General features: G+C 42.6%; 1 long non-coding RNA gene across 1 annotated transcript; it reads left to right on the plus strand.

Annotated features, from left to right (window-relative positions):
- The first annotated feature begins 11,348 nt into the window (after positions 1 to 11,348).
- Positions 11,349 to 211,064, plus strand: LOC130481921 (uncharacterized). Its single transcript, XR_008933484.1, has 3 exons — positions 11,349 to 11,424; positions 140,743 to 140,825; positions 210,970 to 211,064. It is a non-coding gene; the product is annotated as an uncharacterized LOC130481921 (long non-coding RNA).
- The last annotated feature ends 77,294 nt before the right edge of the window (positions 211,065 to 288,358 follow it).

Raw genomic sequence — 288,358 nt, forward strand, 5'->3', positions numbered from 1 at the left:
GAATTAGGGATTAACGGTGCTCCAGCCAAACAAATAAGGCATCTGCCTCCAGTGCAAGAGGATTACCACGGGGTGCTGACGTCACCGGAAAGGCAGATGTTGGTTTCCAAAGTCCCGATCGTCTCCCCGTGCCCTTGAAAGCAAGCCCGGCGGCAAGTCCAAGCCCCGGCCGGCGGCGGAGCCCAGCGCGCCTCCGCCCCGTCCCCTCCGCGGAGACGTCGAGTCACGGAAAGCCCTCCTTGACCTCCGTCCCCGTCTTCTCCTCCGCTGCCAGCCCGGCCAGCGTCAGACCGGCTCTGGGCTCTGGCTCTGGCGCTGCCAGCTCCGTTGGCGCCGAAGCCCTGCCCAGAAGAGAGGCTGGCCCTCCCCTGCGGCCTCCCGCCGGCCCGGGGAAGGCTCCCGTGTCCTAGCACGCAGATCTCTCTCCTTGGCCACGGAGCGTCCTAGTTTACCGGCAAGAGAAGGCTGGCTCCAGCATCTTCGGCCCCCGCCCCTCCCATGCCAAGGGAACAGATTTGCTTTAAATACTCCAGACGCAGGCGAGAGGAGGGGGGGGGGCAGGCTTGATCTCAGCTAAGCTTGCATTATGTAAAACCCAGCCCCCCTCCTCATCGGGGCGGGGTGGGGGAGAGGGTGTCGCGCAGGCATTAATGGAGGGCGCTATAGATCCTCCAGACCTCTGGAGAAGGATGGCTGGACCTGCCTCTCTGTTGAGGGTCCTGGTCACACCCCTACTAGTGGACCCGGCTAGACACGGGCGAACGGGGCACGCAGACGACCTTGGGCGTTCTTGGGCACCTAGCTGCCTGCTCCTCACGTGGCCGAGTAACGAAGAATAACGCAGAAAGCTCAGACATGACCATTCCCATGCACGGTCCTACACATTCGCTTCTGATACATGGCAAAGTTCCCGCATAATACCGACGAGAGAGCCACCCCACACGAGTTGGGTTGACTCTGATCTCAGGCCACTTAATTGTGTGATCTGGAATAACCCACCGAGAAAGGAGGATGCGCATTAAACGATCAGATCAGAATAGAAATCCGCCATCAGCTCACCCCATTGATTGGAATGGGAACGTTCCAGGCTTGCAGAGCTAGTAAGCGAGCATAGTCAACACCAGGGCAGAATCAAAATCCGCAGTGGAAAGCCCTCGACTGTCTACCCCAGGGGACCTCAAGAGCCTGTGCGTCGATTTTTAGGCCTCATCCCCCTTCCTCGTGAATAAAACTAAAAGCAAAACAGTCAAGGAAAAGATCATCACTTTTGAGTTCTTTGATCCGAAAAACAACAATGTCCTTGCAGGTGTGGTCCCGACTCATTCCAGATGGTCGCTGCTCTGCCATTTATTGCAACCAGGTCCGAATGGGAAGCCTTTCTCTACGCCTGCAACCGAAGGCCTCTGGACCCTCGGCTGCGGTGACGAATAGCTATAGCCAGTCGTCTTTAAAGGGGCGCTTTTGCTGGGGCCTCTTCGTGCAGGTGTAGAAGGCCGGGGGGGGGGGGCTTGAAAGGTCTTTTCAAAAAAGGAACCCCCAAATTAAAAGCATCATTAAAACGTCGCCTGCCAAACGCTGGCTTGTTGCCTCGCTTTGCGATGACTCATCCGCTCAGCCTCTTCGAATCAATCCGGGGTCCAAACGCAACCTTCGCATCCCTGGTCATTAGACCAGATCTCCAATACAGAGAAGGGAGCGAGCGGCCCCTGCCTTGCAGGATCAGTTCTAGATGCATGGGAGGTTTTGCCTTGGATTAACCCGTCTAGATGCACATTTTCCCCATCCAAATTCTCAAAACTCAACAATAAGCCCCCCCCCCCATGCAGAGTTTTGAGAATTCAGATGGGGGGAAAGGTGCATCTAGAGAGAGGCAAATCCAAGGCAAAACCTCCCATGCATAAATGGCCTTTGTCTGCCCGGGTGGCGTCCCATTTGGGCAAACGGACTGATCAAATCCATTCAATTTATCCGAGTTTCACTTAGCTCAGGAAAGAACTTTTTCTTTTGTCTTGCCATTGGAGAATACGCACACACACACACACACGGGCTGGAGGGAGGCTGACACTTTTGTTTTGAGCAGGTGACAAAGCGGCGCGCAATATTGTCAAGTCGCCAAGGCTCCTTTTCATCTGCGGTAAGAGAAATGCAGATGTTTTGCGTGCTTCGATACATTATACAACTGCCTGAGATCGGGGAGGAGGGACCGAGCAAATGGGTAGGCAGCCAAACGTGAATAAATGTGCGTGTTGGGATTGTAGCCTCCAAAACGAGAATATCGAAATACATTATTCTAGGGAGAGAATCCTCGTTTTAATATCCTTTCGCTGTCCATGGTTTTGATTCTACGTGGGCGAGGACTAGAGGGCTGCCTTCCAAAGAATCGCAGCGCGTTTCTCAGCTTCGATTCTTTGCTTTTAACGGGCTGTCAAGTGACGAAATCAACCCCAAACTTCTCCTGGGCAGGTCTCATTTCCTTAAGAACGACCTTTAAAGTAACATGGGATGTTTTATTCAATGAAATGTTGCCCTCTTGACCAACGGATGCTTTTTTGTTTACTTGTTGTTGTCGTTTTTAACGTCCAGGCATGTTTCACAAATCACGTCTGATTGTAGGAAAGGGGGTTAAACTACAAAATGGAGTTCTGGCTCCTAACTGAAGACCGCTTCAGTGGGGCTCGTTTGCAGCCTTCATAGACAACTACAGTTTCGCTGTGGATACAGATAAGGACATGATACAACCAAGCATGGGGGGGGGGGGCGTTTTAAAAACGTGCTTAACACAACACCGACAACCGAAAGTCTTTTCAGATACCATTTCGAGAGTTCCGAAAACAATCCTGACAATCGGCGTACTGCTTTTGTCCCTATGGCACTTATTTCTGACTTGGGCCATTTATGCACGGGAGGTTTTGCCTTGGATCTGCCGCTCTCTAGATGCAAATTTTCCCCACCTGACTTCTCAAAACTCTCCATGGGGGGCTTATTGTTGAGTTTTGAGAGTCTGGATGGGGAAAATGTGCATCTAGAGAGTAGCAAATCCAAGGCAAAACCTCCCACGCATAAATGGGCTTGGTTTGGGGGGAATACTGGCGCATCCCAAACAACCCTGGGAGCGAGCCGAGCGCCGCCCAGTCCTTCTTTCCGCCCAGCTGAACGCCTCTGCCTAAGCGACGGAATACGCGGCGCCCTTTGTCCTTTGAACTCTGCCATTCTAAGCCCGGCTCTGTTGGCAGATTAAAAGGGCAGCCCTTGGGGAGGGGCGGGGGTCTGGCTTTCAAACGGCCCCTCCGAAGACGCAACCGAGTCAGCGCCCAGCGCCCTCCAGCCGCAGCCTTTCATCCGATTCGAGGAGGGTGCTCTGAAGGGGGGTGGGGCGGGGGTCAGACATCCATTCGGATGCAGAGCGAGGGGACGCTCCGCTTGGGAATCGGGGGTAGACTTTCAAGAGGGGCTCCCGCTCAAAAGACCCTTGGGACCCTGGGGGCCTGAGTCGGAGGACAGGCAAACGCCTTGCGCCTTCAAACCCCCCCCCTTTCTCCAAGGCATGCCGGTCGACTGGTACATGCAGGTCTCTACTGCGGTGGGCTGCAGAAGCCGGAAAGCAGGGCCGCTGGCGACCACCGGCGCGAGCCCTACCCATGGGCGTTTTGCCCAGTCCCAGGGGCTGGGGAGGGGGAGACCTTTCCCGCTCTGGGAGGCTCCCGGCGAGGGGTTTCGAAGCCCGCCGCTCCTTCGCTCCCTCTCCGCCGGAAGCACCCGGCCTCCCTCGGCACAATGGCCCTCGCCATTTTCCCGGGCGTCCCAGCACAAAGCCGCGGCGCGCAGCTTCAGCCCCACACAAAGGGAAGGCCCGTCGGAATGCCCCCCCCCCCGACCCAGGCGGAGGAAAGGCCGCCAGGGCTGGTGGCCTCCCGAGGCGCTCCGATCCCGAGCAGGAGGCTGGGGGAGGGGGGTGGAGGAGCGCAATGGAGGCGGCCCTTGAGCGGACCCCGTTGCAGGACCACGCTGCGGGCAGCCGGGGCCAGCCTGCCAGCCGGCCCTCCGGTACCGCCGAGACCTTGGGCGGGGAGGGGCGGTGGCAGCAGAAGGAGTCGCCCTCCCGGATGTCGAACCGCCCGCCCCCACGTTGGCGGTCCCCAGCCCGGGCCAGTAGCACCCCTGCCCGGCCACAGCCCCCCCCCAAAACCATCCTCTCTCTCGGTGCCCCCCCCCAGACACGCCCCGAGCTCTCCGGATCCGCTCCGTCGGCGGCCGAGCCAAGCCTCCCCCCACGGCGCCCCCGTCAAGCGACGGTACTCACCGGGTCACGTCGGTGGGGCCAGACCCGGGCTGTGGCTCGCGTGGGGCAGAGGCGCGGCGTCCCTGCGCCTGGCCGCTTGACGTTCCGCCGGAAAGCCCAGGCTGCCGGGTGGCTCCGCCGCCGCCCCTCTCCCCCAGCCCCTCGCCTCCGCCCCCTCCCCTCCCCCCTCCCCTCCCCTCCGTTCGCCCGCTGGCTGGCTGGCTGGCTGGCTGGCTCACACACGCAGGCAGGCCGGCCGGCCGGCCGGCCGGCCGAGGCCCGGCGTCCCTCCTGCCTCCTTTCTCCAGGCGAGGGCAGGTCGCCTCCTGCATCCTAATGAGCCCGCGGTCCCTTCCCCGCCAGCTCTGGAGCCGCCCCGCCGCTTCGGGCACAAAAGAGCATCTCTCCCCTGCGCCGCCGCCGCCGCCGCCCGGCCTTCCTTCGGGGCGCTTTTCTCCCTTCGCTAGAAACGCCGGGTGTTGCCCCCTGCAAAATGCCGCGTCAACTTGGCGAGGGCGAAACGGGGACAGCTCCGCCGGCGCAGCCGCGCCCCGCGCAGCACAGCTGAGCGCTCCGGGCCCCCCTCTCCCTCCCGCATCCCGCAAAGGTCACGTAATGCACAAGTCCCAAAGACTTTCCAATAAAGTCCGGAGAGCACCACAATCTCTCCGAACGGATTACAGGCTTTTCCAAAGCAAGATTGCATACTGTGTGTGTGTGTGTGTGTCTGCGCGCGTATGTGTGTGGGTGAGAGAGCGCAGACGCAGGAGTTCATTGAAATATTCGATCTTCTACGTATCACACACACACGCACACACACACACACACCCGCTGCATCTCTAGCAAACTTCGAATTTTGCGCAGCCCTTTGCCGGCGCGCACCCTGAAGCACCCTTCCGGCTTCAGTCAAATATCCAGGGCTGCAAAGGGCGTTTGTGACGGATTGGGAAACCGCGTCTGGGCTCTTGTAGGCTTTAGAGCCTCGGTTCTTTCCCAGGCTGCATCCAGCCGCCCCGCCCGACTCTGCCCTCCGCTCAGGCTGGGGCCGCGGATCCTTCGGGCTGGCTGGTGGGTGGCGTTGGTGATCCGCCACAAACGCAGCGGGACCGCCTCGCTCGTACGGAGGGGCCGTGGCTCGGTGGTAGAGCATCTGCTTGGCGTGCAGAAGGTCCCAGGTTCAATCCCCGGCATCTCCAGTTAAAGGGACCAGGCAAGTAGGTGATATGAAAGACCTCCACCTGAGACCCTGGAGAGCCGCTGCCGGTCTGAGTAGACAATGCTGACTTTGACGGATCATATATATATTCAAATTAAATACATTTACTAGATAATGCTTTAGTTTAACATGGCCACAGAATAGGAACGGGCTGTAACTGTGGCTCAGCGGTAGAGCATCTGCTTGGCATGCAGAAGGTCCCAGGTTCAATCTCCTGGCATCTCCAGTTCAAGGGACTAGGCAGGTAGGTGATGTGAAAGACCTCTGCCTGAGACCCTGGAGAGCCTCTGGCAGTCTGAGTAGACAATACTGGCTTTGATGGACCGAGGGTCTGATTCAGTAGAAGGCAGGGAAGTTTTGCGCTCAGGCGAGGCAAAGAGGTGCTGAAAGGATGGGGGGCGCGGCCCTTGGTCGCAGTGCGGGCCGGGGACCGATAGCCAGCAGCTCCGGCTCTTCCCGGCCTAGCCCGCTCCCTTCAGCAAGGCATGAAGAGGGGCCCAGGCTCTCCAAGGGAGACGCTCCCTCGGCCGGGAAGCAGAGGCAGGTGCTTGGCGGGAGGAGGTCTCCAGGCCCCGCTTACGTAAAGTTTCCCTGTGGAGCTCCCTTTGCACCCTGGTCATTTCCTGAGTCCAGCTGCACTGGCGCAAATGGGTTGTAATCGGACTCCAGAGGCGATTAAAGAGCCAGAGATAGCTGGATTGGGGATTACCGAACGAAATGAAGGCATCTAATCCCCCCACCCCAACTCCCTCCCTTCCCCTCCCCTCCTGCATTTTTCAGTTTCGGCCATAATTTGTCTCCCTCTCGGAGACCTCACGTTACCTTTCGAGATGTTCAAAGAAATGACGGGGAAGCCTTTGGAGAAGGGGCCCCCGTTAAAGCTGTTGATGGAAAAAGCCCAGTTCATGTAAAGCTGATCTAGGAGCGCAGGTTGAGGGAGAGAGAGAATTACTTGGGGGCTGTGGGAGAGGCAAATTGTCCTCTAGAGCAGGGTTGTCAGCTCTGGGTTGAGAAATTCCTGGAGATTTGAGGGTGAAGCCTGGGGAAGGCAGGGTTTGTGGAGCGCAGGGACTTCAGTGGGGCATAATGTCACGGAGGCCGTCCTCCAAAGCTGCCATTTTTTCCAAGGAACTGTCTCGGTAGTCAGGAGAGGAGCTGTTAACCCGGGGGATCCCCGGGCCCCACCTGGAGGTTAGCAACCCTACTTCAGAGGGCTAAGGTTCGCTGGGGGGTGGGAGCAAATGAGACCAACTGTCCTCCTGCAGCACCAGGCTCTCGGCCCTAGTTGTTTTGCTGGTTATGTACCGAATAAAGACTTGACCCTAGTTGCTTGCGAGGAGCCCAGCAGCTCCAAGAACAACCGAGAAGGTGGTGGGGCCGAACCTCACATGGCCCCCCAGTCGCGCCCTCCGTCAGGTAGGGTTGTTATAAACAGTTGATGACTCTGTGTTTAAGGCGATAGGACAAAGGGGAAGGGCTTCTCTACCCTCCAGTCTCCAACCACCAAAGCGTGTGGCTCAAAATGGCACATCCGTTGCTTGCTATCTTCCCTCCCTGCCTCCCTCCAAAAAAGTAATCAAGGCGGTTTACAATATAAAAACGATTTTCCAACTGCAGTTCGAAACCTGGCAGAAATGTCGGGACATACTATTAGATGGAGGCCAGCTAGGAGCGGGGAGGGGAGTGGGAGAAAGACTCGGTATAGTTGAAAAGTTGTGCCCGGGCATCCGTTGCTGATTTCTTTTGGGGGCCAGCGTTTTGATTTACAGGTCCCAGAGCTGCAGTTGTCCTCTTTTAACTCGATATGCGCCCAGTAAGCTAGGCTATGCAAGCTTAGGATCCTTCTTTTTCCTCTTCTTCTTGCCTTTTCTCCTCCTCCTCCGCCTCCTCCTCTTCTCGTCAAGTGGCAGCTGATTTATGGCGGCCCCCTTAGATTTTTCAAGGCCCTATGACCGTTCGGCCATTGGCTGCCTCCCTGGCACCCTGGTATTCCGTGGAGGTCTCCCATCCAAATACTAGCCAGGGTCAGGGCTGAGAGTGTGTTACTGACCCAAGGTCACCCGGCAAGCTTCCATGGCGCCAGTGGGGATTCGAACCTGGTTTCTCAGGTCCTGGTCCGATACTTTAACCACTACATAACGCTGGCTCTTCTTATTGCCCTTGTGTAAAAACTGGAGGGGCTCCGGGGTGGGGAAGAAAAATGTGGCTCAAGGGCGCTTCATGGAGCATATGGCTCGTTCACACTCGAGGAGCGTTTTTTTTTCCTCCCTAAAAGAAGAAGAATTGGTTTTTATATGCCGACACTTAAGGGAGTCAAACCGGCTTACAATCACCTTCCCTTCCCTTCCCCACAACAGACACTTTGTGAGATGGGTGGGGCTGAGAAAGTGTGACTGGCCCAAGTTCACCCAGCTGGCTTCGTGTGTAGGAGTGGGGAAACAAATCCAGTTCACCAGATTAGCCTCTGCTGCTCGTGTGGAGGAGTGGGGAATCAAACCCGGTTCTCCAGATCAGAGTCCACCGCTCCAAACCACCGCTCTTAACCACCACACCACGCTGGTTCCCCTTAGGGCCGCGGCAAGAGTGCCGGCCCGTGCATTCAGTCCGCCTGCACGCCTTTAGCCTGGAAGACTCCTTTCCCGGCGCTGAAAGCTCTTTCTGCCCTTCCTAAACTCTCGCCTGGTCGCCAGCACCTACCCAGGCTCCAGGAGGTACCTGAAAATGTCACCCACGCCGCTCGCTGGGCTCTGCTGCTCAAGCTCAGCCGAGGGTGCTTCCCTCTGGACAGGGCCTCGATGCGCCTCCAACGGGGAGCCCGGGAAGCCCCAGGTGTTCTTTGTTGTGTCGTCACAAGGGGCATTAGCATATCAAAGGAGCAGGAAGACAACCGCGCGGGGCCTCCTCCCCCCCACTCTCCCTCCCCCCTCCAGCGCGCCTCCCAGGGCAGCTCCGGAGAGAGGCCAGCCCGGCCGCGGATAAGAACATAAGAAAAGCCCTGCTGGATCAGACCAAGGCCCATCAAGTCCAGCAGTCTGTTCCCACAGTGGCCCACCAGGTGCCTCTAGGAAGCCCCCAAACAAGAGGACTGCAGCAGCACCATCCTGCCTGTGTTCCACAGCACCCAAAACAATAGGCATGCTCCTCTGATCCTGGAGAGAATAGGCATGCATCACGACTAGTATCCATTTTAACTAGTAGCCATGAATACCTTTCTCCTCCATGAATATGGATCTCCAGCAACCCTCTTGAACCCGCTTCCGAGCCATTTTGCCAGGGATTTGCCCCTCTCTCAATGCACGTTTCCCCCAGCCAAGTTCTCCAAAGTCAACAACAAGCCCCCCTGCAGAGTTTTGAGAATTCAGATAGGGGAAAATATGCATTGAGAGAGCGGCAAATCCCAGGCAACCCCCCCCCCCCGGACGTTTTCGCCCGGCTGAAAAGCAATACTTGGCCCGTTCCTTTGTCTCCCGGAACGGACGGGCGCGTCGCTTCTCCTCTGACCCGCCGGAGGCTTGCCTGCCGGCCCCATCCCCGCTCTGGCGGTTTAGGAAAGGTTCGCCTAGGAATTCGCCTTCGTAAAACTGGACGCTGCCCGCAGGTCTGTTTTATAGGGCGGTTTTTGCAGCCAAACGCTGGGCGCGCCCAAAAGGGTCGCGCGAACAATCGCCTTGAAGGAATCGCTCCAGCATCTTTCGTTCCCTTTGGGCATCATTCTCACGATCGTGCGAGGACAGGACATTCAGTGATATTCCAGTTCGGTGGACCGGGCGTGACAGGCCGGGGTAGTGATCCTAGAAATCAGAAATAGAATTAGTCTTTGGGCAACGCCAAAGTCAAAGTGAAGTTTGAAGGCGCACTCAGTGCAATGGAAGTGCTGGGCGTGAGGCGCTCGTCCTTAAAACCAACGGGATTTAATGGGGTTGGCTGGATTTGCCTGAGGTCCACCCCTGCCCACCGAGGGTTTTTTAAAAGGGCTCTTCTACGCCTGAGCTCAGTCTCCCCTCCCTCTCCTGACCTGGAACGGGCCTCTTCCAAAGTCCTCCATGAATTAAGTTTGTTCCACCTCTTCCAGCCTCTGGTTATTTTTAAACCAACCCTGAATCTGAGGACTCACCATAGATTGAAGGAGGGGCCACGTTTGGTGTGGGCGAACAGCTCTCCCCCCAGTTATTTTGTGGGAAAGCCCCGGGTGGGGAGGGTCAACCAATGCAACTCCTCATTGAGAAGGAAGGGCAGCTCCATTCCATGCACATCTGCTTGCTCCCGGGTTGGGTTGCCCACAGTCTGGAGAAAATATGTTTTGTTGTCCCTTGTATAAAGGCTTCATAGGATGCTGCTTACCCTGTGATGGAATTGACTTCCGTGCCTAGGAAAGTATCACCTGCCCATTTCTAAACATTAAACCTTTATTAAGGAGACAGAACATCCCCCATCAATGTTGTTGACTGCTCTTCTCCCAAATAAAGCATGCACAGAATTGACTGCCACAGGCTAGGAGCCTTGGCTCAATTTGCATAGTTCCTTAGCAAGGAAACCAGTGGTTCAACATAAGTTGCTTTTTGTGCATGTTTAGGGACCTCAGCCTCCCCTCGCAAGGGAAGAGAGGCATTAGGTATCACACATGTGCCCCGCTCCACCCCCAGGAATGAAATCAGTGGGCTCCACGACATGCACACATGTTATTCTCTGTCAGTTCAATGGGCCTTACTCCAAGGTAGGTGGACACAGGCTCACAGTTCCGAAAATCAGAATTTAAGCACACTGGTTTTAGCCCTAGGGGGTAAACCTTTCAGCCTTGGACTGCAATCCCATGCAGCTCTCTTGGGAGGGAGTCAGTGCCACCCAAAACAGGGGAATGGACATCCCAGTAAATGGAGATAGGTTGAGGATGGTGGTGGTGGTGGGTGCTTTTGGGGGATTAGAATTTTGCAGGGATTTTGTGTGTTTCTCAATGTGAGCAGCAGGAAAGGAAATTTGCAGGTTTTGCCCATGCAGAGCAGAAAGGAAAGAAGACAATTTCTCCCTCCCCTTCATGGTGCCCATAAAAAAAAAGCAGCCGCCAGGGATTAGTTGCTCCTGTTGGAAGGAGAAGGGCGCTGTGCCTGAGAACCAAAGGCTCCTTCCCTGCTTGTCAAGGCTGCATCCAGGTCGCAGGGAGGCCTCTTGCGAGTGTGGTGGGGGCAGCAGCAGAAACCCAGTTGTGACCTGGAAAGCCCCAACTGTCTTCTTGTGCTTCAGCTTCATTTAGAAAGCCAGAGAGAAAGAGAGAAATCCTCCGATCGGAATCCATTTCTAGAAAGTTCACAGCCCTTGTTGGGGGGTGGGTGGATGTGAAGGCTGGTGCTATAAAAAGTCCTCTTTCTAACTGGGCTGCGAAAGTGGGGGGGGGAATGAGAGAGTTACATTCTGTGCAAAATCCCCATTGTTGTTTGCCAAACAATGGGCGACTGGGAGGCTGAGGGAATGAATAGGCGACCGGCGGGGATGCATGCGGGTCAGTGCTTGGGGTCTCTGTCCTAAAGCCCTCCTTCTCAGCTTGCCACAATAAAGTAGCACAAGGTTGAAGGCTTTGCTGGGTCACCGGCCATCTTCTATTATTCAACACTTCGCAACCACAAAAAAACCCCACCTCCCCCACTTATTAATCAGCACTGACCAGAGGCCCCCTTTGGAAACAAGAGAAGCAGAGAGAGAAAGAGAGAGAGAGAGAAATCCCCCCAAACAGGCCCTCCTAAAGCAAGATCACCCAATGGCACTCCGGACCAAAGTTTTCTTCCTTCCCCCCCTCCTTCCCCCCTCCCTTTATCATAACAAAGGTTCTTCCAACTCAGGCCACAGGCAGCAGCCTGGACTTTCCTCCCCCTGTTTCTGGCCTGCTCATTCTTTCCCTCTCTTCCTGCCTCTGAAGATGATGGAGACTTTGTTGCAAGTAAGGATGGCTTTAGGTCAAATGGCCCAGGCCCGGCTGAAAGCTGTGACTGGGGCCGGGAGGGGAAGCTGGACTCTCAGGATCCCCTTGGGCCTGGGGGATGAAGTGGGAAGAGGCTTGCTTGGGGGGGGGGGTGCACCTGCAAGGGGGGCATTAGAGCTGATGGATGAGGTGTCAGGCCTGGAGTTGCCTGAGGACTTCTTTCCAAGGGGCACGAGAGGGAGTAAACTGCTCTGGGTCTCTCTTTGGGGGCAGCGTCTGTTTCACGATAGGGTATGGAAGGGATTTGTGACTTTTTGTGTGTGTGCATTAAAAGGGTGAAGAAGTGTTTTTGGTATATACAAGAAATAGAAATTTGGACATTTGGATGGATGCTTCATAGTACAAATAAGTAGCTGCTCATATGTTTGAGCTTTTTGCTTTCAGATCAAGTGTTAGGATTGATTGATTCTCATAAAAGGCTGGGTTTGGAACCTATAGGGGTACATTATGCCTTGATGTTGTCTTTCATGTCAGGGTATATTAACCAGTGTGTGTCCTGGGTTTATAATATCTATGAAAGAAACAACATTAGCTCTGTTCCACCCTTCCTTCACCCAGTTACTTAGAAGTAAACCCCTTTGCTTTCCAGAGAATTTTACTTCCAAGTGAGCAACTGAGGCTGCAGTCTAATAACATACTTACTTGGGGGAAAGCTCCATACAACAGAAGGATTTACTTGGGCTCCTCAGCTGCAGTCCTACGCACAATTACCTGGGACTGAGCCCCACTGAATTCAGTGGGACTCACATTCAAGTAAATGTACACAAGATTGCACCACACATTTTGGTTCGTATAATCCACACAAATTATTGTTGTTGTTGTTAAAAAAGAAACAATTTTCTTTCTTCCTGCCAGAACTAGATTATCTACCGTGTCTAGCAGTATTTAAAGAACAGAGGCACAAATATACCTAAGTGAAAGGAGTGATATGTACCATTGTGTCATGAATAAGTAGAAAGAAAGCAGGAACTGAGTAGAAAGAATCTCCTGTGTGTCTGCTGTGGGGGCCCTTCCCCCACACCAGGGGAATCTTAGGGCATCTTAAAGAACAGCAAAGGGATTTATTGTGGCATAAGCTTTTGTGGACTGCATATTACTTCTTCAGATGCATTCACAGCTTAATACTTTGCAGGTTTTACTTACAAGTAAGCTCCACCAGGTCTTGTTCTCAGGTAAATGTGCATTGTGAGTGTGCTTCCTATCAAGAAAGTAGGCTCTAATTTACCAATGTGCTACAATAAAACTGTCAGTCTTTAGGAGGTCTTGCTGCAGCACAGACATCCTTCTGGAGGGGTATGTGTGTGCGGGGTGGGGGGGATGTTCTCATGAAAAAATAAATAAACTCGACACAAAGGAGGAGAACGCTTTAATATCTTTTAACCAATGATTGTGCATCTTGTTGATATTGCTAAATAAACACAGAAAACATTGCGGGGAAAGTGCCTGATGGACTCTTGGAGTGTAGTTCATTGTGATGTGCCAGGTCAAACTTTCTGGATTGCAGGGAAGTCTGTGCTAAAAGCTTTGCGGAAGGAGATGTGGCTGATCTTCCATGATGCCACAGAAGATTTTCCATAGCTGGCCTAGGATATTAAGGGTGCGCACCATACATGAGACATCTTTTTACTCCCAGTGCTTACGGCATAGTGTTCCCTGTCTGTATTTTTTAAATCTTCTCAGGATAGTGCTTCTCAGATTTTGCAAAACCTGACATTTCAGCAAAGGGGTAATCAAGTGTGATCTAAATTATTTAGAGCATGGGATTAAAGGCCTTAGAGCTGAGTGCTGACAAGCTTTCAAATGTAGCCTGGGAAACATTTCTGTATTCTTTCCTCTTGGTATACACTTTGAAAATAATTTGGAACTGTACTGTGAATTGTTTTCAGAATTAATGCACAGAGAAGATGAATAATTCTTTTGCAAGTCATTCACCAAAGGAATTAATAAGACGATTCCAAATACAACCCAGACCTATTACGCACAGCATTGTGGCACCTGTAATGTTATTCTTTTAGAAGATTTGTTGCTTTCACAGGTACTTGTTAAAAATAGCCCTCTTCTTTTGAAACACCACTTTGGCTTGGTGCATTAATTCAGTGAGCATTAATTCAGTGCATCTTCATATTTTCAGTGGTAATCTTCTGTACTTGGAGGCTTTGATCCCGCATCCCTGGTCTTCCCAAACTCCCACTGACTTCCTTCTCATGTGTACCACAAGATGACTGTGATGGTTAATCACAACATTTAACCTCCTCATTTAATGTTGATAAATGCCAACTTCTATCTCAGCATATGGCTTTGGTTTAGCGAGCCGAATGTGTGTTTGTTTAACTGGGATATTCTTTTTTAAAAAATTCTCATGGAGGAACTTGATTTCGAATGGCTGGTTATTTGGTGGAAATGCATTGATTAAAACATTCTTGTTTGTCTAAAAAGACAAGCCTAAACAATGAAGCAGCAGATTTTTTTAAAAAATGCTTTTTTAAATAAATACTTTAAAAAATGGCATCCTAGGAGGCATTTTGTCCTAGAACAGGTATTCCACTTCTTCCACGTAGAAGAGAAAACTAAGAAACTCTTTTAAGATGCCAGCTGCAACACGGAGTGGACACCATCTAAACACCAATACTTTTCTTCTTTGGAACAATGTTTGTGTGCAACTTTAGGTACATTTAATCATTTAATGAATTAATCGTATAGTAAGATTTTTTTTAAAATCAGGCGGCAGACTTAATTTTCAAGGGACAAACATCCAGAAATCAAAAAGTTCAAGTATTCAAATTAAGATTGGTTCCTGATGATCTCTAAGTTTGCTGTGCTCTTTTCTTCATTTCCATTGAGCCTTTTTAAACACAGAAACAATGCATTTTACCACAGCAAATGCAATTTCATTTCCCCTCATCCTCCCAGTTGTCACTGGTGCCTTGGTAAGACAAAGTCTGGCTATGTATGAAAGCTTGATGGAAACTGGTAAATGTGGAGGACATACTGGTTTCAGACAGAACCAGTTCCTGAAGGGTGGTGAGAAACAGAGGGAGACAATAAAGCAGTAGTCACAGAGCACCATGCTGGAATTCAGTATGACTGCAGATGATCCTTTCACTCTCTCTTCTCATCTGCTTGGAGATTAGAGCCATCGTTCTGTAGTATCAGACTAGGATTTGGGAAAACCCAGATTCTCATTCCAGTTCTGCCATGATACTTACTGGTGACCACGGGCCAATCGGTTTCTCTCAACCTAACAAACTCAAGATAAAATGGAGGAGAATAATGCATACCACCCTGGGCTCCTTGGAGAAAGGGCAACATAAAAATAGACCAAATAAATGAATTGTTACAGAGGAAACAGCATGTGAGAAGTTTGATTAATGTCAATTTAAGATATGGAACATGTTTATTCCACTCTAACTCTAGGGGGAGATGTAATGTATACTGCTTGGAGCTTATTGAATGCTTCTCCTTCCCTGCCTTAAATCATGTTTCTTTCTCCCTGTAAGTTAGCCATATAGGTTGAAGATCTCTCTATTACTGGAAGGCCCAAAGTTTGTTAAGGTGTCTTGCAATTCTGTTATTGCAGTAGACTTTAATGAATGCAACTCTGCATATGTGGGTCTGGTTTGTTTCCCCAACTCCACTCACATAACTAAATGGTGCTCTTGCTGCAGTGAACAGTAGAATAGGGTAGGTAGAGGGACACTGGATAGCAGGGCAGGAGGAATCACTGCTGCATAGTTTATTGAGAGTCAAAGTGGATTGACAGCCAGTGTGGTATAATGGTTAAGAGTGTAGGGTTGCCAGCCTCCAGGTACTAGCTGGCGATCTCTTGCTATTACAACTGATCTCCAGCCAATAGAGCTCAGTTCACCTGGAGAAAATGACCGCTTTGGCAATTGGACTCTATGGCATTGAAGTCCCTCCCCTCCCCAATTCCGCCCTCCTCTGGCTCCGCCCCAAAAACTTCCCATTAGTAGTGAAGGGGGACCTGGCAACACTATTAGAGTGTCAGACTACCATCTGGAAGACCTAGGCTCAAATCCCTACTCTGTCAAGGAAACTTGCTGGGTGACCTTGGGCCAGTGTCAGCCTTCCTCACATGGTTGTTGTGAAGATAAAACGAAGGAGAGGAGAATGATGTAAGCTGTTTTGGGTCCCAACAGGGGTGAAATTGGAGTTTCACAAATGCAGTAAGTAGATAAATAAGCACCACTGCTTCCAGCTCCTGAAAATAACAGGCAGTCTGCTTTGGAATTTGGCAACCCAATTTAGAATCATTACCTGAAACGTGTCTTTTCCAAAATTCAAATTTTCAAAACCTATCCTCAAATCCCAGAAATATAAAGGAGTATAGGACTGATTCAGTGCTAAAGGAAATGATATCTGCCTATATTCTGGCACACTTAACTATGATTTGAAATGTTTCCAGAATGGATTATTTTATTCTAAGTAAGTTTTTGAGCAATGGCCTGGTGATCCCTCCTGGATCAAATTATGACCCCCCTGATCATTATTTTTTGTGCAAATACATGAAAGCAGGGCTGGCTGAAGTCTTTGGGGGGGGCTGGGCAGAGAGTTCCTAGCCCCCCTTCCCCATCCTCTGCCTACCACCAGGTGCTCTGCTCATGCCTTCCTTTCCTACCACGTGTCTCCCACCTGCTTGTGTGTTCTGCCCTTTTCTTCTCCAGAGCCCTTCCACCTCCCTTGCTCATAGCAGCCTGCAGGCTTTTCCCCAGTGGCACTAGACAGTGTGTGTAGTAGCAAACGTGGGTAGTGGGTTTGGCCAGAAACCCTGGGCCTCCATAGCTGGCCTTCCTCAGAGTATGCTGCCTTTCCGCTATCATTACATGGAGTCATGGAAGCCACCTGTGCTTGGTGTACCTAAAACTGGCAGCCTGGGCATCTGTAAGGGCTCAGATTCTAATGGACTGGAGTAATCATGTAAAGGGAAAGCCTCAGAGGAAGATTTCACATTTAAGGCTAAAGTGGCAGGGAAAACTTGGGGGAGAGCCAAAAATAGAATATTTTCAGATTTTCTTCTTATCTTGCTTTTGTTTCAAATGAGTTTGGAAGTGCATAATAAGCATGGTTGATTATCCTTCTGTTTGGATGGCAGACTGTGAGAAGAACCTTGGAACACTTGAAAAAGGCATTCACTTTTTCAAGTATTTGAGATCAGATGACTAATACTCGGCCCATGCACATTTCCACATTGCCTTCCCAGTCCCCATTCTTCTGCCATCTTTGTTATATGTTAACAAAAATATCAATGAACTCAGACAAATCGTTGTTCAACTGTTCAGGGGTGAGGGCATCATGACTTGCCTCTGTTCTAGTTTTATCCATTTCACCCAAGCTAGTTCCATGTTGATTCATGGGAACATTCATGTTTGGATGACAAGTAGAGAAGAAACCCATGTGAGTATTCACATTTTTCTATGCTTGGCCCCTTCCCCCCATCCATTCTCCCATGCACCTGAGAGAAAAAGACACATTTATGCACCAAAGAGGCATTTTCTTTGGCTGCCTTGATCCTGCTTATGGTGTAGTCACATTTGGAGGGGCAAAGCTATATGAATTATCTCTCCAGTGTTGTACAGTTTCCCATTTTGCCTCCTTGGCTGCCTCCCAAAACAGAGCATGTCCCTTTGCATCAAGTGGACCACAAATACTTTACACATTCTCACACAATCTCCTGGGAATTGGAGTTTGAACAAGTCGATTCTGAGCATACACCAGTATGATGAATGACACCAGCTACCCAGGTATAAAAGCAGCAAACATGATCCAAGCTTCACAGACTTTTCACTGATGTAGGACCTGCCCATGGGGATCCTGAGGCTTACAAAATCCAAGCAGGACACAGCAAACTGAGGATGCACCAACAGTGGTTACACCAACAGCTCCAATGCTCAATGCTGCCAGTGTGCAGATGCAAAACTGCTCAAAATTATGTATGTTTTGGATTGTGAACTGATCACCAATGCAAGGATATGAGTCACTTGGCGTGACAGAAAGTAGGCCCAGTAATCAAGTTAAGTTCAATTTCTAAATGCCTGTTTTGTGACCATCAGATCATCCCTGGTGCCTAGATTTCTCAGTACATCCATGCCAAGAGGTAGAAACAGAAATAGAAAGCCAGCAATTTCTTAACAGCTGCTGCATTGACTTGCTGTTTTTCTAATTTAGCGTGACATTGAAAAACACATGTGAAAATATCCAGAGTAACCGCTGTAAGCAAAATAAAATTCAATGGTGAGCTACCATTTGATTTTTGTTTTTCATGCCTACATTTGTGTGGGTGTTGCAAAACTAGCCCATTTAAAGGCACGCCAAGGCCCATTTATCTGAAAGTTACTAGACCTTTGGATAAACAGTGTGTTCTATACGCATTTCGCTTCAGAGCAGGGAACGGCTACAAGCCATTCAGAGGCACCCTGCTGAGGCTTTAGAGAGAGGCCCCCGGGGCCAGCTCAGACAAAAAGCCCAGCAAGCAGCAGGGGACCAAGGTCAGGGAAAGAACGCCTCCAGCAACAGTCGAATGTTAAAACTGCAAAAATTATAAGTTTAGGGAGAGCCCCTGCAATAGTGCACCAGTGCTTAATTTTTTCCCCTTGAGCTTCCATGTTAATTCATACTAACCCTAGTTCTAGATGTGTGCTGTGTGCTGATGTGACCCCCACACTATATTTGGAAACTTAAGAAACATTAGTCTTGGGGCGAAAACGCACGGTCGCTTTAGCCTCCTTTATTCCCTGTTTCAGTCAGGATTCAGCCAGGATCGAATGCATGTGTTTCGCCGAACGTGCGTTCGATCCTGGCTAAATCCTGGCTGAAACAGGGAATAAAGGAGGCTAAAGCGACCATGCGTTTTCGCCCTTGATTTCAGCTGCCTTTGGCTTGGAAAATGTGAAACTGATTTGTTCCTTTTCGAAAAGGGAGCTTGTCCTGTAGTGGTCTTAAAAGTATACCTAGACTAGGAAGTACGCCTTCATTTGAACCCCTTTATTCTCTGAAAGAAGCACCTTCCCTATATTCATTTATTTTTGTCTGAATTAGTGTTGTATTCGCTGATCAACTTCGTACTGCTTTGTTACTTGGGCTGGGGTGCCTGTTTGTGTACGCATGCAAAAATGGTCATTTGCATCCACTGGGGAACAGGCAGTTCTGCTCGCCCAACGCAACAGGGCACCTCTTCAGGGCTGGTGAAAACCCCCATGCCACCCCTGGACAAAGATTCCCTCTGGATCCCCTTCACATGACACAACCCCCAGTCCAAACTTCGTAGAAAAGCAAGTCATATGTCTTACTCTTGTGATGAGAGCTGTTCCATTGGCAGAAGAGCCTCTGAGTAAGGGAACAGCTCCTTGCAAAAGGGAAAAGTGCCACCCTCCATTTCCATTGTTTTATATAGGAGATTGAAGCTGAGAGAACATAACCTGCCCCCCACCAGTACTGACAGGGTTGATGCATATATGAATTTCGTTATCCAAGCACTGCGGCATCAAATCATGAATTCCACATGTGGAATGACCATCACAGAACTGCCTGCTTCATCTGAAGTGTAATATTTTTCCAGTGCTCGTTTGCTAAGGTCACTTATACGTGGGCCTGTTTCTGCCAGATTAGATGCAATAGGAAAGCAGATTCCCCTCCCCACCCCCGCTTCCACACAGTATCATGATGGTTCCATGTACCTCTCAGTTTTTCCTTGTCCTTCCTGCAGTCTTTTCTGAACCTTCCTTGAGATGATGTTTTGGAAAAGATTTCAGCAAATCTGGGGCAGGGGGCACATGAGGATGGGAACAGAGGAATCTTCCAGATCCTGCCCACATTGGGGTCATTTCCCTGTCCCATCCCACAACCACTTTCCCCTTCCAACAGAAGGCTTTAAAAACCATCATCAATGGAATATCGCCATAATAATATAACAATCTGTTTGTTAAGTACTCTGTATTTCTAGCTTTAGAGTTAAAATGAAGTCTCCTTTCAGTGAGGAGATACAAGGGGAAAGGCATGGTTCTGCAAAGAATGGGTTAGAGATTTACTTTTTCAGAAATGAAAGCCGGGAATTCAGGAAACCTGATAGACAGGCTGAATATAGTTACAGTAATATAACATTATAACAGTTGCTGATATAAATAGCTCAAAAAAGCCCCTGGGATGGTGTGGGATGTGGGGGGGGGGGAAGAATGATTGCTGCAGGGAAAGAGAGAAAATATGAAGAAACATGCAGTATAAAACCCCATTTTTTGGTCAGTGGGGTGTAGTGGTTAAGAGTGATAGACTCTAATCTGGAGAGCTGGGTTTGTTTCCCCACTCCTACACATGAAGCCAGCTCGGTGACCTTGGGCTTGTCACAGTTCTCCTAGAGCTCTCTTGGCCTCACCTACCTCACAAGGTGTCTGTTGTGGGGAGAGGAAGGGAATAAGATTGTAAGGCAGTTTGATTCTCCTTAAAAAAAGGAAGAGAAAATCGGCATATAAAACCAACTTTTCTCCTTCCTCTTCCTCTTATCCTTCTATTGCTGCTACACTATATTGACAGCCACAGAAGCAATGGGGAAACCACATAAGTTCGGCTGTATGTGGAAAGTGCCTGTTTACAGTTAGGCGGGTGTAAGCTTTGAACATGTGAAAAAGAGGAGCAAGATCATACATAGATTATATGTACTGTAGCTATTCACCTAAATTATCAGAGCCCAGGGGTCGACACTTTTTTCATTTTCAGTTTATTTGAAGCAGAAATCTGTTTCTCCTTCCCTTTATTATCAGTAGCACACTTTCTTTTCTTTATTTTATTTGTGCTTTGATTTCAATGGGAAGCACATCTTCAGCTATAATTTTGCACTCCCATCCAATTTGGATGGAATTTTCAGAGGTTGTATCTTTTATTGAAAAGGATTATTCCCACCAAATCTAAGACAGAACAAAGGAAGTGTCCACATTTCATATGCAAAGTTTCTTGCTTGCAGAGCAGGTGCAGATGTGTGTGCATGTGTAAAGTGCCTTCAAGTCGCAGCTGACTTATGGTGATTCTTTTTGGGGTTTTCAAGGTAAGAGACCAACAGACGCGGTTTGCCATTGCCTACCTCTGCATAGCAACCCTGGTATTCCTTGATGGTCTTTCATCCAAATACTAACCAGAGATTACCCTGCTTAGCTTCCAAAATTGGCACAGATAGGCATTTGGAAATCCAAAAAACCAAGTATTGGACTCCAATAATATATAACAGGAGCCCACCTAGTCACATATTCTGAAGTTATGTTGAACTTATGTTTAAAAACAAAATGGAGTATGTGAGTGAGAAGAATAAGACATTGACTCCCCCCTTGCACGAGATCATCCTAAAGCATTTTTCTCTCAGCCAGGGTCTGGGGAAAAGATGTTGAAAGAATCTGGGCACAGTGAGGGAAAATATGGGAGAGGGCCTAATCTAAGTCCCCTCCTGATCTTGGAAGCTGACCAATATGTTAAGCAGTCTATAAGAAAGTCAGAAGAGGGATTCAGGAATGGAGAGGTGGGGACTGACAGGGTGGCCAGTAGGGGAACAGAACAAGACCAAGAACAGAGAATACACATGGAGCTGAATGGCCCCGTGTTGTCTTGCCTTAGAAGTATATTGATCTTGGAGTATTATTAGTTGTCAGAAGTCTCAGAAAAATGAGCTCTTGGGGGTTTCTTGGGCGTTAGAAAGTAGAATATGACTAGTACAAGTTGTGTTCATAATTCTAGACAATTCATAAAATAAGAATTATAGCTGCAAGTTATTTTTCTTTCATGAGTTGTTTCAGACCTGTAAAGTTAAGTTCAAAGCATATCTTCCATAGCGAGCTAATTAATTACAACTGTAAATGATACAAGCTATATAATAAACGATTATGTTAACTTTATTGTACCATGCCAAAACCAGTGCTGGGCTTACAATGAGAACCACCCGTTTCGCGAGTTTTGTGCTTTGTTTATTTATTTATGGCATTACATCTTGCCAGTTTCAACAACGTTCTCAAGCTTGTTTCCAAAATTTGTTTCCAATTAAAAATACAATTAAGATAATAAAACAAACAATAATAAAAGGGGGTCATTGTCAGAAGTAAAACTGAAAACCCAAAAGAATAGCAGAAGGGGCAGTAATGATAGCCACTGCCGCACCAATGAGACCAAAAACAACCCCCAACTAAGGTATCACTGAGAAATATATATATTTTCTCCTTGCAAGTTAAACTCTGAAGCGTAGGTGCCAGGCCAACAGAAGCAGGGAAGGAATGCCACAGATGACTTGCAACTGTCTTTGTGGCTTCATTCAAAATCTGAACCAAAAATTGATTCCTATGTTTTTAGTTCAAACATTTATTGAACTCACTGAGTTTTCCTGCTGAGAACGGCTGTCTTCCAGACAAGCAACTCACAGCCACGTAGAGCCACCACCTGCCTGCCTATCCCATTTTATTTATTAATTTTGAAACATATATCCCACTTTTCTCTCTAATCATGACTCAGAACAGCTTATGCACCTCTCCGCCTAACCTACCTCCCAAGTTGTTGTGAGGATAAAACGGAGGAGGGGCGTATGATGTGAAAGTCTGCTTTAGGTTCTGATCGGTGAGAAAACTGGGATATAAATTTTAACAAATAAGCATAAATAAATACACATGTTTATGTCTAATTTGATAAATTATGACACTGAAGCCTCCCTGTTTACAACTTATCTCCGGACTACAGAGATCAGTTTCCCTGAGAAAATGGCTGATTTGGAGGGTGTGTTCTATGCTATCAATTTAATGCTGAGCTCCATCTCCAGGCTCTACCCCCAAATCTTGAGGAATTTTCCATCCTGGAGTTGGCAGCCGTAGACCCCACAGTGATAATCATAGAATCATAGTTGGAAGGGACCATCCAAGCCATCTAGTCCAACCCCCTGCTTAATGCAAGATCAGCCTAGAGCATCCCTGACAAGTATTTGTCCAGGCTCTGCTTAGAATGCCAGTGAGGGGGAGCTCACTACCTCCCTAGGTAGCTGATTCCTCTGTCAAATAACTCTTGCTGTAAAAAACCTTTTCCTGATATCCAGCCGGTACCTCTCCGCCTGCAATTTAAACCCATTATTGTGAGTCCTATCCTCTGCTGCCAACAGGAACAGCTCCTTGCCCTGCTCTAAGTGACAGCCCTTCAAATATTTAAAGAGATCAATCATGTCCCCCCCCCTCAACCTTCTCTTCTCCAGACGGAGCATTCCCAGCTCCCTCAGCCTTTCCTCATAGGGCTTGGTCTCCAGGCCCATGATCATCCTCGTTGCTCTCCTCTGCACCTGCTCCATTCCGTCCACATCCTTTTTGAAGTGGGGCCTCCAGAACTGCACACAGTTCTCCAGGTGTGGCCTGACCAATGCTGTGTACAATGGAAATATGACATCTTGCAACTTGGATGTTTTGCCTCTGTTGATGCTGCCCAAGATCGCATTAGCTTTTTGTTGTTGTTGCTGCATCACACTGGCTGCTCATATTTAACTTAAGGGCCACACGTACCCCAAGATCTTGTTCACACACACTGCTACCCAGACTTGTATCCCCTATCTAGTATGCATGTCCCTCATTTTTGTTACCCAGATGTAGAACGTGGCACTTATCCTTGTTGAACTGCATCTTGTTCACATCCGCCCACTTTTCCAGTGTGTTCAGATCTCCTTGAATTCTATCTCTTGTCTTCTGGTGTGTTCGCTGCTCCTCCCAATTTGATGTCATCTGCAAATTTAATGAGTAGTCCCTCCACACTCTCATCCAGATCATTTATAAAAATATTGAAAAGTACCGGGCCCAGAACAGAACCCTGTGGCACCCCAGTGGACACCTCTCTCTGTTCAGATGAAATACCATTGACAACTACTCTTTGAGTGCAGTTCTCCAACCAGTTCCCTATCAAATATACTATTTAATATTTCTACAGATAGCGATTCAATCATTGTGTTCCATAAATTATCCAGTTCATTAAAAGAAAGTAAGATTTTTTTAAAAATCTCCAGTGGTGGCTAAAAATTATAATGAAATGTGTGCATGTGGGAAACTGTGTGGTACACATGTTCCATCCATACTGTGCAGTGAACCACTCTGGCTGGCTTTGGATAACTAACTAGCTCTCAGCTTCATCTATCTTGTAAAGTTGTTGCGAGGCGAAATGCTCCTGAGTTCCTTGGAGGTATGTTTTTTTAAAATGCAGCACACTGATATTTAACAATATCTAATACAATATCTGACCTTAAACCGCTCTGGACAAAGCCCCTTAAAACATTACGTCTGTCTAGTAAATGTAGCGGCATTGCTTGAACTGTACTTTAATAAATAACAAACCTCTTGAAAACCTTACCTGGAAGCACTTTTTAAGATTGAAACAACCACCACCATGCAACAAAATGGGTGAAGGCATCCATAGGATGATAGTTGAATCTTAGTGGAACTGGATTAACAGGCTTTAAGTTTCCTCTTTGAAAGGAAACGTGTCTTTGTACAGGGTGAGCAGCAGGTGAAGCTGTACTATTATTTGCTGCCTTTCCCTGATACGTCTTGTTTAACATTTGCTTGGCATGTTTATTCAAATGAGACAGGGCATTTGTACATACCTTATGAATGAGGTGGGACAGTTCCTGGGCAGGAGCAAACCAATGATATAAGCCACAGACATTCTTCTGTCAAACAGATAGCTAGGCTAGCGAGCACGGACACTGAACACCCCGAGGGGCAATCAATCTTCAGATAAATTGTTTTGGTTCCTATCGTTGGATCTCTTACAATCTTACAACATTTAAATGCTGTGAGAACCACAAATCCTGAGCAGAATGTAACCCAGCATTACGCAGCCTAAGGACTGCTGCTCTGATAGAAGGAGCCACAGGGCAGCAGTTTCTAATTCAAATTACTCCCTGTGGTGGTTGATCCTCCCAGCAAATGGAGGGAGTGGCTCAGTACAGAAGTCCAGCAGGTTTCTCCAAGCCAGTGCAATAGGTTTACCAGGTCCTTCCTCTCATCTGGTGGGAGGTTTTTAAGGTGGAGGTGAGCAAGACAGCGCGTACGCGGCTGCTCCACCACAATCACATCACTTCCGGTTTACACCCCAAAGTGCCGCATTGCAAGGGGCCTCTACCATTCAAACTGGGAGTTTGATTGGTAAACTGCCCCTTGCGATGCGGCGCCAGCGTGGTGTAGTGGTTAAGAGCGGTGGTTTGGAGGTATGTTAGGCTGTGAGGTATGTTAGGCGGAAAGTATGTGACTGGTCCAAAATCACCCAGTGAGCTTCCGCAGCAAGATGGAGGTTTGAACCTGGGACTTCTAGACCCTACACTGAAGCTCTAACCACTATATCACATTGACTTCCATAAGGTGGTTGCTGTTGAACAGTAGCAAGCAGTCAAGCCTGGTTGAGTCATGCAAGTTGGGTGGTATCAAGACACCAAAGATAGGGTTTCCAGCCTCTAGGTGATGGTTGGAGATCTCCCACTATTACAACTGATCTCCAGGCAACAGAAATCAGTTCACCCGGATAAAGTGGAAAATGGACTCTATGGCATTATACCCCATTGAAGTCCCTCCCCAAACAATGCTCCAGGCTCCACCCCCCCAAAAAAAAATCTAGGTATTTCCCAACTCAGAGCTGGCAGCCCTACCCAGAGGTTGATTCCAGGCCTAGGGTTGGTGGGACCTGCAGATCTCCCAGAATTACAACTGAACTCCAAATGACAGAGATCTTTTCCCTGGAGAATATCACTGCTCTGGAGAGTGGACTCTATGCCAATTATATTTGGCTGAGGCCTCTCCCCTCCCCAAACCTTGCTCTCTTCAAACTCTACCACAAAATCTCCAGGAATTTTCCAACCTGGAGCTGGCAAGCCTAGCCAGACCTGGCCCCAAGGTGCCTTCCCTCAAAGGCTTAAATAGGCCTGGAAAGGTCTCTGCAACCCCCCTGCTTTTACTGACAGAACCAAGCCTTGGAACATTGTGGTTGCCTAACAATAGTTACTGAAATAATCCATTCTTAAAGCTACAGGTGTTCCTTTAATCATTTTCAGGTTTTTTCAAGCCCCCAAGGTTTTTTTTTTTTTTTAGATTTCACATTTTTCTGCAGAAAAATCTCTTTAGCATCGGTGTGATTCTGATCCACGGATTTAAATATTGGAAGATAGGCCATATGTTGCTGTTAGACATATAGATGATGATACTAGAGTAACATGTCCTCCATGGTTTCCAGTTTGATTTGGAAAATCCATCCATCTCTGCCGGCTGGGAGGTACTGGTTCTGCAGTAAATAAAGAAAAAGAGGCACACTATGGTGGGCAGGTCCAGCCATGATGGATGGTGGACACTCTGAATGTGACAATGCAAGATCACTGCCATGGACCATCGACAGTATGCCTATGAATCAAAAGTGGCCTCTAGATGACCTCTTGTCCATCTTGTTGATCTCTAAGGTGCTACTGAGAGCCAGCGTGGTGTAGTGGTTAAGAGTAGGGGACTCTAATCTGAAGAACCAGGTTTGATTCCCCACTCCTCCATATGAGCGGTGGACTCTACTCTGGAGAACCGGGTTTGATTCCCCACTCCTCCACATAAGCGGTGGACTCTACTCTGGAGAACTGGGTTTGATTCCCCACTCCTCCACATGAAGCCTGCTGGGTGACCTTGGGCCAGTCACAGTTCTCTTTGAACTCTGTCAGCCTCACTTACCTCACAAGGTGTCTGTTTTGGGGAGAGGAAGGGAAGGTGATTGTAAGCCAGTTTGATTCTCCTTAAAAATGGTAGAGAAAATCGCCATATAAAAACCAACTCTTCTTCATATCTAGTTCTGCTTGCTCTTGTGCATTGACTCCAAATGGATGTTGGTGGAGTAAATTCCCTGATGGTTGAGCATCTTAACGTTGAACCAGAAGTACAGGATGAACTACTGGGTGGGAGAGGAGATACTTGTTTTCATTAGCTGGTGGGTTTTGTGGCACCCATACTGATCTCATGGTTCTTCCTGTCTGTTGTGTGAGTATGTGGAGTTCATCATGGATATCAAAACAGAAGCTTGCAAGGATCAGTTGCATTCAAGTACATATTCAGTCCTTGAAGAAAAAACAACGAATGTCTCAGAACCTGTTTAACCTGGTTCCCACTTACATAAAATGTGATGATAGCCACATCTGATTTTAATGTGCAGTTTAAGAGCTTAGAACATAATTCAAATATCTCCTCTGTATTTGGCTTGCATTCTTTACAGTAAAGTAATTGCATATCCTAAAATTGCTCTTATTGTGCAGCCTACCTGGAGATAACTTCCATGAAGGCTAAAAGCCATACACACTGTCGTTTATGAAAATGTAACATTTTCCAAGTGAAATAATGTGTTGTGTATGAATGGTTCTAATTTACTGAGAGATCTTTTGGACACTTTCTATGAGAATCTGAAAAAAAAATCATGCTAAATCAATTCAAAGCTTCAGTTTTAGATGGCATTTTGAACCTTCCAGGGCAACATTTTTTTCAAGATCATGTTTGACCGATGGTAGGTCTATATTTGCATTATTCCATAGAGATGAAGCATATAGGTATGTAGCGACTTTTTTATTCTTAGTATGGAAGTCACTCAGCCTATTGAGAGAAACTTCCTAAAATACATATACTTACATTAAAACAGAGTTTTGGGGCAAAATTCTTTCATATGTAAAATCAGGGCTTTGTTTTGAAATGACAAAGTAAGCATATAAAAGAGAAATTACCCAGTAACCTTACAGCAAGAGGTATTTGCGCATAAACACACATGTCTCCAGAGAGGATGAAAGGAAAAGATGTCTTAAAAATTATGGTGATTTAATTTTATTTTGCCCAAGAATGACATTCTCTTGAGTATTTGTGAAAATGAAGATGAATATGCAGGGATCCATTTGGTTGATTTTGCGCCAGATGGCCAGTTTGAGAAGCTGAACTGATTGATTCATTTTTGCCATCTTGCCTGCTGGCATTCACCAGAGTTCACATCATTCAAGCACTAACATTTTTGGTGGTTCTTCACTTTTTAAGGATGACCTCTGCATTCCAAATCCTCAAGGAAATAACTAGTTTCCTAAACAAACTGTCTCCCCTTGTCATGAAAGAGATTTAATAAGAGAGCTAGAGAGCAATCCTAAGCAGGTCTACTCAGCGGAGCTGACTCTCAGGAAAGTGTTCTTGGAATTGTATTATTACTACTGGAATACAACAAAGGACAAAATACAAGAGGTACAGAGAGCAACTATGGGAGTTCTACTCAGAAGGAAGTACCTTTTTATTCAGTGGGGCTCAGTCCAAGGGAAGTCAGGATTGCAGACACATTGCACATTGCTACTAAACCTTTTGTTGAGTAAGTTTAGCTCAGTGTCAATTAAGCACACACATATATTTGAACCTACCTAACAAATTGTTAAACAATTTAAATCTTCCAGGTGATAAGTGGGCTATCCAGCAGGCTTTGCTGTCGCAACACATTCTTCCAATGTGTGGAAGGCCACTGAAATATGTGAAAGATGTACAGTGGCTGTTCCTGGTAGGTTGTGGCCATAAATGATTGTTCCAGGAAGGGCTTTAAAGAACTTAGCAAAAATTAAATAAAATGGAGGCTGAAAAAAGTATTCATGGTTCTATAAGGAATAGTCGTAGAACATTGAAAATAATGTCAACAGTGTTTTTCAGTTACCGGTATGTTTTTAATTTGTAAGTAGTACGTATGTGATCCGTGGATGTGAACAATGCACAGAAAAATAATAGCTGTGCACTATTTTGCCAAAACTCAAAGCCTTCTAAACACCTCCAGCTTAAATTGTACTTGGGGAGCTTGATGGGTTCATCTGCTGAAGAGGAAGCTTGGGTGTCTTTGTTAATTTGCCATAGGAGCAGCTGTGGATGGCAGCCTAAGGCCCAAGTCCAGATTCCTCTTGAAGCAAAGGGCAGTGTGCATAGTGGGGCATGCCTACCTATTTATCATTACATATTTGATGGCATAAATAGTACTCTACATAATAAAGTACACTTCCCTTTGAAATTACAGGATTGTTACAGGAAGTGGTGCCCCAGGGAGCAAGCCTGCATGAATTAAGACAGGTATGAAGAGAGTGTATCTAACCGCAGTATGGTAAAAAGATGGGGTGGGTTGGAGGAGGCAGATGCTTTGTGATCCAAACTCTACCCCTAGAAGCTGGTTGTATGCCTGCCCCCTGGGAGCAAGAGTATTCTTTGTAATACAAGGCAGGCTACAATGTCCCTGGAGGGGCTACCCAAAGAACTAGAGGATAGTCTTGCTGTTCTTGACTCTGCCTCTTCACAACAGATAGTCTGCTTGCTTTGTGGAGCACAGGCTAATAGGCTTCTACCCTTCCAAATTGACTCTCCCACCCACACACACATGAGATGAGAGAAGGAACACACACATCTCTGATGGAAGCAGTCCTGGGGGACCTGCTTATGTGTAAGTTCACCTGTTTGTGAAGCTCCTAGAAGCTACTGACAAAGTTGCCCCTTATCAACCTCTCCTGCCCTTGTGGTTCAACCTAGCCCTGTGGTTTACCATGGAGCTAGGTGACCTGAAAAGAGTCAGGAGATGTCTTGAGCAACACTGGTGAAAAACTCATAATGAATCTGAGAGAGCATGCTATAGAGCTAATTGGAATACCTATGAAGCAGTGGAGACAACAAAAAGTGTTACTTCTCTGCTCTCATTGCATCAACCACTTCTCAACCACCCCAGTTGTTTAAGGTAACTTGGCATCTACTGACTCCTGAATCTGAGCCTTCATTGTCCCTAGATCAGGAAATTCACTGTGATTTTTTTTTTGGCTGATAAAATTTTAAAAATACATTCTGAGTTGGATGCTGGTTGTAATGTGGCTAGACAGATAAAACGTATAATCAGTGACCTGGCCCATTCATGAACCATTTTGACCCAGTTTCCACAGTGGAAATTGTCAGGCTCCTTGGATCTGTGAAGGCTACCACTTGTGCTCTGGATCCATGCCCTTCCTGGTTGCTGAAATCATATAAAGACCACATTAATGGATAATTGTTGGCTATTACAAAACAATAATTAACTCAGGGCATCTTCCCTTGGCTACTCAAAGAGGTAGTTTTACCTATCTAAATACTAACCCCCCCACACATTCCTACAGAAAAGTGATGTAGCCAGTTATTGTTTGTGTGTTAAGTACCATCAAGTCGCTTCTGACTCATGGCGACCCTATGAATCAATATCCTCCAAAACATCCTATGTTTAACAGCCTTGCTCAGGTCTTGCAAATTGAAAGCCATGGCTTCCTTTATAGAATCAATCCATCTCTTGTTGGGTCTTCCTCTTTTCGTGCTGCCTTCAAGTTTTCCTAGCATGATTGTCTTCTCCAGTGACTCTTGTCTTCTCATAATGTGACCAAAGTACGATACCCTCAGTTTAGTCATTTTAGCTTCTAGGATCAGTTCAGACTTGATTTGATCTATAATCCACTGATTTTTTTTTTTTTTTTGGCCAGTTATTGCCCTGTATCTAATCTGCTATTCTTGGTCAAGATGATTGAGAGTACGGTGATGGACTAGCTTCAGACCTTCTTAGATAACACATCTGCTTTTCAGTCTACTTTCAGGCAATGGAATGGGGGTGGCACTGATGGCTTTAGTTGTTGATCTCTGTCTGAAAGTAGAAACACGTTGCTCCTGGTTGATTTATCTCTTGCAGTGGATACAGTAGACCATGTCATCTTGTTGAAACTTTTGGAGGCTGAAGCATATTGGGGGATGTAATTTGGATTGGTTTTACTGCTCCTTATGGACAGGACTGAAAGGGCTGCAGTTGAAAACCAGTTATCATTGGAGTGGGATTTATCCTGTGGGTTCCACAGGACTCAGTCTTATACATTATCCTATTCAGTCTCCATGTAAACCCTTTGGGAGGAATCATTTGTAGTTTTGTAACTTGATTCCATCAATATGCTGATGACACCAAGCTCTATAACTCTCTCTATCCAAATCTCCTGGAGATGCAGTAGAAGGCATGAGCCATTGTCTGTCTGCAGTTGTTAAATGGCTGAGGGTAAACAAACTGAAATTGAACCCTGAAAAGAGTAATGCTGGCTGGGAAACCTGAAGTCTTGAAGGTAATACTGTAGTTCCTACTTTCAGCTGAACCTTTCTGATGCCATTAAAAGCTGAGGGGTTATACTGGAACCAGCATTACTGCTAGAGCAGTAAATTAATGCAGCTGCAAAAACTGTTTTCTCCCAACTTAGTTTAGCCTGAATGATGGTCCTTTGCCTTCACCTGGCTAATCTGGCCACCTGGATCCATGCCATGGAAACATTAAGATTAGACTACTGTAATGCACTCTACATCCCCCCTCAAAGTCAACAGAGATGCTAGTTGGTGCAGAAGGCTGCAGTTCAGTCAGAGCATATTGGCCCCATTCTGCAGTCACTCTATGGGCTGCCCATCAGTTACCAAGTTCGATTTAAGATACTGGCCATCACATGCAAAGCCCTTCATGGCCTTGAGGCCCTCATATAAGCAGGGCCATCTGTCCCCTTATGCTCCACCACAACAAGTTTGGTCGTTGGAGCAAGGCCTTCTGTAGGTGTTACCCTCTAAATGTGCAAGACCAACAATTGCCTGTACATGTGCATTCTCTGAATGCCATCTTGTCCCAAGGCTACATTGTCAGTGACAAGATTTGTTTCAGTCCTTATATCTCTCAAACATTAGATATATGCTGCTCAAGATCAATGGATCAAGGAACTTCTAAGGGATAAAAGGAAAGGAATGCCATCTTGTGGGCTGGCATTCTGCAACAGAGTGGTCCAGGAGAGAATTTTTATGAAAATGACAGCGCTATATTATAACAGATAGTTTCCAGAAAATGTTTCAATATAGGGAATAGGTCTGTAGACTTGACTACTATGTATGCTATTAGTTGCTGTATGTATTAGCTTTCTTTCACTGCATTGTGTATTTTTACTTTTGTAACACCATATTCTGCTTGTTTAACATGCCATGTTTAATATGTATGCTTTGTTTTAGATTTTTGCTTTGTTCCAGATTTCTGAAATCCTAGTCCTATTACATTGCTTATTAGAGGTCTCATCCTGTAGATTGCATTGTCACACTGTGTAATCTGCCTTGAGTTTCAGTGAGAAAAGCAGACGATAAACAATGTCACTTAGCACTGTCACTTTCATAAATACTTATGCATATATTTAAGGGCAAGTGAAGTTCCTGATCTCCTGTACCTTATATCTCTGCATGAAGTCAACACATATCCTCAGGGTCCTCAATGGACTGGAGGACGTTCTGAAGGTGCTGGAAGAACTCTGCTAAGATGTATTAATTTAGTGCAAGGCTCATTTGCATGTGCACACTTTAGTCCTTCCCCTTGCTGTTTCTCATTAGAAGTCAGACCCCAGCATCACTGCCCACTATACAGTTGCGTTAGGATCTGGGCAGCAACAAAAGAGGAAGAAGACCTAAATTTCCATGCTTTTGGGAACCACTCTGCAATGGAGAACCTCAGCACTATATAAAATTACAATCTTTTCTTCTACCGGCCCCGACGTCCGGGCGTAATGGGCATAATTCTTAGGAATTCCATCCCATTTTGGGGAGGGGGTGTTACAGATCGGGAAGTGTTTGCCATTGAAATAACTGTAAATGTATTTGAATACAGTAACAACCTTGAATGCGTGACATGAAGAATTGAAAAATTTTAAAACAAATGAGCCAAATCTGCTTATAATTTCTGTGTCCATCTCTATGTATTACCACTACCTGTTTCATAATGTTTATGGGGATATCCTCTTCTGTTCTTTATTGCAGAATGTTATATCTTCACAGACTATGTAAGGATTCCCATAGAAAAGATGCTGTGGTTTTTAAAATATTTATATGATAATTTTTTGCTTGGGATTTGGGATGTGTGTGAGAGAGACAGAGCTGCAAGGGACTGGGGAATAATAATATCATCAAGTTTTAAAGTTCATAATCAATCAGTCAATCTTTATTTGCTACCATCATAGATCTGCCAAGACTGACAGCGAGAAAGTCATCAGCACATCTACATGCAATAAAATTTCAGAGCCATATAATGGGATGATCAAGTTCATAATCTTATAAGATACTGGACTGGCAATTAAGGACCACTTAGCAGGTATATAGGCCTTCAAAGTGCTGAAATCAGACATGCTCGATCACCCTTGTGTTTGGCTCAATATTTGTTTGCAAATTATCTAGTAGGGTCCTTGAAAAAATGTTTGAATATTTTTTGAATGTTTGAAAAAGTTCTGTGTATCTGCTTTCTTGCGCTGCTTTCCCCATCACTGTTTCTCATTGTTCTGTGTAAAATGTGAGAGGCCTTTCAATCCTGCAGGGGGCGGGGCGGAGACACCTGGCTTGGAGATACTTTGCATATGCATGTTGGCCACCTCAATTTTTATTGGGCTCAGTGTGCAAATGCCTTGTCCTGACTGGTTCCCTTCTCCATTTGTTCAGCCAATGCATGCAACTAAAAAAAATATCCACTAACAAATGGTAGAGCTTTGATAGGGCCAGGTTACATATTCCATGCACGTGTAGCTCCAAAGTGGGACAAATAACTCCTCCTGGGGCTGTTTTGGTTTAGGGAAATGGCATGGTGGAAATGGCATGGCGGAAGGCAAGAGCTCCTTCCCCCAATACCACAGTCCCAAGCCAAGCTGAATTGGGCCCCTGTGGACTTTTAAAATGCCATTCCCTATAGTTGCTGTGTGGCTACAGGGAAAACAAGCCGGGTCAGGATTGGAGTTACTTTAAATGTGAATGTTGGGTACCCAATTTTCATTGGGTTCAGTGAGTCTGGGCCTGACTTGTTAGAAAATATTGGGTTGGATCCAGACAGCCTGTTCACTCAATATTGCCCAGCCCTTTCTATACACCCTAACTCATATGGCTTTTGTACATGCAGATCCCATAACCCCCAACACTGCTTTTTAAGGGGGAAGGTGTTCAAAAAGTACTTCTGCTTCCTTTTTCATCAAAGAAAAGCTAGTTGGATCCAACCCACAACATGTGGTTTGGCCCTCAGTTGTCTCCATCCTGCTGGGTCGTGTGGTGAGAGAAGTTTCATGGTCTCTCTAGTGTTTAAGCCTTGACCCTTGTGTTCCCTTGCCTGAATCCTAAACCCAAGCATGTTCATGTTTGCTTACGTTAATTGGATTTACACATTCTTATGCTGCTGCTTAAGAACTGTAGTTTGATCTTGTCAATTCTCATCATGCATCAGCATGAGGAATGCTGCCAGCTGCTGCTACCTACTACACTGATGCAAAAGCAATAAAAAAATTATATATATAAAAAAGCAGCCCATACATGCTCATCTAATTGATTTTGAATCTTGCATGTCCTGCCCACAAGACTGTGGGGGCATATATAGTCTAGGCAGGCCTGCAAATCGTGGAGAGTGCAAGCAATCTACCCCTTAGTCCAAAGGGTACAGGGAAAACCAAGGCACAGCAAAAGATGGGTATTGAAGAGCTTTACTCTATACTTCTGAAGAGGCAGACGGTAGGTTGGTGGCAATGAAGTGAATGGCAAAAACATTGTTATCTGCATATCATTGTGTGGATAAGATTTTAGGCAGGTGGATGTTCTGATTTTGTCTCAGGAACCTGGTTATGTTGAGAGAGAGAGAGAAAGAGAGAGAGGGAGGGAGGGAGGGAGGGAGAGAAGGAGAGAGAGGGGGGGAGTGAGTGAGTGTGCGTTATTTTCGGAAACATTTCTTCATGAACAGATTCTCTGGCTGAGTTTCAACTTCAGACTTGTTTAAAAAAGACATGATGTGAACATTATGCTACATTTCTGATTTTCTGATATTGGCTATTGGCATATTTATTCAAGGAAGAAAATATTTTAACAATCTGATTGAAAAATATATAGTACAGATGTATCATCTTGACACCATGACCTGGATAGCCCCAATCTACCTTGATCTCATCAGATCTCAGAAGCTAAGTAGGGCCAGCCCTGGTTAGTATTTGGATGGGCAGCCTCCAAGAAACACCAGGGTTGTGATGCGGAGGCAGGCAATGGCAAACCACCTCAGAACATCTCTTGCCTTGAAAACCCTACAGAGTCGCCTAAGTCAGCTGTAACTTGACAGCACAAAACAACAGCAAACCATCTGATAGGGAAAGTACTCCTCTATATCTATAGACACAGGGTTTGTTAATATAAACATCAACTTTTCGCAAGAATTCTTCATGTAACTTTCCTATGGTTCAAACTACGTTAGTAGGTTAAACAAAGCAGTCAGACTATAGGACTGAAACAGATTTTTTTTAAAGTGAACCTACAGTACCTTATTGACCAAGGACCTTACACTAGCCTGATCTGATCCTATAATTATTCTGAATAGAATAGGGTTTATAGTCCTCCTCAATAACACCCCATGCTTTTTGTTCTATAAAGGGCTTTTTTGTTCTTGTGGCCCCTTCTACAAAAAAGAAGTGTGTGTGTGTGTTGCTTTTCTAGCACTCTAGGGGAGAACACTTTGGTGTCTTGTGTGTTTACATATGAACAAGATACAAAGTGAGAGACAAACTTTTAAAAAATAATTTCAAAACCAAACCTCACTTTAAGAAAAAGAAGTTGCATTTTAAAAAGCCTATGAGAATTAGAATGTTTCAGAATAGAATTGCCTTCCCGTGTTCCTTCTTAGATGTTTGATAGATAAATTAAACCGACTTTGCTTTTCCAGATGATTTCTAGAATTTCTGCATGGAATTTCAACCTCGTCAGAAGAATATATAGATGATATAACCAGATATGTGAATGATGCACTCTACTGCCATCAATAACTAGGGGGTTCTCTGATTTCCATAATACCACTGCAGCCTACCGATAAGGCCCTGAATGAAGCTAGGAGGGAGCATTAATAATTATAATTTGCTATGATTGAGAACAGTTACACAATCATGTGATTCTTTAAATGAGCTAAAGAAGAAGAGTAGTACCCCAAGTTATAAAAACGGAGAAATTATTTATTCTAGGGTGGTATTTGATCCTGGGCTGTCCTTGGTATCCATTTCACAATTAATTCTTATCTGCATCAGGGAAAATCTTTATGAAGGGGATCCCTGTTAAGAATGTGCACCCTAAAAATTAATGTCTTTGAATAATTTTCATTTTACAATGATTAATTACAAATATATTTATAATTTTATATGCAGTTTTGTTTCATTGTGTGTGACAATTAAATAACTTAAGTACACAATTTACTCTGCATTAAAAACAACAACAATCTTGTCATAATTTTTATAAGCCCAACTTTTCTTCAAAGGCAAGGAAGGTGCTACTATCACTCAGCTTCCATTCCTTCTAGTGGCCATATTGGGCCATCTGCAGTGATGGCTGAGTTTAAAATGGAAGATGATAAAGCATCTATGTTGCTCATACAAACTCTGCTGAATGGGATGATTTTGCACAGCTTGGAGGACTACAGTATTAGCAGTGCAACTGTAATCAGAGTTACACCCTTCTGAATGCGCTGAAGCCAATGGGTTTAGAAGGGTTAATTCTGTTTATGATTGCACTGCAAAATACAGTCTCAGATTCTACCCATCCATCTGCAGTTATGTGTTTTCAAAAAATCAGATTTCAGATGAGTTACCCATCCATACCAATCTGACTTTCTGAAAATGCACTGTCTTAAAAAGGATTGTATAAATATTTTTATACACATGGTTGCTAACTACAGATATATACTATTAATTCTGTAGCACCATTGTTACATTTGTAGTGCAATCTTAAAATAGGGTTTCCAACCTCTAGGTACTAGTTGGAGATAGGGCGATAGTGATCAGTTCACCCAGAGAAGATGGCCACTTTGGTGATTGGACTTTATGGCATTGAAGTCCCTCCCCTCCCCCAACCTCGCTCTCCTCAGGCTATGCCCCAAAAATCTCCAGGTATTTCCCAATCCCAACCCAGAGCTGGCAACCCTATCTTAAAACCATATTTACTGCATGCAAAATTATGCTCTCTAAATTATTTTTCTTTATTTCTCCCCTCCTACCTTAGTCACAAGTTGGGGGGATGTCACTGGGCAGTTGAATACAATAATGATGAATATGGAGCACCTTGAATATAGAGTAGAGAGAACCATGAGTTCTGTAATGTTTCTGCTACACCCCGACATTTGCATTTGAATCTACGCTCAGTTAAGTTTCCTCCCAACTTTTGTATATTATTCTTTATATCTTTTCCAAGCAGTTTGCATTTAGAAACATGATTTAAAAATGTGATTTAAAAGAATTATATCTGAAAATTTTCACAGCATCTTCTTTCTGGGGGACTCAGTGCTGGAAGGGGAAAGAAGAGAAGATGCAGCTGGTTGGGTCTGTGGGTTGTGCTTCCTTTCCTCCTGGGCCTTTCAGCCTTTTATTTCTCATCATTACTATTTCAGTATACATGGCTTTCCTCCCCCTTTAACACGGGTTCCTATAAAAGGCCATAAAAGCTGCCTACCATCTGATTAAGGCTTCTGCTGTACACATTTCGATGGGACTGGGTCAGTGTCCCACCCATGTCTCCCCTTCCGACTTAATTTGACTGGACTGTATAGTTAGGGACATTTACATGAAGAAGAGAGAGAGCATTGTGGTCATTAAGCCTACAAAGGATTTCATTTGTGTAATCTGAAAGGGCAACAATGACAAGAGTGTGAAACTGTTTTTACACAGAAAGGCTACGGAAAGGTTGGCATATCTTTAGCCTTATAATTGGCTACAGCAAGGCGCCTGTCCCTTCCCCCAGCCTAGCTGCTGCAAAGATTGCCTAATGAAGGCTCCATTAAGCATTTGGCTGGCTTTGGTTGCTGACCCTTTCAAGTAGCAAGGATGCCCGCAGATGGAGGGGCTGTGGCTCAGTGGTAGAGCATCTGCTTGGCATGCAGAAGGTCCCAGGTTCAATCCCCAGCATAGAATAATAGAATCATAGAGTTGGAAGGGACTACCAGGGTCATCAGCCCCCTGCACAATGCGGGAAATTCACAACTCCCTCCCCCCTCCACACCCCTAGTGACCAGAAGATGGCCAAGATGCCCTCCCTCTCATCATCTGCCTAAGGTCACAGAATCAGCAATGCTGACAGATGGCCATCTAACCTCTTCATAAAAACCTCCATGGAAGGAGAGATTACCACCTCCTGAGGAAGCCTGCTCCACTGAGGAACCGCTCTGACTGTTAGAAAGTTCTTCCTAACGTCTAGACGGAAACTCTTTTGATTTTATTTCAACCCGTCGGTTCTGGTCCGGCCTTCTTAGGCAACAGAAAACAACTCAGCACCATCTCTATACTACAGCCCCTCAAATACTTGAACATGGTTACCATATCCCCTCCCAGACTTCTCCTCTTCAGCATCTCCAATTAAAAGGACTAGGCAAGTAGGTGTTGTAAAAGACTTCAGCCTGAGATGCTGGACAGCCATTGCCAGTCTGAGTAGACAATACTGACTTTGATGGACCAAGGGTCTGATTCAGTATAAGGCAGCTTCATGTGTTCAAGAAACTACCACAGATCACTACATGAAAATGGTGTGGCAATGGTTACCAACCACCAGGTGGTGTCTGGAGATCTCCCAGAATTAGTTAGGGTTGCCAGGTCTCCCCTGGCCACCAGTGGGGGATGGGGGAGTAGGGTTGCCAGATCCAGGTTGGGAAACTCTTGGAGATTTGAGGATGGAGCCTGGGGAGGACAGAGACCTCTGTGGGGCACAATGTCACCCAAGTATCCATTTTCTCCAGGGGAACTGATCTCTGTAGTCTGGAGATGAGCTGTAATTCCAGAGGACTCCCAGGTCCCACCTGCAGGCTGACATCTCTAATTACAGTTGATCTCCAGACTACAAAGATTAGTTTCCCTGGAGAAAATGGCTGCTTTTGGAGGGAGGACTCCATGGCATTATACCCCAGTGAGGCCCCTCCTCTCCCCAAACCCCATCCTCCTCAAGCACCACCTTCAAATCTCCAGGAATTTCCCAACCCAGAGTTTGCAACCCTATGTGGCATCCTTGCTCCTTTTAATCATCTGACCATTATCTATGTAAATAGAGTGGTTATTTTACATGTAGACAAGCTGGGGCCCCTGACTTCGATATCCCAGGCTAACCCAATCTTGTCAGATCTCAGAAGCTAAGCAGGATAGGCCATAGTATTTGGAGGGGAGACCACCAAGAATGTCCAGGGTTGAGACATAGAGCCAGGCAATGGCAAACCACCTCTGAACATCTCTTGCCTTGCAAACCCTACAGGGTTGCCATAAGTCGGCTATGACTTGACGGGAAAAAAAAGAAAAAAGAGCTGGATGCCAAAACTGGAAACAGAAGAGGGTCCCTACAAATGGGGTGGTGGTGGTTACCCAACTAACTTATGAAGTCAGCCAATTACAGAGCAGCATTGAAAGAGGTGGGACTTGATTTGAACTTGGGAGACTGCTTTTCGGTATTCATGCCTCCATTAGCACATCGTTTCGTCCCTGATCATTCCAGCCAATGCATACAGTTTTCCCCAACCCGGGTTACTTTGATCCTGGCTGAAATGGAGAATAAAGGAGGTTAAAGCGACCATGCATAAATGACCTTGAATTGCATCACTTTGGGCTACATGTGAGGTTTCCTGCTTGAATGTTCCTGCTAAAATCCCCCCTCATGCACATGGAAAAATAGCACATCAGACTGAACAATACACTGAGCCCTTCTCCCCCACACACTAATTTTTGAAGTGCAGGGAACATTATTAATAGGGTAACACATTCCCTCCACTGCAACCTGACATGATACAGTCTCGGAAAAGCTCATATGTGATTTTGCTGAGTGGCCTCCCTGTGATGATGACTTGCTCAGAACCACACAAGTCCACAGAAAATTTGAATGTAAATTCAGTCTCCCAGATTCAGTGACCATGATGACTGTTGTTTCCTTATTAATGCTGCTGCAGTTGTCTTGTTTGTGGGCTTCCTAGAGGCACCTGGTTGGCCACTGTATGAACAGACTGCTGGACTTGATGGACCTTGGTCTAATCCAGCAGGGCTTTTCCCATGTTCTTATTTTCTTGTCACACTCATTGTTTATTCTGAAATCATGCACTATGCACAGTAAAACAGTTTGATGTGGCTTTCTCCATTAACCTTGATAGGGCTACCACTTCAACGGTTTTCAGACTGCCCTGCTGATTTTTTCATCCAAACCCCTGCTTTCTTTCCCTAGTTCAGCTCTATGCGATGGATGCTAAAAATAAACAGCAGACGTAAATGCATTCACAGTTTCAAAATAAAGAGATTTGATGCCAGGAGAAATGGCAGCAAAGGTAGCACCTCAGAATAAAAATTTGAGTTCAGATTTAGGTCACTATTTATCACTCACGCTCTAAAGCTGAGACATGATAGTGCAACTTTGCTGAAGCTAAGTGGGTCTGGCTCTGCCTGGATGGGAGATTTCCTGGGAATCCAAAGTAAGTTACCTTGATTCCTTTGGAAGAAAAGCAAGGACAGTCTGATAGACACAATCCACACATTTTGCTCTGCTGATGTCATTCCCTCTGCCACCTGGGCTTCAGCCATGAGCGTTGTGGCCGAATGCGATCTTGGGCTGTATAAACAGAAGTATAGTGTCCAGATCACGCGAAGTAATGGCATCACTTTGCTCTGGTTAGACTTCACCTAGAGTATTGTGTTCAGTTTTGGGCACCACAGTTTAAGAAAGATGTAGATAAGCTGGAATGTGTCCAGAGGAGGGCAACAAAGATGGTGAGGGGTCTGGATACCAAGTCCTAAGAACAAAGGCTGAAGGAGAGGAGAAGACTGAGAGGGGATATGATAACCATGTTCAAGTACTTGAAGGGCTGTCATATAGAGGATGGTGCCGAGTTGTTTTCTGTTGCCTCAGAAGGTCGGACCAGAACCAACGGGTTAAAATTAAATCAAAAGAGTTTCCATCTAGACATTAGGAAGACTTTTCTAACAGAGCAGTTCCTCAGTGGAACAGGCTTCCTCAGGAGGTGGTAAGCTCTCCTTCCCTGGAGGTTTTTAAACAGAGGCTAGATGGCCATCTGTCAGCAATGCTGATTCTATGACCTTACGCAGATCATGAGAGGGAGGGCATCTTGGCCATCTTCTGGGCATGGAGTAGGGGTCACTGGGGATGTGGGGGGGAGGTAGTTGTAAATTCCCTGCATTGTGCAGGGGGTTGGACTAGATGACCCTGGTAGTCCCTTCCAACTCTATGATTGCATTTATCCCTGCACCCAAATATCTTGCTTCCAGGTTAGTGGTCTGCAGACTTGTGGGGGCTGGTTGGAAGTTATTGGCATTGCTTGGAGTAAATGTAGTAGTCTTGGTGGGTAGTGAAAGGTTGAACATCCGGGTAAGGTCAGCACAAGGTCTTTACTGGTTATGGGGCAGGGGTGGTTTGCAGGTTTTGTGTGTGCTCAAAGATGATAATGTCATTACAGCGGATTTTCTTGACCACACTCTTAGATATGTGCTTTAAGCTTAAATTACCAACTTTCAATAGCTAGACTTTTTGTTCGATAGCTAATCGTTAGCTAATCGTATTTTAATTTTTTTTGCCATTTTGTTGTTACATAGAAATTCTTAAAATTTGAGCGGAATGAATGTGGTGGTATGTTGACTTTTATTTGTTTAAGGGCTGGCATTGTCAGAAGCAAAAGAATAAATAATTCGGGGGGGGGGTTCAATGATTTGAAACTCACAATTTTCAGACACAATCCTGAATTTGACCTCTGAGAAGATCTTTTCCCTCAGAATTTCTGATCTTCCAATATACACTAATGTGATGTTACATTTGTACATGCAACTAAATAAATGGTACAAGTAGATAAAAGAAAAAAAATCAAATGTAAAACCTAATAGTTATTTATGCTTGAAGCTCTATTATTTTTTAGGCGGTGGTCTTAAAATGTTCAGGATTAGGTATCACTCATGAATAATCCTAGTGAAGACAGTGAGCTATTTTTAGCTGTGAACAAGACCTAAGCAGAGGGAGAAGGAAAGAAGGAACTTGGACAGGGTTTTCTCTTCCCAATAAGGGCAAAATGGTTGCTGGGAAAAGCTTTCCCCATATAGCTGTGTGTGTTGTATGCGGCCATGCACAAATCCCTCCACATGCTCTGGCTGTACAGGCTGTGCATCTTCTTGAACATGGAGAAAAGGCAATTGATATGTGGAAATGGGGGGGGGTGTTGGTGGGTGAATCATGCCTTGCTGGTTTCAGAGTCCTTGTATAAAATGGCTGCAAAAAGAGAACAGAAAACAGTGTGAGAAAATAAACCTTAGGCTTATTATTTACCAAGGAAGTAACACGATATAAGGGAGGGAGAAGAGACAAGACCAGATGTCAAAGTGTTTAATCACTTTAAAGATTTTGTTATGTGTTAATAATTGTAAATGTAGCTTTGATTGTAGGGTTAGTCCAAAGCTCCTCAGAAAAAAAAAATCTGCATGTTTGGAGTAAAAGAAGCATTTCAATTTCTTCTGCATTAGCGGATAAAAGTGAATTAAGACTTCTATTCCTTTTATAATGCTGAAATATTCCTTCTAATTAAAAAAACACATCAGTCCTGTAGAAATTATATTTAAAACACTTTCTGTTGTGGCATCTGATTTGTTTGTGTGCTGCTATTGTTATTGTTTGGAAATTACTTTTCAGACAGAATGTTAATATCTGTGTCAAGAAATGATTTTTTTCTTATCCCTGTACAAAACTACAAGACACATCATGATATTCTTAAATCTAGAAACGGAGTCATAAATTTTGTGATTTATATCTGTGATTGTTTTGTCTGTGCAAATCCGTCACATATTAAAATTGTTCCAAAGCATGAGACTGCTTCTTGTAGGAAAAGAAAGCAATAAAATTTATATTATTCTGAATTCAGCATATTGGCTGAATTAAACTATTGTGTTTAACTTAATATTAAGGTTAAGGAACTCCCTGTATTGAAAATTCCTCTCCTCCCCACAGACACCAAGGCACTGGCTAAAATATCTCAGCAGATTACAACATTTTATTGAGTGACCAATGCTATGCTAGCAAAATTTGGCATTCTCCACTTAGTAATTCTTCCCACACTTCTATTGCTATGAATACAAGTTGCTAATGGAAAATAAGCAGTAAAATAATTGAAAATATATTTCTGTTAATGTTGATTGTTTAATGTATGTCTTTTAATTGGGGCATAGAATTTGCTGTCAATCCATGGTTAATATCCTGATTTTTTTATAAAACCAAAAAAAAAAAGGGGGGGGGCAATTGTTCACTGTAGCTGTAATGAAACTTGCCCATGTAAAAGTGTTTGACCGTTCATACAATAAGATTTCCAGGTCATGTTCAAGTCTTTAGAAGATGTTTAGTTGTACTTTTCCAATCTCTACTTTGTATTTGAAAACAAAACTTCCATTGAATACAGAGAGGATTTCATGCTGACTGTAGGCTGCTGATCTGCTGTATATAGATTTTCCTGAGTTGCTTCTTTATTGAGATTTAAAATGCTCATCTGCTTACATTGTGCCTTGTGGCAATCGATCTGATTCTTGTACCTACATTTACAAAGTCCGCGTATAAGAGTGACAATCAAATTTTCCCTACGATTTGGCTATTAGTATGTTGTACAACAATACCCAGTTTAAACTTCATGGGTCATTTGCAAGATTCTTTTCTAGAGCATGTGGAACTTGCCGAGATATTTCCATCTTCAAAGCACTTTTTTTTTTGGAGGATGAAGTCCTATGAACACTTACATGGGAGCAATATATCTGCTGCACTTGTCTTACTCTAATGCACAGGATTGGTCACACATATAGTCAGTATCTAATTTTAAAAATGAAGGAAACACTTTTTTTCAGAGTGTTCCTGAAAGCAGTACCTTTCATTTTTTTTAAGTTTGGGTTTGATTTTTCTACAGTCATAAATAATCATTTACCCGTTATCATCTACCAGATTATTATATTGTTGGATTTTCATTTGAAATTTCAAAGAAAAGCAGACGTCTGACTTAATGCTGATGGATATATCAGCATTCAAGAACCTTAGAGATTACCAGTCCTTGAATTTGGAAGAGCATGTGGCTGATGATCGACTAATTCTTCCCATTGAGTCCAGGATACTGTATTAGAAACATTCTTACTTGGTTATATGTTTGCCATCAGCTAAACGAGACTTTACAATACTTATTGCATCATATTATTGTGAACTAAACATTACTACTTTGTAGCAAACACCCTGTTGGATGATGAGTTAAGGCAACCAGTTGGTTCCACTTTGGCTAGGAAAGGCTTTAATCCAGAATTTATATTCTATATGTAATATTATTAATAGTTTGGGTGTTATGTACCATGTTGGACAGTGCCAAATTGCCTGGGCACACATGGGTAGTGTAACAACCTACTATTAGATAGCAAAAGTACTAGGAGCATAATAATCTAAGACCATTCCTGAGTGTGTGTGTGGGGGGGGGGGGCGGTCCGTGGCAGCCGAAGGCAGCACAGTTTACTACCAGTGCAGCAAGCCAAAAAAAATAAATAAAAATGATTTTATTTTTAAAAACCTGGGGAACTCCCCATATAGTTCCACAGGGCTGCACCATGATTTTGCAGGAGTATCTCAGCACCTGCAAAATGGCAGTTTTTGAGCCTGAAAGAGTTAGGAAGCTGCCTAAAGGCCCGGGAACGCCCTCTGGCTGCTGGCACTGGGAGATAGGCTGGGAAAACACTACCGGCATCCTGGGAGGCCAGCGTAAGTCACCTTATGCTGGCATCTGTGCCAGTTTGCATGGTGCAAGTAGCATGGACGCTGGCAAGGGAGTCATGCTGGCTCCTGTGAGGATCCACCCCCCCTTCAGGAATGGGCTGTAAGAGAGAATGTGGTGGACTGGCAGTGTGGTTAATATGATTTTTATTCTGTGCTGCTACTCCACCCACACAGAGACTGTTTTCTGGGCATGCTCTTTTATGCAGATGGAAGAAGCCACCATTTGCATTGGAGTAAGTGCAATGAATGTTCAGATAGCACTGAAAAGCCAGTGGAAGTTTTGCCAATAAATTCAGTAAGACCACAAGATCTACCTAAGTGCATTTGTGATGCTGATAAGGATGAAGGGCAATACATTTACTTAAGCATATCTTTTAAAAGCCTCCTGGCAAGTTTATTATACTGTCTGGTGGGATTCTTACTCTACGCCTTTGGAAAACAGAAAACTCTGTACTCTAGAATGTTTTAGGAGGGTTAATCTTGTTTCCATTTCCTCCCTATTCTTGGGACTTAGTCCTGTTTCCATTTCCTCTTTACTGCCTTATGGGCACTGTGCCAGTTCCTCTGTTCTGATAGAAATGGCACTTTCTTCATGTGCAAGGAGCCTTCCTCTGATGCTCAAAGCTCAGAAGAGTCTCTTGCATTGTGGGAAGGTTTCTTGTGCCACTGGAATGTGCTGCCATTAGCAGAACAGATTCCTGGCACCCAACCCCTCCATTGACTAGAAGTGTTCGATCTATCTTAATACTAATACATTTATCCCACTGGAGATCTTCTAAATGGAACAACAAACATACACGTGGTGATCAAAATCAGTTCAAGAAGCTGAAATAGGGGATTTATCCTAATCTGGAATCAGCCTCTTGTAACACTGTTGGTTGAGGTGGGGCATAGCTCCTTCCCCAGACCACCTATCTGACTTTCTCATACTGTATAATGAAGTATTATAAACATTTCACCCATGAGTTCTTGCCAGCTAAAGATTTTTTAAATTGATCTTTAAGTGACAGTAAAATATATTCAAAGCTCTTAATTTGAAAATAATACCATATTACAAGGAGAAGGAAGAATAAAATCTTTTAATCTTACATAAATATAGGCAAGTAAAATGTCTAAATGGCTTTTAAAATAATAAATGATTATCTTCTCTTTTGGTTATCTGATAACCAATTGAAACAGCCATATTAAAATACTACTTTTGTTTTTGAAGGATCATAAGATTAATAAATACACCAACAATAAGTTAAGTCAATTATATATATATGTTACTCCAAATGTACATGCACTGATTTCTGTTGGTTTAATAATGGAACATCTTCTACATTTGTATTTCCCATAGAAGGTAAAAGGCAGAATAATTAAAATGCATTGTAGATAGAACAGTGGGAAATACTAACATTTCAAAAATTTCACAAATTTTATTTTGTTATTCTTCCCTGGAAACCTTTAAAAATTCTGCTCAGTATAGTTTTAGAACAATTTTCACTTCAAAAAAATACATATTTTAGATACATTAATCAAGAACCAATCAAACATAAAAACAGATGTAATGCTAGTCAAACATTAAACATCAAAATGCAATAAAATAAATAAATTATTTTTATTTTTAAAAATCTATAAAAGGATCGGGTGGTATTTCCCCAATATAAAACTATTTTCACCTTTTCAAATATTGAAATTTAATGTTATGCCTATGGAGAGATTTTAGATCTCATTAGCACCATTCTGCCCTTCTTAGCTTCTGCTGAAAGGATTTGCATGTATCACAGTGCTATCACAATGAAGTCTATTCTAGGCCAGGCCAGTTCAGGAATCAAACTCATACTGTCCATTTTCCATACATCAATTCTTTTAAAAAGTATTTCAATTTTACTAGGATGTGGTATCAGGCTCTTCTTTCTAATCAATGCAAAAATCCAATTCTTTCAAAACTTTGCTCATGGGAAGATTTGAATCCCATAGAAATCAGTGGTATTTCTCAGGAGAATGAAAGCGGAACAATTTTCTAAGCAAGAATCAAAGGGAGGGGGAGTCCTCTCTTAAAATGAAGGAAAGGTTAAAGCATCTTAAGTCTCCCTTAATGGTCACCAGGAAATAGATGTAGCAGCCAGGCTTGTTTTATCAGGCAAACCTTTTGTGGTTTCCTAGGGCTGGGGGGTTATCTGAACGCAGCTTAATGCTGCTGTGGGGTACAAGGGAGGCCTGACTTCAGCATCCGAGAGCTGAACACAACATAGCAACCAAACGGCATATTTTAAATGGCCCGGGTACTCTGGACTATACATGATATGCTGGGGAGGTTTTTTTGCTTTTTTTGTTGTCACTAATCCATTACAAGGAGCCAGAATAGGAAAAACAAACCAAACCAAACCAAACCGAAGCCAGTTACAGATTTAACTTCTGGAAGAGGGACTCGAGACATAGTCGTGTGTTGCTTGTTTGCCCAGGATGGAGGCATGAAATGTTGGCTTTGCTATGATCATCATTGCTGATGTGAAGATTGCCTGTCAAGACACTGGGAAAGCAAAGGGGCAAAAAATGCTATTCCTTGATGTCATTTTCCGTGGCCTGGTTAGAAAATAGGTCACTTGATGTGATGCGGATTTGTTTATTATAGCAGCACCTGCCGGCATTACTATAGTTAAAGGTCTGTCTCTGCTCTCACGATTAACCCCCATTTTCAGAGGTTTATGGACTATAACGTGTCCACAGGAATAAGATCCTCTCTAAATGGTGGCACATGAGGCGTTTCCCAAGGAACCCATTTTCTGAAAGCAACAATCTTTCAGCAGAAATCAGTTCAGCCATTTTGACAAGGAAATGAGAATGTAAACACCGTTCCCAGTTCTGTTTGAATATAGATAATAAAGTTTTCATTGTGTTAAAAGACTGTCATGCTGTCCTTGTATCTGTTAATTAAAAAGGCATCCAAACAGGCTGGTTTTTTTTTTAAATGTAAGTTTTAATAAGAACCTGTATAGACAAAATTTATGAAAATTGGTTATTGTGTGTGTGCATTCTAATTATGCTAATCTGCACTAATACACTGCATTTATATTAGAAACTGATAGGAGTCAGTAAGCTCTGCCTATGAGTCAGTGAGCTCTGTAGATTTAAAAATAATGGACTGTTTCATAAGGTATGTAAATATGGATGCATGCAATGCATCACGCCAGCGGAATGAATTTATGTTTTCTAAATCTGCCTCTGTTTGGGTTTGTTTTAGTATAGTGAATCCTTTTTTTAAAATCCAGCAGTTATGGTCTGTGACTTCCTACATTAAAACTAGCAGCACAAAGCATGCCTGTGTTCTTTTACTGGGTTACCTATGTGTCAGTCCTACTGAAGTCAGTGAGACTTAACATGGATACCAATGTAATTTAAACATGATCTTTGATTTGCAAATTGCTGTACATTTTTTTATTCTGTGCATCTGCTCAACAGACCTGAGGAATAATGTTGACCTTTTTACAGAAGAAAATAAGGTTTAGAAATAGTAACACTGAAGGCCACATAATAAACTTATAGCAGAGGAGGGAGATGATCTGACCTGGATTGTCTGGAAATGTGCAGGACTGTGGCTTATTTATTTATTTTATTTTACAAAACTTGTATCCTGCCTTTCTGCCCTCACAAGGGCCACCAAGGCAGTTTAAATGATGGAGTCTTTACAATTAGGAAAAATTATTAATATGCTTGATCATTGCTCTATGAAACCATGTCTTCCCTGTCAAAGTAGCAGGACATAAACCACACAAATATGTTTAGCAACACTCACAGGCTTTTATATATTTGTGTGTGGATTGTAGATTCTTCCTACAGTGTAAAAAAAAAAAAGTTCTAGCCAAAGTAATTACAGAGATATAATTGAAAATGTGGCCACAGACATTGATAAGAGAGGGAAAGCAGGCAAGAATATAAGAATTCCTTGCCTGAACAATTTTAATTTCTGTCCATACAAGAGTTTTGGAAGGTAATAAATCAGATTTTCCTCCCATATATGTTGGATGGGAATAATGCTTTCCTAAGAATAATACAACAGGAAAATGGCAACCTGCTCTAACTGTTTAGAAAAAAGTATGTAAATTATGTTAATGATATGCAAGCACAAAATGCAAATTACTTGTGGCCCTTTGGCTAGTGCAACCAGTCCTATAGCACAGAACAAGCTGCATACTGTGTATACCAGCAAATGTTTAAAGGGTTGACTCAAAATTGTGACTAGAAGGGAATGTGGAATCAGTGCTATGCAGTTACCTCATTGTCAAGTCAGTTCCATTTGTGTCTTTTTATTACAGGCATCTTTGGAGCACACAGCAATCAAACAGATACCATAACGTATTGGCAAGCCTGGCACATGATGGGAGTGAGCTAGAGATGGAATTTTAAAAACATTTGGACGGAGGCGCCCTGCACTTCTAGAGTCCCAGTGTCAGCATTAGGAGATATTGTCGTGAAATTCAATCCAGCAAGGATTAGAACTGAAGTGGCGGCCTCGGAGACGGCTTGTGCACAGTAAGCTGCTTTTCTATTTTGGCCCCATCTTCTGCTCCCTGCTAGTCTGGTTATTTTCACCCTGCCGGTGGCACAAGTGGGCAACCCCTCTGCCCACAAAAGCCAACCTCATGTTGTTCCCCAACGGGGTTGATCTGCAGTTGAACGGAATGAAGCACAGTCAATAGAGGCAAATTAAAACCATATAATTTTGCAATCTTGGTTTAGCTCTAATTGCAGCAATAAAACAGTGGAAAGAATAATTGTGGAGCATATGTTTGTGAGTGACATTATCTAGGTGAGTTCCCCTTTACGGCAGAACACGGTCCTATTTGTCTCTCTGGTTCCCATGTATTGGAATGACAAACCTGCAAGCCCGGAGTTAATTCTGATTGCAGCAGCTGCTTACACATGGAGTCTCCATAGCAACAGTGGAGGTTGCCACGCAACCATATTCTTTTAGGGACAGTGAAAATGCCCAAAGGCTTACTAAAAATATGTCGGGGGGGGGAGGAAGAATCTCAATTTTTTTTCTTACTACTTTTAATGGTTATAAAGAACTGGGCTGCCAGTTTGAAAGCGGAGGTCAAACAAATAAAACCCCCAACTCCGACCTTTTTGAAATTGCCTGCTCTTTCTGGAGATCTCATGCCTTATTCACAAAGATGACTTCTGATCGATTGCAAAATTGGTAGCTTACGCTAGGTGGTCCTTGCAGACCGAACGATGCAGCGCTGTACTATTGGTATTCTCGCAGGGTTAAAGGTCATGGGAGAATCATCAATGCAGTATTGATTAGTGGAGCTGAAAAATGCCCATGCTTACACCTTCCAGTCGCTTCGGGCTGCATCCCAGAGTAGCGCAGCCTCTGAGTAAGCCTGTCATTCTATCAGCATATGTGACATCACTTCAGTCATCTCAGCTGTTTTTTTTTTTTGCCGTTTTCTATAAATAGCCTGATAAAACCCATCTTCTGATCACAGGCACATAAGACAGGCTTTAAAAAAACAAAAACAAAACCCCAAACCTCCACTAACATAGTGCTACAAATCCGCACTTGGGGAATGCATGGAAGACAATGTAAGGTATAGTTATATTTATCACCCATCTACTTACCACCCATCTACAGAGGGAAAATGCATTAAAAGACAAGGGGCAAAAGGGAGTAGCAAATAGTGAGGCTTGCCATATTTGGTTTACTGCATTGCTGGTGACAACCTTTATTCGGTTTATTCGGTGATTTCAGCTTCAGTCTGTGAACAGGGTTGTTGGAATCATCATTGTTCGAAGCGAGGACACAGCTATGCGCGAGGGGTTGTTTGCAAATGATGCCCAATGTTGGTTAAAATCAAAGAACAGCATTTGCAAGTATTCTTTTCATTGTTCCACTGGTTTTTGCTGAACTAACCAAGGGAACCAGAAGGAAATAAATTCCATAGGATTCATAAAGTAACAAAATATGTTTTGGAAGATTTTGGAAAACTAGGCTTGGTTGGAAGAATTTTATAAATGCCAACTAATAAGAGTGCGTTCTGCATATTATTGATAGGCAGAAGATAGGTATCTGCAGGAAGTAAAACCTCTCATTAGTGGAAATATGGAATTGATACAATGTAAAAAATGCGCAGCCTGCAAGGCTTTGTGACACATACACATAGCTTACTGCTTACTATTCTCATGATACGCAGAGAAGGCAGATGAGAAAAGGACATGATAGATGAGAGCAGCCAGCCATCTTTCCTGCTTTCATTCTTAGAGTGCAACACTGCCTTTTGGGTTTATTTTGGGTCACGCTGAGCAGGTAATGAATTTCCAAAGTCATTAGTTACAATTCTAGTTGTGCCTTTTCAGCATCTTTTAAAAAAATCTCTCTTTTGTTATGTAAAAGCATATGTTCAAACATAAGAGCCAGAAGATGAATGAAAGATGATGGTTACCTTTTTAATAGCAGCAGGGCTAGGGTCTTGCTAACCGGGTGAACATTTATGAAAATAATGGATTTGGTCTTACTTCTTGCTGCATCATTCACGCTAAAGGGGACCCTTACTTCTTTTGGATGTGGCGCTGCCGATCTTATTATAGTGCTGCATGTGATAGTCTATAAAAATGGTGCCTACACAATGCCATCCTAAGCTGTTCTACTCAAAATCCATCTACTCAATGAGGTTTACTCCTGGTAAAATGATCATAGGATTTCACACTAAAAATATCTTTCTGAGGGGCAAGAAACAGTCGAGGTTGACTTTACTGCATGACACAGACCTCTCTGTTTAGCCTTTGAGTGATGTGGATAATAAATTGGACTAGATGATCAGGGAATGTTACAGCCTACCAAAGAAGAGTGTACTGCAGGATCTACTTAAAATATATCGGCATGCTCTGGTCTATGACTTGCAATTACAGTTGGTCCAGTCAAGCTGCTACTGGATGTAACATTCTATTTGTTGCACTGGATCTGCTCCCATGAAATTGATAGGGACTTTCATTACTGAAGCTGGGTTGCAATTGGATAAAACATGAACTATGTTTATACCTGTAAGTTCTGAATAAATATTCTTATATTACAATGAGGGTGATGGTTTATATTCATCTGGGCATTCATGTCAAATATTCTTTCATACATCTGCATTGAGTAACCTCCCACATCCCACATACCATATGTTGCAGTTTGCAGCAGTGATTGGGCTTTGTATGGTGAAGGTCACCATTGTTTTTTACCTGACGAGGCCATGCATTGGTCTTTTATGCCTTCCTAAGTTAAACTACTGTGATGTATTTTATGCGGGTTGTTTTTGGTGACTGTTTAGAAATTCTACCTTGTATACATCACAGTTACTCTTGTTTTGCTACCAGTAGATTACTAAAAGTGACTTTTCCCTACTGTGGCTCTTGGTGTCCTTTGCCACTCCATTCCACTGGATGTATTACAGGTACAATCCCTATTTTCTTTTTGGATGGGAGTGAAAATTCACTCCTTCTTACTGTGCCTTCAGCAACTTGATCAAGCTCATTATGTTTGCTACTGTTTGGTTGTTGTGCTTGTTTTAACGCTCTTTGTTGATTTTTTTGTGGTTGGTACTATTTGGTTAGCGTTTATACACAGTATGACTTGTCTTAGTACTAGGTTGTTTCATCGTTTTATTTGGAACTATTAATTGGAGCTATTATAGTTGGAAGACAACTATAAGACATTGTCTGTTTAGACAATGCTTTTTATACAAAGTAAATCTCAATCCATCTAGGGCAGTATTCTCCACTCTTCTGACAGCAACTCAGAGATCTATCCCATCATCACTCAGTTTACAATAACCCTGCCAGTTAAAGTCTGGTCCAATAAAAAGGCTGATCCTATGACATCCTTCTCTCTAATAGGAGAATATACAGTACAACACTGGGTATAATATAATATTGAATATGTATATAAATATTCAGTATGTTTCATAGCCTGAAGGTTCAATAGGCTTTCCTCAACTCCTCAACCATGGTACAGGTTGAGATCATGGATCATCTATCTCCAAAGAATGACAACCTTAGATGTCATGACAGTATGAAGGACCAGGAATGACCAGGCATTTTTTTCAGGAGGTATCAAGCATCACATCTAGAGCCTGCACCACTAGCCAGGCCCAAATGGAACCACTGTAGTCTTTTCTGCAGCTTAAGCTCAGCAAGCAATAACATGGAAGGAAACAATGAGTGTACCTTGAGGGAAGGAGGGACAATCTACCTTCAGCTGCCCTTGAATGGCCTGATTAGCAAAGAACTATTCAGAAAACCTGATGTTATCCTTCTCCCTAACAGGCGAGCATACAGTACAACACTGAGTATAATATAATATTGAATATGCATATTCAATACATTTCACATATACAAAGGTTTTATATAGGTTAAGGGTATCCCCCCTCCCCTCCATGAATGGAACTGTGTAAAATGATTCTACATCTGTATGGTTTTTTTTTTTTGGGGGGGGGCAATATTCCTTATAGCATACAGTAGAAAATACAGTAAAATACTTTATAGCCAAAAATAATTTTTGTGAGTTCTACCATCACTGCAAACAACTGCAAATCTCACGAGTAATGTCAGAGAGAGCTGGATCAGGCATAGATTGCTCTTCACCAAAGACTGGATGCACTGTTGCCAGTGAGTTTCTGAATAAGCAGACCCACCTGCTAGCTAGCTGATAACACTCTGGGGTCATTTCATTGAAGAAACTGTCAGCCGGTAGGTATTTATATAATGCCACTGATGAATTCATGACTTGCGTGGCTGAAACTAATAAAGGTGTAAAAGGAGAAAGAGAATGTAGATAAATGCACATTCCTTTGTATCATAACAAAACTTTGACATGTAAATCAGCTGAACGAGGGAGAATAGGCAAGGAATGCATCTCCCTGTACAGTAAAACAAGGATGATTGTTCAGCAGCATACTTGGCTCTCGGCCAAAGCAGTCGTGTGCCATGCTTGTTTGCCTACCAGTGCTGCTTAGATTGGCAAATGCCCATGCAGCTTGAAGGCGGAGGGCTGGATGCCTGCCAGGAAGTGTGTGGGCCTGATGCCACTGCTGGACTCCATAGCCTGGTAGGGAGGAAGAATACAAAGGCATTCAATAATCCGTATGTCCCTCTGCTTCAAGAGAGTGGTGCCAAGCAGCATTTAATGAGAGATTGCTTTGTTACAAAGTCCTCAACATCAAGTGGGCTGGTGAGCTCATTAACCTGACTGCAGCAAATAAAAAAGGCACACTCAGAAGACTCCCATGATAGCATACTCAATTGTGTAAGAGCCCTTTTGCTTCCTTTATGGTGATCCATTAGCAAGCAGCAGTGTAAACACCGCAAAGCAAGCCAGTTTTCTGATTGTTCAACTAAAGTCTCCTTGCCCTTTGGGGTTTAGGGCCTTTCCAGACGACAGGTTTAGTGTGCAATAAGTGTGCAGCTGTTACTTAGGAGTTGCAAGGGATGCTAGAGTCTCTTTCTCCGCAGCTAATAAGTTTGCTGCAAGGCAATCTGTATATTCCCAGCTAGGGTTGTGCATATCGATATACCTGAACTGAAAATAAACCTGAAAATAAGCCCATTTCGGCAATATTCGGGTTTCGGGTCGACTGAATACCAAAACCCATTCAGCTTGAATATTCAACCTGAATAGGCAATTCCAGAAAAAGCCGAATAGATATTCAGCTTTTTTGGGTTTCAGCTATTCACCTTCTGCAAAGTCTCCATTTTGTGGCCCTTGTTGTGTTTAAAGGAGAGCTATCTCCTTTCTTCGTATTCCTGCCCCCTGGTTGCTTTCCAGGGCAGCAGGAGGGAGGGAGCAGGCATGTTGGAGTGGCCAATAGGAAGGCTCACTGGAGCTTCCCATGTGGTCAATGGCAGATTCCAGCTGGCTGCAAAGCTGGCTGCAAAGCCAGCTGGTGCAATCTACCTGGATTGCAACAGAGGACAATCTAGAGAGGTGGAGGAAGGAGGACCACGAATTCTCGGTGGCCGATAGGAACCCAGGTAAGGAGGAACAGTCTTCTTTCACCAATCATAGATGGTGTTTTGGCTGGAATTATTTTCAAACTTTCTGTGCTCGGCCAAAGACTATAAAAGTAGGTCTGGTTCTCAGTTTGGTGGCATAGCTTGGCTTTAGCTCCTGCTGCCTGATTCTTCCTCTGTGATCCTGGAGCCTCATCCTGATCTGCTGGATTACAACCTGCTGCTTGGGTTGGATTCCTTCCTTCCGGCTTCCTGGAGGAGAAGATATCGAGAGTTTGAGATCTCATTGTTTTCCTTTTAAACAAGTTGTTGTATTTCGGGCTTCTTTTCTAAATTTTGCTAGAAGCCAGCAGGCCTTTGCCTGTGGGTTGGTGGTGGTGAGGAGGGGTTGCTAGTTTGAGGGGGTGATTTGATTATTTTGGGTGGGAGGCCCTGCTTCCATTTCTCCACTGCTTGCTGTTTCAAAGTTGCATTGTTTGAATTTTGGGATTTTCTCTGCTTCAGATCTTGCTGGCTTTTTCCTGAAAGGAAGGGGTTATTTGATTGTTTGAGTGCGCACAGCTTTGTTGTTGTCATCATCGTTCTCATTGTTGAATTTAGAGAGAGGGTTTTTTGGGCAGTTTGGTGTCTTCTTGTGTGAACTTTGCAATGTTTTCCTATAGGGAATGGGGCAACCCCTTTGGACCCCTGACCCAATCTTTAGCAAACCTCAGGGTTCATGAAAGGAGATTTCCTTCAAGCTACCCTGAAAATTTGGGAACTCTACCTCCAAAAACGCCCCCACAGGAGATTAAAAAATAGAATATAATGGGTCCGAATTTTTTGGGTACACCCAGAAATAAGCCGAGACAGAGTACCAATATTTACCAGTATGGCTATTTGCCTTATTTTGAGTTTACCGAAAAAACGGGCCCAATGAACCCAAACCCAAAATTTACCGATTTTTTTTACACAACCCTATTCCCAGCACTCACACTGAGAAAAATATATGACTTAAAAAAAAGTGATTCTTCACCCAGTTCCTCAGCCTAGAATATCAACTGCAGTACTGGGTATGGGCCTATATCCTACCCATCCACTCTGTGAAGTCTGATGACTTCCTCCAACCTAAACAGCCTTCTTCCAATGTGTGGTTCTTCCACCAGATGAAGAACCACTTACAGTAGAGGAAGGATGTTAGACTGGAGGAGGACTTTGTTCAGCAGAATGGTAGTATACAGGGCACTATGTAGTTGCATAGGAGTCATGAACACCTGTTGATTAGTTCCTGTAACAAGGGGGGAGAAGTAAGAAGTGACACAGATCTCTTCTTCCAATAACAAACACTAAGACATTTTCTCCTGTCTGCATCAGTGTGATATTACCATTTCAGAAAATTTTAAGCTTATTTATTATTTTATAATTTTAATTTATTTTTGGAGGGTCTGTTCCCTCACTTCAGTGAGGAGCACACATCTTCCTTTTAAGGAAAGTATTAGAAAGGATACTTCCTCTGCTGCAGCGAGGATGCACCCAATACATTTCATGATGGTGGTATGGTATGACACCATCTATCATACCACTTCTGCTGAATAGGGGTTAACCTTTGTGGGGAAAATGTTTATTATCTATGTATTTGGTAAATTTTTATTCTACCCTTCCTACAAATAGTTCAGGGTGACAGACATTCCTCCACAAATAAATAAATAAATAAATGAAAGAAAGAAAGAACGAAAGAAAGAAAGAAAGACCTTTGCACCATCAAGAAATTTACCCTAGATGCAAGTGTTGTGGTATCTATTTACTACTCTTACATTATTTCCAATATAAAAATCTATGAAGCAACGACAAGATTTCTGAGCTCATTTTTATAGCATGTCTGCTATTCTGCAGAAAGGTTCTGGATGTGGGGGGTGGGGGAAATAATATACAGTGAAATGCAAATAAGTGCAAATGCGGCTATCCCAAAGGAATTGGAAATACAATTAGATTTCTTTATGTGTGGGGGCTCTTATTGTGGTAGTGGCTCATTTCTCCCATGCATTGTTTACTCTGTATATCTGAGTTTTGTAGTGATGTAACAGACAGTCTCTGCCACAGTTACATAACATGATTTTCTGTATTTTTCAGTGAATACATGGCTTGCCCTCAGGAAACTGTATTAGAGAACTGTGCTTCCAGAACAAGTGCCTGTTATATCTCCATTTGAAACATATTAGTCTGTTGATCTGATAACCAACAAGGAAAATTGAAACAAATCTCCACTTACTTTTACAATTTAAAACATTTACTGTGGGCACGATTTTATTGACTTCAGTACAGCTAAACTGGGGAAGAATTTGACTTATTAGATTAAGTCCAAGGGTCAAATTAATACAAACAACATCATATTTTTGGCTGTCTGTAAAAGAGAACATATGTAGTTTTGTGTGCACATACTGAAAGACATTTCTTTGAAACAGTAAAATCCTGATTTCTGCTACAATGCAAACATGTGTTCCAGTCAACATGTGAACAGGCTATGTAGCAATCCATGCTGAATCCTGAAAAGACTCTGTCGAAACAGGGTTATACCTGGATCCCTGTCTAGTTAGGATTACTGACACCACATCTCCACTATGTGGTTATTGTACCTTGTCTGCAAGTCCAGCGTTTTCTTTCTACTCTGGGGAGATCAACCTTCATGGACTTTGGTCTCAAGGAGCTTTATAGGCTATGGACATTGCTGGACTTTTCTTGTAGTGTGTTGATATATGCAATTTATTTAATATATCATATAGCATCCTAAATATTTTGCGTTTAGCACATTTTTTCTACTGCTGTTATTTGTTGCATCTCACTAGACAGCAGGCTAACTTTTTTGACAGCAGGCTAGCTTTTTTTGGCCTGGAGGTTGGCAACCCTATCTCCACACTATAGAAATCAGTTCCCCTGGAGAAAATGGCTGCTTTGGATTCTCTCGCATTACATTCCTGCTGAGCTCCTTGCCCTTCACAAACCCCACCCATTTCAGGCACTGCCTCCACACCTCCAGGAATTTCCCAAGCTGAAGTGGACAGCCCTATGCCCCATACATGGAATGTCTCAGGGCAAGCAGTTTTCCTGGTTGTACAAAATAAGATCCCTCACCAAGGCAGTGAGTTGGAAATATGCCAGGGGAAATGTTGCACATAGAAACACCAATCAGGAGTAGCGTCAGGCATCATGGACATGGGTTAAATGTTCTGGTTTGCTGGCATGCTTGCCAAGCGTTTACAGTATTTTCTGAGTTGTTGTCTCTTTTCATTGCCCTACCTACCCCTGGTACCCCCAGAGAAACAGACAAAAGCATGGGGGAAACAGAAACTGAAAGTAGACAGCAGGCTTACCAAATATATATTTCATTGGGGCTTATTTGATTCCTCGCAGAAAGTGGAGAGCAATTTTATTTGGGTTGATTAGCCTTCAGCAGTTAACAAACAAGGTGTATGCATCCCATGTTGATAGTTATTATCTGAAGGCACATGCCTACTAGGTAGCAAACCCATCTATCCTTGTGTTAGGAGCAGACATAAATGTCCCTTCAGGCCTCCTGCCCGACTCCAAAGTCAGCTGCTGATTATTGCTGTGACTTCTAATGTTCGCTAGGTTATTAATTGTTTTTTTCAGTAATGGGTCTCTTCTTCCATTTCTTCTGTTTCCACTTTCATTTCCAGAAAAATAAGCGGTTATATCAAGTTTTTAAATAAATTTTCTGCACTGTCTCTGCAATTAGATGTGTCTAAGTTGCTAAAAGACTTAACTCTTCTGTTCTACCATGCTGTTGCTGGGGAGACCATTATTTGCCCAATTTTAGATCTCCATTCCATTGAATAGTGCCTATGTAGCTCTAAACTGGTGCAAATAATGTCCTCCTGAGGCTGATTCAGATTGGAAAAATAGTGCAGGAAAAGAGGCTGGAGCCCCTTGTTCCATGCCATGTGGTCGTGCAAGGTAATGCACAGCACAATGAAATTCCACCACACATTGTTTAACTAGGTATTTCAGTAAAGTTAGAGAAGAAAGACACAGTAGCATCAGCTTCATGCCTGACAGAACTATAGTCTTCAGGTTGCCACCTACTGGTCTTCCCCTCTATTAAGATAGCCCAACCGGCATCTACTAGAGCCTGTGTTTTCTGTATGGTAACTCCCATGCTTGTTGTGGAATGGTATGGTGTAGCCCAATCTTGTCAGATCTCAGAAGGGTCGGTACTTGGAAGGGAGACCACCAAGAAAGGTTCTGCAGAGGAAGGCAATGGCAAACCACCCTGCATCTTACTTGTCGGCCCAGGGCCAAAAGGGGGAGGAGAGGCCCAGCAAGCAACTGAGGGGGAAGCCAGCGTGCCTCCCTGTATTCAGACCAGGTGGACCAGAGAGAAAAAACTCTACTCCCAACGTCCGCCTGGCCAACCCCCACCCTAACCCAAGTCCTCCTGGATTGGCTCATTTGAGCCAAGAGAAGAGGGCTGATTGGCCAGCTGTTCCCTCCAGCCAAGCCGCAGCCCCGACAAAGGGACGAAGTGGCGTAAAACACCGCTCATCCTCAGAAGCCAGCCAGCTGCTTCCTGCAACCTTCCTCCCCCACCCATGCTGACAAACGGGGCTCCAGGTAAGCCCCTGCAACCCATTCTTGCCATGAAAACCCCTTCCTGGAGACGTCATAGGTCAGTTGTGTTTTGATGGCACATACATACCTAACTCCCATGCTATGAAACAGATAGATTGTGAGGTGAAGGGATACCAGCTCGAGACGTTTTTACAAGGTGCTGCAAAGCCATTTTATTTGGATTGTAGGCTATGGGCATTTTATGTGGGAGAAGGGTTATTTGGGATTTCATTGCAGTTTGTATATTTTAAATATGTATTTCTAAGCCATCATGAGCTACACAGGAAATGCAGGGTATAAATATTTTAATTCAATAAAATAAAAATTCTCAGTGGGTACCAGGTATCTGTTACAAAAAGAATTCTAGGTTGCAGTTTAGAATGGCCCTTTTCTATTATTATCACAAGGAACTGTTCATCTGTATGAATGTGACGACCATTGGTCAAGCTCACTCTTCTGGTTTGCCATCCTACTGTACCAAGAATAAAGGCGAAATGAAGAAAAAACAATTATCATCTGGCACAATATTTACTGCTGAAATGGAAGGTGCAAGGTGGGGGGAGATTTGAGTTCAAGCTTGGCAGAACAGTCCTATTTTTAACCATTTGAACACTCTATTTCTTAAGAACATAAAAATAAACGGTGGTTTTACTAGTGTTCTCCTAGCACTTGGTAGTTTTTTCCTGGGTGCCAAAAGTGTGCATTGCATTCTGTGGATTTGCACTGTGTCCATGCAGTCTAGGGAATGGTCTACTATTTATTTTATTTAAAATATTTCTCTATCTCCTTTCTTCCAGGCATCCCAGGACCAAGATGGGTCCTGGGATCTTGCGCTGATCTCCTGAATGTGAAAAGGTTCTGAAGTGAATCTTTGTATAGGGGACTTGGGGGGTCTGAGCAGTAGTGGATGGAACATACTCTGTTAGTTTAGTTGATGTCCGGAGCCAATGTTATTTGTTTCTTCTGATTTTTAGAAAGAGATAAATCTGTCCAAAGGGATTGAGCCTATAACATTGAATATCTGGCCTCTCTCTCTGACCCGAAAGACACTTGAACACAAGGTGACCAGCACCACTTGTAACACAAATACCCCACCATCTGGATCAGGTAATCATACCCACTGAACTGACTGGAAATAGTTATTCCATGTGAGACTCAACTTTCTCAGTCTACAAGGGTATAACCACACCAGCACTTTTTATTCTCCCACAAAATGTGATCTGGAGTAAAAGAGCATGAGCAATGCTAAGAATTCAGTTTACTTCTCCTACAGTTACAGGCTAACCAGCAAAAACCCATTTCTAGGAATTCTCTTGTCATTAAGGACCAAATTACTCTGTATTTTTCATTCATGGTGATTTCTCTTTGGAAGTAATCTTCACATGACAAGCAATTATCCAGCTAAGTTTAAGAATGTAAAGAAATATAATAACCAGTAGCAATGAGAAGAGTTTTTCCAGTGTTTTTTTTTAAGGATTCAATATCTGTCTACTTCTGGGGATTTACTCCCAACAATTTTCTGACAAATTTCAAAGTACTCCATGTGCTTTATTGGTTATCTGTATTACTAGAAATACGCCATCTTTTTTTCCCTTCCATTATTATGGTGAAGTGGTAAGGCTTCCTGAAATTCCTGCATGTTTGGATGGTTGTCTGAATTAGTAATCTATGGTTATTATTCTAAGATGTAAGGTTTCATTGCTGAAGTCTACTTTGTTTTTTCTTCCTGGTGGCACAGGTGTTATTTATATAATTTGGAAGATTGATAGGGCTATCTTCACATTTTCCTTTCTTTTTAACATTTATATATTAGCATATTGGATTCCTCCCCCTCTTTAACCAGAACCATACCAACTATCACTGAAGTTATATTTATGTGTGTGTCAGGGGTGCCCTGTGGTGCAGAGTGGTAAGCTGCTTTACTGCAGTCCAAGCTCTGCTCACGACCTGAGTTCAATCCCAACGGAAGTTGGTTTCAGGTAGCTGGCTCAAGGTTAACTCAGCCTTCCATCCTTCCGAGGTCAGTCAAATGAGTACCCAGCTTTCTGGGGGTAAAGGGAAGATGACTGGGGAAGGCCCTGGCAAACCACCCCATAAACAAAGTCTGCCTAGTAAACATTGGGCTGTGACGTCACCCAAGGGGCAGGAATGACCCGGTGCTTGCTCAGGGGACCTTTACCTTTTTTACAGGGGTGGAATGTGTGCATATACACTAAATTTTGTTTTTGCTAAGTAAAATGAACCAGTGGAGGTATTTTTACCTTCATTTCCCATTTGTAGAGATGACACATGTGCACTTGTGTTTAAGAGAGTGAGCATTAAAAACACTGAAAAATTCACTTGCGTAGAGAATGCATGTAGATAGTGTGCATGGATAATGTATATTATTCACACTATTGGTTTATTGTACCCTCCAGTATAACCAATGTCTATCTGTAAATAAAGAACCAGTAAACAATGTATGGAGAGACAGGTAGTCTTCACTCACAGAATGAGTCTGTAACAAAATGCTGAGCAGCAGCAACCATGGAATACTCCAAAACCAGTCCGGTTGTTTGGGTTGCAGAAGCAAGCAAACTTCCTGCCATTTTTCTAGACTGGAAATAAACTTCAAAACTTTTGCAATAAAAGCCTTCCAATCTCTATAAAGCTTATAACAATAAGCATTCTGATGAAGGCCTCTTCTAAAATTTAGTGTCTTAGCAATAAGGGCAATTCATATAATAACAATGAGTGACCATAGGCAAAACAATTGCTCCTGATCCAGGAGCGGGTGCATAAATTCTCTTGGCACGTTTTTCAACACCGTTACTTTCAATTCTGCCACAGTCCAAAGATGGAGACCCGTCCATCTATTATACGTATACCAATATTACAACTTCATGCATTTTTAAGGTATGAAGGAGAAACAAAAATGCAATACAGACAAATCAAATTCCTTCTCTCCTCCCTAGTAAATAAGTAATGCAGTAACCAGAATGATGAACAAAACACTTCGTAGCAATTCCTATGCAGAGAGTAGGATTTCAGCAGTGATCCTCAGATTGTAATTCTGTGAACACTTATTGGGAGAAAATCCTATAGAACTACATAAGAACATAAGGACATAAGAAAGGCCATGCTGGATCAGACCAAGGTCCATCAAGTCCAGCAGTCTGTTCACACAGTGGCCAACCAGGTGCCTCTAGGAAGCCACTAACAAGACGAGTGCAGCAGCACCATCCTGCCTGTGTTCCACCGCACCCAAAATAATAGGCATGCTCCTCTGATACTAGAGAGATTAGGTATGCAGCATGACTAGTATCCATTCTAACTAACAACCATGAATACCCCTCTCCTCCATGAATATGTCCACTCCCCTCTTAAAGCCCTCCAAGCTGGCAGCCATCACCACATCCTGGGGCAGGGAGTTCCACAATTTAACTATGCGTTGTGTGAAAAAATACTTCCTTGTATCTGTTTTGAATCTCTCACCCTCCAGCTTTAGCAGATGACCCTGTGTTCTAGTATTATGGGAGAGGGAGAAAAACTCCTCCCTGTCCACTCTCTCCAAACCATGCATAATTTTATAGACCTCTATCATGTCTCCCTTCATCCTTCTTTCCAATCTAAACAGCCCTAAGCGTCTTAACCGCTCCCCATAGGACAGTTGCTCTAGACCCCTAATCATTTTGGTTGCTCTTTTCTGTACCTTCTCAAGCTCTGTAATATCCTTTTTTAGGTATGGTGACCAGAACTGTACACAGTATTCCAAGTGGGGTCTCACCATAGATTTGTACAAGGGCAGTATGATATCAGCAGTTTTATTCTCTATTCCTTGTCTAATTATGGCCAGCATGGAATCTGCCTTTTTTACAGCAGCCGCACACTGGGTTGACATCTTCATTGAGCTATCCACTACCACCCCAAGATCCCTTTCTTGGTCTGTTGCTGCCAGCACAGATCCCTTCAGTGTATATGTGAAGTTGGGATTTTTTGTCCCAATATGCATCACTTTATACTTACATTGAATCTCATTTACCATTTTAATGCCCATTCTTCCAGTATGCAGAGATCCTTCTGGAGCTCTTCACAGTCCGATTTTGTTTTAACCACCCTAAATAATTTGGTGTCATCTGCAAACTTGGCTACTTCACTGTTTAACCCCAACTCCAGGTCATTGATGAACAGGTTGAAAAGCACTGGTCCCAACACAGATCCCTGAGGCACCCCACTGCTCACATCCCGCCATTGTGAGAACTGACCATTGATTCCTACTCTCTGCTTCTTATTTTTCAGCCAGCTCTCAATCCATAAGATTTTTTTTCAGCCAGCTCTCAATCCATAACTACATCACTTAACTTTTCTGTAAACATACTTAGGATCCCATAAGCTATACTGGGTAGAATCCAAAGAATTGTGAGTGGCACTGTGCTCATTACATGGTTCTTTCCTGTCTCTAGCTTCTGGATGCAGGTCCGGGCACTTCCTGCAAAATAGCCCCTGGGAGTCAGAAATGCTCAGGAACAAAGTATGCCACAGGTGTCTACAGTGGGAAGGAGCAATCAGCAAAAATGGCCCCCCATGACATGATAGAAAATGCCCTCCAATCATGGACAGAGAGTCTTTGGATCCAACCCAATATAAACCCACCAGGTATTTCCATATGGACCTTATGTGATTTTGTGCTGCAATGATTTTCAGCATTCTCTGTATTATAGGTTCACTTTCATTACAAAAAAATGATTATTGTAAATTAAACATTTACTTGTTGTTTTTAATTATTATTATTATTATCGTTATCGCTATCGTTATCATTATTAGTTAACGTTTCAGTAGGATCACACTGTAAGCCTGCTAAGTATTCTGCTATGCATTTCATTAAAACTGGTGGAACTGGGGGGTTGGCTGGTTGGAACTGGAGGGTTGGCTGGTTCTTCTTTGTGTTCATATATCATAAATATTCCTATACAAATTTGTCTGGTGTGCTGTTTTTATGTCTGATTTTTTTACTGCTGGCTTTGGAGTCATTCAATGATAGTTTTGCTTATTTGCCAGGTGGTAGTTGATTAAAAATTAAGAGCTACAAAACCAGAGGATATAACTAGGGCTGTCGTTTCAATTCGTTCCGAACCGAAAAACCGCCGTATTTCCCCCGATTCGGCCCTTTCCGGTTTGGGATGAACCGAATTCAAAAAAGGCGGGAAACGGGGGGAGCTGAATTCGCTGACTTCAGGGGTTCGGTGAATAAATTCAGCAAATTCAGGGTTCGGCTCTCCCCCTGCGCACCTTCACGGGGCTTCCCTGAAGTCCCACGGGGGGCTCTTTAAACAGATCTGCGCCTCCCAGTTGGGAGGCGCAGATCTGTTCCACACCCCCGCGCGCCTTCAGGGGGCTTTCCTGAAGTCCCACGGGGGGCTCTTTAAACAGATCTGCACCTCCCAGTTGGGAGGCGCAGATCTGTTCCACCCCCCCACATGCCTTCAGGGGGCTTCCCTGAAGGCACGTGGGGGGCTCTTTAAACAGATCTGTGTCTCCCAGCTGGGAGGCGCAGATCTGTTCCACCCCCCCCGCGCGCCTTCAGGGGGCTTCTCTGAAGGCACGCAGGGGGCTCTTTAAACAGATCTGCGCCTCCCAGCTGGGAGGCACATCTGTTTAAAGGCCCCCCTGCGCGCCTTCAGGGAAGCCCCGTGAAGGCCCGGGGGGCCGAATTTTTCCCCGAACTCTGGATCTCGCCCGAATTTCAGGGATCTGAAGCGGGGCAGTTCGGACTTCGGCACAGCCCAAATTTAAAAGGGCCGAATTTTGCCAAAGCCGAACTGTACTGAATTTTTTTTTCAACAGCCCTAGATATAACCAGTCTTTTTTCAGGGGGTTAAGGTGTTCATATTCTAGTCAAGGCCTCTTAAAGTTTGTGATTTTTAAAATTTCAAATTATAAGTTTCTTAGGATCATTTTGATTCAGCATTTTTGGATCCACCACAGGTGTGTCGATGCATTTCAAGGCATGACTTTATTTTGGAGGAGGGTATGAGTTTGACTCAATAAAGGAAGCCACAGCCTTCAATTTGCAAGATCTGAGCAAGGCTGTCAAAGATAGGACATTTTGGAGGACTTTCATTCATAGGGTCACCATGAGTCGGAAGCGACTTGACGGCACTTAACACACACACACACACATGAATTTGTTATTTTTAACAAAGCACCATTTATTTATGGTGTACAAGGATTTTTTCACATTAGTAACATTCCATTATTTCTATAGCCATCATTGTGCCTAGTGCAAAATCCATATGATAAAAGACAAATCCCTTCTGGAAGGACTTTACAAACTAAATTTACATAGTGTGAGAAGAAGAGATGGGGGAGTAAGAAGGAAAGAGGTGGGACTAGCAAAAAGGAGAGAGGGAACATTATACATGTTGCAGTTAATATATTTTCAAAAGGGAAAGGATGCCTAGAAAGATACAAAATAAAGTTCTCTGTTGGTGATTTATTCATGCAATAGGTGGGAGAACAGGCAATTGTTAAAGGCAGGTGAGGTACTAGTGCAGGTTTTAAAAAGTTGTAGGACTAATTTTCTTGGTGGATACAACTCTGTGTCTAAATCATGTTTAACATAAAATGGACTCTCTAATCTATCACAGTTGTGCTCAGAGCAATAGAAATCTCCATTGTAGTCCATTAATTCTCCTGCAACGACTGCAGGAAAAGCAACAACCTTTAGGATGCATTAGTGGTATTGATTGATCTGTCTGTATGCATTACTTGGGTACGGTGTCCTTTTTTTCCCAGGAAATACAACTTTTTATCTGTGCCATTTCATTGTATGTGCCTCTCCAGTTAAGATTAATAAATGGTTTCAATAGCTTACTGTTCAGTAGCTTACTATTTTTGTGGTTGTTTTTTTTTTTAAATCCCCCTTGTGGATGACATTTCTCTTTCTTGGTGTTAGCCAAAAGGTAAACATTTAGGAAAGTTTCAGGGAAATTATGCTTTTTTTTAAAGTTATATGTGGCTATAAAAAGTATATATTTCCGACTGTGCAAATAACTGCCAAGTACTAGCTTAAAAACCTTAATTATGTCTGAACTCTGAAAAATGCTTAAAGGGTATGCTGAATTTTGGCATTTTCTGAATGTGTTTATGAAAACCTCTGCCGGTTTCTTAGCGGATGCAAATCAGCCTAGAACTGCAAAATATCATTAGAAGTGTACAGTTATTTTCACCACATCTGGTCCATTTATACTGTAAATAACTGAGTACTTGCTTATATTTCCAGTTGTCCTGGGCAACAACTCCTTACATACAATGGTTTAAATGTTCCAGGGATAAATTGGAGCCCTAAGTAAGTCGGAGGTAAGCAACAGAACCTCTTTCAAAACAGGCTGTTGGCTCACCATTTTTTAATGCATGCAAAAATGATTGTGTAAACTTGGGATGGTGATTTCTGTCATTTTGGGAGTTGCTCTACTCTCCAGAATGTTGCCCAGATGCTGAAAATTACCAGCTCCATGTGGAAGTAGGTGTTATATAGCAGTAGGTGGTTCATAGCTTTGAATTACATCTGGTCATGTACACTAAAGATGTATGTATGGAATTTTTCTTTTGAAAAATTTTCTTTTGACTTTCCCACTACCCTCTCCTGCTAAAGTCATTCATGTTGCCCAATATTATGCCCCTATGGTCAATGGATCCTCAGGAACAGGGGCCAAAAAAGTGGGCTGCTATGAGAGGGAGGATGTCATCCTCCCCCTCTTCCCCATAGAAGAGTTTCTGCAAGCAGGGTTGTGCATTATCGATATACCCGAACTGAAAATAAACCCGAAATTAGCCATTTTGGCAATATTGGCAATACTGGATTTTGGGTAGACCGAATATCAAAACCTGGGAATCTGCCTGAAGCCGAATAGGCGATTCCCAAAAAAGCTGAATAATTATTCAGCTTTTTCGGGTTCAGCTAGTTGCCTTTGTTCAGATACACTGTTCTGTGCTTTCTCCTATTTTTTCTATTTTTTGACTGGTTTTGTTAGGGCCCCATACCCTTTTGAGGTAGGGTCATGTAATAGGAGCCAACTTTGACTGACAACTATTCAGTGGGTTGATCTGCAATTCTGCAACAAGTATAACGGTTATTTAAAAGACAGGGCTCACCCAGTCCCATCTTGAGGGATATACCCTCCAACTAAAAAGAACCACCTTCAACAGCTGTTCACACCACCAGGCTTCAACAGCTGTTCACACCACCAGGCTTCTGAAGGAGACTTCCTCACCCACGCGGATGAGCAATCTCCTTCAGAATAACCCCCATGGTCGAGACTTTGGCTGGCTCCGATATCACAACCCCCTTTCCCCCCATGAAAACCTGATTTCAAAAGAGGGTTGCCCTAAGTAGTTGCTTCATTTCCCCACATGTGACCATCTCTTGAAATCAGGTATTTGATTACTGTAATAAATGACTGCTTGCAGGATGTCATTTGCCACCAAAAGTAATGTTTTTGGTGCCTTATTTTTCTTTCATTGAAGCATTTCCCCTCAGTTTTGAAGCTAATTTGCATGGACATCATGCTATGTGCCCCAAATATGAAGGGAGCTCCCAGACTTTGAGGTGCCAGCCTGCCAATTAGCTCTTTCCACCAGTCCTCAGCAACGGTGAACTTCTGAACATGAAAACCAATGGACAGCTCGGCTTGCAAATGCCTGGAGGATGGGGGCGACCCCTTTGCTTACCCATAAAATTGGACCCCCATCCCGAAGTTCACCAAACTTTACTGACAGTGTAAGAAGAGTGCCTTGCAGCCACGCTGCAAATTTGGTGACTCTACCTCCAAAAATGCCCCCCACAGGAGCTTTGAAAAAAATCCTCATAGACTATCATGCACCCGATTTCTTTTGTAAACCTGGAAATAAATCCGAAATACCCCTTTACCAGTATGGGTATTGGTCTTATTCCGGGTTTACAAAAAAATTTAGGCCCAATAAACCCAAAATTTACCAAAAAACTTTTGCACGACCCTATCTGCAAGCGAAAAGCCAACTTAACATCAAAGTCCATGAAATCTATACTGTATAGACAAGGGTACTTGATTCTTACTGAGAACTTTGCAATAGTAGCTTCTGAAACAAAATCAGGTTTCCCCGTGTGTGTAAGGTGCCATCAAGTTACAGCTGACTTAGGCAACCTTGTAGGGTTTTCAAGGCACAAGACTAACAGAGGCAGTTTGCCATTGCAACATTAAAAAGATAGCAATATATACACAGGTCATGAAGGGAGAACTTCACCTTTCCCATTCTTCCATTAATTTAAAGTTACCAGAACACTAGGCTTCAAATTACTCTTCATTAAAAAAAAAAATCATCAATTTTAATTTGTTAATGTATTCATTCCTTTTTTGTGTTTATTATAATTTTCTATGAGTCTCAATGGAAATGCATTCCAATTTGTAACACCCACAGTTACAATGTAACATTTTAACATTCAATTTGAATGACATTTTAAAGATTATACTACTCACTGAAAGAATTGTGCCAGCCAAATTTCATACAGATAGGAGGAAGTGTTTCAGATTTATAGGCAATAAAGGCAAAACACATTTCTAGCTATAGCATCCAATTTGGATCAAACTCTGAGGGACTGAATTTGTTACACAAGGGATCCTGGCTGCCAAATTTCAGGCAGATAGGAAACACGAACCCAATTTTATAAGCAATTTAAGCCGAAACACATGTTAGAAACAAAATGTTTTGATGATTGATTTAACGTTTCCTATATGTCAGCTTCGTATTTCTTGATCTCTCCTGACTTTCTCTCTCTTCTTCCATGACCACACAGAGAAGAAATAAAAGATGTTTTGCTTCAGTGATAGACAGAATGGTTCCTGCTTATTTTGATGACTGATTTATTGCTTCCTGTTAATTTTGATGACGATGCTTCCTGTTTATTCAAGAATCTTCTTGGGTACAAATGTCTCCTCACATTTTTTGGTAACTGGGTAAATAGCATTTTATTTAGTATTTAACCAAATTTGAAATTTGCCAGGAAAGAAACCTTCAGTGAGAGAGACAACTCTTGAGAATGTAATCCTAACTGTATGTGAAACAATATAGACAGAAATGTAATTTGATTTTAATTGTCTGTAAAGTAAAGACCCTTGCTTCCTTAGAGGGAGGGAGGGAGGGAGAAACAGAGAAAGAAAGAAACTTTCTTCTAATGCAAAATGGGTTACGATCAGTCATTTTGATTGCCATTCATTTTTGTATGAAAAAAAAAACCAAATTGGACTTCTCCAGTTATTTTTTTTGTGCATTTCATTTTTTTAGAATGAACGTACATCCCTACTCAAATCATGAATATATTTTCTACTTATGTTAGTCAAACTGTAATACCTTATAATGTTTCTTCAAATTGCATTAAAAATTCTGAATATTTCACAATTTACATTTGCAACAGCAGCCAGAATTTTGTGGTCTCCCATGTCTTCTGTATAAGGAAGCCTGGAGGGCTTCCACATGGAGCGTTTTCTCTGTTTCATCAGCTCTGGCCATGCACCTTTATTATGTTTCCACACAATGTCATCCTCTGTTTCTGCATAAATCATGAACAGCTTGTTTTTTTTCCCACTGAAGACTTTATTTGTTTAACCAGAAAAAGACCTTTCTATATGAATGACAGGAGGAAATGCCCCCTTCTTCCCCTTTCTGTACATTTCCACAGTGGACCACCTGTTGCTGACACCCGCAAAATTGAGGCCGAATATGCCAAAGGTATGCAAGCCTCAACAGGTTGTTGGTCAGGTCCCCCGTAAAAACGTAAAGCTTAATTAGAAAAAAATAATATTTCTTACACAATAGCAAGTCAAACTCATATTCCACTGTGTCCCTCAGTAAAGGACTGTTACCAATATGAGGCTCCAGTGGTCACTCGCTAGTGGTCGCTCTCCCCTAGGGCTATCAATTCGGTTCGGCCCGAACTGAAAATCAGCCGAATTTCCCTTGATTCGGCGGTTTTTAGTTCGGGAGGAACCGAACTCAAAACTGGCGGGCAACCGGGGGGGCCGAATTCAGCGAGTTCGGGAGTTCGTGAATAAATTCGGCCAATTCGGGGCCATCAGTAAGCAGCATAACCTTCAGTAAGCAGCATTCTCCTCCCCCGGCCAATCGGTGGCCAAGCTGGGTCTTCTTCTGGCCAATCAGTCAGGATTGAGTACTGGAGGAATCAGCTGATGTGCGGCCGGCCGGGGAAAGAGAGAGAGAGAGGGAAATCCTCACGTGTGTGTGAGGGGGTGCTTGTGCACATTCGCTCCTTTCCGTGGCTGCAGGGGGCGCATTTTTTGGGGTACCGACCCCAAACTTTCAGGGGATATTCAGACAGGTTTTCTTAAGAGACCACCCAAGTTTTGTAAACATTGGGTCAGGGGGTTCCGAGATATGGGCTCCCCCCCTTTTTCTTTCCATGGCTGCAGAGGGCGCATTTTTGGGTGTGCCGACCCCAAACTTTCAGCGGAGCATCAGACAAGGCTTCTTAAGATACCCCCCAAGTTTTGTAAACATTGGGTCAGGCCCCCCCGAGATATGGGCTCCACCCCTTTTTTCCTCTCCCCTTTTCCATTTTCGTGGCTGCAGGGGGCACTTTTTTGGGGGTGCAGCCCCCAAACTTTTATCATAGCTTCAGAGAATCCCTCTTAAGAGACCACCCAAGTTTTGTAAAGATGGGTTCAGTGGGGGCTGAAATATCGGCTCCCCCCTTTTCTCTTTCCGTGGCTGCAGGGGGCGCATTTTTGGGTGTGCCGACCCCAGACTTTCAGCGGAGCTTCAGTCAAGGCTTTTTAAGAGACCACCCAAGTTTTGTAAACATTGGGTCAGGGCCCCCCGAGATATGGGCTTTCCCCTTTTCCCTATTGGGATGAATGGATCACCCTCGAGAGATGCATACATATGGATCTTATATTGGATACAAATGGAATCATATTGGATTACCCAGCCTCCCAGCCCCTCCTGCTGGAACAGAAGACAGCCACAGTAAGACCCCTTTGGGGGCTTTAATCTATATTTTTTCTTTTCTGTGTGTGTGTGTGGGGGGAAAGCAGAGTCTGTGTGTGTGTGTGGGGAGGGAGCAGTTTCTGTGGGTGGGGGGGGAAGCCAAAGGGGGCTTTTGCCGGTTCTGCCTGGGGTGTGTGTTCCCCCTCCAGTCTCTCTCTCCCTGGTTTGAGGGGGGGCTTCATTTTTATTCTTCAGGTTTTTCCTCATTCATAAGATCAGTTAGGTTATTTTGATGCTTGCTCAAAACTGGTTTTCAAATGGTGACTTAAAGAATGCATCTGCTTGGTCCCAAGTCCAATGCAAAAGGAGAAATTCCACCCCCTCCTATTCATTATGCATAGCTAGCTGCCTCTGTCCCTTTCCATGGTATGCAAACTCCCAGGTGTCAGGTGTTGCTTTGCACTGTTGCAAAGGTGTTGCATTGCGTGCTTGTGTTGCTTTGCAGTTGTATTGTTTTGCAAAATTCTTCACACCTGCCCCGCCCTTTGCATGTTTGCAAAGGTGTTGCTTTTCAGTTGTGTTGCTTTGCAAAGTTCTTACCACCTGCCCCGCCCTTGCTCTCATCAGCTGTTTGTCGGGGCCGGGAGCTTTGTGGTGGGAGGCAAGCTCTGCTGAGAGATACACATTAAGGGTGGGGGGGACCCCTTTCAGGGCCCATATCTCAGCCCCCCCTGACCCAATCTTTACAAAACTTGGGGAGTCTTTCAATATACGTCCTTTGAAGCTCTGCTGAAAGTTTGGGACCTCTAAGCCCAAAAATGCCCCCCCAGAGCCGCGGAAAGGCGCGGTTGTGTTTTTAATGGCTTTATTCGGCCGAATTTTTTTCCGAACTTTGAATTCCCGCCGAATTGAATGGATCCGAAGTGGGGGAGTTCGGACTTCGGCACGTACCGAACCCACAAGGGCCAAATTCGGCCGAATCCGAACTGTACCGAATTTTTTTTTTTGACAGCCCTACTCTCCCCACAAGACCAGATTTTTCTACTCCTCCACCCCAGCCAGTACTTCATAAGCTTACTGATGGAGAATATCCAGATTGTCCTGGCAGCTTCCTTTTGATGCTGGCGAAGGACTGCCTCAGACTGTTTTGTAATTTTCCCTCTGGCCCTTTTGAGGCATTCTTCACATCTCTTCAAACAAATGTAGCCACAGATCTCTTCACAGTCTATCTGTGATCTTTCTTCTGCCTTCTCTTTCATAGTGACCCTTCTTGCCTTTAGCCTGTCTCTTATTCAGCTCTTGGAAGGTCTTGGCTGGTGGCTTTCTTCCCTTCTTCCAGATGCTCTTTTGCTTTCCAGCCACCCTCCAACTGCTTTTCTGCTGCCTCTCCTTTCTCTGCTGACATTTATATACCGTCTCAGGAAGGTTCCAAGCAATCAACTACTGACACTTGGTCAAACCCTGTTCTGATTGGTTACAGAATTTCAGACTTTAGGAGCCCTTTCAAAGCATCTATATATCTAATAGTGAAGTTGGCAAAACTTTTGATACTCAAATCCAGTGACTGGAACAGTGAACAGGCAGATTTTTCTCCAAACCTGAAAAGGGCCCCAGGTTTGCAGAAAAATCTGAAATCTTAAACACACACACACACACACACACACACACACACACACACACACACACACACTGGGGAGTTTTGAAAAGCCCAATGATAAAAGGAGTGCCTGTAGCTTTAAGCAACAGATTCTCTTAGTGACTGTTGCTAGGCAACCACAGATTCCAGGCTTGGTTTTGCCAGTAAGAGGCAGGGGCAGGGCCCTTTCTAGACCTATTTTGCCTGTGAGGATGGCCCTTGCTGGGGCTAGACCTGGCTAGGGTTGCCAACTCCAGGTTGGGACATTCCTGGAGATTTGTGATGAAGTTTGAGGAGGGCAGGGTTTGGGAAGATAACAGATCTGCCCTGAATATAATGCCATAGAGTCCACTTTCCAAAGCAGCCATTTTCCCCAAGGGGTCAGTTTTCCGTCATTTGGAGTTCAGCTGTAGTACTGGGAGATCTCCAGGTCCCACCTGGAAGTTGGCAATCCTAGGCCAGGCAGCAACCTTTGGGTGATTTATTTGCATGACTCAACTAAGCCTGGCTGCTTGCTACTGTTCAACAGCAGCCACTCTATGAGAGCCAGTGTGGTTTAGCAGTTAGCAGAACAGGGTCTGCGAGACAGAAATTCAAATCCCCATTTTGCTATGGAAGCCTACTGGGTGATTATGAACCAGCAACTGCTCCAGGAACATGAGGACCAAGGGAAAAGCCTTCATGTGGAATCAACCAAGGCCAATATGATAGGTGGTATCTTTGTGGCTAGCAAAATCAAGTGCAGTTGATCTTCCAGAATACATTTCAGAAAGCTGGAACAGCAAAAGACCTGCTTGTTCACCTGTAATAATTAACACATTTCAGTTAATAAGGTAATGGCTTAATGGTCTAAATGAAATCATGATTGAACTATTCTTATATGGATTATAATATTAGACTTCATTCAATTTTAAATACTGCCAACAGATGTTTCGCAGTTTGCAGTGTCACTGGAGATCCACAGGCTGATGATAATTTGCCAAGTGCCAATTGTGTGTGATGGGTCATAGTCTACTTCCACAATAGGGATGTGCAATATCCAGAGTCTACTTCCACAATAGGGATTCTAAAATAAATGAAATACAGAAGAAAAAAATTGTTTGATTCATTTTAGCTTTACATTTTTGTGTTTTTTCCCTTTACTATAATTGTTACACCTGTTTGGTTTCTTTCTTCATCTTAATTTGTTTAGTTGGAGAAACATTTCAACCTGTAACTTTCCTCCTCAACCAACTGGGATCAAGGTCTCTCATGGATCGTATTGAGGTATCTATACTGCCAAATTTCAAATAGTCTTGAGGAAGGGCCCACATTTTAAAGGCAATTAAAATATCACTTGCAGATTAGGCATGGAGGCATGATAATATTGGGAAGCAAGTGACTTTCCCCGTCCTTTATCAAATCCTCAAGTGAACAGTGAGTCTAGTTTTAAATACGGAGTGCCCCAGTCTGTGCTCAGTTGTTTTCAGGAGTCTTTCACTAGCCTGGCTGACTTCTTCTGTAATAGCCAACCTGGAAGAAAAATCCTGAAATCAAACAACTCAGCCCAGTGAGGTAAGATGCAGGAAGCGGCAGGGTTTGCATCCCTCATTTTACGCACATTGGTTTTATTTGAAGATACATCCATCCTACCCACCTATCCACTTTGCTTACATCTGAACGACTGATTTTGCCCATAAATGAGGTTTGCCCAAAATGGGCAATAGTTGTTAGCCGCCCTGAGCCCGACCCTGGCTAGGGATTGGGGTGGGATAAAAGTTTAAATAAATAAATGGCTCTCAACTAAAAGAGATTGCTTGCTCCTCCCTCCCATATTGGTGCTTTGGCTACAATAAAAATCCGTTTCATTGATTGTTTTAAATAAAATTAAGGATGTTCTCACATATTGAGAGTGTTCTCAGATCTTTCCTCAGCACAAATTTTCAAGTGCTTCCTCCTTCCTGCTACCTCGGAGTTCTTTCTGAGCAAAAGAAAGGCTTTTTTAAAACAAGGCTTGTATTTCTCTCCTCCCCTTCTTTCAGGTAGCTCCGTTTTTTGTTTTTGTTCTTAAAATGCTTTTCTATGCGGCAGTTGGGTCTGGGGAGAAAGAAATCTTCTCTCACGTGAAACAATGCGAAGTAAGCCAATTACAGAGCAGCATTTAAAGGGGTGGGACTTGATTTAAGCTTGGGAGACTGCTTTTCTATATACATGGTTCGATTAGCACACAATTTTGTCCCTGATCATTCAAGCCAATGCATACAGTTTTCCCCAACCCTGATTACTTTAAAGTGCGATGAAGCCAGGTCCAAGCAGGGAGATCCAACCCATGCATAAAAGACCCTTCTTTCAAGGGCCACTAGCCCAGTCCCCCACACACCCACTGGGGAGCTGATGGGGAAGACGGAAGAAGTACATGGCAGTCCTGGAAGCAGTGAGGCATGTGTCCCCTAGGCTGGCCAGTGGAGAGACTCAATAGCCTACAGGAGTGGGCATGTGGCTGCCAGCACAGAAGGCATCATCTGAGAGTACATGTTCATATGGGCGTGAACAGGCAACCATCCAGCTGGGGAAGGGAGTAGGGCAACATTGTTTCAGAGGAACGGTGGAAAATAGATTGGAGCTGGAAAGAAGAAGGCACTGCGGGAAGGGAGTGGGATAGGGTGGGAGAAATATAAGGTGTAATGATATAATGGACACATATTTATCATTAGCATGCAAAGGGTCTAACAAATTACAAACATGGCAAGAGGTGAGCTGTAATGAACAGTCTGGGCAAAGATTTCGGTAAAAACTTCATGGCGGCATGTGCAAACAACCAGCACAGTTTGCCATTATTTATATCTCTAGTATATTTGAGTGCAGCGTGCATCATACTGTATCTGTAGGCTAAAGCCCATTACATGCTTGAATCTGCATCTGCACAGTGTGTGGGGCGCCCTGCCCCCCCTGCGCTCGAGATATCTCCCGCCGGTACAGGAGGAGGTCGGGATGGAGGAGCTTCCTCAGCCTCAGACCTTTCTGAGGGCGAGTCTGGTTTGAATCCCCCCGCAGAGGAAGCCAGGATCACCGTGCCGCCTGCCCAGGCGATCCACAAGCCCCTCCTGTGCTCCTCCTCGGCCTCCGCGTCCTCCACCCTTTTATCCTCCTCCCTCCCGGTGCCGCCCTCCACCCGTCCCCGTGACATTCCCCGCCTCCTCCCAGCTGCAGCCCTTCAGGCTTCCCTGCCTTTCCCTGGTCCCCGCCTCCCGCCACGGGGCTGAGCTTCCCCGCCCCCTTCCGCTCCGGGCGCGGCCGCCCATCAGCAGTCCTGCGGGCCGCCGCCCCCTCCGCTCTTCTTCGGGGCCGCCTCCTGGCCGCCGCCCCTCTCCCTCTCCGCTGTTGCTGCCGCCGCCCTCTGGCCCGTCCTTCCGCCGGCGGGGTTCGCGGCCCCCTGCGAAGGAGACCGGGGGGCCTGGTGAGTTCTCGGGGGAGCCGGGTCGTTTCCCCGGCGCCCCGCTTCCCCCCCCCGCCGCCAGCCCGATCCCCCGACGGCCCGAACCAGACGCCTCCTCCTGCGGCTTGCCCCCTCTTGGGGCAGGAGGAGGAGCCCCGCCAAGTCCGGCGACTCCCGGGGTTCCGGGGGTCGCAGGACACAGTGGTTTAAATATGAACACTCTGCAGATGTGAGCTGTACCTGCAAAAATTGAGGTCATGGATCATATACAGGGAGCCTTTATGCATTCAGGAGTATCTTCCATATGTACTTACTATATGTGAAGTTGTGATCTCAAACGCATTTTGTTTGGGTGCACCAAGGAAACAGGGTAGCTGGTATGATCTTGGTTCTCTATTGCATTTATTCTGTGTTTGTGTGAATCATATGCTTAAGGTTATGGTGAAAATTCATTGTAAAAATCATCTGCCAGGTTAATCTCTGTTCCATTTCTATAGGTTTCTCTCTTCTCCAAAATATTATCCTGCTCAAGCATTTAACATTACAAAATAAATAGGAAAACTTATTATGACACAAGAATTTCTATGCTGATTTCCTGACCACCCATGCTTTCTAAGGCCTTAGTAGGCAGTGCACTTATATTTTAAAAATCTGTTTGGAGCTTTGCTTTCTGATTTAAGATTGCAATCATGAACAAATGGATAAGTACAAAAGAACTGCAACTGCTCATTTAAGACATAGTGTTATATGATGTACTGTTATGGGAAGAATATAAGATGGGCATATCTTAGGTGAGCTGGACATTTGGTCGTGCATCAGCAGAACTTGCTTTCCTCCCACATTTACTATATGTTAGTTTCTATGCAGCCAAAGCTGAGTCAAGGCCAAAGTAAAGGTGATTCAACAAACAGTAAGAGCATATAAGCATCATTGTTCAGACCAGTGAGCAATCCTGATCTAGAAGGCCTTAGAGGGGTCGCCTGACCGGGCCTTTTAGTGCAAAGAGGTTGCTTTGGAGAGGCGAGAATTTTTCACTGCAGTGCTTTCTATGGGCCAGACCTGAATGGGGGCTCACAGTTTAAGACCCTTATCTGACATCTCTCATGTCGCTCACTCAAAATTTACTAGGGAATCTGGTTCTGACACTATGCCACTATAAATTTGTGCAAGATAAATCGAGGAACACCAGAGTAAATTTGGGGTTGAATGGCAAGCAGTGCTCATTGTAAACAATGCAGTTCAGTTCTCATGACATTTGGCCTTTGGTCCAGTCCTTTGCACGATATACCTGAGAATATCATGGCCACCTTTTCATAATGTTGTATGTATATGTTTATATGAAGGAGAGGGCTTTTAAGTTACCTGTGTCTTTAGGTATCTTAACAGCATAGATTTATACATCAAGAACAACCACAAGAAATAATGTCATTTTATATGCTATTAGTATAATTTTGCATATGTCATTTGACTCTGAATAGCAGATAGTGCTTCAGAGAAGCAGTAGTAATGAGTGACGGACACCATCTTTCAGGCTAGGAACCCATAGCAATGCATTTCTGAGCAGAGAGGTCTCTACACTTTGCAACATTTTGGTGGCTATATGCACGAGATAATCATTGAAGTTTCTTAACCCATAATATCTACGCAAACTAAACAAGATATCATTTCTCAAAATTTTAGCCGGAGGTAATTGCAATGATGAAATATTGTATTTTACACACATAGCCAGTATGATATGCCTGTTCCACTAAATCATAGAAATTAGAGACAAAATGTAATTTTAGCTTCTTTTTGACCTCTGTCTATCCCAGTGCTTATGTGTTAATTTCATTCTGTCATTCAGTGTTTGTCACATTTCGTTTAGGGGAAGGAACTTGTACCTTGAGAGTATCCTACAATGGAATGGTTCTCACCAAATGGAAATTTCCCCCCACAATTGCATGCTTTTAGCACCCTAACCACTCCATTCCCTGAAGTGTTCTATATGCATATAATTTGTTAGGATATACTACTGAAATACTATTATTGTGGATATGATTTTAATTTTTTTAATGAATATACTAAATGTGCGCAAAAATTATATAAAAATTTCAGTGTAAAAGCTCCATGAGCTTGTTGGGGCAGGTTGGGATATCAGTTGAAAATTGAAATAAATAACATAAATAACATACATTTGATAACTACAATAAATGGCTTGTAAACAAAAGTTTTCAAACACAGGACAAATTATTTTCATACCATGTACCAGATCAATTAACGTTTTTCCAAAGTCAAGGAGAATTTCATAATATATTCCCAATAATGTATGGGTATGGAAGATCAGATATTGGCATGAAAACTGGCGTTCTTTTTAAAAATTAAACTGATTTCAGGGATATGACTTAGATCTCTCAAGCTCTTTACGTAGACCACTGTTTGTATTTAATACTTCTTGTGAAAATAAAGCACACCCATGTGTCTTGAAAAAAAAATCATAATTGCAGTGTACATAAAGCCTGTCAAAGCTCTAATTTTCAATATTCTAATGAATATCAAAAGAGTCCAGCACTTCTGACTTTGACAAATTGCAGATGAGATTTTATTCATTAAGAGGACTGCTAATGTTTATTTAAATGCAATTTACTGTTGCATTATTGATTAGCTCCCGCAAAATTATCTTACAAGAAGCACGTGTAGCAAGAAGATTTCAGGTTGAGAAAGGATTTATCTAGGGAAGGCCTGTAGGCTTGATTTAGGCCCCAGGACATGAGAGTTTTAATTTATCTGGAAAGAAAGGCCTGGTGGAAGGTTTGCTTTGTTTGCATTTAGACAGCAGATGAAAGGGGTTTTGATGTTGAGCTGGGAGAAAATGGCTGCCATTCTTGTTATTCATACAGAGAACTGAGCAGAAGGGGGGAAAATCTATTACAGGGGGCAAGATAAAAAAAAATTCCTTCCTCAAATCATTTTCTGAATCAGGCTGTGTGCTACTAGCCTATTATCTTCCAAAGGCAAACTAATAAAGAGTATAAAGAGCATGTTGCTCTTTATCTAAAATCTCAAAATTAGAAAAAATCTTGTTGCATTTATTATTGAGTCTTTATATAGGTGAAATATATTTGGGAACAACTATAGTGAAGCTATTTTCTCCATAGCGTGTGAATTAATATAACTGTTTGCCTTAGTGTGGGAAAGGAGACCAACATGCATAAGAAACCTGGTGTGCATGTATAGCTTTATGCCACATTATTTTATGTACATTCAGTGATGCACATTGATTAATCAACCCGATACTGGTATAGGTAGGGTTGCCAACTGCCAGGTAGTAGCAGGAGATCTCCTGCTAATTCAACAGATCTCCAGCCGATAGAGATCATATCACCTGGAGAAAAATGGCTGCTTTGGCAATTGAACTCTATGGCATTGAAGTCCCTCCCCTCCCCAAACCCCGCCCTCTTTAGGCTCCGCCCCCGAAATTTCCCACTGGTGGGGAAGAGGGCCTGGCAGCCCTAGGTATAGGGTTGCCAACTCCAGCGTGGGAAATTCCAGAAATTTAGGGGTGGAGCCTGGGGAGCGTGGAGTTGGGGGTGGGAGGGAGTTCAGCAGGGGTGTAATGCAATGGAGTCCACCATCCAAAGCTGCCATTTCCTCCAGAGGAACTAATCACTGTAGTATGGAGATCAGTTACAATTAGGGTTGCCAGGTGCCCAGTGGTGTCGGGCAAACCCTCGGTAATTGCCCCTCTGCCCGCTGACCACCTGAGGGTCGGCAGGCAAACGTGCATGCGGGCGCCGATGTGGCTGTGCGACACTTCCAGTTTGCAACCAGAAGTGCCACCTCGCGAGGTGCCTTATGCCACTCAAACGCTTAGTGGTAAAAGGCCCCTTGCAATGCGTTTACACCTGGAAGTGCCACATCGCAAGTGGCATAAGGCTTCTCACAAGGCGGCACTTCCGGTTGCAAACCGGAAGTTCTGTGTGGGGGAACTCTCTCCTGCCCCAAAAGCTCCTGCTGGAGGAGAAGGAGGACCTGGCAGCCCTAGCTGTAATTCCAGGAAATCTACAGGCCCCACCTAGAGGTTGGTAACCCTATAGTGGTGCCAACAATCTGCAGTGGTTTTTTTTAATGGGATGTGCATTTCACATCCCCACCCTGGCACAATTAATCATGTATTCATACCCTGTTAAACTGTGACTAGAAGTGCATCAGGGACACTCAGCAGATATTAATGATGGATACCAAACATGTTATTAGAAGCTGTTTTCCAGCTTCTCCATCATTCTTGTATGAAACTAGTGGAGATAGATAAGAAAATGACACAGTGGAGTTTGAGAATTTATGACCCGTAAGTAATCAGATAGGCTAGAACAGAGTCAGTGTGATGGCGCGATTAGAGAGTGTCAGACTGGGATCTGGGACACCCAGGTTTGAATCCTCACTCTGCCATAGAAGCTTGCTGGGTAACCTTGGTCCAGTCACACTAGGATTGCCAAATTTTGGGAAATTTCTGCAGATTTGGGGGCAGAGCTTGGGGAGGGCAGAGTATGGGGAGGGCAGGGCACTCAGCAGGAACGTGATGCCATAGAATCTACCCTGTAGTCTGGAGGTCAGTTGTAATTCCAGGAAAACTCCATGCCCAACAGGAGTGTAAGGATTAACCTCAAAAGGGCATCCATCAGTTATGTAATTATGTATTCAGACTATTTAGGACTGAGTTCCCAGAAAGTAGGATTACGTTGTAACAGCGTATAGTATGTATATGAGTATTTGCCCGTTGAACTAACCATATGTATTTTTCTGGCAAGGCCGTAATAAAGTGTTTGTTAGTAACCTGGAAGTTGGCAACCCTAAATGGACAGATTTCATGGTGACTTGCTTCCTGCTTCTCAAAACATTGCTGAGCTATGTGTACATGTTGGGGGGAGGGTCCTGTGGACATAAATCCTTCCACCCTAGGGTTGCCAACCTCCAGATGGAGCTTGTTCTCCCAGAATTTTACAACATGTCACCAAACGACAGAGATCGTTTTCTCTGAAGGAAATGGTATCAGAAGGTAGACTATATTGAATCAGGGGATGTCCTGATACTCTGCATTCCCCAGTCACCATCTTCCTCCAAATCTCCAATAATTTCCTAAATCAGAGTAGGCAAATGTGTTCCAGCCATGAAAACACTCCTCTGGATCCAACCACTGTACCCAGAATACAGCAGTGAGAGTTTTGATACACGTATTATTTATTTATCTGCTGTGTGTATATCCCAATGGTCACTCGAAGCAGCTTACATTATTCTCTTCTCCTCAATTTTACCTTCACAACTACCCTGTGAGGCAGGTTATGCTGATAGTATTTATTTTAGGACTTGGAGTTCTCCTGGAATTACAACTGATTTCCAGATCACAGCAATCAATTCTCCTGGAGAAAACAGTGGTTTTGGAAGCCTCTATGGCAGGGGTGGGGAACCTTTTTCCTGCCAAGGGCTATTTGCTCATTTATAACATCATTCAGGGGCCATAACCAGGTGTAGATCCTGGCGCGGGGGGAGAGGCTAGGGTTGCCAGGTCTCCAGCCACCACCTGGAGGTTGGTAACCACAGGGGAGGCCACGCAGAGAAGGCCTGGAGGGCACCCCTCCCAGGCGGGAGGGCAGCCAGCAGTGGGCCCCGAGCAAACAAGGTGCCAGGGGGGCGCAGCCTGCAGCCGATCCTCAGGGAAGGAAGGGAGGAAGAAAGGAAAACAGAAATGGAGGGGGAGAAAAGGACAGAAGGAGACAGACAAAGAAAGACGAGGGAGAGAGGGGGAGAAAGGAGAAAGAGTGACAGAAAAAGACGAAGAGAGAAAAGCCTCCCCCCCCCCACATACACACGCACCCGCCGGCCCCAAGCAACCGGGCCCCATGCTCCCCACCTCCCCCAACACACACACACATGGCAGCACATGCAGCCCCATGCGACCGGGCCCCAGCCTCCATGCCCTCCCACCCCGTGTCCACAAAAGGCCCTCCAAGCCCAATCGGCTCCTGCACACATGTTCCGCTGCCGGGAGCCACCGGCCTCTCCCCCCCGCCGCTTGACAGGCAGCGAGAGGGGCTTACAGTGTACAGCAGCGTTCCTGCATGCCGCAACTGTAGGGGGCAGCCTTGGGAGAAGCGTCCCTCCCCTTCCCTCCTCTCACCGACCAACAGTCGACGAGAGGAGGTCCAAAGGGCACCACAGCCCCAGGAATACCCTTGGGGAGGGCCGCGCTGTGCTGCGCCTCCGTGGCTGGGCCCTGGAACTCCCGAGGGCCATTGAAAATGTCCTGGCCGGACGTTCCCCATCCCTGCTCTATGGTATTAAATCCCTGCTGAGATCCCTTCCCTCTCCATACTCTGCCCTCCCTATGCTCCAAGAATTTACTGGCCCAGAGTTGGTAAGCTAGGCATATATGCACTGCAAATAGAATCCTCCCACTGTTTAGTGATTTTGGATCTCCGTTAGTGGGATTCTGAAACAAAAGTTGGCAACACTGCATATCAGGAACATGAGCTGAGCCGGCATTCCTTGTTGGAAATGGCTGGTGATAGCCCCAGTGGGGCTATTACAGCCCATTCATGAGGTTGGGGGCCAAATGGGCTTAGGAGGTGGTGTGACCCCTATGCCGATGTCCGTGCCACTTGTGCCGTGCAAACTGGCACGGACGCCAGCATGGTGCCACTTACACCAGCCCCCTTAGACCACAGCAGCATCCTTCCAGCACAAGTCCCTTAGCTGGCATCCTGGAAGGCATCCTGGGTGTTCTGGGGGTGGAGCTGCCTTTAGGCAGCTTCCTAACCCCCTTTGACTTGGGAACACCCCCTACAGCAACAGCGTTGTCGTGCCACCATTTTGTTGGTGCAGCATCGCTGTTTGCTTTGGGGCTTTCTCTCCCTTTTTCTAAATTTTATTTTTTAAAGCCCCCCCTTTCCCCCCTGCAGCAGCTGGGAAACCTCTTTGGAGGCACTGCGGCAGAGCTACAGCCACACCATCCCCGGCTGCTGCAGCTTTGAGGAAGGGGCTGTTAATCTGTTGGTTAACCCGGAGCTGCGGTGGAGAAGAGGGAGCAGGAAAACAGTGGGTTTTAATGGCATGTGCCTTAAGATCCTTAAGAGGTCTTCCCTTCCCTGAACATATTCACCTGGAAGAAACTGAAAGTACTGAAATTAAGTCTGGAACTGTGGCTGTATTTTTTTATTTAGATTTATTTATTCAACTTAAAATGGTCACATCAAAACATCATAAAATACATAGAAAAAACTACGTGAATAATAAGAACCCCCATAAACTCCAATCTAGGATGCAAAACCAACTCTCAAAAAGGGCAAAACTGGCAACAAAAGGACCAATGTCCCCCATTAATACTGTCGAAACCATCGTAAAACGTTGCGAGATAGTTCAGTTTCTTTGACAAAAGAAAAACCTGAAAACAGAAAACACACGGATACCAAGGTGATTTCAAATGGAAATCACCTCCATCACTAAACACTCTACAGCCCCCATAATCCATAGTCAAAATAAAGTTCCCCAGTTCTGCCGATCTTTCTCATAAGTGGCCATCATAAGTTTAAAAATCCAAGACAGTCGAATGAAACCCCCCAGATGGATCAACCCTCTCACACTATCCACTCAGAGTCAAAAGTGCCACTAGAAAGGCACACCACTTCTCTTAGCTCCTGACCCGACAGGCAAACGTCAAACAGTGCATACCCTTTTGACCCATACCCCAAATCTACAGACTTCACCCACTGTTACCCTCCCAATTCCCCCTGTGATGCAGCCCGCTGCGCCCCAACTGTGGCTATATTTTTATTGACTGTATGACAGTCTTTGGAGGAAAAATATCTGACCATTTCAAACACTGAAACCTAGTACTGTTTATGAGTCCCCCCTCAATGTGTCAGGTCTTGAAGATCTGCCCCTTTAAAAAGGGCCAGATTCTCTGCAAAGAGAATGACTATTTAAAATAAAACCATAGATGAGGCTGGGTTGTAGCCTGAAATCTGAACTAGACATACTCCCAATCTTCTGTTCGCCTGGTAGCACGCAAAATTTCAATGCTATCTTTACTAACTCAATAACGCAGTATTTTAATATAATAATAGCAAGATTAAATGCCATATATCAGATTTTCTTCAAAAATATGTCACTTTAAAAATTCAAGCGTCTTCCAGAATAATGGAACATGTAGTGCCCATACAGGCAATGTGTTTGAGATTACATGTTTTTGAATTAAAGGTAAAACAGTTATTGGAGTTTGTGCTTTTTCATTAGCAGTTTTCCTTAGCTGAAGATAGATGCATTATTTCCATTTTTATGAAAAGGCATTCTATAAATCATTCGCATGCCCCTTTCTTTGGCTTGAAATGGCCTCCCATGAAAATGCTGCCTTTAATGTCAAATCAAGGAGTAGCAAAGCTTAGCTGGAGCCTCTGTTCCAAATTCTGGTGTAAGTCCAGCGAGTTCAATGGAATTATACAGAGGATAAATCAGGCCCTTCATGTCTAGCAGGTATACTATAAATTTAATTTCATGGCAAACTGAAGTCTATTACAGAAAATCACAGAGAACAGCCATCTCAGCAAGGCCATCTTTCTTTTTTATGGAGTCTTTTTGTGTGTGTTTCTAGCTTTCGCAAGCTTTGTCTGCACCTGCCAATAAAAAGATGCTTTTTTGTTTGAGTACAATGCCAACAAATTAACCAGCAAACACATTTCCAGTAGATGGTCACAGCAGTAACTCAGGGAACAATCTGATGGGTCTGTTTTACCTTTAGGGTAGTGAGCAGCTTTTACACTTGTTGGCAAATTCTGCTAAGCCAACCAGCTCTGCTGTGAATTTCCAGCACTCTCACTTAAAGATGCTGGGGGGGACACACTAAAAAGTGTGGAGCATAACTCAAAAATTGCTTCCTTGTCCTGATTTTAAGGTATTAAGTTTGGATGTTCTGAATACCCTACAGAGAAACATGGCGATTCCTGCCAAGTAACTTAATAGCCAGTATTTTGCCAGTATGACCTCCGAGTGCCCCAAGGATTGACATAGTGTCCCTTACTGTCTTTGCAGAACTAATTGCTTATTGAAATGAAATTAGAGCTGCAAATCAGCACCCTGTCATTATTAGAATCTGTCGGAACTCGATCTCGCTGCACCACTGTGAAATTCAGTCTCTTTTTAAAACTGCTGAATTCCTGTTGAATCTACCATGCACACAAATCCTAATACAGGTTTTATATCATTTTGCCCTTAAAATAGCTTCATATTCTGCAAAGAGCTAGTGTGAAAATAGCTGTTCAAGAGACACATTTATCCTTTTGTTTATATAAGGCTGACCATGTTGCAAATGCAGTCTATGGGACTCAGTGGCATTTTACAATGCATTGCATTACCATGAACGTGAAAACTCCCTGCCAGAAAGTTCTTTTGGATGTGCCAGTTTTATAAATATTCACATAGAAGTAACAGAGGAGGTTAATATAGGACTTCAACGGCTCATGCTGAATGACTGTGCTGTTTTGGTAATGTATGCTGATTTTCTTTGTTATGTTCATTGTTTGAAAATCAGTGATGTACCTGAAGAATTGCATAGAGGTGGGGACCAGTTCTTGTGGTACATTGTCATTCACATATTCAGTCTACAGTAAGCTGTAATATCAGCTAAATGGGGAATCTGTCAAGGGTGGATGGTTTATATGGAAGAGCAGTTATTAAACTGGGACAATCTATACTGTAGTCCCCACAATAGTGGGGAATCTGCAGCCATACACATTTCATGTGCAGCACATCTGACCTTGCATAATTAAAAAAAAGTTATGGGATTATGCACCCTGACTAATTCCAGATGTGTAAAACTTTGTACTGTTACAAATGTTGTTACAAATACATGGGCAGTGGTATACTTAGCACTGATCTACAGGTCCTCATTTGGTCATGTATTTCACCCTACAAGTCTATCCAATGGGCCACAATAGTGCTGAGGTTTGCTGTGTTTAGAGACAGAGAAAGAGAGAAAAGTTTCATTCATTGTGCCAGTGGAAAGGTTTTTTTTTTACCAATTACCTTCTCACTGCAGACCTCCCTGACTTGGTCTCTCTTCCATCTTCCTGAAGCTACCTTGTTTCCCAGGCATAGTGTTTTGAGGAGCTCAGTGGGCTACAGAAGGAAGGGCAGGTAGAAAGTTTCCATTCTGCTGGCAGAACTGCCTTGGGATCCAACCCAGTCCTTTACAACCATAGGGTTGTGCATATTGATAAACCCAAACCAAAAATAAACCCGAAATTAGCCATTTCAGTAATTTTTGGGATTTGGGTTTAACGGATATCAAAACCTGGGGATAAAGCCCAAGCTGAATAGGCAATTCCTGAAAAAGCCTAATAGGCTTTTTGGGTTCAACTATTTGCCTTTGGTCAGAGGCATGGCTCTGTGCTTTCTCCCCTATTTCTTTTTATCTTTTGACTGGTTTTGTTAGGGTCATGTAATCAGAGCCAGTGACAGCAGTGAGCTGACCTGATCTGCACTTTAAAAGACAGGGCTCACCCAGTCTGGAGAACGTTAGTTTCCATCAGCTGCTCATGGCCCTTCTGAAGAAGACTCCCTCACCCGCATGGATGAGCAATCTCCTTAACATGAGCTGCCTTGGTTATGACTTCGGCTGGCTCCAATATCGTTTCCCTGCACCGTGACCATCTCTTGGAATCAGATTTTTCATGACCACAATAAAGGACTGCTCACAGGATGTCATTTGCCACCAAAAAAAATGTTTTCCATGCCTTATTTCTCTTGCATTTAAGCCTTTTTCCTCTATTTGTAAGCACATTTGCATGAACATCCTGCAAAGTGACCCAGAAACGAAGGCAGACCCCAGACTTTGAGGTGCCAGCCTGGAATTGGCTCTTTCTGACATTCCTCAGCAGTGCTTAATTTTTGAACCTGAAAATTGATGGACAACTTGGCTCACAAATGCCTGGAGGATAGGGGTGACCCCTTTGCGGGCCCATATAATTGGACCCCCTGTCCCAAAGTTCACCAAACTGTAGACTTTGGGACAGTAGCAAGCCCCACAAAATGAAAAAATTCCTTGTAGCTGGTGCTTTCAAAAACTATTTGACAGCTTGGATGACCTTTTTTGCATCTTCAGAATTCGATTATTTTTATTTTTAATAGTTCTATACACATAGTTCGTTTTTTTAATAGTTCTATACACATAACATACAATATACAACTGATCAGATTAACCTATAAACTACTATACTTACTACAGAATTCAAATAATTGCCAAATTGAAAATTGGGAAGAAACAGCTACAGCCCAGGTTGGAACAGCTTATGCATAAACTGTGAACTTCTGTCTAGGCTGACCTTCTATTGAATCTCTTTATTTTTTATTCCTAAAAAAAAAAAAGCACAAACTCCAGGAGAGTGGATTTGCTATGCCATTTTTGCAAGGGATAGTAAAGAGTATTTTGAGTTTCTATCTTGTTTCATTTGTAGACATGACCCAGGCTAGCCTGATCTCATCAGATCTCAAATACTAAGTGGGGTCGGACCTGGGTAGTACTTGGATGGGGACCACCAAGGAAGATAAAGGTTGCTACACAGAAGAGCCAATGGCAAACCACCTTCTGTTCACCTCTTGCCTTGAAAACTCTGTGAGGTCACCACAAGTCAGTTGTGACTTGACATCACTTTCCACCTCCACATGAAAGCTGTTAATATGATAGAAAATTCAAAAGAGAAATGGTATGTATTCCACTGCTAATATAGGCTTTATATTTACCCCCGTCAGTTAAGATCTTCACTAGAGGTCCCAATGGCAGCCCCACAAGGTGTGCCACTTGAAGCCACCATCACAGGCTGCTGCCACCACTCTACCCACTCACTGTCCCCCCTCCTTACCTCTCCCGGGAACCAGAGCAACTATGATCGTTTTCTCTTCTTTCACAGGGCATCTTTAAATATACTGCAGTAAGCTGCTCATGAAAGATGCACAACTTTGGGAAGCATGGTTGGGAACACGTGGCTTGCTATTGGGTGTTTGCAGGCACTTTGGGAATTATGAAGGGATCAGTGTTAACTCTTCCAGCTCCCGGGGTGTGGGTGAGAGGTATTGGCGATGGTAGAGGTAGTGGCAGAGGCGTCTCTCCCCCCCCCCCCACACACACATTTGCCGCCTTCTTGCTTCATTATAGAGTCAGCTCAGAGAGGTCCTTTTCTGTGTCTGAGAGATTAGGTGGGTGGCTAGTATAGTGGGTCTTTGCAGGGATGACACCATTTTCAATGTGATTCCCATTTCTAGCCATGTTCACAGTTTTGAGATCCAAGTGATTATCCTCTAGCCACACTTTTAAAAACTATCATTTTAAGATTTTAAGTTGACTGATTACTGTGTTTTACATCTGGATTTGTTGTACACACACACAGACACATTGCCTAGAGTGTTTTTACAAGAAGTCCAGGGTAAAATATCTCAATAAATTAAAAATCAGAAGCCAAGTTAACACAAAGCTAACTGAAGGCTCACATGAGAAAAAGTCCTTCGTCTGCTCTAGCAAAAGAAACAAAAGGAGCAATCTTTAGTGGGTCTATTCAGAAGTAAATTACATTTGATTCAATAGGGCTTACTCTCAGAGAAGTGTTCTTGGGATTGCAACCTCAGCTCCTTCAGAACCTCAAAGATTAAGGCCACAATTCTATGCACCCTTATACTATAATAAGTCATATTGAAATTGACATGACTTAACTCTTAGCAAACATATATGAGATTGGGCCGCAAAACATTGATTCTGCCACAAGCTTTGGTAGGCAGCTTCCTGCCAGAAAGCTTTGCACTTCTGATGTTCAGAACTGCCTTGCTTATTTCAACTGCACTGCTAACTAGGTCATCTTATCTTTTTGTGTTTCCTTTTGGCTTTGTCTGATGGCCATTGTAATTTTTGCTAGATCCCCAGAGGCTTCGGGGGTCCCCACACAATGGAAGAGTTCACCATCTCTAGTATCAGTTCACTGAGCCTGTATTAATTATGTTTGAAACGGTATTTCATGGAAGAACTCGAAAGCCCAAAACAAAGCAGAATAATCAGCAGCAACCATGAAAGGTGTTAAAATATTTACCATTTCAATGTAATATCTTAATCCCACAGAAGAGGAATATTTAAAAGAATGTAAATGGGAACTGTTTAGTCTGGAGTTGTTTTGAAGGCAGGGAAACAGCAAGTCAAAGAATCTGTCAAATTTGGAAATAAAAGGAAGAAATTAACCAAGGAATTTCACACTGGGTTTGAAAGGGGGAAAAACGCACAACAACATCTCAACCTTGTCGACAAAGGGTGGGGGGGAAGCATGAAAGGATTAATTTTTAAAGAAAAATACAGATAAGTACAGTCACTGAGTAAGACATCGTTCTTCGAAAATGTTCACAGTCCAAAGCCCCTGAAACCGAATGTGTTAATCCTGCACTTACACCCCATATCCAGCTCTGGGGACACAACACAACAGGGTATCCATTAGGAGCATTTGCAGCGTGCAGTGACTCTTGCATCACGTTGTAACAGGGGAAACTATTGCTGTGTTTTCACAAGCTAATCCCTTTTAAGTGTTCGCTCCAATTGCAATGTATTTCCATTTCTGAAACCAGATGGGGGGAGAATAATAAATTACTGGTTAAGATCTCTACTAGAATTAGCCTGTTTTATTTATATATGTATAATACTTAACACCTCACTCTCTCAATAAAAATATCCATATGGGACTGGGGCAAACTTTTAATTTATTTATTTTAAAATATTCATTTGCCATTTTTAAATGTTTAAATCCCGTACCTAAAGGCAGATTACAAATTCAATATGGGGGGGGGGGGGGACTACAACATACAACAAAACACCACATCTCCCCCGCCCCCCACAAACGCCTGCAGCCTGCATGCTAGTAAAAGCCCTAGCAAACAGTAGCCTTGCAATGCTTCCTAAATACCTCTACAGAGCACCTTCCTCACCTCCTCAGGGAGCCCGTTCCATAAGGAAGAACCTATGCTGGAAAAGGCACAGGCCAAGTGTGGGTACTAGGGTTGCCAGCCTCCAGGGGGTGGCTGGAGATCTCCCACTATTACAACTGATCTCCAGCCGATAGAGATCTGGTCACCTGGAGAAAATGGCCGCTTTGGCAATTGAAGTCCCTCCCCTCCCCAAACCCCACCCTCCTCAGGCTCCATCCCAAAAACCTCCCACCAATGGAAAAGAGGGACCTGGAAACCCTAGTGGGTACCCCAAGTATGGGGGGAGGGAAAAGTATTTCAGTCCTGTTGAGCAGGGATTTATTGATATCAAGCTGTGGACCCGTGAAACTCACAGGTAGGGTTGCCAACCTCCAGGTGGTGGCTGGAGAGCTCCCACTATTACAATGAATCTTCAGGCAACAGAGGTCAGTTCACCTAGAGAAATTGGCCACTTTGGAAAGTAGTTTCTATGGCATTATACCATGCTGAGCTCCCTCCCCCTCCTCAAACCTCATCCTTCTCAGGCTCCACCCCCAAAATCTCCAGGTATTTCCCAATCCAGATCTGGCAACCCTACTCAAAGGGGAGGGAAATCCTATCCCTCCACACTGGCCCCTATCTTCTCTGACTTTTCAGGAGCCCCTCCCCCAAGTTTTCCTCTTTCCTTTTTTCTCTCCACTCATTTTCCATACTTCCTCTTGCTGCAAGCTTTTCTCCACCTACCCTGCCACCACCTCTCTTTTCCCTCCCAGGGTTTTATCCCTTCATGTTTTATCCCCCTCTCTCTCTCTCTCTCTGCAGCCTTTTCTCCATACCCCCCCATTCCTCTCCTTATCTTTCTATTCCAGGTATGGTTGCCAGCTCCAGGTTGGGAAATACCTGGAGATTTTGGGGGTGGAGCCTGAGAAGGGTGGGGTTTGGAGGGGGGAGAGATTTCAATGCCATAGAGTCCAATGCTGTAGAGAGCCAGCATAGTGTAGTGGTTAAGAGTCATGGTTTGGAATGGTGGGATCTAATCTGGAGAACTGGGTTTGATCCCCCACTCCTCCACATGAGCTTCAAATACTAATCTGAACCAGGTTAGTTTCCCCACTCCTACACATAAAGCCAGCTGGATGACCTTGGCCTGTCACAGCTCTCTTAGAGCTAGGGTTGCCAGGTCCCTCTTCACCACCGGCGGGAGGTTTTTGGGGTGGAGCCTGAGGAGGGCAGGGTTTGGGGAGGGGAGGTACTCCTATGCCATAGAGTCCAATTGCCAAAGCGGCCATTTTCTCCAGGTGGACTGATATCTATTGGCTGGAGATCAGTTGTAATAGCAGGAGATCGCCACCCACCACCTGGAGGTTGGCCACCCCATTCCAAATTGACTTTAAAAGGGCACTCCCACATTGGGTATATTTCAATTGTTCAATATAGCTGCAATTAGTGCATGAATGACTGTGGTGCATGAATGATTAGTGTTCCAAGGGACCTGAACCTGGAGGCCTAAGGCATACTTATCAAATCCTAATTTGTCAGGTATGTTTCTTATTTTAACCTGATTTTGTATTGTCCTCTTCCTAAGCACAGTCCTTCTATGGGTTGGATCTCATTAGTTATTTCCACCAATGGGAGGTATTCACCAATGCCTCTCTCCCACCAAAGGTTTCAAATTAGCTCCTTGTGAGGGGTCCCCTCTCTTGAATGAAAGTCCTTCTGTTAGCAGAAATAATTGGCAGGATCCAATCCACAGTTTTTACTTCTCATTGTGTTTATGTTAGGTTGTTATATTTTATGCATCATTTCGGGAGGGTAGCTGTGTTGGTCTGCAGTAGAAAAGTGAGATTTAACTCTAGTAGCACCTTAGAGATTTTTTACTTGTATATGACTAAGGGAACTTTTGCCTCTTGAAAGCCCCCCCCCCAATCTTATTGGTCTCTGAGGTGCTACTGGACTCAAATCTAGCTCATATTTTATGCATGTTTCTTTTAGAAATTAGATCATGATGGGTAGCCATGTTAGTCTGTCTGTAGCAGTAGAAAAGAGCAAGAGTCCAGTAGCACCTTAAAGATCTTCAGAAGTGAGCTGTGACTCATGAAAGCTCATACCCTGCCAGAAACGTTAGTTTTTAAGGTGCTACTGGACTCTTGCTCTTTTAGAAGTTGTTTTGCAGCAGACAAAGTGATACATATCTCCTGTCACCAATGAGGAACCTGAAGTCTGACTGATGGCAGAGGCCAAGGGGTAGAGAACAATGAGAAGGATGTATGTTTACCCATGCTTATGTGGGGCCTCTAGCAGCCTGAGCATGTACAAATATAATCTGTGCGGGTGCAAACATTGATTTGCACCTGCACAGCAAAGCCTCTAAGCAAGCAAAGAGCTTTTACAGTGCAATTAGTATCTCCACAGTCACCTTTGCCTCTGCATAGGTCCTTGGCTTGAGTGGTGCACTTGGGTGAAGTAGATCAAGTGTATCTGCAGTAGCCACAAAACTAGGCTTAAAATCAGTGGCCCATTTTCCCACTGGAGGGTGGTGACCCTAATTACTGATGTTTTGGATTGGATGGCTGCATTGGATGGCTACTGAAAACTACCAAGGTGCCCATCAAACCTAGAGAGCCCTTAAGTAAGGTATGGAAGAGGGTTTGCGCCTATTGCCTCTGATTTATAAGCAAAACAGTGGATTTATCTTTGGGAGTTCCAATAGGTTGGCGGTAGAGTTGGACTAATGCAGGAGAACCATCATTTCAACTGTTGATGACCACTTTGCTATTAAGTAGTTGTACTTCACATTATTTCTGCTATAAATGTCTATTGTTTAGATCATACAATAGAATGTTTTGCTATAGTGTATAATCTGTGTGGGGAACAGATCAGGCGGTTTGTCCTTTTTAATTACTGATTGACTGTTCTTATATCAGCATGATTGGTTTAAAATCCACTGTGAATAATAAGGGAGTTTTGAGATCAATAAAGGTGTAGCATAGCGATAAGGGAAATGATGGCTTTACTATTAAATACCATAATCTTCAAATGAGGCAATCTTGGATATCTGATAAAGATTAGGGGACTTAAGAGTCCCTGGAAACTTCAGTGAATGCTAATTCATTAATGCCTGGAAAGGAAGACATGGTTTAGATGGTGGTGTATTCAGGGCCAGTAGGGATTGTTTGCTAAAGCTAACCATTTCTAGAGCTGTTGCCTGATTGCTGAGTAACAGAGTCATCAACGGGTCATATGACCAGTAGCTAAAAGCAGGGATGCTCAACAACCCACCTGTTTAGCTTGCATCCTACTTACAGACTGTGATCAGGAAGTCTGTTATTCACTGAGCTGTTTGGATGTGTCCAAATGAATATGAACAAGCCTGTTTGCATGATTAGAAGCTGTATCTCACAGCTGCCACGCCATCACTGTCTGCTGCTTCTACCTCCAATTGTTGAAAGCACAAAGCTAAATGAAGAAATGAGCTTTAAAAGTAGAGAATAACTACTTAAGTGTTTTTATGTTACTTTGGTATCTTCCCATAAACCCAGCTAAAGTCGTGATTATTTCTTGTGATCAATTCAGATTGCGCGTGATTGTGCTGTTGCAAAAAAAGGAAATGTATCCTCTATAAAGGATGCATTTGCCTGCAAAAGCAAACAGTGAGTGACCGCCTGTTTGACAAGTAGGTGATGCAAGGTAATACATTCATCCTTTCTGGTAATTTAATTTAATTCATGGACACACTGCCCCAAAATACAACACAAATTTGTTACTTATTACCAAGGCATGAACTGGCCCTGTAGCACTGGCAGTACCATAGGTTATGGCTACAAAAGTGCTCAGTGCAGCACATTAGATGAATTTCAAAAATCACATCAAGGAGATCAGGAGGCTGCCTTGCACATAAGTAGGAAGTTCACCTAGCGATCATGTTTGTCCCTAACTACAAGATCCAATCTAGATCACTCATGCTTTAAGAAAGATAAAGCAGTAGACTTTGGATTTCCTAGACCTCAGTTCAAATGGAAGTTGAAAGAACTTCTGGTGCAAGGCTTATTTTTTCAAGTCACTTTGGCAGCATCAGTTCATGTGAGAGGAGACAACAAACCAGCCCCTTTCCACTGGAAATTGTGGTAAACAAACATGTGGAGAGAGGAGCAGAAAGACTGAGTAGAGTGCAACCGCATGCATGTAGAACTCTTGTGATTTCTGGAACCCTGTGTTTTCAGGTTTCCTGATCATGTGGCGAGCAGGGATTTTAAGGATTAATGTGTTTGATAGTCAAACTTAGCATGTTCAACTACAGCAATCAGATGAGAGCCAATCACTGGAGTTGATTGGATCAGCACTGAATGACTCAAATGCCTGCCAAATAGGTTTGCCCTGGGTTTTTGCAAAACTGATTTATATTATGATGGGTAGCCGTAATAGTCTGTAGTGGTAGAAAAGAGCAGTAGCATCTTCAAGACTAACAAAATTTCTGGCAGGGTATGAGCTTTCATGACTCGTGTGGGTCCCGACTCATCTGTGGCCTTTTGTGCTGGCAGGGGGACCGACGCCAGCATCGAGAGGGAGGCGAGTGGGCAACCGGAGGCTCTGGAAGCAGGCGGTAGGGAAGCCAGGCGTGGCTCCACAGCTCCATGTGTTCTGGAGCCCTCCCGCTAGCCGGCGGGGTTGCCGGCGGGGTTGCCAGTGAAATAGCAACTGCAGCTGGGTATCCCCGACGCGTTCTCACCTCCTTCCTCTGCTTGAAAACCAAGGGCCAACCAGGGTCCTGCAGGGGAGAAGCCTTCTTCTGGCTGGGATTTGAATGGGCCAATCAGGCCCCAATGCTACACCAGTGCCTAGAGCTGAAACCAATAAAGTTGTGGCCAGTTTTCATCCAACTAAGACTCTGTGTATTATCGAACTATGGGGGGATCTCTGTGTTATGGTTATTGGGCAGGTGTGGGTCAGCATCCTTAGCGGCAGGTAGGTGCCAGGCGCCAGGCCCCGCTACTCAGCCCTGTGTCTGAAAACAGCTCACTTCTTCAGATACTATCTGAAGAAGAATCTGAAGAAGTGAGCAGTGACTCACGAAAGCTCATACCCTGCGGGAGATTTTGTTAGTCTTGAAGGTGCTACTGGACTCTTGCTCTTTTCTACCAATTTATATTATTTGTGATTTCATATTTCTACTGTCTTCTGAGTGCAGCCGTAGTGCGAAAAAGACAGTGAATTCAGTCAAGCCATGTAAGAAAGCAAATTAAACTGTTAGGAAGGAATATGGTGGAACAATCTATCAAACAGCCATGAATGGGTCAATGAACAGATGAGCAGACCAATGAAGAATCAGCTGACTAATGGTGACTGAAGAAAAGTTGGTTTTTATAGTCTGCTTTTCTCTTCCTTTAAGGCAGGGGTAGGGAACGTCAGGCCCGGGGGCCATATAAGGCCCACGAAATCATTTGGTCTGGCCCTTCGTGGGTCCTGGCAGATCTCTAGCTCAGAAGGATCTAAGACTGGTGATCCGCCCCCTCCCACAGACAGGAATAGCCTCTATCCAAGACAGAGGTGAGTTTGTTTTGCCAAGAAAAGGAACCTTTTCCACCCCTTGCAGAAGAGTCGTTAGCTATGGAGCTGCTAGGACCACCCAACAATATATAGCAGGCTAATTTTTAAGTTGATAATCTTGTATGGCCCGCGAATGATATTGTAAATATCCAAATGGCCCTTGGCAGAAAAAAGGTTCCCCACCCCTGCTTTAAGGAGTCTCAAAATGGCTTACAATCGCCTTCCCTTCCTCTCCCCACTAGAGGCACTTTGTATGGTAGGTGGGGCTGAGAGAGTTCTGAGAGAACTGTGACTGGGCCAAGACCATGTTGGTGGACAGAACAGGTACTCAAGCATCTCTAGTAGAGACAGCCACATGCTTATACAGTTGTATGCACATTTCCTATGTTCTGAGATTCAACATAATGTACAGTTTTGGGACATGGGGACATTATCTACAGTCTAGTTCTCCTTTCACATCTACATGTTCAGCCACTCCAGTTGTTATCTGAAGAAGGCTCTGAACTCCAGCTTTCCAGAGGAGCAACAATGGCATGAGAAGAACTGTATTCTCTCTTGTAATCTCAGACTTTTCACGTTATTAGAGCAATCAGGAAAGGACATCCACTGCAGTTGCTCCTGCATTGCTGAAGGCCTCATGTGGAAGCAGGGGCAAGAGGCAGTTCTGCTTATGGGGGTTATTTTTACAGCTGTTTTTCCCTATTTACAAATCTTCATGAAGGCAGTGAACTGCTAATGACAGAAACAGATAGTGGAATGGAGAGGGTATTGGAGAGCACCTCAGAAGGTGAAGGCTTGACTCATACTAAGGGTAATATGAACAACTTTAACAAGAGGTGATGGAACCAAGATAAAAAGCAGGACTTCTGAAAGGATTCATGAAATCCTCAATAAACATGAATTTTCCTTTTTTCACAAATTGACAACGCACAGTTCTAACATGCTTAAAGTGCTTTTCCACCCCAAATCTTGTCACACTACCTCTTATGGCATCTACCTGAGATTTAGAATATCACAATTTAATTATTGCAGTTCTACTAAATTTGCAATGCTCACATCTTCCAACCTGTAAACTTTCTTCAGCTTTCTTATATTAATCTGTGAGGGAGAGAGAAACACCTGATACCAGATGCTACAGAAGTCCAAAGAACCACTTATTAAATGCCTAGAAAACATGATAGGAAAACTTCTGGCCAAATTACTTTCTGACATTGAAACATATGGCAATCATTGGGATTTGCAGGGAGGAGGACTTAGAATTGCCGACTTAGATATAAAATTCAAAGTCTAGTCTGTTTCCTGAGATTGTCCTCTGTTGAGATTGTCATTAGCTGGCTTTCCTTCCCTAACAAGCAATGGCCCTAGGCACACACACCTTGAACTGCATATCACCTAACTGTTAATCATGCTGACTGCAGTATGGTAACTTAGCTTATTAAGTGAGTTCAGCACTGGAAGAGAATCTCTAGACTATAAGCTATTGCAGAACACCACTTATCTTAACCATGTAATCACTGTGTGTATTTACTTTGGGATATTTCTCATTATAATTAAAAAGGAAAGAAGGACTTAGATATTGTGGGACAGTATAGGGAATTTGGATGGGCTCTGCTCCTGAAATGATATTTATAGGGCACAGAACAGCCATTTTTGCTAGATTTTCTGCTCTATTAAATCGATATGACCTTCCTTCCTGATAGGTTTTTTTTTTTTTTGGCTGACACAGAAATGGAATTTTGTAGCAACTTAAAGGCTAATATTTACTGTGGCATATGCTTTCATTGGTAGGCTTGCCAGGTCCCTCTTTGCCACTGGTGGGAGGTTTTTGGGGCGGAGCCTGAGGAGGGTAGGGTTTGGGGAGGAAAGGGACTTCAATGTCATAGGGTTGCCAGGTGCCCGCTGGTGGCGGGCAAACCCCCGGCAATTTCCCCCTCTGCCCGCCGACCACCTGAAGGTTGGCGGGCAGACGTGCACGTGCATACCACCGGAAGTTCCGCCTCGCAAGGGGCCTTTCACCTCTTAGTTTGAGTGGTAAAGGGCCGCTTTACCACTCAAACTAAGAGGTAAAGGCCCTTTGTGATGCAGCACTTCCGGCTGTAAACCGGAAGTGACGCGCATGCGTCGGTGCATCGGCGCACGTGCACACACACTTAACAAGAAGAGCCTCCCACTGGAGGAGGTAAGGTACCTGGCAACCCTACATAGAATCCAATTGCCAAAGCGGCCACTTTCTCCAGATGAACTGATCTCTATCGCCTGGAGATCAGTTGTAATAGCAGGAGATCTCCAGCTAGTACCTGGAGGTTGGCAACCCTATTTCATTGGCCTGACCGATTTGGTCAAACATCTGAAAGGGCCTACCAATATAACAAGGTACAATTGTCTGATGAAGTGGTTGTGTCACACAAAAACATATGTCACAATATATTTGTTAGCCTTTTAGGTGCTACAGGACCCTTTGCTTTTTGTGCTAGGTTAGCATGATTACACTCCACCAGATACAATCCACCAGTATATATGGAAAACGCACAGATCACTGAGACCCTAATAATGACTTTGGTTTCTTTTGGAGGCTTAATATTTTACACTTTACAAACAAAGATTTTAATATCAGGAATAGAAGCTCACATCCTGAATACAGTGGAACTAGCCATGTTTTAAAAAATCTGCCAAAACCACGTATGCCTGAAATCTTAATGCCACTGCAGTTTACAAGACTGTATTCCTCATATCCCCCCTCATAAACGAATCCCCAAGGTGACTAAACTAGTCGTGTTTAGGATCACCCTCCCCCATAAGCATACACATCATGGTCCATTATATTGCAGAATCAGCGTCTGGGTTTATTAATTTTGTACATAGTTGTTCATTTGTAATCATTGTTACATTATAGTGCAGAACATTTACTGGCTCATAAGACAAGATGATGTTACTGTCAGGACAGAAAGTTGTTACATGGCTCAGCAACAGGTAGAGAAAATGTATGGCATGGGGTGTGTGTGCAGAATAACTATGCAACTTTCTTCACACATTCCTACTACTACCATGAAGCCATCATAATTTGTGTAACATGGCAGTCCTAAACAGAGTTACACCCTTCTAAGCCCATTGACTTCAATAAACTCAGAAGGGTGTGGCTCTGCTTAGGATTGCACTGTAAATGGCTGTTAAGTACCAACAGGTAGGTAGAAAAAGAGTTGGTTTTTATATGCCGACTTTCTCTACCACTTAAGGAAGAATCAAACCGGTTTACAATCACCTTCCCTTCCCCTCCCCACAACAGACACTCTGTGAGGCAGGTGGGGCTGAGATAGCTCTAAGAGCTGTGACTAGCCCAACTTCACCCAACTGGCTTCATGTGTAGGTGTGGGGAAACAAATCTAGTTCACCAGATTAGTGGCCGCTGCTCATGTGGAGGAGTGGAGAATAAAACCCGGTTCTCCAGATCAGAGTCCACTGTTCCAAACCACTGTTCTTAACCACTACACCACGTTGGCTCCCCAGTTAAAAGTAGAAATGATGCACAGAATGGCAAAGCTGGTGAATGTTAAACTGTGTGCACTTGGAAATCAAGGCTTTATTTTAAAGTTCTGGCTGGCTGCCAAAGTCAGGCAGGGGGACTGGAACAGGGCCTTGTTTGGTTAGCGAAGCATTTAAGTGCCTGCTTACTTTTGTGCGTATCAAAGCAATCAAATATAAACTCACCTAAGGGCCCACTGAAGGTTGGAATAGGCTGCTAGTTTCGAAAGCCATCTCTTCTACCAACCTAATAAGAATCAGTGTTTCCATAAAACTACTCAGGCACCATTCATATATACTAGGTACTGATTCTACTCAGCCCATTTAGATGTGAATCTAGGGTTAACAGGCCCACCCCCCCCAGCCCCAGTGGGGGACAAGGGGGTAGGGTTTCCAGATCCAGGCAGGATCCTTACTATTGCCCTAGATGAGTGCAGGCTGTAGTAATCCACAATAATCCACAATGGCCACAATAATCCAGTGAGGAGGTGGAAGCTTTTGGTTTATATTCAGAAGTACTGGGCTTTTCATTCCCCACCCTGAGAACTCCTTATTCACCAGATGAGAATAAATAGGGCTTCTGTCTTTCGAATTGTGTTTCAGAATACCTGGGGAGTGAAGCAGGAATGATTGCTAGCTGCTCTGTTTTGGACAGGCCATGAAAGGAGGTAGAGTGGAGATAGAGGCAACGGCAATTGTAGAGCAAGGGTGAGACAATGGATGTGAAAACTGCTGTCCCAATTTACCTTGCTGCATTATACCAACACAGACTGTTGGTCAACATAGCTTACTATTGTCTACCAAGACTGGCTGTAGCTCATCAAGATCTCAGGTAGAAAAAGGTCTTTCTAATGCCTGGTATCCTGAGAACTGACATACAACTTTCTTGATATAAAATGAAGATGTTAAAATCAACAAAACATCATAACTAAGCTTCTTCAGCAGCCAACAAAGGCTCTTCTAAATAAATGGAAATCTGGATACTGCAGACTAAGGTGTCCATCTCCTTCCGAAATAGCTTTCTAGTAGACTTGTGCATTTCTTTTGTAGAAGAAGAACTGGTTTTTCTACCCCGCTTTTCTCTACCGTAAGGAGTCTCAAAGCGATTTACAATCACAATCACTTCCTCTCCCCGCAACAGGCACCTTGTGATGCAGGTGGGGCTGAGAGAATTCTGAGAAATTGTGACTAGCCCATAGTCACCCAGCAGGCTTCATGTGGAGGAGCGGGGAATCAAACCCGGTTCTCCAGATTAGAGTCCACCACCCTTAACCATGACACCACACTTACAATACTTACAAAAATATTTATTTCATCAATCATGTGAAAATGAAACAAATTCCCCATCTAAACAGCCTAGACCAGGGAAACAGCCTACAACTGGGAACAGCCAATAAGAGGGGAAATCTACAGAGAAAACTCTTGCTTTTCTTTCTTTTTGTTCTAGTTTGTTTTATTATTGTAGTCTCTGCCTCTAATGGTTTCACTTTCACAAGGCAGCCAGCATTTTCCTAAAAAGGGCAAAGGAGTTTTCCTTGGGGGAAGGGAGGAAAGAGGCTCTGCTCTTCTTTGATTGACAGCAAGCTGTAGCTGCTAGGATTACATACCTGAGGTCTTCTAGTCCTGAAAGATATGGGGTGGGATTTTGTCTTCCTCTTACTGCATGCTCTACTGTGCCAAAAATTTCCCTTTCAGTCAGCACTCCCTTGCTTGCCTGCTGCTCTCCAAACCTTATTTCCCCCAGGCTAATCTACCTGAAGGTCCTCCTCCTGCTTCCTGCCTTGCCCTCCTTCAGCCACCAAATGCCCTTGGCTTGCCAGTCTGCCTCTTCCTCATACTGATTTTTAAGCTAAGCTGCTGCAGTGCTGACTGTGTTACTGTTTGGAATATTTCCTATCAATTCTCCCATAAACTTTAATGTTAACCTGGGTGCCTTTTATCATCTATAAAGAGGGTGTAATCTAGCTGTTTTAAATTTGGCAATGTGAGTGCCCTCAGGGAACGCTACAGTCCTGCTGAGTTTTGTCCAATTTGGATGGGAAACCATGAAGGTACAGACCTGAGAAAGGGTGTGTGTGTGTGTGTGTGTGTGTGTGTGTGTGTGTATGTGTGTGTACTTCTGAGGTGAGTGTGTTTAATTTTAAATCTGTTTTTTGCTGCCACAAGTGTCAGCTACCATAAGTTTGCACTTCCTACTATTGAATTACAAGTGATGGCAGTAATTTGGAAAATACATATGTGATTATGATCCCATTCCTTTTGTTACATCCCCCATTGTGCAAGTACTCTTGAGCGAGTAATGATAGAAAACTAGTTTCTGCAAAAATACATTTAATTTTGTGATGAGTTTTTTTTAATATGTCTACTGAGACAACAAAAAGCAAACAAAGGAAAATAACTAAGGAGGGAAATAAAGAAGGAATAAAGGATCTTATATTGGAAAAGTTTAGAAACAAAAACTTTAGAAAGGGAAACTAGATTATAGCAGCTCGCCATGTAAAAGTAATTAAAATATGTATGATGGTGCAGAGAGTAACAGCGCATTCCTGACTGGAATGCCTGTGCCGGGCTTAGGAGGCAACGCAGTGGCACCCGGCACCGAAAATCCATTCAACCCTCATTTCGGCCAGAAAAAAGGGGGCGTTCCTGAGCCATAACGGCTCAAGAGGCGACCTGACGGCGGCCCCACCCCCCCAGCCAGCGCCGTGATGCCCCAGAAACGCCTCCTGGGATGCCGATGCCACCTTTGCCGGTGTCCAGACGCTGGCAGCAGACTCCGTCGGCTTTCAGGCCTGGCGCTGCTGCGGCAGCATCTGGCGACCAGTGTCCGTCCTTGCACGCCGGTGCTGGGGCCACAAACACTGGTGTGCACCGCCCGTACACCAGTGCTGTGGGTCCTTGCGCCAACGTAGGCCTTCGCCAGCCTCCAAAGGCCTTTGGTCTCAGCCGCCAGTGCATGTCAGGAATGCACTGTAAGAGACAGTTCACAAGACCATAGTCTGCATGGCATGGGGGTAGGGTTGCTAGGTTCCTCTTCGCCACCGGTGGGAGGTTTTTGGGGTGGAGCCTGAGGAGGCTGGGGTTTGGGAGGCGAGGGACTTCAGTGCCATAGAGTCTAATTGCCAAAGCAGCCATTTTCTCCAGGTGAACTGATCTCTGTTGGCTGGAGATCAGTTGTAATAGCAGGCAATCTCCAGCTAGTACCTGGAGGTTCAAAAAGTAGAAACAGTAGAATAGTACTATAACAATAGCCTTGCCCAGTACCTGGAGGTTGGCAACCCTACATGGGGGTGCAGCTAGAAGGGTGCTTGTGGCAAACTGTTTTATGTTCTGTGTGAATAAAAGCAGATCATTGAGTGCCATTCCACCCTTGTTTCAAGTGGCTTGAGCATGCCGTATAGGGTTGCCAGGCCCCTCTTTGCCACCAGCGGGAGATTTTTGGGGCAGAGCCTGAGGAGGGCGGGATTTGGGGAGGGGAGGGACTTCAATGCCATTAAAGTTCAATTACCAAAGCGGCCATTTTTCTCCAGGTGATCTGATCTCTCTCAGCTGGAGATCAGTTGAATTAACAGGAGATCTCCTGTTTCTACCTGGCAGTTGGCAATCCTAATGCTGTAGATGAGAAAAGACACAAACAGCACCAAACCACCATGGTGGATAGGTAGCAGACTCAAAAAAGCTCTAAGAAGTTTCCTTTAAAATGTGAACATCTTGCTCATGGTAACAAAAGAAGGTTGGAGTATCAGCAAGATCAGGCCTTATTCAGCATGTTGTTTGGGCTGAAGTAGCTGAGCCAGGCGAAATGATAGGCCAGAAGAGGATGCTGACATCAGTTCTAAAATGGCAGTCCAGGCAGGTGTGGGGAGAGGGATATCAAAGAGCTGTGATTTATCACAGTGAGCAGGAGGGCAATGAACCAATAATGTTGCTTGGGCTCAAGTAGGCGGAACATATACAGTCATATACAGCTGCCTTATATCGTCGGTCATACCACCAATCCATCTAGCCCGGCCCTGGCAATGGCTGGTTCCAGAAGCGGGGCTTTCCCAGCCCAGCTTCTTGAGATCCATTTAACTTGGTGATACTAAGAGTGACCCAGGAATGGGGAAACAAATCCAGTTCACCAGATTAGCCTCCGCCGCTCCTGTGGAGGAGTGGGGAATCAAACCCGGTTATCCAGATCAGACTCCACCGCTCCAAACTACCATTCTAAACCACTACACCACACTGGCTCTCTCACATTAACGTGTGATTTTTGCAAGAATCATGTAAATAGATCAGTTTTATTATGCCTAAATTGCATACGGCTGACAGAGCGTGGCTTCTGTAAAAGATACCTAGTCAGTTTGTGGCAGAGGCAAGATTAAAAGCAGGAACCAACCAGTTTTTGAGTAGGATCCAACCAGCTTTTCTGTTGGTGAAGGGGTTCAACAGGGTCATGGGATGTGCATGAATAATAGCCACAAGGAACAAGATCTTTTAAAAAAACTTTATCATTATTACAATACACAGGAACAGTTAGTAAATTTGACATCTATATATAGAACTTATTACGTACATTTCGAACAAGGTCTTGTGGAGGTGCAAGGCTGATGCCTGGTACCTCCAGGGCCATTCCCCACTCATGCGTAGTTAACTGTTAACAGCACCTCTGGGGACAGTGTATTCAGTGGTTCAAAAGGAACTAATTTTATTGTGACAGCACCCCAAATGAAGTCATGGAACATCAGCATACATGGGTTCAACTACTTTAATAATAGCTGATCTACCGCAGATAAAACTGCTCTACCTTTTAGTGTGTGTTGCTGCTAACAAGTAGCTTGTCAAGACTACTCCACCCTGGCTCCAAATGGCCAGCTGGCAGGTTTGTCAGAGCCTGTGCTGAGGGTTTAAGCTGCATCACCCTGCCCCAAAATGCTACTGCAGCAAACAAGGGCTTGGTTGACACTGCTCAGCGCCAAGGGCTGTCCCCTCCACAGCTCTCCCATGTCTCCAGTGAATGATGGGCTGTTTGAGGAATGGCCTTCATCCTTTGATGCCTCAGGGTGCTTGCCAATTAGACCGACCTGTTACAACTTGCATTATTCCTGCCATATATGGGGGTTAGCCTAGTTTGTCCTCTTTCACCTGAGAACAAATGTATCACGTGAGCAGCCAAGAATATATTACAACCTTCCATGGAGAGGTGGACACCATCTTCCCTATACAGGTGTGGCAAAATCTGGAGCAGTGCATTTATTGATTCTAAATAACTCAGTGACTAGAGTATCATAATACCTAGAGTATCATACTAGGATTGTGAAGAACCAGGATTGAACTCCACTCTGCCATAGAAGCTTGCTGGGTGACCTAGGTCCAGTCACTCTCAGCCTAACCCACCTTACAAGGTTGTTGTGAGGATAAAATTGGAGATGAGAATGATGTAAGATGCTATGGATCCCTACTGGGGACAAAAGTGGGGTATAAAATGAAGTAAATAAAGAAATAAGAGGGCAAAAAAACTTTCTGGGTGGTGCTGATGGAGAAATGTCCATGCAGATAGAATAAAGGTGAGTGTGTGCTTAAAAACAGATATTTAAAACATTTATTGTATTTCAGTGGAACTCAATACCAAGTGTTGCATTCAGGATCAGGAAACAGGAATACTGTGGATAGTGGGTGAGTGCCTCTCCCATTCTCAGGCCTTCATTGGTCCTTAAATATAGTGGTATTGTATATTTTCTAGACCGTTGGTTATTTCGACAGTATATTGTCAGTCAGTATGTTAGACCTCCCATTTTGAAATATCATTTTTCATCTCAAGAGTATACCCATTTTGTTAGTTTTTCCCCTTAAAAAGACAACTTGACTGAAACAGTAATAAGCTGTCATCTTCTGAAATTAAATCTAAAATATGGCTGCCTTTAATACTTTGTAAACAATTAGTAGAGAAGAAATTTGTTTCAGCTGAAATTTCAAACCAATACATGCATAGTATTCTATATACTTGTATTGGCTGCTAAGGAATACAGGTGGTTCTCTGTTCATTATTTTTTAAATTTCATATCTACTTTCTGTACCTGAAAAACAGTTTTCAGACTCTGCTTTTCTATTTTTTTTTTTTAAATAGAGCAATGAAAAAGAAGGCAGACTTGATAGGGCTACATTAGCTCATTAAATACTAAAATACCATTTCTATTTTACATAATTTAACATGGCAAACTATAAAAAGGTGAAAACTACAACCCCTAGGCATACGTTTAAAACATCCTCATTTAGATGCTAATTTTGATTCCTGGTGTATGGCATGCTTTTTTTTTTAAACCATTAACAAAGAGGCAGATTACTTAAAAGGCATTATTAGGCAAATATGTATGAGTTTTCTGATACCAAGTGGCCTTTTATGGCTGAATAGAGCTTCTAAGTAGAATAACATGGAGATATTTGTTTTAAAAGAGAAGGAAAAATACCAGATTTTAAAAGAAGAAAAACAGTAATTAAATACACTGTATATCATAGCAGGGTTTTTTAATCTCTTGAAAAAACATGTAATACTTTCCTAAACATCTTATGGGCCATGGGCGATCTGCATTATCAGTTAAGTTCTATGATGCCTCTAACATTTACGTAATAAGTGAAATGAACTTTATTACTGCTTTGTTTAAAGCGAAATAACAAGCCTACTCCCATGTGTTAATAACATAGTACTGACAGAAGAGTGAAATAGAGACGGTAACGGGCAAGTGCCTTGTCTCCAGCTGAGCTTGTGGTCAGCAGAAAGGATTATATTAAAATGAAAACTGCTCAGACAGAAAAGATAGAAATAAAGGTATTCTCCATGATCAATTCAGCGAGAACTCTAGATAAGGAACACCTCTGCCCAAATGGCGCACATTTGTGTAGAAAGCCTTTTCCTATTCGCAACTCATATAACAAGCCTGCACACTGGTTTTTAAAGGTAGTGGGGTTTAAACACGATGCTGTTATTTTTCTGTGGGAAAGTGGTAGGAAGGGAAGAGGCTGAAAATCACATTGCTACCCTGTTAGTGCGGTCCTAAGCAGAATTATGCACTTCTAGTCCATCATAGGCAGTGGGATGAGAAAAGTGTAACTCTGGTTAGATTGTGCTGTAGGTCTGTGGTGCTAAAAAAAAAAACACAATCCTGTAAACAGAGAGTAGCGTCATTTGGACTTTTGCGCAGCACTTCATTACCCCTAAAACGACAATCTTATCTTTGTTCTGCTGTGTACAAATGGATGCAGGGTTACAGCGCTGTTTATTTGTTTGTTTTTAAACCAGCATGTCTCTTTTGCAGAAACTGTTGGGTTTGTATGATCTTCAGGAAAAAGAATTTTTTAATTAGTGATCACATAACGTTAACTAGGAGCGACTCCACAAACGGTTGGGTGGGTGCCAGCCAGCAATAAAGGCAAATTAAATGAGATGAATGAAAATTAACATTTCATCAAAGCTGTTTGATAAAATTGACAACTGTTTTGTGTATGAGATCACTGTAAAATGGTAAATAATTCTGTATCCGTTTTCCGTTCGTCTTTTAGGGGCGAACCCTAGACAGGAGGTCATTAATTTTTCCCCATTTGCACTGCTCTCCCTTAGAGCCTCTAGAATTAATAGGACTGCATATTAATCTGTGGCTTATACTTCTCTTTATAGAAGAAGGTGGCGGGAAGAGAAGAGCCTCTATTTATACCATTAACTTTCATTGACAAATAAAGGCTGTTCTGCCTGCTGGGCGCTGTCACTTAAGACGCCTGGTTACAGCTGGGCCACTGATACGTTTGATATTTTATGTGGTTACAAAGGGATGGAGAGGGGAAGGTGGAATATGCAGCACACACAATGTAGAATTTAACTGCATGCAGAGAATATGGGCCTTGCCTGGAACCAATCTTCAGATGTCAGTTATCCATATTGCACAATAAGCAGCTGTTACCAGAGAGCCTCACACAGCTGTAAGCAGGTTTAAGATTAAAACAGTGGGGTGCCAACCATGTTTTTACAGACTGTCATGCAGTCATATCTTTGAGACCCTTTGATAGCTACCAAAGCAGTCTTTGTACATTTCAATGATTAATTTGTGGGTGGATGGGTGGGTGGGTAGCATCAGTAGGGCTAAATGTTTTAATTATTAAAGCGTGCGTACTTCACGAGAAGTGGAACTTTTTGCAGCATACAAGAAGATCCTTACATAATACTGTGACTAAGTTTAAAACAGAGGTCTTTTACGCTTGGCTGTTTCCCTCGCGGTCACCCCTCTGACGACTTCGGGTCTTTGTGTTGATTATGCATGCCGTCTCCAACCGTCAGAGGTCGCCTTGCTTTCCCCCTACGTTTCCCCACATTTTGCTCACGTTTTCAAATTCGAGATAAAACAGGTTTCTGAAAACATGGGCAAAATGCAGAAAAATGCAGGGGGGGACCATGGCGACCTCTGACGGTCAGAAACAGCATGCATAATCAACACAAAGACCCGAAGTCATCAGAGGGGTGACTGCGAGGGAAACAGCCAAGCATAAAAGACCAGATTTTACTATAAGGAATAAACAGGCGTTTGTTTGCTTCTACTGCCATCTACCCTGGCCATTGATCCGTTTGCAATCCTTGTCACTTCCCTCCAGTGCTTTTTTTGTTTGTTTGTTTGGGAGAAAAAAAGAGGTGCCTGTATTCATATAAAAGCTTGCACTGATTTCCACCAACTCCTCCCTCAGGACTTGGGAGAACTCCCCCACCCAAGGAGCCGGTACTCAGTACTGGTGAGTGCCACCACACACAAAAAATGTCCTGTCTCCCTCTGCATATCTTGCCCTTCTAATAGACCAGTGGTTCCCAAACGTTTTGGGCCACTGCCCCTTGATTCCACAAACTCAACCCCAGCGCCCCCTACCCTATCCAACAACACAGTTGAAGGGGCCCACCTCTACTGCTCCCTTCTTACCCCCTTGCCTCTTAGTGCCCCCCTAGGTAATCCCACCGCCCCCCAGGGGGTGGTACTGCCCACTTTGGGAACCACTGTAATAAACCATAAATCCTCTGTACTGGGACCAGTAGCAGTACTATCTTTTTAGCTCACTACTAGTGTATTTGGTGGTGTTGGTATTAGGGATATATATCTGACAAGCTTGTGTGTGTGTGTAAAGTGCCGTCAAGTCGCAGCCGACTTATGGCGACCCATTTTGGGGTTTTCATGGCAAGAGACTAACAGAGGTGGTTTGCCAGTGCCTTCCTCTGCACAGCAACCCTGGTATCCCTTGGTGGTCTCCCATCTAAATACTAACCAGGGCTGACCCTGCTTAGCTTCTGAGATCTGATGAGATCAGGCTAGCCTGGGCCATCCAGGTCAGGGCCTGACAAATTTACATTTTATTTATTTATTTATTTATTTTTTACATTTGTAGCCCGCCTTCCCCAGCAAGCCAGCTCAGGTTGGGTAACCTCATCTAAAGCCATACCACAACATCAATCCATTGAAATAAAAGTTAATAAATGGCTATTGTGAAATAAAGCAAATTGCAGTTTAGGGCTTAACCCCCCCCCCCCAGAAAAAAAAGGACAACAGATGCAGAAAATATCACACAGGAAGAATTTTGCTGAGTAAGACCCATTGCGACAGGGAAGGCATCATGGCTGGAACTTGGAAGCTAAGTAGGGTTGGTAATTGAGTGGGAGACCACCAAGGAAGCCTCTGCAGTGGAAGGCAATGGCAAACCACCTCTGCATCTCACTTGCCTCTGCAAACCCTTTAGTGGGGTTTCCATAAGTTGGTTGCCACTTGACAACACATATGCAAGACCGATTGACTACATCAGAAACTGACTGGTTTGCTTGTGCTTTATTTAAACGATTGGTTGCCAAGTGGGGCCTAGCAGCACCAGGTCTATGAATGAGGAAGCCTAGGATGCCTGGTGCACTGTGTGCACAAAATGCTGTCAGTTTCACAGAGGGTAACCTGATGAACTAAAGTTGCTCACAAGCAACCAAACTGCTTGATGAAAAATTGACTCCCTGGTCATGACTAGTAAGGAGAGTGTAAGGTGACCCAATGGGTGTTTAAGCATCCCTTGCCAACATTGGGACTCTAATGTAATGCAGAGTGATAGTAGGCCAGATGTCATGTTACACAGGAGATCCATGACTAGATCTCCCATTGATTTTGCTTTTACTTTCTATGCAGGGCTCTGAGTTTGCTCACAGTAGCAGAACTGAGGACGGAGTTTTTAATTCTTCCTTCACACAATTTACTTAATCTAAATGTTTTGGCCCACACTACTGATAGTTCCATACAGAAATAAACCACAAGTATCTGCTAATACCAGCTTTGGGAGGGGAATTTAGATGGTTAAACGCTTACTCTCCCAGCCCTGTTGCTGCAATCAAATTTAGAGCTCCCTACTAAAGTAGTAATGTTAAAAGAAAAAAAACATTACATCAAACATCTAAAGAAATGGCTGTGATTCACAATATTGAGTGTCACATTCATTGATCTTTAAGGTGTCACACATTACTTTGTTATTTCAAAAACACTAGGATACCAGGATATAACTGACCTCTAAAGTATTGTGTAGCTTTGCCCTGAAGAATGAACACAGACATTCTACCATGAAATGCAGTGGTTCCAAAAGATTTTTTTAATTTTTGCTTTCTGAGGCATGTTTTTAGCAGCAAATGTTTGTCAAAATCACTTCTACCATGCTTCCATTCCACCATGCATGGTTTTGTTTGCTGGCAGTCTCCGAGAAGCAGGTTCTAAGATTGGGCTTCTGTAAGCTGTAAAATGAAAACTGGGTGTAGACAGAGACAAATTAGTATGAGAAAGTCATGATTAATGTGATTGCATTAAAAGAATCTTTATATGTGCAATTTATCACAAGAATATTGTTTCTGGGTGCTATAATTTAATTCTAATAAATTATTGTGAGAAGGTGGGTATGAAATTGTTAGATGGTGACTATGGTTTTTGGTGATATGAATAGGTAATGTATCACTTGGGTTTCATCTTGAAACAGAAGACTATAGTAAGTTAATAGGTAAGTTCATTTGAGTACTGCCTTTTGTAATGTGATTCTAGCTCATTTCATTGACCATAACAGACTTAGCATTTCCATAACCGTCTTCAACATGTTGACCTGGCCTTCTACATTAATTGTTCAGGTATGGCTTCAGAAGCCACTTGTTCACACATTCTTTTTGATGAAACATAAGGATGCTTTTCAAGATTTTGACCCTCCTTGTCAGACAATTAGTATTCTCATTACTGAAGCACAAGAATAGTAATGTTTAATCCGTTTAGATGAAGGTAGCCATGTTTATATGCCAGGATAGTATGGCTGATGGAGTGTTGGACTGGAACCTGAAAAGATATAGGTTCAAATTCAAATATATGATCAGTGAAATCGGGCCTGGTGTCACTCATTAACTCTGAATCCCTTCTCAGACATTCTGAGTGCATGCCACAAAGAGTTTCCACCAGAGAAGCAAAATCAACTGTGCCACAGGGTTCCAACTCTCATCCACAATTTTCAAGACAGACAGATAGACTCCATCAATCTGCAAATGATACCCAGCTCTATGTTTATTATCCAAGCCTCCAGAAGTGTCCATCTTGGCTCTGAACTGGTTCTTTGATGCTGTGTAAGGCAGAGCAAGCTGAAGCTGACTCCAAACAAGGCATATGCTGGACAGGAAGTAGGGTTGCAAGGCCCCTCTTTGTCACCAGCGGGAGATTTTTGGGGCAGAGCCTGAGGAGGGCAGGGATTTGGAAAGAGGAGGAATTTTAATGCCATAAAGTCCAATTGCCAAAGCAGCCATTTTCTCCAGGTGAACTGATCTCCATCGGCTGGAGATCAGTTGTAATAGCAGGAGATCTCTAGCTAGTACCTGGAGATTGGCAACCCTAGCAGGAAGGCTGATATTTTAAAGAGATTTGATCCATTTGTCTTGTACAGAGTGCATTAAGCTTTTGCAGAGGAGGGTAATAGCTTCAGGGTGTTCAAGGATCAGCCTTGCTGTTTGAAAAGCAGGCTGGCATAGGGCCAAGACAACCATGACTTGCAAGCTGCCTTGAGCCATGAGGAAAGGGGGATATAAATATTTTAATAAATAATTAAATGTGTATAATGAGACGAAAGTGGTTATGGAATCATGGCAGAATCATGGCAGCAAAGCACAAGTTTGGTGGAACACACACATAGAGCATATTGTGTAAAACTATATGTACATAGAGTGCCCTCTGCATGACCAGGAACCATGAAAAAAACAAGGTTCCTGATCACAAGGAGGTAGCTGTAGAAGAATACATCTGTCTATGCATACTAAGTCAGGAGTGGAGTTTTCATTTCCTGCATGTGCATTTACTTAAAATATCCAAAAAGGGCTTCAGTCTTTGCTGCAAAAGATGTTGTAGGATTAGAAGCCAAGCACAGAGGTGGGGGAGGGGGAAGGATGAGAAAAACAGTTGCCCAAGATGCTGCCAAATCTGTTTTTGCGGGGAGAGGGGACCATAGGAAGAAACCCTCCTGAATAAATACCTGTTCTTGAAGCGCAGAAAGGGATTCGGGCCTGTCCACTCTCCTACAGAGATTCCTTTAATTTATAATGTGTTGGGGCAAAAAGCATGGAATCAAGTGTTTCTGAGTCCTCTACCATAAATTCAAGTTCAATATGTAGTAGAAACCAACACAGAATTCCCATGTTTAAGTACACACCGCATTCGGGTAAACATGCTTGCATAGGTTTGAAAATAAAGACTTTAATTTACAAATAGCACAACCATATGGTTACAACACACATAGTATGTTCTTTTTAGTCTTATTTATATTTGGTTCACTCTGTGGAATGTGTACGGTTTCTTTGCAGAAATACAACCGCCCTGAAACGGATTATTTATTTATATATGAGCACTGTATTAACAACTTCAAAACAAAAAGCAGTTATTTCCACTTATTCTTAGAGAGCCGCTGGTCTCCTCAGAATCCCACTTAAGTCTGTGCCATGGGGCTTACTTCCAGGAAAGGTTTGCACTGATTGGATTGCACTGATAATATGCTAAAGTCCCAAGGCTTGGATCCTAAACCTTGCTTCAGTTTGCTGTGCTGTTTGCTGTTACAGGGGCAATCTTCCACTGCTGAGTACATTACTTCTCTTGGAAGGCAGGTATCTCCGTACTCCCTTTCATCAACGACTATGCCCATGCAAAACAGAGAAAGTGGAAACAATAGAACATGTTCTGCTGCAATGTCCCTTCTACAACGACATAAGATTGCAGTACATTCTCCCCATATTGTCATCCTTTCCTGGGAGATCGGAAGAAACTAAAGTTTCCCCTTCTCTTAGCAGACTCCTCTCGGGAGATAACCATTCAAGTAGCCAAATTTTGCCTCCGGTCTAGTGGGATTCATAAACAGCTAATTGAAAACCTTTCCCCATAGAAGATCTTTCCTCCTCTTCGTCAAATCATCCCTCCCAGAATCATCAACTTTTATTATTTTATTTTATTATTTTAACCTAATTTTGATTTTTATTCAGAGCTGATATTGTATCGAAATAAAACCTGATTGATTGAGTGCATTACTCTGGAGCTAGGTGCTTTTGCTCATGCCAAACCATTGCCCCATGCCAGAAGAACAGTCTCTGTAGCACAGGACCATCCGCACAATGGACCCAGGAGCAGCACAAGCAGCAGCAAGGGTTAGAATCCACGCAAAAGCCAGCACCCACAATATTTAAATCTGATGAAACCTAGCAATGAATTCTTGCTGACCTACTAGTTCAGTTTTTCATATCGGGAAGGGAAATCTCAGCTCATGATGAAAACAGCGTTTTCATAGATTTCCTATAGTGCAAAAACAAAATATTTTTTTTTAAAAAAACCAAAATTAATATAGTCTTCTATGTTTGGAGCAAGTGAGATTGCCTGTCTGACCAGCGTTGTTCTGGAGAGTGGATAATATTTGTGCTTATCCAGGAAGATTCATATGTAAGTTGACTCTGACATGAGTGCTAAATTTATATTAATAGCCTGCTTGTTTTGTGAGATTTCAGGTGTGCCCTTGAAGGGATTTGTCTTCATTGCCCTCTTTCCATATCACACTGAGAATGACTTTAAGTGGAAATGCTCACAAGATCTAAACATCTCATTTCCCCCCCCTCTCCCCTCCAAATTTCATTCCGCCTCCATCTTATTTCTGTTCCAGTGAGATCCTGTGTCTGATGAACAGGCATAGGATCCTTTCTAAATCTCCTGGCCCATCAGAACCAATTTACCCATTGTCATAGTGAATCTGTGGTGAAACCTTTGCACTGGCAGAAGCTGTCAATGGCTGAGTCTTTATGCTGATGGGATACCATCTGCACAAGGCAAGGGGGGTGTGTGCAGATAGGGTGTGTGGTAGTGGGAGAAGCAATGCTGAGGAGTAATCATATGCTTTCTCAGGGCATGTTCCTACATCCCAGAATAGTGTTATTGCAGCTAATGAGGGAGAAAAGTTTGAAATGCTGAAATTAAAAAAAACCCTGCCTCTCCGGTCTTAATCTTTGCCCCCATAACCATATTGGTGGAAGGCAGGATTTCATTCATGGCACACAACCAGGCAAATATAATGTTCATTAGGGTTCAAAATCACCCCAGTGGTTAAGGAATGCTACTGACAGGAACCCACAAGTTCCAAGACTTGACTTATATGAACTGAGTGGTTTATTAAGGCACTAGGAATAATATACTACCAAGCAGGATAAACAAGTACGTAATAAATGAATCAAAGATGAAAAGTAAGGAAATACAAAAAACAAATAAAGATGTATATAGCTACAGAAACTAATATGAGATAAATGAACCAAAATTAAATGAATAAGAAATATATGGACCTATACCCAGTCCCTGTTATCAGTTCTCAATTGGGACATGGTGAAGCGACAAAACATTATAAAAAACTGAGGTAAGCTGAGTATGGTTGTGTGCGTGTGTTATTGGAACAGTATGCATGGGACAATGGAGTGAAAGGGGTATAGGACGAGAGTGGGTATCTACAGCTTTGTTGTATGAGTTTGTGTTTTTCTACTTGCAGTCCTTACCCACTGAGATTAATTCTCAACTTTAATTAATATATAAGACCAAGCAGGAAACATAGATCTCATATCAAATCATGTGGGAGACAGGAGAGGCGGGTTAGAAGCCTGCTTTTAACACCTTTAGTCTTCTTTTGTTATTTTTCTTAAGCAATGCAGTGTGTCGATCTCTGCCAGCACAGAGAAGGAGTCTGGTAGGTTTGCCTGTTCCACGTTGGGAAATACCTGGAGATTTTGGGTGTTGAGCCTGAGGAGGGTGGGGTTTGGGGAGCGGAGGGACTTCAATGGGGTATAATGACATATCTTCCAAAGCAGCCATTTCCTCCAGGTGAACTGATCTCTGTTGCCTAGAGATCAATTGTAATAGTGGGAGATCTCCAGCCACCACCTGGAGGTTTGCAACCCTAGAGTCTGGGGCTGTAGCACCCTCTGGAGTTTCCCATTTCCCAGGCCACATGCAAGAAAAGCCTCCATTTTAGAGTGAGGAGAGGAGTTCACCCTGCTCCATCTCGCCAGGGTCTCCCTTGGTATCATGGGAGTGGTCTGGTCCTTCCTCCTCCCAGCATGAAAATTCCAGGAGCAGGAAAAAAAGGCCAGGACTGAAATGAGCTGTGGAGTTGGGGAACCAGCTGAAGAACGGAAGTCCAGGAGCATAAGACAGGGGTTCACTAATTCGGCAAGGATAAATGAAGGTGCAGGAAATAAACCAACTGCAAACTTGGGGAAGGGTGCTTGGGTGCAGAACCAACTACAAAGTTAAAGGGGGGAATCCGGTGACTTTTTGTAGCCTTTGCCCACCCTCTTCTTCCTGAAAAGGGTTGGTGGCAATGGCAGGAGACTGGGTTCCCAGAATGCTCAGGGTTGAGGATAAGCAGGAAATAAAGGCTTGTCCTTCCCCTGGAACAGCACACAATCTTTAGAGCTGCCCACACATACTTGTATTTGGCGAGATGGGATTAGGTAGTCACTTCAGGGCCAGGAAGGAATTTTGTGGGCTGTTTCAGATTGCCTGGGAAAAGGCTCTTCTTCTCCTGCTTCACTTTGCCATTTGTCTGGGCTGGATATTTCATTAGGCCTGTCTTAGACTTGTTAGGACCTGGTGGGGTTAGCTGGAATAGTGCAGGGTTTGCTTAAGTTAGGAATGTTTTGGCAAGCACCCTGTGGCATTTCTGGGTGGCATAATTTCTCCAAACTGGCATCTCATGGCTTACCAGTCAGAGAAGTTAGAGAGGGGGATCCTTTCAGGGCTGGGACTTCACCAGCTTGATCCCTACCAAGGGAAGCAGATGGCAGATTTATAGTTCCCCTCGCCATAGTATTTTATGCAAGCAGTTTTAGCTGCCTTGTTCTTGAGACCAAGATGGGATTGTCCTTAATGTGGGCATGCCTCTTGCAGTCTGTTAGGTAGGATGCTAGCCGAAAAGTGGGTCTTTAGTAGATCTCAGACCAGAGGTTAATGAATAAAATCCCTGTTATATCTTCTACAATGTCTTTATTTTAGGGATGAGAAGCAATAATGAAACTCTGTTGCTTTTCCAGTGTGCAAAAAATAGCCTTTGATGTCATAATGGCAGACAAGGTATCCCTAGAACAGGGGTCGCCAAACTCATTAGTCAAGAGAGCCAAATATCAACAGTACAACGATTGAGATTTCTTTTGAGAGCCAAATTTTTTAAACTCAAACTATATAGGTAGGTACACTGTTTATTAACTTAATAAACTTTAATTAAAATTTAGCAGAAGTGGAAACCAGTAGAGCACCTACTGCACAGTGGGGTGGTGAATGGCTGTGGGGAGAGTGTAACCCCCCCGGTTCCTTTTGAAAGAGGCACAAAGTAGCAGGAAGAGGGGAAACCTATAGTAATAGGCCAGGGGAGGGCTAACAATTGCCAGACAAAAAGGCCCACTGTTTTCTCCCCACCACCACCATCACCCCCGCCCCTTTTGCTACTCAGCCGGGCCCGGACATGGAAAAAGCCGCACTGAAGGGCTCAAAGAGCCGCATGCGGCTTGGGAGCCGCACTTTTGTGACCCATGCCCTAGAAAGACCCATGATATGCAGTGGTGAAGTCTGAATCTTGACACGCAACCCATTCTAGTTTCAACGTACTTCTTTATAATCAGAGCTTTCATTTAAAATTAGATTTTAAAAGGAGACTTGACATGGCCAATTCAGATTTTAAAATATTGTGCTTTAAAAGAATTTCCTTGTTTCTTTGTTGGTTTCACATTCGCATTGAGATTCTCTTTTTAAATTGTCAGGAAACTCAATGCACAATATCAGCAGCAGTTAAAAGGTTCTGTACAGTCATTTTTTGGAAGAGGAATAAAAAAACTCAAAACTATACGCCATTCCCAAATGTAAAGTAGGTACACTGCAGGGAAACTGTCATGTGTAATGCTTGTACACACATTGATTTGACTGAGTATGCCTGTGATACTCTATGGATTTGGGTTTTTCCTCCCAAAAGGGTTTTGCTTACCTGTGTGTGTCACAAAACTTGCATTAATATTAATTAGTATCATATAACTTTGAGGGGAAATGCAGCCCCTAAGAAGAAAGAAGTGAAGGATGACAACTCCTGCATATCACAGGTTGCTGCAAGGGCAACAGCACTGCTGTTGAATTATACCTAGTTGAAGTTTTCACAAAAGTTTTGTGTAGCCAGACCAGGAGGTTGCAGTTTGCTCTTGGAAAATACCAGTGTAGTACTAAGCAGAGTTATCCATTTCTAAAGATGTAGATTTCAATGGATTTTTCTTGAAGCCCATTGAGAGGGGCCGTGGCTTAGTGGTAGAGCCTCTGCTTGGCATGCAGAAGGTCTCAGGTTCAATCCCTGGCATCTCGAGTTAAAGGGACTAGGCAAGTAGGTGATGTGAAAGACCTCTGCCTGAGACCCTGGAGAGACGCTGCAGGTCTGAGTAGACAATGCTGACTTCGATGGACCAAGTGTCTGATTCAGTATAAGGCAGCTTTATGTGTTCATGTGTGATGTGACTTCAACAGGTTATCTCTGTTTAGGATTGCACTCACAAAGTAAGCCCTAAAACTGGTCATTTTAACCTTGATTCAAGTTATGGTTATGTATCTTTGAAAGCCAAAAAGGGCTCCCTGTTATTCTCTGTCACATAGTTTATGATTATGCCCCTTAGTAGAAACATCTGAAATATACCAATGTTTGTGTAGTACAACAAATACTATTGCATATTTTCTGTTCATGCTTATGTGTATTCCAACATCATGCCTTACAGCGCATTCCTGAAATGCACTGGCGGCACTTACCAAAGTCCTTAGGAAGCCGATAAAGGGCTCCCCTGGTGCTAGGCCCACAGCTCCGGTGCCCGGAAGGCGCACACCAGCGTTAGTGGCCCCAGTGCCGGAGTGCAGGCCTGGCCGCCAGTCCCCGGCCGCCGCAGCAGCGCTGGGCCCAGACACCGCCGTAACCTCCCACCGGCCTCTGGCCGCCGGCACAGGCCGTGGTGGCAAGCCGGGAGGTGTTCGGGCACCCCAGGAAGCGTTCCCGGGGCATAATGGAGCCTATGAGGGTTACACGGGTTTTTTGTGCCGGGTAGAAGTTTCAGCAGTGCCGAAACCCCCTTAGGAGGCAACGCCGCTGGGTTGCCTTCTAAGCCCGGTGCAGGCATTCCTGGAGGGGGAGGACAAAGCTCCATAGGAGCCGGCATGACCCTTGCAGAAAAGCCCTCCCCACCCTCCCCCCTTTCTTCTCATACCAGTTTTTCCTTCATAAAACAATCCTGGCAGATTAAAAAGTCATTTAAAATAGAAGAAACCTTAACTTACTGTTCTCAGATCCCCATTATAGATGGGATTCTAAATAAAGGAGCAAATGGAGTGTGTAAGTTAGGGATCCGGAATATTTCTGTGGCTTTAATTACAGCGAAAGTCCATGGAGGACTTGTATAGTTCAATACTATGCAGTTCCAGTTTAAGCTCATAGAAATCAATGGCTTTCAGCTGAAGTAACTGCATAGAATCTGCCAACCTTCCAATCCAAACCTTAGTATCTAGAATCTGCACATCTGGATGTAGGGCAAGATAGAAAAGGTATACAGACAAACATTTAGGTAAGCTGTTCATCTAGTAGCTAATGTTTGTAACATTACAAACATATCTCTAGACTTATGGATCTTTCATTCCATCTGAAATTTACTTTCCACTTGGTGTGGTGGCCAAAGGTAGCTGCGGCTGGTACTGGACTCCTCAGGAGTGGGAGATGATTGAGAGAAGATGCCCATCCATGCTTGAAATGCTCAATCACTTTTCTCAATAGTGATAGCTTCTGAATGGGATGGATCTACCCAGATGTTCATGCTGGACATTAATAAAAGTGAACGGTTCATCTTTTGTTGTGATTGCTATACGGCTGTTTGGCCAAAATTCATAGGTCCAAACTGTTTTGCTTTTGATAATCCCCTTACTCCCCAACAGAAGATGTTTCAGTTCCATACGCTGTCTTTGGTATACCTGTAACTCAGATCATTGCAGATGCATATATACATCAAGTGCTGAAGAGGCTGGGATTTCTGCTCAGCTAAGTATCTCGGTGGAATTAAACATATGAGAGAGAAGCCAGAGAGTGCCATGTGGATGATTGACTTATTCTTGAGATGATGTACGCAGCTGAGAGCAAAGCATCGTCCGAAGGGATTTATTCACCATCCCTTATATATGTAATTCCCTCTCTCATCATGAGTATTTGTGCATACTGAGGGAGGAATTGACCCTTAGGTCATTTCCAACCTTTGTTTATTAGCAGAAAAAAATGATAGATTAGGGTAAATTTTTTGCTTTCTATGTGAAGGGGTTTCATTTGTTTCTGACAATGGCTAGCCATCTGCTAATAATTGAATGTTTAGAATCAAGGACATGTGTTTTATTAGTCCTTCATTTTCCAAGCACCAAAGAACAGAAAATGTTTTCTATTATTTGACTTTCTGGGGGTGGGGGGAAATTCATGTAAGCACTGAACTAGCTTTAAGTACGATTGTTTTATACGAATCAATGACATACAACTTCATTGTATCAGCGTCTGCAACAATTTTTGACGTCTTGAGAAGAGCAAGTTGCTTTTGACTTAAACTCTGTGTTATACTGACACCATTGTTAGAGTGACTATACCTGTCTCTTGATCATTTTATTGTATAATAAATGCACAATGCTTAGTTGATGGAAAGGATCCAACAATCTTTCAGTCTAGCATTTTCTAGAATCTAAGCCACAATTCAAACTAATGTTTACTGATCTTTTGAATTATAATAAATGTAGAGTTTAACTTTGTCACTGTGAAAATGCAGTTTCCCCCCTCCAACTTGTGTATTGTGTATTGTGATTGTATGTATGACTATAATGAGTACATATTGGCTAGTTCCTCTAACATCACTAGTGAGAAGTGAACTACTCCTGTACATTCTTGTGTTCATTTGACAAAATATTTTCGTACTATGTCTGCCTGTTCTAAAGGCTAAGGATTCCCACTATATTCTACAGTGATATGGATGATCATCTAGTCTTACAGTATTTTTGAGGGGGGCTTAGTGAATATCAGCAAGGATTGTCTTGGGTTGAGATCCTCCACTATTTCTAAGATTTATTACTTTCTACTACCTAGGTTTTTAGTGTTGAGTGCCATCTTCTGAAAGCCAGAGTGTGAATCTATCCTCTTTGGAAGAAAAAGCAAGCTGTCATTTCTCCAGTATCTGTACTCTTCCCTACCTTCCTTTGTATGAGTAAAGAATATTTCACTATTCGATCTGGGCTGCTGTTAACCTAGCACTGAGACTAAAATTTAATGCAGGCAGTACATCTGGAAACACCTTACAACTATTTTGTTTTTGTATCTTAAACACCAAATATATTATTTTTAAAAGGCATAGAAATGCCTGGAAAAGCAGTAATCTTGAAATCCCTGACTTCTGAGTAATTCCACTGAGGTAAACGGATCTTTGAACATAGTAGCCAAGTGATATACATTGAAATATTGCAGTCAAGCAAAACTGACTTTGTTGCACTCCCATGAAAATATACAAAAGCTATCGATATAGTACCATTGATTTATAGAGTATTATTTCACAATGGATTTTGAATCTAATTTCTTGATTGCAGCACCAGATAAGGCAGCATTGAACTGGTTGCTTGCTACATTTCTCCTTTTCGAAAATCTCTTTTAAGGATTATCTGCCCAAGTCCAAATAGAACGGGTGCTGAAGTGCAAGGTCTTTGTTATGCATGAGGCCCACTGACCATTTCCCAGCAGCCCCCAGAGCCATGAAACTCAACTGATGACAGATGGTGAGATTGGCCATGCAAATTTTTCACCTTAACATGTCAGGCTATATGGAAATACCCTATGATCACTGGGAACATTCCCAATGTCTTGATAACGGATGCAAAATAGAATACTTAAAAAAAAAAATTGGACCACTTCAAAAAGTAGTTTAGCCATTCTTTTACATTTGTAAATCTGCAGAATATACTTCTTGGTGCTTCTGATGCACAAAGAATAATGCAGGAAAGAATGAAGGGTTTCTTTAGCTAATCAGGATCTTTAATTTATTTGCTGACTCCGAAAGTCACAAAAAAAACAAGAAAAAAGGAGTGCTAATAGATTTCACTGCATGTATTCAGACCACAGTATTCACATCAACCCTGTCAAACTATCACTTTCATTCCACTGGGGAAAAGTAGTCCTTTATTTTCAGTCAGCTTTGGAAAGTTCTGTGTGGCCCTGTGGCCTAGCACCACTTGACTTCAGGTAGTTTTGTATGTGTGCTGCTCTTTGCTTAGCAAAAGCATGCTTGGGCAGTAACATGTTGTAATGTCTTTTCTGCATAAGCCTCTTTAGGATGCAAGGAGGCACCATGCAGAGAAGCAAAACAGGAGCTACTACAGTATATTAAGCATAATGATGGTTATGGGGTAACAATAAATAACGGTTTGGTGGTACATGAAAAAACCCTAAAAAAAATTTCCCCTTTCTCCCCTTTGTCCAGTCAAAGTCAGCTGCTGACAATGATCAGTTCACCCGGAAAAAAATGGGCATTTTGGAAAGTGGATTCTATGGCATTGTACCCCAATGAAGTCCTTCACCTCCTCAAACCCCACCCTCCTCAGGCTCCACCCCAAAATCTCAAGGTATTTCCCAACCCGGAGCTGGCAACCCTAGTTATAGTTTGCTCTTAGTCTGAGGACTGTTTTATCAATATTATTTTAGACTGATCCATTTTATGTACTGGATGTTTTTATTGGTTGTTATTGGCATAGTTTTTAGTGACTTGGACTGTTTTATTGATTTTTTGTATTTGTTTTTATTATTTTTACTTTGTTTGGTTCAGTTTTGGTTTTGTGAACTTGTCAAGTAGGATTTCCTGGTCCCTCTTCACCACTGGCAGGAGGTTTTTGGGGCAGAGCCTAAGGAGGGTGGGGTTTGGTGAGGGGAGGAACTTCAATGCCATGGAGTCCAATAGCCAAAGCGGCCATTTTCTCCAAGTGAACTGATCTCTTTCAGCTAGAGATTAGTTGTAATAGCAGGAGATCTCCAGTTATTACCTAGAGGTTGGCAACCCTCGTGTCAAGCAGGTCTGGAGAGACAGCATGCACATTTTATAAATACATAAAGTTACAAAATCCATGTGAGACTGGATCTGTAGCAAGGAGGAGAACTGGATAAAATTCAGTGGAAAAGTTGTCTAGATCCAAATCCATCGTTTAGATCTGGTTTAGAATCCTGATTTAGAGGGGGAATGCAGATCACAGTTTAATGGCCTCAATGGAATAGTTTGTGCTAAAGCAGAAGTGGAGATGAATAAATAATAGAATTAATAGAATGAATACATGTAATAATAATCTGCATTGGAAGCATGGTGCCACAGGGCTATTTGCCTCATTTGGGTAACCATACAAGCTATCAATAAAATGCTGGGAAGATCTATTCACTATGTTTCCAGCATCTCATCTAGTTTAGTTAATGTCCATTGTTTCATTGGGTTCTGTGTGGCTAACACAAACCTTTCATTGAGTCATCAAACTATAATCCCAGACAAATGCTATTTGCTCATTGGCAATATTTTTTGTTTTACAATTAACATCCTTTAAGATTGTTTATGTTTACTACTAGTGTACTACTTCATTTTGGGTAAGAACAATGTGATGGTTTGATGAGAAGGAAATGGAAGGCTGAGAATTTAGTTTCTTTTTTTCCCTATCATGGATTTTAATGAGAAAAAATTGCTGTCATTTCTTCACTGTCAGCACCAGGTACCATAATTTGCTCATGTAATACACCGTGGCCTAAAGGTATTTTGCCACCCAGCAGAATGATCTCATAACAAAAGAATCAATAGCTCATTATTTGTGGGCCTAGAATACTTTGCATGTCACTTTAGAGATTTGGTTACGTTGACGAGATTACTTGCAAATTAAAACAATCTTTGGTGCAATCCATTAAATTGTCTGTTAATCTTCTTAAAACATACTTTGTTTTAAGCTCCATGTAAAAGGGCAATTTTTTATAAAAGGTAATAAGATATTTGACTCATTTTACAAAGAGCAGGGGCAACATCATGATCTTGTGAGCAGTTGTTAATATGGTTTCCTTTAATATATGTCACTATATGTCACTAGCATGTTGGGTGTATATATGGACAAACATAACGAATTCTGTCTTTCCATGAACATCCTGTCATGGTACTGTCATTGATTGTGTATGGACAGAAAGGAGAGGAGATTCTATTCTGATGTACCTGGAGAAAAAGTTCCATAGTAGGGCATACCAATGATGGTTGACAAGGCACTGTCCCTACCCACTATCTACCTCAATTACAAATGTAGGGACATCCAGAGCAAGGCCTCTGATAATCTAAGCATCCAGCTAAGTTTTATGATGATAGGAGGGCTTCAGTATCCCAGACCCAGGCCACATATGGCTTTCAAATCAAAACTAGCATGTTCAGCTGTGTCTCGAGACCAACTGCGAACAAACGGTTACACTTCCATAAGTGGCAACTGAGCTTGACCCTGATTACGTTGCCACTTATGGACACTGGTTGTTTCACAGTATACATAACATGAAAAACAGGCCTTGCAGGCTCCCATTAAGCTCTGCGAAAAAGAATGCAACATTTTCCAATTTGGGTTGTAGCTTTTATTCCCTGCAATTTAGAGGATTCCTTACATTTTATGAGAAAAGGGGTGATGTTATATTTTTTTTACAGATGATGAAATCCTGTGGATCTTTGAGTTGAATCTGGGCACTTGAAGGTATCAAAATCCTACTTATGGCTTCCTCCCTTCCCAACTCCCATTTCTGCTCGACGCCTCTCATATGTGCAATATTTGTGGCCCTGATTATCAGTGCCATTTCTGCTGAGATGAGTGACAGGGACAGTGGGATGCCATTTCCGCCTGCCACTCCAAATGAATGACTCTTCTGCTTATTTTATGCCATTCTTTTCTCCAGGGAGCCCAGAAGATGAAGTTCTGCAACCTGCAGACTTCTTTTTAACCTTCCTGCATTATTACATTTGGTTAAGGCACACAAAATCCATTGACAATTGAGGGAGGCTGTTGGTAGTGCAACTACTTAGTAGTATTCTTTAAGAATAATGAAAACAGTAATGCCGAGAGATGTAGAACAATTTTGCTGCAGTATTAATGCATGCAGTTGTCAACATTATCCATTAAAAGGCAATTATATGCTGAGGCAGCAGTATTTCCATTCCCCCCCATGTCATTTTCCCATGTGTGCCTATATAAAAATTCATACTGAACACAGAAGGACCTGTTTAGGAATAAGACAACAGTTTATATATTAAGCACAAAAAGAAGTTGTTTGTGGCTAGGATATTGTGCTGTGAATAAAGTATGCTCTACAGCAGTGGTCTTCAACCCTTGGATCAGGACCTTCAAGTGGGTTGTGGAACTGCCTGAGTAGAGCTACCTTTTTTGGGGGGGGGCAGAATTTTTTTTTTTGGGGGGGAAACCCCTATAGCTAGTTGGTATATGTAGAGAGCAAGGGCACATGCTTCATGCCTCACTTTGCCCACATGCTGAGAGGAGCAAGAGGGGAGTCTGCCCAACTTTCTTCCATGACTCTGTCTCTTGGCTTGCTCCTACTAAACAACACCTCTTGGTGCTCAGCTTGTGCTTCTGCCCCTAGCTCTTAGTTTGTTCTCCATGATCCTACCCTCGGCACCAGTGAAGTCATAACTTTGCCCGTTTTCTTCATGTCATGTGACTGTCACATGATTTGCTATTATTTTATCTATTTATTTATTATTGATGTACTTCATTTGCACGCCCTCACTGAAACTGAAGACAGATTACACAATTTAAAAACTGCAATAAGAACAGTAAAAAGCATAGAACCAACAGCAAATAAAACTGGATTACAAAATTAGAGACCAACACACTAAAATTGGTATAATACATGTAATATAACAGTATAATACATATGATAAACAAGGCACCACAACTGCTTAAAATTTAGAGAAGTTAACCACAACCTTAGTTCGTTTACAAAAATGCCCTCTGCAGAATAATAAAAGCTTGGGAGCCTTCCTGACCTCATGAGGCAAGCTATTCCATAAAGTCAGGGCCACAACAGGTAATGATGTGTACAGGTAATTGTTGATCTTGTGCATTTTCAGATTGGCAGCTGTAGAAGGCCCTGCTCAGATGAGAGAAGCTGCTTTGGTGGAACACTGAGTGTGAGATGGTCTCCTGCATATATGAAAGTCTAAGGCCATGAAGGGCTTTGCATTTGATAGCCGATCACTTGAATTGAACTTGGTAACTTGGGTTGCTAGCTTTAGGTTGGGAAATACCTGGAGATTTTGGGGGTGGAGGCTGGGGAGGGTGGAGTTTGGAGAGGGGAGGGACCTCAATGCCATAGAGTCCAATTGCCAAAGCGGCCATTTTCTCCAGGGGAACTGATCTCTGTCGCCTGGAGATCAGTTGTAATAGCAGAAGATCTCCAGCCATCACCTGGATACTGGCAACCCTATTGGTAAGTGATTGATAGCCAATGAAATGACTGCAGAATGGGGCTAATTCACATGCTCTGCCTACTTCCTGAGCATAACTGAGCTGTGGCATTCTGCACCACATGGAGTCTCCACATTGACTCTAAGGGGAGACCTATATATAGGGTCGCCAACCTCCAGGTACTACCTGGAGATCCCCTGCTATTACAACTTATCTTTAGCCAATAAAGATCAGTTCACCTGGAGAAAATGGCCGTTTGGCAATTGGACTCTATGGTGTTGAAGTCCCTCCCCTCCCCAAATCCCACCCTCCTCAGGCTTTACCCCAAAGCCTCCTGCCGGTAGCAAAGAGGGACATGGCAACCCTACCTATATAGAGTGTATTACAATTGTCTGGTCTCTGTTACTGTGGCACATCTCTGTCTTACATAATTTGCTAGGCAAATTTAGGTTCACTGTAATTCCCCATGGATGCAAGTATGCCTCCAAACACATCTAACCCAATATTTGGGAAGTACTGGGTTGGCAGTTTGTCATTCTGAGAAGATTGTTCCATAGCTGGTTTGTAATAATTTTCCAAGACACTCCCTGTTTTTCCCTGGGCCTGACTGCAGGTTTTCACAAACCCTCTAGGCTTCTCTCTAGTGGCCTGTAGTCTATCTAGTGCTTTCTAGAGCAGTGTATCTTCTGTTTTCTGCACGTTAGATGTCAGTTTCCAGCTCACTGTTAATGTCAGGGACTCTTAAGTTGAAGAACACACTCTCAAGATCTACACTTGGATACAAGTCACCTATGACCTCAACCTGTCCTGACAAGCAGCCACGTTTTACCTTTGGGGGAGTTTTGGAAAGCCAGTGTGCTCAGCATAAGAAGAGGGTTTTGGAACTTTTAAAAAAATTATAGCAAATTTCAGATGAGGGATTAATAGACTGGGGGAAAATACTTGCCTCTAGATAGTCTTACTATGTGAAGAAAGAATGGGGCATGCAAAACAATGCAATATGGAGCCCCAGGAGATGAATCAGCACAAGGCCATTGCATCTTTGAATACCTTCTGAATCTACTCCAGGAAATATTGGCCATTTGTACAGGGCTGTTTCCCTCGCAGTCACCCCACTGACTGCTTCGGGGCTTCCTTTTTATTATGCATGCCTTTCCCAACTGTCAGAGGTCACTGTGGAAAGAATTTTGCTTTCCCGTCCCCCGGTCCTTTGATGTTTGGATCTCTCTGCCTGCCTCTTACCAAAGCAAAGCCAGAGAGTGTGATAGGAAACACTGACCATATACTCTTAGACCATACACACATATAACAGTAAAGCATAGAGGTTTATTTGAACTTACAAAGGTTATAAGGCAAATGAGAAGAATAATACTTGACTAAATATATAGGACAAAATTTAACAAACCCACATGCAATTTGACAGACAAACAAACATTTAATCGCTCTGAGGTCGTTCCAAGGAAGAGACAGAAATGGTTTCTCCCTGAGAAGGATGACGGCTGGACAACTGGACCAGCCTTTTATAGCCCCCCCCCATGAGAGAGGGTGTCAAACGGCCACCTCCTTTCAAATTCTTTCAGGAGATGAGTTTTCACAAATCATGGCTAGTCTTGTTTGGAAATATCCTGTTCTCAAACAAATTACTCAGTGTCAGAGTCTCTGACATTGTTTGTTCGTCGGCCTGTGTAGATAAACAAATCCCCCTTCTATGCAGATAATTTGTTGCCGGTCAGCTAGCTTCATGTTGCTTTTAAACTACAGGTTATAATATATTAAGGCATAAAAAGTGGTTCTTCTTAAACCAAACTATATATTTTAAAAATTCTCACCACAGTCACCTCGCTCTCCCCACGCATTTTGCCCGTGTTTTCTGGATGCTGTTTTAACCAGAATCTAAAAAATGTGGGCAAAACATGCAGAAATGCGCAGGGAGCACAGGGTGACTTTTAATGGTTGGAAAAGGCATGCATAATCAAAAGGAAGGCCCGAAGCAGTTGGTGGGGGTGACTGCAGGGAAACAACCCTGCAGTAATGGCCATATTCAGTAAAAACATGTATCATTACTAAGGTGTCCTGGGTGACCGCCAGCCACGATGCCAGGACTCCCGGTGTGGGCCCATACTTACCCTGGGCCATCAGAAGTAGCCGGCAGCATTAGGGCCAGTCTACATGGCGGTCCAACAACGGGGCTCCCTTTCGCCCACAGGGAAGCCCGCAGCTAGAGGACCAAGCCTTGACACCATGGAGACGTCCCCTGCATCTGGCGAGAGAAGGCAAGCCTGAGCTGGCCCAGTTCAGAGCTCCCTAGCTATCACCCCGCCATTGCCAAACATCTGATTGTTGGGATGGCATGGAGAGGATGGGGACATGACACCCAGCCCCTGTGCAACTTGACAGGGCTGAAAAAGGTCCCCACAGAAAGGGGCCTTTTATGGACTCTTGGGGTCGCAGCAAGGAAAGGAAGCTGAGCAGGGCTTCCCATCCCATCCCAGTCCAGAAGGGAGTGGAGTCCAGGTTGGGGAACTATGGGTTGCTGATGCTGCTGAAACAGCCCACTCTGGCATCCACCAGGGGAGAGGAGAGCTCAGACTCTCCTTCGGAGGGGTCTGAGGCCTAGGAGGCTCCCTCGGCAGGGGTTAGAGGGAGGACTGAGAGGGTCATCAAGGCAGGGGCTGTGATAGCGCATCATATAATGGCATAAGAATTGGTTGATTAGATGAGCTACCAAAGAAATCCTTGTTGTTTCCATTACCATTAGATATAGCTGACACATGCTATGGCTTTTTGTGCCACAGAAATGTTGGACACTGACATATACTTGCACTGTCCAAAATTCTTGTAAACCAAAAAGATCTATAGAATGTCATTAAAAACACAGCAGCACTACTTGGTTTCAAAAGTGCACCAGACCTGTGGCTCTTACTAGACTAAAGTTCAAGTTCAAGCAAGGAGTCCAACTGGAGACTAGTGTTATGCCAAATGTTGTAACCTAGGTCTAGAAATACTGAATTTCAGTCAAGTGGTATTTGTGCCAGAATTAATAATTCCAGTTGAGGCCCAGTTGCCCCTAAAATGGAACTAGGAATAACCAGGATCAGTTAATATGTCCAGTGGTTTTCATCAACTGTTGGCATTTTTGGCAGGCTTTGCTAGACACGTGCAGGCCTCTGGCCTTTGACTTCATCAAAGATGATTCCTTAAGTGTGTTGATGCATGGTGAGTTTTAGGGTCTTCTTGTATATACAGTGATTCTGCAAGGAAGATAGTAGTAGAGGAACATTATTGTACAGAACCTTAAGACTGATACTGTTTTCTCTGGATATGAAAGACAATAGTCTATTTCACATATTTTTAACTGAAACGTGGTAGCAGAATTGGTCAGTTCCCCCAATTTGGGGGATCAGCCTAAGATATTTTAGTTGTAACCACTTTTAGTTCTCTCTTCTTCAAATATAATTTTAAAAAATATCTCAACAGGAAAAATATATCTACAAAAATAAAGGCCAGGCAATTCCAGTGTAAACTTGCCCTTTTCTTCTTTGCCCTCTGGATGTTTATGATAAATTGAGTGCATCTTGTCTGTGACTTGCTTACATAATGAGGTCAGTCTTTATTATCACATCACTGATTTCTTCCTCCGGGAAGAAAAAAAAATGGTGAGCTTTAGTGATAGATCTTTTGTAATTACAGAAAAAAAATACTGTAAAGTCATATTTCCTCCTAGGAATTTTGATCCTTTTTATCATTATCATTTGATCATTCTTACTATTACATGAAAAAAATGTTTACGTATCTAAATTTGTATTACCCTGAAGCTTGATTAATACAGAGTATGAAACTAGGCTGCCTATATGTCACTGCAGTCTGCCTTGTGTGTGTGAACTGCCGTCAAGTCGCAGCCGACTTATGGTAACCCCTTTTTTGGGTTTTCATGGCAAGAGACTAACAGAGGTGGTTTGCCCTGGTCTCCCATCCAAATACTAACCAGGGCTGACCCTGCTTAGCTTCTGAGATCTGACGAGATCAGGCTAGCCTGGTCCATCCAGGTCAGGGGCAGTCTGCCTTACCTGTGGAGAAATACCAGAGAAATATTTTCTCTGAGGAGACAAGGAACTCCTTTTTAATCTTGGTTTCTGATTCCACGATCAGAACTTGTAGGGCGTGAAACTTTGATAGGCCTTCTCGGGCAGTTAATTTGTCAGTAAAATCCTTTGGCTCAACTTTCAAAATGAATTAAGTAGTACATACAGAACCAGCCCCGCCACAAAGCAGGGTAAAATGAGCTACTTAAAGTGATATAGTGGAGAGACCCAGCACTACCATGGAGCTGACTGGATAACCTTGGACAAGTCTTAGCTTAACCTACTTCACAAAGTTCTTGTGTGGATAAAACAGGGAAGAAAGCACTATGTAAGATGTTCTGATGTCATGAATAGATGGTAGCTTGTGGCAAGAGTTTAAGCTAGGCTGCAGTCCTTAGAGCACTTTTTTGGGATTAAAGCTCATTGAATAATATGGGACTTACTTCCAAGAAGACCTGTTTAGAATTGCTCATTTAGGGCCTCAATTTTATTTATTTTATTTTATTGTTAATAGTTTATGTATGTACACGCTAGGGCTGTTGATTCGGTTCGGCCCGAACTGAAAAACAACTGAATTTCCCCTGATTCGGTGGTTTTTAGTTCGGGACGAACCGAACTCAAAAATGGTGGGCAACCAGGGGGGCCCGAATTCAGCGAGTTCGGGGAGTTCATGAATAAATCCGGCAAATTCGGCCATCAGTAAGCAGCATAACCGTCAGTAAGCAGCATTCTCCTCCCCCGGCCAATCGGTGGCCAAGCTGGGTCTTCTTCTGGCCAATCAGTCAGGATTGAGTACTGGAGGAATCAGCTGATGTGCAGCCCGGCCGGGGAGAGAGAGAGAGAGAGGGAAATCCTTGTGTGTGGGGGGTGTGTGTGCTTGTGCACATTCACTCCTTTCTGTGGCTGCAGGGGGCGTATTTTTTGGGGTACAGACACAAAACTTTCAGCAGAGATTCAGACAAGCCTTCTTAAGAGACCACCCAAGTTTTGTAAACATTGGATGAGGGGGTCCCGAGATATGGGCTCCCCCCTTTTTTCTTTCCATGGCTGCAGGGGGCGCATTTTTGGGGTTACAGACCCCAAACGTTCAGCGGAGCTTCATATGAGCCTTCTTAAGATACCCCCCAAGTTTTGTAAACATTGGGTCAGGGGTTCTCGAGATATGGGCTCCACCCCTTTTCCCTCCCCCCTTTTCCATTTCCGTGACTGCAGGGGGTGCTTTTTTGGGGATACAGCCCCCAAACTTTCAGCATAACTTCAGACAATCCTTCTTAAGATACCACCCAAGTTTTGTAAAGATGGGTTCAGTGGGGGCAGAAATATCGGCTCCCCCCTTTTCTCTTTCCGTGGCTGCAGGGGGCGCTTTTTTGGGGGTGCAGATCCCAAACTTTGAGCGGAGCTTCAGACAAGGCTTCTTAAGAGACCACCCAAGTTTTGTAAACATTGGGTCAGGGCCCCCCGAGATATGGGCTTTCCCCTTTTCCCTATTGGGATGAATGGATCACCCTCGAGAGATGCATACATATGGATCTCATATTGGATACAAATGGAATCATATTGGATTACCCAGCCTCCCAGTCCCTCCTGATGGAACAGAAGACAGCCACAGTAAGACCCCTTTGGGGGCTTTAATCTATAATTTTTCTCCTGTGTGTGTGTGTGGGGGGGGGAAGCAGAGTCTGTGTGTGTGAGGGGAGGGAGCAGTTTCTGTGGGTGGGGGGGAAGCCAAAGGGGGCTTTTTGCCGGTTCTGCCTGGGGGTGTGTTCCCCCTCGAGTCTCTCTCTCCCTGGTTTGAGGGGGGGTTTCAGTTGTGTGTCTTCAGGTTTTCCCTCATTCATAAGAGCGGTTAGGTCTATTTGGATGCTTGCTCAAAACTTGTTTTCAAATGGTGACTTAAAGAATGCATTTGGAGTCTGATGCAAAAGGGAAATTCCACCCCTGCTCATTATGCATAGCTAGCTGCCTCTGTCTCTTTCCATGGTTTGCAAACCCCCAGGTGTCAGGTGTTGCTTTGCACAGTTGCAAAGGTGTTGCTTACAAGGTTGTGTTGCTTTTGCAGTCGTGTTGCTTGCAGTTGTGTTGCAATGCTTTGCAAACTTATCAGCTGTTTGTCGGGGCTGGGAGCTTTGTGCGTGGGTGGCAAGCTCTGCTCAGAGATGCACATTAAGGGTGGGGGGGACCCCTTTCGGGGCCCATATCTCAGCCCCCCCCGACCCAATCTTTACAAAACTTGGGGGGTCTTTCAAGAAGCGTCCTTTGAAGCTCCGCTCAAAGTTTGGGACCTTTACCCCCAAAAATCCCCCCCAGAGCCGCGGAAAGGCGCGGTTGTGTTTTTAATGGCTTTATTCGGCCGAATTTTTTTCCCGAACTTTGAATTCCCGCCGAATTGCATGGACCCGAAGCGGGGGAGTTCGGACTTCGGCATATCCCAAATCTAAACGGGCCGAATTCAGCCGAATCCGAACTATACCGAATTTTTAAAAATTCAACAGCCCTAGTACACGCACATAAACATATATTCCCATGAGATGCAGGAAGGAATCTCCAGCTGTTACACAGCCTCAGCCTGCAGAGTTTGAACAATTGTTGTAATCCACTAACTGGATCATTTCTTTTTTCTCACTCTCATCTCCCTCACAAGTTACTTCACCATAGACAAGATGGGCAGAGGCTAGGGTTGCCAACCTCCAGGTACTAACGGGAGATCTCAGGCTATTACAACTGATCTCCAGACAATAGAGATCAGTTAACCTGGAGAAAATAGCCGCTTTGGCCATTGGACTCCATGGCATTGAAGTCCCTCCCCTCTCCAAATCCCTCCCTCATCAGGCTCTGCCCCAAAAACCTTCTGCCAGTGGCAAAGAGGGACCTGGCAACCCTAGCAGAGGCAAGTAGACAGGGAGTCTATGTCAGCTCTTCTGCAGAAAGAGCCATAGACCGTCCTTCTTTTTACTTATCTTCCAAAGCCTCTGCTAATTCTTTATGCAGTAGCAAATCTGAGGTCTGATCCTGCAAACCACTTTTGGATAATGATGCCAAGTAAACAGCTTGGAGAATGTTTGATGGAACCAGACATGATTCTAGTCTGGGAGGCTTTCCCACATTATTTTATGGCCTCAAATCTAGCCCAATCCTTTGGGTTGAGCACAATCACACATTTACCCAGACGTCTGAATTTGTGCATAATATAGTTTGGAACCAGAAAATTCAGTTTTACTGGGCCTTGTAGGAGAAGGTTATATCCATGGACAATTACATAGGTTCTCCAACATGGATGAAACCAAAAGAGGAATTAACCACATATTAGCATTTAAGATTCTGTTATTTTATCTGTATTTCAGAATTGTAAAATTAGTTTCTGAATGTAGGGGGAGTGGAACTTCTATTTCACATCAATTTTTACTGTCTGCATTAGGGTTGCCATCTCTGGGTTGGGAAATACCTAGAGATTTTGGGGCGGGGTCTGAGGAGGGCAAGGTTTGGAGAGGGGAGGGACTTCAATGCCATAGAGTCCAATTGCCATTTTTTCCAGGTGAACTGATTTCTATCGGTTGGAGATCAGTTGTAATAGCAGGAAATCTCCAGCTATTACCTGGAGGTTGGCAACCCTAGTCTCCATGTCAGTGGCATACTGTATAGGCCAGTGGTTTTTAAAAGTCCTGGAATAATTTAATCCAGTATTAGCATGACAACCTGCAGGAAAAGACCTGAAGCGGAATCAGGAAAGTTGGACTGGCAGGGGCATTTCCAGTGATCATTCTGAACCAGAATCCTTTTATCTTTCACCCATCTTTCGATGAAAGTATATTGTTTATGCTTTGAAAATGACTATAGGCATTAAATAAACAGAATGGTGTCCTATGCAGTTATGATCAAGTCTATGCCTTTGGCTTCTGGAAAGCTAACAGTTACCTAAGCTGCACTATCTTATTTTACCCTGTTACTAATTTAAGAGTCTATTCTATTGTAGCCCAATGCCAACAGAGATAATGAAGGACAGAAAAGAAGCCATGTATTAATCCATTAGTTCAATCTCCCTCTTGATACGTTTATTTCTTTATGTTTAGACCCCACTCAGTATTTTGTATTTTATTAAAAGATGACCCACTTTGAAATCAAAAGTCAAAATGGGTTTCTTATTACAAGCTATAAGTTATGGTGGTGCAGTATTTTTTTTCACTGTCTAGGGGTTTTTTTTAGAAAAGGAAATTACTCAGTCCTTGCTTAGTGATGCAGTTAGATGCCTCAGGTCCCAGTTGTTTCACTTCATTTAACATGGGGAAGTATAAAACTGACATATAAAAATCCTCTGAAAAGATTGCTCATAATTGTTAAAAACAAAATAAGAGGGAGAAAAAGGCCTGGACTGAAGACAAAATCTTCAAGTCGTTGATCTAACCTCTACAACTGATTTGATAAAAAAAAGCATTTCCAATCCAAGGGTAAGATTTTGGGCTTTTGGAAATGGATTGCACATGTGCTCAAAGTGGCTCATGTGGCACAACACAGGAGTGGGCCTGGAGTTAGCCTCACCATGTCTACATATACCTTAAGGCCAAACAGCGTATTCTTGAGCTTTCGGCGCCGGGGAACGGCGGGGAGGAGACGCTGCTGCGGTGCCTCCTAACCTGTTTACCCGGCGCCAAAAACTTTTTTTAAAAAAAAAAAAGCCTTTTTGCGGCTTTTTAAATTTTAAATGGGGCTTTTTGCCCCAGAAAAGCAGGTGCAGCCTCGCTTTTCTTGCCGCCGACGTACCCGGGGCGAACGGGGACAGGAGGCTGCCTAACGGCAGCTCCTCTCCCAGGAACACCCTGGGAATGCCTCCTGGGATGCCGGGACACCCCCTTGGAATGCCGATGCTGGGGCCATTAACACTGACGCAAGTAGCCTGGGGGCAGGCGCAGCGGGCCCAAACGCCGGCGCAGCGCCTTTCGGGCCTCCTAAGGGCTTTCGCCCTCGAGGCTCAGGAATGTGCTGTATGTTTGTCTATGTGAGCTGCTGCTGTTTCTAGGACCTGCACATCTCAACAAAGGGGTGAACAAATCTGTGAGTGGGCTCTAAACACATATGGAATGAGTTTTATATTACCATCCTAAGCAGAGTTATGCCCCTCTAAGCCTATTGACTCCAATGGGTTTAGCAAGTTGTAACTTTGCTTTGAATGGCACTGTCAAATTCATAGGCCCTGGTTTTTATTAATGTTTTGGTGCATAGTGAGAATCAGCAAGAGAGCTTATTTTCCCCTCTGGAGATGAAACACCAGCCATTCAATAGAACTATTATAATTAAAATTATGGATTTGCATCAATTGTGTGTAAATGGTGTAAGAAGAAGAAAAATACCAAGAACACCAGCATCAAAAATGGGTGAAATGAAAAGGCCCACAATGGTGATTTACAAAAATGAAATGAGACAAAGAGGGTATATTTGTACATCTCCCTAGATATCATGCTTGTATATAATTAATCCACCTCAACCAGCCTTGTAACTCTTCCGATATAATTTTTAAAATACAGATTATTCAGCACTGAGTTCAGACTTTTCTCTTTGTTGTTTCTAATAAAATCAAGTAGTGTCTGGATGTTTCCATTCTGAATGTTTCCACGTTTACTTAAAGAGTGGCACCCATTCCCATGGCAGAATTATTTCCTTCTCTGTTTCAAGTAGTTAGCCGGGGCGTAGACAGAAACATCACATCAGCCTTTGGTGTGAACTAGGGTTGCCAACTTCCAGGTGGTGGCTGGAGATCTCCTGGGATTGCAATTGATCTCCAGGCAAGAGAGATCAATTCACCTGGAGAAAATGGCCACTTTGGAAGGTGGACTCTATGGCATTAAACCCCATTGAAGTCCCTCCTCTCCCAAACCCCACCCTCCTCAGGCTCCACCTCTGAAATCTTAAGGTATTTCCCAACCCAGAGCAGGCAACCCTTCTGTGAACCCCTGCATGTTGCCTATGGTCTTGAGTATAATTTTGTATGTTCCAAGTAACTTTGGGTCCCCATTGAGAATAAATTTGGGGTAAAATCCTTAAATGAATGAACAACTAGTTCTTTATTTATTTAATATTTATAGCTCACCCTCAATTCCCAGCCAGGCTGGGCTCAGGGTGGGTTTTTTTAATGTTAAATTTGGATATGTTAATCAAGAATGGCTGCAGACCCCTTTGGTTTTTTTATTTATTTTGATTTGGTTTGATTTGATTTGATTTGTACCCTGCTCTTTCCCAACAAGGCCGGGCTCAAGCATATGCTGGTATATTTCCCCCTATAACTATTTCTGCCATTAAAAAAGATGTCAGTGAAAAAAAAATTGTTGGGAAAAAAAATTGGTAAAATTCGGATTCGGCAAAATTTGAAGTCTGAACTCCCCTGATTCGGATCCGTGGAATTCGGCACCCAGTTCCGAGTTTGGGGGGAAATTCGGCCGAATAAAGCCATTAGAAACACATTTGTGCCTTTCCGTGGCTCCAAGGGGGCATTTTTGGGGGTAGAGGTCCGAAACTTTCAGGGTAGCTTGAGGATTGAATCAGAGGATCCCGAGATATGGGGCCCGGAAGGGGTCGCCCCCCCAAATCACCCACAGGAATAAAGTCATTAAAAACACATTTGTGCCTTTCTGTGGCTCCGGGGGGGGGCATTAGTGGGGGTAGAGTTCCCAAACTTTCAGGGTAGCTTGAGGGGACCCTTCTTGCAAAACCCCCCAAGTTTTGTGAAGATTGGATCTGAGGGTCCTGAGATATGGGGCCGGAAGGGGTCCCCCACACATCTGCCCAGCCAGGGGTCTGGCTGCCTCGGCAGTTGGGCCATACCATTACCCCGGCCTGGGGGAATAAAGCCATTAAAAAGGATGTACCAAAAGGAATGACAAGTTAGCCCATTGTAAACAATGGGAGAGGCTGCCCAGCCCATTGAAGATAATGGGAGAGGGGAATTTCGGTTGACTTGCATTGGCCTCACTGAAATACTAAAACGAATGACAGGCTAGCCCATTCGAAACAACAGGAGCGGCTGCACAGCCCACTAGAAGCAATAGGAACCAGCCAGAGAGAGACTCACTGACCCACAGTTAACTCCACACAAAGTTGGCAACCGGTGAAAACAGGAGAAAGCACAGTCCCACACAGAGGCAATCAAACCCACCACACTTTGGCTCCCCCCCCCACACACACACAGTAGAAGCCAGTCTGTGGCTTCTAAGAGCCGATGTAACTACGCCAAAAGTGCATCCAACAACGTTTAAAGTGTAAGTAAACAGCGTAACTAGCATGGGATGCATTAAAAGGAATGACAAGTCAGCCCATTGGAAACAATGGGAGAGGCTGCCCAGCCCATTGAAGATAATGGGAGAGGGGAATGTCGGTTGACTTGCATTGACTCCATTGGAAATACATTACAGGGGAGGGGATGCACTAAAACGAATGACAGGCTAGCCCATTAGAAACAACAGGAGTGGTTGCACAGCCCATTGGAAACAATAGCAGCCAGCCAGAAAGAGACTCACTGACCCACAGTTAACTCCAGATGAAGTTGGCAACCGATGAAAACAGGAGAAAGCACAGTCCCACACAGAGGCAATCAAACCCACCCCACTTTGGCTTTCCTCCTATCACACACACACAGAATCTGCTTCCCCCCACACACACACAGACAGGAAAAAAGTTATAGATAAAAGCCCCAAAATGGGTCAAACTGTGGATGTCTTCTGTTCCAGCAGAAGCAGGGCAGCAGCAGCTGCTCAGGATCTCTCACGACTCTCTGGCCATTTATGCACGGGAGGTTTTGCCTTGGATTTGCCTCTCTGTAGAGATGCACATTCAGGATCGCCTGATCCCATTCATCCCAATGGGCAGTTGGGGGGGCATATCTCGGGACCCTCTGATCCAATCTTCACAAAACTTGGGGGTTCTTGCAAGAAGGGTCCCCTCAAGCTACCCTGAAAGCTTGGGACGTCTACCTCCAAAAATGGCACCCTGGAGCCGCGGAAAGCCATGAATGTGCACATGCACCCCCCCCCCAAGGGGATCTCTCTCACATACAAACAGACGCTCTCTCTTTCTCTCCCCGGGCCTCGCAGCAGTTGGGCTCACGCACTCAACCATGACTGATTGGCCAGAAGAAGACCCAGCTTGGCCACTGATTGGCCGCGGGAGAATGCTGCTAGTTGCTTACTAACTGACAGTTATGCTGCTGATTCGGAGCCCCCAAATTTGCCGAATTTATTCGGTGATTGCCCCGAACTCATGGAATTCAGCTCTTTGTTTTCCTGCCTTTTTAAAATTCGGTTCCATCTGAACTGAAAACCCCCGAATCGGGGAAAATTCGGCTGTTTTTTCAGTTCGGATGAACCGAATCAACAGCCCTAGTCAGTGACATTGCTAAATTGTCAGCACTTTGTTGGTAGTGATTGATTTTGTTGTGGCTTCTCTTGTGTGAAGCTTTGCATTCCAACTTTGTTGGAAGACTGTACTTTTAAAAATTCAGTTATGTGCAACTGTACAACTCATAGTTGAAACTTTTAATTATAACGCCTGTGCTCTTCTGCACTTAAAATGTTTAATTTCCTCAAGTATGCTACCATTACAAGAGAAGATAATGTTTCATGCACTTGTGATTAGTGTTCACAGATAAAGTATTTGGAGCAATTACAAATATGTATAACAAATGTGCTAGCAGTAATGATTTGTGTCAGCTTTTAAGGTCATTTTCAATGCCCTGCCAATTGTGTTAAGTACCTCAAACCTGAGTGACAAAAATTTAACGAACAAGGAAAAAGACAGTAGAAATAGTATGGCAGAGGAAAGTTTATTATGTGAGCTAATTAAAGAGACTGTCAAGACATGGTGGACACAAATGTGCATTGTTTTACATTTTTACATCTGCTTGTTAAACACTTTATGGTGCCTCTTTAGAATGACTTGATGCATTCTTAATTGCAAAGAGAACCAAAGCAGAGCCACATTTTATTTTATTTTTGTTTTCACCTCTCGCATTGCATGTGTGGGCATAAGATAATTTCTGAAGCCATAATTCAGAGCTCAGCAGCAGACAAATCCATGATTGCTGAATTGATTCAGCAGTCATCGATCTGCCCATGGTTAGATCCATGCACTACTTAGAGATGTATTTATTTCTGCCATGTATCTGATGTGTATGCTGCCTCTGCAAAAACGTATGCAAATATGGGCTACTAAAATAAATACTGTATTATGATCGTCTGCAAAAAAAAATTCCCATACCCGACAGTGTAATATTAAGTAGAGTTACACCCTTATAAGCCCAATGGCTTCAATGGATTTAGAAGGGCATAAACCTACTCAGGACTGCATTGTACTGTAAACATAAGGTACCACAATACATCTAATATTAGGGATCCATCATATAGTAGAAAAGTGGTCTTTACACATATACATTGTAGTTAATAATCACAACTGGTTATTATAATCATCATCATCATGAATCTATGTTAATTGTTTCATGTCATTATTGTTATTAGAATTTGGGGTAATAGCTAGGGGTAACTACCTCAATCCAGCAAGGAAGATTTATGATATCTATGCACAGATGCCTTGGCTGGATTATGTTCTATGAATAAATGGGCTTTGACAAAATGCCTGGCTGCATGCAACAATAGCAATTGTGTGACAGCTCCTGTTGATGGATCAGGAGCCAGACACATGTGCAAAACTGTTGTGAATCAAAGGCAGAGGTACATCCAGATGCAATGTATCTAATGCATTTTCTGACTACATTGCGCAGACTGAATACAAGTGTGCCTCATGCAGGTCGGAATGTAAATCTCCAGAGAGTATCTGGTCTTACTATGAATGGGTCTGATCACTTTGCTACATCTAATTGTCCCAGATTAGAGGCAGCAATTTAGCCAAAGCAACTGTCTGTCTGTCTGTCTGTCTATCTATCTATCTGATTTGTACTGTGTCCTCCCCGGCACAGCTGGGGAATTTTCAGTCAATTAATAGTCATCATAGGTGAAGACTACAGATGGAAAAATTATCAGAGGTTTTAAGATTGCATGAAATTGATATGATATGGACTATGGATTATGTTGCCTTCTCGTTGCTGTGTTTGTGGACAAATCTATACAAATCATAGCACACTGCACCCTATAATTCCTGCACTGAAAGCAAGACTTCAATAGATTTTCCCTGAACTTTGCTTTAGGCCACATATGAGCTGAAATGTTACTGGATTTCCAAACAGTTTATAAAAAAAAAAATAGTTTGCAAACGATTGTAACTTGTGCACATGCTGCTTATCACTAGGTAGAATGTTTTATTCCTAAAATGTATCATAACATACGATGTATTGCAATATTTTGGTAACGTGTGTAGGTGGGACTGATGAACAATCAAGTGTCTATGCTATGTTCTCTGAATTTTGACAGCAGATGCCTGCTGCAGAGCAACTGAGGTCACACTAGATAGCACACACAGTACTCTTGATAAATCGGCTGCTAAATTTAAAGGATTAGGGAGAAGAAAAGCAGCTTCTGGAAAAAAAAAAACCTATATCAATCCATCCACAGTCAATACTGCACAAATTGCTCGAAGCATATGTCAAGCATGTCACAAATGCTGCCTATTTTTAAATAGCTACACTGGCTGCCAGTCTGTTTCCAAGTTAAGTTCAAGGTGCTGGTAGGAATGCCAGCCTCCAGATAGGACCTGGGGACCCCCTGGAATTACAGTTCATCTCCAGTCAACTGAGATCAGTGTCCATGGAGAAAATAGATCTTTGGAGGGTGGACTCAATGGCTTCAATGCCATAGAGTCCAATTGCCAAAACAGCCATTTTCTCCAAGTGAACTGATCTCTGTCAGCTGGAGATGTTGTAATAGTGGAAGATCTCTAGCTATTACCTGGAGGATGGTAACCCTAGTCATTACAGAATGGAACCAAAGCAAGTTCTCCAAGTAGTGGAAAATAGCATTCCTGGGTTCTCTCTTTATACTGATTAATGATGCCCTCAGGACTCTGGGGAAATTTCCCTCCATTGTGGGCAGATCCCCCCTTCATTCTATAGTATTGCTTCATTTGCTTTAATGAAATCCATGCATGGTATAGCAGGGACAGGAGGGTTGCAGAGGGTGAGTCACAAAGATGATGGGGGGGCAGAGAATGGGCCTGCTCTTTCTGCTTACCATATCTGGTAATCCTATGCAGAAATCAGTGGGTTCAGGACAGAATAACTTTGTCTAGGATTGCCCAGCTGAAAGGTATTGGTCGTCATTGCCAAAACATTTTTTTATCTATGAGATCCAACAGAATGAGCATTTTGACATGCTGTGATGATCCACCTCCCTTTTTTTATTTTTACTAAGCTGGTCCTCTGTTCTACTTATTGTTAATCTATAGCTCCTGGCAGTGAGCATTGTCCCTTGGGGGGCTGGCCGAGCTGTCATTGATTGTGCCCCCTGCTATTGAACAGTGTTAGCAGCAGGGAGCACCCAGCAGAAGCTAAAGCTGTTTCAAGCTGTATTAACCGTTGATCAGATTTCCATGTGAAAATCTGCTGGGTCATCTGGGGACAGTTCTGTAAGGAGAAACCATTCCTTTCTTTCCCTTCCTTCTCAAAGTCATTTCCAAATATGCAGTCCCACCTTAGCCTCAATGGAATGCTTTCATCCCTCGTTTTGACATCAGCCCAGTAAAATTTGTGTCTTCCATTTCAGCCTGCCAGGCCTCTAAACTTCAAAAGGCTACTCAAGTACCAGTGGCCAGAGGGAGATGTGGTTGGCAAGCTTAAGAAGCAGAAACGACAAGGTGAGTGGATCAGCCAAGGCAGCTTTGCAAAATAAGTGCAAAGTGGCTTAAAATACCCTTTATCTCAAAGTTAAACCATTAAATATATAACTGATGGGCAACAAAGGAATCAGAAAAAAAGCAGCTAGTCCTCCCAGGGTATTTGTGATTCAACAACGAACAAGCATTGAACATCTAACTCAAATTCAAATTTGGCCGGGCATTAGAAGAACCTGTAGTTTACATCTTAGTTTGCCTTCCATGGTAAACATTTCAGAGAGACAGCCATGTTGATGCAAAAATACATAGGAGTCTTCTGGCACCTTAAAGAGCAATATAATTTGAACACTAAGGTGCCCCAAGACTGTTTATCTTGGTAGGTGTGTTTTAATGGGTTTTTAAAAACATATAACTATTACTTTGTATTCTGCCCTTCCTCCAAGGAGTATAGAGAGGCACACATGATCCTCCCTCCCTCCTTTTTATCCTCCCAAAGCACTGTGAGATAAATTAGGCTTTGAGGTCATGATTGATCCACTTGAACATTATGGCTGAGTGGGGATTTGAGCCTGGCTTTCACCAGTCTGAATCAGACACTCTAATCTGATATGTTGAAATTTGTCATCCAAACTAAAATGTGCCAAAGCCAGAGTCCAACATAGAACCAGTAAGCTTAAACCATTCCTTTAAATGGGATGGCCGCTGATTTCAGTGGCCATAAATGAGTTCATTCTACGTTGAGTGTTGTGGATCTAGCTCATTAAAATGTAGGATTGAAAATTTTTTAAAAACCATTTTTAAAAATGTTTGCAGCCATTTCAGGAGTTCTACATTGAGTTGTACACTAATAGTATTCATAGAAGAGTATGATTGTATCTTTACTCTCATTTCCTATACCTGATATTTAGCAGGAGAAATGACCAGGCAGCATAGAGTTGGAGATTGCATTCCCCTCCCCCAACCTGCTCCTAAATATGACAGGTTACTCTCTTACAAATATGGGTTGTGATCCGCAAACCATTAATTCTGCACTTCAGAAATTAGTCTGCCAAAAAATGCCACGTTAAACCCAGTCATGGCTTTAGGTACATTTCAAGGTCTGCTATTTGGAACCAGTGATAACCAAGTAAAAACAGGTAGCAGAGCTTCTTTTATCTTTACTTTGAAAACTCATTATTTTGGGGGACAGGCTGTTTCTGACAGGGAGTTGAAATGTTGCGCAAATGTGACAATAGCAGCCCAAGGTTTTTCCGAACCAGAAATCCCAGAATATGCAGAACATGACAAAAATTAAGTCCAACTACAAAATATCTGTATTTCAACAGAGGGAGGCAGGAAAATAAAGGTTGAAAATATTGTAGCAGCCCTAGAGTAAACACATTCTCACAGATAATTTTAGGGAAATTAAAACCGATGATACCTTGCTTCCCCTTGCCCTCTTTATCCTTTGCCTATAAATAGGGGGATGCTAGAAGGCATCAAGTGATGACCTCAGACCCCAAACCCAGTAGCAGAAACCTCCTAGGGCTCAACTAGGTCTGGCAGGAAGAAGAAGAAGAATTGGTTTTTATATGCCGACTTTCTCTACCACTTAAGGAAGAATCAAACCATCTTACAATCCCCTCCCCCTCCCCACAACAGACACCCTGTGAGGTAGGTGGGGCTGAGAGAGAATGACTTGCCCAAGGTCATCCAGCTGGCTTCGTGTGTAGGAGTGGGGAAACAAATCCAGTTCTCCAGATCAGAGTCCACCACTCCAAACCACCGCTCTTCACCACTACACCATACTGGCCCACCCCAGAGATGCTTCTTCCATTTTAGGAATGAAATTCCCTCTGTTTATAAATTTTGTAGGGGCCCAGTCCTGATCAGGACTATGGGGGGGGGGGAGGAAGGGCTTTTGTTGCCTCCCCTGTGCTGTTTTCAAAAGCCCAGCCTTCCAGTGTTGGGGCTGTTGAAAATGGTGCACAGGAGTCTTTTGCACTCCTCTCTAAGGCCATCTTCTCTGCCGAACACCAAGAGATTTCTTTCCACAGATAAGAATAAAAAAACTCTCCACAGAAATGGAAGCCACAAGATGAAGGCCAAAGTGTTGGCAATTTTAAAGCACACTGTCAATTTTCAGGCATATTCCCTGTCATCTGGGAAACTTTGAATATTAGAATGGGGGCTCTGCTCCAGTTTGGTATCATTCTAAGCACATTCACACCCTTCTAATCTCATTGAGTTCGAGTCCAGGCTAAACTATATGATATGTTGGGCCCTGTGGGGAATGTCGTTTTTAAAGCCTGGGGGAACTCAAATCAGTTTAGGATTCTGGTGTGGGGAGAAAGGGACTTCTGCCTTCCACACACCCTTTTGGCTCAGGTGGAGAGTTATTTGCATAACCCTGAGAGCTGCACATGCTCAGAATATTCCACATGCAGCTCAAAAGTTAGAGTAAAATGGTGCAGGGAAAGGAAGTTGGATCCACTCTTCCCCTGCCCCCCCCCCCCAGTCTCGGGCTGAATCATTCTCCTGCAGGCTTTAAAAATGACATTCCCCTAGCTTCTGTGTGGCTCTGGAGCAAGTGAGTCAGATCCAGGTTTCCACACCCAACTCATTAAAAAATGTATTGTGTAGTTTGGCCCTTTGTCATTCTGTTTAGGCTGTCACTGTGAGGTCATTAGCGGCCCAAGTTATTCTCATTAAGATGATCCCATGTGATGACAGTGGAGACCTGGCTAGTTCTCGTGCTTTTCTCTTGATGTGGTATACACCAGGCCTCATCACATGGGAACACTTTCCTAATAAATACTCATTAAGCCCAGACTCTCCCCAGAAGCTAAAATGACTAAACTGAGTCTATCATACTTTGGTCACATTATGAGAAGGCAAAAGTCCCTAGAAAAGACAGTGAGAGGAAAAGAGGAAGATCCAACATGAGATGGATTGACTCAATAAAAGAAGCCATGGCCCTCATTCTGCAGGACCTGAACAAGGCTGTTAACAATAGGACAATTTGGAGAATATTAATTCATAGGGTTGCCATAAGTTGGAAGGGACTTGATGGCAAATGAAACAAATGAGGTAAAAATCATTCCAAGAGGACTTTACAACTTCAAAAGTGAATTTGGTAAGTTTAGGTTTGCCAGGTGCCCGATGGTGGCAGGCGAACCCCCGGCCATTTGCCCCTCTGCCCGCCGACCAGCTGAGGGTCGGCAGGAAAACGTACACACGCGTGCATGCCGCAGCACGGAACTTGCACATGGCCAAGGAAGTACAGGAGGACGTCGCAGGTGCAGCAGAGCCCTGCCCCAGCCCCCGCACGTGTTGGGTGCCATTATGCGCTGCCGCGGGGAAGGAGAGGTGCCACAGTGGCTTCCCCGCCGCCTCCCTCCCCCCCTCTCTAGTGTTATTGATATTGATTGTACTGCATGTACAATAAGCTGGCACAGCATATCCTCTCTATATGGATAGAGGCAAGTCTGGTGTTTCTCTCCCTATGTCAGCATATGTGTGAGCCCCTTTGCCTAATGACACAGCCTAAGAGATTAGCCAGCAAACAGAAATCACCGTGTTTGTGTCAAACCAAATCAAAACTACACACACACAACCCAGTAATGGTGTAAACTGCACTATATAAAGACATTGGGTCAGTCCTCAGCGCCTTACAGAGATCGTGATATTTGACATGCATTCTTTTGCATATGCCATAGGTCAGAGAAAACAAGGGTTAGTCAGGAAGCATACAATCCTATAATACACATTGAATGACTATGTAACAGATTCTTTCTGTTCAATCTCAAGAGCTGCAGTGCAGATCAGCCCACAGGGGATCTCTGTTCAATTGAAGAGTGGAAAGGAAAACCTGAGTTGGATTTCCCCTCCTAACTGTGTGGGGGGACCCACACAGTTCATATCAATGCACACTGCACAGAATTCCTCCCCATTTAATGGCAAGAGTAGGAAAAAAACCCCTCTCCTTTCCATTTGGTAGGAGGAAACTCCATTCTGGGTTTTCTTTTCCTCTCCTACTCTGTTAGCCTTTCTTACTGGTACTGGTTGTTTCTTTAACATTTCAGTTCTTTGCTCTTCCAGTAGAGGCTTCCCTTGGATCTCTTGTAAAGGGGCTCTCCTTTCCTTGATGCAGCCTCTAACAAACAAAACAACACTAGCTAAACCATCCCTCCTGTGGTGCTTAGAGAGAGCCCTGCCCCTTTAACAGGAGATTAGGTATAGGGTTGCCAGGTCCCTCTTCGCCACTGGTAGGAGGTTTTGGGGCGGAAACTGAGGAGGGAGGGGTGGGAGGGGTGGGAGGGGAGGGAGGGGTGGGAGGGGAGGGACTTCAATGCCTAGAGTCCAATTGCCAAAGTGGCCATTTGCTCCAGGTGAACTGATCTCTATTGACTGGAGATCAGTTGTAATAGCAGAAGATCACCAGCTACTACCTGGAGGTTGGCAACCCTATAGTCTCCTTATGCGAGCACCAGGTCATTACTGACCCATGGGATGATGTCACATCACAATGTTTACTAGGAAGACTATGTTTATGGGGTGGTTTGCCATTACCTTCTCCAGTCTTCTACACTTTACCCCCAGTAAGCTGGATAATCATTCTACCAACCTCGGAAAGTTGGAAGGCTGAGTCAACCTTGAGCCAGCTACCTTAAATTGATTTCCATCAGGATCGAACTCAGGTTGTGAGCAGAGCTTGAACTGCAAAACTGCAGTTTACCAATCTGCACCATGGGGCTCCTATTTCATTATTTAATTGGATTTTATTTCACCCAATCTTTTGGGTACCCAACGCTATTTATTTCTATGTCATGAAAAGGTTCTGCTGCCTATTTCCACACATTAAGCCTCTATTAGGCGAACAGGGCATTTTTCTCTGGGCCTACTGGCAGCCCTAATCCCTCCCCACAGAGGAACTTTCCCCACCACTTCTAACGCTTCCTATATATGACTAAGCAGGTGTGGCTCAAAAACATAGTAGTGGTCAACAAAAAGCTCAAAGAAAATCAAAACATACTACAAATGCAACATAGAATAACTCTTCAGCACTTTTGAATGTGGTAATGTATTTTCAGCTCTACTGTTCTGTAAATGTCCCTGTTACACAAATATACATAGAGAATGTGTCTCTGTGTTTATACATACATACAGAGCTTTTTCTAACACACATGTATGGATAGAAAACACAAAGTTATCTGCACATAAATATGCACTCATGTTTAGGGCTGTCAAAAAAAATTCAGTTCGAGTTTGGGTTCGGGTGGCTTTGATTCAGCTTGGGAATGCCGATTCCCAAATCGCTCCGATTCAGATTCAGGGCGATTCGGCTGAAATTCGGCATTCCCGAATCGATTTGGGCATTTAAATGGCATTTAAAGCCATTTAAAGCAATTTGCAGCTTTCCGCGGCTCTGGGGGGGGCATTTTTTGAGGTAGAGGTCCCAAACATTCAGGGTAGCTTCACGGAACCCTCCTTGCAAGAATCCTCGGGTTTGGTGCGGTTTGGGTCAGGGGGTCCGGAGTTATGGGGCCCGGAAGGGGGCAACCCCTTTCTCCATTAAAACCAATGCAAACTTTTTGCATTGGTTTTAATGTAGAAGGGGGGTTGCCCCGTTTTCATGGAGAAGGGGGGTTGCCCCATTCCAGACCCCATAACTCCGGAACCCTGACCCAATCCTCATCAAACTCAAGGGTTCTTGCAAGTAGGGTCCCCTCAAGCCACCCTGAGAGTTTGGGACCTCTACCTCAAAAATGCTCCCCCAGAGTCGTGGGGAAAAACCTCCTATTGGTTTTCTATGGGAGGCAAGACTTCCTCTACTTTTCACACCTAGCGTGTGAAAGTAGGTCAGTCTAATTAACCTCCCTTCTTTGTTCCCAAGATTGGATTGCATTGAGGGTTTTTTTTTTTTGCATTTGGGAATTTTTTTGAACAGCTCCTGGGGGGCATTTTTGTGGGTAGAGGTCCCGAACATTCAGGGTAGCTTGGAGGGACCCTCCTTGCAAGAACCCCCAAGTTTTGTGTGGATTGGGTCAGGGGGTCTCAAGTTATGGGGTCTGAAGGGGGCTCCTTCAATTTTAAATTAAAGGGAAATACCTAACAATTATTCGCTTCCCCCCCCCTGCAAATTAAAAAATGCACTTTTTCTGTTTGCTAATGATAATTGATCACAGGCATATTAAAATGCATATTAAATTAGAAGCACTACTGAGCTTTTGAAATTAATTTGCATAATCCTGACAATAATTGTTAAAGGGCAACAATACTGCTGTGGACTTAAAATCCAGTGTTATGAACTGCATTACAGTAAAGAGGGTCTAATTCATAATGGAAAATAAATTGCTGTTCTTTTGTCAAATTTCTAGTGACTAAGGATCCACCTTGCAAAAATAATTTTTCTAACCACCATTCTTTGGAGAAAGAGCATAGATGTTGAAACCAGGGCATTCCCCCACCCCCAGTCCAGGTTAAGGAAAGGTAAAGGTCCCCTGTGCAAAGACTGGGTCCTTCCTGACCCATGGGGTGATGTCACATCCCAACATTTCTAAGGCAGACTTTGTTTGTGGGGTGGTTCGCCAGTGCCTTCCCCAGTCATCTTCCCTTTACCCCCAGCAAGCTGGGTACTCGTTTCACCAACCTCGGAAGGATGGAAGGCTGAGTCGACCTTGAGCCGGCTACTTGAAACCGACTTCCGTCGAGATCGAACTCAGGTCATGAGCAGAGCTTTTGGCTGCAGTACTGCAGCTTAACACTCTGCACCACGGGGCTCCTTCAGTCCAAGTTAGCCTTGTTCTTATGACATTCAGAACTCCTGGGCCAACCTCTTGATTCATGAAAAACAGGACCAACTAGTCAAGTAGCCACTTCAAGCTTTTCCTGTGACTAAATGTACCCAAATAAATTGATGCCTCTAAATGAAGCCCTTACTGTCTGTGCCTGCAGAGATCAAATTGGTGTGACCAGAGACAGGCTCTTTTTAAGTGGTGGCACCTGCCCTGTGGGGTGGTTGCCCCCTTGATTCTTGCCTGGTTATTTACTATCCTTTCTTTTAAGCATGTAAAAGTATTTAATATTTCAAACCTACATTCAAAAGGATTCAAAAGGATTCCCAGGAGAAGTATGTTAACCATTGCATTCTTACCTTGTTAGAAGCACTTTACTGCAGTCTTAAGCAGAGCTGCATCATCCAAAGTCCTTTGAAGTCAATGGCTTGGATCCAGCAATGCACAAGCGAGAACATAAACAGATTTTAAAATGGGTGAAATGTCCTTTTCTTTGAAAGCGCCCATTTCGAATTATTGTGAAACCAACTGGGCTTTATAGTCAATGTCCAGATGAACTCTCCTGAACCAGAATTATAAAATTATGACAAGAATTGAAGTAAAAAGCATTTATTCTTTCATAGCAGGATATCTTTCTAGGTCAGGATAGCTTTATTTGTTTCATGAGGATGACAGTAATATCACAAAAGTTATAAATATCATAACCAATGTTATCAGAGGTGTGTGGATGTTGAGTGAGCATCTTATAGGGTAGAGTGGGTAACCAAACCTTAGAACAGAATAATAGAATCATAGAGTTGAAAGGGACCACCAGGTTCATCTAGTCCAACCCCCTGAACAATGCAGGAAATTCACAACTACCTCTCCCTCACACCCCCAGTAACCTCCCTACTCCACGCCCAGAAGATGGCAAAAAAACAACCCCTCCAGGATCCCTGGCCAATCTGGCCTGGGGGGAGGGGGAATTGCTTCCTGACCCCAAAATGGCAATCCGCACTACCCTGAGCAAGCAAGAAAGGGCCAGGAGAGCCAAACACTGATGGATCTTTTCCTGCCCTCCCTCTCATGATCTGCTTAAAGTCGTGGAATCAGCACTGCTGACAGATGGCCATCTAGCCTCTGCTTAAAAACCTCCAGGGAAAGAGAGCCTACCACCTCCCGAGGAAGCCGCTCTAACTGTTAGAAAGTTCTTCCTAATGTTTAGCTGGAAACTCTTTTGATTTAATTTCAACCTGTTGGTTCTGGTCCAACCTTCTGGGGCAACAGAAAACAACTCAGCACCATGTTTCAGACCTACTCTTTACAGGACTATACATTAACTCTACCATAAGATAGCAGCAGCAAAGATTTTTAGCATTTGTTTCCTCTCAAAATCCTTTGGATTTAGGGCCAGTGGATAGGTTTCATGGGCTCTGGAGAGTTAACCTTAAAAAGCAGCTGCAGAAGAAGTCTGATTTAGATTGGGGCCATCGTGTCGGGACAGGTATTGTTACATTGAGGAGGCCCAATGTTTCCCAACAGAAATTGAGTAGTCCAGCTACTATTATTTCCTGCAGGGAAAATAGGCCTTTAGATCTATATATCAAATATCTTGTGCAGGGAAGACAACATGGTATCACCCAGTCTTGTCAGATCTCAGAAACTAAGCAGGGTCAGTCCTGGGAAGGGAGACCACCAAGGAAGACTCTGCAGAGAAAGGCAATAGCAAGCCACTTCTGCTTCTCACTTGCCATGCAAGCACCTTACTGGGGTCACCATAAATGGTCAGCAACATGAAGCACTTTACACAAGCATCAAACATCTCAGAAGTACTAATAATAGAATCATAGAATCACAGAGTTGGGACCACCAGGGTCATCTAATTTAATCCCCTGCACAATGCATGAAAAATTATACATTGTTTTAGCAATGAATAGGTTACATGGTTTTCATTATGTTGTTATATGTATTAATTTGTGAATGTACTCTTATAGTAGAAGTAGCCCTTGGATTCGGATTTTGGTGAGCCACTAGATAAAGCTGTATCTGAGAGTACCTCACTTAGAACAGTGTCACCAAAAGGGCATTTTCTTGTGACCTTAAAGATCACGTAAAGATCACTGCAGAGGAAAGCAACCTATAGATCAATTTCAAACCTTGACCTGCCTGGACCAATAACAGATGCTTGGTCACTAAATCACAGATATTATGTGTTCCTCTCTGATTCCATCAGAGTAGCACTTGGATAATTCTGCATCCAAATGGTTTCACCCGGGGAGGGGAGCCTAGAAATATAATAAATAAAGTAAATAAGTAACATGATTATTAATATGTAATATGATAATCATTTTAATGCATTGTAACAACATATCAGATATAGTGAATTAACTTTCACTTGATGGCACATGTATGGATTCACATCAGAACTGATCTAATAATAAATTGCAGTACAGATATCACTGGTTACAGTGGGATCAGGATCTGATCTTCAATGGACTTTGGAAAACTGGTAACCTGAACTGACCATTGATAAAATAGTCCACAAATACTTTTTTTTTTGTAACACTCAAAGTGGGTATATTTATGTGGAAGAGGAACCTTTATGCCAAAACTGCAATTTTCCCTGGCTCAGTTCTTCATACAATCCCAAAGTATTTATTTTATTTTGACCTTTACTATCATTTTTTCTCAATTTGCTGTTTAGAAGCAACCTTTAACATATTTCAGATAAAGCTGTTTAATATAGTCCATTGTAATTCTCCAGTTTCATCATAATCTATTTTTCTAAGGAGGTCACCTTTAGCACAGGAGGAGATTAATGTATTTTATTAACAATCCATCCTTTTTATGAGGTTGTCTAATTTGAAACAGAGACTAGACAAATTCGGGTGGCCTTTTTTAATCCTTAAGAAATACCTTTTCAAAATTCAATGTGGCATAAAAATGCAAAGTTAGTTGGCTTTTAAAATTGCAAAATAACACGCTCTCCAAACTGTCTTTTGTTCTGAATAATATTTTGACATTTCCAATAGCAATTTTCTGTAAACTACATCTAATCTGTCCTGAAATTCTGGTCTATAGCTGCAGTCAACACAATATCGGCTGTTTCATAAAATAGCATCTGTACAGTGTGTTGTAAAATTAAAATGTAGTTTAGAAAAGTCATTTTAGGAAAAGAAGTAATTCAAAATTCCAGTGCGGGAGCTTTCTGTTAATCTTTCCCCTTTGCTTTGTTTACACACTTTTATGAAATCCCAATGTGATTATATTTGTTTGGATGAAGTGCTATAAAGTACTCGGATACTGAAGCACAGGAGGGGGTTTTGCTTCTCATATACAAATGCATCACAAACAATGTTTATTCAATTGCAGGTTTAATCTTTTAGCCAGCAATAAGAATATAAAATGCTGATCCATAGGACTTTTGTTTAAGCCAAACTCTAAAAATGTATGTTTCGAAAATCTGGTAGAAGGTTTATTTCTGGTCAGCTTTGGAAGTAGGGTGATGAGTTTCTATCTCAAAGTCCAATTAATACTTTTAATCTTTTTTAATGGTGAAACTGTTTCACTTTGGCTGCAAGGCAGGCGAGAGATAAAGGCACAGACGACTAGAGGTTAATCCCTGCATTTTACTTCTTAATTTCTGCCATAGGGATTCACTTTCTTCTTGGTTGCTGTTGTCTGTTTACTTTTAGACTCTGTTTAAATGCTGAGAGGGAAAGAAAATCCCGGGAAGTTCACTTGGGCTTATAAATGCTGAGAGAGAAAGAAAATCCCGGGAAGTTCACTTGGGCCTAACATTCAAAATTAGGCCAGCATGAAATTTGGGAAGATGAAATAAATATTATCTGAAGAAATGGATAGCATCCTTTCTCTATCTGTTTAAAGAGGGTGCTTTTTGAGAAGCAAACAAGTCTTTATTTTGTGAGAGCTACTTTCTGGCACAGCGTTCTTTGATTGGGATTGTTCTTATGAGATAATAACCAAATACACAATCACTGCAAAACAAACAAACAGACCCACACCCCACAATTTGTTTAAAGATTAGGAAATACAGTAATCGGCTCATTGAGGTTCTAACAATATAGAACACTCCTTTGACTCATCCTACTCACATACAAAACATCTTTCTGGGTATTGTGAAAAGTGGAAGATAAAACCAATGGAAGAAAGCCTCTTGCACAGACTGTATATGATGAGTTGTTTTAAAGGAACAATTCTATTTTCTGAAATTACCCAAAAAAAATTGTGAAGCTTATCACTGAAAGTTCAATGAGACAATTCTTTTAACTATATTCTCCCTTTTTATTAGAACTGTCATGTAAAATGGTAAGGTTATAAGCACTTGGTAAGCAAGGCTAGAAGATCTGATGTGACAGGAAACAAAAAATCATAAAATCATAAATTTAAAAGTAGTTTTTAAAGAATCGTTTGGGAAATGAACTTGAATATTTGCAGGATTTTCTATGCATCTATAACACACTTGCTTATATTGTTTTGGATCTGAAATAATACATAGAATAGGCATATCCTGACACTAGCATTGAAAAACAAAACAAACGGTGCTAGGAAATTAATGTATTGAGGTACATATTGGACAATGCCATCAACATTATAGCATAGAGTAACAATATTATTGAAAATAAGCCATATTATAAGGCAGTATAACTGAGAACCAACTCAGTGTTTTGAAAAGTAGTAAGTAATGAATTTAGGATTGGCAAATGGATAGCATAAAAGTGTTCCCTATATTAACAGTATCTGTGTGAAGAATCCACTTCACTTGCAGGAGAAAACTGAAGATTTGTATGACTTCAAATAAGTTTTTTAACTGTTCCGTTTCCTAGTATTGTAGGTATGGTTTCAAAAATGGCTAACTTTAATAATATTAAAACATTTTAAAATGCTAGAAGTCAGTAGAGATGAAGTTTATTTTAAAATTTATATTCTATCTTTCAACTTTGATTTATTCAAGTGGTGGCAGAAAGTTCCATCAAGTCACAGCTAACTAATGGTGACTAGGGCTGTGCATATCATTAAACCCGAACTGAAAATAAATCCGAAATGAGCCATTTTGGCAATATTCTAGTTTATTTTCGACCAAATAACAAAACCTGGGAATCTGCCTAAAGCCGAATAGGCGATTCCCAAAAAGCCGAATAGATATTTGGCTTTTTCAGGTTTCGGCTATTCACCTTTGCTCAGATGCACAGCTCTGTGCCTTCTCCCATTTTTCTATCATAGATTGGTTTTGTTAGGACCCCATACTTGGGGCCCTTTTGAGGTAGGGGTTGTGTTATCAGAACCAACTTGGTCTGACCAACCTTCCAGGTACATCACCCAACAGAAGACTAGTCTGCAAAGCAGAAGAGTCATTTAAAAGATGGGGCTCCCCCAGTCCCATCCAGTGGGATAGACCCTCCAACTAAAAGCACCAGCTTTAGCAGCTGCTGACCAGGCTTCTGAAGAAGACTCCTTCACCCACATGGATGAGCAATCTCCTTCAGAACAGCTGCCTTGGTAGAAACTTCAGCTGGCTCCAATAACACCCCCTCCCCATGAAAAGCTGCTTTCAAACTGAAGGTTGCCCTGAGTAGTGGCTTCGTTTCCCTGCACCATGACCATCTCTTGAAATCAGATTTTTTATGACTATATTAAAGGACTGTTCGCAGGAAGTCAACAAAGAAATGTTTTCCATGCCTTATTTTTCTTTCATTTAAGCCAATTTCCTCAGTTTGGAAGCTAATTTGCATGGACATCATGCAAAGTGACTCAGATATGAATGGAGCCCCCAGACTCTTAGATGCCAGCCTGCCAATTGACTCTTTCCACCAGTCCTTGGCAACACTGACCTTCTGAACCTGAAAAACAATTAACAGCTGGCTCTCACAAATGCATGGATGTTGGGGGCGACCCCTTTTCAGGCCCCTGTCTCAAACTTCACCAAACTTTGGTGTTGGTCTAAGAAGTGTCCCTTGCAGCTATGCTGCAAACCTGGTGACTCTACCTTAAAAAATGCCCCCTCCAGAGCCTCAAAAATAAATTCCACAGGCTTATTTTGGGTTTACTGAAAAAATTTGGGCCTAATAAATCCAAACCCAAAATTTAGTAATTTTTTTGCACAGCCCTATCACTATTGCTATTATCTTCAAAATAAGCTGCAGAAGTGCTATCTTTTTCTTCCTGTGGAACGAATTGCAGTATCAGGCAGGTGATTCAAATCATTGGAGGGCATGAGAAGAAAGGGTTACATAGCCCTTTCCCCCAGTGACACTTGTCCGATTTTCAGAGCAGCTATGCAGGACAGGGTTGGCAACCTCGAGGTGGGGCCTGTAGTTTCTCCACAATTGATCACCAGACTTCAGAAGTCAGTTCCCACTGAGGAAATTGAAGTTTTGGAGGGCATCTTATCCTCATTGAGATACTGCTCCACAGGGCCAGCACAAGGGTTTTCAGTGAGCTAGGTCAGCCTAGCTGTGTGTTCCTTCATGAGCATGGGGTGGCCATTACCATGGCATGGGCATGCACAGAGCTGCTGCACCCTGAGCTGGGCACCTATGGAACTGTGAGGGGAGGAAGGAGCTGCAGCCCCACAAACGGGCTGGATGGGCAGGCTGGCTGCAGAAGTGCTGGTGACTGCCTTCTCTTCCTTCCTCCCTTCCTCCTTTATGGGGATGGGGGCAGGGCAGGGGAAGGCAGGCTAGGAAAACAAGCTCCAGGTGACAGTGCTGGGGTGGGGGGCACCACTGCTGCGGTTGCTCTTTGTCACTCCTGCTCCTCTGGCATCCCAGACAATCACCTATGGCTGCCTATTGGGAGGGATAAGCATGCCTCCCCTTCCCAGATCTCCAGAAATTTCCCAAGCCACAGTTGGCAAACATCTTTCAGTGAAAACCCATAAGAGATCCTAATGGCAGGTCTTTCACATGATCTCTTGCATGATCTTCAGTTTAGTTGGTTTTGCTATTCTGATTGGGAGGGCACGTAGATTTGGTCTCTCTGAATTCTCATGATATGTTTTTGTTGTTGCTGCTTGATATTCATTTTATGCTACTGTTTTAGTCTGCTTGTTTTAGTAGTTTTTTCCCCATTGCTTATTTTGAGCCCAGATTTGTAAGCTGCTTTTTAGATGAGAGCACAGGATCAAAATATTTCAGCTAAATAAATATACACCGGCCAAGAATTGTGAAGAAAATTCTACCTGCAGCTCATCCTCTTAGACATTACTCAGGAATCACTGCCTCCCTGGCCAAGTCAGCAGTAATCAATTGGGTCTTCCCCTTGATCTTAAGAACCCCATATCTCTTATAACACACAAAGCCACAATTAGATTTCTTTTGTCAAATACTGGTGAGATGACTGTCAGAAGCCCGCAAAATTACTGCAGATGTATCACTCTCCACCCCTTCACCATGCAGTTCATTTACAAGGGACTGTGGAATAAATTAGTGAATTAAAAACAAACATGTTGATGTGATTAATGAGGCATGAAGAGCAGAAAGGACCACAAATATGAGAGGCAAATTGATTGTATTGATTGATAGGCATAAGCTATAAATATTTCAAGAAAATGAAAGGAGATTGAGTAGAAAGTAGCCAGCCACTGTTTTAGTAAGTTGTCTATAAGTATTTTGAAGGCTGTAAATTTACTTTTATATTACAACACTTAAATTATAATGGATTATTGGCTAAGACAATTATCACACAGTAATGCAGTATCAGAAATACCAGTCAATAAAGGCATATAAAAATGTTAAAGAGAATAACATTTTCCCCCGAGAAGGTGCTTGTATAAAGATAACCAGTGCCGCTTTTAAAAACAAAACTTGTAATAGACTTCAAAATAAAAAGTACATTTCAATCAACTTGTCCTTTATAATATTATTTTTCCTCATTTTGCCTAGTGTCAGATTTTTAAATTATATGGCTTGTAAGGGCGTCTGGTTTCTTCACCACCTCTTCACTAGCACAGGTGGGTAGCAGAGAGGGGCAGAGTGTGCACTTAAAATGGAGTCCATGCTAGCCAGGCTAAGCAACCCCTGCGACACTACAAGTTGGATAAATTGTGGACCTCCCTGCCCCAGGATGTGGTGATGGCTGCCAACTTGGAAGGCTTTAAGAGGGGAGTGGACACGTTCATGGAGGATAGGGCTATCCATGGCTACTAGTCAAAATGAATACATACCTAGTCATGATACATACCTATTCTCTCTAGTATCAGAGGAGCATGGCTATTATATTAGGTGCTGTGGAACACGGGCAGGATGCTGCTGCAGTCGTATTGTTTGTGGGGATCCTAGAGGCACCTAGTTTGCCACTGTGTAAACAGACTGCTGGACTTGATGGGCCTTGGTCTGACCCAGTATGGCTTTTCTTATGTTCTTCCCTTCCTTTCCTTTCCTTTCCTTTCCTTTATCCCTTAGAAGCTCCTTGATCCACTGATCCTCCCTGCTGCCTGTATCTTCTCCCTCCTCCTGCCTGAGTCTCTGGCAGCAAGGGGGGATACAGCAATGACTCTGTATCAGTGGGGCTTTGGGGCAGCTGGCTGGAGGGTGGTGGAGGCTCTCCGCATGACCGTCCAGTGCGGGACATGGGGCATGTCGTGAGTCAGCCTGAACTCTCCTCGGAAGAAGAGGAGGAAGGAGTGGCAGAGCAGGGTGATGCACCGGTGGAAGTCTTACCAGGCGACTGAACCATAGGTCTGAACCAGCAAAGACGACAGATGCAGAAGAAGGTGGTACATATTGGGAAGGAGCAGAGGAACAGAGAAGGTTATCACCTCCAGACCCGCCCAGCCCAGTTAGCCGTCAAAGATCAAAGGTTCGGCTCAGTTTGCAGGAGAGGCGCGAGATTGCAGGCAATTGGTCGTAGGTGTTTGCAGGAGCCAACACCAGCGAGTGATGCAGAACAGCTGGCCCGGGAAGGGAGTGAGGAGGAACAGCCATAAATCTTAGGCTGGCCAGTCAGTCAGTGTGGGAACAACTTTGCTAATTACTGCAAGCTCTGCTGCTCGTGCTGAGATCTCTGCGCTCAGTATTATCTTGCTTAGGTGCCAGCTACCAGGTCCGGCCCTTCTGGTATCCCTGCAGAACCTGGGAGGACCGAGCCTAGACCTTGATGCAAAGGAACTCGTACTGGTAAGTGAACCTGTTCCTTGTTTAGAGTGCTGCCTTGGTTACACACTCAGTCCACCCACACTACCGGGAAGAGTAAACCGCGACAGGCTCTGCTCCCCCCAGTACTCTCCATTGGTGGGAGTGGAGTCAGAGGCCAAGCACCTTTGCCTGGTCCCTGCCTGTACGCAACACATCAGTTGCCCCAGGTGCCCTATGGCTTAGACCACCCCTGTTTTGTGATCATTTGTTATTCATTTGTAATCTGTTTTTATTATTTTGTTGTATTGTTTTTCTTTGTGAGCCATCTTCAGCAGGCCTCTGGAGAGGTGGCATATACATTTTCTGGATAGACAGATAGATTATCTAGCTCTCTTGCATGGTTGCCTTCCCTTTGGGCCATAAATTCACACTCATTCCAGCCAGGGGATTAAGACGGCTGACCTAAACTGAGAGTACCAAAAAAAGCATGTCATGTTTTGTGTAAAAGAGAGGTTGTTCTATATATTTGTCATTCCTCCGGAATACCGGTGACTGAATCAAAGTTTGTAAATTTGTGAGGTTCTCAAATGATAAAAATTATGCCAGGAATCCAATGGTTAATTTTATGTGATGAGTTTAATTTCTGTGTCCTACCATCAAGTTTCACTTTGCCAGATCTATATATTGACTTTGTAAAGTGATCAGAGAACATGTAATTCCTTTCCGTGGTCAACTCAGGCCTGAATTATATTTGCTCTAGAACTTGTTCATTAATTCATTTCAGAAGCTAAGGAACATACTTCTACTTAAGATTTTAAACACATGAAACTGCCTAATATAATGGTGGTTAATTAAAAATTCTCCCTAAAATTACTAATGTTAAGTAGGACTCAAAAGTCCCCTTTGTTCACCATTACATTTAAATATTAAAACTGAATAAATTTCCAGTGGGTATCATGGAGGATTTTGACACATAAAAACAATGAGTCCCATTTGCTGTTCTTTCATATAGAAAGAGATTTACATTCCACAGTTTTCTAAAATAAAAAGAACTAAATATATTAACCATTCAAGCCAGTTCTCTGGTACTATTTTCTCTATAACCCAGCCAATGCAAGTGCATGGTGCCCATGAAAGGGAGTGTTGAAAGAAATGGGAATTCTTGCAATGCTTTTTCATCTTGCCTGCATTTTTGATAATGTGTTCACAGTGAGACCACTGGGGTTCTGCCACACGTGCTTCACTGGGCTGATGCACATGTAGTAGCTCCAGTGGACACAATAGGACCTGTTCTCCATGCCTCCTCCATCAATCACATCACATCATCACATGTGCAGGCTACATAAGTGCTAGAACTTTTGCTTCAAATTAGAACATTGCATAGTGACTTTGATTGTTGCTAGCAGAACCTCCTAGTTTTCTTTACTATGTGGTAAGTCAAATGACAGAGAAGGCATTTTGTCATGTTGCGAGTAACCAGAGGCCTGTAGATGGCTCTTGAGGGAAGACTCAGCATCAGGTTAGAACATCCTTATGTTACAAGGATCATGGAATTATGGTCAAGGAAATGCCCCCAACGGAAGCCAGCTGGAGAGGGAATAATAAGACACAGTGCTTTGCAGTAACCAGAATTTTGAAAGGTAATTCACTCTTATTGACTACAGTTTTAATTTAACTATTCATGATTTTAAAATAGCAACTGTCTTGAACATATAGGCCGAAAACACACGGGCACTTACTCTGGTCTCCGCCCAGTCTCCTCCCATTTTATTTCCAGTTCCAACCAGGACCAAATTCTTGCAAACTAACGACACCTCAGATGCTGCTGGCTGAGCGTTGTCTCGACCCAAAATGAACCCGGCTTTGTGAATGAAGACCCCAACCGTTAACCCTGGCTCACCTCAGATTAACAGGAGCCTATTCTTCTGGCGTCATGACGTCCCGCACGCCTCCAAACCCTTCCCTGCACAACCTCACCCCCTTTCGTTTCCAAATTTTTTGAAAAGTGGGAGCGCAGGGCTGTCATTGGTCAGTGAGTCGCCCAATCACCACCAGGAGCGTGCTTTGCTGAACGGCCAGGAAGTGCGTGTCTCCGGCGTTTTCTGTTTTGACGGACAGATCAGCACGCTGACTCGCCACGGATCAAGAGAGGTTCTGCGCACAGATTGTCCCCCCGCCCGGTTTGAACTGATCCTGGCTGGAACGGGGAGGACACTGGGAAGAAACAGGAGTAAGTGCCCGTGCGTTTTCGGCCATAGTTGCAGTTTCCAAAACCCAGAATGGTTGTGCCAGATACATGCAGAACATGCATTGCTTTTCTCAGCTGTTAAAAACCGTTTTAATTCTCTTATTTTATTTGCAGTGAAAATTAAAATATTTATTACTTCCCATTAAACTTAGATTGTTCCTCTTCTTATATCTCCAGATTACAATTTGAGTCAAAATATAAATCTTAGCATAAATCCTTTCCTTTTGTTTAGGGTGCCTGTTTTGCATCTCTGGAACAAATGTGGCAATAAATATATTCTAATTTTAAAAAATGTAATAAATGTATAATCTGCTTTACAAGAAGACATTAGATTTTGTTATATTAAAATAAAGCAGCAGGACAACTGAGAGGACTCAACTTAGGGTACTTTCATTTAGCAAAATGAATAAAACCCTGGTGGTTGGTTGTGGTTGTTTTTTAAAAAAAAAAGTTAATTCAAAAGTAGTTATATACTAGCATTTAAAATGTATTGTGTGTGGCTGATATAGAAAAGATATCAGAAGCTTTAGTACATAAACTGAAAACTACTTAAGATAGCAGACACACTCTCTAGTTAGGAGGAAGCTGCCTTCTAATATATTAGTAGAAAGAGGAAATGGATTAAAGGGCCAAATGTCTACCGGTAATACTACAGTAAATTACACTCTATCTTTCCCTGGACACAAGATGTGTAGAAATGTGGACCATTGTTAACAGAAGGAAAGAGAAACTTGTATTAATAATTGTCCCATTATTAATACAAGTTTCTCTTTGACTTTGGCTAATTATAACACAACCTGACAACTTCCCAGTTTATTTATTCATTTATTTCTTCTGTAAAGCATTCCAAGGCACAATGCATGTAGTTCCCAGGATATCTCTTGTTCAGGTCTTCAGGAAGGTTCATTACACACCTTCTATCTTGGGCTAATTTTATATTTCTCATCCATGTTGTTTGGACACATTGCTCCCATTATGTGTCAATGACATTGGTTGGCAGTTGTGCTTCTGGGGCTAATACGAAGTGTTACTAGCCTTCAAGACCTTAAACGGCTTGGGTCTGAGGTACCTCCTGGACCACCTCCATCCATATGTACAAGCTCTGAGTACATATTTCAACCCAATTTTTCTACATTATGTACCCATCTGTATTTATCTCTTTCTCTAGAGACATAATGAAGAGAAGCACAATACACTGTAGCAGGGAAATCATCAAGATGTTCAGAATAGCCTGCCAGTTATGGTATGTGAAGTAGGAGTCACTAGTGGGCCACTTAAGTGGTAACTTAAGATCCTAGGGTTGCCAGCCTCCAGGTGCTAGCTGGAGGTCTCCTGCTATTACATCTCCAGCCGATAGAGATCAGTTCACCTGGAGAAAATGGCCGCTTTGGCAATTAGACTCTATGGCATTGAAGTCCCTCCCTCCCCAAGCCCCGTCCTCCTCAGGTTCCACCCCAAAAACCTCCTGCCGGTGGCAAAGAGGGACCTGGAAACCCTATAAGATCCTCTTGTATACCTCTAAAAGTGTTATGATCAAAAATTGCAGCATGCTTATGGCAAACAGGACATTTTAGGGTTCTTCAAAAATAACCTCTTTGAGGTTCTGCATGACCACAACTTTCCAAATGAAGGCTGAATAATTGTGCAGCCAATCCTAATCAATCATAATCTCAGTCTGTGATTCATATAGTTACTTTCTGTATGGTGTGCTGCTTTTTTATTGGACAATGTTGCAGCTTGCTCATGACAAATGAATTGTTTATGAGGGCAATTACATTTCTCATGAGCAAACCTGGCCAATAAAAAAAAAAAAACAGTGCACCATACAGACCGTGACTTGTACTCACATACAGTTTTAAATTTCTAAATTGTGGCTTTAATGCAGGACTTGGGATCTTCATGCTTGTATGCCATACCCAGTTTTGTTGCTTTTTTTTTTTTTTTTTGGCACTTGCTCCCTGAATCTTGTTAATTTGTTCGCACAGTGATTTTGTTCAGGCTGCAGCTCCGTCTCTGTGAGGAATTAGGAATGTTAGAGCACCTAGAGATAGTAATGTCTGGTTAAAGAGATTTCCTAGAGAAGGGAGAGGGAATAATGAAGCTTCTGGTTCAGTTTGTTACTTACTAAAGGGACATTTGTGTCTCTGTGTCTGAGGAAAAGACTACAACTCAGGGCCAAACATGCACTGAATAATGCACTTTCAATCCACTTTAGCAATTGTTTGCAAGTGAACTTTGCCATTTCACACGGCAAAATCCATTTGCAAAGTGCACTGAAAGTGGGTTGAAAGTGCATTATTCAGTGTGTGTGAAAGTAGTTGACACATAAATCAGATTGGGGTCCCTGATGCTACTTTCAGCCATATGTGACATTGGAGAACTAAAAATCCCAAGCACTCTTGGGCCTGGTTGGACACAGGAGGGAGGGCAGGATTCCTGCAGTCAGTGCAGATGGAGCCCCACAGCAGAGTAAACATCTTCCCCTCCAGCAGCATGAGAAGGAAGGCTGAAGCTCCTCTTCCCTCCACAGCACACTCCCAAGCTAAATTGGGTTGTAGAGCACTTGGGAATGTTAGTTCTCCAATATCATGTGTGACTGTAAGTCAGGTTGGGGGATTCCAGACCCAACTTCAGTTACACACATTGTATAGTTTGGCCCTCAGAGACCACTTACTCTAGAATGGTGGATGTCACTCTGTGACTCACAGATATTCACATTTGCAATCACCATCACGACTACTGTGGGCCCTGAGCATCACCTAGTGTTGCCACGTTCCCCCTGGCCACCAGAGGGGGATGGGGAAGTAGGGGTGCCAGATCCAGGTCGGAAAACTCCTGGTGATTCGGGAATGGAGCCTGGGGAGGACAGGGACCTGAGTGAGGTACAATGCTATAGAGCAGTGATGGCGAACCTTTTAGAGACCGAGTGCCCAAACTGCAACCCAAAACCCACTTATTTATCGCAAAGTGCCAACACGCCCAGCTGGGCAGTGGGCAGTCCAGGGAAGGGGGGCAGTCCAGGGGGGCAGGGCGGGCAGTCCAACGGGGGCAGTCCAGCTGGGCGGTGGGCAGTCCAGGGAAGGGGGGACTTTGAGCTGGGTGGCGGGCAGTGCAGCGAAGGGGGTGGCTTTGAACCGCGCCACGCTGCCTGGCAGTGAAGTGCGGTTCAAAGTCCCCCCTTCCCTGGACTGCCCACTGCCCAGCTGGACTGCCCGCCCTGCTGTCAAGTCACAGCTGACATGACAACCCAGCAGGGTTTTCAAGGCAGGAGTCGGTGGTTTTCCCCTTCCTCTGCATAGCAACCCTACTCTTCCTTCGTGGTCTTCCATGCAAGTACTAACCAGGGCGGACCCTGCATAGACTTCTGACAGCTAACGAAAGTAGGCTAGCCTGGTCCAGCCGGGTCAGGGCCCTTCACACTTGGGCAGGCCAAGGGCCGTCAAGTTGCTGCCGACTCATGGCGACCCTGTGAATCCACATCCTCCAAAACGCCCCTATCCTCGACAGCCTAGTGCAGCTCTTGCAGCCGAGAAGGGGCTGCACGGCTGCCTTGATTGAGTCACGTAAATCTCCAAGAATTCCGTGGGACTCCCTGCCGGGAAAGAGCGCCCAGGGTCAGCCAGTTGTTTCAATGAAGTGCATCAGTGAGATCCCCACTCCGGGCGGCTCTGACACCTCCCCGCTGGCTTTACCCACGAGGGAACCCTTTGCCACTTGGGCCATCAGCAGCTGACTCGCCCGGGAGACGCGACGCCCCCCAACGGCCCTTCCGCGCGCGCCCTGCCCGCCCGCCGGCCTTCGACGGCTCCTCTTCTTTCCCCGGCGGTGTCCTCCGCGTGCACCACACAGAGAGCCAGGCGGGACGGGGGGAGGAGCCACCGCCTCCCGTGCTCCGCCCACACGTTCCAGGGCGGCTCTTTCCGCAGCTGCGGCTGGGCGAAGTTGGGTCCGCCCCTGGCTCCGGGTCAGCTGAGCGCTCGAGTGCGGAAGCCCGGCGAGGCCAGGAGCGGCAAGCACGGGGGTGTGTGTGAGAAGTTGCATGGAAGAGAGAGAGGGGGGGTGGCCAGGCCGATCCTTTTCCTCCCGGTTTGCTGGCTGGGCTCCAGCAACTGCCACCCCCCCAGCGCACAGCTGCTGCTGCTGTGGCCCTGCGGAAGGGCCGTCTGGCCAGGGGTGTGTGGGGGCAGGCGCCGTCCCGCCCAGCTCAGGCTGGGGGGTGGTGGGCGGCGGTGGCTTGGGATCCCCCCCGAGGGCCAGACGGCCGCGCCAGCTTTGCAGGCGGTGGTCCCGCTTTCCTCAGAGGGGCCCTAGGGCGCGAGCGCTGGGTGCCTGGCACCGATGATGGAGCACAAATGCGGGACAGGCCTCCCCGTCCCCCCCGGGCGCCTGGCCCTGCTGCCCCCACCTCCCCCCCAGTTAGAAAGCCCCCACCACCCAGCTGGGTGGCAGGCAGTCCAGGGAAGGGGTGGGCTTTGAACCGTGCCACGCTGCCCACAAAGAGAGCTCAGCGTGCCAAGTCCGGCACGTGTACCGTAGGTTCGCCAACATGGCTATAGTGTTTACCCTCCAAAGCATCCATTTTCTTCGGGGCAACTGATCCGTGTGGTCTAGAGATGAGCTGTAATTCCAGGGGATCTTCAGGTCCCACCTGGAGGGTGGCGTCCCTAATGTCACCCCACCAAACACACACATACACATACAATAATCACCTTTGCTGGAATCCACCTTCCAGCCACAAGCCCCACCAGGCAATGGCCTTGCCCACTTTCCTGAAGTGGGTGCCACATTGGGAACTGGTGCTCAGAAGAGCCACAGGTGAGGTGCCAAAGAGTCACATGGTATCAGGCCTTTGCTGGATAAGGCCTGGTTGTTACAAGGAGGGCTCCTGACATGACTAGGCCAGTCTCTGGCTTGGCCTTCATTCCCATGCCTGTAAATAATGTGCACAGTTTCCTCCGTCCTGTTTCTGCAGCTGGGCGGCTATTTGGTCTGCGCTTCCTGGGAATCCCTTATCTCGGATTTGCCTCACTTCATTTTACTTTCACTGGCTGGAGTGCTTTTAAACATGTACCTTCCTTTGTATCGTCATTAACAGCCTTCTTCTGTTTGATGACAGTCAGTTCTTTAATTTACCTTTTTGCTCCTAATAAAGTATTGCTACTTCAGGATTACCTGCCTGGATGAGTTTGCTTATGGGATGCTAGGGGTAAACACCTGATCCTGACACATGGCTCCTGAGGATGAGCACCATTGCTCTTGAATAGTCTCAAATAAGTCACTTACAAGTAAATAGGGCTTGCAGACCAAAAGAGGGAAATGATGGTGCATGTGCGTATTCCTGTTAGAGAGGAGGAGGGGAGGGTGTGGTGGTGTCCGTGTGGAAGCGCCATGTGGTTGTCAATAGAATGTGCCAACTGATGTTAAAATTGATAATGTGTAGGTACATTTTTGTAATGAATAAGGCAATGGAAATGTTAGAAAAGAGCAACAGTCCAGTAGCACCTTAAAGACTAACAAAAATATTTTCTGGCTTTCGTGAGCCACAGCTCACTTCTTCAGATAGGGAAAGCTCATACCCTGCCAGAAAATATTTTTGTTAGTCTTTAAGGTGCTACTGGACTCTTGCTCTTTTCTACTACTGCAGACAGACTAACACGGCTACCCTTTGTGAATTATCTGAATGGAAATGTTGTTCCTTATTGCTTTCGCTTCTTAATTATTATTTTTAAAGATCCAGAGCTGGGCACTCGAGGACTGAAAAAAGTGGTCCCTCTGCAATAGGCTGCCTGAAGCAAACTGCTTCGGGTTGCTCCATTGTCCAGCCAGCACTGGCAATACAGCCTTCAGTGTATTTAGTGATGACAAATCAACAACATTCCAATAACGCTCTTCTTAAAATCATGAACTTTTTTGATAATGAAGATTTGCTTGGAATAAGAGCCATTCAGAGGAGCACGGCGGCTTTAAAGTGGCAAAATAGCCACTGTAACGTATTAACAATCCCTACAGTCAGATTAAAAAAATGGTGGTTTGTAACAATAGCTGCACTTTAGAAAAGCCCAGACCCAAGCAAATTATTTTATGAGATGCCGGCCCCGAAAAGCATTTCCCCCTCCTCCATGTGCCCACAAATTGTTTTGTAAAAATCTTCCCATTTATTAGATTCATTTGGAGATTCAGCAAGAGAACTGCTGCCATGAAAATTGCCTTATGTGTGTGGGATTTCTCAGTGTAGTCTCTTCCAGCTACTTTGGAGTGTAGTTCAGGAACTGTTGAACAGAATACTCATAAAAAAAACTTTGGTGCATACATATTTGAATAGTGCATGCACAAAGCCCTGGATCACGACTACAGTCCTGACTTTCAGGTCAGGGATTTTAAAGGCCAGGCAACAGAAGACTTCTGTTTTGACATGAACTCATGAAGCTGCCTTATACTGAATCAGACCCTTGGTCCATCAAAGTCAGTATTGTCTACTCAGACCAGCAGTGGCTCTCCAGGGTCTCAGGCAGAGGTCTTTCACATCACCTACTTGCCTAGTCCCTTTAACTGGAGATGCTGGGGATTGAACCTGGGTCCTTCTGCATGCCAAGCAAATGCTCTATTGCTGAGCCACAACCACAGCCCATTCCTATTCTGTGGCCATGTTTAACTAAAGCATTATCTAGTAAATTTATTTAATTTGAATATATATATAAAAATACAAAGAGATTAAAATAGTTTTAAGTCCTAACCCTGAAACTGATCAGTGTCTTCTGTATAGAGGCACTAGGAAATTAAACTGATATCGAAAGTCCAGTCCAGACTCCAGTCCTGCTGAAAAAGAAGAATTGATTTTTTATATGCTGATCTTCTCTACCTTTTTACGGAGAATCAAACCGGCTTACAATCTCCTTCCCTTCCTCTCCCCACAACAGACACCTTGTGAGGTAGAAGGGGCTGAGAGAATTTTGAAAGAACTGCGACTAGTCTAAGGTTACCCAGCATGCTTCATGTGGAGGAGTGGGGAAACGAATTCATTTCACCAGATTAGAGTCCACCGCTCTTAACCACTGCACCATGCTGGGGTGGGGATGGAAGGCAGACCATTCTGCTGCACCCAATAATTGTCTCAAACCCAGAAAGCCTGAAACACAAACCCTCTTGACCATTCACTTTTTCCTGTGCCAGTGGGACTGCTGGTCAGAGGAAGAAACTATAGTCCAGCCATGACATCAATCCCATGGACCAAAATTCTCCAGAATAAAGAAGGTGGGTAACCTCAGAGGACCAACCTGCTGCCATCATCTTATATAAAGTTCTTGCCCCCCCCCATCTCTATTAGTAGTTTCTTGTATATATGGGGGGATGATTTCCATGTGGAACTAAGTTTCTGCATCTGTGTCATCCCATACTGGATCAACACCTATGCGTCAAAACACATGTGACATTAGAGATCTGTGGCCAGGTCCTCCAACTTGTAAATGATCTGCTAAAAGTAGCTGCAGAAAGGAGAGTGTATCTGGATTGGGGTTGGGTGCTGTGGAAGGAACAGTGGTGGTTAGTGTCACATGTAGTTTGGCGCTAGGGTTGCCAGGTCCTTTTTTGCCACTGGTGGGAGGTTTTGGGGGCGGAACCTGAGGAGGGCAGGGTTTGGAGAGGGGAAGGATTTCAATGCCATAGAGTCCAATTGCCAAAGTGGCCATTTCCTCCAGGTGAACTGGTCTCTATTGGCTGGAGATCAGTTGTAATAGCAGGAGATCTCCAGCCACCACCTGGAGGTTAACCAAAACAATAGTCACCCTGTGCTGTACTGAGAGCAACTCAACCAAAAAACAGCACACGGCTGTTTTTTGGTTGAGTACCTGGAGGTTGGCAACCCTATTTGGCCCTATAGTATTCCTAGTAGGAGCACCTACGGTAAACACGTTACAGTTGAAAGTAAAGCTCAGATAAGTTGTGTAAGTTTCTGTTTCTTTTCAATATATTTACTTCAGGGTAGTTGTTTTTTAATCTTTCCATGTTTCTTTGCCAGGTCGCAACAGGCGGGAGGTTTTTGGGGCAGAGCCTGAAAAGGGCAGGGTTTAGGGAGGGGAGGGACTTCAATGCCATAGAGGTCAATTGCTAAAGTGGCCATTTTCTCCAAGTGAACTGATCTCTGGTGGCTGGAGATCAGTTGTAATAGCAAGAAATATCCAGCTAATACCTGGAGGTTGGCAACCCTAGTTCTACACCAGTTCCTAACAACAGTTACTATAATGGGATGTGATACAATTACAGAGCAATCCCAAGCAGGTCTTTTCAAAATCTTGGGGTTGGATCCAGACTAAATATTCGAGTAGGGTAGGGTAATTTCCACCAATTTTTTTTCCTGCTGCAGGCTGCCTCCCCAGTTTTCCTCTCATGCTGTTCCTAAGGGTCTCCTGTCCCCAAGATGCAGCTTTTTGGAGAAATCAGTGGGCTGCAGTGGGAGAAGGGAGGCAGGAATTTGTGTTCCACTGTCAGAAGTGCCTTGCATGAATAGAGAAGTTACTCTGGATCCAACCCTTACCAAAGTGTGTTCAGTGGGGTTTACTCCCAGGAAGGTGCTCTTAGGATGGCGGTTAGTGTTAGAGGAGAAGCCAAATGTGTGCCACTATGAATTATATAAAACAATTGTACAAAAATACTTTTCAGGCACAAAACTGAAAATGCTTTAAATAACAAATAAGTATTAGATACTGATATGAACTATATACTCTTGGGGACAAGGTCATTGTAAAGCTGCCCATCGAATGCAAGTATTTTTGTGCAAGATACTGTGTTCAGAAAACTGCAGTGGAACTTGTTAAGCTTGTGGTGTTGCACAATTTCATTAGTTCCTCCTGAACTAGTGTTTGCTATGCATTTAAAATATTTGATTCACCTGAAGTCACATCATAGAAAAACAGTCTTACCTATGATAATAAACACTGACTTGGATTTCTCAGATATACATAGCTGGATGAAGCTAATAATGATCAAAACACAAGGCTAATAAGTGTCCATGCCCATGCCTTCATTGGCAATACAGACACCTTATCCTTCTGTTTTGTAAAAAATAACAATCCATACTTACTTATAATATGTATTTGGGGGTGGGGATTGCTATTCATTTATATATTTGTTGTGCATAGTATTTCCTATTTCTGTTTGGTATATCTTGATAAACAAGTTAGCAAAAGACAGAATAATAGGCTTATATAGATAGGTTGTTTACAAAATGGAGGCTACAACTAGAGTTCTGGACTCTGGCTATATATAACTCTAAAAATCATTTTGTATCATAGAGCATTTGGAAGGAAATACATCTTTCCTTCCTGCCACCATCATCATGTTTTGCTTTTAAATTCTCTTTTGAAAAAGGTAATGATAGCATTAATCTGTGCTTCTAATGAAGCAGTGCTATCAATAACAGGGATCCCCAAACTTATGCTGAAATGATTTACACTATGGAAGCCTTACTAATCAGCCCCTGCAAACTCAAAATCCTTTGAAGTTATTATGTTTATCTGAAGTCCCACGGGTTTCAGCTGAACCAATAAGATAAACCGAAGCTGCCAGGATTGGGACCTTTCACTGTGGAATTTAAATATCACTTCATCACACTGTCTTCAGTTGACATTGCTTTAAACGTTTCAGTGCATTGTGTTTTCACAAGAAACTAAAATGTGCATGCTGTCCCATCAATGAATTGAATAAAGCATTAATGGGTACAATCATAAGCATGTCTTAACTGAAACCAGAAAGAATAAGGCAAACAATCTGGCCTTTTCAGACAGGGACCGTGAGCATTCCTGTTTGTTTGGCTGTCGCTAAGACCAGTTAATTAGAAAATCTTTTCATTTACTGTAAACTGCTACAAACCCATCAAATAATGCAACTTTGTTTTATGTTTTCTGGGAGCTACACAATCTCTCCAAGATATAGTCTAACTAGATAAAATCTGCTGAAATCTTCTTATGTAAACTGCATAATAGTGCTTCCAATGGCTCCTTTCTGTCGTCCACCATAACCATCACACCCCATTTCTGCTGCAGTCAGGTGAACTGTCAAAGAGCTATTATGGTTGGCTGCCTAGAATTCTGAGGAAAGACAAATCTGGACAATTTTCTCCTTGGACAATAAATGGTTCTTTTGTTGCTTTTAGATTTTCCTAAACAATTTTGCTACAGAAATAATGAGGGTGTTTATTACATTTTTAAAAAACATTCTCACCCCAAAACACAGAGGGCTTTTGTTTGAGGCTGAAACCTTTCCATGAATATATAGCTCTTTGATGGATACACATTAGCATTACCATATCGGGGTAAGCTGTTATTTTTTTCCCTTCTATAAGTCATCTTGTGTGGTTTAGAAACATATGAGGGCCATGTAGCATTTTGGTTCATGTGTAACTGCTGTTAATAGAACCAGGTGTGTGTGGAATGGAGCTACCAAATGTATATATACAACTGCAGATCACTCAATTTGTGATTCAGTGCTGAGACCCAACAAATGTTACATGTGCTTAGTCTTCTATGGCTGTTTAAAATACTGCATGCTTGGAAATGAACACATCATTGTAATGTGTAACAGTGCATCTTCCGATAAGCCTTACCTCATAAATAAAGAGATATATAAATGAGGTGTTTTGGCAAATATGTTCTGTCGAGACAAGTGTTTTATGCATTCTGGGGCACAACTGTATATTAAATGGTTATTATGTATTTTTATAGTTAACAAGCATATGGTTCAGAAGCCTCTGATTGCTGCCTTTTTATATGTTTAATAAGTATTTGTAGGATAGCCTTTCAGGTTTTTTCTCAGTTTCTTTATTTTTGTATGCCTGCATAATCATTTACTTGCGGAAATTTTGCTGATAAGCAGCAGAAGATAGATTTCATACACTCAAAGTGGCAGTTCAGTGATTGCCTACTCTGGTGTAATCCCATTTATTTCACTGGCCTTTGCTAGCATGAATGGTCACGGAAGCATTCCCAACAGATTCATTCGGATGTCACAAAAATGGCATAAAAGGAAACAATTCTTTAAAAGATATCCCATGCTGTTGGAAACATAGCCAACGCAACTAATGCAAATGGAACTTTAAAATCCTCTATATTTGAATGTGTTTTTTGACTGTTGTTTACAAAACAGGAAACAAAAGCATCTTCACTTAAATTCTTCACAAAAAATGTTTTAAAATGTAAGTGGCATTTAAAAATTTGTCTAGACGAGTTATATATTGTAAAAGTATTTAATTTTTAAAATGGGTTAATTATTTTAAATTAGAGAGGTGGCTTAATTTTTTCCAGCATGCTAGTAATAATATTTTAAATAGTAGTGTCCTTCAAAAAATGCTACTAAATACCTGCATAAGGCATGCACTGTATATTGGATGAATTTTGTACACATAAAAGAATGCTGTGCAATGCAAAAACACCCACCCACAACATGTACAGTAATGAACATTTCTGAATTGTGCAGACATTGCCCCTGTACTGCACATGCACTGCCAAATAGCTGTTTAGCATTGTCAGTTCTGATTGGGGCATCGTGGAGGGAAATCAGTTCCTGACACAAGTTTTTTCTCATTGTCAATAGGTAATCTATTCTGTCAAAGGTGATGGTAACAACCTCATGTTTAGTGAGGTGTCACTCATGAGCAGCAGCATATGCATGGCCCACAGCTATGCACAAAAACCTTTCATGTGGGAGCAAACCATGAGCGTCCTATCATGTACAATGCACAGCATCGTAAGGATCAGACAACAAAATCTCTGCCTGGAAAAGGTTTTTAGTTTGCACTGGTGCAATCAGTGCAAATCAATAATGTGAGAGTGGGGGCGACCTCATCCATAAACCTGGCAATGCATGCATCATCCTGTGTACATCCCAATGCATATGCACAAGCTTGGGAACTAATCTTGTGCCTCTCTCATAGTTCTCTTGTTTGGTGGCCAGGATCAGTGCTCCAAAAAGCTGGTGGTTGGGAAAGAAATGAATCCACTGCAATAATCTTCATCACAGATGAAGCACAGTTCAGATGTTTCTTCCCTCAGTTGGAAAGAGGTTGTTAGCTAATATGTACAATATTCATCACCACAGAGGAGTGTCTCTTTGGATCTGAGAACTTGCAAAGCCTTTCTTCCACGGTCGAGCTCTGCGGCACGTTGCATCTATATAACTGCTTGATGTTTCTCAGATAGCATAATTTGGGAAATGTCTGCAAGCTGATTGGCTTCTCTGCTGTGTTCATGGGAGAATATAATTCATTTCTGCATATCTGCAAGCCTGGACAAATCAAGGTGACAATCCGTAGTGAGCGCTGTCAGCCCCTTTGTCCTGCTGCTGCTCTGAATTGAAATACAATGGAGGCAAAGTGGTATATATAACCGTCCAGCTGCTTTGCTTTGACAGGAAAGTCCCCATATTTCAATGTGTCAGATCTTGTTTGTGTACCGGGTGGAGGCCATTCCGTACAATGACAATGCAAATTGTAAAATTTCGTCTGCAAAGTCATAACAGGCAGTTGGATTCTGGCGGGACAGAGAGTTCAAGATTACCTTGTAATAAAGATCCTGTGTAAAAGGCTTACCATTTGGTGCAATGCTTGTATATTTCTTTGCCCATGTTTTAACAGTGGCATAAAGCACGGACAGGCTCTTGGCTCTTAAATCTACCAGAGACTGCCTTTTTCAGGACTCTGTTTTGATGTTACTTTTAAGGCAATTTTATATTTCATTTAAGCATGCAATTAATCATTTTTACAGTGTTGGGACGACTGGCGTCAGTAGTGTGATTTAATTAAATTTGAAATTATTATACAATACATATAGGCATCCAACTAGCCCGGCCAAATTAAATGCTGTAGTCTATTTCTTACCCACCGTGTTTCCAATTTAAGTATTCATCCAAAAGGTTACCCTTCACTGAAGGAAACCATTTTTTTTTATGTTTAACTGTTCTAAAGCTAAAATAGCAGTATGCATAGTAGACCTGCATAGTCTCTGTTATAGCTTGGTACATTTGTATACATAATGATATTTTTATATTACCTTTTTATATTTACACTGATTTTACAACTAAGCTAATGACAAAAAATTGTAGGTAGCTATGTTGATACTACTTAGACAGCCTCTGCTGTGTCAGCACTGAGCTGGTTGACGGTGGAAAACATGAGCCACCATTTTGTTTCAGTCTAGTAATCAGTCTAGTAATTAGTCTAGAAAATGGAGGTCTTTGGTGGGGGTGGGGAGGTTGAACGGCAGTTATTTCGGTGGCTTACCTGTTTAAGAGCAGCAAGCAAAATGATGCACCGTACATCTTGTTAAAAGAGGTTCTGAAGGAAGTTCTCATATCTTAAATTAATCCAGTTGCTATGAAAAACACAGATGAGACCGTTATAGTATTTTGTCTACTTTATTGTGTACAATATGTATTTGCCCTCAAATTATTTTTTTAAAAATATTTGCAATAAACTGAAAATCTGCTGTATGTAGAAACTTGAACATCTTTTTTAAAAAAATTTGTTTTGTGTTTCATCTTCCACGTATAATTCATATGATGTCAAGCAAGAAGCCTGGCCAGAGATACACGTACATGTGTCTATCTGTCTGTCTGTCTGTCTGTATATGTAATACTCAAAAGGATGCAGCATAGATGTGTGTGTGTGTGTGTGTGCGCGCGCGCTCGCTCGCACAGATAGATATTACAGCTTCGTGAATACTGGGAAATGTGTTATCCGTGAACTGCAATTCAGGTCTTGTGTGTGAAAAGCACAAACTCTTCCCCCCCCCCCCCAGTTTTTGACGTGCTGCGGTGTCTGCACTTTTTGAAATTGCATATTTATCAGGCCATGAATTATTTATGAGCTTCGAAGTGGGGGGGGGAGAACTGGGGAGGCTACAAAGAGTGCAAAACATATGCTTAGAAAGAGGAATATTTTCTATGCCTAGAGTACAAAGTCTTTTCAAGGATGATACTACGTAATTGCCATTGCTACCCCTCTTGTACTTTTTCACTGAGTTGACGAGTCTTGTGATTTCTTTCTTTCTTTCTGGGCAAGCAGCAGTGACTAAAGATGACACAGATATTTGGTGCCGATAGGGAATGTGGCTGCAGTGACCAAAGAAGAGGGCCATTAATAAATATTAATCCTTCAACTATCAGGGTACATTATTGTCAGGAAGGCTCTGACAAACTGTGGATTAAGGATATGCTTCATGAGTTAGAAATTATCCTCTCTGTCACATGTCTGGGGTGGACCAAGCTGGTGCTTTGAACCAGTTGAACCACCCAATGTGTGTCCAGTCTGAAGCCAGTGTTGAGGGAGAAAATAAGTATCCTCCATCGTTCGTAATCACTGGTGACCTTAGGATATGCAAGTGCAATGATACAACATGCCTCATTGTTACACATTTCTCTCCATTTCCTTAAACAATTAGTTAGAGAAGTGGAAAAAATATTTTCTGCAGAAGCATTTTCAGAACTGTGGGGAGAATTATCTGACAAAGCATAGCATTTCAGTGCATTAGCACTCCTTTTTTATGAATAAGGATTTTCTAAATAATGGACTAAAGAAAGTTGCTGCATAAAACAAATAACTTGATATGATATGACAAGTTATTAGGGTGGGTTAATATGCAATCAAAATTATTAGAGACCACAAGATTGCATCAAGATTTCAAACTCTGAATGGTATTCAATTGCTATTGTTATGATGAATAGCTACATTCGCCATATTGGTATTTTAGCATTATTTATACAGTGTCTACAGTATACCTGGTGCTTTAGAAAAAGGTAACCTGACCTAATACCTTTCCAAAAAGCTTGAAATGGTTTTGACATATGTCAAAAGTAACGTCTGATAGGTTTTCCCTGCAGTTAGAAGGAAAATGCAGTTGAGGTTGGGCAAAGGCCAAAGTCCTTCTTCAGAATCACAGATTCAAGCAAGCATCCCACACTGTCCAGCGTGGTTTGTCTGATTGTTCTGGCTGGCATCCTGATAACTGGGCTAGAGTGAATAAAAATGTTTTGCCTAATCATTCCCTAATGACAGTGACTTATGTCCTTAGTGCAGTCGATTTGTTTCCTGGGTTTTAAAAGTAGATTATTTCCATGGTGCAGGCTTAGTGTAAGCTGCTGAGAAACCACGAGCATTGCACTTCAGCCTGAGTTTGGGACATTCGCCAAGGATAATCTGATTAAAAGGGCTTTTTTTTTTTAACACACAACATTCTGCTGCTTTGAAAATTCTGGGCAGTCAGATAGAATGGGGTCAAAAAAATGCCTCCCCCTCCCATGCATCCTGTTTTGCCTGAGCAGCATTAAAAGTGCAATAAGCGTCATCACAGGAATGATTCTTTTTGACAGACTTGCAACTGAATAAACAAAGCATCTGTTACTGATCCACAAGCAAATCCACGATCTATTTAATGCTGGTTTTGCTTATTTGTTCTGCCTTTAATCATGTTTGATTACTGCATAGGTGTGAGCTTCTGAGGCCTCCCTTTATTTGGAAAAAAATTCAAAATGTGTCCTTAAAAAGAAAAAGAAAGCAAGGCACACACACATACAACAGGGTCCCCCCCCCCCCATCGTCTGTTGCTTGACATTTACAAATGTTCTGCTATAAACTTGTTTGTTTGGGATGTGCACTGGGTAGCATTTACCTGAGAAATTTAGCAGCTGTACATTGTTCAAAGGTAATTATCCAATCTCAAATCTTGGGTGACTTAGAAAAAGAGAGCGTAATATTAATTAAGTATGTCATGTTTGCACACACTGTCACGCACGGTTGTTGGATCTCTTGCCTTATTGAAGTACGTCTCTGTTCTTTTGTCATTGAAATGACAAAGGGAAATCCTGTGCTGCTTTCCTTAACATTCCTGGAATTCTGAGGATGGGCTTTCACCTAGATCTCCATTCTGACGAATTGGGGGGAGTTTGAGTTACAGGCTCATTTCGATGTAATCTTCTGCTTCCCTGTCGCCCTGCTCATTCAGCCTTCAGAGAAGTGGCTCTCTGTTGTGCTAGGCCCTGCGTGGGGGAGCAGAAAATCTCATTTGTTGTCTACTAAACCGCCATATTGCTTTTGCTTTCTCAACCTGTATTGCAAGGAGGGTAATACAGATTCTTTTGGTTCTGTTCTTCAGACAATGGCACGGTAAAGACAAAAACGCATCCCAGAGATACTGCTGCATTTTGCAGCCCCGCTATTTTGATTCGAAATCCCAGTTTGTTTCTCCCTTGTGTGTGAACTGAACCAGGAAGTCTGTAGTTTTTTTCTAGTTTCTCTTAACTCATGTCATTTTTCCCATTAAAAAATGCATTCAAGTTATGTTGACATTATTTTTTACATCAATGGCATCATAAATGGTATACAAAAAGACAAAAGAAACAAATCCGAACAGCAGCAACAAATATTGATGAAATGATAAGGCTCACAATATCAACACACATATATCATTAATATCTAATGAATTAAATTGTAAGCCCCCCCAATACTTTCTAAGAATAACAAATGAAACAGCAGAATATGGCAGATTGCAGTGCAGCACAAACTGTAATGTTCTAAAATCTGCAGATTTGCACCCAGATTTTGGCATTTATCTTTTATTCTTGGGCAGAGGTCCCAGTGCATTATGCCCTTCAAGTTACTGGTAGAAAAATACATTTTTGTGCTTTCAGGGAATATCATTACAGCCTTTCTGAAATGACACTCCTATAATTGAATCATCTCTCTCTCCCCCACCATGCCCCTTTCCCATATTCCCAGCATTTATCTCTAAAGCTGTTCCAATCGAATCAGTCTAACAGTGCATTCCTGAAGGGGGGGTGAATGGTCATAGGAGACAGCATAACCCCTACACCAGCATCCATGCCACTTGCGCCATGCAAACTGGCTTTGGCACTGGTGTAGGGGCAGTTATGCCAGCCCCCTTGGACCGCAGTAGCAGTGTGGCCTTCGGATTCTTGTGTGGCCTCCTGCTGGCGTCCTCCCAGTGCAAGTCCCCATACTAGCGTTCTGGGAAGCCTTCTGGGATGTTCCAGGGGGCGGAGCTGCCATTAGGAGCTTCCTAACCCTTTTCAGCCCAGGAACGCCCACTAAAGCAACAGGATTGCCGTGCCACCTTTTTGTTGGCACAACATCACTGTTTTCTATGGGGCCTTCCCCCCTTTTTCTCAATTTTGTAAAAAAAAATCCACCCCCCCTTTTTACCCCCGCAGCAGCTGCAAAATGTCTTTGGAGGCGCCGCAGAGGTGCCATGGCCATGCCATTCCCAGCCACTGCAGCTTTGAGGAATGGGCTGTAAATGGGTTTATGGCCCATATAAATAAATGTATCAACGTTTATTTAGAAATGCATCCTGCCATTCCTGAAGTCTCAAAGTGGGTTAATATAACACACTGAAATAAGCATATGCACAGAGGCATACTACAAACTACATCACAAACTACTTAATGTTTTACAACATTAAACTTCATTTTACCATAACAATTAAATAGCCATGTTTGACTACATAGGACTGGACTGCCTGTGTTTTGTTGTTTTGTTGAGATACATAGTCTTTCATCTCTGGGGTTTGTAACAATAGCCTGAAATTTATATAAAATAATAGTTTATAAACTAGGCAGTCTCAATAGTGTCTCCTCTGTTTAAAACTATGCACATACAATGAGGGGACATAAAAGGTTTGGATTAAATAAAGGACCACAACGTGGTTAATCAGTTCAAGGATCGACAACAAATAAAATCCCTAATTAATCACATAAGTTGCATCCTTGGTGTGAGTATTACAGCCATATGGGGTGAGACAGTACAGGATCAGACTGGGAAGTGAAAGTGGCCCTGGAGCAAGCCATGCTGAGTGACCCCTGTGGTCTTACAAGCTAGTGCTGCAGGGCCTCCCAGCTGAATGGGGCCAACAACATTAGGTCACCCATGGCTTCCTCCCACAAACTGAAGAAGGTAGGCTGACACCAATCCATGTTGCCACTGAAGGATCCAAGCCAAGTGGCCCTGAGGCACTGGCAGAGCTGCTGGCACTTGACTCTGTTTGCTCCTGGCCACCAGTGGCCCTATCGGACAGTGGCCCATTGGGAAACTTCCCTATAATTTAAATGGCCAGTCTACCCTTGAGATAGTGGTAGGTCATTATTCACCCCTTTCTTTTCCATATTTGGGCAACTTTATCCAAAACAGTCACAGGTATAAATCTTGACTCCACACAGTTCACATATCACAAATGCATCAAAGGAGGTCTTGCCAGATCACGCCCCTCCACACACACACAACAAATGAAGTGAATCAGACACTCCAAGAGACTTCTCTTTTCCTAAGACAGATGAAGCGCAGTTCAAGGAAGCACCTTGCCCTTCAAAGAGAGATCTTAATCTCTTCGACCATGCACCAGGGTTCCTACTTGTATAATATAATGTGCAAGACTGCCAATAACCTATAATGAGTATGAGCAAATTGCAAGAAAGCAGCAGTGGATACAGTTTGTTCTGTTCATATAAGTCCCAAAAGTGCTACCGTAAAGGCCAATCTTACTGAAAGGCAACATGACCACAGCCCACAACTATTTATGCACCAAGGAAGCCGATCACCTGTATGACACTGATCGTACAGTTCAGTCTTGGACTTTTAGCAGTATTCAGACTGATTGGAGTTGCTTGGATAAGTTTCAGTTATTGCAGATTGAGGACATGGACAGGTTCCTTGGAATGCAGCAGCTTGTCAAAAACTTTGCTTGATCCTTCTCCATATGGGCTGGTTTGTAACTTCTTCTAGCTCGCGACACAATTCAGTCTGGTTTTCAATCAGATTTTGAAAATGTTTTTGTTACTCTCATAGCAACCTTCACAGGGAGAGATAAAATAAGAGTGTGGTTGTGTTGACTCTCCTGGACCTTTCTGCAGCTTTCAGCCAAGGTAGGCTTCTAGTTAGTTAGTTGAGACATCTCTCACTAGTGTTTCCAGTCCTAACTGAATAACCAGATTGTATTCAGGAACACCCGATCAATTCTATGGCATAGTGCTAAAGACTCCTGTAGTATTGTCTCCTATTTGTTACAAAACTGCCATAAACTAGGTGAGGCCTAATGGTTCAAACTAAGGCATCGTCACTGGGCAATGGCATTCAAATCTTCCTCTTGAAAACAGGATCAGATGAGATAGTAGATATTTTGAATGAATGTTGGGAGGCAATAATGGGCTGGATGAAAAACAAAACAAAAAAACCTTGAACTTTAACCCAGACAAAACTGAGATGCTACTGATTGAAAATACAGTAAGGACCAAGCTTGAAGCCTGGGATTGTTATTTAGGCGTGGGCAAACACCTCCATTCTAGATCAAAAAATGATCCCTTTTTCATGTGCTTATGAAAGAAGCAGAAAAGGAAATTTTACCCCTTTCCTCTCCTCAATGCAGGCCACTGATCCATTTGGCTGTCTCTCCATGCTGTCCTGCAACACTAGGTATCAGCTTTCCCAGAATCAGGAGGTAATGCCAGGTCAGAAGGGAAAGTAGATAAAATCTGTAATCCTTGCATGAGTCTATTTCTGGGTCTAGCCCATGATTTATAAAGAATGCTGCATCCCTAGTACTATTAGATGTGTGCCTACATATGAAAACGCAGATTGGTTCTGTAGCCCAGAGCATCTTTTATTATTTTATTTATTTTAAAAATTTATATCTTGCCTTACGTCCTTTGACACAAAGCAGCACAGTCTAGCAATCAAGTTGAAAAGGCATCCATTGATGTAATTTAACCAGGTTGAAATACACCATTTACCAACGTAAAAGCATTCAGACTTAACAAACAGAAGGGTACACTAGTATGTGATGGCCTTTCCTGGATAAGTCAGATTTGGGCACATTTATCCTAGCTCTGATAACATTCAGGTTAGACTCCTGAAGTGTAAACACTTTGGAGGTTCTTGAGAAACTGAAATAGGTGCTGAATGCATCAGCAAGATTAGTGACTGGCATAAATTACAGTTTAGCTAATTGTAATGTTAATTTGGTTTCTGGGCACAATTCAAAGTGCTGATTCTGTCCTTTTAAAAGGGCTGGGACCCAGGTGATTGAAGGACCTCCTGTGCCCATTCAAAATTTTCTATCTGTTCAGAACATCCGGTACAAGGTTCATGGCAAACAGAGATGAGGCTTTCTCAGTTGTGCGGATTCAGTTTTGAAATTCCCTCAGCACAGGGGCCTGCCTGTCCATTAAGTTTTGGACATGCAAATCTGATTGAGGTGGTTTGTTAATGTGGTTGTGTTGGTGGAATGGTTTCTGGATTTTCTTTTAATTTTAATGCAATTTCCATTGAAAATTCTTTGGTCCGTTTTAAATTATGTGAAATGGTTTCACAATGTGCTGCCTTTACTTTATTTAATGATGTAGCTTTTATGTGCTTCTGTTTTTACATTTAAAAACATTTGTTTTAGTATTGTTTTAATGTTTTGATATTATGTTGAGAAACTACCTTGAGCATTTATATGGAGAGACTGGGCATACTCTCATGGAAATAGGCCTGCACTTGTATTGTTGTTATCTTAAAGCCAGGGAAAGTTTTTGAGTTCATAGAGACTTATTTTTATTTTAAACCAAGATTTTAAGTTGTGTTTTTCTATCATTGTTAATAGGCTTAAAATAATGGTACTAAAATATATAATGATGAGTTTTATTGAAGAAACATCTCAATCTCTTTTAAAAAGATTGGTAACTTTAATAAATTCTGTTTGGCAGCTAAAGGAATGTATATCTTTAGTTTTCCTGAACACAAAGAAGGTATTCGACTATGTTGAATGGTATTATTTACTGCAGGTTTGGACTGTTTTAATTTAGAGAGCAATTTAATATAATTGTTAAATATGATGTATGATCATTTTTGGGCAAGAGTTATAGTCATTGGCTATAGACAAGGATGCACCCCATCTCTGCTATTGGTCAATTTGATTATCAAGCCTTTTGGCCATTTTTGTTAAGAATAATCTAGAAATTAAAGGTTTTCATTTTGGTGATGATATCCTTTTTGCAACCCAATCATATTCTTATGGGGTTGCCAACCTCCAGGTACTAGCTGGATATCTGCTATTACAACTGATCTCAGCCAATATAGATCATTTCACCTGGAGAAAATGGCCGCTTTGGCAATTGAACTCTATGGCATTGAAATCTCTCACCTCCTCAAACCCCACCCTACTCTGGCTCTTTCCCAAAAACCTCTCACCAGTGGCGAAAAGGGACCTGGCAACCCTATATTCTTAGCTCATATAACAGACATTGCAAGACTTTGGTAAAGTGTCTGAATATAAAGTAAATGTAAACTAATCAGCATGAGTGGGCTTTCATATACTGATGGTTAAAAAATTATGCTCTTTCAGTCTTAAATGAAAACAGACCTATTGTGTATCTTGAAATTTGGTTATTAAAAGTTCTGAGTTTAAAAAGATTAAAAGTTCTGAGCATAAAAGATTAAGATCTGAAACATCTGAAGCATTGGCCTTCTAGACATGATTAGTCACAATTAAAATAGACATTCTTCCTAAGATTCTTTTATTTAGGAATCTCCTTTTGCTCATACAGAATGAATTGGATCACTGCCAAAAACTGATTATTATTTTTTAAGGAAAGTAAGCATCTTATGATGGCAGCTAATACAGGGTATAAAATAATTTGAAGATGAAGGGCCAGAGAGCAAGCTAGCATGGTGTAGTGGTTAAGAGCAGTAGTTTGGAGCGGTGGAGTCTGAGCTGGAAAACTGGATTAACTCATTAATATTAGAAGTATTAGAAAGATATTCAATCAGATACATTTTTTGAAAAGTGGTGTAGGGGTTGCATTCAGTAAATCCAAACCAGAAAAAAATGTGCCTTTTAACTGTAGCTGAAAATCCCAATCCTGAAAAAGCTTTAAAAATATTGCTTTCTTCGGGAACATGTCAGGATCCCCAGCTACAGCACAGGGAAGAAATTCCCTGTTAAAAGTAGAAAAAACCCTGCATCAGTTTGCGCCGGGTTTCATGGGGATTCAACCCCCTCTTTCACCTCCATTAAAGGCTATGGGGAATCTTTCCAGGGCTCTGGAGGGGCTGCTTTTTTTAAAGTAGAAACAATTGTGCATTCCGGATACAGAAGAATGGAAGGATAAACTAATGGAATATGTCATTATAGCAAAAATGAGCAACATGACAAATATGAACAACGATATAACTTTTGAGCAGCATCACGAGACATGGAGACCATTTTAGAAGTATGTTGAGGCAAATAGAAAGTTAAAAATGAGACAACAGTCAGTGGTATTATAATCTAACTTTAATTCTATTTTTAGATAATTATTTGGTTTGCCAACATATTAACTAGATATAGACAGTGATTATTTTCCAAATATGTTATTTATCCAACTTGCCAAAATAATGAAAAGTAATGTAATATCATTTTCCCGATTTGCATTAGAACTTTTATCTCCAGTTTTTTTTACCACATGTTAGATGTCCATATTTTTCCCTTTCCTCATTTTCCTTTTGTACCCTTTCTATATTTTAAATAATAAAATATATATTTTTAAAAAGAACAAACCCTGGAAAACTTCTCCATAGAGTATAATGAAGCCATTTTTTCCCAAAAAAATCTGGAGAAAACCCCAAACTGGTATAGGGATTCAAGATTTTTCAAAAACCCTGAAAATGTTTGGGTCTAATGTACCCAAATCTGAAAAATACAATTTTTTTTTTGTGCACACCCCTAAAGTGGTCACTCTTTATAATAGCTTGGAATAAGAAAGTCAGAGATGAAGATTGGCCTTTAATAGTCTATGTTGTAAAGTATATCTCATATTTGATATAGTGGTAATTTTCTATAAGTGCTAATAAAAAGGGACTTGTGTGCTTCTGGGGTGCCAAGATCCTACATATTTCCTATTTTTAGAAATTTGAATAGCTAAACTTCATTTCCCTAAGCCCTTTTCACATTTTTAGTAGGGGCTCATATATGTGTACAAAGAAGAGTACTGAGACAAAGATTAAGCTAAATTTGTTTGCTCAGTAGTTGGACTAGGGATGCCAGGCCCCCAGCCGCTGCCTCCCCACTGCTGATTAGCTGGCCAGAGGGGGGACTTAACTGCAGCAAAGGAGGTGTAGGCTGGTGATACAGCGATGTCTTTTCTGGCATGCACCGGAAGTGATGTCATTGTATTACCAGCAACACAGTACTCTGGTACTTGAACAAAAATTCCACAGTAAAAAGGGGAGACAACCATAGAGTTTTTGCCCAAATACCAGAACATCCCACGTTATCAGTGATGTGATGATGTCACTTTCGGTGCATACCAGAAGTGACATTGCTGCATCACCAGCAATGCTGCTGCATCACCAGCCTAAGCCTCTCCTTGCTGCCAGAAATTGACCCCCCCTTCACACCCATAGTTATTTTCATGACTGTAACTTCTGGAAAAGGTGCCACCATGAATATGAAAATGGCCATCCCTAATGAGGAATGGTATGGAGGAATTACATAAATACTGTGTGAACCAACCCCTTTGACAAGAGTTACGGGCATTTGTGGTTTACTGGCATCTATACTTGGTTCATATAATAAGTGAAAGCTACAGAAAATGTGGTAGTCAGCCTTGTACAAGTTACCTACACGTTGTAATTCAAATGTCCTATGGTTCAGTGTACAATCTATATAGCATTAAACATTATGTGCCAAGGTAATATCTCAAGACTTCTTGGAAATATAAGAATCAGGGTCATTTGATCTCATTAGCCAAGTATCCTGAGACAGGAAAACTAATTCTTCTAGATTGCTATTTTCTACATATTTATATTGGATTTCCATAATATTCAATAAAAATGTTTAGTGTGGTGTAGCACAAAGGCCTAAGTGGCTTTGAACAGGTCAGTTTCAGTCTAATGTACTTTACATGTATGCTGAGAGAGAGGAAAAACATGATAACCTCATGTATGCCCAGTAAACTTGGAAAAATAATTAGGTTTTTTGAACTCTTTCTACTTGAGTTGCAAATACAATATATACAATATATCATATATATTCCTGATCCTCACATGGAGGGGGGGGGAGTTAGCATGAACAACATCTACAAAATATGTGAACTAGTTGGTTAGAAATCACTTTTAAGACCACTGGAGTGTTCTTGCCTAATTTTTAATTTTAGCCTTAAAATTTCAATGCATGACCTTTATATATTTTTTTCTCTGTACTTCTGCATTCGTTAAAGACACAGTGTTGTACCTCTTAAAATGAAATGTTCATGTCAGGAAGGTGACCTGCTGTTTAGGGAGGGAGAAAGAAGAAATCATTAAAAGAGATTTCTCAATAATCAAGGACATCTGTGATCCTGTATTGCTTGCAAAAGCACAAAGGCCTACAGGGCTGCTCTCCCTCCTAAAGTAAAATGCCTGTGATCCCTCACCCCAAAGGAAGAAAAGGAGAGAAGGAGAAAATTATGTGACAGCAGATCAGCTGCTCTCTGCTTCGTCTTCTTTTTTTGAAAAGCCGAGGTTGTTGCTATTTAACATATAACCCTGTGACCTTACTGCTGTGGCTGCTTTGAAACACCAAGCTATTTAATTATGCAAATTACAAACAGAGAAAAACATCAGAAGAATCTGCCTGAAAATTACCTTGTTTGACTGGAAATTAGTTGGTTTATTTGAACTTACAGGATGTTGCTTTTCAGCCCTGGATCCTAGTTTGATGCTTTGGTCCATTTGTACCATCTTACATCTCTGTGGGGCACCTGAAAGTGTCAAGAATTAATGGGGGAAGTAATAACTCATCTATCATCCTTATACCTAATTATTTTAAAAGACATAGTCTGCGTTAGGCACTAATGAATGGAGTCCTCCAATCTTAGAGCAAATACAAATGAACAAACAATAGATATTCATTTCGTGTAGTGAGGAAGTCAATAATGTTAATATGGTGATTTAACTGACAGTAATCTCTAAGTTCATGCAAGTTTTTGTCCGCTTTTCTAAACTAATATTGTTCATTTGCATCTGACAAAGTGGCTCCCAAAAGCTTAAGCCATTTGATAATCTTCTCTTTGTTTTCACTGGATGAATTGCAGAATTGACAAGAGAGACATCTGTAGCTCCTGGGTTAAGCCTCAAGTGTGTGTGTGTGTTAAGTGTCATCAAGTCATTTCTGATTTATGGCAATCTTAATGTCCTCCGAAACATCCTATCGTGAACAGCCTTGCTTAAGTCTTACAAACTGAGGGCCATGCTTCCTTGATTGAGTCAATCCATGTCATGTTGGGTCTTCCTCTTTTCCTGCTACCTTCAACTTTTCCTAGCATTATTGTCTTTTCCAGGGACTCTTGTATTCTCATAATGTGACCAAAGTATGATAACCTCAGTTTAGTCATTTTAGTTTCTAGGAAGGGTTCAGGCTTGATTTGATCTAGAACAGAATTATTTGTCCTTTTGCTGGTCCACAGAATCCATAAAACTCCAACATCACATTTCAAATGAATCCGCTTTTAAAACCAACCATCGCTTTTCATGATCCGCACAGTCAAAAGCTTTGGTGTAATCTATGAAACATAAACTGATTTTCTTCTGAAATTCTCTAGTATGCTCCAGTAACCAACATAAATTTGCAATATGATCTCTAGTGCTGCTTCCTTTTCTGAATCCAGTTTAAACATCTGGCAATTCTCATTCCATGTATAGTAACAGTATTTGCTGTAAGATTTTGAGCATCACTTTACTCATGTGAGAAATTAATGTGATGGTCTCATAGTTGCTGTAGTCTTTGACATCTCCTGGGGCTACCAAGGTCAGGGCATCGATTATTATAAACACATCTTATTTAGGTGTGTGATCCATTTCTTCCTGGACACTTGTGTAAAAGCTCTCAATGTCTTCCTCATCAGCATCTGTAGTTGGGGCACAAACTTGACTGATGGTTATATTGACAGTCTTTCCACTAAATCTGATTGATATTATTCAGTGAGACTTTGCATTATAGCTCCTGACTGCTTGTTCTACATCTCGCCTCACTATTAGAGCAACTCTGCTTTTTTTCTGTGTAATTTCTAAAGTAAAACACTTTGTAATTTTATGACAGAATATGGGCTGAACCAGAGTCCACTTTAGTTCACTCCCTCCCAGGATTGCAATGCTTAAATGTTCCATTCCTCATTTTACAATTTCAAGTTTTCCTTGATTTGTACTTCTTTCCTTTTCCTTTCCTTTTATCCCTTAGAAGCTCCTTGATCAATTGATCTTGAGCAATGTTGGAGTGTTGGAGGGATATAAGGACTGAAACAAATCTTGCCACTGACAATGTAGCCTTGGGGTCCCTATTGCTTAGTAAAAAAGGCATTATGTCAGTCACAGAGGCATTGGATTTGTATATTAAAAGGGGGGAGATATAGCGCGATCGAAGTTCCTCGTAAAAGCGGCATTCCAAAAGGGCATGGGCTAATGAGTCAATAGAGCCAGAGGAGCAAGGGCAGATCCTGTCTGAGTATGGTATATTCAGAATTCTGCCCTGCATTACCATAGAAGGGTTAGCATTCAATCTAGCCAAGCAAAAAGCTCTACAGAGACGAGGAGTTGTCAGATAATATGTATAGGCAGGCAGACCACGTGGAGGGGGTATTCTGAAGAACTGGGATGAACAGACGTGACGAGCACGAAAAGTAGTGCTGTGATAATCAAGCTCTTTAATGCGCTTTTTAATTTTGGTAAAAGCTTCAGTTTTCCCAAGATCTAATAACATATCCTGTGAGAAGCCCAACGACGCCAGTTTCTCATCTAAGATTTTTTGCCATGAGGATTTAAAAGGGTCATGCTTCAGAGAAGCTAGGAACCCCTCAGTGCTAAAGCACAGTTTAAGGGATTTGTACTTCTCACATTCCATGTTCCTATTACATGCATCGAACAGTTTTGGACTTACCTTTTGCATCCATTCATGTCAACAACTGAATGTCCTTCTGGCTTTAGTCCAGTTGTGCCTATAAAAATGGTGCTATTTGTAGTTGTCCTCAGCTCCTCCCCAGTAGCTGATTTAGTACTGTCCAATCTGGGGATTCTGTCTTCAAGCACTATATCTCTTTTTCATTTTGGATTACCTCATCAAATCAAGCCTCAAAAGGTTAAGTACATAGTTGTGAACATTCATGTCAGAGAGTAAATAGCCTTTTCTACACTGCTGGTTCCAGGATCTTCCTACAATGAATTACGCTTCTTCTTTAGAAAGGAAGCCAGAGATTCTGCTTTCAGTGATACATAGCTCAATGAAAACAGTTAAGGAGGGCTTCGTTTAAAACAGAGAATCCAGTGCACTGAAGTGAAATTGCTTCAAATGTGCCAAATTTTAAATTTCAGCAATAATACACTAAGATCAAATATCAAATTCAGTTACATATTTCTTGGTTGGTTCCTGCTAGGTGTTCCATGGGTTACAGAAAATCCAGATCTCCTACATCCTGATGACACAGAGGCCATTAACTAGGGCTGTCAATTCGGTTCGGTCCGAACTGAAAATCAACCGAATTTCCCCTGATTCGGTGATTTTCTGTTTGGACGGATCTGAACTCAAAACTGGCGGGCAACCGGGGGGGCCGAATTCAGCGAGTTCGGGAGTTCACGAATAAATTCGGCAAATTTGGCCCCCTTCAGGGGAGCCCGCTGAAAGGTGCGGGCTGCCCTTTAAACTCATCTGAGCCTCCCAGCTGGGAGGCGCAGATGATTTTAAATGACAGCCCGCGCCTCTCCAGTGGAGCCCGCTGAAGGGGGGCGAATTTGCCGAATTTATTCACGCTGGGAGGATCAGCTGGGAGGCTCAGATCAGTTTAAAGGGCCCCCGCGCGCCTTCAGGGAATCCCTCTGAAGGCGCGCTGGGGCCGAATTTTCCCCCGAACTCCGGATCCCCCCGAATTACCGGGGATCCGAAGCGGGGGAGTTCGGACTTCGGCACGTACCAAACCCACAAGGGTCAAATTCGGCCGAATCCGAACTGTACCGAATTTTTTTTTTGACATCCCTACCATTAACGCATGTCCGATTTGGTCTGCTTCACCCCCCCAATGTAGTGGTTTTCTAGTGGTCACACGCACGCTGGCCCCGCTCTGCGGATCAAATCTACTACGAGCGCGGTTTACTTGCGTGTTTTCCAAGACCCGTCTTATCGCGAAATAGAGATCACAATCGAGATAAATCCGGTTGTTTCGTCATACGTGAGCTTCCGAGTCGATATTCCATCAGTCCTTGCCGCCCAAAACTCATATAGCCACTCCCACCGCCCCTCCCATCAGCATTCCGTGGCGTGGTAGTCAGTCCTGCACACACTTGCTTCCCGCCATTTCCCGCTCTCTGATCTCTTTCCGCTCCATCCTCTATGAAACTCTTCCTCAGTGCCTGACTGACCGACGACAGCTCTCCTTACTTCGTTTACATTTCTTCCATGGCACAAGCTACTCGCCACACATGGCCACATAAAAGGAGAAAAACCAATGTCAGGAAGTGAGGTACATTGGTATACCGGCATATCATTCTGGGGGGGTGGGGAGAAGGAAGACGCCAAGCATGCACAATCGTGTGACTGTGATGTAATGACATCAGTAGCGACGAACACTCCCTGAATATCCCACGTTATCCCATGCCCCAAACACATGGAACATCGGGTGGTGCACATAGTGTGGCATGGGAAACGGACATGCATTTACTTTTATGATCCCAGATTACAATAGTGTGAGATGAGAGAGAGATTAACCGGTGACATCTTGCCCATTTGTTAATGGCCAGAGTTTTCTGCCTAAATTTGAATGAAGACTTATGCTTCATTTATGGGATAAATTTTTAAATTTATTTATTGAATGTATGCCTCTGCCCTTATTTCCAGTGAACTGAAGGCAGAGTTCATAGGGTTTTAGGTGAACTATCCATACATTGACCAGAGCCTGAATCTATTAGTGTCAGCATGGGTTCTACATCATGTGTGCCCGTTATGTGGATAACATGGTAGAGTGGATGGAGTGCTAGATTTAGGATGGGGAAATCAAGATTCAAATTTTCTGGCCAGCAGTAAAGTTTGCTGCATGACCTTAAGCAACTCATTATCTAATATGATCTATAAACACTGCCCAAAGGGTTAAAATGTAATGTAAAAAAAAAGTAGTTTACAGTACCATCCTGAGAGTAATGTTTATTGAATAGACCTGAATAGGATTCTGAGTAGGCCACCTTACAATGGCACTATTAGTGGATTTGAGTGTCAAAGGTTAGGTTTCTGATTTTATGTACAAATCAGTGCAATTCTATCACATGCCTGCTATATACTTCTGTTTATTCTGAGGTACATACTGCTTCATATAGCAAGCCAAACCAGGCCCTGATGTTCTCTGAATTGGATTACATGTTTGGGGACAGCTTTTCATGCACATTCTCTTTGCTGGTGCGAATTTGCCAGGCTTATAACTCATTAAAAAGATTGTTGATATCTTATGTTACATATGAGGAGTGTGAAGCTGAAAAAGAGTAGTTTGGTTCAGGAAACCTCATGAATTGCTTTAGTAGAATATACAGGATTTGGCCATTTTTTACTCACAGTTACCATATGATTTAACACAAAGGCCAAGAAGCTGATTCTGTACAGTAATGGGCATATGGCTGGATCCAGCAGAGATAAAGTGTGGAAGAGCCTGCTAGCTTGCTAGCAGCAGCTGAATGCCATCTGGGTTGAGTACGTTTCTCCTCTGCTTATGGGTTACTTAGCCTGGATGTGGCCACAGACCTGAGCTTTTAGATCTGAGTTGAAAGGCCTGAGTTGCTAACAGTGCAATCCTTAGAATGCTTTCCTAGGACTAAGACCTGCTGAAAAGACCTGAGTCAGATTCTGAATTACCTGCTTAGGATGCCACAGTCAGTCTCTGTGGCTCATAGCCTGAGCCCTGTATTAGGCAGATCAGAAGATCAGGATCAGCCCAAGATATGTTTCTGTTTTCTCTGTTTCTTTTGTTCATTTAAATTATAGTCTTTCTGGTGTTTACTGCATTTTGGAATTTTCTGTAACCACTTTGGGTCCCTTTGGGAAACAAAGTGGCACAAAAATGCATAAATAATAATAATAATAAGAGTTGGATTTTATATGCCAACTTTCTCTACCACTTAAGGAAGAATCAAATCGGCTTACAATCTCCTTCCCTTACCCTCCCCACAACAGACACCCTGTGAGGTAGGTGGGGCTGAGAGAGTGTGACTAGCCCAAGGTAGCCCAGCAGGCATCATGTGTAGGAGTGGGGAAACACATTCAGTTCACCGGATTAGTGTCCACCACTCATGTGGAGAAGTGGGGAATCAAACACAGTTCTCCAGATCAGAGTCCACTGCTCCAAACCACTGCTCTTAACCATGCTGGCACTCCTATGGAGGATTTCCAGGAGGGACTGTAATAGCTGTTTTTAATCCAAATGATGACCAAAACTGCAGGGAGTTATGACTGTGTGGCCCCTTAAAACCACACCAAGTTTCAAGTAAACTGAACCAAGGGTTCCAATTCTATGGACCCTCAAACAAGGTGCCACCAGCCATCAAATTGGATGGAAAAAGGAAACACAAGCAGAGTGGCAGCTCTCTGCATCTTGTCTTCAAAAGTGATTGGCTGGGAGTGCTCTGTTCTCCTGCTTTGCAAGAATTTGGTTGACAGGGGGAAATGCCCAGGAAATCCGTGAAATTAAAGAAAAAGACAAGCACATGCTGCATTGCTGGTAAGCACCTGAACTCGGGTGGGGGGAAGGGGTTTTGATAAACCAACAATCCCAGACTTGTATTGCCATTGCAGGAAATCACTGTACTGACCTTTGGCTTGGGAATTTCATTACACACCTTGAGTGTCCAGTAATTAGTTGCACAAGATGTTGCGCTGCGCAAGCAGAAATACAAGTGGAGATACAATAGTTTGACTTAGCACAAGTGGTTATCACTGCCTCTCTCTCTCTTTTTTCATTTCTGTTGGTGCAACAGCTCTCATATAAGGGAAATGTAGCGCTCGATCCAATCTATTAGTTCTTCAGGGCTTAAAGGTATATACACCTATACATCACAGAAGAAGGTGGGAAAGGAAAACAAGCAGATTTTATACACATGTGGTGGAAATGTGAGAGAGCTATATCATTTTGGTCTGAAATAGTGAAATGTCTAACGGTTGGAATGGAGGTTGATATTCCATGTAAACCCGAGATATTCTTGTTAAATCTGGTACCTAATCTAGCTAAAGATCAACTTTGTATGGTGTTACATATGATAACTGTGGCTAGAACAACCTTTGCCAGTCACTGGAAACAAAAATCAACTCCAAAGATAGAGGAATGGCTGGTTAAAGTTAAAGTAATATATGTTTCAATTAAGCTAACAGCATATCAGAAAAACAGAGATACAATAAGATTGGATGCGGTATGGTCACATACAATAAGTAAAATAGAGAATTTCTTAAATAAGGGCGGGAAAGAGGAATGCGTTGCACTCAGTCAGGACGTAATGATGAATATGAAGACAAAGAAATAAGCTGTAGCATGGGAGACTTCATCTTATTTTATTATGTGTATATATATATATATATATATATATATATATATATATATATATATATATATATATTGTATATATATATATATATATTGTATTTTAAATTACGAAGACTGTCAGTAATTCTGCTATTTTTTAGTTGTTATTGTCATTGGGTTTTTTTCTAATAAAATTTAAAAAAAAGAAGAAGGTGGGAAAGGAAGATTTAGGAGCAAACGCCAATACAAGACGGTATAAACCCAGGCTCAGATTTGGAAGGATGTGTGCTTATCTCATGGACACAGGAGGTATTTTCAATGTTCTTCATTTTCTTAATTCCAATTTTATTCCTGTCTTAGTCACTAAATGTGTTTTCAAGTATTGGCAAGATGTACATAAATTGCCATAACTTATATGATAAAAACATCATAGCACCGTCACTGCCAAGCTAACTTTAATGTATTAAACAGCCCAAGAAAGTTCAAATGCTATTTCCAGGTATCTTCCAAGTATCTGTAAATATGTACTCTAAAATTATTTTTAAAAACACATTTTTGTAAATAAAGCATCAGTAAAAAATTTATTCAGCATACTAAAATGCAATTAAGGCCTCATTGAAAATACACCAATCTAAGGATAGTGTCTGTGCTGTTAAAAACATCATAGGCCATATGGCTGGTTAAAAAAAAACTTGGCCATATGGCTCAGGACACACTGACTCTTTGTGTAAAAATACACTCCTGAATTTATTCTTTCTGTTGATTGCTGTGTCCTTAATTCTTCTCAAGAACATAGTCCTTGTTCTGAAACTGTCACCAAAACTTGTGGTACTACTTGTGTTAATTTAAAAAAATCATGAATAGTTCTGTCAGAGCTCAGAACACAGTCATGCATTTAGAAAAAATCTGTTTGGTAAGGAAGAAGCGGAGATGAATATGAGGCATCCATTTTCACCCTAAAGGGAAATCTGTTAACTGCAAGATCTTGCAATATTTCAGCACCATCCCTACAAAACAAATTTACATTTGACATACAATTACATATCTGGAGTGGTAAACCAAAAAGTTTAAGAAAATGAAATGGGTGCTTCACAAAGTACATCAGCATAACAAGAAAACTGAGGCCTCTTCATTGAATTTGTTCAATACTGAGAACTTCTCTGACTGGTTGAGTGCATCTGTATTAGGAAGTAATTCTCTGTCCACAAGTGTGTGTGTAAAGTGCAGTCAAGTCGCAGCCGATTTATGGTGACCCCTTATGGGGTTTTCAAGGCAAGAGACTAACAGAGGCAGTTTGCCAGTGCCTTCATCTGCACAGCAACCCTAGTATTCCTTGGCCCATCCAAATACTCACCAGGGCTGACCTTCTTAGCTTCCGAGATCTGACAAGATCGGGCTATACCATGCTGCCTTTCCTCCTCTCTGTCCACATATATCTGGATTATTTTAGGCCAAATAATCTCTCAGTAGTTTTCATTCTTAAAATAATATTTTTGACAAGAATTGCACATTTCATGTGCTTTTTCATGTTTTAGTTCTCATCACAAGGAACACTAGGACTGATTTATGGGGATATTGTTATTAAGGGAAGAAGAATAAGAATAAGAAGAGTTGGCTTTTATATGCTGACTTTCTCTACCAGTTAAGGAAGAATCAAACCGGTTTACAATCACCTTCCCTCCCCACAACAGTCACCCTGTGAGGTAGGTGGAGCTGAATGTGACTAGCCCAAGGTCACCTAGCTGGCTTCATGTGCAGGAGTAGGGATACAAATCCAGTTCACCAGATTAGTGTCCACCGCTCATGTGGAGGAGTGGGGAATCAAACCTGGTTCTCCAGATAAGAGCCCACTGGCCCAAACCACCACTCTTAACCACTACACCATGCTCGCACTTCTACACATGCTGAATAATGCACTTTCAATCCATTTTCAATGCACTTAAGTGATAGTTTGAGATTTGGTTTTGCCATTTCACACAGTAAAATCCAGTTACAAAGAGCACTGGTTTTTTTTCCAAATTGCATTTAAAAAAAATTGCATCGTGGATACAGAGGGTTAATTCATGCCAAATGTCATCAGGACCAAGAAAACAATCACCGATAGCAGATCCCATATATTTATGTGGAGTTTGAAGGATCCCCATTAAAGAAAGTGTAAGAAGTAGAACTACACTGAGATTATTCCGTGGTGCCATAGCATTCATATGGACTGTTGTACATGCAGATTATACTGCTCAAGTGACAGTACAGTACAGATTTAGTAGGTCGAGAACAAGTGATAAATGGTTAAAGCAGTTAAGATTCTAGCTGCACTATTAGTGAATGAAGACCCTGATGCTATAGCACTGTTGAAGCCAAGCACACATAAGCTTGATCAGTGTGTGGGTGGAGACATCAGTGGGACCCCATGTAAATCAGTCTGAACGTTGTAGAGGGAGTGCAAGATCAGACAGGTTAGTAAGGCAAATGACTCTTTCTGTGCATGTTTGGCATAAAACGGGAACTTTTAATGATTCTTAGATTACCAGCAAAAAAAAAAGGGGGGGGTTGCTTGTTCTTTCTATGACATGTTTTAAAACTGTCCATTCACACAGCACCTATGTAGTGGGCTCCTGGCCTCCTTTCTAACAAATGGAAAGCTGCTAAAAACACTTCCGTCGTTGTCTTAGTTGCGTTTGCTGGGCAAAGATCATCATGCTCTGATTTAGTGTTTTCAAATAAGGGTGCCCTCTGGTGCAGCATTCTATTGAGAGACAACACAGCCCAGGCAGGAGAGTTCAGCGTGGCTACTAATAAAACACAAGTGCTGCTTTGTCAGGACATGAGCAATTACTTGAACAAGTGCCAACCAACAAACCAAACATTAGAGCACAGCTCTTCAGACCCTCAAGACAAAGGGCCAATTGACTTTCCTCATTAGTTTGTGTGCCAAACATGCAAACAGTTTCTTTTCTTTCTTTGATGCGCAAACCATGCCAGCTTGTTAACATCTTGGGTGGCACCCTGGTTTGCAAGCTTGTGAAGTTTCATATGTGGTGATTGTTTGGTCTTAATTGAAATAATAGACACATCCTATACATTTCTTCCCCGCATAGCAATTGGCTTACATTTTATAAATTGTAACTTTTTTCCTATTGACTTGCATTGAATGACATGCAAGAATTTTCTTTCTCCCCTCTGACGTAATCTTTAAAGTTTCAGCTTGTGAATAGTGCATGACATGAAGCTTTAGCTAAAATTAGTAGCATTTGCTGAATCATGTATGGAATTCAAGCATAAATCCTTACCCTTTAAAGCTAAACTGGTTTTGTTTAAAGTTTCTACATTCTTTAACTTAACCTGGTGTGTTTGAATCATAACCTTACATATATAGGGTGATGGAAGTTAGACTATAGAAAACATTTTCAGACACACTGAAAGGTTTGTGAGTGCCACTGACTTGTACTTTATTTTAGTTTTCCTCTCTCTCCGTGTGTGTGTGTGTTTGTTATTTTTGGTATTCATCTAGTTCAGAGATGGGAACATCCGGCCCAGGGCCGTATGTGCCCCCCGAGGACATTTTCAGTGGCCCTCGGGAGCTCCAGGGACCATCAGCGGAGGCGCCGCACAGCGCAGCACTCCCCGAGGGTGTTCCTGGGGCTGTGGCGCCCTTTGGACCTCTTCTCATTGACTGTTGGTCGGCAAGAGAAGGGGGGAAGGGGAGAGACGCTTTCCCCAAGCCTGCCCCCTACAGTCGCGGCATGCAGGAATGCTGCGGCACACTGTAAGCCCCTCTCGCCTCCTGTCAAGTGGCAAGGGGAGGGGAAGAGGCCGGTGGCTCCCGGCGGCGGAACATGCGTGTGGGAGTTGATTGGGCTTGGAGGGCCTTTTGTGGACTCGGAGTGGGGGGTGGGAGGGCGTGGAGGCTGGGTCCTGGTCTTGCGGGGCTGCGTGGGCCCTCGTGTGTGCGTGCGTGTGTGTTGGGGGAAGCGGGGAGCCTGGGGCCCGGTTGCGTGGGGCTGGCATGTGCGGGTGTGTGTGTGTGGGGGGGGAATCTTTTCTCTCTTTTTCTGTCACTCTTTCTCCTTTCTCCCCCTCTCTCCCTCGTCTCTTTCTTTGTCTGTCTCCTTCCATCCTTTTCTCCCCCTCCATTTCTCTGTTTTCCTTCCTTCCTCGCTTCCTTCCCTGAGGATCGGCTTCAGGCAGCGCCCCCCTGGCACCTCGTTTGCTCGGGGCCCACCGCTGGCTGCCTCCCACCTGTGAGGGGGGAGGGGGGAGGGGTGCTCTCCAGGCCTTCTCTGTGTGGCCTTCCCTGTGGTTGCCAACCTCCAGTTGGTGGCTGGAGACCTGGCAACCCTAGCCTCTCCCCACCCCCGCGCCCCGGGAGATCTACACCTGGTTATGGCCCCTGAATGATGTTATAAATGAGCAAATGGCCCTTGGCAGGAAAAAGGTTCCCCACCCCTGATCTAGTTGCTGAAGTGAAATTATAATAACATAAGTCAACAACTGTGCCAATAGTGTTCCATAAGTAGATTGTTGTACGGTGTTTTTGCTAAATCCACGTGGTTACAAAATAAGATGTATTCCCTCCTCAAATATTCAGACCCGATTCCACAGAAACTCCCATGAAATTCCTTTGCCTATTTCACTTCAAAAGACTGAGTACTTCTGTACACACACATCTTTGCAGGTATGAATGAATGTATTGAAATGTGGTCTTGGACAAATCACTCTCAGATTCAGTTTCCCACCTGGAAAAAAAGAAAAAGAAATAAACAGTAATCTAACTCATTGTCAGGAAAACTAATTAAAGACATTAAAGCTCTTTGGATATTGAAAGTGATATATTCATATGAATAAAAACAAGTACAATTTTTTAAATTTATTTATACTGAATTTCTATACTTTCAAATGGCTTTCTAATTTTCTAAAAAAAATTATACACCACACATAGAAAAATATAAAACAAAAATTGTATTCATAGATCAGTTAAATTAAGTGAAAGCCAAAAGCTAAGAGTTTATACTTTTGCAATTAAACAACATATACGCTTTTAAAAAAACAAACACATATTCTTCTCTTAGATCCATTTTCAACACATTTCTAGGCAAACAAATTGTATGTATAAAATCATTGCCAGTTTTGGCATTGGAAATAAAACATGTTTTTAAAAGCCTACTAACATTGGATTAGAATATCAGCACACAGGTAAAATAAGTTTTGGAGTTACAAAATGTTAGTTTTGTCACTTGATCCCAGTTGAATTATTCATGTGAGTTTTTGGGCAAATTAGCTAACCATCTGATACAAATGCTCTCCCTGTTGTTGATCAGATTGTGGTCTTATATTGCCAGTCAGAGCAAACAAGCATTGTGACCTGGACTTATTTTGTTGTTACAGGAGAGAATTCATACTGTTAAGGATGAGAGTCTCTTTCGAGAGAGTCATCATGGGAAAAGCCTTTTGTACACTGTACCAGGCAAGAGGAAGGAAGTATAATAATGCCTGCTGGTTAGATCTCAGTTGGTATGAAGGTTGATCCAAGGTGAGGAGGGTATATATGAAGTTGTATTGTTTCATTTTATATGTGTCCTGTCTAATGGTAGGCTTGAGGGCAACAGCCGAAGAGAGTAGGCTTTCATTACGGAAAAACAAATTTCCTTATTGTAGTTATGAGAATGTTTTCTTTCTTTCATGCAGATCCCCTTCAGATATAATCCTACTTAGAAACAGTGTTTTATGCACATAGGCCTGCTATGCGTGGCTATGCTTTGCAGTTTTCCTAGTCAGCACTGCAAAGAAAGGGGGCATCAAGTCCTCTGTCCACCACTCATTAAATTACATGGAATCAGACCCAGTGTGGTGCAATTTATGGTGGGATCTTGCCCACTGAGTTACTGACCTGTATGCTATGGCTCTAATGCAAAGGAAAAGCTAAATTAATCTTGGAGCAAGTATACTCATGTACCATTGATTGGAAAAGAAACAGGTGACAGATTCATAGGGAAGCAACGAGTGAACCAAATGAAAGAGAAGGGAAGCAAACCAAAAAGAAATAGGTGCAGGAAAGCAACTGTAAATTAAGTGTGAGGAAGAAATGGACAAAAGACCTGCTTGCCTTCACCGCCACCCTAAATTATAGTGACACTCTCAACATTGTAAATTACCACTGGATCTTTATCTAGCTTATTGAGGAACTTTTTACTTCTGGCTCCTAGAACCAACAATTGTGCTGGAATACAGACACAGGCAGCTGTTATTTTCCATTATATATATATAAAACAAATGTTTACTGTCTACCGAATATTTTGAAAAGAAGATGACCCTGAAAGTAAGACAATCCCCCCAAAGGTCATGCAGAAAAATGTTTTTTTTTTCTTTTTTTTATTATTGTACTTACCTGTAACCAGTATGTGCATTTAAGAGGAGCCCCTGTTTTTCTTGACGGGAAAAAACTAGTCTTCCTCTCAAAAAATAGATTGAATAGGTTCATATTGCTTCCACGTCTTTTGTATGTTGTATTGTGAGTCAAAACTAACAGAAATACTTTGATTAACCATTGACAGTACAAATGTATATTGCATTTCATGGCACTTGTTTCAGAATTAGGATAATAGAACTGTAACGTAAAGAGGAATCCACAGATCATCTAAACTGAAGCATATGCTCATGGCTATTTTCTGGGATCAGCTGATGGAACTCTGTCGTGGGAACCTGCATTATCATCTGTGTTTAGCAGAACCTGCCTTCTTGGCTGCCACACCAAAGCTTTGGAAATGTCAGCCATATGAATCTCACCAATTCCTTCTTTGTAGGCCTTCTGGAGAAACTGAAAGCTTTTTTTCCCAGAAAACCTTTGAGCAGAGATTTTTTCTCTCTAGTTTTTCTATATTAGTTTTATGCTTGGCTAGTTTTAATTGTTGCACTTTATTATTGCTCTTGTTATGGGATTATTTTATGATTATATTGTACCTTAATGTTTTTATTTGTGTGCTGCCTTGGCTGTACTATGTATAAATTAACTAATAAATATATTCAACAAATCTCCCACTCCTTCCAGGAACTCAGGGGCACATATGCCTTTCTCTCTCCTCATTTTTATCTTCAAAACCACCCTGTGAGGAAGCTTAGATTGGTCTACCCAGTGAGTTTCATGTATGAGCAAGGATTTTAACCTTGGCCTTCTCATTCCTAGTCCAACAGACAATGAATTACACTACAGTGACCCTATGTAGAAGTAGAATATCAAAAGACTGCCCCAAAAAGAATGAATGAGAGATCTGTTAGTGTCAGCTTTGCACAAGAGGTACATGTGGGATCATGGATCTAGTAGCAATGGGTGTACCTCCCATGAAAGCAACCCCCCATACAAATGGTATGCACATGCAGATGTAACACAGAAACCCAAATGAAAACATTAAAAGGTTTTGTATTGGCCAATGGAAAGGGGAAGGAAAATACAAACTTGGAAGGGTTGGAGAAGGAAGAAAAATGCACAATTAGGTAGAGAAAGTGAAAGGCAGTGGAGGAGTGTATGGAATTTCTCATCTCCTATAAGTTCTGGCAAGTTGCATGCTTGTAAAATAGACATACCATATATACCCGTGTATAAGCCGACCCGCGTTTAAGCCGAGGTGCCTAATTTCTCCCCAAAAATGGGGAAAAATTTGGCACCCACGTATAAGACAAGGGTCGGCTTATAACCCCTCCCCCCCGCAGGCTTACCTTTTCCAGGTGCGCAGGCAGGCGGCGGCGCCCCCCCCCCCCGCGGCCCAGGAGGCCCCTCCAGGGCGCTCCTGGCCGGGGGGAGCCGGGCGCGTCTGGTGGCGGCGGAGGTGCGGCCTTCCCGCGGCCATAGGAGGCCCTTCCAGGGCGCTCCTGGCCAGGGGGAGCCGGGCGTGCCAGGCGGCGATGGCGGCGGCGGTGGTAAGTTCCCCCCTCCCTCCTCCCTCCCTCCTCTACCGTATTGACCCACGTATAAGCCGAGGCCGGCTTTTTCAGCCCTTTTTTTGGGCTGAAAAACTCGGCTTATACGCGAGTATATACGGTATATATATTTTTAAATATGCTTTCATATGGACTATGCAAATAAAGTGTGCCACTGTGTCAAGGAACAAAGGTAACATCCAGTACCATTATTTAGTCTGGTTCAAGAAAATTATGAATATTACCAATATTAATACTATTAATGCTGCAGTGGTAGTATTAATTGTACATATTTATCACAGCAGCATTTGAGAGACTGGGGTAAAGTGTCAGGCACAAAGAGTACTTCTAGGTACTAGCTCCTAAAATCACATTTGCAACTGATGCTTATTGTCTCTTCTAAAAAACCTTGTGAAGATGGTTAATGTGGCGTCTAATGTAGGATGCAGCCATTTTTAAATTCAAATAATAGTCCCAGTAAATGAGGCTATTTAATTTGAATTATCTGTTCAGTTGGAAGCATGCTTTTCTGTTCCAGCAAAGCATTTTCTGTCACTGATTAATCATTTTGTTGCTTGCAAGACCATAGCAATGGGGATTTCCTTTCTCCGCACTAGAAAGGTGTCTTTCACTAGAGTAGTGATATTTCTGAGAGCAAAAACTGCTTACATTAGAAGGTGCATAATCAGCAGCAACGTGTCATCACTGTACAGATGTTGGAAATTTTAAAAAATTAGATTTTTCCAGTTTTTAAATTCACAGGCAGTGAGCATTGCATTTTGTGCTATCAATAAAAAATGATTATCCTGCATACTGTATTTTTAATGACTTAAATTCTTTCCCCGCATTAGACATGTTGTTCAGCACCTTTATTCAAACATGAGCATAATGGAGTTTCCTGCTGTTCAACTCTTAGAGATGCCATGTTGTTGAAAACCATGAAGTCTGTTACTAAATATGGAACATACATTATTAAAATCTATAATTTAGTTACACTAAAGTTAAAGCAATATTTTTCTAAAACTCTTTTTTCAGCCATTTTGCAGATGTTAGACATTCTAAATAAATAGTGTTTCTTAATTTTAAAAATATGTTCAACTGAATTCTGTTAATTAGGGAATCACCTTCTACTGTGAAAACAAAGGTGTATATTTGGCCTTTGAAAATTTCTATTCATCAGTGGAATCAAGCTCTAGGTAGTTGAATTGTATGAAAGACAGAGAGAAAGTTTTCTTGTATTGGTTAGGTTATAGTTTTGCATTTGAATTGGAATTTTTTTTTTGTTGCTTTGCTATGCTGTCTTGGGAACATTTCATGGAGTGGTGGCAGAAGGAAGGAAGGAAGGAAGGAAGGAAGGAAGGAAGGAAGGAAGGAAGGAAGGAAGGAAGGAAGGAAGGAAGGAAGGAAGGAAGGAAGGAAGGAAGGAAGGAAGGAAGGAAGGAAGGAATTCTGTTTATATCCTTCTGAGGAAGTTTCCAGGAATGCTTCATGTGGATTTCTGATCAATCTTACTATTTACTAATTTTCCAATACAGTCCTGGGGTGGGGGGGAGAGCACTCAGCAAGCTGACCACAGCCCCTGGAGGTGCAACCCTGAGATCCACCCATCACTGAGGCTGGTGCCAACAGAGCCCAGGAGCAGCCCACCCAGGCGACCATCAAGGTATACATATGCCCATGCAGAACATTATTTTGCCTCTCCCCCCCACCCAAGGGACCTGCTTGTCACCTGGACAGCCACCCTCCAGGCACATTGGGCCAGCCCTGGAAAGAGAATCATTCCCCAGGTGGCAGAGACCACCTACCATTTGGAAAATGACTAGTCCATCAGGTGACCTGCACAGCTCTACAACCCCCAGCTTTGCGCACAACATCCCAGGATTGTCGTGAGCCACAACTGCAGAACACACCCACCCTGGCACCCTGTGGGTGAGCAGGGTTAGTTTGTTGCTGCACATCTCCATGGCCACACAACTGTTGGCCCTTTTCTTTCCACAGGAAGGACCCGACCTCCCCCCCCCCACCCCGGTGATCTGTCTACTGGATGGCATCAGGAACCATCCATGGCAGTGGGAAAGATTGAGGGATTTAATGAGAAAATAACCTAGGAATTTTGAAAAATAGTCACAACTTTGAACCTACTTTTGGCTTACGACTTTGCTTTATGGATCAGAACCATCCTAAAAGTGGGTAGAAAAAGGTAGCTGTTTGATTGTTGTTCCACACATACTGTACAGTTAAATTGGCAACTTTCACAATTTCCTTTTCCATTCCATGTCATTATTCATGGTCTCCTTTCCCATGAGCAGCATTTTGCGGAGATCAGTGTGCTGCAGTAGGAGAGAAGAGGCAGGAAATTCCATTCCTCTGTTGGAAAATTTAGTCTGTGTACAACCCTATATATTTCTAGTAGAATTACAAGGCCATCTAAAGCAGAGGTAGGCCCTTCTAAACCAACTGACTTCAATAGATGTAGAAGGATTTCACTGTAACTGTGCACTTATTACTCATTTGTTGCATGGCATCCAGACCCCTTTCCTCAATTGTAATGGCCTTCAGCCACAAACAATAAACTTTTTCATATCGTACATTTTCTCAATTTAGCATGCTAACACATGGACACAAGGATATTGCATATTCCCACCATTCAAATAACGTTTAGCTAGTAGAAGACTGTGATTCTTCTACCCAAAAAACATATCAATTGTTGTGATGTGTAATTTCACAGGCAGCTATTGACTAAGTGCTGGGCCCATCCCATCTCCAGAGCATTGGCCATTCACCTGCAGAACCCCATCCCGGGTTCTTACTCTTGGTCATGCTCGACATAATCCAAAGAGGCACAACTATGGGCCTGACTTTTGTACATGTGATTATAATAATAAATTATGGCTGTTATTATTATTAGATGGTTATTATTATTTTGAAAGAAGCTTTACCAGATGTTTTTACCATAGGCCGTCTTTTTTTAAAAAAAATTAAGCTGAAACAAGTAGATCTTTCTAATGTCATGTCAGATTACTGTTCTTAGACATTCAGGTGTCTAATATAAAAATAGTAATGAGCAGAACCCCAGTCCAGAAATGTCCTTGCGCTTGGCAGCATCATAAGGAATTTTCCCCTCAGCCCTTGCCAAAGATTCCCTTGTCAATGAGGTCAGCTCTGACAGTAATGATTATCTGTTGCCAGTGAGGGAGGAAGGGGGCATGTGGACTGTCTCCTCAAGGAGGTTATTGCTTCTTTCAGATTTGACAGTCCCAACCATCTGTTTAGCAGGCACATCCACTCAGTATACATGCAGGATGTCCCCTCTACCCTGCAGCCATGTGCTTTGATGAAAGAAGACAGCTAACTGCAGTCCAGAGAATTCTGAGGATACCTAAAAATAATCAAATTCCAGTGAAATAGCCATCTTAGTTCACTGTGGCATGTTAAACATCATTGTCCAAAGTTAAAGCAGTGTCTTGTATTAAAAAAGTTAGAGGCCTAAGGTTCAGCAGTGCATGTGAACACATGAAGCTGCCTTATACTGAATCAGACCCTTGGTACCATTGAAGCCATTATTGTCTAATCAGACCGGAAACGGCTTTCCAGGGTCTCAGACTAGGGTCCTTCCAATCACCTATTTGCCTGGTTCCTTTTAACTGGAGATGCTGATGGTTGAACCTGGGACCTTCTGCATATCAAGTAGATGCTCTGCCACTGAGCCACAGCCCCTCAGTGATAGAGAGAGAGAACTCTGCTTGCTCAGAGGTACCTTGGTCATTTAAACTGTCATAGTTATATATTCCATATTAATAGCTGTATCTTGTGTTATCACATGTGTGTGTGTAGTGGGCTGGCATCCAGGGCATACAGTAGTCATGTAGCTCTTTTGGTTGTTTGTAACTGCCAGTATGGCTCTCTGGAACCCTCAAAGTGAGAACTGCTGCAGTAGAAGAAGAGTTGGTTTTTTATATGCCGACTTGCTCTGCCACATAAGGGAGAATCAAACCAGCTTACAATCACCTTCCCTTCCCCTCCCCACATCAGACATCCTGTGGGGTAGGTGGGGCTGAGAGAGAGTGACTCACCCGAGGTCACCCAGCTGGCTTCGTGTGTAGGAGTGGGGAAACATAGCTGGATAGGGCACTACCAATAACTTGCAATCATTCATAACTGGATTGTCTTGTTTGTGCCAGGTGAATCCAGTTGCAAACGACTGCTGTAGCACAACAATATCCACAATATCCATTGTGTGTGGATCAAGCCCTGTTGTTGAAGCTGCCAGAGTCTCCTGTGTGCTGGTTATAGAGCTGGAGTTAATGGTGAACTGAAGTAAGATATGCAAGTTTCCACCTATCTACCATATATCAGAGGATATTAAACCATTGGTGTCTGGAGTGTACTCATATTGTGCAACCTACTAGCAGTCTCCACTCCTCTGCTCCCACTTCCTTTTCAAACTTCTGGTGGTTTAAAATTCTATATTAAAGAAATACAATATGGCTTTTCTTCAAAGCAAACCCTTTAATTTGAAGCACAACACATAAGCACACAGCATTCTACTGGCAGTCTTATGCTGGTTACACAAATGATAGAAATTGCTGCAAGATTCCGTTTTGGCCCTCTTTAGGAATGTAATGGATTTTAATAGAATTTTAAGCTAGAAATGAAATGCTGATCAATTCATATTAACCGAGATAGTGATATTTTGTTTTCTATGGTACACTAATCTAATCTATAAAACAGAAGACACATGACAAGTATTAAAAAAAACACAGAAATGCACTAGTGAAAGAATACAATATTTAAAGGACATACAAAGAGCTGAATGACTAAAATAGCCAGTTCTCATTAAAAGGACTGTATATTCTGTGTAATTTTCATAGCCTAACACATTGTAGATACATAAACATAAGCAGGAGAAAATGCTATGGCTCTTAATGATCATTCTGTGCCATGCATTTTTCTGTCATAGCTTCATTTTCTATACCAATCAATGCTATTTAGTGTAGCAAATAATAAATAGACAGAAGTTAAGTAATATAGCTAGGAAATATCTCAAAATAGTAGCCAAGTTCTGTTTACGTGTGTGTGAGAGAGAGAAAGAAGTGAAACTCTTTATTAACTGAATTTTTTATCACTCTTATATAAAGCCATTTACAACAATGATGAAAACAAAATCATATTAAACCCCTTAAAAACAGTTGTTTAGCATCAACAGTTGTTTAGCATCAGTAAAGAAAAAATTAAGCTCCATAAAGTCATGGAACAAGGCAACAGGTTAAGAGCTATCAAAAAGACCAAAAGATTATAAAAGTTAAAATCATATTTTAAAAGAATCCTAAGGGCTTACGTTCTCTTGGCGCAGAGTGATAAGCTGCAGTACTGCAGTCGTCGAAGCTCTGCTCATGACCTGAGTTCGATCCCGACAGAAGTCAGTTTCAGGTAGCCGGCTCAAGGTTGACTTCCATCCTTCTGAGGTGGGTAAAATGAGCACTCAGCTTGCTGGGGGTAAAGGGAAGATGACTGGGGAAGGCACTGGCAAACCACCCTGTAAATATAGTCTGCCTAATAAACATTGTGATGTGACATCATCCCATGGGTTAGTAATGACCCAGCGCTTGCACAGAGACTACCTTTGCCTTTTCTTTTACATTAAAACCTTGTGGGGAAAAGGAGTCTTTACTTGTCTCTCAGAAGCCTCCAGGAAAGGGAGTTTTACAACACTGGAGTGACTGCTACGTGGGGTTGCCATCTGCCCACTTATGGCTAGAGACCTTGAGGTAACTGTGGCCATTGCCTATTGATGCTTACCTGGCCAGCAGGCAGAAACTGTCCAGCCAAATTGGGGGGGGGGGGTTTGTTATCCCTGTGCAATGACACAACTTCCAGCATGACCCGAAAGTCCTTCCTTTTATTTCAAGCTCATTCAACCAAAGATCTTGAGCGCAACATACATAAGACAAAAACAAAATTTACAACATCATAGAGAGTTAAAATATTTAAAAGATACATAAGATAAAAACAAAATTTGCAACATCATAGAGTGATAAAATATTATAAACAATATGGCTTTAAAATCTTGGAATTCATAAATTATTTTAAAATTACAAATATAAAAATAAATAAATATCTTTATAGGGAGCAATATAGACAGTACATTGATAATATTTCTGTTTAGCACATAATTTAACTTTATCGTGACTTTAAAGACAGTACTATTGCCAGATATTTAGCGACACCTCTAGTTATTTATGGGTCCGTGTCTCCCATCAGTAATGAAACCACCCAGGGGTACGACCCCAAAGTGACAGAAAGTGTTTTTTTGCTGAGTGCTAGAACATTGCCCCCAGTGCAATGCCATTGCTTCCGGGTTTCTCCAGTCATCATGGAACAGGGATTATGACTTCATCCCTCCTCAGTAAGTTCCCACCTCCCCCCATCTCTTGCAGGTTGCCCTGTCATGTCTGGCAACTCTACCTAGGGTTGCCAGGGGTCCTGAGATTCACAGGTCAGGGCCTGATGATAGGTGACTGAATAGTAGTATTAAGGTTGAACGTACCCACAGCACAAATATACTGTACCTGAATGTGGGTAGATACAATGTGGCTAAAGAAATAGCCTATTCAAGTAACCTGGACATTAACTGCACAGTAAACATGGTCAGCCATGGTTAGTATTTGGATGGGAGACCACCAAGGAATACCAGGGTTGCTGTGCAGAGGAAGGCACTGGCAAACCACCTCTGTTAGTCTCTTGCCACGAAAACCCCAAAAGGGGTCGCCATAAGTCGGCTTTATGACTCAGTAAAGGAAGCCACAGCATTCAATTTGCAAGATCTGAGCAAGGCTGTCAAAGATAAGACATTTTGGAGGACTTTCATTCATAGGGTCACCATGAGTCGAAAGCAACTTGACGGCACTTAACACACACACACACAAACATGAAAAGGCTAAAAATCTGAGGTGGCCCTGCAAATTTAGTCAGATAAAAGGTCTTGTTCCTAGTGAAAGGGTCTTGTTCCTTATTCTTGCCATTTGGCATCTATGTCCCTGTGTATCAGAGAAAAGAAGGTAACACCATCTGAAGATAAAAAATGGTTAAACATAGCCATATACCTGACAAAATGCGTAGGACAAAGTGGTTAGATGTAATAGAAAGATAACTGTTATTAAATGTTGTACATCTGTCCATTTTTGTTCCATCTGCCATAAGGCTGTTTTCTTTAATTGACCTTAGGTGATTATTGTGAGAAAATGGAGACTCTGAGGCTCAGTTTTTCTTTTACCATATACATGCTTGAGAAAATGTTTGCCTTTTCCTCCTTTCTTCAGGTAAAAGGAGACACTTCTTCACAGCAGTCCATTAAAGATAGCCTTTTAGACTAATAACCCCTATTGTTCATCACCAACTCAGGCCAAAAGCAGAGAGAATCCAGCAGTCCAGGGGCAGAAAGGTAATTTGGCTTACCACCCCAAACGCATTTCATGAAAGCAAATATATTTGTTTGAATGGCATCCTTCCAAATAATGTGATTGGTGGTGGGATATTATATGTTCCTTAAACAAACAAAAAATCATCTTTTTTCTTAAATGAGAAAATAATGCAGTTGTGATTGTTCTGGAACTGAGTTCATATAATAGTACCCATGTATCCCTCAGTTCTTTAAAAACAATAATGGAGGAGGGAACTATTGGAGGAAAACTTAGGGTGTCAGTATGAAGTAGAAATATACTCAAAACTGGTTTTGCAGATATACCCCCCAAAAAATTCTCAAAATTTTCCCTCTACCATTTTATATTAAAAATTGCCAGTTAAAGTGGCGTCTTATCCTAAAATGAGGGTGAAAATGTGTTCTCTGTGGGTGTCTCTTGGTCTCTCTCTCTCTCACACACACACACACACACACACACACGCACGCGCACACACATACACAGAGGAAAGGGAACAAGCAGGGATTAGTTATGATCCAAGTCATCCAGTTAAGCAGAATCATTTCTTCATTGGAACACAGAGAGAAGGAAATGTGGTATAGTTAGATTCAAAGAGAATGTGCTAAGATCTGAGAAGTCCATGCTTCAAGTCTCATCTCTGCCTTGAACTTATGAGGTAACCTTGGGGTAAACCTCCTTGCTTTCTGCCTACCCCATCTGTAATACGGTCATGATAATGTAGGTCTACCGCAAACTGAACATCAGAGACTTTATGATCCCTCCTGTTTAAGAATTTTGCAAGACATTTAATATGTGTGTGGAGGTTGTTTCCTTAAAGAGTTAGGAGTTTACTCAGCAAAAGCAGTGCTGTAATAACTCATTGCCTCTGTGCTCCTGAAGCTCTCAAAGGCCATTTACACATGGGAGGTCTTGCCTTGGATTTGCCACTCTCTAGATGCACATTTTCCCCATCCAAATTCTCAAAACTCAAAAATAAGCCCCCATGCAGAGTTCTGAGAATTCGGATGGGGAAAATGTGCATCTAGACAGCAGCAAATCCAAGGCTAAACCTCCCGTGCATAAATAGCCAGTGGTTGCCATGCTAATAGTCCATTAAGCATGTGTATGTGTATTCAGGAATAGACATTTACAGTCGTGCAGGCAACTGTTCTTTTACCTATAGAATGACTTGCAGCTTCCAGTGTTTGTCAACAGGTCTCTTGGATGCATGCCAGTTTTGCATTTCTGAACCCATACAGCTTCCTTATAGTGAAACATATATTATGTCCATCTCCGCACTCTTCAATTCTCTCCAACCTTTCCCTGTCCAACATACGTGTGAAATGATTCATCCTGCTTCCATGTTTAGCTGGCTGCCTGCCAATCCCTGCCTAGGCATTCTTGTTATGGATTCATTCCTTTTGTGCAAATGAAATTAGTTTGATTGTTCACAGTTATTGAACACACTGGCCACGTGCCATAGACATTCTTTCCCCTAAGGTCCCGAGTCTCCTAGGTGTTGGAGCTGCACTCCCTACAAAAGTCAGCTAAATGCCTTGTAGTTTGTCCCTCAACTCAGATAAGCTGAAGTGTGTGGACTAAAGACAGTTTAGGGCTTTTCTGGCAAGTTGGACAAGCAGCCCAATCCTTAAATTCAGATGAAATATTAGCATTGAAAAGATAGCTTAGCTCCATTGAAGAAAAGGGCACCAAACTACACCAGATGATGTACTGATCTGTGATTTTATCTCCAATTAGGAGTATGCTCCAAGAAAAAAAAATGGTTATAGTTTCAGATCTGGAATTCAAGGAGGACACCTTTACTATTATTCTTAATTTTCTGGTAATTTGTGTTCCTAATTTGTTGATAGGTTCAGGATTCAAATGTATGTGTTTATCTTTCAGGTTTGAGAATTTGGGGACATTATTTTCAGTGGGGGAACAAATTTAAGGATCTAGCGAAGCTGTTTTTAAATATAATTGGCACCAAATTTGCACAGAACGCAATCCTCCCTCTTAACTAAAGATCCCCTAAGTTTCAACCAGAATGGTCAAAGGGGTCAATTTTACAGACTCCCTCAAATTAGATGTCTCTTGGCACACTGTCTCAAGTCTTTCCTATGGGGGGAGAAAATCAGAGAATCCTGGCCACCAATATTTAAAAAAAAAATTCCTAGATGCATCCTGTTTCTTTATGCACTTTTATAGTCTTACTGACTGACAATATTATTTTTAACCTTTCTGCTGAAAACTCTGCATTTGCCATCCTTTCTTCTTTTGGTCCATTGTCTCCTTTCACAACATAAGGAAGGCATTGCAGAAAACCTCTCCCCACCCCTCACTGCAATTTTTGAAAATAGTCAGATTATAAAAAATATAGAGCAATGTATGTGTGGTTACATGAGATGAACCAATTGTCCAAATGATATGAGACACGTGTCTTCATGGAGTTTCTAGTGGGTGGGTCTCTGAAAATGTCATCTGGCTCAGAGCAGCAACAGCATGTCTTAAAAATTCTTGGGCGGGGGCTTGTCTCCAATGGTAATTGGCTGGGTGTGCTACTGATCCCTTGCAAGGATCCAGTTGGAAGGGAACATAAGAACATAAGAAAGGCCCTGCTGGATCAGACCAAGGCCCATCAAGTCCAGCAGTCTGTTCACACAGTGGCCAACCAGGTGCCTCTAGGAAACCCACAAACAAGACGACTGCAGCAGCACCATCCTGCCTGTGTTCCACCGCATCGAAAGGGAGAAATGTCATTGCCTGGGAAATCGGGAGAATCAAAGAAAAACAAGACGAGTGTTACTGTCTGATGACAGTAAGCACCTGAACACTAAAAAACAACACAGATTTTTTTTCAGAGGAGTGTTTTTTGTAGTGCTCAAGAACCCCAGATTTGTGTTTACCATTGCAATTTTACAATTTTTGGCTTGGGACTTTTGGGGTGCACACCCCTACTCCCAATGCTTTAAATTTCATTTTTATTTACACAGCCATAGAGAACCTTTCATTTAGATTAGACCAATGGTGCGGAGAGAAGATGAGGTTAATCCTTCATACCATTTCCTTATTCTAAATAATTCCCTAAATTTGCTTTTTAACCCTACCGCAGAAAAATACAGGTACCTGCATTTCCCCCCACTCTGGGGTGTATTAGTGTGTGTGGGAGGAAGCATGATTCTGGATTTAAATCAAGAAGATAGTGTGGAAAGAAGTGGTCTCCTCTCTTCCTGTAACACTGCTCTGTTCAAAATTGGAGTTCACTCCCTATAATTGTTACAAAGTTGTTGTTTTTTTAAGTTGGGTTGTGCAGTTACTATATTCCTGCATCACATGCACTTGGCTCTCAGTATTTTAGTTTGTAGACCAGGCACTCAACAGTTTAAATCTAAATATTTAAGCAATTGTGTGCATTTTCTAAATATGTATAGACACTAAATATGTGTAGATTGATGCTCATAACCCTGATTCACCAAATGGCATGAGCATAGGATTTCCTTTGGCATCTTTGGAAAGGCAAAGCTCTGTGTTTTCATGGAAGTACAAGCAATCATTCTGCTTGTGCAAGAGCTCTTCCATGAATGGAGATATTCCATGGGATCCAACCCATCTTTTTAAAACTGCATTCAGCAAGTGGCATACTTGTTGGATGGGGCTGGAAGGCTGAATACAGCACTTCTAGTTCTAATACTGGATTAGCATAGTGAAAACTGAGTATGCTGAGCTTCTGTGTAGAGAGATCTACACAAATAGCAGGTATGCAGCTATGTTGCATGTGTGGATCTGTGGATCAGGGCCATGATATGTCTGTAAAAAAACAACCAGTATTTTATTTATCTGCTATTCTTTGTTGCCATAAATTGCAAAACACATAATAAATATTGATAGTTCAATGAGTTCTAAAAGATATATTTTGGAATAAAAATATTACAATAGCTGTTTTTAAATGGCATAACCATCTATTATGTTTAACTACATTACTGTGTTCTTAAAAGGTAATGGGAATTGGTTTGAATTTATGGTAGGGAATTCTTCAATGACTGGACTAGGTCATCTTTTACTAATAAGTTCTTTTAGTAGGCAAAAGTTTGAAAATTACATATATGCTATATTCAAAAAACCATTTGCATCATGACTTTTAAGTAGTTTTACAGTGCAGTCGTAAGTAGAAGTAACTTCTTCTAAGTACATTGAATGGTCTTGGAATGGCATAACTACGTTTAGGATTACACTGTTAATATGCATGGGAGGTGAGCTCAAATTCAACTCCTTTTGAAATATAGTTCTGAAACTCAGCATTGATTTGATTATGCCTAATGGGTACATTAAGGTTAAGTTGAAACAATAAATAACAATTGACACTATATTAAGGAGCATGAGCGTACACTTTCTCAGTTCCATCAAGAATACATTGTTAAAGTTTTCCTTAAATTAAACACTCTCCAAGACCAGTCTTTTCAATATCCCATTTCTGCTTTTTACATAGGAAAGCTCATACGGTCTCTTTCTTCTTGTAAAATGAACTTAAATAAAGTGTCCATCGACACTAGAAAGCAAATGGAAGAAATTACTGATAAAGACAAAACCATGCATGTCAACCACCGTGTTAAAACCAAATGTATTTAATTAAAAGAGTGAAGTCAATTAAAATCAAAATAGTGCAGCCTGTGCAAATGCTGCAAGAATCATTAGGCCTTGCTGAATAATGGAGGAGTATAGAATTTTTTAAAAAGAAACAGCAGGGGTGATACATTACACAAAGCAACAATCTACACCAATATGACAATTGAATTACTTCAGCCCCATTAGGCAGGTGCAGAAGAATAATTATCATGAATTTCTCCAGTGGAAAAGAAAAAGAGCAAACTTTTTTGTTCAAAACAAACTGCCAGGGTCTCCTCCCCCGCCCCCCAAATGATGAGAAGATAAAATAGAGTGAATAGCAACAGTGGGATCAGTGATTTTTATCTTTTTGAGAGCTGGTGAATAGTGAGATAAAATATTCAGGCAATGGATTCTAAGACTCTGACATTGTTAAAATAAGCCATCATCATGTAAATGTCACTTTAAATATATTATGGTAGAGCAATTGATCAGGGTTGAAAACTAAGTCTAAAGGATATAGTCATACAATATGCTCACTAAAAGGACATTGCAGCATCTGTACTGGGGTGGGGGATCTAGGAGGAAGTATTTGTTTTCCCATTTCAGATTCAAACAAATGGTGACCTCTTCTTTTAGAACCCAGGGAGTGAATATTTCCTGAAACGCTAGAAAGAGTAAAGGAATATTGATTTGCGAAAAGTGAGTATATTCAGAAGCTGCCACTGATGGTCAAAAATAGATTTCTTCTTCTAAAGTTCTGCTATTAAGAAGTTATCTCTATTGCAGAAGGCTACAAAAAAATGATCAGAAGAGGAAGTGAACAGTTGTCCTGAACAGGAGCCAGGATGTACTGCTGTAGTCCCATAATGCAAGTAAGCAAGGCAAGTGTTTAAAATATTAAGTGGTGGGCATTGGAAGGTAAGGTATTTCAATATACATTTTAAAGCTACTAGAACAAAAGCAATACATTTTGCAGCAGTGGAACTTGGTAGAAATCCTGTAGTTTGTTATTCACATATTCTGTTCTTTGTTTAGATTCCTGTGGCAAGTTGATGAAGGAAGTTGACGAAACGCGCTTCAGGGTCGACCACTTGTTCTTGCCTTATTCATCACCAACGACGCTCCCTTCTACAGCAGTTTGACTTTCCACATAGTTGGAGCGTGTCCGTGGATATCTTGCCTTCTAGGACTTGCGCCGATTGTTTTGTTCACGTTCATATCAATCAGGCTGCATTCTCATTTGAGCCCTGCGAGGCTTAGCATATATAGTATAGTATTGAATAAGTCTACTTTGGAGTAAGTTTACTTTGGTTTATATTCGATTGTTTTGAGCCCTGGGAGGCTTGCTGTACTCACCGAGGGATCCAGATGTAATTTGGCATGCTGTTAATGCTACTCCTTTTAGGGCAGTTTGACTTCTTATACTTCATATATATTATAGTATTGAATAAGTTTACTTTGAAGTAAGTTTACTTTGGTTTATAGTCCTCAGTTCTGAGCCCTGTGAAGCTTGTTATATTAACTGAGGGATCCAGATGTAATTTGGCATGCTGTTAATGCTACACTAACGCCGGCATAAGTAGCCGGCGCAGAGCCTTCCTGGCCTCCTAAGGGCTTTCACCCTTAGAGCTCAGGAATACGCTGTTTATGTGTTGTGAAAAACAAGTGCTTTGTTTAGAAAAGGGCCAAGGAGACTTTAATACATACCAACAATTGATGACTTTTTTTTAAAAGGAAATTATTTGATAGGCGATCAGGGGACATGAAAGTCCTCTCTGTGATTATTTGGGCAGTGATAGCTGTTTTACACATGCAAATCATACTCTAATATGGAGATGCTAAAAGCAAGCAAACCTGTCATAAACAATGTAGTCTGAGATTTATTTTTTATTAATGAGTCAAGTTTAATCAAATATATTTCACTTAAAATAAATAAATATTCAAAATGAAAATGAGATGCTGATGCATGAAACAACCTATTTTTTTTAGGCATGCAAAGTTTTAATATGCAAGCATCCAAGTAACTGTGCAAGGGAAAGCCAATAATCCTGACCATTGCCAGACAGAGACCAAAATTCTGCCTTTCAATCTGCTTGACTGTTCTAAAATTAGTTTGGCTTATACTTCTTTAAAATTATAAGTGCACAATTTGCATCTGGTTGGAAGGATTGAGCTGATGAAATTCAATGCAGGTAACAATCACATCATTTGGGATGAGAGGCAACATAGTTTAAGATGGACCTGCCAAAGAAGCATTACAGTAATTAACTCTGATTGACAGAATGATGCACACTCTTGCATCTAAAACATCCAAATAAAGGAAGAAAAGAGAGCTTGAGATGCTTCATTGCTTTGGAACTGTGAATTTGTAGTCAGCTTCCTCAGCCCATAAAGATAATGGGATGTTCAGAAACAAGGTAAAAAGAAGGCAACTCTCAAGTTAACGCTTAAGGAGACAGCAGGCCCAAAACAGCAACAACAGGAGTTATTGTGCGCTGCTAAGCAGGACTGCACCTTTTTAAATCCATTGATTTCAATGGTCTTAGAAGGGTGCAACTCTGTTTATGATTGTTCTATTAGTGTGAAGAAAACTCAATATAATAATCAAGGGGTTTTCAAGGTAAGAGATGATTAGAAGTGGTTTGCCATTGCCTCCCTCTGCATAGCAACCTGGCCTTCCTTGTTGGTCTCCTAACCGTAGCCGCTCTGCTTAGCTTCTAAATTCTGACAAGCTTGGGCTAGTCTGTGCTAAGATGACCCAAGACATTTTCCTCCTCAAACAATCTGCTCTCATACCCCATCTCTTACAGGTTCCTATACTGTACTATACAAGGGCATTAATTTGCCAGTCCCTATTCTAAATAGTCAGGCTACAATCTTTGACTAACCAGAGTTTTGGTTACATTTCTCATGAGGCTTATTGGTTCAGAAGCCCTGATCTGAATTTCTTTCCTTATTTGAAGTTATTCTTACTCAGCAGTTAAACAGAATACTAGTATAATTTTTTAGCAATTACATAGGAATGCCACCATAAACTATAAGCTATAAAGATTTTTAAAGTTACTGTCTTTTCAGAATGCTGTCAGGCAGGTGAGAATAAGTAAAGAGAGGTGGCAGGGTTTAGGCCTACATGGAACTTTTGACATCTGCATTGGAAAGGTGCCCAACTTTTTAATTCTAAATATTTGGAGACTGCTTTGGAATGCAGAAAAACCCTTCTGTGTATTTTCAGGGGTTCTTTTTCTGTTTGCTATATTACTTTGGCAAAAATAAGATAGGGTGGTATTGAATGGGAATAGCTTAAAAAAAGGCTCCAAGACTAGGGTTGCCAACCTCCAGGTAGGATGGTTAAAGGGGAAAACAGCACCAGTTCCAATTAACAATAATCAAACTGAATTTTATAATGATTACTCAAAAATAATTCAGTATTGGTGTACTATTCTGTACATTTGTCACTGATATAATCAAAACAGTCACAACCAAGGAGTCACAGGTTACCCCACCAATGAAAAATAAAAGTATTATAAACATCAAAATGAAATAGAGTCCAAAATGTACAATTCGAGTTCAAATCAAAGTCCAATACTGAGTCCTCTTGAGAGAAAATGAACTGGTTCCGGGAAGATCCAGAAACCATCTGGTATGAAACTTGCAATAATAACAGAGTTCATCAAGGTCCAAAGTCCAACAAATCCAAAAATCCAAGACAACACCTCCGGATTTGAGTGTGTTTCGCCTGGAAAGAGCTTCTTCAGTTGATTAATCAATTTTCATAAGGGTACAACGACCTCAACTTCTTCAGTTGATTAATCATTTTCATAAGGGTCGCTGCTTCATCCTGGTACAAAAAAATCCGTGCAACCTGCATAGGGTTGCATAGGGGTGCAACCTGCATAGGGTGGTGTATCTTGGCTGGAAAAAGAGGGGGCATTCCCGGGCCGTTACAGCTTCGGAGGCCACCTAACGCCGACCCTGCCCCCAGCCCAGTGCTGTGATGCCCCAGGAATGCCCCCCAGTACGCCTCGGCGTCCCAGGTGGCCGGACCTCCACACTGGCATTGGAGCCACAAACACTGGCGTGTGTTGCCTGGACACTGATGTGGTGGGCCCTTATGCCGGTGCAGGCCTTGGCTTGCTTCCTAAGGGGCTTTTGTCCTGGAGGCCAGCGCTTAGGAATGCGCCCTAAGGAACAAAAATAAAAGTGTTTTTTGTGTTGATATGTTTCCAGAAAATAGTTATGAATATCAGAATTTTTGCTTCTTTAACAGTGAATCAGTGGTAGACAAGTAGGGGCCAAATCCACAACAAACATGTGCTGCACAATCCCTACTGAAAAGATGGGTACTGAAACAAAAGCAGCTGAAAATTGCTGCAATACTGGAAGACCACTCTTCTCTCTAACTGTGTCTAGAAACCATGGGTTTTATTGTATCTTGATGTTTTCTTCAAGAAATTTAGGAAATATGAAGTTCAACAATTTCTAATGGAGCAAGGTTGCCATTTTAGCAGGTGGGGGGGGGACAGGCTGTGAGCCATTCTGAGCCTGGCTTGGGCTGGCCAGGAAAGAATAGCCTAAAACTCAGTCAATCAATCAATCAAATAAATAAATAAAAATAAAACCTGACCTGGACTGTTCTTGTACTTTTAATATTTGATATGCAACAAAACAGATCTAGCTTTTCATGGGAAGAAGCTAAATATTATTACCTTCTAAGTAGTATAAAAGAGCCAGCCCAACAATTGACAGCCCTTTCAAGTGGCATGAATGCAATTGAAGTGTACTCATTTTCATGGGACTGGACATAGTACTCGTGATTTCACTCTTCCTTCCTACTTGTGTGCATACAGAGAAGCCGTAGCAAATTCTGATCCTATAAAGAAAACTACCAGTCAGACACCCAGTATGAGCCAATGGACGGAGCAAAGATGCTGAAGGGGATCATAGCCAGCAGCTCCACCATGCCTTACAACTGTAAGTTGCAAGTTGGTGGGGTAGAGCCACCTTAACGAAGGCCTCAAGCTGTTGAATAAGGGGAAGTGAATTATCACTACCTCTAAACTCTGGAAAGGATTGTTTTTGTTCAGATTCGTGATGGGAGAACCCTATCACTTGATTCACATCACTAGGCTTGATTCAGAATTGAGCTCTGCAAACTGCTACACTTTACCCAAATAATCAGAAAATGACATGGTTTATTTTCAGTCTGGTTTCAAAATTTGGTCTCTGTTGTCATCACAATGACAACACATCAAAACTGCAAGGAGGTCCAAAAGCTTCCTTCAACTTTCTGAGAGCCTCTTGAACCCTGCTATGATAGTCCTCATCCCCTACAATTTACTGGTGGTGATGGTAGCAACACTAATAATTTGAAGTTCTCACTAGCAGGTTTTTGTGGAGCCTCTCTTCTTTCCAGGTGCTTTAATTGTATTTAAGTCCTGCTGCAACAGAGCTCTGGGACGTCATTTCAAGAACATCTGACATCCATACTAAAGAATCTAGAAAATTACATTTCCACATTCTGGGAACCTGGAACATTGTCGTTAAACCATTCACAGTCCCAGAGTGAGAGGAATAGAGGGATACTTTCACATCACTTCTGCTACCAGGTTAGTGTCCTGGCTGGCAGAGACAAGCCTGATCTTGTCAGATCTCAGCCCTGGAATATTTGGATGGGAGACCACCAAGGAATTCTAGGGTTGCTATGCAGAGGAAGGCAATAGTAAACCATCTCTGTTAGACTCTTGCCTTGAAAACCTTAGGGGGTTGCCATAAGTTGGCTGAGCCTTGACAGCAGTTTGCACACACCAGGTAAATGGAAAGGAGAAAGGTAATTGTGGTGGCAGAAACTAATGGCACCAGGTGAGTTTTTTATGAGATGAACTTGAACTTCAAAAGAAAAAGTATAAAGCCACTTTACTTTTACAGTGCCAGAGCAAGATAATGACCCTTGGATGGTGAAACAACTCCTCATGCATTTCTTGATACATTACTTAGGCAGGCAGATTATGCTGAAACAGATGCAATCCATCAGATGCTTCCTGTGTTCCCTTCCCCTAGTAGATTTTAACCAACTCCAGGAAACTTTATTCCTATGTGCATGTCACTTGAGCTGGGAAGCTGCAGTGAGGAGTAGGGAAGAGGGCAAAATTCTCCTCACATCTCTTGTTCATCAGTTGTGCTGACAGAAGAGGCAGGGAAAGCGATTTTGTCCCCTTCCTCCACCCACTGCAACCTCCCAAGCCCCATGGCAATTAGTCACACACATGAAGCTGCCTTATACTGAACCAGACCCTTGGTCCATCAAAGTCAGTATTGGCTACTCAGACTGGCAGCGGCTCTCCAGAGTCTCAGGCAGAGGTCTTTCACATCGCCTACTTGCCTAGTCCCTTTAACTGGAGATCCCAGGGATTAAACCTGGGACTTTCTGCGTGCTAAGCAAAGGCTCTACCGCTGAGCCATGGCCCCTCCCCACGTGAGTTCCATAATCCCAGGAATAAACATTCATGGGGTCAGACAGGACTGATGGGTCAGGAATATGGGAAAGATCTGTCATGGTCAATGCCTTCTTTTGGTGGACTGAATAATTCATCCAGGAGTGACTGGCTCAAGACCACTCAGTGAGTTTCATGGTTTACCGAGGATTTGAACCATCTCCCTCTCCACCGCACTTGATAGATACTTTATTAAATTAAGATACTCACAGGTTTTACTAATTGTACAATCGGGTCACCACATGGAAAACAGAACACAGTTTCCAAGGGCCTTGTCCCTTCTATTGCTTTTCCTAATTTCTAGGCCTCTCTTCACAGGTTTTGTCCTGTGTTTCTTCCAGTGTTGCTCAGTTGATCCAATAAGTAAAGTTGGAAAAAAAATAGAAAATATTTAAAGACTTTTAATAAATCATTTAATTAGTTTTCATTTATCCTACCTGTTCCCTATAAATGAACACATTAAACTGTGAAGACTTGGGATGTCCAGAAGTCTTTGATGAATAGTAGAATAATCTAACAAATTAACCTCAGGATTCACAAGCATGACGCAGTTAGGCAAAATGAATTGGTGCTTATGATGAACGAAATTCCATATCAGCTGGTCCCAAGGTATAGAGTTGGCTTTTAATCCCTCTCAGCAGAGCAATGGACAGCTCCCCTTGATCTGCCTTTTGCTACAATTTATTCTTGGCAAGAGAGCAATTTGGTACACATATTTTTTTAATTAGTTTTCTACATAGTTTCTTTAAAGGGAATATTGGGGTAGGACATTTTGGTTTTCTTTCTTGCAACTCATATCATATATTATGTTGCGCACAAGTCTCTAACTCTTGCCCTTTCTGCCTGTCTGTGATTTTTAAAAGGATTTGTTCAAATTAGTTATTAAACAGATTGCATTGATGTGACCACCAGGTCTAATAGTTAGGACCCTCAGTATGTTCTGTATAATGAGTAGTGCAAATGAAAGCAAGAAAAGGAGGAAGGAGGAAGAGACCTCACATTATGCCAACATTATTTTACTTATTCTGGACTGATACTGAGTCCAAACTCAATAGTAAAACATGTCATATTCATTCAGAAGGTTTCTTGTTCCGTGGAATTTTGAGTTAAAAGGATCTCAGGTAGAAAGCAGATTTTTTTTCCTCTGGAAAGCTGCTCCCAAACAGAATAGGCTGTACTGGTCTAGATGGACTGGTGGTCTTCTTCAGTATAAGGCAACTTTGGAAGGGTGATTTTTATTCTGCTTAAAACTCTGGTAGACAGTTCTGACCTGGATGGCCAAGGCTAGCCCAATCTCATCAGATTGCATAGCTAAGTAGGGTCATCCCTGGTTAGTACTTGGATGGGAACCCACCAAGGAAGTCCAGGGTTGCTATACAGAGGCAGGCAATGGCAAACCACCTTTGTTCATCTCTTACCTTGAAAACCCCACAGGGTTGCCATAAGTCAGCTGCGACTTGACAGCCCTTTCCACCACCAAAGACAGATAACAAATGGTAACTGTACTCAGTTCAGGCAGGCATGTTTTTAGCCTACCCTTGATCCAAGGAGCTTTGGGTGGCACACTATTTCACCCTGAGCCATTTCCCCATCACAACAACCCTGTTAGAAAGTTAGGCTGAGTAAGAGTGAATAGATTTCACTGGATGACTTTCAATGCAATCCTAAGAATACTTCCCTGGGAGCCTTATTGAATACACTTGAGCAGAATTATGAGTAGACATGCTTAGGGTGGCTCCCTTTCTGTATTTGCTATTTGTGTGTGTGTGTGTGTGTGTGTGTGTGTTGTACTCTTGAGTCTTCAAAAATGATTGTAAAAATATTTTTATTGCTTATGCTGTGCTTCATGGACTGCTTTGATATTCCTTTCTCTGGAAGGAAATTTACATTTGTTGTAAAAACCTGTATATAAACACTTATGTGAGTTGTTTAACCCACAACATTTTTGATGTTTGATAGAAACAGCTTCTTTACACTAAGGGGATATGAAGGCAAGTATGTGAATTTTAGGAGGAACAGATGACAGTGAAACATAGATTTATGTTCCAGGAGACCTACAATAACTTGCAAGTAATGTATCCTTAATTTTAAAAAAGAATACCTGGACATAAGCATACCATAGAATAGAATACGGGATGCATCCATTTATCAGTGTGGAATGGAGGAATTGTACACTTTTTTAAAAGTAAAGTTCTATTCCTTGTCCCCCCAAAAAGGACACCTTGGAAACATGTAAGAATCCTCAGATTCTTCCAGTTAATTAATTGTACCTGGCAATAGGGGCCCAGAGAGCTATGAAAGCTGTAGCTTGTTTTTTCTCTCAATTTTATCAGAAGAGAAAAATGATACTATTGTTTCCTGCTGTTTTTTTCTCTAGCTGGGAATACAACATGATTGGTTCACCCTCACTGAGAAGTACTATTTGAGGTGATGAGTAACACAGGCAGGGTATCTCTTTGAACTTACATGGTACCCCAAAGTTGTGGCAGAATCAGTCAAGATTAAAGGCAGGACATGGGGTTTGGAAACAATTTCTTTGAGATTTGCAATAATCATATGACACCTGTGTCCTCCTAACATTTTAAAGGCATATCAGATAGTAATCTGTTTCTTCTTTCTTCCTATACAACTTCACTAAACCTGCATTTTCAGCTGTCTTGCTATATGGCATATAGCATTGGTGGTAATCAAGGACAGGGCATTTCTCCCAAACACTATCATATTGATCCCTGGCTCAGTTTTATTTTGAAAGCATACCAGCACATAGTAATTCAATGTCAATAAAACAAAAAGCAGAAAATAGTAAGCAAAAACTCTTTGCAAGTTCCCCATCTGATTTAAAGAGTTCAGTATTGCTCAAATATTAAACAGGAGCATGCTGTTCTAGGTGGGCTACAAATAAACAATTAAGCTTTATTTATAAGTTGGTGGGATGTTTTTCATACAGATGGCAAAGCATGTAGAAAGAGAAAAGATTACAGCTTGCTTGACAAACACCAATAATGACATCCCTACCCAGAATCAATCCTATCCAGATGAAACCCATTTCAGTACTAATTGCCGGAGCCATCCTACATAAACCTTCCCATCACCGCCTAACCATTTATATGTTTTTATCAAAAACCAGGTTGAATTTACTCAATAGATTTTAAAAAATTAACTAAATAGTTCCACTTTGCCATAGAAAATAAAGGCAATTTAGCCACAGAATTGTGTGTGTGTGTGTGTGTGTGGGGGGAAATAAAATATTCAGTTATATCCAGTCTCAGGTGTCCTCAGCCAGAAGGCAGGTGCAACTGGCCAGGCTCAAGGATTCAGATGCCACAGGGGTAGGGGTTACAGCACGCAGGGCTAGATTAGCTTAAGCAGCAAGCCTGCCATCCCAACTCCAGGAGCACCAGAACGTCTCCTTCCCAGACTGGGCCTTTAACATTGTTGATGATGGAGCAGCTGATGTCATCCATGAATGGCACCAAGACCTGCATGCTCTGGCCTTGGGAGCTGATCCAGCCCTTTGGTCACTTGGGCCAGCTTGATGAGATGCACATGGCTTGTGTCCATGGCGAAGCCGACTGAAGGGTCACAGAATTTTTGTTGTTGGAGTTATCGTTGACAAAGATTACACTGAAGACCAGAAAAGCACTACACAATTTTAAATCACTTGAAAATTTAAATCACTGTGACTAGATGCTATTAATTTCAGAGGAGGAGGAGGCTACAGAAATTTTAGTACCTTTGGCTATTGTATTCTAAGATGTGTGGGATACCACAATAGCCCCAGGCAAGCATATACCTCAATATTTTGGTTTCAATGAAACCTATATTGAAGGATGTTTAGCACTATATTTCAAAAGTAGAAGGATGATGGCGGTTTTGGATAAAGCAGCTTTCACAATCATTTCAATTGGACTCCAGGTCCAGATTCAGCACTGAAACAATTCTTTTTAGTGAGCAGCTCATTAAAAGACCAAACCACTAAGAAAAATACCATAGATGGGAAGGGGCTACCTTACCACAAGGTAATTTTCCATGTGGACACTGTATGCCCCATTCTGTTAAAAGAAACACCTTTCATAATTCTAACAGAGACAGAACCTTTTACATCAAGGATTTTGTTAATTGTAATTCTAGTGGTATTATTTATGTTGTACATTGTTCTTGTAAACCTATGTATGTTGGCATGTCAACAAGACCAATCAAGATGAGCATATGCGAGCACAGGAGCTGCATCAGAACAAGGAAGTTGACAGCACCATTAGTGCAACACATTCTGACCTTCGCTCACACAGAAAAGGACCTCCGCTTCTGGACTGTTGAAAAAGTGCCAGCTATGTCTCACCTTCAGCAGAGGCTTCTAAGGAAAAGAGAGACTTTCTGGATTTATACTTTAGGAACTTTGGCTCCAAAAGGCCTAAATGAAGACATTGACTGGCTTTGTCTTTAAGGGTTTTTTTCAAACTTTACAACAATGTGATCTACCTGTAAAATCCCTTGGCTTGAGTGCACAGGATCAATTGTAACCAAACTTTTCATAGAGACACAGGGTGATTGCATCACCCAAGTATAGATGTGCTGAGTCATAGAACCTGCTGTAACTAGACTTCTCATAGAGATACAGGGTGATTGCATCACCTAACTACAGATGTGCTGAGTCATAGAGCTTGCATCACCCTCCCTATTTAGAGTGGAATAGGATCACTAGTTTGACACTGCTTTACTAGGTTGATACCTGCATACATAGTATATGAGAGACTTATACTAACCAGGTATGTATTTATACATTGGTATATTTAATATACATAGCTAAGTAATTATTCAAGTTAGATTAATGATGAATTGAGGATTCCAATCTGTATAATTATGCTTTACAGTATTACAACAAGAACCTATTATACCAGATGTTTGAGAAATTGGGAATAGAATTTGTAAGTATTTTTTAAATATCTCTTTCAAGACTTATATAATGGGCTTTCAAATAGATGGTAACTAACCCATTATTGTTCTATCTTTTCAGACAACATATACACATGCCTGGTTGGGTTTGAACTGTTTGTATTTGTATTCATTAATGTCTTTCTGTAAATGTGTGCAGGCTTAAGAAAGGGTTTTAATTAACCACTGATGAAGGCCCCATAGGCCGAAATGCGTTTGGTATGTGGTTACAGTTATCAACCTCAAGATATCTCATTGTGCTATTTTAATACTTTTAAATAATTTTAAATTTTACATAGTGCTTCTAATAAATTATACTTTCAGTATTTATACATAGACTTATATATATTTTCTTTTCACCCAACCTTGGGTACCCAGCTTTTGTTTTCAGGTTGGGTTTTATTCCCCTCCTTTTTTTCTTCCAAGAAGCAGGGTTGCCCACAGCCTGGAGAAAATATGTCCTGTCCCATTAATACAGGCTTAATAGGCTGCTATTTACCAAGATATGTTCTTTATCTCCATGCCATGAAAACTTCACCTGCCCTTTTTCATGCATTAAGACTATATTAAAGGGACACAACTTTTTTATCCCAGTTGTTGGTAGCCCTAGGAAGAGATGTGATGGAACAAAATGACTGACATTGAACAAAATGAAGCTGAATCCAAAACAGACGAAGCTGTTGTTAGTTATGATTATGTACCAGAATAGCAAATGGTACCTCTTCTGGATGAGATGGAACATCCCTTTAATGATAAGATTTGCTGTTCAGTCCATGCTTACATTTGGATGTTCAGACTTGGCTCCAAATATCGTTTTTCCAACTTCAGTTGGTACAGCGGGTAAACTGTTTCCTGGAAAAGCTGGACTTGGCTACAAATATTGATTGACTGTGTAACTGCTTTTATTGAAATTGGATGCTGCCTTGAACCCTGGGGAAAGTAGGGCAGAAATATTTCAAACAAATAGCCAAAAAGCTCCAGATCAGTATTCTGGATTTAGCAGCTGCTAAGATCATAGAGAGAATCATAAATCAATTAATCGGTACAAACACTATGAGTAAATTGGGTTTATTAATAGCCACTACACAGTATAAGAGTGTACTGTTCCTTATCAGCTCAATTTCTGGGGTTTTGGTCACCAATATGGTAAGGGGGAAAAAACAGATGTTTCTTTATTTCCAATAGGGTTTAGAAATACTTCCACATTTTTGCTGAAAAGCTTAAGACATTCTAATCATTGGATTAGAATGAACCATTTCTCTTTATCTGCATAATCTTTAGTTAGCACTGAGCACATGAAAACAGATAAGAATCATAAGGTGAATAGCTGAAAAAAAATCCAGAGTAATAATTAATGACTCAACATCAACCTAGAAAAGAACTATTAGGAGAAAGATCACCAGAGTCATTCCTCAGCCTGACTTTGTTCATTATCATCTTGAATAAAGGCACCGCTATTATTAACTGAGAAGGAGAAGCAATCCTACAGAAGATGATGTAAAAAATGAAAATTACTTGAGTATGCTGCTATGGTGGGCTGGTCAAAATGACATTTAACAAGGACGTATATGAATGATAAACAAACCCGCTAATGTAATATGAGAGACAGTTGTCTAAGCAAGGAAGTTTTAGCTGATATAAAGAGGTATTTACAATTGTTAAGTATTCATACTAAAAGTTCATATCAAAGGTTCAAGGAATAATAGTACTACTTACTGACAAGACTTTATTTGGAATAATTCATTAGGCATACTTTATTGTATTAAGTGTGTTACAGTATTGGAAATACACTGGGATGGATTTCAGAAAAGAAGTACGAAGGTCTCGAAAACCTATGATGCTGTGCCCATTCAAGATTTACACAGCTGAAATTCAGGGTGGCTTTTCTTCATGACCACAAGCACACTTTCTAAAATCTTTTGTCTACTATAAATAGGAGCATGACATAGAATCTAAAGCAGGTAAGGGGTTACTTAAAGAGTGATTATGATTTGCTGTCCCAGGGCTAAATGTGTATGGGGGGTGGGTGAAGGGGTAGAGACTTGATAACAAACAACTTTAAAGAACAACAACATTATTTATTGATACTAAATTTTTTTCTTTTTGAAGATAAAACTTATTTATTTTGGACAATATGGCCACAACTAATTTTGGCAACAGCGATGATGCTTTCTGGCAAACATGAGTGCTGGGTTTAGGCGAAGTCCGACCCCAATGTGGACAGTAGAGCCCAACCTTCCCCCGGCGAGCCCACCAGGGGTAACAGGGATGGCAGTCCCGGAACACCTGGGCTTTTGCCATTTGGTGGTTCCCCGCCACTTGGGAGAGGCACACCCAATGCCCATGAGCTGGGCATGTTTCCAACAAGCCTTTCCGCAAAACCCCTTAGTGGGATCCCCCACAGGAGGGGAAGGGGCACGCAGGACGCTTCCCCCCTAATCAAATCCAGCCTCATGCGCCACCGCCATAGTTGTGACAATAAACTTGATAAATACTACAACCAACAAGTAAGGGAGGGGGGTGGGACAAAGCTGATGATGAATGCTCCCTCCTCCTCCCGCACCCCGCTTTTATCCAGGGCAGGCGGACCGAAGTGAAAAACTTCACTTCCCCGCCTGCTCAGTCGGCTTCTGCCGGCCACACACCCCCAGCTCCTGGTAGGTTCAATTTGAACCTGCCTGTAGAGCTGGTTGGCTGGGCTGGGAGGGATCATGTGGTCGGGACAGGAGCCTGCTCAACCGTCCCGCTGCTCCGCCACAGCTGATGCCCTGCCATCCCCGCTCTCAGCTGGCTCCTTCCCCTGTCAGCCCGGGCAGCAAATTGGACTCCCGGTAAGTCGGGAATCTTCGCTTTCAGTTAACTTATTAAAAGTTTAATTTTGTGATCCTCAGTATGGTGCCCAGAGATGTCACAGAGATGCCTGTGATAAAATCTAAAGTACCTTGAATAGAACAGCAAAAAAAGAAGCCCACATCCTACTACGTTTGCCCCCTACTGGCAGGAAAGCAAAGAACTGAGTTTCCCATGGGTAGTGGGGTGGCACAGCCCAGCACCCTTGGCTTAGCTATAGACACATATTTTCTTATGTCTTTGGGCTTAGCTATGCAGGTATACCCTCCCCTTTCTTTGGAAACAGAACCAAGTAGCATAGCATTTCCACAATAAATATTTCAGCTTCCGTCTGCCTCTTCTGACTTTGTGTCTGTTCCAAACAAGCTGTTTCAGTCAAGGATGCTTGACTTGGAACCTTTCAGTATTATGTGATTGGGCCTGTCCCCATGGCAGCCATTTTGTTCTTGGTTGTCCCACCTCATGGCACCAATTTAATGATAGTGCTCAGTACCTTTTCTCAGAATTCCAAAATGACCTGGAGTCTCATAAGATCCTAACTGAACCACCTGAACCACCTACCCATCCAAACTCAAAATGACTCAGCAGCTAAAAGCTGGATTTTTTTCAAGTTCATTCAAGGGTGAAGGTGATCTTAGCTTTTTTCACTGTTACCCTATTCAAGTTTAAGGGATATGTCAAATAAATAGCAATTATGAACGTTAACCGAGCAAAGGGTAAAGTAACCTTTAAGTAACCCCGTCCCCCCTTTTAAGAACACTTCCATATTAATAATGGTAGCTAAAGGGGAGCATTCACAAGATGAAAATTCCTTATACTGAGTCAGACTATTGGTCCCTCTAACTCTTCTGACTGGCAGCAGCTCTCTAGAGACTCATGCAGAGAACAGTCTTTCATAGCACTGAAGGTCCTTTTTGATGGGAGACACCAAGGGAAAAATGTGGGGCATTAGCTATACAAACTATGTGCTTTGCCACTGGGGCACATTTACTACTTTTAAGGTCAAATGATAACAGGTGGAAGCATACCTATGCACAATGTAGAAAAAGTCCCCCAAACCTGCACCTACTACTCACATATGCATTCAACGAAACATAAAAATGAGCGCCTCTTACCTCCACACCAACATATATATATACAACATATATACTCAGAGCCATGCCCCAAACAATATCTTGTTGTGGACACACAGAGCAACAACTGCAGTACAAGCGGCTTCTTCGCTTTCTTTCCAGGACAGAAAAAAACTGTGCTGCTCCTATTCCACCCCATTTATCAGGGGAAGAGGGATGGAATTCTAAGTAGAGGGAGAATGCACATGTGCCAAATACAGCTTCCCTCCTCGCTTTGCTGACAGATGTAAACATCCTGGACATCACCTTCCCCATCACACTCCACAATGCGTACATATAGTATAAGGTTTTTTTTTTGGGGGGGGGGGTGCTAGGCAAATATGACTCATTTCATTCTTTGAGAAAAATTAAGCCTATCTCAGCAGCTCCACTTAGCTCCACCTGTTAAAAAGAGTCAGACCTGAAATGCTGGCTAAATTGTGCCCATATTTTGTTTCTTGACCTGATTTTTGGATTGGTGTGTGAGGTCACAATAAAACCCAAGTTTCAAGAAAAGAAAACCCAGCTATGGGTTTCTCTTTAAAGTGAAAATTATTTTATTTGTACCTTTTGATACATTTTGATACCCCTTGTTCATCAACATTCTTGATTCCTCAGAATGACCAAAAAATAAATAAATCCTGAGTCACTCAATGTAAGATGTGTGCAATTTGTTTTCCATTACATTCAACATCCATAGAATGTTCATAGCCCTATCCATAAATCTACCCTCTTTACAGAAGGTATTTTAAAGAATACCCGAGTCTAAAACTGGAAAATAGTTACTCATATTTAATGAATACGTTTCTTAAGCAAACAATTCATAGATGCATTAAAATATATAATAATGCAAGGTTGGATTTGATGAGAGGATTCTAGAAGGTTCTGTTGGTTGTGAAAAAAATCCCTGCTTCATTATTCATTTCTTCAAAGGCCCACCTAATAGAAGCTACATGAGAGAGGCTCATAAGATCACCTACATGCCTCTTATTGTAAAGATTTACAGGAAGGTCCATCACTGCCATCCTTCACACCTGGGTCTAATCAAAATAGGGAAGTGCTAGAGTTGCTGAAGGAGCTGTTGATGTTGCTGCATCTGTTAGAACCAAGACCACACATATATCTCAGTTTTACCTACTAGGCTCATATGAATTAAGTTTGTTGTGAAGCTAATTAGAATACTTTTAATTTAAAGGGGTGTGTATGATTCGAGATATTCAGCTATGAATATGAATGTGAATACGAATACGTTTATTTGTATAGCCATAGGCCATTACAAAATGCAGTTAAGGATAAACATCAGAACTCATTCAAATAGGATCACTTGGAATTACCTCAATGACACAAATCTTGAACAGCTTAAAAATATTTTTGTTTAAATCTTGAATGGCTTTTATACACAAACTGAAAATTATTCTGTTGTGAATGAAATATTATTCAAATAAAATATCATCCCAACTTTCTCTCTCTTTACTGGTTTTTAAATATAATGATGGTCATCAGCTTTCTATCCACTGAAAATGTTCTTAGTTCGAAAATGGAAGTGAAAAAACAACAACAAATTGACTCTTGAAATGTGACATTACTTGTGCTGAATGCTATTCTTCTCCTTGGACTGTATGTATATTCCTGGCATGTTGGATTTTTTTTCTTTTTTTGTTGCCAATTTCTTGAAGGCAGAAGGTTTGGAGGCAACTGGAGCTAATGGAAAATGTATGAGCAGCATGTCATCTACAGATTCCAGCCATGGCCTGAGAGACTGAGGCCAGATACAGAAGACATGGACATGATTCAAGAAAGAAAATTAGGATGGAAACGAGGTGGAAGCACCTGAGGCAGTAAAGAATTTGGCAGAGAGAAGGGGAGAGCAACAAAGAAAACAATGAAGAAGACAATAAAGATCTAGATGAAATTTAAGGGTGCTCTAAGCATTTTTCAATGTATTAAAGAGATTACCATTACTATTATTAATATTTTAAATATTTTTTTTATTTTATACTCATAGGAAAACTACTCTTGAGATGGTTTACAAAAAGGTAAAATTTCATAGTAACCATCAAAAATGATAAACTGTCAATAATACAAACAAAAGCAAAAAACAGTACTAATGTGTAATAATAATCTACTAGATTAACAGTGCAATGTTAAAAACATATTCCCGGGAGTGACCTCCATTGAATAGACCTGAGTAGGATTCTGATTAGGGCTGTCAAAAAAAAAAAATTCGGTACAGTTCGGATTCGGCCGAATTTGACCCTTGTGGGTTCGGTACGTGCCGAAGTCTGAACTCCCCCGCTTCGGATCCCCGATAATTCGGGGGGATCCGGAGTTTGGGGGAAAATTCGGCCCCAGCGCGCCTTCAGAGGGATTCCCTGAAGGCACGCGGGGGCCCTTTAAACTGATCTGAGCCACCCAGCTGGGAGGCGCAGATCAGTTTAAAGGGCAGCCCGCCCCCCTTCAGCGGGCTCCGCTGGAGAGGCGCGGGCTGTCCTTTAAACTCATCTGCGCCTCCCAGCTGGGAGGCGCAGATGAGTTTAAAGGGCAGCCCGCCCCCCTTCAGCGGGCTCCGCTGGAGAGGCTCGGGCTGCCCTTTAAACTGATCTGAGCCTCCCAGCTGGGAGGAGCAGGTCAGTTTAAAGGGCAGCCCGCGCCTCTCCAGCGGAGCCCGCTGAAGGGGGCGGGCTGCCCTTTAAACTGACCTGCGCCTCCCAGCTGGGAGGCTCAGATCAGTTTAAAGGGCAGCCCGCGCCTTTCAGCGGGCTCCCCTGAAGGGGGACCGAATTTGCCGAATTTATTCGCGAACTCCCGAACTCGCTGAATTCTCCCCCCCCCCCGGTTGCCCGCCAGTTTTGAGTTCGGATCAGTCCGAACAGAAAATCACCGAATCAGGGGAAATTCGGTTGATTTTCAGTTCGGACCGAACCGAATTGACAGCCCTAATTCTGATTAGACTTGTTTAGGATTGAGTTCTTAAGACAACATTAGAAAGAATTAGAAACCAGTGACCCCCAACAAACAAACAAACCCACTGACATTGCAGTCTTATGAACTCTTTCCTAGGAGTAAGCAGCACTAAAAAAGTAGATCTGCTTGCAATTGCTCTTTAAATTCCAAAAGGATGAGAAAATAAAAAACTGAAAAGAGAGAAGATACTTGGCAACTAATGGAATGGAGGGAGTTTCACTGATTAGTGCCTCTGGGGAATATACACCTCATAGAAGTCAATCCCATACCTGAGAATGGTAGTAAACACAACAGTCCCCTTAAAGCAAGTCTTAGCCACATTCATAATGGAGAAATCAGTCTATACAATATCATGGTTCTCATTAGGGTTGCCAAACTCCAGGTACTAGCTGGAGATCTCCTACTATTACAACTGATCTCCAGCCCATAGAGATCAGTTCACCTGGAGAAAATGGCCACTTTGGCAATTGGAGATCATTAAAGTCCCTCCCCTCCCCAAACCCTGCCCTCCTCAGGCTCTGCCTCAAAAACCTCCAGCCAGTGGCAAAGAGGAACCTGGCAACCCTAGTTTTCATTCATTTGGGCTTTAAGTGTGAGCATCAACACTTTGGGCTGTTCTCAGAAATGAAGCAACAGCCAATCTCTTATAAAAACAGAGATTCCCAGGCGGGGGCAGCAATTAGCAAAGATCTGAATGTGATCTCTTTTATTAATCTTTTAGTCATTTGAAGAACTTAGTAGTCTAAATGTAAACCATCGTGGGTAATGCAACAATGGGAGGGGAGGAAACAAAGGCCTGAGAGAACCAAGGTAAAGACAGCATGAATGTGAGCAAAAGTACAAACGAATGTGAACAAATGCATATACATGTGTGTGTGTGTGTGTGTGTCAAATTTCAGATATTTGAGGATAGATTATTAATTTATCCTTTGCCCTCTTTTTGATATATTTGTTTATCACTTTTACATACTACTTTTCCTCAACTTGCTGGGGGTAAAGTTTCAATGACTGGGGAAGGCAATGGCAAACCACCCCATAAACACAGTCTGTCTAGTAAATGTTGTGCTGTGACATCACCACATGGGTCAGTAATGACCCGTTGTGTGCACAGGGGACAATCTTTACCTTTCCTCCATAGAGCTCATCCCATTTTATTCTTACAATAGCTCTGTAAGGTGGCTTGGGCCTTGAATGGCCCAAGATCATTCAGTGAACTTCATGGCAAGTGGGGATGAAACTCAGGTTTCCCTGTTTCAAATTCAGCAGTCTAACCATGACACTATAATGGCTTTCCTAGTATCTTGGCTTCCCCATCCTGGACATACCTCAGCCGCTTCAAGAACTCTCTCTCAAAATCCATTTTTCATTAGGAATGAGAACTAAGTGATTTACAGCCCATTCCTGAGCCGCGCCAGTGGCCCGACCCAAAAGCTTTTGGAGGCCGATGAAGGCCTCCGCCAGGGCAAGTGCACACAACGCCAGTTCCCGGAAGGCGCACACCAGCGTTAGTGGCCCCAGCACAGGCATGCGGGCTTGGACATCGGTCCCCGGCTGCCTCTGCAGCAGCACCGCCACAGCCTTCCGCTGGCATCTGGCCACCAGCACAGGCCGCGGTGGCAACCCGGGAGACATTCCGGCACCCCGGGAGGTGTTCCTGGGGCGTTCCAGCACTGGCCGGGGGGTCGTGGCCAACATTAGTTAGTCCTCCTGAGCCGTTTCAGCTTGGGAACACCCCCTTTTTTTGCCGAGATACACCATCTTTTAGGTGGCGTATCTCCCATGCAACCCTATGAGGGTTGCATGGTTTTTGTTTTTTTTGCACCGGGCAGAGATTTCGGCGGTGCCGAAACCTCCTTAGGAGGCAACACAGCTGGGTTGCCTCCTAAGCCCAGAGCAGGCATTCCTCTCAGGAATGCGCTGTAAGCCATATACATCATTCAAGGTTTTGCTTTGAGGAGGTACTAGAAGAAAGGGAGAGGAGACTCCTCATAAGAATTCTGGGAAGATGCCTGAGACCTGTGCAGTTTTTCTAGGATACCACAAGTCAGACTGCCAAACTCTTGGTGGAATTTATTAAGGGACCATAACCAGTACACAGCTCGCTGGGGATAAAGGGAAGATGACTGGGGAAGGTACTGGCAAACCACCCCGTAAACAAAGTCTGCCTAGTAAACGTCGGGATATGACTTCACCCCATGGGTCAGGAATGACCTGGTGCTTGCACAGGGGACCTTTACCTTTACCTTAACCAATTACTATTCTGTATTACATTTCCTTTCAGTGACTCCTTGGGGTTGGGTCACATGCTTCCCTTCAAACAGTGGAAGTGCCCAAGCATGTCAGTTAGCTGGAAACAACCCTGAGTTTGAGCAATGCCTAAATATTCCTTTCTAGTTATGGAATTAAAATGTATGTACCTCTCACAGCCCACCATAAAGACATTTCTAAGCCATTTAGTTAGTACAGGAAGAGTTTAAATGTCCTTTATACAAGGAGAAGCTGCTTATCTTCAATACGTTGGAGAATTGTTCCTATGATGTTATCTAAAGTGCATCACTTTACCTACATGGAAAAAAATATCTTTTTTCTTTAATCAGTAATTTCAAAGGAATGAAAGAAACCTACACAAGACAGAGCAGAACACAACATGGGTTATCTATCAGCAGTCCCCTTTCTTCTAAATAATTTGGGGTGGGGACAAAAAAATTCCAACTCTCTTTCTGAATGGATGGGTTTCTTTAATAAATAACTTTAGCAGATAAGGCTCTATCTTAGTCCTCAGCTAAAAACTGTTTTGTGGTGCATTTTTAAAAAGCTTATCAAATTATTCTTTAACCTAGTACTTCTTCTTGGAATAGAAACTTTTTTTGAAGTGTGAGAAGTATACACTCTCAACATTTTAATGCGTTTATTAAAGCAAAGCCACTGCATCTTTTAATTTCCAGCTCCAAGGCAGCTCACAGAGATCAGATACAGCTTAAATTAAAAACAACAACTAAGTAGATAAAATTAGACTGATAAAATTAATAGCAGCATGATAATTCCAGATGGGTAGCCGTGTTAGTCTGCAGCAGCAATATATAACAGGAGTCCAGTGGCACCTTACAGAGTAACAAAATTTATTCCAGCATAAGCTTTTGCTTAGAAACTTGTGTTGGAGCAACTATGGTTAGTCTTTAAGAAGCCACTGGACGTTGATTTAAATAGTAGCAGTACAACATGTTTTTATAGTGTTCAAAACATCCCAGATTTCTATGGGAGAGAACTACCTAACTCTGGTGCCTAAATGTTACTAGGAAAGAAGCAGGGTGAGCTTCCCTAGAGAGGGAGTTCTACAATGAACACACACATGAATCTGCCTTATATTGAATCAGATCATCGGTCCATTCAGGTCAGTATTGTCTACTCAGGCTGCTCCTCCATTGAGCCATGGTCCCTTCTCAATTTTGATGCCTTTTCAGAGGGAGCCCTGGCCTACTTTTGGAACCAAATATTTTTTTCCCATGTGCACAAAGCTGTCAAATGTCAGCAAGCCAAATTTCTAAAGGTAGATTTCGACTTTCTGTTTTGGTCTGATTCAGATGTATTAATTTTTCACAGTTACATCCTGCCCTTCTTTTAGAGAGCCCAGGGTGGGGCACATGAAGGTTACCCCCTTTCTGTCCTCACAATAGCCTTCATAATAGCCCTGCAGTGGGTGACTGTCATCCATTGAGCTTCACAGTAAATAGGAATTTGAACTATGTTGAAAGAAACAGTATAGTCTAGGGTAGCCAAAGCACAGAGGCAGCCAGTGTGATATAATGATTCAATTCTGGACTTCTCAGTCAAATATTTGAATCATTATACCACACTGGCTCCCCCAATATGTTGGCAGACTCGTCCATTTACCTTAATCGCTGTCTACTCAGGTGCAGCTCACAAGGTTATTCCCAAAGTCTGATTATGCTTAAATGGCAAAGAAGGAGGAGGAGGAGGAGGAGTAGTTAGTTTTTATATGCTGACTTTCTCTACCACTTAAGGAAGAATCAAACTGGCTTACAATCGCCTTCCCTTCCCCTCCCCACAACAGACACCCTGTGAGGTAGGTGGGGCTGAGAAAGTGTAACCAGTCCAAGGTCACCCAGCTGGCTTCGTGTGTAGGAGTGGGGAAACAAATCCAGCTCACCAGATTAGCCTCTGCCACTCATGTGGAGGAGTGGGGAATCAAACCCAGTTCTCCAGATCAGAGTCCACTGCTCCAAACCACCACTCTTAACCACTACACCACACTGGCTCTTTCATAGTACTGACCATCCATATTTCCTTTATATTATGTTATGACGTCAATAAATTTCAAAGTATCAATTTCACTTGGTTAGTATTTTATTTAAACACATAATACGAGTATTTTCCAAATCAGTTGATTGGGTTCTGTTCATGTGATAAATAGTGATACCAGGTCCATATGAAGCCTGATTCTTTCAGTACAAAGCTTATACAGCAGACAGCTGTATGTGACAGATGGCACTGGTTGACCACAATGAAAGATGAATTATAGTTCTGTAAGAGAAAGGCAGGCAGGCAGGCAGGCAGGCAGGCAGGCAGGCAGGCAGGAAGGAAGATTTCAGAATAGAAGTGATATTAATTGTTGCAGCAAAGAGATTTTAAAATTTAGTATGGCATATGCTTTAACAGCCCCACTTCATCAGATATGTTTTCTAAAGTACATAAGCAGAAAAAAGGATTCAGTTAGAGAATAGCGGGTTAGATCCAGCCAGTGAAAAATGGGGGAGGAGGTGCCCTTTGACCATGGGATCCACATGGACAAAAGGCGTGTGCAGCAATGACTGTAATAAAGAGGAATTCAATTAGTGAGAAAGCTGGCTGGATCCAACTCAATTATTAGTAGCTATATATTCATCAATAATTTCAACTACAATTTCAGATAAAACAAAATTCAGAGTGGATTGGGGAAATATACCTCCCTGGCAAAAACATCTTAAGAATTTTAAGAGAAGCCAAAGCAATTTTGTTAAGCAGTGAAATTTCTCTTGAGGGTTGTAAGCATCTCTAGGTTGTCATTGGATTTCTCCAAAAGCAAAGGTAAAAGTGAATGAGGAGGATCAGGGAAACTGTTTAAGGATGAGATTTTGCAAAGGATTTCACACATCCCGATTGTTTATCTTGTTCAGGTAGGACATCCAGGATAAATCACTGAGATAGATATAGTACTCAATAGAAAATGAATTGTTAAGGTTGGCCAAATACATCTGAGAGCAGTCAATTCCCAAAGTCGCAACAGAAGCCATAAGGAAATAAAATTAAGCAATTAAGTGAAATTATTTAGAAGTCTAATCCTAAACAAAGTTCACCCTTCCAAGTCCAATGAGGCCAATGGGCTTAGAAGGATATAATTCTGTTTAGGGCTGCACTGCAAAAGAAGTAAAGGTAGCTTTAGAACATTGCTGCTGTGGCCATATAAAACAAAACAAAGAATAGACACCCAAAGAGACAGTGGTAACCAAATGAAGATAATGTCACAAAACAAGACAGAGAGAACTGAATACAACAAAGGTCAAAGAAAAGGCTTTTAGATTGGGGAAAGATTCTTAAGAATAGCATCTGTATTATGGGTTTGTGTACCTCAAAGTGTAGAGTCAGTAAGAGAGTAGGAGGACAATTAACAAGGGTAAAAATATAGGCAACTTCCCTAACAAACATGAATGTTTAGGGAAGGAATACAATAAGGCAAGAAGAAACATGGCAAGGCAATTCTCTGATGGATGGGATGGATTGGAATATGTCTGAAAACAGAAAGGGATATGTGAGTTATGAAAAGAAACTGAAAATGAAAGAACGTAAAAGAATGAAAATAGTGGATCTGTCTAGCTCAGGGGTGGGGAACGTCAGGCCTGGGGGCCGTTTAAGGTCCGCAAAATCATTTGGTCTGGCCCTTCGTGGGTCCTGGCAGATCTCTAGCTCAAAAGGATCTAAGACTGGTGATCTGCCCCCTCCTGCGGACGGGAATAGACTCTATTCAAGGTGGATGTGAGTTTGTTTTGCTGAGAAAAGGAACCTTCTTTCCTCCTTGCAGAAGAGTCATTAGCTATGGAGCTGCTAGGACCACCCAAGGAACTGTGTTAACCCTTTCCCACCCGGGCCGTGGAGAAACGTATTCCCTCTGTACTACAAGAGGGCTGGGGGCAGAAGTGGCAACAATTGAGGGGTTAAAGGGGGCAGGGCCAGAATCCTTGGGGGGGCTTGGTCAGCTAATTTTTAAGTTGACAATTTTGTATGGCCCGCAAATGATGTTATAAATATCCAAATGGCCCTTGGCGGAAAAAAAGGTTTCCCACACCTGGTCTAGCTCAACAAAATGTTGCCTGAGAATCCTGGATTTGTGTTATCATTCCAGAAAAGTACTGAATCAACCCAAAACAGCAATGTTTGTGTATGTTTGGAAACTTCATAATGCACACTCCTACACTGCATACTGAATTCAAAATAAAAGCACCTGCATTTTCTTTTGATTCTAATGCTGCATTTTCATCTTTCCTGTGACTTTGCATCCTGCCATCTATATATACTCATCACACAAAAATTACCATTTACTTTTTTGTAATGTGCTTTGCAATAAAATTTTATGCATCTTGTATAATCTATTGTATATATTTTATACCTCTAAGATGTCTAATATAAGGGAACTGTAGAATTATTTATGAACTGACTGCTGCTGCACTATATTAAGTGCCCATTAGAACATTCAAAAGCCGAGCGACGCTAAGTGAAGACACTCAGCACTGGATCCGGCCCACCATAGTAACTACATCTGAAATAATTACTATGCAGCATATAAATATGCAGCGCTTAAAGCTTGCCAGTGCAGACCTTGCTAATGGACATGTCTTTCCCGGATGAATCAATAGGCTTTGGATTCTGAAATGTAATTCCGATTCTCTCTGCCCTTTTATTTGTCTCATTCGACACTAATGTCACCCCACTTCACTGAGGGCTGGCCTAGGCATCGCCACCTCCATGAGAGTGCCACCCCAAAGCATTTTTTTTCCATACCAGCCTCTTCAGCCCAAAACTCTGCCGAGCAACGCAAACAATATTGGAGCAGATGCGTACGGAAAGCAGCTCTTAGAGATTAGGCTTCCATGTGGAGCACCACCGCAGGGAAGAACTTTGGAACAAAGCTTACCTAAGGGGCAGTAATGTTGGAGCTGGCGCTGAGCCAGGCTGGAGACAATGGAGCTGTGAGAGCCTCTGCCTGCCAAAGCGGCTTCTCAGCTTTGTTTGATTCCGCAGCTGGGAGGGCTGAAGTGGTAACGGCAGCAACACCATAAGGGGAGGCATGTACCCAAAGTCTATTCAGCCCCTATGGAAAGAACTCCTCTCGCACTTGGCTTTGAAAACAGCTCTTTTTCTTTACAATTAGGGTTGCCAACCTCCAGGTACTAGCTGGAGATCTCCTGCTATTACAACTGATCTCCAGCCGATAGAGGATCAGTTCACCTGGAGAAAATGGCTTCTTTGGCGATTGGACTCTATGGCATTGAAGTCCCTCCCCTCCCTCCTCAGGCTCTGCCCCCAAAACCTCCCACTGGAGGCGAAGAGGGACCTGGCAACCCTATTTACAACAGAAATTCTGTGAGTGCCTTGTACTGACTAAACCCGAACATTGGCTTGGATCCACCAGCAGATTGCCACAAGTGGAAGGCATTTCTGTTGGACAGTGGAGCACAACTTTCGCACCTCCTCCCCTCCACTGCAGTCCAGAAATGCCACCCAAGAAGAGACACCCCAAGAAAACATAGGGGAGGGGGATTCAGAGGTCTGCAGAAAGAAAAAGGAATTACTGAAAATACCCCCACATTTGTTTATGGAAATCTTCCACTGGATCCAAGTCATTGTGCCTTAAGTGGACCATGGATTGTTAGTGAGAAGTATTTAACAATGTACATCACTGCTAACAGATTTATCTGAGATGTATTTTTTTTAATCACAAAAATAGGACTAGTATTCTTTTTCACATTTCTATAAAACAGTATTTAGCAACCATTTACAAATCAGGAAATAGCACAGAATGCTGGACTAGCCTGAAATTTGAAAACTGAGATTGAATAAGCTTCACAGCGCATTCCTGAGAATGCGAGCCGATTGGGCTTAGGAGGCGGCGTGACCTCGCCGCCAACGTAAGTGCCTCTTGTTCCATGACAAGAAGCACTTATGCTGGTGGCGAGGGCAGTTCCATCTGTGCCTGAGCAGCATGGAGCTGCACGCTGCTTCTCCGCTGGCGCAGTCTCCCCGTGGTGCAGATCACGGCGGAGACTTGGGGTGCCAGCATGGGAGGGTGTTCCCGGGGCGGGAGGAGGAGCCGCGTTAGATGCGGAGAACAGCGTTACTGCGCCTTTTTAGCAGGCGCAGACTTGCTGTTCTCTATGGGGCGAAAAGGCCCCATTTAACAACAAAAAAGCAGCGAAAAGGCTTTTGTTTTCGTTTTTTGGCGTAGGTGGAACAGTTTTAGGAGGTGGTGCCACTGCGCCTTCTCCCCGCTGTTCCCCTACTCCGAATCTCAGGAATGCACTGTCAGTTGACCAGTTATAAAAATGTCTGCATTTGGATGCCATGGCAATTTGGAATTTGAATGAAGGTTTCCCAAACCAGAAAGCTTTCAATTGTAAAGGAAAAGCTTAGTTTGACATTAATACTGGGAAGGAAGAAGTTAAGGAGATTTCTGCCTCTGTCCCACCTGCATAGGAGTGAGTTACTAAGCAGAGACACCTTTTCTGATATTCCCGCAGTCTTTGTTCAATTCAAATAGCAGTTGTTTAACTTGTAGGTGGAATTGTATGACTGGAAGATAACCTAGACTGGTGGTCATGGTGCCCCACCCACTGGGTCAAAATTCATATAGAGCTGCCATAGAGAGCAGTGCTACCATGCCTCCTGCTTCTCCTTGCACATGCAATAAGAGGAGCAGCAGGATAGAGGGTTGAGATAATTCAGAAGTGGAGAAGTTTCCTTTTTAACACTGGCAGTTTAACATCTTTCTGTCACATGACTGTGATGTTCCCTGACTACCTACCACATGCTTGCAGCTCAGTGGATTCCATGCTTCTTCCTGGGGTTAAAGGTGGTTCCTGAGTCTGAAAAGATTGAAGACTATTGGTCTCAACTGAGAACAATTGTGGGACAGTGATTCAAGCTGGGAGATCCAGGTACAAAATCCCTTTCAACCAGTCTGCTCTCAGTCTGACTTATTTCACAGGGCTGCTCTAAGGAGGAAAGGAGGACCATGTATACATCTGAGTGTTCTTTAGAGGAAAGTTGAGACAAAAAAAGTAATAGATCAATGCGTTCTCCAAGTCAGGACAAGGGCAGAAGGCTGGTGAGGATTTCACTCCATCCTTGCATTAAAATATCACCAGGATGTGTCAGTGTGCCTCAATGCCTACAGTTAAGGTTTGTTGCCACTCAGATCATTTTAAAGCTGCTGGGGTTAAGAATACCTGCTTCCTCAAAACAATCACCAAGTGAGACAGTTTGCAACTGCATAATCATTTCTCAGTTGACTTCTCTCATATGGAAGCCTGTTCACCTGCTCTTCTTCTCAACTTCAGTGTTTTGTTTAATGTCTGAAAACAGTGAAAGATAATAATATTTAGAAAACAAATAGAATGAAGCCTGTGTTCAAATGCATTATTTGTATAATTATCATATAATTAAAGTAATTACAGATTGTGGGTATAAACCTTGTCTTTATTTATATCTTGAGGGGACGTAACTGTGCTCATCAAATGAAAAGCACACACAAAAAAGCTAGGAGATGCTGTCATTTTGGGAAGAAACATAACTTTAATATGAATAAAGAAACATCCGCATTTGTATATTTTCATGGGAAACAAAGATACATCTTTAAAAGTGGTACGTTTGTTGCTGAATTCATATGAAACTGCATTTTATCAGGTTTAAACCATTTTATGTCATTTTCATTACAATTACACTCCCAATAGCTCCAGTTTTCAATGCAATGCAATTATTATTAATAGGAGGAGGAGGAGGAGGAGGAGAAGAAGAAGACACCTTGTGAGGTAGGTGGGGCTGAGAGAGTTCATAGAACTGTGACTAGCCCAAGTCACCCAGCTGGCTTCATGTGTAGGAGTGGGGAAACCAACCCGGTTCACCAGATTAGAGTCCGCCGCTCATGTGGAAGAGTGGGGAATCAAACCTGGTTCTCCAGATTAGAGTCTACTGCTCTTAACCACTACACCATGCTGGCTCTCTCCAAGGCAATATAGCATCAATTTATTACATTTATAGCATGCATATTTTGATCAATATGGATGAACTGTATTGACTATGTTATAGCATGCCTGTTATAGTCAAGGTCAAAGGCAGCAAGCAGAAAAGTGCCAAGAGATTAAAAAGTCAGATCAATTCAGTCAACTCCAAGTAACCACACATGCTTGACTGTGTAAGCTTGAGTGAGAAAACCTTCTCCTGTCAAAAGCAGTCATGATTCTTGTATACACATTTGCTAGTGATGCCCACAGTGACTTAATATTGTCAGTATAGTTGCTTCAGATGGAATATACTTCGGCCAAATAATAAGTGAAGAAATGTGCATGCGAAGGTGCATCTCTCTTCCTTTTCTCAAGAAAGGTCCATTCATGTGCAACACACTCAGGGGATGGGAATGCTTCTAGAACACTAGTTTGTCCACAGTGTACACCAATGTTGTCCAGAATGAGTTGTTTCAGTGCCCGTACATGCAAAAAGTTCACTATCCCCACCCAGAAATAGATTAGTCAGGGCCAAAGAACAATACTGAAAAGGGAAGAAAAAACTGATACATAGTATGACAACTGACTTGTCCCCAGCATTCTCTAACACAGAATCACTATATCCCTGGATTTCTCCCAACTTGGCTTCAGGATTGGCAAATCAAAATGAAGATACAATCTATCTCCCAACTGCCTAAGTTTTGAATGAATTTGCTTTCCAGCAAAAAGACCCCTGAAGACACTCACCCACATGGAGGGACCATGGTTCTGTGGCAGAGAATCTGTTTTGCATCAGAAGGTCCCAAGTCCAATCTCTGACATCACTAGTTTAACAGCTCAGATAGGGAGTGATGCCCAAGACCCTGGAGCGCTGCTGACAGCCCAATGCTCTGACTCAGCATAAGGCAGCTTCATGAGCTTACATGTATCCTATGATGGACAATTCTCCCTCTCCTCTTCTGATCCTCTGCAGGTAGGTAGTCTGCATGCTTTGTTCATTAAAGTAATGGCTGTATAATATTTAAAATCCTAGTGCTTTTTGGACTCTTCTTCTAATGCTGAAACAAAAGGTCAATGATCTTTATTCCCAGCCCAATTTGTTCTGTACTTGGCAAGAAAAGAGCTGAGGCTTCAGGAAGCAAAAGTGAAAAAGTAAAATGAATGCGGCTTCAGCCGACTAACTGAGAAGCAGAAAGACACATCATGCTCAAGACCATCTTAACCAATGTGAGAGTTCTAACACATCCACAAAGCCGCAAGCACCTAAACACTGAATCAATGGATGTCCTTTTCCTGTATTAGAACAGGGCAATAATATGGAAGTATGTGTTCAGCATAGGGTTAAGGTTAGGCTGGATAGAGATTAGAACCTGGGAATAGTTTCACATGAGTAGTTGTGATAGTCTGTAGTAGCAGAAAAGAATTTCAGCCCAATAGCATCTTAGAGACCCACAAACTTTCCCAGGGTATAAGCTTTTGTGAGTCAAAGCTCACTTTGTTAGATAAGAGCTTTGACTCATAAAAGCTTATACCCTGGAAAATGTGCTACTGGATTAGAATAGACTGTGGTGACTGTTAACTTCCTTGTATAAGCTTCACTCGAAACCAAACACAATTAACTAGGTCATGGCTTTCCTGGAAGTTACTGACCAGGCGTTAGGATCTCTGTTACAGTGACTGGAACCAGTTCCATTTGCTACCAGTCTGGCTTTTACTTGAGTTTTGGAAGCCCATTTTTCAAGCCTCCCATACAGTAAATTCATAGAATTGGGCTGTATGTCAGGTAGATGGTAAAATGCTAACTCATATCAAGCATTTCTTTTCACTTGAAAAGTGGACTTTAGGGCCATTCCTAGAAACATTAAGCATCACATGATGGCAGCAACACTCCAAAGTTCATAGTATACCCGCTTAACACTATGTAGGTTCATATCGGTCAAGTTTCTACCTGCACTGAGATCTGAGAACACATCACTTGCAGAGAGGGATTCTTACAATGAAATTCATAGTTAAGCACTATATCCCAGGCAGCTGTGTCAGATTCTTTGCAAAAGGATTGAGCAGCTCTGTTGCTTTGACACATTTCTTTTATTTCCATTCTTCATTCAGTGGCATAATCATGATTAATGAGATGGTTCAAGGTGTATTCTCTTCTTTTGCTTATTTTTCTGTTGTCACCTTTAAAAAATGAGAATGGTAGTCTTTTTTAGTCTTTTTTAGTCTTCATTTTAAGTGAAGGTTAAATTGTCTAAGTGAACATTTTCCACATTTCCAACTGATAAACAGAATCTTATGACTCTCAAGTGCCCCTGAATGGGAGGTACATTCATTTATTTAGATTTACAACCTGCTTTATCCACAAGGGTTCACAGTGGGTAACTGCCTCTATAAAGAAATGTTTTACCATGTAAAATGTAATATATTGAAAAGAAAATATAATAAAATGCAATACTGTTCCATGAAAAGAAATCCTCGTTATCCCCAGACACTAAAGAATTGTTCGAACGGGGGATTTTTATATTGTCTCTGGAAGACAGTCAGGATTGAGCTCAAGATTGGGAATTCCAGCACTGCTGAATTAATTTTGAATACAGGGGAGTGAGTGTTTGATCGTGTTAGTTACATTTAGTGTGAAGATGGTAGTATTTAAGGGAATGTTCTTGGTTGATCGTGATAAGCCATAAAGGAAGCAGGTATGTACAAACAACCTTGGTTTAGGTTTTGTTGTTGCTGTTTTTAAATCTCTCTGACTTTCTATAAAACTGTCTCCTCATCTTTTACACTCTGCCCTGTTCTCTATTGAGCCAACCAGGCATGAATGCATAGGGGTCTCCAGCAGTTGGCTATGATCAGACCAAGCAGGAGCTGACTTTCAGTGTAAGAGCAGGAGCTGGGTAGCAGCTGCTGGGGCCTTTGCTGTAGAAGCTGTCTGAGACTAAGTACAGTTTTGGGGGGAGATGTCGAACCAGTCAAAGCTAGAGCTCAGCTAAAGGCTTATATAAGGGACCTGATAATCCCACCCCTTCATGTAGCCAGAGCTGGATCCTGCAACTTTCCAGGAAGTAGTGCTGTTCTCCCACATGAGATTAGAGTGTGGGATGCCTCAAGCTGCCAGGCATGTATTCCTTCACCTAGTCCAGGCCTCAGCTCTGGCTCTCCACCTTCTTTGTTCCTAGACTCCTTGGATTGACTCTGGGGGTGCTGGAGGTGGATGGATCCACTCAGGGCGCTCCTGGTCTGCTTGTCCTACTGATCTTAACAGGAGAATGCTGTGGTAGAGATGTCCTGGGTGTAGGGTTGGAGATTTTGGGGGTGGAGTCTGGGAAGGACACTGTTTGAGGAGGAGAGGAAGTCCAGCAGGGTATAATGCCATAGAATCCACCCTGCAAAACAGCCATTTTCTCCAGGGGAACTGATCTTACCGGTAGTTGTATGGAGATCAATTGTAATAGCAGGAGATCTCCAGGTATCACCTGGAGGTTGGCAACCCTACTTGGATGTGATGGTGACTACAAATGACTTCACTAACTTCAAAAATGAGGAAAAGGAGAGGAGAAGGAACTGGCATTGGCAGAAGGTTGTATACCCAATGAACCAAAAATGTCTGCAGCTATCACTGATTCTAGGCAACAACAGTTGCTTCAAATAAAAGCAACTGCATAACTGTTTAAAAGAAGATATTTTGTTTGCATAATCATCTATCAATGATTATTGAGGTATTTCTCCATATTTACTGTGCAATAAGGCCAATCTTTTATTGAGCAACTTACTTATTTTAAGTCTCATAAAATTTAAAAAGCAACAGAACTCACTTGTTTGAAAAAGCAGCGTAATTACCACCTCTGTGTTTCTGTATGTTTTTTCTGTATCAGAAAAAGGGCTGTAAATGCACAAGTGCAAAGAATACAACATATTTTTAGGGAAAGGATTGAGTCAGATAAATATAGCTTGTGAAAACCAATCTTTACAGCTCAAATTTCCATAGTGTGTATCTTTTTGCATATAGTTTTTTACCCTTTCTAGGCTTCCTTGCTACTTTTCTAGTTCATGCACAGGCTTTTATTTGGCTGTAGCTGGTATTAATATTTAATGGATTTAATGGAGATCTTGTTTAAAATATGTTGCCTGATTTGTATTGATTTGCTGTTACCAGTTCTATGCCCTTCCTTCTTTTTGCCAGTTTTTCATTTTGCCATTCTTGGTTGGGTCTCTTTTTTATCATGTGGTACACCTTTTCTATTTTACATTTGGGGGAGGTTGTTTGTGGTTTTTAGGTAAAGAAAAAACTCAGAATTTACTTAACTGTAGCCTATGGAAGTCAGTAGCATTGGTGAGAAATAATTTTATTAATGTTATTGATCAATCTCCCCCACACACATACTCAAATATCACTCTCTATTGAATGAATGCTTTTTGCTCTCATTATTTCGGTAATGAACAGTAAACTGTCCTTTACCTCACTGGAATGGAAATCTTTGTCAGGTTAATCAGGGCAACAATGCCTGCTCCCATATTGTCTTAATACTACACAAAATGGACAGCCAAATTTGTTGAGTCTCCCCTGCTGTACATCAGTTAGAGTCTTGCAAAAATGTGAAACCAAACAGTGCTTGAGCGGACTTACCACCTGTTCGTCTTTACCTTATATCTTCAAGCTCATTACAAAATCTGAACAGAAAATGAAGAACTCAGGTTTAAGCCTCCAGAAACTACTTGATTTCCATAAGGAAACTTCTGTGTTATGGATCAACGAAACAGCTTTCCCAGCAAAGAAGTGCCTTGATACTCATCCTTGAAGCCACCACCTTGCTGTGTTCACCAACTGAGTATCCCGGGAATATACAGAAAAAAGACAAAGTTTATTTATTTAAGAAATTTAGTGTAGCTTGTTTTTTGTAAGTAAATGTGTCCAAAAAACACAATGAAGGGCCTTCAGCTTGCTGTGTGGCCTTAAGCAGGTTACCACATGATTGTGTGTACAGAGCTTTCAGCTAAAAAAAGACATTGTGGCCCAGACAGACTTTTAGCAGGTCACCCTGAGTTGAAACAGCCAGTTTTCCCCCTCAGTCTCACCTAATTATTCTCCTTACTACTCATGCCAGCTTTCATCCATTCAAATCCCATGATCCTTACCGCAGCCTTTTTGGCGATCCAAGGAATCTCCTTTCTCCCCCTTTTAACAGCAGAAATCCTGGTTAGTTCCAACCCACTGTTTGCTTTTCGTTCTTATTTGTCAGCTTCCCAAATGTAAGTTTTGACAGCAGTTCAAAGATACAGGCTGCAGAGAGTGCGATCATAATTTCTGATGGAAACTTTTATTTATTTAAATATTTATTTATTTCATTTTAGCCCACCTTTCTTGCGGAGACTCAAGGAGGATTGCAAAATACAAAAACCCAAACCACTATTTTATCAGATGGTATAAGATATCCATTAAACAATGCAGTGGGACTAGGTTTACAGAATTAGAAAACAAAGCAAGCAAACAAACAAACAACCCCCCCTTCTGTACCCAGCATGATATATTTTAATGCAGAAAGCAGGTATGGATCTTGTGCTTAAGTAATGGGAATGAAAATAGCAAAAGGTTCAGCTAGTGGCTGAAAGCACTCTGATTAATTACCATGGGTCCTTGATTAATTATCTGAATGCCAGGCACTGGGAGAGGTAAGGCTTTTCCGGGTTATTGAATTATGTGTAGTCCTGTTCCTTCTGCTGGCTCTCTGCTGAGTAGAAGTTTATCTGTTTGCTCTAGTGCAGAATAAGGAGGCTAGCAGGTCGCAACACAATAATGGACGTGACGTGAAAAAAATGAGGTAGAATATAAAGGACTATTTCAGCAGGGGGAACTCGCTAGTTATTCATATAGGACATACCTGTTCAATTACCCTGCCAAAGCAGTCATGCCAATTTGCCAAGTAGACTTTGGTGAAAAAAATCTGACAAGAGCCTTTTTGGGAAATTCAAGCATATAATGTCTACTGGCTCACTCTTATCCACAAGTTTATTCATACTAACCAAGAATTCCAAAAGGTTTGTGATACAGTACTTCCTTTTTCAGAAGCCATGCTGATTTCTGTACAGTAGGGCTTGTTTCTCTTTATGTTCAGTAACTCTATGTTTAACAATGGTTTCGACCTGAAACAGATGAACAAGCATTACATTTGCTACTTTTGAATCCTCTTGTAGGGATGTCAATTTTAGTAAAACGTTGCCCTTTTTGTCAGATTAACAATTTCACATTTGAGTTGTTTAAGGAGACTTGAATGCATGTCATCCAGATTTTTAATTTGTCCATTAATTCTAGATCCCTTGCCACTTCTAGTTGACAAGCAGCTCATTCCTGAACTTTGTGCCAGCCGGAGACGGCATAGCCGAGGTGCTGCCATGCCACCTCCAAAGCGGTTTCCCCGCCGCTGAAAGACTAAAAAGGCCTTTTAAAATCTTTGGGGGGGGGAAATGGGGCATTTTTCCCCATTGAAAAGAGCAAGGCTGTACCAGGAAAAACCTGGTGCAGCAACGCTGTTGGTGGAGGGGACGTTCTCGGGCTGGAGGGGCTTAGAAAGCTGACTAACGTCAGCTCCGCCCCTGGGGATGCCCCCCCTCCCATGCCGGTGCAGCATTTCTCTTCCGGGATTTAGGTCCCGGAGAGACTGTGGCAGCAGGGGAGTGGCATGCAGCTCCGCCGTGCCCAGGCACTGATGGAACTGCCCCCGCTGCCAGCGTAAGGGCCTCTTATCACGGAATAAGAGAGCACTTACGCTGGCGGCGGGGTCATGCTGCCTCCAAAGAATACCTGCTTAAAGATCTGTGGGTAAAAGAAATACAAAAAGAAAAGTTATGGATTCCTATAGAATATTGCTATAAATACCCACAATAATAGCAAAGCCCAGAAAGCTGTGTATTCTAACAGTAATTTTAAAGAGTTTTGGACCCATTTCTGTACATCTCTTTGAAGAACAGGGCATCTAATCCAGCAGCACTTATTTTCCAGTTTAATGTGCCATACACAAAATGGAAGACTGGACATCTTGAAGACATCATTATTCTGAACCTGCCATTAAAAGATTGACAGCCAAACTAGCATCTTCCACACAGCAGTTTGTTTGTACATTTTAAAGATGCACCCTTGTTCTGGTTTCTACAATATTTTTCAAATGTCTCCAAGCACTAATAATGCAACCATCCCTTCACAATATGACCCCAAATTCCAAACAGAAGCATTGCCATACGTATAAATGATCAGAGTTTGGTAACTTCTGTTTTCATTCATGGGGAGCTGTGAAGGTAGAAAGGTCACTCTCATTAGTGCTGAAATCTGTTCTTGCTCTGGTGACTGACCACCTGTATACCCTTTTAAGCAGGTATTAACAACTGATTTGGGAGCATGTCAAAACAGCCAGCCTTTTCAGGATAAAATGCAATACATCCTTTTTCTGAAAACCCACAAAAATGTTCAAGAACTTTGTCCTACCATCTCCTACGGTTCTCCATGGTCAATTGAGATATCATTGATGTTGCATTGAGATTGTAAATGGAATGAATGTATTATTGGCTGGTTACATTTATACCAATGTTAGTGCTTTAATGGTTTTATTATATTTTTCTGCCACGTCGACAGACTCAATATATGACGAGGCTGAAATCTCTATGAATTAGGGGTGTGCAATCAAATATTGCCAACCCAATAAAATGCCAAATATTTCCTGGACTGGAGCAGCAGTATCCAAGACTATGAAAGGCACCCCTGATATTTCCCAGTATTTTACTCCTGATAAATATCAGAAATACCCAAAATCAGGGTGGAAGGGCTTTCTGCTGTTCTGCAGGTGGTGCATCTGGAAGCCAGGCCTCCTGCCCTCTATTTTCAGAGTGCCCTAAGCTGGTTTGCACCACACTGGTCCTTTAAACAGCCATGATTTTCAGTGGAGTCTGGAGTCTGGAGGCTAGGTTTACCATCCAGTGAAACCAGCCCATAAAGATTTAATGGGTCAATCTACTGTGGACCAGCTGGGGTGCAGCTCCTCTCCTTGCATGTTCCTGCTGCATGTAGGCACTTTAAAATATGCTTTAATTTCATTTGTAACTTTGGGAAAAGATCCTTTCCGTCTTCACTCAATTTTGGGAGAATTGGTATTTTTACAATATTATTGTTAATGGAAATTTTTCTTGAAAACAATATTCATGCCCTTCCCACCTTTCTGCTACAGAATTAAAATAATGGTGTAGTGGTTAAGAGCGGTGAACCAGGGTTTGTTTCCCTACTCCTACACATGAAGCCTGCTGGGTGACCTTGGGCTAGTCACAGCTCTCTCCGAACTCTCTCAGCCCCACCTACCTCACAAGGTATCTGATGTGGGAGAGGAAAAGGAAAGTGATTGTAAGCCAGTTTGAGACTCCTTAAAGGTAGAGAAAATTGGGGTGTAAAAACCAACTCTTTTTCTAATAAAAATAATAATAATGAACATAATTTGAGCTCACTTTTCTATATACATGTGCATGTAACAAAGCCATGGTTCAAATATTCAGACTTTCAGCTGTTGAGCATTTCTTTCCCAGCAGCATCAGCCCAACTTTACACAATGTACTTGAGGTAGTTTACAATAACATCAAACGATTTAAAAAGTACCATCCATAAAAACTACCATCAGCAACATAAAACAGTAATTGCAGAAGAAATCTAAAAGATAAGCAGGATACTCAGATTAATGGTGAACCAAACAGTGTCTTCAGTTGCCACCGAAAAGATGCCACGGAGGGAAACACACAGACTTCTAATGGGAGGGCATTTCAGAGAGAGGGGGCCACAGCTGAAAAGGCAGCCTTTCTCTTTTCATTCAGAAGAAGGACGTGGTGCCTGCAACAATGACCAGTGTCCAGGTAGGACAGTGTAGGAGGGATGGTCCTTAAAGTACCACAGTCTCCAAAGGTACAGGACTTTATGAGTCAAAATCAGAATTTTGAATCGGGCCCAGAAAAAAATAGTAATCGTGGTAGAGCTTTAAAATCAGGGTGATGTCTCAACTATAACTAAACCCAACCAATTATTAGCCAGCTGCTTTTTGAACCAACTGAAGTCTCCAAACAGTTTTCAATATTAGCCCTCTATTCTATTCTATTCTATTCTATTCTATTCTATTCTATTCTATTCTATTCTATTCTATTCTATTCTCTGCTCAGAAGTTGTCATTCAACAACCCACCAGTGATTGTCTGAAGAGTTTTTACACTCTGCTAGGATCTCACAGGTCATGTGTTTCCAGTGCCTCTCTTTGCTTCCAGCAGCTAAATCTCATTAAAAAGGGCTAAAAAATACATTAGATGCTCCACTAAAATGATTTCCATGAAAGCAGTTCTGAGAGTGAAGATTATTTTTGCCTCTGAAGCTGCTCCCTTCCAGAAGCTAAATAAATAATAATTAATAACTTATTTATAAAGCCCTGCCATCATCAGCAAGGAGCTTACAGCACTGTACAAGATCATCAAAACATGATCAAAACCTAATGAACAGAAGTTCACCCTCATTAAAATTCAAGCAACAGGACAATTACAGATGTGAAGACATGTTTTCCAACCACTGTCTCTGTTCACACAACTGGACTTAACACTGCGCTGCTACTGGAAGAGAAGTTATTCCAGATCTCCTGCAATCTGTATGCGTAAAAGACCTAGCAACACTTTCCCTTTGACCTTCATCCTCCTTTATGAATACTTTCAATGCAACCCTAAACAGAGTCCCACCCTTCTCAATCCACAAAGGACAATGGGTTTAGAAGGGTCTTAACTCCATTTAGGACTGCTCTGTTAGTTCTATTGAGATTAACTCACCACCTTTCTTTTTCATTGGATCCCGAAGAGCAGTTCCTGCTGAGAAAAATGCTGTGGCCAAGCTATAATCAGAACTGGGCAGCATGAAATAGATGTATTTGAAATTTGTATTCATTCCCTGTTGCTGTGTCCCACTGGGATTCTGCTTCAGCTTCAGGAGCACAAGTTACTGTTTGTGCTGAAGCAGCCAAAATTGACTCATAAAAAGATTATGATCGTAGATGTTGAAATAAAAATTAAGCAATACATTAGCAAAAATGAACAGCTCATCTATCACTGTACCCACAGCTGGACATACCACTGTTCTTGTATTTCTCCTAACTTGAAGGGGGAAAGGATGCAAGTTTGCTTCACTGTCTACAGAAGTTAATGATTCAGGCGATTACCCTACGACACTGCTCCTGCCTCCGAGAGGTATGTATGTTTTCCCACAGGGAGAAAAATAGCAGTTCTGGAGAGGGGGTGATTTGCATGGAGGCAGGGCATTGGGAGAACCCATTAAAACAGCGACATGCCTCTAGTCTGAACTGGTGCCCTTCTCATTGCTTTTAGCCTCTCTTACACCATATTTAAATGCTCTTGCAAGCTATGGTCTGTCTCCAGCCTGTATGTTTTAAACCACCCCTCCAATTTTTAAAACGCTATGCAGATCTTTGAGTTGCAATGCATTATTGTGATTATGACCTTCTGCCTGCCCTGTGTCTACTTCATACCTTACATTTTTGGCACATACATATTAAAGAGTCCCAACTTGGGTATCAAAAGTTGGTCACACTGAGTGAAAGTGCCAATAGGATTACATCCGGGCTTGATGTTTTGCCTTTTCACTCAGAAGTAACTCCCTATTATGTTCAACAGTTCTTACTTCCAAGAAAGTGTGCCTATGATTGCAGCCACAGTGAATTCCATAATGTGAAATGTGCAAGTGTTCATTTCATTATGCGTCCACTTCAGAGTCTGAGTGGTGCATGGTGGTTCATACCAGAAAAGTAACATTCATGAGACTTGAAATACCTGTGACTTTAAAAGGGAATTTTGTATTTACTCCAGGATTTAAGTAATTATTCAAATCCTAGATGAGATGTGTGTGTGTTCAAAACCAGTCATTACTACAGCAGTCGAAGCTGTTAAACATCAAAAGACAGCAAACAAAACAAATGAGAATTGTAAGACCCACCCCCTACCCCTCCTCCTCTGAACAACATCAAAACCATTACCTCTTACAAATAGATTAGATAAGTGAAAAAAAGAAAAATACAGTGAGGAAATAATGGAAATCATATAGCAAATGTTAGTCTGCCATTAACAGCCGGTGCTGGCGATAAGGTTCAGCTCTTGAACTACTGAAATGGGGGGAAACAGATTAAAAGTGGTTGCTTTGATGCCTTAGTACACTATCTATTTAATTTAAGATTACATAGTTCACAAGGTGTAAATCTCCAAATATTTCACAAAATCCTTTAACAGCCTTCTGAAACATTACAGAATAACAGAAAATTCCCTCATGCTGTCCAACATTTTACACATGCACAAATACAGAGGCAACAGGGATAAGCAAAATGCTGTTTTGGAGTGTAGTTTGAGGAGTATATGGGCACAGAAGCTTCCCATAGACCCTGTTTCTTAAAGCAGAGGTGCAAATTCAGCACCTAAACAGAAGTACAATATAGCACAGGAATTTTATACATCAAAAGCTGGCTTTCTTTCACAGAGTGCATCTCCTATGCATGGTCCTGTGGCATTTCATATTTTCACCTGTTAGACGACTGACTACTGAAGACTCTTCATGCCAGCAACACAGATGCCTATTGTGGAGACTTTTGGCATGCCATAGAGTATCCCTATAGTGCACAAATCCAAATACTGCACACAATATTCATTCCCCATATGAATGCACTGTGATACAGAAGTGATTCTTGCAGCACCTGCCCAGAAGCTGAATATTGGTCCTCTTTTGGACAACTGATGCACCATGATAATGGAGTTCTAGTACCAGATCGATAGGCTCAAATTGCATTGCCACACTTTGCACGAGACTGGATCACATATTACTTCGAGCTCATTCACAGAGATCATCTTGTGTGAGCAATGAAGCATGTGAGCAAAGAGTTCAGTCTGGAGACATTTGGAGACTTGAAGATTGTGGAGTTTGCAGTGTAGCTCCTACAATGAGTATTACATTGCAGGTTTACTCTTCCGATGAATGAGCTGAAAGACCCAAACTAACATCTGATTATCCAACTAACCACTAATGATCAGTCGCTTAGAATATGAGAGAATTGCTCTGTGTGGCATATATATTACATACACACAGAGAGACTAATCCTATGCATGCTTACAATGCTATGCATGCATTGGATTGCAGTAGCAGCCACTGAAACCCTGGTTGGGTTCAAAGGTGTACCCGCAAGCAAAATGAAGACACAATTTTCTTACAAGATTTAAAGAACATTCATAGTATTATTTGTTTGATTGTGTTGACCAGTACAGGCAAATGTTCTGGGAGGAGGAGGGTAATGTATTTGTAAATGAAAATGCTAATGATGCATTAGAAAATTGTAAAAGAATGTATTTGTTCCAAAGCAATATAAAGTAAGTGGGGAAAATAAGTATGCCACATATAAGTGTGTGAGCTGTCTGACGCCAGGAAAAAAGAGGGGCTGTTGCCATGTGCTGATTTAGTGGGAAGCTGCAAAGGCACATGCCGTAAATTACTATGGTCCAGAGTAACTTGAACAAACATCTGCCAAAGGTGTGTTTGATAGATTGTCACAATAGTCAAATGACTGTTACATAATAATTGACTGTGGAATTGAGCCATAGGGACTGCCTGTGAGACTGGGGCCTCTATATCATGTTGAGCAAAATCTTATTGGTTGTTTTGTGCAGAAGCCTGAGGCTTTGCTTGCCGATGAAATGTACTTTTCCAGATGGCTCAGAATGCAGAACGTAATCATGTCTCATGTCGTTTGCGTGCAGTGGTTTCCTAATATTTTTGAAAACCCAGCAGTTAATTGAAAGTTTTATAATAAATGTGATTGGAATCAAAAGCATCTCACTGAATGAAATGGGTAGTCATCTTTTAAGGAACTGGAAGGAGAAAGAATTGTTTGGAAAAGCTGCTTGTGTGAGCATGAGAGGGACTGAATAAACACAAGGAAAGGGGGAGCTATTGATTTCTGTCTAACCAACCCAATATTCAATTGCAATCAAATGAAGAGATCTTAGCGCACAGGAAGCCCAAGAAACGCTCTCCATGAAACTACATCTACCTCTGTTGTCAAAGATTTAAGAACAGAGTAGAGGCAAAACCATTCTGTCAGTTTTGGTTGACTGTAGAATGGGGGGAGACCTTTTTTGTAAATTGTTCAGCCCCTTTCTTTTTCAGAAATGTAGTATTCCCGTTAAGAGCAGGTGTTTGAAAAGAGCAAATGTTTTGGGACATTTTTTACTCTATTCAAAAGATCACATTTGGGATGACCTTAAATAAGATGATGAATAACCTAATGCTAATGTGAGTACATACACCCAGTTATGCAGATTCTTTTAAATTTGTTTAAGATACAGGCACTAAGGATTGTAGAACTAGCATTTATTCCAGAATGTTAAAAATCTGTCCCTTTACATGTGGTGTTATGGTTAGAGTGTCTACTCTGCCATGAAGCTCAGCCAATCACTCTCTCTTGCTCAGCCCAACCTACTTCACATGGTTATTATGAGGATAAAATGGGGAAAGGAAAACCATGTACAGTGCCCTAAGATCCTTGAAGAAATGCAGAATAAAAATGTACTAAATAGATAAGTAAGTCCACCTTCTTGCAAGCTTTGCAGATCTGTTTAATTTTTTTCTGTTGTTTGTTTTATCGTTCAGTCACTTAGGCAGTGTTGATTGAGAGCTGCTCAGTCATATTTCGTTCTATGACTTGACTTGCTGTACCGACAGATGTTTTTACCTTGAATACCCACAATATTTTCTCCTTCCTCTGTCTTACCAGGGATGTCCAGACAGCAATTTGCTAACTCAAGATCCAAAATGAACAATGTCTCTTCATAAATATCAAAAAAGCTCTAATCCGAACAACATAACTTCCAACATTGGAGGGGGGAGGGAGCTGAAAGACTTTCCGTCTGATAATTATTCTGGTGCCTCACTGTCTGGTGTAATTTTCCAGGCAGCAAGACATAAGAGGGGATGGAGCAGCAAGGGAAAGAAGTGACTTAGCAGCTGTAGGTATACTTATAACAGGGAAGTTGGGAATGCAATCACCCTGACGGGTATGTTTGTGCTCAGTATTTCCACGCAGGGTTGAGGGGTGGGAGGTCCTCAGTGCATCAAACTCTGACTCTTGAAAAGAAATCTGGTGATGCCACAAAGCAGTGCCTCTTGATAACCAAAGAGAGCCTGTTACATGTTCACAAAGGGGCATTCTTGAGATTATTTCATACATATACTGTAGCATTTTAGCAACTCAGGGATTAGAAGAAAAGGAACAAAGCACTCTCAGTTACTGTAGTAAAAATGCAGTAGTATAAAAAGCTGCACCCAAGATATTCCTGAAATTCCAGAAGATTACCTTCACCAACCTACCTGTTACATTGACGTAATTATTAACCATGGATCTACTCTATTAAAGGGTATTTCCTATGCTCATGTTTCTTTCTTTACCAAAAATAATGCACAGAAAATGTATTCATATTCAATTGTCATAGAAGTTAAAAGGGCTACAGTAACACAACAGGGGCTACTAAGTCTGTCTGCAGGCATAAACTTGCTTTCTCCATCTCTTCTTTCTCTCCATCTCTTCTTTCTTACCATTCTCTTCGATGACTTGGGCTGTGACAAAGTGTGCTGTGATTATCCTTCTCCAGATCCTTCTCCAGATGATCCTTCTCCAGATGATCCTTATTATTGCATCAGATGCTGAATGTTTCGAGCTTCCAAACATTCTGATATAAACCTTGAAGCAGCATGAATTGTGATTGATGGCATGGAATACCAACAAATAAGAATCATTATTCTGTGCATTCCTCTTGTTAGTAGAGAAGAAAATTATACTATGAATTACACTGCAGGCATCTTAGTATGAACTCAAGGGAGCTAAATTTCAGCTCAGTAGTCCTTATACTTTTTAATTATTTTTCCTTTGTACAACAGAATAAATTTATAATGGATTCACTGAACAATATGGGGGACACTAGGGGATGTTTAAATACCTGCAATTCCCATTGTTATTAATCAAAGGCTGTTTAGATTTCTAGATAAACATTTCCCCTTATGTTTAGAAGACTGAAATGAAGATGAGACAAAACTCTTCCTGCTTGAGAGCCAGTGTGGTGTGGTGGTTAAGAGCGGTGGTTTGGAGCCATGGACTCTAATCTTCCCCACTCCTCCACATGAGCAGCGGACGCTTATCCGGTGAATCAGGTTGGTTTCCCCACTCCTACACATGAAGTCACAGCTCTCCTAGAGCTCTCTCAGCCCCACCTGCTTGACAGGGTGTCTGTTGTGGGGAGGGGAAGGGAAAGTGATTGTAAGCCAGTTTGATTCTTCCTTAAGTGGTAGAGAAAGTCCACATATAAAAACCAACTCTTCTTCTTATACACAGACACAAACAACACATTTAGTAAATCATAAGATATTTCTTTTAGTAATCTGAATTATTTGCACAGGTCATTGTAAACATTTTGTTGATCCATCCAGATTTGCTGTTGATGAAAAAAAGTAGGGTTCCCTTTGACCATCCCCAAAGTCTACATTGAAATCATGGGACCAACATATACATGTCATGAAAATGGGTGCTGTAGTACAGAGAGGAGGTAGATGAAAGTCAATGAAAAGTTGGCTGGCTCCAACCCAATATTTCTAAAAGTAAAAATAACTTGATTCCAACAAAGTGCTTGAATTTTATTTTCAAAGTAACTTGAAACAGTGAAAAGTGGAGTGTTCTTTACCTTCCTTCCTCAGTGAGAGGAACAGATATAACGGAGGACAAGAAAATGATGTAAACCACTTTGGGTCCCCATTGGGGAGAAAGGAGGGATATAAATGAAGTAAATCAAATCAATCAAAATAAATTATCTGCCTTGCCAGTATACTCAGTGTATCACTTGAGGGTTGGTTCAAATGTTACATGTTGTATCATTTCACAATTGTTTGGATGCCAGAAGCAGGCATATGAAATGAAAACAGTGTACAATACACCCATCTCCTTTTCACCATTTGGTTAAGTAGAATTTCAAATCAATATTGGTTCAAAAATACAAATGAATTAGCATGATAATGAAATGATAGAATTATCATGGGCAAACTTTTCTTTGGGTATGGTCTAGGTTATTTATGAAAAACAGGAAACTCAGAAGACAGTTTATCCCATGCATGTTTTGACTTCCCATTAGGGCTGTCGATTCGGTTCGGCCCGAACCGAAAAACAGCCGAATTCTCCCTGATTCGGCGGTTTTTAGTACAGGACGAACTGAACTCGAAAACGGGGGAGCCGAATTCAGCAAGTTCGGGAGTTCACGAATAAATTCGGCAAATTCAGGGTGCAGCAGCATAACCGTCAGTAAGCAGCATTCTCCCCCGGCCAATTGGTGGCCAAGCTGGGTCTTCTTCTGGCCAATCAGTCAGGATTGAGTACTGGAGAAATCAGCTGCTGCGCGGCCCGGCCGGGGAGAGAAAGAGAGAGAAATCCTCGTGGGGGGGGTGCATATTCGCTCCTTTCCGTGGCTGCAGGGGGTACATTTTTGGGGGTAGAGACCCCAAACTTTCAGCATAGCTTCAGACAAGCCTTCTTAAGAGACCCCCCAAGTTTTGTAAACATTGGGTCCGGGGGTCCCAAGATATGGGCTCCACCCCTTTTCCCTCCCCCCTTTTCCATTTCCGTGGCTGCAGGGGGCGCTTTTTTGGGGGCACAGCCCCCAAACTTTCAGCATAACATCAGACAAGCCTTCTTAAGAGACCCCCAAGTTTTGTAAAGATGGGTTCAGTGGGGGCAGAAATATGGGCTCCCCCCTTTTCTCTTTCCGTGGCTGTAGGGGGCGCATTTTTTGGGGTGCAACCCCCAAACATTCAGCATAGCTTCAGACAAGCCTTCTTAAGAGACCCCCCAAGTTTTGTAAACATTGGGTCAGGGGGTCCCGAGATATGGGCTTTCCCCTTTTCCCTATTGGGATGAATGGATCACCCGATCCTGTATGCATCTCCAGAGCGGCAAATCCAAGGCAAAACCTCCCGTGCTTAAATAGAATCGTATTGGATTATCGATTCCTCCCAGCCCCTCCTGATGGAACAGAAGACAGCCACAGTAAGACCCCTTTGGGGGCTTTAATATATAATTTTTCTCCTGTGTGTGTGTGTATGGGTGGGGGGGAAGCAGAGTCTGTGTGTGTGTGGGGAGGGAGAAGTTTCTGTGGGTGGGGGGGAAGCCAAAGGGGGCTTTTGCATGTTCTGCCTGGAGTGCTTGTGCCCCCTCGAGTCTCTATTTTGATGCTTGCTCAAAACTGGTTTTCAAATGGTGACTTAAAGAATGCATTTGCCTGGTCCCGACTCGAGTCCGATGCAAAAGGGGAAATTACACCCTCCTGCTCATTATGCATAGCTAGCTGCCTCTGTCCCTTTCCATGGTTTGCAAACTCCCAGGTGTCAGGTGTTGCTTTGCATGGTTGCAAACGTGTTGCTTTGCATGGTTGTGTTGCTTTGCAGTTGTGTTGCTTTGCAGTTGTGTTGCTTTGCAAACTTCTTCGCACCTGCCCCGCCCTTGCTCCCCGCAGCTCAGCTGTTTGTCGGGGCTGGGAGCTTTGTGCGTGGGCGGCAAGCTCTGCTCAGAGATGCACATTAAGGGTGGGGGGACCCCTTTCGGGGCCCATATCTCAGCCCCCCCCGACCCAATCTTTACAAAACTTGGGGGGTCTGGCAAGAAGGGTCCTTTGAAGCTCCTCTGAAAGTTTGGGACCTCTACCCAAAAAAATGCCCCCCCCGAAGCCGCGGAAAGGAGCGGTTGTGTTTTTAATGGCTTTATTCGGCCTCCTGAACTTTGAATTCGCGCCAAATTGCACAGACCCGAAGTGGGGGAGTTCGGACTTCGGCATATCCTGAATCCAGATGGGCCAAATTCGGCCAAATCCGAACTATACCGAATTTTTTTTTCAACAGCCCTACTTCCCATCAATTGCATTCAAAACAAAAATGTGCTGGGTAACTCCTATAACAACTTCTACCCACTTGTATTATACTGAATTTCAGATGATACAAAATTGAGAAGACAAATAAATAACAAGAAACAGTGTAATCCAAGACAGGAGACTGAATACAATTCAAGCGCTTTGGCTAATAAATGACTAAAATGGCTCGTACTTAAAGGTCAAGTTTTCTACTTAATGAAAAGGTGTTATGGCATGCTGATCAGAAAAGAGATCTGGGAATTGTTGCAAAGCAATACCCTTTTATCCACAAACTCAGTATAGAGCTGAAGTGATTAAAGTGAAACAAGATATTGAACTACATTATGAGCAAGACACTCAATTATTAAGTTCTGTTGTGTTTGCTGGGGGCATCACACCTTGAGAGCCATGACATTCCAATGTACAGCTTTGGAACTGGGACAATAAGAGGTCTACATGTGAACATCTATGACTACTACAAGTATGATCACATTACAAAAGTTGTATATAATCCAACAGTTTCATAGACCAACAACAAACAAAAAATCCCTCTATTTGATCAATTCAAGGAGCATGTCAAGGCTGCTTCACATGAAACTATTTTCCTGCACTGTAGGAAACTACTTTGTAACTATAACCATGCAACTAGTTTCCTATAATCTCTGTGTAGCAAAAAGTTTGTTAATAGGGATGCCATCCTCCTGGTGGGGCCTGGAGATCTCCTGGATTTACAACTCCAAACAACAGAGATTGGTTCTCCTGGAGAAACTGGCAGCTTTGGATGGTGGACTTTGTGGCATTATGCCCCACTGGGGTCCCTCCCCCTTCCTAAACCCCACCCTCCTCAGACTTCACCCTCACAATCTCCAAATATTTCCCCTCTTGGAGTTGGCAACTCTATTAACAATCTATTAAGAGGTTCTGCTTTTCTTGTTGAGTTCCCTGCTTAGTTAAATCCGCCAGGCACCACCCCTTCAGTGACAAGCCAAATGCTTTGTTTCACAAGGCTGTTGGTGGATAATTTCAGTGCTGCTTTTTCTAGTATTAGCTCTTGGTGTGAAGTTTTATTACTGTCATTTTAGTAGTTTAAACTGTTATTGGCTGCTTTCAAGCTATTGATTGTGAGCCACCTTATGTGAACTACAGATCTAAAAGTTACAATATTAATTAAACAATTGCCAAGTTTGGCATGAATATTTGGCCACAAACTACAAATCTGCTTGTGAAGTTCTTGATGTCATAGTACAAAAATTATAATTGTAAAAAATTACTCTGATGCCCTTTCACTAAACTGTCCAAACCACTTCTTTCAGGATTGTTGAGCTTTAGATCTACTGTTTTATTCATTGTGGAGGAGGCAAATGATGTATCTCCTGGCATTGCTCAGTTCTTTCAGTCATGTAATCTCACTCCTTAGAATAAGGGCAAATCAAAAGCAATTCCAATTACCATAAATTTTAATTGGTGTTGCCTTAGCTTTTGATTCATTATTCAAACTGTCTAAAAATGCTGCCTTATGAAATACCAGTAGTCATGTTAGTACACGGCATCTGACTTCAGCAAAAAAAATTCCCTTGCATTCTTGCAATAAATAGCTGTTGTTGATTGGACTTCTTGTATTTTCAATTCTGCATTGTCTGAGCTAATTACAGGTTGGAAGCATAACAAAATGCTCAAGAACAACTCATTACAACTTGCATTATATTGCCCTGAAGGCAAAATCTGCTATGATATTTCCTAAAATGAGAGATTGTTCCTGGTGAAATACAATCAACGTATTTCTTGAGACCCTATAGATGGTGAGTCAATGGACACAATCCAACAGAACAACTATATACAAGATAACGTACACTTTGATCAAAAGGGGTGTGCAAAAACCTTTAGATATGTTGCCATTGGTTTGAATAAGAAAACATTTTTGGTTTTAACTTTTTTGTTTTCCATTCTGTTGACAGTGAGCCTTAAGGATTGTACTACTTACATATGGAATTTTTTCTCTTATTGTACAGATGAACAGAAAAATATCTCCATTTTAAAGGCCATGGAAGGCAAAACATTTTGTCACAGATATGGCCAGAAATATAGGGGAACAGTTGCTGGACTTGACCAAAAAGATCTTAGAGGGTGTTACAGTACACATCATCATCATCATCATCATCATAAACCTTTAATGGCATAAATTTACAGTACACATAAACAGAGCCTCTCAGGAAGCATGCCCAGAGGGGAGTTTAGAGACCAAGAACAGATGAACAGTAAGAAGAAGACAAAGTAATAACTAAATTATATGGCTTTGTGTAGATTAGAAGCCGTCTATCTCCTTATCAGATTTACCCTGGAAGCACCAGCATCATGCAGGATGCTCTAGCACATTCCTCCAAAAACTCTATGGAAACCATAGCGTTTGGGGGTGCTACAGCATCCCTGTAGTGATGCCGGAGCTTCTGTGGTAATCCCAGAAGTGATGTCATCACACCACCCCCCTCAGCTGGCCTGCTTCTGCCCACCAGCCAGCTGAGGGGCAGTGCACAGCCCGGATAATTGGCAGGCAATTGCCCACCATAACCGGGGATATGATAAGCCTACCCAGGAAAGTGTTCTTCGGATTGCATTGTCACTCTTCCAAATGGAAGTACAAGTACTGTGTGACTTTAAAATAATGACTATTTGAACCAAAATGATTAAGGGACTAGAGCAACTGTCCTATGGGGAGCAGTTAGGATGGTTAGGGCTGTTTAGCTTGGAAAGAAGGCGGCTAAGGGGAGACATGATAGAGGTCTATAAAATAATGCATGGTTTAGAGAGAGTGGACAGGGAGAAGTTTTTCTCCCTCTCCCATAATACTAGAACACGGGGTAATCTGCTAAAGCTGGAGGGTGAGAGATTCAAAACAGATAAAAGGAAATATTTTTTCACACAATGCATAGTTAAATTATGGAACTCCCTGCCCCAGGATTTGGTGATGGCTGCCAGCTGGGAGGGCTTTAAGAGGGGAGTGGACATATTCATGGAGGAGAGGGGTATTCATGGCTATTAGTTAGAATGGATACTGGTCATGCTGCATACCTATTCTCTCTAGTATCAGAGGAGCATGCCTATTATTTTGGGTGCGATGGAACTCAGGTAGGATGGTGCTGCTGCAGTTGTCTTGTTTGTGGCTTCCTAAAGGCACCTGGTTGGCCACTGTGTGAACAGACTGCTGGACTTGATGGGCCTTGGTCTGATCCAGCAGGGCCATTCTTATGTTCTTATGTTCTTATGACTATTCAAATTTTAGAAATAATTAGATTCTTAGAGGAAACGTTTTTGCCTTAGTTTCAGAAGTTAAATTATTACTACCAAACAGAAGTTAATGCGTTTCTAATATTGTAGATTGGTGTCATTAAGGAATACTAGTTTCTATGCATATAGAAAATTCCATTTTATTTATTTAAAATATTTATATCCTGCCTTATCTCCACAAACTCAAGGTGGCTAAAAAATAATGAAGCAGCATGGCATATACATCATAAGAGTCCAACAAAATGAAAGTAATACAAAATTAAAACACAGGGTAAAATGTCAGTACATAGAGTTAACTCAGCAAATGTCCCCTGAAACAGAAGAGTCTTGTACATCTTCCTGAATGTGACAACTGAAGATACCCAGTGCACCCATTTTGGCAGGCCATTCCAGAGGAATGGACATACCACAAAGAATGTCAGTGACCAGAACTTTGCCAAACAAACCATCCTAGGTGAGGGTACCACCAGCAGAAAGCTGTTTGAGGAACACAACTAGTGCATGAGATGCGGTTCAAAAGGTATGAGGCCCCCATCCCATACATGGCTTTAAAGGTGATAACCAGCACTTTGGGAGCAGCTGTTGCTCCATGGAAGAACCTCTGATTTGCATGCAGAAGGTCCCAAATTCAGCCCCCAGGCATCTCCAATTAAAAGGACCAGGAAGTAAGAATTCTATCTGAGACCCCTACCTGAGACCTTATTGAGCTGCTGCCAGTCTGAGTAAACAATATTGACCTTGATGGACTGATTGTCTGATTTCAATATAGGGCAGCTTCATGTGTGTGTTCAATCAGGCCTGGGTGCAAATAGGCAAGCAATGCAGCTGATTCAGAGCTGGCATTACTTGTTCCAAGTAGATGACCCAAGACAGGAGTTTTGCTGCCACATTCTGTACCAACTGAAGCTTCTGGGACATCTTCAAAGGCAGCCCCACATACAATGCATTACAGTAGTCCAGTCTGAAGATTACAGTAACATGGATCAGTGTGGTTAGGTCAGCAGAGTTGGGTAGGCACCAGGCAAGCCTCAAAGGGAAGGGTATTCCACAGACATGGTGCTATCTCTCTCTCTCTGGTCATCATCCATCTCAACTCTGAAGGAAAGAGCATGTGAGGAAGATCCTAATACATCTACTGTCCTGACTCATGTGGGCAATACAATCAGCACAGCTGACAACCCATCACCAGACTAAGGGAACCAAAGTTTTCCAGAAGCATTTCCGATTGAGTGCTACTGCAAGCAGCTAGAATAACATGAAAGTACAGCATAGATGTACTCTAAAGGTATTTAATTGGTCCACATAGTTTTCATGTAGTCCATTACAGATTGATGAATGGTGTGAAGGAACAGACTAACGAGCCCCTCCTTTTTCTTCATGTTGGTCCTCCTATTGGACCCCAGGAGGTCAGAAAAACCCTTGGCTGTCCCAAGCCTTTGCTTGGCAATGTCGCAACTTTCCCTTGTTCCCGGGGGTTGCCAAAAATGGACTGGGTAACTCTCAGTGCCACCTGCCACGCTGGGGAGTGTCTCCTGCTAAATGGAGACTCATATCTAGCACTCTGTACCTGCCTTGCTGTTTGGAAACTCTGCCTAGTGGCCATGCCTCCCACTTTGCTCCTCCAAACCAGTTCAAGGGCAATCTATCAAAACGTCACTATTTTGAGCTATCATGCACTTCAGATAGTAAGACCAAATAGGGAGATGGCTTCCCAGAGATCAGGCTTAAAACATTCAAAATATTAAAAACTTTACAAAATGAATTTAAAAAATACACACAGTCTATTCAAGCATTCAGGCTAAGCAAGGAAACAAAGAAAAGGTGAAAACACACATTTCCCTTTCCATACACTCAGTAGTTAACCTAAATGATGTTTAAATAGGACGGGGTTATATTGCTTGAAGTTGCAGTAGTTTAAAGTTCACCATTTCCTTAGTAGTCTGCGTTGAGACTTCTCCTCATTTTCTCTTCCCATGCTGGCAAGATGAAGTCCCTAGGTAAAAGCATGTGCTCCCTGGTCAGAAGCTGTAGAAGAAAGAGGACAAAGAGAGCTTCATCTCTGTGTTTGAGAATAAAAATCTGTTCTGGGGAGTCCATCACACCTTGAGGTCACTTTGATCTTCTTGCTTCCAGAGAATATATTCTAGCAATTTGTCTTTTTTCCCTGTCCCTTTGAGCGTCACCTTCAAGCAGGTATGGGGTGCTAAACCATTGTTCTGCTTCAGCCAGAGCCATTAGCATAACCAAGAGCCTGAGTAGTCTGTGCTTGGAGCTTAATGGCTCCCTAACCCCCTCCCTTCTGCCAGCTGCAAGTTTGCAGCTGGGGTCCTGAGCACACACAGAGTGTAATCACAATAGCTGGCTGGATTCCTGGGTGGAGGGCATTTCTCCACACACAAAAAGACCCTAGGCTTATCTACTAATCTATGGGAAAGTCCTCCTGTTGTGAAAACTTTTGTCATTCATTTCAGTTATAAATAGGTTTACCAACTTTAAGGTGAGGCCTGGAGCTCTCCCAGAATTACAACTGATCTCCAGACTACAAAGTTCTGTTCCCCTGGAAGAAATGGCAGCATCCAAGAGTGGACTCCATGCCATACCATATAGTTAAGAGAAGTCCTAGAGTGACATGGCATCCCTGCTGAGCTTCCTCCCTAGGCACTGCCACCAAATCTCCAGAATTTTCTCAAGTAAGATCTAGGATCCCTGCTTTACTGCCAGGCAAGGCCCAAGCATGGGAAACAAAAATGGATACTCTTTATCAGGGTCCCAGACATTCATGATGGGGGGACAGGCTTGTGCTCCATGCCTGTTACCATACCATTTCTGTTTACATAATGACAGAAATGAGCAACTGATCTCTGTAGTCTGGGAGATCTCCAGGACCCCCTGGAGGTTAGCAATGCATGTGAATATGTAAACTGATATGAAACAATATAAGCCCCGGCCCAAATTTGGAAGGAAATGTGCTGACCTCATATTGGTCTGAGGCATTGTGAATGAGAAACACTGTTATTGCAATCTCCTCACGGTCGAATTTTCACCCATCCCATGCACTGAATGGGTTTTGTTGCTATTGACAAGCTACACATAAATTGCAGTAATGGAAATGATAAAGACCAGCAGTTATCATGTGTGGCTATTGTGTGCTCCCCAGATGCAGCTACCCTGCGCACACAAAACTACCACATACAGAGAGCTTGGAATCAGTATGCAGAGTAGTAATCCCATATATGGTTACACTCAATGAAATTTTAGTGAAATCGGTACAAGTGTGTGTAGGAAAGTCTACTGAGCTTGGAGTTTCTGGGTGTTTTTGCCCATCCAATCCATACACTATTCTGATCTAAGCTGAAAATGATAACAATCAAACCTGAAGAAATAATACTGAGCACAATACAACACCAAAAGATAATATAATTTATGTGGCCATATGTTAAACTGCTGGATTGTTCCGCAATGGCAAAAAAAGAAAGAAAGAATAACATTAGTACCTTTAAGGCTATGAAGCATGTAGCTAAACTGGGAATAAAATATTTGACTAAAATCAGGAAAACAGAAACACATTTCCCCCCCTCGAAATAAATCGTTTGAAGCCCACCAGGTCATTTGCTCTGTGGGTGCACTGATCCCACATGTAATAAGGTAGTGCAGTAAATTTTGATCTATATTAATATATCTATTAACAAAATTAACAATCACCCTTTTTTTAAAAAAAAATATTATTATTGTGAGCACTAGCACTAACAAAACAGTTTTCTGCTTTTCCCAACCACATAGTATACCTATTAAAGCAATCTGGGAAATTAGTTTGAGATAAACTGTACAGCAATTTTATTCATAGCCTCCCTGTATCTCACACTGTTAATTTGCATCACAGCTCACTAAATAGTGCCTAATGTTTATTGCATTTAACTGAATGTATACGATTTTGAGGGTACGCCAGGGACCGATTATCATAATTATACATGTTTCTATGGAAACCCACAAGTCTATCAGTTTTGATTCATTATATTGTTATACCTTCTAGCACTTTCTAATTATTAGGTGCCCATTAAAAAAAAGTCCTAGTCTTGTGGTTACTATAGAAATAAGCTATAGACAGGCCTCAGTTTTTAACCCTTAGAGAACTGAGATTCTTTTTAAAAGTCAGTTGATTAAAACATAGATTCGTTTAGCCAGGAATCCCTTCAGATAAGTGGAATCAAACTGTTATTTAGCTATTTAGGTGAAAGTGGCTTTAAATGTTTCCAAGAACTTGTTTGGCTCACAATATATTTTGGCAGGAGAGCCAATAAATTTAATGGAGCAATTTGCAAAACTCTTTCAGAATACAGCAGTGTGTATCCATCCATGCCATATGGACAACTCTTTCCAACAATTAAAATAGACATATGAATAGGTGTGATCAGAGCAGTCAACACATATGTACATTTCTGTTACCATTTATTTATACAGTCTTGACAAGGTGCGCAGAGTTTTGCATAGTAAAGCAAGAAGCCATTTCAAATATTACTCAACAGCAGTATTTTCTACTTAAAGTGTGTTAGCTCTACTATAACCCCAACTATATATATATATATATATATATATATATATATATATATATATATATATATATATATATATATATATATATAAATATAAATAATAGAACACCATGATCAGGTAAGAGCAGATAAATTTTACTTTCTCCTAATCCTCCCACCATTATGTTTTTCAATTAGAAATACCTTTTAATTTAGATCAGTAAATCTCTCCTAAAGTGACAGCTCATCCTTCACACCGCATGTCTATTTATTTTGAAAGTTAACACACCATTCAATAACTTGAGAACAGGTCTGATTGCTATGCTAATAATATTCAAAAATATGTTGACACCAATAAAAACTAGTAAACTAGAGCTAATTCATAAAGTGAATAATAAAAGGTACGGAGGAAGCATTCATGTTCCTGTTTTTTCAGCTTTAGCCTCAGTGTGCAAATTTATTTATTTATTGTGGGAAGTGAATATTGAACAATAACCACAGTTTGAACGGTACAAATTGTGTATGTATAGGAGTGCATGCTGATATCTTTTTTATTCTTTGGCAGCATAATCCAGGGGGATAGCTGCACCACAGCCAGGGTGGCACAGCTGAACCACCTCCTAAGTGATGCCGCAGCCAGCAACCCAACAGGGACATTCCCCCAAATCCTGTGGAACTGCTGTATGCAGTTCAATGGGCTGTGCCTACATTTTCACTGGCGTAAGTTCACACAAGTTTCTGCCAAGAAAGGAGATGTCAAAGATTGCAGCAACTATTGGAGCATCACATTAATTTCTCACGCAAGTAAAGTGATGCTCAAAATCTTGCAGCAAAGGCTGTTACCATATATGGAACTACAAATGCCTGATGTTCAAGCTGGATTCAGAAAAGGAAGAGGCACTAGAGATCATATTGCAAATATATGTTGGTTACTGGAGCATACGAGAGAATTTCAGAAGAAAATCAGCTTGTGTTTCACAGATTACAGCAAAGTTTTTGACTGTGTGGATCATGAAAAGCTATGGCTGGTTTTAAAGGAAATGGGTGTGCCACTACATCTGATCGTTTTGATGCGCAACCTGTACTCTGGACAAGAGGCCACAGTTAGACCAGAATATGAAGAAACGGAATGGTTTCCAACTGGCAAAGGTGTGAGACAAGGATGTATTTTATCTCCCTATCTCTTCAATCTATACGCAGAACATATAATTAGGGAAGCTGGATTAGATTTAGATGAAGGTGGAGTGAAAATTGGAGGGAGGAACATTAACAATTTGAGATATGCCGATGATACTACATTACTGGCGGAAAATAGCAAAGACTTGAAATGACTATTGCTGAAAGTTAAAAGAGAATGTACCAAAGCAGGACTATAGCTGAACATCAAGAAGACAAAAGTAATGACTACAGGAGAATTACACAACTTTAAGGTTGACAATGAGGAAATTGCTAGAGTCCAGTAGCACCTTAAAGACTAAGAAAAATATTTTCTGGCAGGGTATGAGCTTTCGTGAGCCACAGCTCACTTCTTCAGATACCAAAGCTCATACCCTGCCAGAAAATATTTTTGTTAGTCTTTAAGGTGCTACTGGACTCTTGCTCTTTTCTACTACTGCAGACAGACTAACACGGCTACCCACTGTGACTGAGGAAATTGAAATTGTTGAAGACTTTCTATACCTTGGCTTCATCATCAACCAAAAGGGAGACTGCAGCCAAGAAATCAGAAGGAGATTGAGACTGAGAAGGGCAGCCATGAAGGAGCTAGAAAAGATTCTGAAGTGTAAGGATGTGTCACTGGCCACCAAGATTAAGTTAATTCATGCCATCGTGTTCCCTATTACTATGTATGGGAGTGAAAGCTGGACATTGAGGAAAGCTGATAGGAAGAAAGTGGTGCTTTGAAATGTGGTGTTGGAGGAGAGCGTTATGGATACCGTGGACTACCAAAAAAATAAATAAGTGGGTTATGCATCAAATCAAGCCTGAACTGACCCTAAAAACTAAAATGTCTAAACTGAGGCTATCATATTTTGGTCACATTATGAGAAGAGTCACTGGAAAAGACCGTCATGCTAGGAAAGGTTGAGGGCAGCAGGAAAAGAGGAAGACCCAACAAGAGATGGATTGACTCAATAAAGGAAGCCATAGTGCTCAATTTACAAGATCTGAGCAAGGCTGTCAAAGATAGGACATTTTGGAAGACACTGATTCACAGGGAGCGACTCATAAGTCGGAAGCAACTTGACAGCACTTAACACACACACAAGTTCACACGGCAAATGTGGTCATTCCCATGCTGAAAGGGCTCGGGGAACTGACTAATGCCAGCCCTGCCCACGGGCATGCCCCTTTTGGTGCCAGCGTAAGCCCCAGTGCCAGAGGTGCGCTGGTGTGCACAGCTGTGCCAGCGTCCATGCGTGGAGCTGCTGCACCACTCCCCAGCACCAGCATAAGTGCCCCAGTGCCATCATAAATGCCCTTTATGCTGGTGCAAGTAGCATTTACGCTGGTGCCAGGGTCACACAGCCTCCTCAGTGCTTTCGGGGGGCCCTTGTGATTGCGTTGTTAATCTATAATTAAAGAAGAAAAGAAACAATGACCTGATACAGTACTATCTTCATAAAGTGGCGTACTGTTTCTGCAATATTAAATCATTGCCTTAGAGTTTAATATAATCTCAAGAAGATTTTAAAATGCTCTTGTAGAATGAACTAAGAAATTGTGTGATTTGATTTGCAATTTTCTTCATATATGTTTCTTCCTCAGAATTTCTCAAGACTAAACTTACAAAAGTGTAGGGAAATATACAAATAGTAAACATGTATTATCAAAGGCTGGATCCAATAATCTGAACAGGGAATGGAACTTGCTCTGCAAACAGCTCATGTCATAGCTCCAATATCCCTGAAATACCCCTGATATTCAATGGACTCCTCAGAAACAGCTTGGAATTCAAAGGGTTCCAGATTTACCTGGAGCCCCTGCCGGGCAGGAGGAGAGCGCAGCGAGCGGCTGGCAAGCGGCAGGGCGGCTCCTGATGTTGCCGCTGCATCGGGGCAGCTGTCCCTGCCCTGTACGGGCTATTTTTGGCTTGGCCTCAAAGGGGCTCTGGAAGTGAAGGGTCAACAGCAAGTTTCTCCTCTGACCTAGCCCTGCTCTGGCAACATCATGTGGGGATCAGCAGTGAGAGAGGGAATAGGCAAAAAAATCTCAATCCTCTACCATCAGAAGTGCTTTTGCACTGGTGGAAATACACCATAAATGCCAGGTTGTGGGACCCCACAACCAACCATTTTTCCCAGTTCATATTCACTACATGGTAAACAGACATAAATGCAATTTCCCCATATTTATTCATTTAGGAAAATTGAATGCTACGTCTCCAGATTTCCAGACCTGTAACTCATAACAATAAAACAAAACAGACAGTAAAAAGAATAAAAATACCCATACCAATAAAAAACATATCAATAAAACAATCCAAATCAAAGCCTGGATTGATAACATAACATAAAATGGAGTGATCTAAAACATATATGATGAACAACATTTTGTGCTGAAGTTTCCTCACAGATGATCCTTGTCACTTCCAACACACACACACACACACAATTTCTTATCCCTAGATATTAAAAGATATGCAATTTCAAATTGTCATTCTGAATTATTTAAAAAAACAAAACCTTTAACCATTTTGATGTTAGTATGGTGAAACATAGTTAATTTAATCAGATAATATGCAAAATGTCTCTAATGTGTATATAAATATGCAAGGTAAATTGCAATGCACATGTGTTTATATTAAATAGATACAATTAGATTTAAATGGAAAAAAAATCCTGGTTACTCTCAAATCCTCCAGACCACGTCTCAAATAGAAATAAGAATGGGCATGTTTTATTGTCTCATCTTTGTCCTCCAGCACCCCCTAGCCCATGGCTTTCAATTAATACCCTCATTTTGTCCTTATTTGTTCAGAAGTCAGCCATATTGCCATGAATTCATAATCCAGCACACAGAGCAACATGTTTGAAGTTTCTGCAGTAAGTGTGCTTACATTCACCTTAAACTCTGCTGAGCTTCAGCCAATACATGAAGCTGCCTTATACTGAATCAAACCCTTGGTCCATCAAAGTCAGTATTGTCTACTCAGTCCAGCAGCGGCTCTCCAGGGTCTCAGGCAGGGGTCTTTTAATCACCTACTTGCTTAGTCCCTTTAACTAGAGATGCCGGGGATAGAATCTGGGACCTTCTGCATGCCAAGCAGATGCTCTACCACTGAGCCACGGCCCCTCCCAATATTTTTGAAAACATACTGGTATGCCCCCAGAGAACATTATGTTCTTAAATAATAATCTGCTGGTAATTCCTGGCTTAAAGAGTGTCCAGCTGGCCTCCTGTCTGGTGAATAGTCTCTCTAATGAGACCAGGGCCCTGCAGGACCTCAAGGAGTTCTGCAGGGCCTGCAAGACAGAGCTATTCCACCAGGCCTACGGTTGAGGCCAGCTATGGTTTTCCATCAATGCCCACCCCCTTTATTTTCAAGTGTATTTATTAAGAACTGTATTGGGGGTCCTGACTGCTTAAAGGCTCCGCTGTGGCTTACATGCCATTATGGAGTGCCATATTTATTGTGGATGTTTTATTGATTATACTTACAGGGCCGTTTGATAAGTATTGTTGTAACATGATTTTAGTGGAACGTTATGGAACTTTGTTGGTTATGATGTATGAGCCGCCCTGGGCTCTGCTTTGCTGGGGAGGGCGGGATAGAAGGTTAATACAATAAATAAATAAAATTAATTTAACATGCTGTCTGGTGAAGATGCAGTTCATAAGATCCATAAGAATGCCACTCTAACATTAAAGTTTACCAGTGATCCTTTACACAATGAAGATATAATGTCATATTCCCTGGCTGTTTAATTTATAATTGCCATATTTGCAATTTAATGTGGCTTTCCATGGCTTAAGACACACGGAGGGCATTGTTCATCTTCTGAATGTCAATGTCTGGTTATTAAGGGACCCTGGGAGTCATGATCCAGTGAAACTCCCTTGTTCACATATCCTGAGCCATTGGGCCCCACATCTATTTGATATTACCAACATCTAGGTATTTATATTGAGAACATACTCATAGTGGGTACTTTGTAGAAGCAATAACATCAGTTCTTTTCCTTTCTACTTCTTCTTGGTTTGGCTACACATAGCAATCTAGAGCTAAATGGTTCAGGACTCCAAGCTTGCCCAATGGTTGTCCAAGGAAGTGGTGCATGTTCATATATCCCAAGCCTAATTCCAGATTCCAGTGTCAAATCTGTGTATGGGGGAATGGCTGTGGTTCAGTGGAAAAGATCAGGTGGTAGGTGATATGAGAGATGTCTATCTGAGACATTTTGGAGTTTGAATAGACAATATTGACCATGATAGACCAATGGTCTGTTTCAGTATAAGGTAGCTTTATGGGTTCATATGTGTACCTGTTTGTGGCAGCAGAAGTGGATGTTTCACTGTGCACAAACTTAGAAAACCAACATATACTGTCATAAATTGTAAAAGGCAAACATGTCATTACTAATCAGTAATCACTGATGTTGTTGGTATTTGGGGATCATTTTTCTACCCCTAGCCCATGTCTGTTTGTGGTGAGGTAAATGTCCTCAACTGAGGCCCACTGTTTGTGTCAACCTACTGACAACTATAACTTTTCACTTCAATGGATTCTATGGATCAGTTGGGCTTTCCAGAAACTCATGGAATATTTTTTACTCCCATGTGTTACATTGGCTGGAATAAAAAAAGCACCCCAAAAACAAAATCAGTAGACTGTGGGGGAGATTTTAATGCCCTTGGGGCATGATGCTAGTCCTGATTACAAGTAACAGTAAGGTCATGTACAACTTGCATGTACATCTGTTTATAAGTTAGAGCCAAAGTCTGTTCAGATTACAAATGGAACCTGGGAGCAGTACCTGGATGAATGTGAGTTTTAAATCACACATTCAGCTGTACATGCGTTGAATGTAACATGAGAAATACTCAAAGCACATATAAAGAAAAATCAAGGGTATACTATACACAGATTGTGCATGCATTCACTGTAACTTGTGAAGAGGGCTACTAGAGTAGTCAGATTTATACTCAAAGAAAGGGGACATTCTAGGAAAATGGCTTGGATACTATGCCATGCAAATACAGCAGTGCTTATAGAAGGATGTTTCTCAGCCTCCTCTTTCCCACTTCAAACTGTCATACCAGCTGAAATCCTGCCACAGAGGCTTGGTTGATCTCCAGGAACAAAACATGGGTGAAGTGGGGTCTACAGTGGGAAGAGTAAATGGCAAAAATAACCCTCCTGCTCTTCCATTGGTAGAGGTTCCTTCTGTCAGCAGAAAATTTAGGTAGGAGCCCAGCTATTGTATTAAGGATTGAGTTACCATACACATCAGTGGTTTTAAAAATCTGTTGGGGAGGGGGAAATGAAGTTTTAAAGAGTCTTCTTGAGAAGTCCCTACAGTTCTACTAAAGGGGAGAAGCCGTGGCTCAGTGGTAGAGCATGTAGGTGATGTGAATAGACCTCTGCCTGAGACCGTGCGGGGGCCGCAGCCGGTCTGAGTAGACAATATTGACTTTGATGGACCAAGGGTCTGATTCAGTATAAGGCAGCTTCATGTGTTCATGAGTAAATCTACACATTTCCTTAATTTGCCTTTGGTTGGATCCTACTATCCCTTTCTGCCCTCTTTTTGCTTTAACGAGAAGCCTTTCTCATTTAGTGCAAAGAATCATAGGATACAATGCCATGAGTTTACTGTATACATTGCTGACCTCTCTATAGATTAAAAAAAGGTAGATGGCTCTAGATAGTGAAAGTCTTGTTCTAAATTATTACTATTATTGATCTTTTGAATCTGCATCCTTAGCTGGGTTGCAGTGTCAGCCTCTTAATTTGCAAGCTTCCTCTGCAACTCTACCAATTTTTGTGCAATTCAAAGTTCTTTTGAAACTGTATATTGCAGAAATTACAACAGCAATGCCATTCAGAAATAAACAGAATAACTAAAACTAGAGTTTGAGAGTAAATGGAAAAATACTTTGGATTTCTCAAATATGTTAATTGCAGGAACATCACTCTATCTGACATTGCGTTAAGCCATTTTAAATTACCTATTTTAAGCAAGAAGAAAGGCCTGTTATGGTATTTTGAAATGTCTATATTCAGAGTTATCAGCCTGATACAAAATTCCAGCCAAATCCTTGGTGTTGTGTGGTAGGAAGGAATGAAATGGGGCACATCATCCTAAGCTTCTGAAAATCTTTAGTGACATGAGAAGGAGAGGAGGATAAAATAATGGGGTGACTACAGGACAAGCAGGAGTAGTATGCCAAAGGATAAAATTAACTTTCTGTTTAACTTAACTCAATCCTCCCCCAATCTATAAAAATGCAACATCCTGTCAAGATCAAAGTCTCACTTTGGACAACTCTACTCCAGAAAGTTGCCTTGCTTTTTTGGCATCAAGAGCTTTATTCTCTTCACCGTCAATTCCTAGCAAGCTGTCAACACTTGAGAAGACTTCAGACTCATTCTTGCTTGCCTGATAGACTGCATTTGATTGACAACCTGTTAAGTAAAAGAGGTTTTGTTGGAAACAGTTGCAGAATCTTATCATGGTACAGATCATCTACTGATGTTGGGCAGTAGGATTGGTACTACTTATCTTGGGTCTTCCTTCCACTCATAAAACTAGTCTGTGTTGCATTGCCCTTGTGTTGTGCCATACTTTCCTCTGAAAAGAATGTTGCTGCTTTTCCATGAAGACAAAAGAAGACAAAGCATTTCTATTGTTATCCTGCAGTAGAGTGCAAGCATCCTACCAGATCTCATAAACTCTGTTGAAGGCTTTCATGGTCAGAGTTCATCAGTTCTTGTAGGTTATCTGGGCTCTGTGACCAAAAATACCAAGACCACGGTCACACAGCCCGGATAACCTACAAGAACTCATAAACTCTATTCAGATGTACACCTAATCCTATCCGGTAGCCAGCCTAACCCTCTGACTCATTTCTTCCGGTTCCCATCTAATTTCCAATTCTATAACTCAATGCTTGGACTCTTAAAACTCAAGTTTCTAGACATCATTTCTGATGATCTTATTCACTGCACCCTCTTAATCCTATCTCAAGCAATCAAGCCTTTCTCACTGGCAATGACCAGCAATTCCCAGACATCACCAGGCATAGCCTCCAGGTACATTTAGGGGAATAAGTATAACCCCATTGGCCACAGTAAAACTGCTACCACATCCTGGATCCAAAGTGTGAACCATGTATCATTTTCCTTGCCAGAAGTACTGGTCGCTACTTGTTTTTTTGCAGCTGCCTCTATCTGGGACTTTGCTCTTCAGAAAGGTTACTATAAACCCCCTGGGACCCTTTTATCCTTGTGACCACCCCCTCAAATCTTTGTTTTCTTAGCTCTGTGTGCATTGGGAATTTTGTGTGTACGTGCAACTAATTTGACTTTTAATAAAATCATTAAAATTCATAAAATGTTTCGTTATTGGGACTCTTTCCATTGGTTTGCTCATCTGGCATATAAAATTGGTTCAAAGATCCCCATGCCAGCCTCTTGCAAAGCTCTGTCTCCAGCTAATTTCCACCAGTAAAAGGAGACCCCTGTGCTTGGCGTAACACATAGACTTGTGGTATGATTAAAGTAGAGTAACACCCATATCAAATGCCCCAGGTATCTTAGAGGGAAGCAGAATGCAAAATGGGACAGAATATATAAGAAAACTATGACAAATGAGTGCATCTGAAAAACATGATAGTCAATAAAATGGGGGCCAATCACAGACGAGACACCATCTTTGCTGGCCTCCCCCACCCCTCCCCCTTCATATGTATGAAATGGTATAGTGGAGGGGCAGCCACCTGAAGGGACTCTTACAGCAAAAGGGAGTTCAGTCACCATCTTCGATTTGTGGTTTTAAGTTAAAATTTTAATGCTGATTTTATTAGTAGTAGTAGTAGTAGTACCTGTTTATGTCATTGTAGGATTTTAAACTGATGTTACCCACCCTGAGCCGGCTTGCTGAGCAGGGTGGGCTACAAATGCGAAAATAAATAAATAAATGCTGGTTTTTGGTGGACTCTGCTACTTCCTTTCCTCTTGGTTTTGACAGAAGTGCATCTTCCACTTTTTCCTTCACTCTCAGCTGTTATCTATTTGATCCATTATATTGCTATATCTTCTTGTACTTTCTAATTATTAGGTGTCCAGACTGATCACAAAACCTTAACTAATAATTATTAATATATTTTTGTAGCATCACAGGAATCTACCATGGCATTGCAGAATTAAAATTTTAAAATAAGGTATCCATAAGGATACCTTATTGTATCCCCACTTGCATTTCTGCTTGCATAAGATCTTGTACAATGAATTTCTGGGCATATATACAGGGAGAAAGTGTTAGATATTTCCTGGAGTAGGAAGTAATATAGAGTTGATCCAGCCAATTTTTTTTCCCACTGTATCTCACTACCTCTCTTTTTCAACAGCAAAAATGCTGGCTAGATCCAACTCATAATTCAGTGTGGTTTAAGAGGGGGCAGAGCCAGGGGTGGAGATGTAAGAAGTTACCCATTCTATAAGGCATTTTTTGTCTGGACTGAAGATTGTGCATACAGACAAAAAGTAGGGATGGGAGAAAGACTTGAATTTTCCATCCATCCTCCACCAACTAAATTAGATGGCCCTTTAGTAATTTATGCTCTGTTGCTTCACTGACATCTGGTTTTTGCTCTCTGTTTAATTCTGGATAATTTTATACCTTCTTGACAAGAAATAGAAATAGAATTGATATCTAACTCCTATTATTATGCATCTCAGCATATTATATTCAAATGTACATACTAGGTTCTGATTTCCCACTTTCTTTGAATAATTGGGTCATCAGGTTTTTCCATTAATAACGCTTAACAGAACATTACGATTAAAATCTGAATCTATTACATTTAGTCAGAGTATGATTCAACCCTTCCTATTTTTAGAACCTGTGCAACAACATTCTTTATATAAAAGATGAAATTAAAATCATTATACATTTAAAATATTGGAAACATTGAAAATATTAAAGTATTCTTTATATAGAAACATGCCCATATAATTTCAAGGAGAAGAAAACCCTGATTCCAACAGGATAGCCTAGATTCATTCTGTCAGGTTTGGATAAATGGAAAGTGCACAAATAGTTTAAGATTTATTTCATATGTCAGTGTTAATACCCATAGGCTGTCCTAAGAGGGCCATGAAAGTTTAGGTCTAATATAGAACCAATATGAAATACAGTTGTTATTATACCTTCTCTAAACCTTCAGTTTTGGGTAGCTGACAAATCTGACTTAATTTATAAATGGCACTGTCACGTCTAAATATTTGGATTTAAACCTTATTAAGAAATGCTTCATAAGTGATGTGTTTCCTAAATGGGTAAAGATTGTACACTACTACCTGTCTATAAATTTGTATTTTGTGTATCCTCTCAGAAGCTTAGGGAAATGTACATGGTTCACCCCTACTTGTCTTTATCCTTTTAACAACACTCTGTGATCTGTTACACTGAGAGTGACCAATTCAAGGTCACAGAATGAACTTTGTAGGAATTTGAAACTGGACCTTCCCAGGCCTTGTCACACATTCTGACCACTGCACCACACGACTCTGTATTAATGTTAAAAGTAGATGGTTTAGGCCCTGCATGTGGAAGGGTACGAGCCTCTGCTTTGCATGCAGAAGGTCCGAGGATCAATCCCCGGCATCTCCAGTTAAAGGGACTAGGCAAGTAGGTGATGTGAAAGACCTCTGCCTGAGACCCAGTAGAGCCGCTGCCAGTCTGAGCAGACAATACTGACTTTTAGGGCTGTCGATTCGGTTCGGCCAGAACCGAAAAACAGCCGAATTTCCCCCGATTCGGCAGTTTTTAGTTTGGATGGAACCGAACTCAAAAAAGGCTGGAAACCGGGGAGCCGAATTCGGCGAGTTCGGGGTGTTCGGTGAATAAATTCAGCAAATTCGGGGTTCAGCACAGCAGCATAACCGTCAGTTAGTAAGCAGCATTCTCCCGTGGCCAATCAGTGGCCAAGCAGGGTCTTCTTCTGGCCAATCAGTCGCGATTGAGCATGTGAGCCCAGCTGCTGCGTGGCCCGGGGAGAGAAAGAGAGACTATCTGTTTGTGTGAGAGAGAAATCCCCGTGTGTGTGTGGGAGGGGGTGCAAGTGCACATTCGCTCCTTTCCATGGCTGCAGGGGTGCATTTTTGGGGGTGAAGCCCCAAAACTTTCAGCGTAGCTTCAGATGAGGCTTCTTGCAAGAACCCCCAAGTTTTGTAAAGATGGGATCAGGGGGTCCAGAGATATGGGTCCCTCCCTTTTCCCTATTGGGATGAATGGGATCAGCCGATCCTATGCATCTAGAGAGCAGCAAATCCAAGGCAAAGCCTCCCATGCTTAAATGGAATCATATTGGATTACCCAGTCCCTCCTGATGGAACAGAAGACATCCACAGTAAGACCCCTTTTGAGGCTTTAATCTATAATTTTTTCCCATGTGTATGTGGGGGGGGAAGCAGAGTCTGTGGGGGGCAGTTTCTATGGGGGGGGGAAGCCAAAGGAGGCTTTTGCCCATTCTGCCGAGGGGTGTGTGACCACTCACCTCTGTGGGAGTGTGTACTGCTTTTAAAGTTAAGTGTAAAGTTGAGTCTGTGGCGGCTAGCGAGTCTCTCTCCGCTCGGCACCCTTGGTGTCGAGCCTCCTCCTTGGTGTTTTTCACTGTTTTTGCCTCTAGCCTGGGGTTGAGTGCAACGGGGCGGCTTGCATGAGATCCCCAGCATCTTGGATTTTTTCCCAGTTTGGGGGGTGCACCGCGGCACCGTATTGGTTGGAGAGGTGGGGGGTGCTGGTGAGACTTGCTTGAGTTTTGTAGGGTCATTTGCATAATGGGGGAGCGTCCCTCCACCATGAGAAGAAGGAGCAGGGCAGAAAATACAAACTCTGGGGTTTTTTTTTGCACGGTCTGTTTTGCTGCTCACTCAAAAATGTTTTTGCAAAATCTGACTTTCACAATACATTTTCACGGTCCAAGTCACCTGCTCCTTTTTTCCTTTTTGCTATAGCTAGCATAGTGCGCCTCTGTTCCTTTCCATGGTTGCTCACGTGTTGCTTTGCATTGCAATGGGTAGCACGGGAGGTTTTGCCTTGGATTTGCCACTCTCTAGATGCATAGGATCGGCTGATCCCATTCATCCCAATAGGGAAAAGGGGGGGAACCCATATCTCTGGACCCCCTGATCCCATCTTTACAAAACTTGGGGGTTCTTGCAAGAAGCCTCATCTGAAGCTACGCTGAAAGTTTGGGGGCTGCACCCCCAAAAATGCGCCCCCCCGGAGCCACGGAAAAGCACCAGTGTGCTTTAAGTGGCTTTATTCCTGTCACTGTGGGCGATTTGGGGGGGGCAACCTCTTCCGGGCCCCATATCTCGAGACCCCCTGACCCAATCTTTACAAAACTTGGGGGTTCTTGCAAGAAGCATCCCCTCAAGATACCCTGAAAGTTTGAGACCTCTACCCCCAAAAATGCCCCCCCCGGAGCCGCAGAAAGGCACGAGTGCATTTTTAATGACTTTATTCGGCCGAATTTTCCCCCGAACTCGAACTAGGCACCGAATTCCACGGATCTGAATCAGGGGAGTTCGGACTTCAGCATATCCCGAATCAGGACGGGCCGAATTCTTCCGAATCCGAACTATACCGAATTTTTTTTCCAACAGCCCTACTGACTTTGATGGACCAAGGGTCTTATTCAGTAGAAGGTAGCTTCATATGTTCAAGGTGATGGGTGTTGTTAATTAAGTGCTTAAGAGTCATGTAAGGGCTGTCTCTCCTCACCTTCTGATTGACTGATTTATTTTTGGTGCTGTCAAATAACAGCTGACTTATGATGACCCCATAAGGGTTTCAAGGCAAGAGATGTTCGAAGGTAGTTTGCCATTGCCTTCCTCCCCATCATGACTCTGGTGTTCCTTGGAAACTTGGAGGTTGCCCATCCAAATACTAACCAGGGCCAACACTGCTTAGCTTCTGAGATCTGATGAGATCAGACTAGCCTGGGACAATCCAGTTGGGTTCTCCTCAGGCTATGAGGCTGATGAAGAGATGCTCACAGTCTGATGGCTGCCAAGTGCCTCGTGCGTTTTGTGAATGGGTCATTTATCATGAGCACAAACCAGGGTGTTTCTGCCATCTGAAAGATGGGAACAAATGAGCTAAAATATTGTCGAAGGCTTTCACGGTCAGTGTTCATTGGTTCTTGTAGGTTCCTCTTTGCCACCGGTGGGAGGGTTTGGGGGTGGAGCCTGAAGAGGGCAGGGTTTGGGAGGGGAGAGACTTCAATGCCATTGAGTCCAATTGCCAAAGCGGCCATTTTCTCCAGGAGAACTGATCTCTATCGGCTGGAGATCAGTTGTAATAGCAGGAGATCTCCAGCCAGTACCTGGCGGTTAAGCAAAAATACAGCACAGATACCAACAGCGAACTGTGGAGAAACAAAGGTATCAAGCTCACAATTGTAATGCAAAAAGTGCTCTATTATTTACAAGTGCAAGAGTCAAAAATATCATGAACATATACATATACAAACATAACACAATGACAATGTGTAGCTGAAAGCTACCCGAAGAAGACAAATGTTTGCAAAAGTAAGTACAATGACTTGTTTGTCAACTTTCTTCTTTTAACAGAAAGCAATAATGGAGCCTAGAATCGGGGGAGACATGCCTCTGCTGGAGCGTTTGCCAGATGATTTAAATGCTTTCGCCATCCGAAGACAGCTTCGTCAGCCGGTGGCCTCAAACTGTTGCTCCTTCAAATCCTTTATAAATAATTTTTCAATAATAATCTTTCTCTTCCATGCACCTTTCTGGCTGCTTCACTCAGGCAGCCAGAGAGGTGCATGGAAGAGAAAGATTGCTATTATTGCTTTCTGTTAAAAGAAGAAAGTTGTCAAACAAGTCATTGTACTTACTTTTGCAAACATTTGTCTTCTTTGGGTAGCTTTCAGCTACACATTGTCATTGTGTTATGTTTGTATATGTTCATGATATTTTTGACGCTTGCACTTGTAAATAATAGAGCACTTTTTGCATTACTATTGTGAGCTTGATACCTTTGTTTCTCCACAGTACCTGGCGGTTGGCAACCCTATGTGATTCCCAAGTGCATTTTTCAACCATGCAGGAAAAAATGACCTTGCAAACAGCAGGAAGCATAGGTAGGTGAAACTTAGGCAAAGGTGTTGAATCTATTGGGCATGATGCAAGCGCTGAAACAGTAGATTAAGTCAGTGTTTCTCAGGCCAGGGGCCAGGGACCACCATGGGGCTGTGAGTCCTTTGTAAGACAGAAGGTAAGCTCATCCAGCTAACAGAGATCCTCTCAGTTTTCTAGACATGAGGGACTCTCCAGGGAAAAGGGTCAAAATGGGTTTCCCCCTTTACCAAATGACAGGCACTCAGAGTTGCCATTAGCCACAGTCAGCTAACCATAAAATGCATTGATCAGTTGCAGCTGAGGCCTAGAATAATTGGCTCTGTAGCACCAGGGGGTACAGCCCTTTTAGTTAATCATCACTGTTGTTAGGTAAAGGTAAAGGTCCCCTGTGCAAGCACCAGGTCATTCCTGACCCATGGGGTGACATCACATCCCGACATTTACTAGGCAGACTTTGTTTACAGGGTGGTTTGCCAGTGCCTTCCCCAGTCATCTTCCCTTTACCCCCAGCAAGCTGGGTACTCATTTTACCGACCTCGGAAGAATGGAACTTCAGGTATAAAATTGAACTTAGTTTCCCACCATTTTCCAATGCAAAGGATTTCATTGAAGATAGAGAGAAACACAATTGCCATTGGTTTTCAGTTGAATACTGGATGTTTGGGTTTTATGTAATGCTGGTCATTTTCTATTTCTGTAAGCAGTTCCAAAAGTCTTTCCATTCCCCATCCCTGTTCATGTAGCCTCTTTTATATAAGGAGGTTTCTTGTTGTCTCTGATGCAAAGTTCCTTCCAATCAAGAGATGGAATTGATTAGAACTTGGTTCAGGGACTTTTGAGTTGTAGCCCTATAGAATCAGCTATGCTTTGAGACCTCACCTTGTAGACCATGAACAGACAATAGTATCTAGAGTTGCCTGCCAACAGCTGACAACTGGCAGGAGCCTGGAGGGGTGGGGACTTGGAGGGGTCACACAAAAGTTTTACGTCACTTCCATGGAAAATTTGGAATTGATGTCATGCCTCTCTAGGACTCATAGGAAACACTATGGTAAAACTATGGCAATTCCTAGAGAGGTATGATGTCAATTCCGGGTTTCCCTCAGAAGTGATGTAATGTTGTTACACTAATGGCATTTTCCCCTTAATTTTTCTCCCTCCAGCTGACAGAGCAGCAGCAGGCAACAGGGGTGGCCAGCAGGAGATCTCCTGCCATAGCTGGAGACCTGGCAATCATAAACAAGCAGACATATTTTTTTAAAACTTGCCTTCAAAGTATAGCTGATAAGCATCTCACTTATTGTCAACCTGGACACTATGCTTCTGTTGATACAGCCCACAATCGCATTTGCCTTTTTAGCGACCACATCACACTGCTGATTCATGTTCATTGTATGGTCTACTAGGACCCCTAGATCCTTTTCACACACACTTCTGCCAAGACAAGTCTCCCCCATCCTATAATTATGCATTTGATTTTCTCGGTTGAAATTCATTTCATTAGTTTTAGCCCAGTTCTCCAGCCTGTCAAGATCATCCTGTATCCTGTCTCTGTCTTCTACCATATTTGCTACCTAGTATCATCTGCAAATTTAATAAGCATCCCCTCCATTCCTTCATCCAAATCATTTATAAAGATGTTGAATAACACAATGCCCAGGACATATCCCTGAGGCACTCCACTTGTCACTCCTCTCCAAGAGGATGAGGAACCATTAACAGGCACTCTTTGGGTACAATATGTCAACCAGTTACAGATCCACCTAACAGTAATAGGATCAAACCCCCATTTTACCAACTTGTCAACAAGAATATTATGTGGAACCTTATCAAACCCCTTACTGAAATCAAGATAAACGTTATCTACAACATTGCTCTGATCCAGCAAGGTAGTAACTTTCTCAGAAAATTAGATAAGATTAGTCTGGCACAATGACTTGTTCCTCTACATCGGGGCTCTTTTTGTCCCCAGAGCAGACCTGGACGCCACAGAGCTGCTGGTGCTAACCAACCGACTTTGCCTGAGCCGCTTGCAGGCTCTGACCAAGAAACCTGTGCTGGCTCTTAGTAATCACAGCCATCCTTTCTAAATGCTCACAGATGGACTGTTTGATTATTTGTTCAAAACCTTTTCCAGGTATAGACGTCAAGCTGACGGGTTGGTAGTTACCCAGATCCTCCTTTTCCCCTTTCTTGAAGATGGGCACAACATTTGCATCTCCAATCTTCAGGCACCTCACCTGTTCTCCAGGTGAATACTAGGGTTGCTATACAGAGGCAGGCAATGGCAAAACCTCTTCTGTTAGTCTTTTGCCTTTGAAACCCTACAGTCACCAAAAGTCAGCTGTGATTTTATGGCAAAAAAACACACCTTGATAAATAATATCTGAGAAGTTTAAATCTTGGAAAATGTAGCCTGTGCATATGACTCCTCCATGCAATCACTGAATGTGTAGAGAGGAAGCGTGGGCATGAGCATCCTGGTCCCACCTCCCACCTCTACATGATTGCTGGTTTGTGGGCACACCTATGAGCAGATTTGGTGTCCATGTATACTCTCATGATCAGCAACTAAGGTTGCCAGGTTCCTCTTCACCACTGGCGGGAGATTTTTGGGATAGAACCTGAGGAGGGTGGGGTTTAAGGTGGGGAGGGACTTCAATGCCATAGAGTCCAATTGCCAAAGGGGCCATTTTCTCCAGGTGAACTGATCTGTATTGGCTAGAGATCAGTTGTAATAGCAGGAGATCTCCAGCTACTACCTGAAGGTTGGCAACACTATCAGCAACATTCTGAAAGAAGTGTCCCTAATCATGGGGAGGCAGGGTATGCATAGACACTAACTCCGTGCATAGGTAGCATATTCATGAGCCAGCAATCACACAGATGTGGGACAGGGACAGTGCGCTTGTGTACATTCTCTCCCCATGCATTCAGTCAATCTGCAGATGGGTCATGTGTACATGGTACAGTTGGCAGATACTATTTACCAAGTGCAGTAATAAAGCACAGTAGAAAACATAACATTCCTCTAAATCTGGTTGTACTATAAAGCATTCAGGATATGATCCTACATGAACTTGTTTGGGAGTAAACATACTGAAGATAATGGGAAATGACATAATAGGACAATTTCCTTAACAGATGGTCTTACCATTTTTCGTCATGAATTGCTCAGAAGGGTATGAAAATTATTTGCTTTGTTAAAGCCAAATCCTGCATCTGCATATTGCTATCTCCATACTGTAGCATACCACATCAGTTACAAAGGCATGGATCCCATGAATGAGTTCTATGCACGTTAGATAGTATCTGCTATGCAGCACATTTCCTCTTCCACTAAAACTTCCATTTAAAACTGAAGTTTTAGCAGAAGAGGAAGTGTATTCCACAGTAGAGACTACCTAGCACAAGGGCTGCCAACCTCCAGGTTAGGACTGGATTTCACCCTTTATTACAACTGATATCCAGACTACAGAGATCAGCTCCCCTGGAAAAAATGGCAACTTTGGAGTGCAGACTTTATGGCCTCACATCCCTATGGATCGCCTTCTCTCTTCAAAAGATGCCCTCCCAGGCTCCACCCCTGAATCTCCTGGAATTTCCTAACCTTGAGTTGGCATCCCTATCTAGCATGCATGAAAATCCATAGGACCCTACCAAAAGAATCCAAAAGCAGACATCCGAGTGACACTGCAAGTGTATGTTCTGTTCTTTGCAACCATGCCACAATTTCCAAATCAAAGTATATAAATATTTTAAATCAATCAATACAAGTTTCCTTGAGGCTAAACTGCCAACCATCTATTTCAGTCTGCTTCACCTTGTACGCAGGCTGCCCATTCCTTCCTGTTCCCCCTGCCAACAGCATGCCAGGAACGCCCTGGTTTACACCATCATAATAATTCTGTTTTTCATGTATTAATCACATTTGCTAAGCGGTTGGACCACACTCATCCGAACGATGAACTGTGGCAACCACGTCACTTTGTCTCACCCACCTCTTGTTTATTCCAATACCACTCTGACCTTCAGCTATTGTGTCATGTGGTCCTCTAATGGCTCTTGTTTCTTTTTTTCCCCTTTTCCTCCAGCAGCCCGTTGCTCCCTAGAGATTATCTGTATGGGAAGATAACTTTAGCAGCCTCTTGGGCTCTGCTTTCTGTTGGCTCCCACACTGCCTAAAAACAGTACCCAAAACCCATTTATTCAAGGCCAGAGCACTTATTTAAGAAAAAATGCTATGGGTATGGTGGGGGGGTGGGGGGGGGGAAGAGACCCATATTTAAGTCTCTCTGCAAAGCTACAGCCTAATTACTGCCTGCTGAGAAGCAGGCTTAAACACAGCCAGTCAGGGAGCCTTAAAGACACAATATCCTTTCTAGTCTACTGTCTGCTTGTCAATTCAGAGTCACCCTCCTGCTTTAAATCAACCAACCACAGAGCTGTTATGAACAGCAACTGATTTTCCATGCAGTGCTGCAAAACAAAAATCACACTGTATCCTGTTTTTAATAGCCACAGTTTTTCAACTGCATAACAAGAGGGAGATAGCGCTGCTGAGTGGAGATGTATCGGGGGTGGGGGAACGGGTTCAAGTAGACATTGCATGGAACCCTTGAAGTATACAAGTAGAGACCCAATTACACATGCCTTGTGAGGCTCAGCACCAATTACAGCCAAATAACAGTCTAGTGCGTTTTCCCTTTTACAGCTGCTTATTGACAATGATAGCCTTTCTTACTCCCACCCACCCACCTTTTCTTTACAACAGAATACGGTAAGCTAGCACGAGTACTAAACATTATTTTAGTAATGCAATGTATGTTTATTCACCAAAGGGATTTCAGAAGGACAGGATTGCTCACCAAGCTAGCACCTGGGTGTGATGAAAATGACACAGTACCTTATTTAGACCTTCTGTTCCACTATATTGTTGCTATTGCATGTGTGCCAATAGATATTTATGTAGACACATCCTACAACCTGCTTAACCAAATACAGGGTGATTTTCAGTACTTCCATATAAAGCAGCTTTAGATCATAGATATGGCGGCTAAGAAGGCCAATGCAATTCTGGGCTGCATCAAATAGGAGTACTGTGTCTAGATCAAGGGAAGTAATACTACCACTGTATTCTTCATTGGCCAGACCTCACTTGGAATACTGTAATTTGGATGGGTTCCATTCCAGTGATGATTCACAGTGAAAAGCACTGAAGTAAGATAACCAAGTGATCTGGGCAACTCGGGCTCCAGTATTGCAGCAATATATGCATAATATTTTATAATTATTTGCATTAAGAAAGCATTCAAGAATTTTCCACTATTAATTTAGGAGACCTAAGGAATGAGATTCCTCCACATCCTCCAATATTTTATTTTAAGTTACACTCTGCTATATACCATTGTTCCGTTAGCTTCTTTCTTGAATGAAGAAAAGTGAATTCATCTGATTGCATTAGCCCAGCAATATAAACAACAGGGCTATCTTCAGCAGGGTTACACCCTTCCAAGCTGTTGAACTCAGTGAGCTTAGAAAACTGAATTGGAAGGCACTCCAATGATATGAGATGCTACTCCTGGACCTAGACACTTTTTAACACAGATCTGCCTACCCAATTACAATGGGAGTATATTCATAGAAAGAATGGCAAGAAAGTTATTTGTCTGTTTTCATACTTGCAAATTCCAAGCATGAAAATACTAGCATGTCTATCACGGCCCTAATTTTATGGCTAGTAGTGACAACATAAAAAAGACTCTCAAACTAATGCATTGATCTCCCTATGCAAACCACAATCTCCATTTATCTCTCCTGAGGTCCATATTGAAGACTCTTGATCCTGCATCACACTAGGCAACAGGAAGTATTTCCAGGAGATGCTGTTCCCATGGAAGCAAAGGCAGGATTTGTGGGGCAGGGTAAGTGTGTCAGGAGCAGAAAAAAAGATCATAAATCATAAATACAAAGAGTACAAAGGTGCCCCCAGTGATCTTCTATTCCCAGACTTGTCTCAATGCAGGAAATAATATCCTTAAGTTGTACCAAAACATCAAATGATAGAGATTTCACAGTGTCCCTAGACAATTTATTGTTACAAACTGATGCATTTCCTAGGGGAAACAGAATATAACTATGTTGTGGCTAAGCATGTAAGACTAAAAATCATGAATTACCTGGTTCAAATCTCATTTCTGCCACTAATTAGGCAAATTACATTTTTAAACCCCTATCTTTAAAATGGGGGTAATAATACTGACGCACCTCATAAGGCTGTTGTAAGGATTAAAAGAAAGTAATGTATGTAAGTGCTTTTATTATTGAAAAATATATAAATGCTAAATATGATCATTATCTGTGTCTGTTTCATTAAATATATATATATACACACACAAAATTTGGAAGTTGTTCACAAAAGAGAGGCTAAGGCTAGAGTTCTGTTAGAATTTATTTACTCCACTTGTACGTTGTTTTTACCCTCAGTGAGGACCCAAAGTAGCTTACAACGTTCCCCTCTCCTCCATTTTATCCTCACAAAAACCCTGTGAGGCGGGTTAGGCTGAGAGTGTATGACTGGCCCAAGAGAGTTTCCACTGCACAGTGGTGATTTGAACCTGAGTCTCCCAGATCATAGTCCAATACTCCAACCACTACACTACACTGGCTGTCTGAATGGCATGCCTAGGAGAGACTATAAAGAGGGAGACCAGCAATGAGCTGGAGGGGGGAACAAGTAACTTACGAGCTCACTTTTTGTGGAGGAAACTGATCTACAAGTATTTTAACCAATCAGTTCATTGATATATTAAAAAATTTTGGCCTAGAAGTCATCATGTTGGATCCAAACTTTCCATTTTGCTAATGGTATAATGGAAGGAGTCAGCAGAAGGAATCTTCGGAGCCAACCTATCTACTACAATGTTGTCCAAACATTGAAAAAATGAAAATCTTCTAAATGATATTTATTTATTTATTTAAATATTTATACCCCACCTTTCCCTGTGGTTCAAGGCAGCATAAATATTAGTTTTTAAAAAATATAACAGTTAATAATAGATCTCAAAAGTCTCTTCCCTACCCCTTTAAAAAACGGCTCCCAATTCAGACTCTCTCAAAAGCCCTGGCAAACAGGAAGGCCTTCAGCGCTTCCTGAAGATCTCTAAGGAGGCAGCCTCCTCACCTCTTCAGGGAGCCCATTCCACAAAGCTAGAACCATGACTGAAAAGGCCCGGGCTCTGGTCAATGCCAGACAGATCACCCTAAGTGGTGGGATAAACCACAGGTGGCGGCCTGTTCATCGTAATTGGTGAACAGGGACATATGGGGGTTCTAGGTGTGAAGGTCTCTAAAGGACATAACCAGCATCTTGAATTGAACTTGGAAACAGACTAGTAACCAATGTAGCTGTTTCAAAACAGGCAACATACGTTCTAAACGCCTAACCCCTGACAATACTCGGGCTGTCGCATTCTAGACAAGTTGTGGTTTCTGGGTTGTCTTCAAGGACAGGCCCATGTAGAGCATATTGCAGTAATCCAGCCAAAAGAAATCCATACAGTAATCTAACCATGAATAATCCTTACAGAAGCATGGCTCAATGTGGCCAGATCGGCTGAGTCTAGGTGATGAGAGAGTTGACAAATCAGATGCAGCTGACAGAAGGCACTCCACCACACCAACCAGCTTTTCAAACAGTAAGGCAGGGTCCATGAGCACCTCCAGAATCTTAACCTGATAATGAAATATGGAACCGGGTGTCATCTGCATATTGGTGACACCCAACCCCAAAGCTCCAAACAATCATTCAGCAGCCATATGTGTATGTGTGTTTTAGGGCTGTGCATACCAATATACCCGAACTGAAGACAAGGGCCCAATCCATAGGCAGGATCGATCTGAAACTATCCAAAGGACAAGCAGGTGCTTCTAACACCTCAGGTGTTAGATCTGTTCTAAACTTGGCCTCCAAGTTGGAATGGATGAGAGAGATTTTATCACCCAAGAACCTTGCAAAAACATCACATATTGATATAATTGTTAAGTTAACAATGCTTTCAGACATATGTAGCTCACTGAGGTAAAGCTAAGTGATACTGAGCTTTTCCCTGGCTTTGATGAACAAAAAGGAGATAACTCTTTTCATTATACTGAATATAAGCCCATGACCATCATAGCACATGTGGGTTATCTGCGCATGACACTTTTGCATTATAAATGGTTACTGCAATTAAGTCATGGGAAGACTCATAGTGACATTTTTATGTTAGAATTAGCATTATTTGCACAGAGGCAGAATAATATGCACTTCAAAGAACCCAGACCATGTTCTGATGACTCTGGTCATTAACCACCCATTTGCAACATGAACAAGACTGGAACCATCAAAAGCATAATAATTATTAGCAATTATTTTGTCTTGAAGTTGAATTAATAAAAAGCTATTTATTTACTGATACTTAAATATTAATGAAAATAAAAAGGAATAATTAATGTTTATATAATTACATAAAATTGACATGTCATAAATTGTACCTGTTTTTCCATTTACATTTTCTTTGCAAATATACTATTTGCTTCTAAACTGACAGTATTTTAAGTATGATTCTTTGTGCCATCCATTCTTTAATTGTTGCAGTTCAGTGAAGACTTTGAGCCCATTCCTGAAGGGAGGGTAGATCTGCAGCGGCCGGGAGTGGCGCAGTCATGCTGCCTCCTCAGAGGCGTCCTGGCCACCATGGAGAAAAAAAAAAAAGAAAAAGACTTAAAAAAAAAAAAGAAAAACGGAGGAAATTCCCCATTGTGCAAAGTGAGGCTGCACTACCAAAAAAAGGTGGTACAGCCATGCTGCCACCATTCCAGGGACAAATGGGGTTAGGATGCTGCCCAAAGGCAGCTCTTTCCCCAGGAATGCCCTTCCGGGAAATCCCTACTGGCATAGCTGCACTGGCAGCGGGGGCTGGTGGCTCCTGGACGCTGGCATGTTTGCCCCCGAGTGGACGTAGGTGCTACCTTATTGCGTGATAAGGTGGCACCTACGCCAGCATAGGGTCAACGCCAGCTCCTAAAGAGCTTTGCTCCCTCCAGGAATGGGCTGTTTGAATCCTTGCCTGGCTATATAGATCAGTTCAGGTAAATCAGAATTACTTCCTTTGGAAGTTCAGTCTAATGCTACATATATGAACACCAGGGATAAAATTAAATATTTAAGAATTTGGACCAAAGACAAAATTTGGACCCCA

The sequence above is a fragment of the Euleptes europaea genome, chromosome 8, assembly GCF_029931775.1.
Source record: "Euleptes europaea isolate rEulEur1 chromosome 8, rEulEur1.hap1, whole genome shotgun sequence".
Classification (NCBI taxonomy): Eukaryota; Metazoa; Chordata; class Lepidosauria; order Squamata; family Sphaerodactylidae; genus Euleptes; species Euleptes europaea.